Genomic DNA, 262500 nt, shown 5'->3' on the forward strand with positions numbered 1-262500 from the left:
ATGGATGGAGAATTCCAGAGAAGCATCAATGTGGTCACAGCTTATCTCTTTGCACAAAAGCATGTTACAAAGAAAGACAAAGGGATTGCATCACAGACAAATTCCTGCACGGGAATACTTTGATTTATTGATGAAAAGCGGCGCAATGAATAAGCATGTGTGCCTCCCATGTTTACATCATGTTTGCAGTATGTTCCTTTGCTTATTTAGACTTAGACTTCGACTTAGACTTCGACTTCCTTTTTATTGCCATTCAAATTTGAATTTTACAGCACAGATAAGAACGAAATTTCGTTACATAAGCTCATGGTAGTGCAGGATAAAAAAAGCAATAAGGTGCATATATAAATAAATATATATTGCTGTCTTCAGTACAGCTTAAAGACAAGCGATTGACAACACCTTCCAGTCTCCAGCTTGTTGTTTCACTTTTACTTTGAAGCAGCTTTGATTTACATATTGAGAAAATTATTCCATTGATGCTCTCATTCCTCTTATTTTCGACGTTCAATGCCGACAAAGATTACTTCCATTTTGGTCTTCTCTTCTATGGATCAGAGTTGGAAGTCAAGCTTTTCTGTTGCCAAGTTTCTTCTGTAAACATTTTGAAACTATGTTCTTTCATTCCATCTTGAAAGTAGTTGTGAGGGTGATAAACATCAAGACCTTGATCGTGTTTCACTTGGAAATATTTGGAATAGCTCAATGTTAACAATCACTGCCAAGTCCAACTAGGCAACTTGAGGTCCAATTTTCACATTTCAGTGACAGCACTAAGTTGGATAGACACCTATTAGTAGTGAAGTGAAGTGAAGTGAATTATATTTATATAGCGCTTTTTCTCCCGGAAAAGGGTGGAGTGCCATCTCCGGGTTGGGGAGGAGATCTTGCCCCAAGTGGAGGAGTTCAAGTACCTCGGAGTCTTGTTCACGAGTGGGGGAAGAGTGGATCGTGAGATCGACAGGCGGATCGGTGCGGCATCTTCAGTAATGCGGACGCTGTATCGATCCGTTGTGGTGAAGAAGGAGCTGAGCCGGAAGGCAAAGCTCTCGATTTACCGGTCGATCTACGTTCCCACTGGATTGGCAGACCGGGGTGGTGGTTCCTCTCTTTAAGAAGGGGAACCGGAGGGTGTGTTCCAACTATCGTGGGATCACACTCCTCAGCCTTCCCGGTAAGGTCTATTCAGGTGTACTGGAGAGGAGGCTACGCCGGATAGTCGAACCTCGAATTCAGGAGGAACAGTGTGGTTTTCGTCCTGGTCGTGGAACTGTGGACCAGCTCTATACTCTCCGCAGGGTCCTTGAGGGTGCATGGGAGTTTGCCCAACCAGTCTACATGTGTTTTGTGGACTTGAAGAAGGCATTCGACCGTGTCCCTCGGGAAGTCTTGTGGGGAGTGCTCAGAGAGTACGGGGTATCGGACTGTCTGATTGTGGCAGTCCGCTCCCTGTATGATCAGTGCCAGAGCCTGGTCCGCATTGCCGGTAGTAAGTCGGACACGTTTCCAGTGAGGGTTGGACTCCGCCAAGGCTGCCCTTTGTCACCGATTCTGTTCATAACTTTTATGGACAGAATTTCTAGGCGCAGTCAAGGCGTTGAGGGGATCTGGTTTGGTGGCTGCAGGATTAGGTCTCTGCTTTTTGCAGATGATGTGGTCCTGATGGCTTCATCTGGCCAGGATCTTCAGCTCTCACTGGATCGGTTCGCAGCTGAGTGTGAAGCGACTGGGATGAGAATCAGCACCTCCAAGTCCAAGTCCATGGTTCTCGCCCGGAAAAGGGTGGAGTGCCATCTCCGGGTTGGGGAGGAGATCTTGCCCCAAGTGGAGGAGTTCAAGTACCTCGGAGTCTTGTTCACGTGTGAGGGAAGAGTGGATCGTGAGATCGACAGGCGGATCGGTGCGGCGTCTTCAGTAATGCGGACGCTGTATCGATCCGTTGTGGTGAAGAAGGAGCTGAGCCGGAAGGCAAGGCTCTCAATTTACCGGTCGATCTACGTTCCCATCCTCACCTATGGTCATGAGCTTTGGGTCATGACCGAAAGGACAAGATCACGGGTACAAGCGGCCGAAATGAGTTTCCTCCGCCGAGTGGCGGGGCTCTCCCTTAGAGATAGGGTGAGAAGCTCTGTCATTCGGGGGGAGCTCAAAGTAAAGCCGCTGCTCCTCCACATCGAGAGGAGCCAGATGAGGTGGTTCGGGCATCTGGTCAGGATGCCACCCGAACGCCTCCCTAGGAAGGTGTTTCGGGCACGTCCGACCGGTAGGAGGCCACGGGGAAGACCCAGGACACGCTGGGAAGACTCTCTCTCCCGGCTGGCCTGGGAACGCCTCGGGATCCCCCGGGAGGAGCTGGACGAAGTGGCTGGGGAGAGGGAAGTCTGGGCTTCCCTGCTTAAGCTGCTGCCCCCGCGACCCGACCTCGGATAAGCGGAAGAAGATGGATGGATGGATGGATAGCGCTTTTTCTCAAGTGACTCAAAGCGCTTTACATAGTGAAACCCAATATCTAAGTTACATTTAAACCAGTGTGGGTGGCACTGGGAGCAGGTGGGCAAAGTGTCTTGCCCAAGGACACAACGGCAGTGACTAGGATGGCAGAAGCGGGGATCGAACCTGCAACCCTCAAGTTGCTGGCACGGCTGCTCTACCAACCGAGCTATACCGCTCATATAGTACTACCTACTACTTGTACTTACTAGAATAGACCTGGGAAAAAATGGGTCATATACGTGCTTGGGTCTTTTTTTTCAGGAGTACTAATACAAAAACACAGTAATGTCTGAATGTTGAATGCTACCTATTAGCATGGTGCCTCGTATGCCTATTATTTTGATTATATATATATATATATATATATATATATATATATATATATATATATATATATATATATATACATATGTGTATATATATATACATATGTGTATACATACATATGTACACACATATGTATGTATATATATATGTATATATGTATATATATATATATATATATATATATATATATATATATATATATATATATATATATATATACATACATATGTGTATACATACATATGTACACACATATGTATGTATATATATATATGTATGTATGTATGTATGTATGTATGTATGTATGTATGTATGTATGTATGTATACCATACTTACATACATGCATCCATACACACCGGCCCCCGTATACTTTTTTTTTTCTCCCAATGTGGAACCCAATTCAAAATATTTCTGTACTATAACTACCCTCTAATTAATAGTACTACCTACTACCTACCCTGGGCAAAATGATAGAATCACCAGACTTGGAGGATGTTAGTTCTGTTGTTACATTTTGTAGAGAAAAGCAGCTAAAAGACATGACAGAAAACTATAATCATTTCAAAAGGCAACTTTCTGGCAAAGACTAAATTAAGTTGAGAATATAAATTGTGGTAGTCAGTAACAGTTTCATTTTTAGGTCAATAAAAGTGAAAAAAGTATGGAGTCACTCAATTCTGAGGAAAACATGGAATTATCCTGAAATGTTCATTTCCAAAGCTAACACCTGCATCAGATTAAATCTGTTCATTAGTCTGATGTTAAAAAGGAGTGTTAACACCTTGGAAAGCTGTTGCACCAGGTGGATTGGCATTATTCACGGCTCCAACAAGAGATATGTCAAGTGAAACAACGTAGAGCATTATTAAACTTCTTCTGCGATTTATAAAAAATATCAAAATAAATGTAATAATTTGCTAAGGATAACTAAGAAAAAGTACTTTTCCAATAAATCTCATCTGACTAAATGCACTTGGAAAGTTGTCAATTAACTTCTCAACAAAAGAAAATCGAATGCACTTCTACCATCTCATTTCAAGGATAGTGAAAACATGTATAAAGACCCTGTTGTTATAGTAAATTAATTGAACCATTTATTTGCAAATCTGGGTTTAGCACTGTGAAAGGATAAGGGGAAACCCAATAGCAATCATCTAGATTACATTAAGGGAAATGTACCTACTCTCTTACAGTTTGAAGATACTAATGAAACAAGGGTATTGGAATTAATTTATATCTTGAAGATATCAGCAGCTGGTTATGATTATATAGGTGCTTCATTGATTATGTCAGTTTCCTCCTATATTATTAAACCCCTTACACACACATTTAACCTATCCCTGCAACCTGGGGAGGTTCCATCAGATTTAAAAATAGCCAAATTAAATCCGGAGATCCAAGACTTTTTAATAATTATCGGCCAATATCAGTGTTACCATGCTTCTCTAAAATATTGGAAAAACTGGTTTATAAAAGAATGATGCACCGCTTGAATGAACACAATATCCTCTATGAACACCAGTATGGATTTAGGAAAAATCACTCCACCGATACGGCTCTTGTTCTGTTGGTTGAGAATATACTGTATGTACTGCCCTTAATAAGAAGGAATTTGCCCTAGGCATATTCTTTGATCTTTCTAAAGCTTTTGATACTGTTGATTATACTATTTTACTTGATAAATTACATATCTACAGTTTTCAAAATATTACTTTTAAATGGCTGTCTAGTTATGTTTATAACCGTGAGCAATATGTGTATGTCAATGGTTGTTCTTCATCCAAACTTAAGATGTCATGTGGAGTTCCTCAGGGGTCTATGCTTATTTCTCATTTACATCAATGACCTGGCGGCTGTATATTCATCCTTTACACCGATTCTATTTGCTGATTATACAAATTTGATCCTAACTCACAAGAAATTTGAAAACCTCATTAGGGAAGCTAATTCTGGTATAGCCGGGCTATCTGAATGGTTTCTTGTTAATAGGCTAAATGTAAAAAGATCCAACTTCAGTGACGGGCCGTGCGTTTCCCACCTAGGCCTTCAGTGATATCCGACTTTAATGATTACCTCTCAAAATACCGTAATTTATGTCACCACATGACCATTGCTGGAGAAATACTATACAGAAACACATTAACGGCCACCTGGCATTGAAACACCTCAATAGTATACCAAACGGGTTATTGTCTGGCGCATTTAAAAATCAATTAAAACGCATCAGCAATTACAGCATATCTTATGTGGTACTGTCAAGATTTAGATTGCAAAAAAAACATATTAAAAGTGAAAAAATAAATTCTTTTAACTCACTATTCGACACCGTCCGTATAAGCCAATGGTACCCTTCGTTGTCAGCTGATTTGAGGGGAAATGGCAAGTATTTCCCCATGTTATGGCCAGGACAGCTGAGCTAGCCAATCTCTTTGTCGTCGGCTGATTCGAGGGGAAATGGCGAGCATTTCCCCATTTGATCGCCAAGACAGCTGAGATAGCCTCCGGTATTGGCCGGCATTGTTTCACAAGATGTAGATTCTCTTTAATTACCCTCCTTGAAAATGGCCTTGCAAATATATTGTAGCGTTTGATGGGTTTATAATGGTCGTTAGTTGAAGATGTCAAGAAAAGATTTCACTCTGTCCGATCATTGCCATTTATAATGATCCGGTTAATTTGGACGCACATGTGAATGAAGGCCATACTTAGTCAACACGTGTCACACTAAGGGTGGCCGTATGAATAACGCCAACACTGTCATAAAAATGTGCCATATAGTGAAACCATAATAAACAACAATGACAAACACATTTGGGGAGAATATTTGCACTGCAACACAACAGAACAAATTCCCAGAATTCCCTGCAGCACCAACTCTTCTGGGACGCGACAATATATCTGCCACCTAATCAACATTTTGTTCTCCTTCTCTGGCTACGGCGCAACACTTTCCGCTTCCTGCTCAGTGGCCTTGTGATTAGAGTGTCCGCCCTGAGATTGGTAGGTCATGAGTTCAAACCCCGGCCGAGTCATAACAAAGACTATAAAAATGGGACCCTGCTTGGCACTCAGTATCAAGGGTTGGAATTGGGGGTTAACTATCTAACTATTTGGCTCCATCTGCTCCTCCGTTTAGGACACAAAATGTACTATCTATTTATGATATCAACACAGTTCAGTCCTCTTTTATCTATAAATGTACTTTCCGCCCTAATACGCTTCCTACACCTTTCAAAGATTATTTTAAGACCAATTCGCAAGTTCATGATCATAATACCAGACAAACTGATAATCTCTGTCCTATCTTTGGCCGTATCAGTCTTAGCTAGTTTTCCATTAAACACAGAGGTTCTTTACTCTGGAATACTCACCTATGTATTGCAAACTCCTCATCTTCACTCAGTAACTTTAAACATAGATTAAGGGCCAGCCTGATGAATCAACATTCTCCATTTGTTCCGACCTTATAATGTAGCCCTATACTTCCTCACACGCACACACACGCACACACACAAACACACACACACACTTAGACTCCGTCCACACAAAGTAGACTACTTGGTGTTGTCTTTTTTTATATATACTATGTTCAATTTTGTTTGTTAATTTACTTCTTTAGGTGAGAACCTTGCATAAGCCCTTTTGGGGGTTTCTTTTCTCACCTGCTCTTATTTCTTAATTCTTATTACGTGTTTCTTGTCTCTATGTATTTTAACAATGTCACCTTTTATATTGTTCGAATAAATAAATAGATAAAGTTTATGAAAAACCCCAAATTTCTGAGATTTTCAATTCGAGGTTTTCATAAGCTATAATTTATCCATCCATCCATTTTCTACCGCTTATTCCCTTTTGGGGTGGCGGGGGGCGCTGGAGCCTATCTCAGCTACAATCGGGCGGAAAAATCATCAAAATTATATCAAAAGAAGTCTTGAAATATCTTGAGTTGCATGTCAAATATTAGTTTCACCTTCATCTAATTGCTGCTATATTAGAACCTTTCAATATTCTAAACCTGTACCTACTACTCCTATTACCACTACTATCTATTATTACTACATACTAGCTACCACTACCTTCTACTACTAGTACTACCTACTACTACTACCTACTAACTACTGGTAGTATTAGAGCAACATTTAACACATGAGCTTTATTGGACACTTCATTGGGTACATGTGTACAATCGGATCCAATCAACAGCTACTGTATCTCAGGAAAGAGAGCACTTCACACACTTTTTAGCAACTAATTTAACAACACCTTTTTTTGGCCCTAAACAAGATTTTGGTCTTGAATATTATTTATTTTTTATCGCAAACTCCTGTAGTGCCCCTACTTCACCCTAAAACTAGTGTCACAAATAAGCACATTCAGTATGTCTACATGCTAGAGATGCGCGGATAGGCAATTTATTTCATCCGCAACCGTGTCAGAAAGTCGTCAACCATCCGCCATCCACTCGATGTAACGTTTGATCAGAACTGCACCCGCCCGCCATCCGCCCGTTGTTATATATCTAATATTAATTAAAAAAAAAAAAAAGGGTGAAAACTACGCGAATTGCAGCTTGTGCAGACAAGATTTTTCGATCGGACACGGAGGAATTAGCCATGTAAAAGACCACGTTGGGACAAAAAAACACAAGTCTAATGCCGTTGCTAGCGATACAAGTGGAAAACTTTCAACGTTTTTCGTCGCCCAAACAGATTCTTTGGATGTGATAAATGCCGAAGTTTTATTTACGGAGGCAATAATTGAGCATGGACTTCCAATCGCACTGGCTGATCACATGGGACAGTTAATAATGTAATGCAACCTTTAAAAATCATTACGCGGTGATCGCGATCCCAAAAATAAACTTTTCTTGCATGATAATGTCCAGAAAAATTTGCTTTATATTACTATAGAGTCCTTTTAACGAATGAGTTTGATGGTTTATCACAAACCTTAAATGAAATTCCATGGCCACCGTCCTGCTCTCTATATCAACCAGGGTGAGCCCCACCCCTTTCGTGAGCGCACTGCGCGCGGAGTGACCCCTGTTACGCGCCCCCGGGAACAGGGGTGGCAAGCAGGTAAGCTGCGCGGGCGGAGCGCGCGGAGTGACCCATGTTACGAGCCCCCGGCCACGGGGGTGGCGGGCAGGTAAGCTGCTTACCTGCTGCGCGTGACCCCGGCCGCGGCGAAAGCGGACGAGGCGGGGTGTCGGTGCGGTGGGCGCGGTAGTGACCCTGGACTTGCGTCGGGCCCTTCTCGCGGATCGCCTCAGCTACGGCTCCCGGTGGGGCCCTCTCGGGGGAAGGGGCCTCGGTCCCGGACCCCGGCGAGGCGTCCCTTCTCCGCTCCGTAAAAGTGTCCATCTCTTTTCTTTTTTTTTCTTCTGTTGTGGCATATGCTGCAGGTGCCTGCTCGTTTTTCGTATGTGGGTAACAACATTTAACTATGTATATATATTTCCGAATTGGTTTAACTGCCACCCGCAAAAAAAAAAACAAACAAACAAAAAAAAAAATCTAATTAATCCGCCCGACCCGACCCGCGAGCGGATAAAATCTTTTTTTTTTAAATTTCATCCGCCCGATCCGCGGATAATCCGCGGACTCCGCGGTTGTGTCCGCAAACCGCGCATCTCTACTACATGCACCAAATCTAATTTTTGGCTTTATTTGTTTGAAAATTATCTCTTTAAAACAAATGAAAAAAACATGTTTCATATGTAGATGAAGTGATTGTAAAACATTCCCATCATACATCCTCAGATTTAGTGTCAGTCTTCCCAACATAATAACCAGGGAGCTCAGTAGATTGTGCACTTTATGGTCAGAAAGTACACAATATTTGCATGTTTTTAGTCAAAGTGCCCAATATATGCTTGTTTATGTCGTTTCATCAATGATGTGTATCATCGCGATACAAACAGACTATTTTGTTACGATGAATGTTTGGTCGTACAATGACCGAGACGGTTGGGTCAAAGTTTTGTTTGTACCCAATCATACAAAAAGCGAAGTATTACTTACTGTATGATTATTAATGTACCTGTAGTTGGCATTATACTGAGAGAAACACAAACATCAACATTGTTGAAGAAAAATCAATCCAAACACTGCTATCTTTGTAAATCAAAGTTTCTGCTGCAGCGCTCATGAAATAAGTGGAGTCAGTCTGTTGTTGTACTTGAATATGAATATGAGGAGTATATGAAAATGAGTGGCACTGTTGTTTTGGCTGATGTGTTTGATTCGCCCGCAGCCAGATGAATATTAAAACACAGAGGTTATGCTTTCCTCATTAAAGATGCTATGATGTGCTTTTATGAGATGCTTTGTCCACAGGCAAAAGATGTAAATGGCTGATTATGCAACTGATGTGAATTATGTTTCAAAAGATTAATCTCTGCCGTGCTGCCAAGTCACATTTCCTCAGGAGACGCGTTGTGTTAAAACACTGCGCAGTGACTTATGTATAATTGAAACCTGGGAGAATACGCAGAGAGAGAGAAGTCGCAGAAGACGGCCAAGGTTGAGCTATGCTATCTGGGTCACAACATTGGGATGAATGATAGTTGGGGGGACACGGCGAAGCGAAGCGTGTATTAGGGGGCCCAAGAACAGCAGATGATGATGATGGGGCTTTCATAGTTAACATGTGTAATGCAACACGTTGTCATGTATAATGCTACACGCTGTCATGTGTTAGGATAGGATAGACTTTGTTTATCCCACAACAGGGAAATTATGTGGTTGCAGTGCAGATAAAAAAAGTCCACAAAAATAAAGTGAAAACAAAAGACACAAAATACAAACCCCGTTTCCATATGAGTTGGGAAATTGTGTTGGATGTAAATATAAACGGAATGCAATGATTTGCAAATCCTTTTGAACCGATATTTGATGTTCAAACTCATAAACTATTTTTTTTGCAAATAATCATTAACTTAGAATTTCATGGCTGCAACACGTGCCAAAGTAGTTGGGAAAGGGCATGTTCACCACTGTGTAACATCACCTTTTGTTTTAACAACACTCAAACGATTGGGAACTGAGGAAACTAATTGTTGAAGCTTTGAAAGTGGAATTCTTTCCCATTCTTGTTTTATGTAGAGCTTCAGTCGTTCAACAGTCCGGGGTCTCTGCTGTCGTATTTTAAGCTTCATAATGCGCCACACATTTTCGATGGGAGACAGGTCCAGGAAAGTACCCGCACTCTTTTTTTACGAAGCCGCGCTGTTGTAACACGTGCTGAATGTGGCTTGGCATTGTCTTGCTGAAATAAGCAGGGGCGTCCATGAAAAAGACGGCGCTTAGATGGCAGCGTATGATGTTCCAAAACCTGTATGTACCTTTCAGCATTAATGGTGCCTTCACAGATGTGTAAGTTACCCATGCCTTGGGCACTGATGCACCATCACAGATGCTGGCTTTTGAACTTTGTGTCGATAACAGTCTGGATGGTTCACTTCCCCTTTGGTCCGAATGACACGATGTCGAATATTTCCAAAACCAATTTGAAATGTGGACTCGTCAGACCACAGAACACTTTTCCACTTTGCATGAGTCCATCTTAGATGATCTCGGGCCCAGAGAAGCCGGCACCGTTTCTGGATGTTGTTGATAAATGGCTTTCGCTTTGCATAGTAGAGCTTTAACTTGCACTTACAGATGTAGCGACCAACTGTATTTAGTGACCGTAGTTTTCTGAAGTGTTCCTGAATCCATGTGGTGATATCCTTTAGAGATTGATGTTGGTTTTTGATACAGTGCCGTCTGAGGGATCGAAGGTCACGGTCTTTCAATGTTGGTTTCCGGCCATGCCGCTTCCATGGAGTGATTTCTCCAGATTCTCTGAACCTTTTGATGATATTATGGACCGTAGATGTTGAAATCCCTAAATTTCTTGCAATTGCACTTTGAGAAACATTGTTCTTAAACTGTTTGACTATTTGCTCTTGCAGTTGTGGACAAAGGGGTGTACCTTGCCCCATCCTTTCTTGCGAAAGACTGAGCATTTTTTGGGAAGCTGTTTTTATACCCAATCATGGCACCCACCTGTTCCTAATTAGCCTGCACACCTGTGGGAGGTTCCAAATAAGTGTTTGATGAGCATTCCTCAACTTTATCAGTATTTATTGCCACCTTTCCCAACTTCTTTGTCACGTGTTGCTGGCATCAAATTCTAAAGTTAATGACTATTTGCAAAAAAAAAAAATGATGGGAATAAGCGGTAGAAAATGGATGGATGGATGGACAATTTCCCCACTCATATGGAAACAGGGTTTGTACATTAAAAGAGCACAAAGCTAATGCAACCAGCTGCCACTGCATTGCACACACATGATTGCACCAAGCATAGACAAACAACAAAACAAAAACAAAATTCAATTAACCACATACACCACGGTGACCACTGCAGTGCTCCAAGCAATCGTCTGCTGGTAGGCTGCCCACTACCACCTGGCTAATGTCTGGTCTGTGCGGATGAGCAAGAATCAGACCTGGGAAAATTACAGCCCGCGGGCCCCATACAGCCCGTTAAGATTTTCAATCCAGCTCGCAAGACTTTTCCAAATAATTTCTTTAAACCTTTAACATTTAAACTGTAGCTGCCATTGTGATGTGCAGTGCTTTTTTCAAATTACTGTAAGTCTTGATTTATAGAAAGTATTTCAATGGTTCGAATCTGTGCTTTTGAGTGATATACAAGGTAGTACGGTAATCTACGTCCCAGCAGCTCAGACGGGGCACCAAGCATTGTGGGCGGGGTTTGTTTCCACGGAGTGTTTCCACAGAGTGTTTCCAGAGCGGCCAGCCTGAAATGTCAGGGACAGACGCGGAAGCAAATTTTAAAAAAGTCAGATTGTAGGTGTTTTTTTAACCCTTTTCCCTTTGTTGCATTTTTGTTACGTTTTGCTTGATTATAAAAGATGTCAATCGAGGAGGTGGTGTGAGAAGTAAAAAGAGCAACGTTCTTATGTTGTTAATATTCAGTGTTTTATCGTTCATAGTTAATATTGTAAATCCCACATTCTTTTTTTCATGTAAATTCCAGGTGTCTATATATATATATATATATATATATATATATATATATATATATATATATATATATATATATATATATATATATATATCAGTGACGTGCAGTCACTAGAGGCAGGTGAGGCGGGGCCTCACCTGCCATCATGGAAAGAAAAAAAATGTGAAAAGAAAAAAAAATAATTAAATTGTTAAATGTATCCAGTGATTATACTATAAAGTTATTTTCCATTTAATTTCACCAGTTTTAGATTATTTGTATTCAAAATCGCTGAATTTTCACATTTGCCGTTCAAATACTGAGAAGAGACGGTGCGGTGAACAGCAGCCAGTTGAGGCACGTCACTCAGTTGTGCCTCACCATGGATTGCTATATGAACTATATTATACATTTCCATAGTTTAGTTAGCTGAGGTATATAATGTACGGTGTATTTTGTCAACAACTGTATGTGTGTAACGTATTTCTTGTGCTGAGCAATCATAAAACTGCTGCGAAGACGCACTGTGTAGGGCTCGCAGTAATCCCGCCTCCTGGTGGTAGAGAATGCACTCCCGCTGTAGAATGCACCCCCTGACGGGAGTGTTATATCAACTAAAGCCCACACTTAAACTTTCCACGTGCAAGATTGAATCTATTTAAAAAAGTTATTTCATAAGAAGCCAAAAAGTGCAAAAACAATAATGTTCGTGTTGGAGGAGTTGTGAATGACTGCAGGGCCACAACATTAGGTACACCTGCAGACTGCAGCACGGATTTCATATTTCATTCATTCACAACTCCTCCAACACGAACATTATTGTTTTTGCACTTTTTGGCTTCTTATTGAGCTGCTGCATATTTTGGTTGGGTTGTTTATTTCTATTGAGTAACTTCTACATTTGTAAAAGGGGAGGAATGTAATAGAGTGATCTACGTTTGTCTTTTGCCATCTCCTGGTTAATGTTGGCTATAGCGTACTGTGGTTACTTTTTGGTTGGCCAATGATTTACGTGGCATTGCGCACCTGACGTCAAGTGTGTTGAGTCTGTTCTGAAGTCTGCAGTAAAGAGACGTACTTCGTCACCTCGCCTGGTTATTGCCTCCAACCCAATATATTATATAAAGGTAAGACCATAATAACATTTTTTTTTATTAAATGTGCTTTTTTGTGTGCTACAGTTTGTATGTGTAAAGTTAAAGTTAAGTTAAAGTACGTACCAATGATTGTCACACACACGAGGTGTGGTGAAATTTGTCCTCTGCATTTGACCCATCCCTTGATCACCCCCTGGGATGTGAGGGGAGCAGTGGGCAGCAGCGGCGCTGCGCCCGGGAATCATTTTTGGTGATTTAACCCCCAATTCCAACCCTTGATGCTGAGTGCCAAGCAGGGAAGAATGCTGGTATGAGCTTTTAAACATAACCCGTTAACTGCTGCCAATCAAATGGTGAATAAGAAAGTCTTTAGGGTTCATATGTTTGTAAATCTGACTGTGATGAAGTCACTGCCTCACCAGCCAGGAACCTCACCGCACGTCACTGATATATATATATATATATATATATATATATATATATATATATATATATATATATATATATATATATATACATATATTCGTATATAGATATATACATATATTCGTATATATATATATATACGCATATATATGTATATATATTAGATATAATATATATAATATATGTATCTATATATAATATATGTGTATATATACACATGGTCGAGGAAGACCGATGTGTCAGATACGTGCTCATTCAACTATGTGAAGCTAGGCCATCCCGACGGTCAATGCTAGTTCCGCAGCCCCGTCTTTTTGTCCACATTTCCTTTGGTCTCTCCACGCGGACTCTAGTGTGACAAAGAGCCAGCAGTTGTTCTCTGGTGCAAACATAGCCATGGCCAAAAAGGCTCCCCCAGGCAGATCCAAAAGTTAACAAAAAAGCATCACAGAAGTCACAAAAGTGCCACCCGTTGTTGCGTAGTCAAAAAACACACGGAAACAAAAGGGAAACATCAAAAACACAACAAGAATACACAAGAACACAAAGCTCCTGCAACCACCAGCCATGTTGCCATGTTTAATGTTACATGTTGTCATGTTTAATGCTACACATCTTTACGGATGTTTTTTTATGCTCTTTTCGCAGGGAGTGGATGGATGTGCTCAGCCCCCCCATTATGCCTCCTTGCCTGCAGAGAAGGTCAAACGAGGCAGGTAGGCGTCACCAGGATCTAATCAAAGGTACAGTAAACCTTAAAGTTGCTCCTTCTGCTCCTTCTTTTACGTCCTTGGAGGTCAGGGAGACTGTGTATCCCCCCTCACCTTCCTGAGCACACACACAATGAGCTAATGGAAACACCAAATAGTGCAGCAAAGCATGCTGGGAATGCACACGTTAACTGTAATTAGGAATAAAAAAGCAGGAGAGTGAAGCTCTCCGTAGGTCAAAACAGAGGAGGCTCATTAGAGGTCTTTACTTGCCCCCCAGACACGCCGCCAAGGTTAATTGATGAAACCTTTCCAGTTTACAACATGGCTTTTTTCACAAACCTTTTACACAATGTGTCTCATAATTAGTTTTCATTATCGTCGCCCAACTTCTGATAAGATAAAATGTTCCACCCGGAGCATTCCATAACCTTTTTAGCATTTAACTGCCTGTCAATTTAACAGTGCTTTCAAGTGGTGAGGATTACAGGAAGCAGCTTTTTACGGCTTCTTAAGGCGCTCGTCACCGTCGTCTACGCTCTTGATTGATGGCGCAGGTAGAAAAAAAAATAAAAATTGTGAAGGTCATGATTCTCACTATATTCCACCTGGGAGAGCCGACCTGTCTTCTTATCGTTTAAAATGGAGCTTATGTTTATACGCTCACCAGACACTTTATTAGGTACACCTGCACATTCTAATTATATATCTAATACCAAAGCCGATAAAATAGTTACTCCCAAACAGGCCAGGACTGTTCTTTGCATAAATGAATATATTTTATTTGGACTTTTGCTCTCTCTCTCTTTAAACTCCAGCTTTACAGATGCCAGGTCGTCTGCATTGTGCTGGTATCAGCATTTACACAAACATTTTTGCTATAGGTGATATAGTAAAAATATAATACAGTAAACTCCCTTTTATCACTGTTAATTTATTTTGGGTCTGATTGTGGTAAATTAATTTACGGAAAGTAATAATTATATATAAACCAAATATTTTCATAGATTTGAGTGCAAAAAACTGTTGATGAAAAGCCTATATATATATATATATATATATATATATATGTGTGTGTGTATGTATGTATGTATATATATGTATATATATATGTATATATATGTATGTATACATATATATACATACAGTATATACATATATGGCGCAGTGGAAGAGTGGCCGTGCGCAACCCGAGGGTCCCTGGTTCAATCCCCACCTAGTACCAACCTCGTCATGTCCGTTGCGTCCTGAGCAAGACACTTCACCCTTGCTCCTGATGGGTGCTGGTTAGCGCCTTGCATGGCAGCTCCCTCCATCAGTGTGTGAATGTGTGTGTGAATGGGTAAATGTGGAAGTAGTGTCAAAGCGCTTTGAGTACCTTGAAGGTAGAAAAGCGCTATACAAGTACAGCCCATTTATATATACATATATACATATATGTATATATATATATATATATATATATATATATATGTATATATGTATATATATGTATAAACATATATATATGTATATATGTGTATGTGTATATATATATATATATATATGTATATATATATATATATATATATATATATATACATATATATATATATATATATACATATATATATATATATGTATATATGTATATATATGTATATACTGTATGTATATATATGTATACATACATATATATTAGAGATGCGCGGATAGGCAATTATTTCATCCGCAACCGCATCAGAAAGTCGTCAACCATCCGCAATCCACCCGATCTAACATTTGATCAGAACCGCACCCGCCCGTTGTTATATATCTAATATAGACGATGCAAGGCATTAGTGAGGTTATAAAGCTTTTGCCTGTTAAAGAAAGGAGACTGATCCAATGCAGCACAGACATTCGCGTGCCACGCTGTCACGACCCAGACGCACACCAGTGCGCAATCATATGGGAGCCGCGCTGAGCGCACCTCCAAGCGCATCTCGCTGCCGGCGACGGCCGGGTATATGGGCCCGACGCTCCAGCGCCATCCATTTTCAGGGCTAGTTGATTCGGCAGGTGGGTTGTTACACACTCCTTAGCGGGTTCCAACTTCCATGGCCACCGTCCTAGCTGCTGTCTATATCAACCAGGGTGAGCCCACCCCTTTCGTGAGCGCACTGCGCGCGGAGTGACCCCTGTTACGCGCCCCCGGCAACAGGGGTGGCGGGCAGGTAAGCTGCGCGGGCGGAGCGCGCGGAGTGACCCCGGTTACGAGCCCCCGCCCACGGGGGTGGAGGGCAGGTAAGCTGCTTACCTGCTGCGCGTGACGCCGGCCGCGGCGAAGGCGGACGAGGCGGGGTGTCGGTGCAGAGGGCGCGCGGTGGTGACCCTGGACGTGCGTCGGGCCCTTCTCGCGGATCGCCTCAGCTACGGCTCCCGGTGGGGCCCTCTCGGGGGAAGGGGCCTCGGTCCCGGACCCCGGCGAGGCGTCCCTTCTCCGCTCCGTAAAAGTGTCCATCTCTTTTTTCTTTTTTTCTTCTGTTGTGGCATATGCAGCAGGTGCCTGCTCGTTTTTCGTATGTGGGTAACAACATTTAACTATGTATATATATTTCCGAATTGGTTTAACTGCCACCCGCCTGAATCTATTTAAAATCTTTTTTTTTTTATTTAAGCCACCCGACCCGACCCGACCCGCGGATAAAATCTATTTTTTTTTATTTCATCCGCCCGATCCGCGGATAATCCGCGGACTCCGCGGTTGTGCCCGCAAACCGCGCATCTCTAATATATATACATATATATACATACATACATACATACATATGTATATATATGTATATACATACATATATATATATATATACATACATATATATATATACATACATATATATATGTATATGTATATATATATATGTATATACATATATGTATATATATATATATATGTATATACATATATGTATATATATATATATATATGTATATATATATATATATATATATATATATATATATATATATATATACACACACAGGTAAAAGCCAGTAAATTAGAATATTTTGAAAAACTTGATTTATTTCAGTAATTGCATTCAAAAGGTGTAACTTGTACATTATATTTATTCATTGCACACAGACTGATGCATTCAAATGTTTATTTCATTTAATTTTGATGATTTGAAGTGGCAACAAATGAAAATCCAAAATTCCGTGTGTCACAAAATTAGAATATTACTTAAGGCTAATACAAAAAAGGGATTTTTAGAAATGTTGGCCAACTGAAAAGTATGAAAATGAAAAATATGAGCATGTACAATACTCAATACTTGGTTGGAGCTCCTTTTGCCTCAATTACTGCGTTAATGCGGCGTGGCATGGAGTCGATGAGTTTCTGGCACTGCTCAGGTGTTATGAGAGCCCAGGTTGCTCTGATAGTGGCCTTCAACTCTTTTGCGTTTTTGGGTCTGGCATTCTGCATCTTCCTTTTCACAATACCCCACAGATTTTCTATGGGGCTAAGGTCAGGGGAGTTGGCGGGCCAATTTAGAACAGAAATACCATGGTCTGTAAACCAGGCACGGGTAGATTTTGCGCTGTGTGCAGGCGCCAAGTCCTGTTGGAACTTGAAATCTCCATCTCCATAGAGCAGGTCAGCAGCAGGAAGCATGAAGTGCTCTAAAACTTGCTGGTAGACGGCTGCGTTGACCCTGGATCTCAGGAAACAGAGTGGACCGACACCAGCAGATGACATGGCACCCCAAACCATCACTGATGGTGGAAACTTTACACTAGACTTCAGGCAACGTGGATCCTGTGCCTCTCCTGTCTTCCTCCAGACTCTGGGACCTCGATTTCCAAAGGAAATGCAAAATTTGCATGGTTGGGTGATGGTTTGGGGTGCCATGTCATCTGCTGGTGTCGGTCCACTCTGTTTCCTGAGATCCAGGGTCAACGCAGCCGTCTACCAGCAAGTTTTAGAGCACTTCATGTGTATATATATATATATATATATATATATATATATATATATATATATATATATATATATATATATATATATATATATATATATATGTATATATATATATATGTATATATATATATGTATATATATATATATATATATATATATATATAAATTGTGCAATTATGTATATATATATATATATATATATATATATATATATATATATATATATATATATATATATATATATATATACGCACACACAAAGTCAAACCTCAGTTTTTCTTCGTAACCGTTCCAAGAGATCATACAAAACTAATTGGTATGCAATTTGAAGCAGTGTGGTGGATCTGTAGCGTACTGCATCATTCATTTTGGAAACGACAGTTGTTTTTAGAAGTCAACAAGGAGAAGAAATGTAAAGTAATTTTTCCCCATAAGAAATAAAGTAAATCCAATTCACCTGTTCCAGACATGCAAAATAAGCACAAAATACCAATTGCAAAGAGAATAATGCTTGTTTCACCTGGGAAATACTTATAATAGATGAATGTAATATATAAATAAACATTTACCATTACTTTTATAGAGCAGGGAGGAGAGAGATACCTTTGTACTTTGCGCCAAGTTCCTTCCTAAATCCACCAGTGCTTATCAAATGCTATTACTCGCAATTTTCTTTGGGCCCTTGGTGTTTTGTTTTTTTTGCTGTCGTACTTATTAAAAAAAGTACAGAGACTGAATCACCAACGTGTGGATTCTGAGTTTGCAGTGTGGATTCTTGAAATACTTTGCAGCCAAATGCACTAGTTGGTTACAAAGAATTGTTTGTAACAGACAGTATACAAAAACTGAGATGTATTTTTGTGTTGTTTCTGTGGGAGCGTATAAAAAACTAGTTACCTCTGGAATTAAATAAAAGAAGGCATTATTAATATTAAAAAAACAGTTTGAGAAATTGTGTTATTAAGTGATGTTCTTGCTTCACCACAGGAAGAGAGGAGTCAGAGAATGAAGAGGAGATGGAGGACGAGTATTTAAATCTGCTCTATGACCCTTCTCTCAACTGCTATTTTGATCCAGAAACAGGGAAGTACTACGAACTAGCCTGACTCAAAGCGTCTAAATCCATGAATCAGACGACACTGACAGCTGACGTTTTGTTACTGATCAGCAATGAACATCCTGCCGGCAAAAGAAGCTTTTCATGTTGCCCCTTTTTGTTTTTTGTGCCACTAGCTATCACGTCTCACCACTTGTCTTGTTAGCATGTAAAGGAAGCAGAACTCAATAAAAAAATAAAGCTTTTGCTGTCAATGAGTTAAAGCTCTTTTATTTGCACATCTGCCTGTATAATCTCTTTTGGGTGAAACCTTGGCTGGGTAATAAATGCTAAGCTGTCGGAAAAGAACATCTCGAAATGTCTTCATCCCCATGCAAAAGTTGCTCTGGATTCATATTACAACATTTGTCAAATTGCTCGTTTTATTATTTGCGTGAAAGAGTTGAATGGGGAAACTCTTTCAATTGGCTTGTCTTTGCTATATCGATATTATTAGACTGCATGATGGTAATTATTCAACTATATGATGAAAGTACCAAATTCTGAAGCAGCATCAACGACATAGTGAGGGCATCCGGGGCGGACCAAAAAATTGTTAATTTGCTCGTTTACTCGTGAAGTGTCCCTCGCAAACCTCTCGTAAGGTCGACTCACTCAAGTGAATATTTAGATCCGACTCCTGTTTTTTTTCTTTTCTGTTCAAGCTGCAAGTTTATTTTGATTTCTATTTTTTTCATTTTTTTATATATAAACCTTTGTTTATAATGTTCAACATTTATAAACAAGCAATAATAATCAAAACAGGTACAAAAACCGCACAATAACAGTACAATACAGCAACAGGGGGTTGTAAACTCAATAAAGCAACTAAAGTAGAATGCAAAATATGTATATGTAGTAGAGATGCGCGGTTTGCGGACACAACCGCGGAGTCCGCGGATTATCCGCGGATCGGGCGGATGAAATTAAAAACAATAAGATTTTATCCGCTCGCGGGTCGGGTCGGGCGGATTAATTAGATATTTTTTTTATTTTTTTATTTTTTTTGCGGGTGGCAGTTAAACCAATTCGGAAATATATATACATAGTTAAATGTTGTTACCCACATACGAAAAACGAGCAGGCACCTGCTGCATATGCCACAACAGAAGAAAAAAAAAGAAAAGAGATGGACACTTTTACGGAGCGGAGAAGGGACGCCTCGCCGGGGTCCGGGACCGAGGCCCCTTCCCCCGAGAGGGCCCCACCGGGAGCCGTAGCTGAGGCGATCCGCGAGAAGGGCCCGACGCACGTCCAGGGTCACTACCGCGCCCACCGCACCGACACCGCACCGACACCCCGCCTCGTCCGCTTTCGCAGTGCGCTCACGAAAGGGGTGGGGCTCACCCTGGTTGATATAGAGAGCAGGACGGTGGCCATGGAATTTCATTTAAGGTTTGTGATAAACCATCAAACTCATTCGTTAAAAGGACTCTATAGTAATATAAAGCAAATTTTTCTGGACATTATCATGCAAGAAAAGTTTATTTTTGGGATCGCGATCACCGCGTAATGATTTTTAAAGGTTGCATTACATTATTAACTGTCCCATGTGATCAGCCAGTGCGATTGGAAGTCCATGCTCAATTATTGCCTCCGTAAATAAAACTTCGGCATTTATCACATCCAAAGAATCTGTTTGGGCGACGAAAAACGTTGAAAGTTTTCCACTTGTATCGCTAGCAACGGCATTAGACTTGTGTTTTTTTGTCCCAACGTAGTCTTTTACATCGCTAATTCCTCCGTGTCCGATCGACAAATCTTGTCTGCACAAGGTGCAATTCGCGTAGTTTTCACCCTTTTTTTTTTTTTTTAATTAATATTAGATATATAACAACGGGCGGATGGCGGGCGGGTGCAGTTCTGATCAAACGTTACATCGGGTGGATGGCGGATGGTTGACGACTTTCTGACGCGGTTGCGGATGAAATAAATTGCCTATCCGCGCATCTCTAATATGTAGCAATGTGTAAAGCCATAGGCTCACACACGTTCCGTAAATAATCCAAATTTGGAGCACAGCATCATAGTTTTCACAGCTTTCAGTTCAAGCTGCAAGTTTTGGGGTTTTTTTGTGGTTTTTTTTTAAAACCTTTATTTATAGTATTCAACATTTACATACAAGCAAAAAAATAATAATAATAATGATAACAAGTACAGAAACAGTACAACAACGGTACAAAACAGCGCCAGGGGGTTGTAAACTCAATAAAGCAACTAAAGAAAAATGCTGTGTGTGTGTGTGTGTGTGTGTGTGTGTGTGTGTGTGTGTGTGTGTGTGTGTGTGTGTGTGTGTGTGTGTGTGTGTGAAGCCATAGGCTCACAGTTCAAGCTGCAAGTGAATGGTTAACTGTCAGATATACAGTATGACGTACGGTAGTCTTAAGTGTCCACACTCAACAGAAGGGGGAGGGTTTTACAGACAGACGCAGGGGCGTCACTAGCTTTTAAGGACAGGGGGGGCTTAGCACAGGACGCAAGCGAACGTAGCGCACGAGCACAAAACTTCACAAACGGCTAACAAAGACTTAGAAATTATTCATTGTTATTATTATTATTTAAAAAATGCACGGGACCATTTTTTTGCTTTATCTTTTTATGTATTTATTCATTTTACATTTTATATTAAATGTCTTGGTTTTTCCTCCCTCTGAAAATCCTATGAAATGTTTAACAAGCCATCCTATAATAATACAACAGCTATTAATGTAACAATACAATAAAACAAATATATTTAATGATGTTTTTGTCACCGATTCTGTTCATAACCTTTATGGACAGAATTTCTAGGCGCAGTCAGGGCGTTGAGGGGATCTGGTTTGGTGGCTGCAGGATTAGGTCTCTGCTTTTTGCAGATGATGTGGTCCTGATGGCTTCATCTGGCCAGGATCTTCAGCTCTCACTGGATCGGTTCGCAGCCGAGTGTGTGAAGCGACTGGGATGGCAATCAGCACCTCCAAGTCCGAGTCCATGGTTCTCGCCCGGAAAAGGGTGGAGTGGGGAGGATACCCTGCCCCAAGTGGAAGAGTTCAAGTACCTTGGAGTCTTGTTCACGAGTGAGGGAAGAGTGGATCGTGAGATCGACAGGCGGATCGGTGCGGCGTCTTCAGTAATGCGGACCCTGTATCGATCCGTTGTAGTGAAGAAGGAGCTGAGCCGGAAGGCAAAGCTCTCGATTTACCGGTCGATCTACGTTACCATCCTCACCTATGGTCATGAGCTTTGGGTCATGACCGAAAGGACAAGATCACGGGTACAAGCGGCCGAAATGAGTTTCCTCCGCCGGGTGGCGGGGCTCTCCCTTAGAGATAGGGTGAGAAGCTCTGCCATCTGGGAGGAGCTCAAAGTAAAGCCGCTGCTCCTCCACATCGAGAGGAGCCAGATGAGGTGGTTCGGGCATCTGGTCAGGATGCCACCCGAACGCCTTCCTAGGGAGGTGTTTCGGGCACGTCCGACCGGTAGGAGGCCACGGGGAAGACCCAGGACACGTTGGGAAGACTATGTCTCCCGGCTGGCCTGGGAACGCCTCGGGATCCCCCGGAAGGAGCTGGACGAAGTGGCTGGGGAGAGGGAAGTCTGGGCTTCCCTGCTTAGGCTGCTGCCCCCGCAACCCGACCTCGGATAAGCGGAAGAAGATGGATGGATGGATGTTTTTTTCATTATTTTAACAATAGGCTAATGTATATTATTGTATATAGACTCTACAAGAGTGATGTGGGCATTTTCTATATGAACAAGTCCAAGGACCGCAAGCAAGGTCGCAGAGAAAATGCGGACTGGATTTTGAGTGATGTGGGCATTTTCTATATGAACAAGTGGAATGGATTGGATACCGACACACTAAAGGGGCTCTCTACCTTACGCTATGAAGTGAGGGGAAACTGAGTGAATAATGACAGGTTATATCAGTGGTTCTCAACCTTTTTTCAGTGATGTACCCCCCTGTGAAAATTTTTATAATTCAAGTACCCCCTAATCAGAGCAAACCATTTTTGGTTGAAAAAAAGAGATAAAAAAGTAAAATACAGCACTATGTCATCAGTTTCTGATTTATTAAACTGTATAATAGTGCAAAATATTGCTCATTTGTTGTGGTCTTTCTTGAACTATTTGGAAAAAAAGATATAAAAATAACTAAAAACGTGTTGAAAAATAAACAAGCGATTCAATTATAAATAAAGATTTCTACACATAGAAGTAATCATCAACTTAAAGTGCCCTCTTTGGGGATTGTAATAGAGATCCATCTGGATTCATGAACTTAATTCTAAACATTTCTTCACAAAAAAATAAATCTTTAACATCAATATTTATGGAACATGTCCACAAAAAAAATCTAACTGTCAACACTGAATATTGCATTGTTGCATTTCTTTTCACAGTTCTTTTTGACAGACATTTAAAAAAATCTCACGTACCCCTTGGCATACCTTCAAGGAACCCCAGGGGTACGCGTACCCCCATTTGAGAACCACTGGGTTATATGATTATTTATTTAGACTCATATTCGAGCCACTTTATAATGAATATGTCAATCAATCAATCAATCAATGTTTATTTATATAGCCCTAAATCACAAGTGTCTCAAAGGGCTGCACAAGCCACAACGACATCCTCGGTATAGCCCACATAAGGGCAAGGAAAAACTCACCCCAGTGGGACGTCGATGTGAATGACTATGAGAAACCTTGGAGAGGACCGCATATGTGGGTAACCCCCCCCTCTAGGGAGACCGAATGCAATGGATGTCGAGTGGGTCTAACATAATATTGTGAGAGTCCAGTCCATAGTGGATCCAGCATAACAGTAAGAGTCCAGTCCACAGTGGGGTCAGCAGGAAACCATCCCGAGCGGAGACGGGTCAGCAGCGCAGAGATGTTCCCAACCAATATACAGGCGAGCGGTCCACCCCGGGTCCCGACCCCGGACAGCCAGCACCCCATCCATGGCCACCGGATCTGTGTGTCTTCCCCTCCACAAGGGATAGGGGGGAGCAGAGGAGAAAAGAAAAGAAACGGCAGATCAACTGGTCTAAAAAAGGGGGGCTATTCAAAGGCTAGAGTATACAAATGAGTTTTGAGATGGGACTTAAATGTTTCTACTGAGGTAGCATCTCTAACTGTTACCGGGAGGGCATTCCATAGTGCTGGAGCCCGAATAGAAAACGCTCTACAGCCCGCAGACTTTTTTTGGGCTCTGGGAATCACTAATAAGCCGGAGTTCTTTGAACGCAGATTTCTTGCCGGGACATATGGTACAATACAATCGGTAAGATAGGCTGGAGCTAGACCGTGTAGTATTTTATACGTAAGTAGTAAAACCTTAAAGTCGGCATGTATTTGTAAAAAAAAATAAAATAAAAAATAAAAATAATAAATATAAGACCAAATTATTTAGGGGGGCTTAAGAATATTTTAGGGGGCTTGAGCCCTCCTAAAATAGGCCTAACAACGCCAATGATGATAGACGTCATAAATTAATACCAGAGGTGGGACCAAGTCATTGTTTTGCAAGTCACAAGTAAGTCTCAAGTCTTTGCCCTCAAGTCCGAGTCAAGTCCCGAGTCAAGACAGGCAAGCCCCGAGTCAAGTCCAAAGTCAAGACTGGAAAGTCTCAAGTCAAGTCCTAAGTCCTGCATTTTGAGTTTCGAGTCCTTTCAAGTCCTTTTAACCACAGACTAATATATTAACACAGATTGTGTATACTTTTCAAACGCTGTATTTATTTATTAAAACAAGTGCATTTTAAATTGCAGGAAAGAAAATTGTGCTGACATTGCACTTTATAATAGCACTATTAACCAGTCATTTTAAACATTAACTCATTCCTTTACAGAACAAACACATTGAAAAATAAAGTGCAAATGTACTTATTTGTACAAAAGTGTTAGCATTGAAAAAACATGACATATACGTGAACATAACAAAAAAGTTGTACTTTTTATATGTCAGGGCCCTATGCTGCATTGCATATGCAAAAGACCAAATTAGCCAAGAGTCTGTCAGTCATTTGTGCACGATGGGGGCGTAGTATGATGCCACCATGGCTGAAAACTCGCTCCACTGGAGCACTGGAGGCAGGCACTGCCAAGACTCTCATGGCCACTCGGAACAGTGAAGGAAGAGTCTTCATGTTCAATGCCCAGAACAAAAGGGGGGAGAGAGTTGTTTTGGGTTGGTGCACTACTTGTAAGTGTATCTTGTGTTTTTTATGTTGATTTAATTAAAAAAAGAAAAAAGAAAAAAATTATTTCTTGTGCGGCCCGATACCAATCGAGCCGCGGCCCGGTGGTTGGGGACCACTGAGGTAAACAACCAACAGTATGTCAGAAAGCCAACTAAAACGGTACACATATTCATAATATAGTATACATTTTAACTGACCTTTATTTGACTATTTTTGTCTTTTTTTAGGTGGCTAAAATATGCGATGCTGCTGACCGCCGTCTAACGTTACGTGTGATATATTGACTAACGTAACCCTGCTTAAAAAAACTCACTGAACAAAAAGTATGAATAAGGTAGTGAACTGCAACAGATTCCCGTGTTTGCAATAACGTTATAACGTTAGCAGTGAGTTTACAGCCTCACTGATTTAACTACACAGCAAATAAAAGTCACGTTACTTAGCCAATAAACGTTATCTTACATTCAAAACTTACCGTTCTTTGTGCAACTTCAAATGCCGGACGAAGTTGGAAGTTGTTGCCTCTCCATCAGTCATTTTCGAACCGCATGTGTTGCATACTGCAAACCGTTTTGTGTTGACCACCTCGTAATTTTTATACCCAAACAAAACTATTTTAGGTATAATTTTTTGTTCACTGGCGTGTGGTTTGGACATGTCTTCTTCGTTGGTTGTCCTGCAATTTGATTGGATGAATGCTGTGTGATGAAAACAAAGTAGATCTAATTTGATTGGCTGTTGTACTGAGAGCACACCAGCTGACACACGCAACGCTGATAGACAAGTACACAATGAAAAATACGGAGCGCTCCCGAATAACTTTTTCATCTTTGGGTTTTGGGGAAAGTAGCAAGTCATGTCAAGTCATGTCAATTCAAAAGGCTCAAGTCCAAGTGAAGTCACAAGTCATTGATGTTAAAGTCTAAGTCGAGTTGCAAGTCTTTTTACATTTTGTCAAGTCGAGTCTAAAGTCATCAAATTCATGACTCGAGTCTGACTCGAGTCCAAGTCATGTGACTCGAGTCCACACCTCTGATTAATACCACTGTAAATATAAAATTACGACAATTCATTTGCACTGTATCATAACTACCGGTAGTCTACATTTAAAAACTGCGTGAAAATCAGTTTAGTACTGGGAAAATTACGATGGATTAAATGCGTTGATCCGGCCACTAGATGGAGATGTTGACCGGTTTAAGATGGTGGTCCCACGGCTCATCAGCGCCAACAGGAAGTAGCGGTCGATATGTCTATGGGAAGAAGGGTCCGCTGGAAAGGCGGAAGTAAACAAACATAGCGTCCCTGTTAACTTGGTTGAAGTCAAATATTGACTTTTTTCACCCGAAACCTGAAGATTTGTCTTGTTTAGAAGTAAGATACTGTACGTGGAATGACTTGCCGTCTTTTGAAAAGAATCCTCCGGCAGTATATCATCGAGCTCGCGTCATGACGCCAACAAGTACGTTGGTGCATCAGAAAGGTGACGTCATTTAAAGAGGGTGAAAATACTGCTTTTTTTTCTGTTCAAACATCATTAGTGGTCGAAATAACCTTCATGGTATACAGGCGCGAGGTGATAAAAAAACGAAGCTTAGAAAACAACCAGATAAAAAGGTAGGAATGTAAGGTTTAGAGCAGTGGTCTCCAAAGTGTGGCCCGGGGTCATTTATTCCACCAACAGAAGCAACATACTGGCCTCTCTTAATAGAACATGAAACTGAACAATAGTCAAGTCAAAATAGCTTTCACTTTCATAAGTTTTCTAGTATGCAGGCTTTTTTGTCAGAAAGACACTCCTTGCTTTGATGCGCAAGAGTTTCAGCATTTTTGACAGAATCACACAATGCTTCAATTCGGAATAGGTCGATAGATTAATTGTTCACTCAATGGAATGTATTGCTTAATATTGTTGAATTTGGCATAATCTATTACTTTAGCTGAACCAAGACTTTGTGAGTTATGGGTTGTATTATCTCATAGTTGAGATGATGTCGTCTTCAATATTTGTTCAATTTCTTGATGTCTTTGACAAAAAATATTTGGAAATGTGTCCTCTATAAATGTATATTTGTATATTTTGCAGCTAGTCTGCTAATGTCTGCTCTACTGAAGCAGGGATGTCAAACTCATTTTCATTTATGGCTGTATACCAAAGGTTTGTGTCTATTAAAACTAGTGCTCTCTAATGATAGTTTTTTTTTTAATTAGATAATGACAAAAACATAGATATGAATACAATAATGATGAATTGATTTTATCTTCACATTCTGTCAAGGGCCTATAAACAACCAGCTGCACCAACTCTCCTGGGTTAGGCCATGTCTACACTAAGTCGTTTAACCCCTTAAACAAATAATTATTTAGCCTAAGACCCGTTTCAGCCACACTAAACCAGCGTTTAAGGTTCCCCTCCTCGGAAAAATGTTTACATGGGTAAGTCAGCCGTGTATTTCTTGAATCTCCGACACTTAGCTTTGTATGGACTCATTGATCGTTTACAAACTGAGTACGGAGAGGAAGTGACGCCAGAAAGACCGCACCCCACACAGGAAGTGGCGCCAGAAAGACATAATAAAGTGGTTTCATAACTCTGAGCTAACCACTGGAAATATGAAGGCGAGTCATCCAGACATTGAGTCTATTAGAGTGCTGAAACTGCCAAGAGTTAATCAATAGTCAATATACCAGTGTAGGGATGTCTCGATCCGATATTTGGATCGGATCGGCCGCCGATATTTGCCAAAAAATGAGTATCGGCAAGGCATGGGAAAATGCCGATTCAGATCCAGTTTAAAAAAAAAACTCCGGTCTGTGTTTTCCAACGCACCGATTTAAATAATACATTCCACTTTTCTGCTGCTCCCTAATTTCCGTTACGCATTTTCCAGCACACCTTCAACACATCCACAGGTCTGTGGATTCTCACGCAGTTGCTTTTAGCTGCTGGTATTACACGACAGGCTCTTCTCACTCTTTCCTGTGTCTCCCTCTCACAGACAGCTAGCGCACCTTCTTACACACGTCACATACTGTCACGTCATACGTCACATACGTATACGTCCTCCCCGAGCAGAGAGGTAGCAGCATGGCTAACGTTAGCTGTGATGCTAGCGCAGCCGCTAAGGTGCGTGCCTGTGCAATTGCGCACGGCAAATCTATGCCACGCACAAAATCAAATAAAAAAATAAGCGCATAACAATTTTCGACACACGGACATGACAGAGAAAACAGTTTTCGTCATCATTGTTCAAATATTGTAACGTCTGCCGAGACGCTTATCTCCATTCGGTGCCACACGCCCACACCATCAAAATGCAGAGGCAAACATTTCCAGATCAACACCGTATGATAAAAAATAGTGATTTTTTTAGTTGTGATTTCCTTCTCTGCATGAAAGTTTAAAAGTAGCATATATTAATGCAGTATGAAGAAGAATGTTTTAATGTTCACATAGAATCATCATACTGCTGTGATTATATGCATCAAGTGTTAATTCAAGGCTAAGGCAAAATATCCACATATATATGGTGTATCGTGACATGGCCTAAACATATCGCAATTTAAAAAAAAAGGCCATATCGCCCAGCCCTAGTTCAATAATGCCATTTCTGTTTGTCATGTATAATTTTGTCTATTTTGTGTTTATCCTTGAATAAACAGGTCAGTTTCTTGTTACCAACCATTGTGTATTATTCAAACTCTCCTAATTCAGCTGGCTAGTTGTTATCAAGAGTACTAAAACCCTTTTCAACATGATTCTGACAACTAAATAGGCTAAATAACTTTAAACTTTAATACATGCTCGGATAGGTCAGTATCGGTATCGGATCGGAAGTGCAAAGACAATATCGGTATCGGATCGGAAGTGCAAAAACCTGGATCGGGACATCCCTATACCAGTGTGCAGCTTTATAAACATCACAAAATGCTTTTCTTTTTGAGGAAGTTAGATTTTGTGTTTTCTTGTTTGTTTTCATTGCTGCTATTCTAACTGTTTTTTTTTTTTTTTTTAAACAAAAATAAAGTTAATAGTTTTTTTTTAACACTTTGCCTTTCCTTCTAAATCAGGGGTGTCAAACGTACAGCCCGAGGGCCGGATCAGGCCCGTGAACAGGTTTTATCTGGCTCGTGGGATGAGTTTGCTAAGTATAAAAATGAACCTGAAATTTTTGATTGAAAGAAACAGCTGTTCTAAATGTGTCCAATGGATGTCGCAATAGCAATTACTTGTATCTTTGTAGATTATGCTACATACTGTATGTACAAAATAAACCACATGATGTTATAGTACATCAGTCAAGAAAAATGATCAAACTACATAAATAACATTCTGTAATTTGATTTTGATATCATTTTTTTTATCTTGAAAATGAAGATCAATGAGTTGACTGATGAACATTATCACATCATTTATTCAGAAAATATAAATAACAACAAATAAAGATAGAACACTATTAACCGCAACATGTAAGTGTAAAAAAAAAACCCAACAACATTATGATTTTTACTTTTTTAGAATGTGCTTCTTCTATTTTTAAACAAAAAAAACAATCTGAAGTTGTCTTTATTTTTAAGTTATCGTGCCATGATTTTACCAGAAGATTTTTCTCCATGTGGCCCCCGATCTAAAATGAGTTTGACACCACTGTTCTAAATGAAAAACATTTTATTGGTAATTTTAATTTTTGTAACAGCTGAATGAACAGCACAGTTACAGTGTAAATAAATATTAGTGAATGAATTAGTCATCTTTGTATGTAAGCACATGCCTGAAATAACTTAAGCTGTATTTAGAAGTCATGGATATATTAGAGCAATTAATGTGTACGCTTTTAGTATCTATCTGATTAAGATAATTGTTGACTAATCAACTATCAAAATAATCGTTAGTTGCAGCCCTAATGAATTTTTAAACATAATTATTTTTTTAAATTAAATTGTCAGCATAATTTCCCTTATGGATCAATACAGTTTGTCTAAGTTTTAGTCTAATTTAATGAAGAAGAAAAAAATTGGGTTGACAAAATTCCAACGCAAACATTTCAGTTACATAAATTCAGTGTCAAAAAAAGCTTTCGTAATGAAGACACAAATACACCTGCATACTTTTGTCCGAAACGTAAATTTCCGTTCCAGAAAATGTTGTGTGAAGCAGCGACAGCGCTGTCAACAATTATTTTTTATCTGAGTCACAAAGCATGAAGCCAGCTGCTTAATGGGCTCTTAAAGCACTTCATAGGATTCATTTTTCTTTAGGTTGGGATGAAGCTTCACCCCATCGTCATCGCTTTAGTCGTCCTGGTGTTGTTGATGGCGCTCGCTGCTGTTGCCCTGCTTGTGCGGCTGTACTGCTTCCTGTTCAAGTGAGTTGACTTCATTGTGTAATTTAAATAATAATAATAACCTCACATGCTGCATCCCTTGTAGAGTTTCCAACGAGGACACTTACAGATATTCTACTCTGAGATGTCACGAGGACAACAATCCATTGGAGGACGATGGCTGCAGGAATTACACCGATTCAGACGAGGTGTAGTACTTTTGTAGCGTAACAAGACTAACAAGTATGCTTCCTTTCATACTTCCTCCCAACGAGCCGTTTGGAATTTGCCCAATTTGTGACGTTTTTTTCCCAATTGTTAAAGTCAGCGAATATCTCCATATATGGTAGAGATTTATCTGAACAGTTTTAAGCAAAGCCGCCATTGTAGTACAACATTGTTGTCCAGAAGTACCTTCTTTTTCTTTATTTTGTTGTGGGGCAGACTGGCTCGTACATGCATCCTCCGTGTACAATTGTACACACAGTATGTTTACATTCAGTATAAAACAAGTAGTACACATGTACACCGGGTGTTTACATTTAGTATAAAACAGAAGTAGTACACATGTACACAGGATGTTTACATTTAGTATAAAACAGAAGTAGTACACATGTACACAGGATGTTTACATTTAGTATAAAACAGAAGTAGTACACAATGTTTGTTTAGTTAGGGCCTGATTTACAAAAAATGTGCATGTACTACTAATACATGTGCACTTGATAGCACACAAACAAAGCTGATCTACTAAACATGTAAAAATAGGATTGCAACTCTTTAATGAGCAGAATAATGCGTGCAATTCATTTTGCGTCTTTGTCTTCATTAATATGCAAAATATATGCCGGTCATCAGAATGCCCACAATATGGGAGGAGAATATGCAGACTTCATGACAGCCAACAAACATAATAAAACATCACTTACTGTACAAGGTCTGCTCTCACTTGGATGCCAACTGCTAGGATGTTCATATATTCCCATTTAGATGAAAAATGTCTCATAATCCTTGCGTCGTTTTTGCTAGTTCCAGGTCCTAAGTGGCAGTCAAAGTTTCCCAACTTGTTGGATTACCTAATCAATGTCCCATGTTCAGGTGCGACACATGATCTATGATCTACAATAAACTTACAGGGAGCAGGGAAGCGAGAAAGCAGCAGATCACTTAATGATGTAAACATAGGCACAAAGGAAGTGATCACGTCGCCGCTATAAATAGTCTGTCTGCGTTAGCGCTTATAATAACAATATCACTAATATAAGGTTAATATTCAAGTCACAAAATGTAAATAGAGTATTGTTGGCGCTTTTTGGATGGTTATTTATTGGATTTTATGGGTGAAATAGTGGAACTCCCATTGGCTGCTCTGTAAGTTGACTTTAATTTACATTTATTTAATATTTAAAATTAAAAAAATGGGGCAGCACGGTGGTAGAGGGGTTAGTGCGTCTGCCTCACAATACGAAGGTCCTGAGTAGTCTTGGGTTCCATCCCGGGCTCAGGATCTTTCTGTGTGGAGTTTGCATGTTCTCCCCGTGACTGCGTGGGTTCCCTCCGGGTACTCCGGCTTCCTCCCACCTCCAAAGACATACACCTGGGGATAAGATGATTGGCAACACTAAATTGGCCCTAGTGTGTGAATGTGAGTGTGAATGTTGTCTGTCTATCTGTGTTGGCCCTGCGATGAGGTAGCGACTTGTCCAGGGTGTACCCCGCCTTCCGCCCGATTGTAGCTGAGATAGGCTCCAGCACCCTCGCGACCCCAAAGGGAATAAGCGGTAGAAAATAGATGGATGGATGGATAATATTTAAAATGCATTAAAAAAATCAATTTGTCATCATGCCTTCCATAATGATTGTGAACGAAAAAAAAGTACAGTTCTCCCTTCACATATCTTCTATATGTTTTTGTGTCTTGACAACAGTAAGTGCAACCTGGATGCACCGGACTGCTTCTAAAATACCCATAAAAAGTCATACATGTCTGCTGCTTGTTTGATAGCAAAACGCCACATGTGGGATCAGATAACTTGAATGTGCAGTAAATGATCGAGTGTGTCCGTGGTGAAAACTGTAGTACACGCAAAAACCTCGTTTAAATAAGGCGGTCTGCAGCAGTTATGACTAGCAACGTGCATTGTTCGTCGATTGCACACAACACGGCCACTAATACTATAAGCTATTTTATAGATTGTGCACACTGTTTAGCACAAATCAGGCCCTTCGTTTAGAACAGAGGTGGCACATATGTACAGAGTATTTGTACATTTAGATAGATAGATAGTACTTTATTGATTCCTTCAGGAGAGTTCCCTCAGGAAAATTAAAATTCCAGCAACAGGGTACAGAATTGAGATCGAATTTAAAAAGTAAAAAGTAATTTAGTATTTAGTATAAAACAGAAGTAGTACACAGTATTTGTACATTTGGTATAAAATAAGTAATACACATGTATACAGTATTTGTACATTTAGGGCCTGATTTACTAAGATCCAAATATCACGCACTAAACAGCGTGTGGAAACAATAAAATAGTGTGCACTACTAGTTGGCGCGTTGCATGTGATCTACTAACACTCCATGTACAATTGAAAAGTGGTGCACACCGCTTTATTTTAATAATGATTTTGCGTGTACTACGCAGCTTTCACCATGGCGACACCCGATCTTTTACTGCGCATTCATGCTATTAAGGTCCCACCTTTTCGTTTTGCTATCAAACAAGCAGCAGACATGTACCACTTTTTATGGGCATTTAAGAAGGAGTCCATTGCATCCACAATGAAACCCACTTTTTTGTGCCCTGCAGATGCGCCCATGGGAAAAAAAGATTGCACTTACACTATGGGCTCAAGACACAAAAAAATGCATACCGTATTTTTCGGACTACAAGGCGCACTTAAATTATTTTATTTTCTCAAAAATCGACAGTGCGCCTCATAACCAAGTGCGCCTCATGTACAAATTAATTCTGGTTGTGCATATCAACCTTGAAGCAATTCTATTTGGTACATGGTGTAATGATAAGTGTGACCGGTAGATAGCAGTCACACTTAAGAGACCATTCTGGGTATCACTCCATCTTATCTGTCTTGTCTTTTAACAAAGAAACAAGGAAGTCACAATCTTCGTTCAATGAATGTTCTGCAATTTGCCGTCCCCAAAGTAAGAACTGAACTGGGCAAGAAAGCATTTAGGTTTTCAGCACCGAAGGCTTGGAATAACCTACAATCGAACATTAAACTTCAAACCCTAGTTACGTTGAATGAGTTTAAAGCTTCTGTGAAAGGATTGCAGTCTACCTTGTCTGTATGCACATGTGTCATGTGAGCAAGTTTTAATGTTGTAAATGTGATGTTTTATGTATTTGTTTACTGTTTTTAATGTAACCTTGCTGCTGCCCTCTTGGCCAGGTCTCCCTTGGAAAAGAGATCTTTGATCTCAATGGGATTTTACCTGGTTAAATAAAGGCTAATAATAATAATAGATCCGTGTGGACCGCAAGATGTCGCTTGCAAGCAAGCCCAAAACATTGTGATGTTTCATTGAGAATACAGAACATTACACACTGTACAGGAGCCTGTAAAGGACTGTATGTTACCTTGGGGGGATGCTATACTTATTCACCAGTCCCTTAACAGAAATTATCTATCGGTAGAACTAAAAGGGACAATTTACACAAATATGAAAACCTTCAGAACACACACAGCACTCAAAAAATCTGTCAAAATGTTTTAGTACGACTTTGGTAAGCTACGAAGCCGCACCGCTTGATGAATTTGTCGGCACATTACAACTGCTCTAGTCAGACATGCCATACTTTAACATATGAGTTATGGTGTGGTGTAATAGGACCCCAAAATGGCACATATTAGGAGACATAACATGCCGTTTTGTTTCACATTATGCAAAACTACCTTTTCTTACCTATTGGTGCCTGCTGATGTTTATTTGGGATCTGCATAAGTCGCAAAAAGTCTGCATAAGTCATTTTTTCTTTATCCTCTTTTCTAATAAAAAGTAGCGTACATTTCCAACTTATATCTGTCAGTAGACTTGCTATGGAAGAGCTAAAAACTACCGGTACAACAAAGATGACGTGGAGAAGACGCTGTTAAAGGGGAGCCACGTAAATAAGACCGCCCACAAACAGCGCAACCTGAGCAGACGGTCAGCGGCTTGAAGATGGTCTGTAAAACAATCTATGCAACAAAGAACCACCATTACATGTTATGTAGACCACAAGGAAGTATTTTATATGTAGAAAAAAAATCATAATATGACCCCTTTAATGCGCCTTTTATATGAATATAGACCTGAATAGACAGTGTAGTGTGCATCCCATATGGTCCGGAAAAAAACGGTACTTCAAGAAGTTATTTTTCATATAGAAAATGTGTTTATACTATATATTCAAAATGAAGACATTAACACCATTACAGTAATGCCAGCAGTCACCAAAATGCATCAATTAAGTTAGTTGTATTCAGCCCTTTAACTCACCTAACGCGCAGCTCTAAAATTACAAAATGATGTTGCTGTATAGACAATATGTCTGATATTTTTATAAGACCATTCAAATATGTTAACACACACAAACACACGCACACACATTCTCTGTTCCCCGTCTGTCTTTGTATGCAAGCACCGATCCTGCAGCCGTGTGTGCAACTGTGTCGGTTTGCACAGACTTTTCAGAGGTGTCAAATAAAACACAAAATATTGCTTGCAAAATGGTGAGAGAGCTGGCCCGCTAGCGTTTAGCATCAGGCCCGCCGCAGGTCCCCATCTGAGACTAAGATGACAAAAAACTTTGTCTGATCGCAATGTGCTGCTATCCGATGGCGTGAATCAGTATTGTTTGTCATTGCAGTGACCGTAAGCAATTGTGCATTACATTGTCTTGCAGGTGCATAGAAGCATCATATAGGTGATATTCAGAAAGCCTTTCCCACCCATTAACTGATTAATAAAAAAAAATTAATAAAAAAAAGTTAATACATGTGGTATGAAACACAACTTGCCCACTGAACTATGTGGACACACAATTCAACATTATACCAATTTAAAACCATTACCAAGTATTATGTGTAAAATGCACAACAGTCTGGACACTTCGACAAGTTTGACGCATTTTAGCTGCTTGACATTTCTGATTGATTACAAAACTTTTAAGGCGGCTGCCAGGGAAGTAAACAAGGGAGGAGTAGTTCACATACTCTTAATTTTCAATATTTTATCGTTTATACTTCATATTTTAGTGATGGGGGGTGTCAATGTGTTGTTGTTCAGTCTGTTAGCTAAAGCTCGTTGTAGTTAATGCTTTAACAAACTGATGTGTCTGTGATCATATACGTTGTGGTGCAGTTACGTACATTGCGTAAATTGTTCACGTAGGATTTGTTGAAAATAAAGTTACTTGTATCAACGCTGATGTCCGTATCTGCGAAACTTACCACCCAGAAAAATGGATAAGATCCCCATCAGTTACGTTTTAATCAGTGCTGTACTCTAAGGGTCATCGTTTGTGCACGTTGGCGTGTTGGCATGCGCGGGTCCACATGACAGTGTATTGGTTGAGTTTCCCCGAAAACAGGGCTTCATCACAGCTAATTGTACAGTATTTTTACATGTTTATAATATTTGGCAAACTTTCCTCTTTAATTTGGTATTACATTTACATTCTGACTTAAATCATTATCGTGATTCCGTGTGAATTAGAGCATCTGTTTAAAGGTGATCAGCGCACACACGTACTCTCACATTTGTGCATAATATGGAATAAATAATCGGAAATAAACCGTTTTTCCTTTAAATTTTAACTACAAGTTAGTGTAACTTTCTTTTAGACAGTTCTGAAGTTAGTACAGTGATGTAAATATTGAATTTATTTCATTTATAATTAAATTACATTGCAGCTCTGTGTATATATATATATATATATATATATATATATATGCATATATTCTTTTCTGTTATGCCGCCCCTCGGAAGAAGAAAATACTTTGTGCGCCCCCCCCCCCCCCCCCCCCCCCCCCCCACTCTCCACCAGGACTATAAATAGTAGAGACAATACCGATAAATGCTTTAAAATGTAATATCGGAAAATATCGGTATCGGGTTTTTTATTATCGGTATTGTTTTTTAATTTTTTTAAAATTAAATCAACATAAAAAACACAAGATACACCTACAATTAATGCACCAACCCAAAAAAACTCCCTCCCCCATTTACACTCATTCACACAAAAGGGTTGTTTTTTTCTGTTATTAATATTCTGGTTTCTAAATTATATATCAATATATATCAATACAGTCTGCAAGGGATACAGTCCGTAAGCACACTGGTCCACTGGTCCACTAATAGTACTAACCTTTATCAGTTAATTTTACTCATTTTCATTAGTTACTAGTTTCTATGTAACTGTTTTTATATTGTTTTCCTTTTTTTTTTATTCAAGAAAATGTTTTTAATTTATTTATCTTATTTTTATTTGATTCATTTTTTTTAAAAAGGACCTTATCTTCACCTTACCTGGTTGTCCAAATTAGGCATAATAATGTGTTAATTCCACAACTGTATATATCGGTATCGGTTGATATCGGTATCGGTAATTAAAGAGTTGGACAATATCGGAATATCGGATATCGGCAAAAAGCCATTATCGGACATCCCTAATAAATCGTATAATTTGTCAATAAAATTGCTATAACTATACATCTGCATCTCATTGTAAGCTTAAAGGTAACAACACACCGGTCTTTCCTTGTCTCCCACCGTGGTTACAGTGAAGCCAAGCGCTACATAAGCTTCATCATATTCTGGTACGGCAAAAAAAGCATGTTCCCCGAGGTCACACCTGACCCCTCTGGCATCGCACCGCTCCCCCCAGGGGGACCCGCTCCACTAGTTGAGAAGGACTGTTTTAACCCAATGTGGCCCCCGAGTCAAAATGTTTGGGGACCCCTGGTATAATATATCTACATCTTCTCCTCCTACTATTGTGGGCGTTTTGCATATTAATGACGACAAAGACACAAAATAGATTGCATGCCGTATTCTGCTCACTTAACACAATCCACCAGAGGTGTGGACTCGAGTCACATGACTTGGACTGGAGTCAGACTCGAGTCATGAATTTGATGACTTTAGACTCGACTTGACAAAATGTGAAGAGACTTGCAACTCGACTTAGACTTTAACATCAATGACTTGTGACTTCACTTGGACTTGAGCCTTTTGACTTGACATGACTTGCCACTTTCCCCAAAATCCAAAGCTTAAAAAGTTATTTGGGAGCGCTCCGTATTTTTTATTTTCTTCGTCTGTCTATCAGCGTGTTGTTGCTGTCAGCTGGTGTGCTGTCAGTACAACAGCCAATCAAATTAGATCTACGTTGTTTTCATCACGCAGCATTCATCCAATCAAATTGCAGGACAACCAATGAACAAGAGTTGTCCAACAACGTGCCAGTGATAAACAATTATGCCAAAGTTGGTTTCGTTCGGGTATAAAAACTACAACTTGGTCAACAAAAAACGAATTGCCGTATGCAAATCACGCAGTTCGAATATTACAGACGGAGACGCAACAACTTCCAACTTCGTTCGACATTTGAAGTTGCACAAAGAAGGGTAAGTTTTGAATGTAAGATAACGTTTATTGGCTAAGTAACGTGACTTTTATTGTCTGTGTAGTTAAATCAGTGAGGCTGCAAACTCACTGCTAACGTTATAACCATAGACATCTTATAAGTAGACGCAGCATGGAGCGCTACTGCCTACTGGCGCAGACGAGGCGCGGGGCCGCCATCTTGGAGTGGTGATCCGCTCCACTCAGTGCAATTCATTTGGCAGGAGCAATGAACTGTCAGCGCATTTCATTCATCTTACCTCACTGAATACCACTGATTTTCACCCCTTTTTTTGTCATACGTGTAGCTATGATAACAGACACATGTTTTATTATTCATAGTTTGCTTAACAGTAATATAATATTCTTATATGCTATAAGTGACCAGACGTCCGAGATCAAAACTGGGAATATAATCTCAGAGAAGGGGGAAAAAAGGGTAAACTATTTTTAAGTTGAAAAAACAATATGATTAGGTTATATATACATATGCGTGTACCCTACATAAACAATGTATGAATACATTAGATATCTATATATCTTAAGGACCTATAGACTGTATCTCTGTTGCTTCAGCAGTAGAGAGTTTATTCTGTCTTGACACTTTGTATTGATATTTTCTATTACATTCTTCCCTTAAATGATAATGGTTGCAGTGATTGTTTTATATGTATTATTTTATGTAAGTCGCTTTGGATAAAAGCGTCTGCCAAATACTTAAACATATATAAACACCTGAAAGTCTTCATATCAGCTAAAACCACCAATCTGTTTCACTGGATTCAGAACAAAACCAAATTCTGTCTTACCCAACAATGTTAGTATTTGAATATTGTTACTAGAAGACTTATTCCTGGTTACAACTATACTGTTAAGAAAGTATTGTCTTATACTTTGCCTAAAATAAGAATGCATCATAATCAGTGGCGGCTGGTGAATTTTGTTTTAGGTGGGGCTGAAAGTTTGTAAACCAAACCCCTGTAGGGCGTCATCCTCCCCCAGAAGATTTCTTTGTGATTTTCACATACAAATATTGAAGATCTTTGCTCCTTCTCAACTCTGTGGTAATATTATTTTCATAAAATACAACCAATAGTACGTTAATGTTAAATCTTACTTGTGAGAAGTAATCCCCCGATTCCTATTTTCAACAGTCTGCTCATTTGAGCAGGAAAACGCTGAACTTGTTTTCTACCTTTCAACTGTCAGTTTCGGCTGCTCGCCGGCTCCCCATCAGCACTTCAAGATGGCGGCCAAATTGCTCACGTCACAGCAACCAATGCTGCGTCTACTTATAAGATGTCAATGGTTATAACGTCATTGCAAACACGGCAATCTGTTGCGTCCACTGCAGTTTGCTACCTTATTCATACTTTTTGTCAAGTGATTTTTTTTTTAAGCAGGGTTGCATGAGGTACCAACCAGAGGTGTGGACTCGAGTCACATGACTTTGACTCGAGTCAGACTCGAGTCATGAATTTGATGACTTTAGACTCGACTTGACAAAATGTAAAAAGACTTGCAACTCGACTTAGACTTTAACATCAATGACTTGTGACTTCACTTGGACTTGAGCCTTTTGACTTGACATGACTTGACATGACTTGCTACTTTCCCCAAAACCCAAAGATGAAAAGGTTATTCGGGAGCGCTCCGTATTTTTCATTGTGTACTTGTCTATCAGCGTTGCGTGTGTCAGCTGGTGTGGTCTCAGTACAACAGCCAATCAAATTAGATCTACTTTGTTTTCATCACACAGCATTCATCCAATCAAATTGCAGGACAACCAACGAAGAAGACATGTCCAAACCACACGCCAGTGAACAAAAAATGATACCTAAAATAATTTCGTGTGGGTATAAAAATTACGAGGTGGTCAACACAAAACGGTTTGCAGTATGCAACACATGCGGTTCGAAAATGACTGATGGAGAGGCAACAACTTCCAACTTCGTCCGGCATTTGAAGTTGCACAAAGAACGGTAAGTTTTGAATGTAAGATAACGTTTATTGGCTAAGTAACGTGACTTTTATTTGCTGTGTAGTTAAATCAGTGAGGCTGTAAACTCACTGCTAACGTTATAACGTTATTGCAAACACGGGAATCTGTTGCAGTTCACTACCTTATTCATACTTTTTGTTCAGTGAGTTTTTTTAAGCAGGGTTACGTTAGTCAATATATCACACGTAACGTTAGACGGCGGTCAGCAGCACCGCGTATTTTAGCCACCTAAAAAAAGACAAAAATAGTAAAATAAAGGTCAGTTATTATATTATGAATAAGTGTACCGTTTTAGCTAGCTTTCTGACATACTGTTGGTTGTTTACCTCAGTGGTCCCCAACCACCGGGCCGCGGCCCGCTACTGGTCCGTGGATCGATTGGTATCGGGCCGCACAAGAAATATATATATATATTTTTTCTTTTTTTAATTAAATCAACATAAAAAACACAAGATACACTTACAAGTAGTGCACCAACCCAAAAAAACTCTCTCCCCCCTTTTGTTCTGGGCATTGAACATGAAGACTCTTCCTTCACTGTTACAAGTGGCCATGAGAGTCTTGGCAGTGCCTGCCTCCAGTGCTCCAGTGGAGCGAGTTTTCAGCCATGGTGGCATCATACTACGCCCCCATCGTGCACAAATGACTGACAGACTCTTGGCTAATTTGGTCTTTTGCAAATGCAATGCAGCATAGGGCCCTGACATATAAAAAGTACAACTTTTTTGTTATGTTCACGTATATGTCATGTTTTTTCAATGTTAACACTTTTGTATAAATAAGTACATTTGCACTTTATTTTTCAATGTGTTTGTTCTGTAAAGGAATGAGTTAATGTTTAAAATGACTGGTTAATAGTGCTATTATGAAGTGCAATGTCAGCACAATTTTCTTTCCTGCAATTTAAAATGCACTTGTTTTAATAAATAAATACAGCGTTTGAAAAGTATACACAATCTGTGTTAATATATTAGTCTGTGGTTAAAAGGACTTGAAAGGACTCGAAACTCAAAATGCAGGACTTAGGACTTGACTTGAGACTTTCCAGTCTTGACTTTGGACTTGACTCGGGGCTTGCCTGTCTTGACTCGGGACTTGACTCGGACTTGAGGGCAAAGACTTGAGACTTACTTGTGACTTGCAAAACAATGACTTGGTCCCACCTCTGCAATCCACTTTGCACACGTTTAGTAGAACAGCTTTGCGTGTGGTGTCAGGTTTGCACATGCTTTAGTACACGCAAACCTTTAGTAAATCAGGCCCTCGGTATAAAACACTTAGTATAGAACAAAAGTATTACACATGTACGCGGTAGTTGTACATTTAGTATAAAACAGAAGTGCTACACATGTACGCGGTAGTTGTACATTTCATATAAAACAGAAGTACTACACAGTATTTGTACATTTCGTATAAAACAAGATATTACTGCACTGACTGCTGGTTTGTATCAAATTGTCTTGCTTTTTGATTGCTCGATAGAAATATTGATTCCTTTATTCACTCAGCATTGAAGAGACGATATGAAAATTGTTCAGGAGGCAGAGCAGGTTGTTCAAATCCCGCCTCCTCCTTCCCTCCAGCTGCTGTTGTGTCCATGAGCAGGGAAGCTTCTCTGGCCAAGATGCTGACCAGCCAGATACAAGATACCTGCCCACAGACAAGCCTGTGACAAAGATCTTTAAAGAATGACCAGAGGTCCTCAAGCGGGCGTTGAGATGACCAGTTTGCATAATTGGCCATGACACATGTTTGTATTTGAATACTGAGTAAATGCATGACTGAAGAATCACTTCCTGTCTTTCAAAGGTACAGTAGCAAGCTACCTCAGGATACAAGTGACTCAGCTGACCAGTTTTTCGGGGTACGAGCTATGTCTCGGCTAATTGTTATTAGAGATGACCGATAATATCGGGCTGCCGATATTATCGGCCGATAAATGCTTTAAAATGTAATATCGGAACTTATCGGTATCGGTTTCAAAAAGTAAAATGTATGACTTTTTAAAACGCTGCTGTACGGAGTGGTACACGGACGTAGGGAGAAGCACAGAGCGCCAATAAACCTTGAAGGCATTGCCTTTGCGTGCCGGCCCAATCACATAATATCTACGGCTTTTCACACACACAAGTGAATGCAAGGCATACTTGGTCAACAGCCATACAGGTCACACTGAGGGTGCAGTGAGAAGCAGGATTACATCCCAACGTGAACTGAGAGAATGCTGTGCTTTTATTTTCACGGAAACCTGGCTTTCGGACAACATCCCAGACTCTGCTATCCAGCTAGCAACGCACTCAGTCTACCGTGGAGCCGGACAAAGGCGTCTGTGTTTACGTGAGTAACCGCTGGTGCCCGGACGTAAAGACACTGCTCGGACAACATTGAGTTTTTGATGGTGAAATGCAGACCTTTTTACCTGCCAAGGGAGTTTAGTGCAGTGTTTATACTGTCTGTTTACATCCCCCCACGGGCGGACTCCGCTACAGCGCTAAAGCTGCTGCATGACGTCATCAGTAAACAAGAGACTGCACACCCCGATGCTGCGTTCACGGTAGCTGGGGATTTTAACTACCGCAACCTGAAGTGTCCTCCCGAAATACCATCAGTTTGTGAACTTTCTTACGAGGGAAAAAAACATTTTGGACCAAGTATATTGCAACGTGAGGGGAGCCTACAAGGCTGTACCCAGACCACACTTTGGACTATCTGATCACATCTCAGCTTTTCTATATCCAGCGTACAGACAGCGCCTCAAGCAGGCCTCCCCAGTGAGAAAAACTGTTAAAGTGTGGAATGAAGACACTGAACTAGTGCTTCAGGACTGCTTTGGGAGTATAGACTGGGACATGTTCAAAACTGCTGCTCAGAGGGATGACGGTACTGTGGACATAGAGGAATATGCTTCCACTGGCTACATCAGTACATGTGTGGAAAACATTGTGCCCACAAAACAATACAAGATATACCCAAACCAAAAACCCTGGATTAACTGTGATGTTCGGTCCAAACTACATGGCCGCTCCACTGCATTTGTCATACTTGGTCAACAGCCATACAGGTCACACTGAGGGTGGCCGTATAAACAACTTTAACACTGTTACAAATATGCGCCACACTGTGAACCCACACCAAACAAGAATGACAAACACATTTCGGGAGAACATCTGCACCGTAACACAACATGAACACAACAGAACAAATACCCAGAACCCCTTGCAGCACTAAGTCTTCCGGGACGCTACGATATACACCCCCCGCTACCTACCCCCTCCCCCACCTCAACCTCCTCATGCTCTCTCAGGGAGAGCATGTCCCAAATTCCAAGCTGCTTTTTTGAGGCATGTTAAAAAAAATAATGCACTTTGTGACTTCAATAATAAAGCCATGTTGGCATTTTTTTTCCATAACTTGAGTTGATTTATTTTGGAAAACCTTGTTACATTGTTTAATGCATCCAGCGGGACATCACAACAAAATTAGGCACAATAATGTGTTAATTCCACGACTGTATATATCGGTATCGGGTGATATCGGAATTGGACAATATCGGAATATCGGATATCGGCAAAAAAGCCATTATCGGACATCTCTAATTGTTATGCTTTAAGAGCAAAACATGGTTTTACGATCTTCCCCATCACTGGTTGGCGTAGTGAATGTCACAGTGAACCCTGTAAGATCCGACCAAAACATCCGTTCTTACTGTGTGTGTGTGCGTGCTTTCCCCCCAATGTGGAACCCGTTCCTGCGCCCTTGGCTGAGAATATTGGCTGTGGTTTTGTTTGCACCATAGCTGAAGAGCTGCAAGATCTGAAGGTGCTGTAAAAGAAAGTCCAACGGTTGGAGGCAGAGAGAAATCGAGTGCAGCAGGTGCAGACTACGGCCTGGGCGATATACCGATAAAATCGATCTATTCAAGTTTTTTTTGCTGACGATTTAGATTATACTTTTTTTTTTTTCTCCTCTTACTCCAGCATACTTTTTGCCCCCACAAGATTCCGTAGCCCTTACTTAACGGAGATTCAAAACATGGCCAACGCTAACAAGAGCGAGACGTAGGTTTCAAATAAAATACAATTGTTGTCAGTACTTTGGTTTTACGGCAACAGACGTGGGACAAATGACTGCACACTGCAAAGGGTTTAAAAAAGGCAGCAGCACCAAAAACAGCTCGGTCCTGAACTTTCTCACAAACCGGCCCCAGTCAGTCAGAATCGGCACCCAGACATCAGGCACAAAGGTTCTAAGCATAGGGACCCCCCAAGGCTGCGTGCGGAGCCCCCTATTGTACACCCTCTTCACACACGACTGTGTGGCCTCCCAGAACAACACCAGTATCATCAAGTCGTCGGACTGATCACCGGGGGAGCTGAGGCAGCGTACAGAAGGGAGGTAGCGGAACTGGTGGCCTGGTGTCAGGATAATAATCTCTCCTTGAACAAAGACAAGACCAGGGAGATGATTATTGACCCACGGAGAAGGAGTACCCACTACACACCTCTGTACATAGGGGGGACAAAGGAACAAAGGAACCCCACACCCTGGACAAGTCGCCACCTCATCACAGGGCCAACACAGATAGACTTAATGTTGGAGATAATTATTTATTTGCATGCAATGTGCAATGTTACATTTTTGTTAACAGCAATATTTGATTAAAGACTGTTAATGTAGTTCTTTGAAAATTATTCTATATTTTATACCTGCTCTAAAAAGAACAACTGTATTCAAATTAGAATTTTGCTAAAAGTAAGATGCAGTGTATGCAGTGTCGTTTCAATATACTAGTTTTTAATCAAATAAATTAAAAAAAACCTTCTGAATTTTCTTTGTCATTTGTATTCAATGGGTTCTTTAAAAAGTAGGAAAAAAATCGATTTTTGGGTAAAAAAAATCGAGGCTTTTATGTTTAGGCCATATCGCCTAGGACTCGTGCAGACCGTAGCACAAGTTAAGACCGCCTGCCGCCGCACAAGCCGATTCCAGTTCAAGGAGGATACAGTAGAACTCTGGGACTGCAGATCGAATTGTTTACCTGCTGAGAGAAATGTGGTGCTCCATCTTCAAAGGAAGTCACAGTATCGGGTTAAATGAGTGGGTGGAATAGGTCCACACTAGAATGCGGCTGATAGAGCTGCTTTTATTTTTGACCATCTAGTAAGGGAGGTCTGTGATGAAATTAGATATCGACCTCTTGCTGACCATGAAAACACTTAACGTGTGTTCGACATTTTAAAAGAACTATATGTCTGTGCAAGAAGAGTTATTTTCCAGATGGTGAGACATCGCAAGAATTTTCACATGCACTGTTTTGTCAAATGAAAAAACAAGATGGCGCCCCTTGTGGCTGACGTCTTTGCGTTGTCCTCCCGACAACATTTACGTTTTTTATTTATTATAGTACTAATTTGCATCCTAAATGCAAAGTTTTTGCACGCAACAGTGAGATATAACAGAGATGCACTTCTGGACATCGGAAAAGCTCACCATGAGCTCACTTATAGTCTGACGAACTTCAACTTTCTGCTACGACAAGAGCCAGCTAACCACAAAACAACAACAACAAGAGAGCGGGGCTACATGCTAGACTAAAGGCTAGAGCTACACGACCACCACTACCTAGCCTGCTGCTAGCTAACGTGAGCTCGCTTGACAACAAGCTGGATGAGCTGAGAAGCAGGATTACATCCCAACGTGAACTGAGAGAATGCTGTGCTTTTATTTTCACGGAAACCTGGCTTTCGGACAACATCCCAGACTCTGCTATCCAGCTAGCAACGCACTCAGTCTACCGTGGAGCCGGACAAAGGCGTCTGTGTTTACGTGAGTAACCGCTGGTGCTCGGACGTAAAGACACTGCTCGGACAACATTGAGTTTTTGATGGTGAAATGCAGACCTTTTTACTTGCCAAGGGAGTTTAGTGCAGTGTTTATACTGTCTGTTTACATCCCCCCACGGGCGGACTCCGCTACAGCGCTAAAGCTGCTGCATGACGTCATCAGTAAACAAGAGACCGCACACCCCGATGCTGCGTTCACGGTAGCTGGGGATTTTAACTACCGCAACCTGAAGTGTCCTCCCGAAATACCATCAGTTTGTGAACTTTCTTACGAGGGAAAAAAACATTTTGGACCAAGTATATTGCAACGTGAGGGGAGCCTACAAGGCTGTACCCAGACCACACTTTGGACTATCTGATCACTTCTCAGCTTTTCTATATCCAGCGTACAGACAGCGCCTCAAGCAGGCCTCCCCAGTGAGAAAAACTGTTAAAGTGTGGAATGAAGACACTGAACTAGTGCTTCAGGACTGCTTTGGGAGTATAGACTGGGACATGTTCAAAACTGCTGCTCAGAGGGATGACGGTACTGTGGACATAGAGGAATATGCTTCCACTGGCTACATCAGTACATGTGTGGAAAACATTGTGCCCACAAAACAATACAAGATATACCCAAACCAAAAACCCTGGATTAACTGTGATGTTCGGTCCAAACTACATGGCCGCTCCACTGCATTTGTCTCAGGCAACGCTGAGGACTACAAGAAGGCCAGATATGACCTGCGTAAATCCATCAGCGAGGTCAAGGGACAATACAGACAAAAGCTGGAGGGATTCTACTCCACCGCAGATTCCCGGCGCATGTGGCAAGGCCTGCAACACATCACAGACTACAAGCAGGGGAGCAGGGGGGTCACAAACAGCCAACGCTCACTGCCAGATGAGCTGGATGAGTTCTACGCCCGCTTCGAGGTCCTCAACACCAACCAACAGAGAGGGGTTCTGACCACGGAACGCACGCAGGACCCACCACTCACTGTGACAACAGCAGAGGTACGTACAGTTCTGAGGAGAACAAACCCACGGAAGGCAGCCGGCCCAGACAACATGCCTGGCCAGGCCCTCAGGCTGTGTTCATCAGAGCTGGCTGACGTACTTGCTGACATATACAACTTGTCACTACCACAAGCTGTTGTGCCCACCTGCTTCAAGACTACCACCATCGTGCCCCTGCCAAAGAAAAACACTGACCTGTCTGAATGACTATCGCCCTGTTGCGCTCACCCCAATAGTGATGAAGTGCTTCGAGAGGATAGTCATGTCACACATCAAGAAGACCATCCCAGACACACTGGACCCTCTACAGTTTGCCTACCGGCAGAACCAGTCCACTGAGGATGCAGTCAACACCGTCATCCACACCACCCTCACCCACTTAGAGGGCAAGGACACCTATGCCAGGCTATTATTCATCGACTACAGCTCTGCTTTTAACACGGTCATCCCACAAAAACTCACTGCTAAGCTCCTCACTGTTGGTCTGACACCGGCTCTCTGTGACTGGGTCCTGAACTTTCTCACAAACCGGCCCCAGTCAGTCAGAATCGGCACCCAGACATCAGGCACAAAGGTTCTAAGCATAGGGACCCCCCAAGGCTGCGTGCGGAGCCCCCTATTGTACACCTCTTCACACACGACTGTGTGGCCTCCCAGAACAACACCAGTATCATCAAGTCGTCGGACTGATCACCGGGGGAGCTGAGGCAGCGTACAGAAGGGAGGTAGCGGAACTGGTGGCCTGGTGTCAGGATAATAATCTCTCCTTGAACAAAGACAAGACCAGGGAGATGATTATTGACCCACGGAGAAGGAGTACCCACTACACACCTCTGTACATAGGGGGGACAAAGGTGGACAGGGTGAAAGCCATTAAATTCCTCGGGACCCACATCAGCGAGGACCTCACCTGGGATCACAACACCCAACAAACAATAAAGAAAGCCCAGCAGCGACTGTACTTCCTAAGAAGGCTGAGAAAATTTGGCATGCCACCCAACATTCTCAGCAACTTCTATTGAAGTACGGTTGAGAGTGCCCTTACCAGCTCAATCACAGTCTGGTATGGAAACTGCACAGCTAAGGACAGGAAGGCACTCCAGCGAGTGATTAAAACTGCTCAGTACATATCAGGAGCAGCCTTCCCCTCACTACAGGACATGTACCCTACCAGGGCCACCAGGAGAGCACACAACATCATAAAGGACAGTACACACCCCCAGCACAGTCTCTTCAGCCTCCTATCATCAGGCAGACGATACAGGAGCCTGAAATCCAGGACTACGAGACTGACAAACAGTTTCTACCCACAGGCCATCAGGCTTGTGAATGCTAACTTGTGAATGCTAGCTCCCCCCCGTTTTACTTTTGTCTTTTTGAACAAAAGACAGCTACCATGACCACCCCCGAACTGTGAACCATCACTGTAGACACTTTTCCCCTTTGATCACTAAAGACACTTTAACTGCTGCTGTGACCCAAGGTCACCTCCATATTTATACTGTTGACTGTCAATCAGAATGTGCAATAATGTTATGTTATTTACTGTGCCTTGTATATACATTTTTATTTGTATTTTTTATTTTTAGCTAAGTACCATGTGACTTGTTGAAGGGTGGACTAGCAAAGTAAGATTTCCATTGTACGGCAAACTATCTGTTTGTTTATGACAATAAACAATCTTGAATCTTGAAAGGTTGTCGCCACTTCCCTCTATAGAGTGACTAACTCACCTGTACTGTACAGTTTGTTGAAAATGTCATCAACCATGACTTACGAAGGGAAACTAAATCATTATGTTCGTACTAAACCTACCTGCACCTTGCTTGATGTTCGGGCTGAGGCCCTTTGGTGGGAACGTGAAGGGGGTGTTGGTGATAACAGGGTCAATTTTTAGTCTGGACCTGCTCTATGTTTCCCTCAGACAGTTGATATCCAGCCCTAAGATAACTCCCCTCCTGGAGGCAATACAGCCTCACAGCTGGCAGCTTTAACTGATTTAGTTCAGAAGCAACAGGGGCATCTGGCACAACCACTCAAACTCTTGCAGCCTTGCAACAACCTCTACAGCCTAGGTACCCACGTCCCGGTTTAAAATTGCCGTAGGGGTCAGCAACAAGACCATATTGCACGTTATTGTAAGGCATGTCTTCGCTTGCACCCCACCCCTTCCTCTACCCCTCTCCTCAGGTGCTATAACGTCCACTAGCACACATCTGACAAAAAACTAGCTCCCTCTAAAGATATGAGCCAGACACCAAGAAGGAAAAGTTCTGGCTCATTGGTGATGGGAGATGAGTAATTACAGGAGAGTTTAGTTCTTACTTGATATTGGGTGTTTTACGGAAGTAGGTAGTTTAGCTTCTGGGCTTGAAGAAGTACCTTGTGTGAATGACCAAGCTGTTGGGGTGGTTAGGTTTCAAACTGCAGAGACTAATACATGTCCTTGATTGCTCTATGCTAACTGGGACTAAGCAGCACAAAGTCAGATTAAGATATCGTCTGGGCCAGAAGAATAAAAATGTAGATGCTCTCTCCAGACAGAGGAACACAGACAATGGGGACAAGACTCACCTAAAGCTGCATTTACCAGGGATAGCAAGTCCTCCTGCGATTGGTGAGAGAGTTAGCTGTGACTAACGAGCGGCAGTCCAGTCTGCCATCACTGTACTACTGTCCCACAGTCGAGCTGAATTTAAAGTACTCCTACAGGCTGAGTCTTGGCGCTATTGTGACTATTACATATGCCATTAAATAAGTGGCGTCACATGACTATGGGACATTTAGGATGTTTCAAACGCAGTAATTGACTTCTATAAATAGTCCTGCTGATATCCACCAGCAGGCCAGGGGCCTCATGTATTGAGAGTTTTACTCCTAAAAAATGGTGTGCGCTCAAATTCAGAAAACGTACGCACAAACAGTTTCAGATATGTTCCAAGTGTGTGCAAACACGTTTCTTTTTTACACCCCAACCAACGTGGACTTGAGTGCACATAATGGAGTGCAGCTGGCCGCTCCTTGTCCATGCCCCCCTTTAAATATGCAAATCATATTTAAATTAGCCACGTGCCCGAGACTCCACATGCTACACAATCAGAAAACACAAAGATAATGTGCTAATGAAGGAATTCACAGACAAGGAGTAGGAGGTACTTGTTGCCGAAGTCAAGGCCAACATAGACTTGTTGGCACAAAAGGAGGGTTGAGTGGGATAAGTGTGCCAAGCTGTTAGTGCTGTGGAGTCAGAGAACTGCACACGGGAACAAATAAGAAATAAGTGGTTCTATATCAAGAAGAAGATGGCTGCGCTTGGCAAAAACAGGCAAAGAGACTGGAGATTAGTGTTGTCCCGATACCAATATTTTGATAGCGGTACCAAAATTATTTCTATACTTTTCGGTTCTTTTCTAAATAAAGGGGACTACAAAAAATTGCATTATTGGCTTTATTTTAACAAAATATCTCACGGTACATTAAACATATGTTTCTTATTGCAAGTTTGTCCTTAAATAAAGTAGTGAACATACAAGACAACTTGTTTTTTATTAGTAAGTAAGCAAACAAAGGGTCCTAATTTAGCTGCTGACATATGCAGTCACATATTGTGTCATTTTCCATTCTATTATTTTGTCAATATTTTTAAGGACAAGTGGTAGGAAATTAATTATTAATCTACTTTTCATAACTTTTATGGACAGAATTTCTAGGCGCAGTCAAGGCGTTGAGGGGATCCGGTTTGGTGGCTGCAGGATTAGGTCTCTGCTTTTTGCAGATGATTTGGTCCTGATGGCTTCATCTGCCCAGGATCTTCAGCTCTCACTGGATCGGTTCGCAGCTGAGTGTGAAGCGACTGGGATGAGAATCAGCACCTCCAAGTCCGAGTACATGGTTCTCGCCCGGAAAAGGGTGGAGTGCCATCTCCGGGTTGGGGAGGAGATCTTGCCCCAAGTGGAGGAGTTCAAGTACCTCGGAGTCTTGTTCACGAGTGAGGGAAGAGTGGATCGTGAGATCGACAGGCGGATCGGTGCGGCGTCTTCAGTAATGCGGACGCTGTATCGATCCGTTGTGGTGAAGAAGGAGCTGAGCCGGAAGGCAAAGCTCTCAATTTACCGGTCGATCTACGTTCCCATCCTCACCTATGGTCATGAGCTTTGGGTTATGACCGAAAGGACAAGATCACGGGTACAAGCGGCTGAAATGAGTTTCCTCCGCCGGGTGGCGGGGCTCTCCCTTAGAGATAGGGTGAGAAGCTCTGTCATCCGGGGGGAGCTTAAAGTAAAGCCGCTGCACCTCCACATCGAGAGGAGCCAGATGAGGTGGTTCGGGCATCTGGTCAGGATGCCACCCGAGCGCCTCCCTAAGGAGGTGTTTAGGGCATGTCCGACCGGTAGGAGGCCACGAGGAAGACCCAGGACACGTTGGGAAGACTATGTCTCCCGGCTGGCCTGGGAACGCCTCGGGATCCCCCGGGAGGAGCTGGACGAGGTGGCTGGGGAGAGGGAAGTCTGGGCTTCCCTGCTTAGGCTGCTTCCCCCGCGACCCGACCTCGGATAAGCGGAAGAAGATGGATGGATGGATGGGATACTTTTCAGAGGCGGTATAGTACCCAATATGATTCATATAGTATCGCGGTACTATACTAATACCGGTATACCGTATAACCCTACTGGAGATAAAGTAGTGCTCACCCCGTTTGAAAAGATCATCGCTGCAATGATCCGTCAAACTTTAGAAGAAGTGGGAGCACATGTGGGTGACTCTGACAATCCCCAATATAAATACAATGTGTGTAATTTACAACAATATGTGTTCTTCCAGTGTAGCCTGCTCACAGCCAGATTAGAGTTATGTGTGGAAAATTATGTAATATTTTGTTTGAAATCTTGTAAATTTCAAAATGCCAGCATATCAGAAAGGATACAAACGACTTTGAATCTTGTTTGATTGCTCAATTTATTATTACAACCCAGGAGAGCTACTGGTGGTAGCAGCCGTAAGTGACACAAAGTCAGGCCGTTCTTCCACCGTCTCCGGTGCCAATTAATGTGCAGCAACCACCGGCTGCAGCTGTCTGCTGTGCTGGCCAAGCTGTGCTGGAATCACAGGAACATGCTCTGACAGCAATAAGTGGTAAAATTGTCCCCTAGATAAATTTATAGATGTCCCCACAAATATGAATATGAATCATTACGCATTGGTGAAAAAGTGACTTTTGTGTCCCCGCCTCGATCTTTTACATTGTTGAAATTAAATGTCGGCAAAGCCCGAAGGACCGCATGTGTGTCGCCAAAGTATCCGAAATCATGTGGAAATGCACGTACCACTGCCATGAAGTTGGTGTGAGACTGTTCACCTTTCCACTTTCAGTTCACTCATGATATGTCTTCACTTTGCTGTGAAAAAGGGCGTATGCCAAGAGTTTGTACGTACGCCGCAGCTCTCTTTACACCTTATTTAGCTTTTTTTTTTTGTTATTTAGTCATTTTATATTTAGTCGTTTTTTGTTATTCAATATTTTTTGTTATTCTGGGCAAAACTAAATTGGCCCTAGTGTGTGAATGTGAGTCTGATGGGTTGTCTGTCTATCTGTGTTGACCCTGCGATGAGGTGGCGACTTGTCCAGGGTGTACCCCGCCTTCCGCCCGAATGCAGCTGGGATAGGCTCCAGCACCCCTTGCGACTCCGAAAGGGACAAGCAGTCGAAAATGGATGAATGGGTGTTTTTTTGTTGTTGTCTTTTTTACACTATAAACAATATTATTCCGGATTTTATCACACTAACAACTTCATTTACTGAGCTGCATGATTGATTGATATTAGTATTTATTTTAAAACTGCACATGTTTCACATTTCACATTGTTTCTCATTACAACATGCCCCAAAAGGACTTTATTTATAATCAATTTCATAGCAGTTCCTTACACATTTGTCCACTAACACAATCAATGGAGCGGCGATACTCAGTTAACAGAGCAGCCATGCCAGCAACTTGAAGGTTCCAGGTTCGATTCCAGTTTTCGCCATCCTAATCACTGCCGTTGGCCAAAACACTTTACCCTCCTAGCCCCGTACTGGTGCCATCCACACTGGTTTAAATATAACTTAAAGATGTAGATCAGGGGTTGACTCGGGGGCCGCATTGGGTTAAAACAATTTGGCCGGGATATATATATATATGATTTGCCTGAGCGGCTAGGAGACACTGAGAGTAACAAGCGGTAGAAAATGGATTAGAAAAAGGACAGATTAAAAACAATTATAATAAAAAAAATATATATATAAAAAAAAAATATATATATATATATGTCTTAATAAGGTTATCCAAAAAATAGTGCTCGATACCGTAGTAGGGCGCAATATATGTATGTGTGGGAAAAAAAATCACAAGACTATTTCATCTCTACAGGCCTGTTTCATGAGGGGGGGTACCCTCAATCATCAGGAGATTTTAATGGGAGCATTCACATACCATTGTTTATATAGGGCACAAAGTGGGTGGGTACAGGCTGGCCTAGGGGCGTGGTGATTGGCTCATGTGTTACCTAGGAGGTGTTTCCGTCTATGGCGGCATGTTGTTACAATTTCGCTGCGCTTGTTGAGGGATGACAGGTCTGGACGGTAAATAATAAACAGTTTCTCTTTCAAGCATAGGTTGCATCTTTTATTACCACTATTGTAAGGTGTGCTGGATACAAGAATTTGCCATGTTATTGAATATTCAACATTATTGTCTTTGAGGTCCCAAATGTGTTTGCTGAGTTCTGTGGTATTTTGCAGGTTTTTGTTCCTGAAAGAAGCCTTGTGATTGTTCCATCTGGTTTTGAATTCTCCCTCGGTTAATCCTACATATGTGTCGGATGTGTTAATGTCCTTGCGTATTACCTTAGATTGGTAGACAACTGATGCTTGTAAGCACCCCCCGTTGAGAGGGCAATCAGGTTTCTTTCGACAGTTACAGTCTTTGTTGGTTTTGGAGTCGCTCTGTCTGGGGGCCGACGGCTCATTTGCAATTGTTTTGTTGTGGTTTGAGATGATTTGTCGTATATTGTTCATGCAGCTGTAGCTCAATTTAATGTTGTTCTTGTTGAATACTTTTCTTAGGGTGTTGTCTTTGGGAAAGTGTTTGTCAATCAGATTGAGGAATTTGTGTCCAATGTTAGTTGAGACGTTTTTGCTGTATGGGGGGTTGTACCAGATGATGTCGTTTCGTTTTCTGTTCTTTTTTGGCTGGTTTCCTGGCGTGGGTTCATAGGTGAGGGTGAAATTGTATCCGCTTTCATCAAGGGCTTTTTGGTACGGGGGGGTTGCTTGGTCAAATTCAGCTTTGCTAGATGACAGCATCGATAGCCTTTTATTGATTCCGGTAGGTATTCTTTTCGTGGTGGTGGGTGGGTGGTTGCTGTCATGGTGCACGTATTGGAGTGTTGTGTTGGGTTTCGTGAATGGTTGGTAGCTGTTATTTCTCAGGTTGAAAGTGACGTCAAGGAAGTTGACGGTTTGCTTGTTGGCTTCAATCGTGATCCGTAGGCCGTTCTCTTTGAAAATTTGGCATATGCGCTTCTTGGTATTCTCGCTGCTCCTTGGCGAGGCGCGACACACTGCCAGTCCGTCATCACGGTAAATACCAAGGTTCAGATTGAGGCCAGCGAGCTGGGAGAGGAGGAAACTCCCAACGAGTTCACACGTTTCTGCTCCGTCAAAACTTCCCATAGTGATGTCAAATGTTGCATTGTTCTTTTTTTTGCCATGGTGTGCTGTTGTGGATGAGAGTGGAGTTTTTTGCGTGGATGATGATGTTTCTTTCGTTGCCTGTGATTGAGTCGTAGTCTGAGGCGAAGTCTAGTGCTTGAGTCAGTAGGTCTTGCGTGATGGAAGGGTAAAATTCCTCGATATCAAAGGAGATAAAGTTGTGCTGTTGTTTGTCTTGGATGTTGTTGAACCATTTGATTACTGCTGCTGTATTTCTCCATTGGTTGAGTGGTGTTTTGTCCTTGATTTTTGTGTTGACTCTGTCCAGGATTATTTTGCTGATTTTTCCTATTTCAGATTTAGTTGGGTTTATTAGTCGGCATGTTGGGTTATTTGCGAAGTTGGGTTTGTGGTCCTTCAATGTGATGAAGGCTTCCTTGTTGGCTGTGGCGTCCACCCTGTCCTCAATGTCCAGTTCAGCCGCGATCCTTTTATTTTCCAGGTGGATGTTCTGTAAGGTGTTGGGTTGCGCTTTTTTGTATGATTTGGTGATGCTTCTGTCCAGTAAGGTGTGGTGTTCTGGTATGTCCATTCTGTAGAAGTTTGTGGTTTTATCGGCAGCTATGATGAGGTTGTTTACTTTCTTGATGCGCTCCTTGTCATTTTTCAGCTTGGTGAGGAGTGGGTTGCGGATTGGCTTGAATTTGACTGATTGTATCATTTTGAGCATGTCGTTCTCAAAATCCTTTAGTTCCCCAACTGTGGGTGGGTTCTTGGTAGATTTGAATCCGTAAGTTTCCTTTTGCGTTCCTTTTGTTTCAGGGTGGAGGAAAAAATGTGCTTTCCACCGCATCCTTCTTAGGAAGTGTTCCGTCTTTTCTATGAGCCTTAGCTTGTAGTCATTCTGCGCGGGTATGGGAATGTTCTTCGTGCCCTATAAACCATGGTATGTGAATGCTCCCATTAAAATCTCCTGATGATTGAGGGTAACCCCCCTCATGAAACAGGCCTGTAGAGATGAAATAGTCTTGTGATTTTTTTTCCCCACACATACATATATTGCGCTCTACTACGGTATCGAGCACTATTTTTTGGATAAACTTATTAAGACATATACTCCGCTCCAAATTGACATTTGTTGAGCACTGTACGACGATCAGAAATGGAAAAATTCAACATCGACTACTCCACGAAGAACATTCCCATACCCGCGCAGAATGACTACAAGCTAAGGCTCATAGAAAAGACGGAACACTTCCTAAGAAGGATGCGGTGGAAAGCACATTTTTTCCTCCACCCTGAAACAAAAGGAACGCAAAAGGAAACTTACGGATTCAAATCTACCAAGAACCCACCCACAGTTGGGGAACTAAAGGATTTTGAGAACGACATGCTCAAAATGATACAATCAGTCAAATTCAAGCCAATCCGCAACCCACTCCTCACCAAGCTGAAAAATGACAAGGAGCGCATCAAGAAAGTAAACAACCTCATCATAGCTGCCGATAAAACCACAAACTTCTACAGAATGGACATACCAGAACATCACACCTTACTGGACAGAAGCATCACCAAATCATACAAAAAAGCACAACCCAACACCTTACAGAACATCCACCTGGAAAATAAAAGGATCGCGGCTGAACTGGACATTGAGGACAGGGTGGACGCCACAGCCAACAAGGAAGCCTTCATCACATTGAAGGACCACAAACCCAACTTCGCAAATAACCCAACATGCCGACTAATAAACCCAACTAAATCTGAAATAGGAAAAATCAGCAAAATAATCCTGGACAGAGTCAACACAAAAATCAAGGACAAAACACCACTCAACCAATGGAGAAATACAGCAGCAGTAATCAAATGGTTCAACAACATCCAAGACAAACAACAGCACAACTTTATCTCCTTTGATATCGAGGAATTTTACCCTTCCATCACGCAAGACCTACTGACTCAAGCACTAGACTTCGCCTCAGACTACGACTCAATCACAGGCAACGAAAGAAACATCATCATCCACGCAAAAAACTCCATTCTCATCCACAACAGCACACCATGGCAAAAAAAGAACAATGCAACATTTGACGTCACTATGGGAAGTTTTGACGGAGCAGAAACGTGTGAACTCGTTGGGAGTTTCCTCCTCTCCCAGCTCGCTGGCCTCAATCTGAACCTTGGTATTTACCGTGATGACGGACTGGCAGTGTGTCGCGCCTCGCCAAGGAGCAGCGAGAATACCAAGAAGCGCATATGCCAAATTTTCAAAGAGAACGGCCTACGGATCACGATTGAAGCCAACAAGCAAACCGTCAACTTCCTTGACGTCACTTTCAACCTGAGAAATAACAGCTACCAACCATTCACGAAACCCAACACAACACTCCAATACGTGCACCATGACAGCAACCACCCACCCACCACCACGAAAAGAATACCTACCGGAATCAATAAAAGGCTATCGATGCTGTCATCTAGCAAAGCTGAATTTGACCAAGCAACCCCCCCGTACCAAAAAGCCCTTGATGAAAGCGGATACAATTTCACCCTCACCTATGAACCCACGCCAGGAAACCAGCCGAAAAAGAACAGAAAACGAAACGACATCATCTGGTACAACCCCCCATACAGCAAAAACGTCTCAACTAACATTGGACACAAATGCCTCAATCTGATTGACAAACACTTTCCCAAAGACAACACCCTAAGAAAAGTATTCAACAAGAACAACATTAAATTGAGCTACAGCTGCATGAACAATATACGACAAATCATCTCAAACCACAACAAAACAATTGCAAATGAGCCGTCGGCCCCCAGACAGAGCGACTCCAAAACCAACAAAGACTGTAACTGTCGAAAGAAACCTGATTGCCCTCTCAACGGGGGGTGCTTACAAGCATCAGTTGTCTACCAATCTAAGGTAATACGCAAGGACATTAACACATCCGACACATATGTAGGATTAACCGAGGGAGAATTCAAAACCAGATGGAACAATCACAAGGCTTCTTTCAGGAACAAAAACCTGCGAAATACCACAGAACTCAGCAAACACATTTGGGACCTCAAAGACAATAATGTTGAATATTCAATAACATGGCAAATTCTTGCATCCAGCACACCTTACAATAGTGGTAATAAAAGATGCAACCTATGCTTGAAAGAGAAACTGTTTATTATTTACCGTCCAGACCTGTCATCCCTCAACAAGCGCAGCGAAATTGTAACAACATGCCGCCATAGACGGAAACACCTCCTAGGTAACACATGAGCCAATCACCACGCCCCTAGGCCAGCCTGTACCCACCCACTCTGTGCCCTATATAAACCATGGTATGTGAATGCTCCCATTAAAATCTCCTGATGATTGAGGGTACCCCCCCTCATGAAACAGGCCTGTAGAGGTGAAATAGTCTTGTGACTTTTTTTTCTCCCACACATACATATATATATATATATATATATATATTTTTTTGTTTTTTTTTTTTTTTTACTTGGGACTTCCCACGGGCTGGATTTTGGACGCTGGCTGGCCAGATCCGGCCTGCGGGCCATAGTTTGGGGACCCCTGATGTAGATAATGCATTTCATTATGTAAAGTGCTTTGCGTCTCTAAAGAAAAAGCGCTATATAAATGTAATACACTAATTCACAATTAAATGTATAAATAAATGATAAAGTGTACATGATTACATATTTATTGGAGGGTTGTTCCAATCAGGGTTTTATGCTGGGAGTGAGATTGGCCGATACGGTACCAATGTATTTAGGCCTGAGTGATATTAACAGTATCAACATAATATTTAAACTAGTTACTTATTCTTTTTCTTAGAGTGTATCATGTTTAGTCTCACCCTACAGTTATAATGGTACTTGATAATCCATCCATCCATTTTCTACCGCTTGTCCCTTTTGGGATCGCGGGGGGTGCTGGAGCCTATGGTGCTTGATAATGATACATGATAATGACACAAGGAAATGCGGTTTATTTGCCGTAATGGAGGTCATTACTACTATCTTAGAGGAGCGACTCTTCACTGCGTATGGAGATACATAATTAGCTGCTCGCTGCTTGTCAGCCAGGAGATTAAAAATAAAGTATCAGTCAGAGGGGATTGTTGTTTGTGATCGGCATTAAAATGCATTAATCGACAATAGCTATGAACATGATGTACTTGTTCATGAAAATCGGCCCATACTGATTGTTGGCCATCTTTATTGTATCGATAAGTTAGGAATCACATAATGAAAATAATATGTAATAAATGATGTCTCATTATCAATAAGGTTCAAGATGTTTGTCAGGATTCTTCTTTCTTGTAATTTGTAAATGGTTTCTTAAACTGGATGATATTTGCACATTGTTAAATATTCCATTTCATAATTGAATTCCACATACTTGTCAGGCTTGGTAAAAAGGATAGGACTCAGATGCAGAGTAGGGAACTTTGACAGGCTTTTATTTTGACAGCTTCCTTTCACCTCCAAAGTCAAGGAATTACAATATCTATATTAACCAAAAAAAACTAATCGGCGAAAAGGTTCCAAAAAATAGGAACAACCGAAAATCACTCCGAACGAAGGAAAAACACAAAAGCAAAGACGAACTATAATTGACGCCGTATGCTATAAAATGTATTAACAAAAAACGCTCCAACAGGAGGAAGAAACAACAGCTATGAAAAATTCTACACTTTCTAATCTAATAAAGTATAACAAAAATTGTCACTCAAAAATTTGAGGAAAGAATGAAAAATTACTGATAACTCACCACTTCGGCTGAATAAACTAAATAACAAAAAATCACTCTGCTGAGGAGGAAGAAAGGAAAACTCAAAATAGCAAGAAGGGATTCAGGATCAAGGCACATAAGCAAGAGACGAGGCAAGGTAAGGCAAGGCATGGAAGCTAGAGAGCACGAATAAACGAGACAATCTGGCACAGAACAAAGGGAGGAGTGGGCTTATAAGACACATGAGGGTAATAGGGAACAGGTGCAAACAATCAGGGAACAGGGATGACGTCAGACTGATGACACAAAAGGAAGGGCAAGTGACCTGAAACGGAGAGTTACTTTTCAAACTAAAACATGCAAATCACAAGACAGAAAAAACCAAGTCAAGACATCCCTCACCGTGGTGTGACAATACTGATATACTAAAGGTTCAACTGTTGTACGTGCATACAAATAATGTAAGTTACATTTTTCTCTGACGTTATGTTTCTCCTATTTTGTTGAGAAGAATGCTTTGTACCTAATTGTAGCTGTTTGTAAATGCACCAAATCACTGAATTGCAATAATTGTATTGACTAAATAAAGGGTTTGAATGTTCTCTATAGCGGACATTATGTATTATTCTAACTGACCTTTTTTGTAACATAATTAGTAAATGAAGTGTACTTTTGAAGTTGTATCTCCATATTTCTACACAATAATTTCAAATATGGTAACATGAGCAAACAGTTGAAAATAAGGTGGGATTTTTGGTCTACAACATATTTTGCTATATTCATTATTGAAATATGAATTTCCTTCTATTTGTTTCTTGTGAAAATATTCATTGTTTATTCTTCAAATTTGAAGAACTCAATAAATGTTTTTTAAAATTATTTTCGCTATTGAAATACTTTGAAGGCACATAAGTTATTAATTTTGTAAGTTTTTTGTAACTTGAAAGTTTTGTTTATGCAAAAGTGGCGCATGCGTAAACACATTTGGCAGCCGAGTAAAAAAGGGAGGGAAATGATACAAATTAAGATGCTGATTTAAGCTAAGTCAAGCTAAAAAAAAAAAAAATATCCTATTACACTTTTATGCACATGAGGGTTATTGCTTAAATAATGAATTGTGTTTTTTCACATTTGTTTTTTCCTGTCAGGCGATGTCATTAATTATGAATGATTTTAAGATTTAATCTTTCCCGAAGCAACCTTGACCAGGAATCGAACCCATCATCTGCCACGAATGACACCAACAGGTATTTAACCTGCCCTGTAAGAACATCAATTAATATTTTATTTCAAACAATAAACATTCTGTGCTTGCATGTGAGGCTGCCAGTAACATTTAAACCAAAAAAAAACACAAAAGGATTTTTGCATTGAGCCAACAGCAGAGTACAAACGCCCCCTGGCGGCTGTGCTTCATATTACATCTTGTGCATCATTTCTGTTTTATTAAACATTGTTATATGAAACTTTTTGAAACGACAAAAAATTACTTAATTCTACCTTGAAATTATACAAAAACCTGTTTTCTCCATACATGTGTCACATTAATACATGTACTGCAATAATCATTCTAAGGAAAAATACTAATGGCATTATTTTATATTTTAGGTAAATATAGATACGTATCGGTAGTTATATGCTGTACCTATAAATACTGTACCTCACTAGAAGAATGTTTTCAGTATTCACTACTACAAAAATTAAACCAACAACTATTGTATACTATAACTATATTATAATCACCAAAATAATTATTATTTTATTAAGTATATATTGACACAGGAAAAAACATATATATATATATATATATATATATATATATATATATATATATATATATATATATATATATATATATATATATATATATATATATATATATATATATATATATATACAGGTAAAAGCCAGTAAATTAGAATATTTTGAAAAACTTGATTTATTTCAGTAATTGCATTCAAAAGGTGTAACTTGTACATTATATTTATTCATTGCACACAGACTGATGCATTCAAATGTTTATTTCATTTAATTTTGATGATTTGAAGTGGCAACAAATGAAAATCCAAAATTCCGTGTGTCACAAAATTAGAATATTACTTAAGGCTAATACAAAAAAGGGATTTTTAGAAATGTTGGCCAACTGAAAAGTATGAAAATGAAAAATATGAGCATGTACAATACTCAATACTTGGTTGGAGCTCCTTTTGCCTCAATTACTGCGTTAATGCGGCGTGGCATGGAGTCGATGAGTTTCTGGCACTGCTCAGGTGTTATGAGAGCCCAGGTTGCTCTGATAGTGGCCTTCAACTCTTCTGCGTTTTTGGGTCTGGCATTCTGCATCTTCCTTTTCACAATACCCCACAGATTTTCTATGGGGCTAAGGTCAGGGGAGTTGGTGGGCCAATTTAGAACAGAAATACCATGGTCCGTAAACCAGGCACGGGTAGATTTTGCGCTGTGTGCAGGCGCCAAGTCCTGTTGGAACTTGAAATCTCCATCTCCATAGAGCAGGTCAGCAGCAGGAAGCATGAAGTGCTCTAAAACTTGCTGGTAGACGGCTGCGTTGACCCTGGATCTCAGGAAACAGAGTGGACCGACACCAGCAGATGACATGGCACCCCAAACCATCACCCAACCATGCAAATTTTGCATTTCCTTTGGAAATCGAGGTCCCAGAGTCTGGAGGAAGACAGGAGAGGCACAGGATCCACGTTGCCTGAAGTCTAGTGTAAAGTTTCCACCATCAGTGATGGTTTGGGGTGCCATGTCATCTGCTGGTGTCGGTCCACAATTATTTGCAAATATATTGAAAATAAAAAACTAAGAAATCACAAGTAAGTAAGTATTCACAGTCTTTGCCACAAAGCTCAAAATTGAGCTCAGGGGCATCCTGTTTCGACTGATCATCCTTCAGATGTTCCTACAGCTTAATAGGAGTCCACCTGTGGTGAATTCAGTTGGTTGGACATGATTTGGAAAGGCACACACTTGTCTATATACAGTATAAGGTCCCACCCTTGACAGTGCATGGCAGAGCACAAACCAAGAATTAAGTCAAAGGAATTGTCTGTACACCTCCGAGACAGGATTGTATCGAGGCACACATCTGGGGAAGGGTACAGAAAAATATCTGCTGCCATTAAGGTCCGAATGATCATAGTGGCCTCCATCATCCGTAAATGGACGAAGTTTGGAACCACTAGGACTCTTCCTAGAGCTGATGGCCTGCCGTCCACACTGAGCAATCGGGAGAGAAGGGCCCTAGTCAGGAAGGTCAATCAATCAATCAATCAATCTTTATTTATATAGCCCTAAATCACAAGTGTCTCAAAGGGCTGCACAAGCCACAACGACATCCTCGGTACAAAGCCCACATACGGGCAAGGAAAAACTCACCCCAGTGGGACGTCGATGTGAATGACTATGAGAAACCTTGGAGAGGACCGCATATGTGGGTAACCCCCCCCCCTCTAGGGGAGACCGAAAGCAATGGATGTCGAGTGGGTCTGACATAATATTGTGAGAGTCCAGTCCATAGTGGATCCAACATAATAGTAAGAGTCCAGTCCATAGTGGGGCCAGCAGGACACCATCCCGAGCGGAGACGGGTCAGCAGCGTAGAGATGTTCCCAGCCGATGCACAGGCGAGCGGTCCACCCCGGGTCCCGACTCTGGACAGCCAGCACTTCATCCATGGCCACCGGACCTGTGCCCCCCCCCCCCCCCCCCCCCCCTCAAGGAAAAGGGGAGCAGAGGAGAAAAGAAAAGAAACGGCAGATCAACTGGTCTAACAGGGGGGCTATTTAAAGGCTAGAGTATACAAATGAGTTTTAAGATGGGACTTAAATGCTTCTACTGAGGTAGCATCTCTAATTGTTATGGGGTATTGTGTGTGGAATTTTGGGGACAAACATGAATTTATTTGTAATTTTGGAATAAGGCTGTTGTGTTGTCCCGATGCCAATATTTTGGTACTTTTCGGTACTTTTCTAAATAAAGGGGACCACAAAAAATTGCATTATTGGCTTTATTTTAACAAACAATCTTAGGATCAGTGTTGGGTTAGTTACTGAAAAACAGTAACTAGTTACAGTTACTAGTTACTTTATTTCAAAAGTAACTCAGTTACTAACTCAGTTACTTACACCAAAAAGTAATGCGTTACTGTGAAAAGTAACTATTTAGTTACTTCTTCTACTTTTTTTTTTTAAAGCTCCCATTAATGCCCTTTTAGCCTTCATTTCAGTACTGTTATTGCACTGGAGAATAATACAATCTGTTGATCAACTTGACATACATTTGCATCACTGAACTCTGCTAAGCAATGTGCTCTACATACAACACACAAAGACAAAGATATGTTTCAAAGGGCCAATTTATTTCAGGCCAGAACAAATTGACAAAACGATTTTAAATAGCTGCAACATAACATACATAAGTAACAAACAGCATAATAACACTAACACTAACACTAACACTAACACTAACACTAACACTAACCACGTTAAACCCAGATTCCGAACTAATAAAGGTCTTAACTCATTCTCTTTCTATGCCACTTCAATATGGAATGCACTCCCAACAGGTGTAAAAGAAAGGGCATCTCTATCCTCCTTCAAAACCGCACTAAAAGAACATCTCCAGGCAACTACAACCCTAAACTAACACCCTCCCTTCCACATAATACCTCTTCGGATTGTAAATAATCAAATGTAGACACTTTTTCTTATACTTTCTGATCTCTCTCTCTGTGTCCACTACTTGCTGTACATATCCTACCAAGTCAGTCCTACACTGTTTCAATGTCCATTTCTCTGATGATGCAATTGTTGATGACTGAAGTGTTGATACCAACCAAACCTAACCCCCCCCCCCCCCCCCCCCCTCCATATCCCACACCCCGGATTGTAAATAATGTAAATAATTCAATGTATATACCCTGATGATTATCTTGTGTGATGATTGTATTATGATGTTAGTATATATTTGATAGTATACAGGTAAAAGCCAGTAAATTAGAATATTTTGAAAAACTTGATTTATTTCAGTAATTGCATTCAAAAGGTGTAACTTGTACATTATATTTATTCATTGCACACAGACTGATGCATTCAAATGTTTATTTCATTTAATTTTGATGATTTGAAGTGGCAACAAATGAAAATCCAAAATTCCGTGTGTCACAAAATTAGAAATATTACTTAAGGCTAATACAAAAAAGGGATTTTTAGAAATGTTGGCCAACTGAAAAGTATGAAAATGAAAAATATGAGCATGTACAATACTCAATACTTGGTTGGAGCTCCTTTTGCCTCAATTACTGCGTTAATGCGGCGTGGCATGGAGTCGATGAGTTTCTGGCACTGCTCAGGTGTTATGAGAGCCCAGGTTGCTCTGATAGTGGCCTTCAACTCTTCTGCGTTTTTGGGTCTGGCATTCTGCATCTTCCTTTTCACAATACCCCACAGATTTTCTATGGGGCTAAGGTCAGGGGAGTTGGCGGGCCAATTTAGAACAGAAATACCATGGTCCGTAAACCAGGCACGGGTAGATTTTGCGCTGTGTGCAGGCGCCAAGTCCTGTTGGAACTTGAAACCTCCATCTCCATAGAGCAGGTCAGCAGAAGGAAGCATGAAGTGCTCTAAAACTTGCTGGTAGACGGCTGCGTTGACCCTGCATCTCAGGAAACAGAGTAGACCGACACCAGCAGATGACATGGCACCCCAAACCATCACTGATGGTGGAAACTTTACACTAGACTTCAGGCAACGTGGATCCTGTGCCTCTCCTGTCTTCCTCCAGACTCTGGGACCTCGATTTCCAAAGGAAATGCAAAATTTGCATGGTTGGGTGATGGTTTGGGGTGCCATGTCATCTGCTGGTGTCGGTCCACTCTGTTTCCTGAGATCCAGGGTCAACGCAGCCGTCTACCAGCAAGTTTTAGAGCACTTCATGCTTCCTGCTGCTGACCTGCTCTATGGAGATGGAGATTTCAAGTTCCAACAGGACTTGGCGCCTGCACACAGCGCAAAATCTACCCGTGCCTGGTTTACGGACCATGGTATTTCTGTTCTAAATTGGCCCGCCAACTCCCCTGACCTTAGCCCCATAGAAAATCTGTGGGGTATTGTGAAAAGGAAGATGCAGAATGCCAGACCCAAAAACGCAGAAGAGTTGAAGGCCACTATCAGAGCAACCTGGGCTCTCATAACACCTGAGCAGTGCCAGAAACTCATCGACTCCATGCCACGCCGCATTAACGCAGTAATTGAGGCAAAAGGAGCTCCAACCAAGTATTGAGTATTGTACATGCTCATATTTTTCATTTTCATACTTTTCAGTTGGCCAACATTTCTAAAAATCCCTTTTTTGTATTAGCCTTAAGTAATATTCTAATTTTGTGACACACGGAATTTTGGATTTTCATTTGTTGCCACTTCAAATCATCAACATTTAATGAAATAAACATTTGAATGCATCAGTCTGTGTGCAATGAATAAATATAATGTACAAGTTACACCTTTTGAATGCAATTACTGAAATAAATCAAGTTTTTCAAAATATTCTAATTTACTGGCTTTTACCTGTATATCTGTATCATGAATCAATTTAAGTGGACCCCGACTTAAACAAGTTAAAAAACTTATTTGGGTGTTACCATTTAGTGGTCAATTGTACGGAATCTACTAATAAAAGTTTCAATCAATCAATCGATCAACAACATAGCTGTAAACCTGGCTTCACCTAAGGAAGGCACACGTGACATACACAGAGCCTAACCAGGCAGATTTGAATTGTTGTTTTGGGCAGGAGACGGGATCTTTGATCCAAGACACAACTTACATTTAACTAAAATATTATTTTCTTTGTGCTCGACAAAAGAAAAGAAGTGAGAATATCTCATACTTGCCAACCCTCCCGAATTTCAGTGCCTCTCCCTGGGACAACCATTCTCCCAAATTTCTCCCGATTTCCAGCCGGACTTAAGGCACGCCCCCTCCCGGTCCGTGCGGACCTGAGTAAGGACAGCCTGTCGTCACGTCCGCTTGGCCAACCAAAAAGTAACCACAGAACACTATACTGTATAGTCGTATAGTGTTCTGTGGTTACTTTTTTGTTGGCCAACGGTTTACGTTGTATTGTGCACCCCCCTCCCCTCCCCTCCCCACACACAGACACACACACACACACACACACACAGAGAGCGCAGAGGAAGAATCAGAAGCACGTCTCTGCTTCGCTGGAATAAAACACACTCAGATCCTCAGTTTCTAGCCGATACTACATAAAAAATAACGTAAAATAACGCAGTAACGCATCATGTAGTAACGGTAACTGAGTTACTGAATATAAAAAATAACGCGTTAGATTACTAGTTACCGCCGAAACTAACGGCGTTACAGTAACGCGTTACTTTGTAACGCGTTAGTCCCAACACTGCTTAGGATACATTAAACATATGTTTCTTATTGCAAGTTTGTCCTTAAATAAAATAGTGAACATACAGAGAACTTGTCTTTTATTAGTAAGTAAGCAAACAAAGGCTCCTAATTTAGCTGCTGACATATGCAGTAACATATTGTGTCATTTTCCATTCTATTATTTTGTCAAAATTATTAAGGACAAGAGGTAGAAAATGAATTATTAATCTACTTGTTCATTTACTGCAGGATTAGGTCTCTGCTTTTTGCAGATGATTTGGTCCTGATGGCTTCATCTGGCCAGGATCTTCAGCTCTCACTGGATCGGTTCGCAGCTGAGTGTGAAGCGACTGGGATGAGAATCAGCACCTCCAAGTCCGAGTCCATGGTTCTCGCCCGGAAAAGGGTGGAGTGCCATCTCCGGGTTGGGGAGGAGATCTTGCCCCAAGTGGAGGAGTTCAAGTACCTCGGAGTGTTGTTCACGAGTGAGGGAAGAGTGGATCGTGAGATCGACAGGCGGATCGGTGCGGCGTCTTCAGTAATGCGGACACTGTATCGATCCGTTGTGGTGAAGAAGGAGCTGAGCCGGAAGGCAAAGCTCTCAATTTACCGGTCGATCTACGTTCCCATCCTCACCTATGGTCATGAGCTTTGGGTTATGACCGAAAGGACAAGATCACGGGTACAAGCGGCCGAAATGAGTTTCCTCCGCCGGGTGGCGGGGCTCTCCCTTAGAGATAGGGTGAGAAGCTCTGTCATCCGGGGGGAGCTCAAAGTAAAGCCGCTGCTCCTCCACATCGAGAGGAGCCAGATGAGGTGGTTCGGGCATCTGGTCAGGATGCCACCCGAGCGCCTCCCTAAGGAGGTGTTTAGGGCACGTCCGACCGGTAGGAGGCCACGAGGAAGACCCAGGACACGTTGGGAAGACTATGTCTCCCGGCTGACCTGGGAACGCCTCGGGATCCCCCGGGAGGAGCTGGACGAAGTGGCTGAGGAGAGGGAAGTCTGGGCTTCCCTGCTTAGGCTGCTGCCCCCGCGACCCGACCTCGTATAAGCGGAAGAAGATGGATGGATGGATGGATTGTTCATTTACTGTTAATATCTGCTTACTTTCTCTTTTAACATGTTCTATCTACACTTCTGTTAAAATGTAATAATCACTTATTCTTCTGTTGTTTAATACTTTACATTAGTTTTGGATGATACCACAAATTTGGGTATCAATCCGATACCAAGTAGTTACAGGATCATACCCTTATACAGGACTTTTAACTTCCTGTGGAAAAATGGCTATTGTTATTCAAATAATAATAATAATAATACATTTATTTTACAAGGCGCCTTTCAAGGCACTCGAGGTCGCCGTACATCTCATAAAAACATGAAAGCAGCAAAAAAAAAAAAAATGTAGGCAAAAAACAGACACTTGCATCAGGCATAGGCCTGCCTAATCAGTTGGGTTGTGAGGTAAGTTTTAAAAGTAAATACGGAGTCAGTTCCGGATGTCGGATTAGTTCCAGAGGCGAGGTGCAGACGGCTGAAGGCTCCTGACCCCAAGTTAGACAGGCGGGCTGAGGGGACGGTCAGGTTGATGGGAAGACCTGAGGGGTCGGGTAGGAATATTGATGTGTAGGATGTCATACAGGTATGGCGGGGCGAATTTATGCATAGCTTTGAATGTATAGAGGAGGATCTTGTAGTTGATGCAGTGTATGATGGGAAGTCAGTGGAGTTGGTGAAGAACTGGGGTGATGTGCCTGATGAGTTGTGGTGATTATATAGGCAGCATGATTCTGGACTCGTTGGAGTTTATGGAGAAGTTTGTTGGGGCGACCAAAGAGTAGGGAGGTGCAATAATCCAGATGGTAAGTGACAAGAGCGTGAACCAGGCTTGCAGAACTATTAGAATAATATGTGATGAGGTAGCGACTTGTCCAGGGTGTACCCCTCCTCCCCCCCCTCCCGTGACCCCAAAAAAGGGACAAGCGGTAGAAAATGGATGGATATATAAAACTTTATAAGATACAGTCCAGGGCAAAATTTTGGACACACCTTCTCATTCAATGTGTTTTCTTTATTTTCATGACTATTTACATTGTAGATTGTCACTGAAGGCATCAAAACTATGAATAAACACATGTGGAGTTATGTACTTAACAAAAAAAAATATATTCTAATTTCTTCAAAATAGCCACCCTTTGCTCTGATTACTGTTTTGCACACTCTTGGCATTCTCTCGATGAGCTTCAAGAGGTAGTCACCTGAAAGGGTTTTCACTTTACAGGCGTCATAGTTTTGATGCCTTCAGTGACAATCTACAATGTAAACAGTCATATAAAGAAAACACATTGAAATGAGAAGGTGTGTCCAAACTTTTGGCCTGTACTGTATATACATATATATATATATATATATATATATATATATATATATATATATATATATATATATATATATATATATAGTGCAGGATAAAAGAGCAATAAGGTGCATATATAAATAAATAAATATATATAAATAATATATAAATATATATATAAAATAAATAAATATATATAAATAAATACATAGATTACTGTACAGATAAATATATTGCACTTTTCCCATGCGTCCACGTTTATGGATGTACGTATATATATATATACATATATATATATATATATATATATATATATATATATATATATATATATATATATATATATATATATATATATATATATACATATACAGGTAAAAGCCAGTAAATTAGAATATTTTGAAAAACTTGATTTATTTCAGTAATTGCATTCAAAAGGTGTAACTTGTACATTATATTTATTCATTGCACACAGACTGATGCATTCAAATGTTTATTTCATTTAATTTTGATGATTTGAAGTGGCAACAAATGAAAATCCAAAATTCCGTGTGTCACAAAATTAGAATATTGTGTAAGGCTAATACAAAAAAGGGATTTTTAGAAATGTTGGCCAACTGAAAAGTATGAAAATGAAAAATATGAGCATGTACAATACTCAATACTTGGTTGGAGCTCCTTTTGCCTCAATTACTGCGTTAATGCGGCGTGGCATGGAGTCGATGAGTTTCTGGCACTGCTCAGGTGTTATGAGAGCCCAGGTTGCTCTGATAGTGGCCTTCAACTCTTCTGCGTTTTTGGGTCTGGCATTCTGCATCTTCCTTTTCACAATACCCCACAGATTTTCTATGGGGCTAAGGTCAGGGGAGTTGGCGGGCCAATTTAGAACAGAAATACCATGGTCCGTAAACCAGGCACGGGTAGATTTTGCGCTGTGTGCAGGCGCCAAGTCCTGTTGGAACTTGAAACCTCCATCTCCATAGAGCAGGTCAGCAGCAGGAAGCATGAAGTGCTCTAAAACTTGCTGGTAGACGGCTGCGTTGACCCTGGATCTCAGGAAACAGAGTGGACCGACACCAGCTGGACTGCTGCTGAGTGGTCCAAAGTCATGTTTTCTGACGAAAGCAAATTTTGCATTTCCTTTGGAAATCGAGGTCCCAGAGTCTGGAGGAAGACAGGAGAGGCACAGGATCCACGTTGCCTGAAGTCTAGTGTAAAGTTTCCACCATCAGTGATGGTTTGGGGTGCGATGTCATCTGCTGGTGTCGGTCCACTCTGTTTCCTGAGATCCAGGGTCAACGCAGCCGTCTACCAGCAAGTTTCAGAGCACTTCATGCTTCCTGCTGCTGACCTGCTCTATGGAGATGGAGGTTTCAAGTTCCAACAGGACTTGGCGCCTGCACACAGCGCAAAATCTACCCGTGCCTGGTTTACGGACCATGGTATTTCTGTTCTAAATTGGCCCGCCAACTCCCCTGACCTTAGCCCCATAGAAAATCTGTGGGGTATTGTGAAAAGGAAGATGCAGAATGCCAGACCCAAAAACGCAGAAGAGTTGAAGGCCACTATCAGAGAAACCTGGGCTCTCATAACACCTGAGCAGTGCCAGAAACTCATCGACTCCATGCCACGCCGCATTAATGCAGTAATTGAGGCAAAAGGAGCTCCAACCAAGTATTGAGTATTGTACATGCTCATATTTTTCATTTTCATACTTTTCAGTTGGCCAACATTTCTAAAAATCCCTTTTTTGTATTAGCCTTAAGTAATATTCTAATTTTGTGACACACGGAATTTTGGATTTTCATTTGTTGCCACTTCAAATCATCAAAATTAAATGAAATAAACATTTGAATGCATCAGTCTGTGTGCAATGAATAAATATAATGTACAAGTTACACCTTTTGAATGCAATTACTGAAATAAATCAAGTTTTTCAAAATATTCTAATCTACTGGCTTTTACCTGTATATATATATAAACAACAGTCAAACATGACCGGACTATGGTCTGAAGACAAATACATCATTACCAGTAAAACCATAAATTAATACCATGTCTAAAGTGTGTCTGTGCATTTCTGTACGTCCAGTAACGTTTTGTATCAAATTAAAAGCATCAACCAATTCTAGAAAGTATTTTGCCATGGGCTTGGAGGGACAGAGTGTTTACACATCCATCCATACATTTTCTATCGCTTGTCCCTCTCTGGGTCACGGGGGTGCTGGAGCCTATCCCAGCTGCGTTTGGGCGGAAGGCGGGGTACACCCTGGACAAATCGCCACCTCATCGTAGGGCAAACATGAATATTAGAATCACCAGGTATTAAAATGATCTCGTATTTGATGAGCGGAGCAGCAATAACATTGGAAAAGTCCTTGATAACATTTTTTGTTGTGCTTAGGAGGGCGATAAATGCAAAACACTGTCACTGTTCCAAACAGCTCATTTGAAAGAAGGACAAAGACATCATCATTAGAGCTTTATGGTAAAAAGACGCTTTCGTGATGGTCGCTATACCTCCCCACGACCTTGGTTCTTTGCGTGTTGATGAAAGTACGGACTGGAGGAAACTCTTCCGAGAAAGCAGCGGACTCCCTAGGCTTTCATCCAGGTTTCAGTGAGTGAATATTATATCCAATGAATGCGATTTGAAGATATCTTCAAAGATACAAGTCTTACTTGTGACTGGCCTCGCATTTACAAGTGTATACTGTGTTACTGGCGTGTTCCCAAGATGCAGAAGACCGGGGAGGTAATGTGCAGGTAAATAACTATTGGTCTAGATAGTACATACAAGTAAAGTAAGAAATATGCATCAGAGTAAATAAATAATCCCAGCTAAGAACACAAGTTAGAAATTAGCATTAGCTATAAACTCTCTGGACGGTACATTAGTTGCATTCATTGTTTTGGAACTATGTGAAACTGTATCGTCCATATTTAAATACAATTGTATAGAGATGTCCGATAATATCGCCCGATAAATGCTTAAAATGTAATATCAGAAATTATCGGTATCGGTTTCAACCTCCCGATATTCCCGGGAAACTCACGAATTTCATTGCCCCTCCCGAAAATCTCCCGGGGCAACCATTCTCCCGAATTTCTCCCGATTTCCACCCGGACAACATTATTGGGGGCGTGCCTTAAAGGCACTGCCTTTAGCGTTCTCTACAACTTGTCGTCAAGTCCACTTTTCCTCCATACAAACAGCGTGCCGGCCCAGTCACATAGTATATGCGGCTTTTACACACACATCAGTGACTGCAAGGCATACTTGATCAACGGCCATAAAGGTCACACTGATGGTGGCCGTATAAACAACTTTAACACTGTTACAAATATGCGCCACACTGTGAACCCACACCAAACAAGAATGACAAACACATTTCGGGAGAACATCCGCACCGTAACACAACAGAACAAATACCCAGAACCCCTTGCAGCACTAACTCTTCCAGGACGCTACAATATACACACCCCGCTCCCACCAAATACCCCCCCCCCCCTCCCCCAGCTCAACCACGCCCATTTCTCGTCTCAAGGTTGGCAAGTATGTTCTAGTATACTCTGGACTGAAGCTGTGTGCCTTCATTGTTTTTGTAGCTGTTGTTTTGAGGCACCCCGCGACCCCGAAGGGAATAAGCGGTAGAAAATGGATGGATGGATGGATGTTTTGAGGCATGTTTAAAAAAATGTTTTTAAATATTGCACTTTCTGTAAGTCAAAGTATAGTATATCCCATAGTTGTAGTGGGTATCAGGATTATCTCAGGGAGAGCATGTCCCAAATTCCAAGCTGCTGTTTTGAGGCATGTTAAAAAAATAATGTACTTTGTGACTTCAATAATAAATATGGCAGTGCCATGTTGGCATTTTTTTCCATAATTGGAGTTGAAGTTGTTCTCTTATTTTAGAAAACCTTGTTTTTGATTGACTGATTGAAACTTGTATTAGTAGATTGCACAGTACAGTACATATTCCGTACAATTGACCACTAAATGGCAGAGGTGTGGACTCGAGTCACATGACTTGGACTGGAGTCAGACTCGAGTCATGAATTTGATGACTTTAGACTCGACTTGACAAAATGTAAAAATACTTGCAACTCGACTTAGACTTTAACATCAATGACTTGTGACTTCACTTGGACTTGAGCCTTTTGAATTGACATGACTTGACACGACTTGCTACTTTCCCCAAAACCCAAAGATGAAAAAGTTATTCGGGAGTGCTCCGTATTTTTCATTGTGTACTTGTCTATCAGCGTTGCGTGTGTCAGCTGGTGTGCTGTCAGTACAACAGCCAATCAAATTAGATCTACTTTGTTTTCATCACACAGCATTCATCCAATCAAATTGCAGGACAACCAACGAAGAAGACATGTCCAAACCACACGCCAGTGAACAAAAAATGATACCTAAAATAATTTTGTTTGGGTATAAAAATTACGAGGTGGTCAACACAAAACGGTTTGCAGTATGCAACACATGCGGTTCCAAAATGACTGATGGAGAGGCAACAACTTCCAACTTCGTCCGGCATTTGAAGTTGCACAAAGAACGGTAAGTTTTGAATGTAAGATAACGTTTATTGGCTAAGTAATGTGACTTTTATTTGCTGTGTAGTTAAATCAGTGAGGCTGTAAACTCATTGCTAACGTTATAACGTTATTGCAAACACGGGAATCTGTTGCAGTTCACTACCTTATTCATACTTTTTGTTCAGTGATTTTTTTTAAGCAGGGTTACGTTAGTCAATATATCACACGTAACGTTAGACGGCGGTCAGCAGCACCGCGTATTTTAGCCACCTAAAAAAAGACAAAAATAGTAAAATAAAGGTCAGTTCAAATGTATACTATATTATGAATATGTGTACCGTTTTAGCTAGCTTTCTGACATACTGTTGGTTGTTTACCTCAGTGGTCCCCAACCACCGGACCGCGGCCCGGTACTGGTCCGTGGATCGATTGGTATCGGGCCGCACAAGAAATATATATATATATATATTTTTTCTTTTTTTAATTAAATCAACATAAAAAACACAAGATACACTTACAAGTAGTGCACCAACCCAAAAAAACTCTCTCCCCCCTTTTGTTCTGGGCATTGAACATGAAGACTCTTCCTTCACTGTTACGAGTGGCCATGAGAGTCTTGGCAGTGCCTGCCTCCAGTGCTCCAGTGGAGCGAGTTTTCAGCCATGGTGGCATCATACTACGCCCCCATCGTGCACAAATGACTGACAGACTCTTGGCTAATTTGGTCTTTTGCAAATGCAATGCAGCATAGGGCCCTGACATATAAAAAGTACAACTTTTTTGTTATGTTCACGTATATGTCATGTTTTTTCAATGTTAACACTTTTGTACAAATAAGTACATTTGCACTTTATTTTTCAATGTGTTTGTTCTGTAAAGGAATGAGTTAATGTTTAAAATGACTGGTTAATAGTGCTATTATAAAGTGCAATGTCAGCACAATTTTCTTTCCTGCAATTTAAAATGCACTTGTTTTAATAAATAAATACAGCGTTTGAAAAGCATACACAATCTGTGTTAATATATTAGTCTGTGGTTAAAAGGACTTGAAAGGACTCGAAACTCAAAATGCAGGACTTAGAACTTGACTTGAGACTTTCCAGTCATGACTTTGGACTTGACTCGGGGCTTGCCTGTCTTGACTCGGGACTTGACTCAGACTTGAGGGCAAAGACTTGAGACTTACTTGTGACTTGCAAAACAATGACTTGGTCCCACCTCTGATAAATGGTAACACCCCAATAAGTTTTTCAACTTGTTTAAGTCGGGATTCACATTAATCAATTCATGGTAAAGTTACATTGTTTAATGCATCCAGCGGGGGGCATCACAACAAAATTAGGCATAATAATGTGTTAATTCCACGACTGTATATATCGGTATCGGTTGATATTGGAATCGGTAATTAAGAGTTGGACAATATCGGAATATCGGTAAAAAAGTCATTATCGGACATCTCTACAATTGTATTCAATTCTATTCTAAGGCTTTTCTTTGCCTTCCAGTCTCCAACCAGGTCGAGGTTATTGTTGTTATTGTTTTCTTTGTTTGCTGTGTGACTGCTGGCTGCTTTGCCACAAAAACTTGATCTTCTGGTTGAGCGTGTGGGCGTATGTGTGTGTACTTTGTCACATCCTGCTTCTGCCCAGCACAAGGATGAGGACGCTGTGTCCGATAGAAGAAGACGAGCCGCTGAGGAAGAAAACTTGAACTCCGAGAGCTGCCGTCATGAGGCACAAAGGTGAGCTTGTAGTGAATGGACACTCCAGGTCCTCGTTCTGCAATCACTGACCTCTTCTTTCTCCCTTGTATGACAGCTGCTACCTACGCCGCAGTCCTCGTGGTCCTCGTGCTGACGTGGAACGTGTCCAAGAACGTCTGGCAAGGAGCGAGACAACCTCTGGGTGAGCACCTGTCTGGTTTGTCGACATCAAGCGTGGTCGTCACGCTTCATGTTCTCCTCCTTCCTTCTTGCAGGCGTGAGAAGTGTGGAGCAAACTAAAGTCAAAGTGCAACCAGGTGAGCAAAACTTGTTTCGTCTAATTTTGACGTCCATCACTTGGCTTTTGTCTCCTTCTTCCTGCAGAAACTTCTTCGCCAAAGTGCGGCCTGTCCAGATTGTGCCCTCCTCAGCACTTTGCCGTGCACGTGCGCAGCGGAGCCGCCGACGTGGTCGGCCCAAAGATCTGCTTTGATGGTCAGATGTAAGTAAACAAATGTTTAAATGTAACAAACAACATTTGAAAATGTACAAATAAAAGTTCAAAGTCACGACAAACATCTAATCTGCTTTCTAAAGATGATGATTTCATTGCTTTGATCCACTGAACCGCAGCACAAACTAACGCTGACTTGTACCAACTTATTGCCGTTACCGTGACGACCGAATTTTCCTCCTCGCTAGCCAGGGCGGAGGAGTCAACTCGCCCTGACAAACATGAACCAACCGACTTGTTTACTTTATCACGTGCATGAATGAACGTTTTTGACTTGATGGATTATATTTTTAGTCTCAAGCATTTCTATTAGGAAACTGTCTTTCCGGGACATTCCATGAAGGATATCAGAAAGCTCAACAAGAAAATTAATACTCTAATAATAATAATAATAATAATTATTATTATTATTATTAGAGTATTAATTTTCAAATTATGCACGCACATAATTTACAGCAAATAATCGTATTAAAAATGTAATTGTTTGACAACTCTCCTATAATAATAATAATAATTATTATTATTATTATTATTATAGGAGAGTTGTCAAACAATTACATTTTTAATACGATTATTTGCTGTAAATTATGTGCGTGCATAATTTGAATTAATTATAAAAAAAAGACCTCAATGTAATGACACAAATACAGAATGTCATACAGGAACATTCTGTATTTGTGTCATTACATTGAGGTCTTTTTTTATAATTAATTCAAATTATGCACGCACATAATTTACAGCAAATAATCGTATTAAAAATGTAATTGTTTGACAACTCTCCTATAATAATAATAATAATTATTATTATTATTATAGGAGAGTTGTCAAACAATTACATTTTTAATACGATTATTAAAAATAATAATAATTATTATTATTATAGGAGAGTTGTCAAACAATTACATTTTTAATACGATTATTTGCTGTAAATTATGTGCGTGCATAATTTGAATTAATTATTAAAAAAAAGACCTCAATGTAATGACACAAATACAGAATGTCATACAGGAACATTTTTAAATGTTTTACTTGAATTTAACAGTGTTATTTAATGTACAGTCTGGGTTTATTTTGAAGTAAAATTAAGCACATTAGTCAGTCTCCTCGTTCACTTTCGACTTTTTTTTTTACTTGACTTTTGACTTTATTTGGACAAACGACACAATTAAAACACAAGCAAGCACTTCATAGACCATCACAATTTAAATTGAGTCCGAACATGAGTAGGAAGAAGCAGAAGCTATTCCAGTCCCACCCTCCCTTGCTCTCCTTTTACAATTACAATAAATGCATCATTCATTCACCCATCCTATCATTCATTCTTTTGGCAATTTAAACAATATTGTCTTAATCTCTCAAACAGTTCCAAGATGAGAAAAAAAAAGAAAATGATAAATGCAATAACACTAATGGCAGATAACACTTGGACAACACTTATCTTCGATGTACAAACCCCAAAACTAGTGGGCACATTGTGTAAATGGTAAATAAAAACAGAATACAATGATCTGCAAATCCTTTTCAACCTATATTCAATTGAATAGACTGCAAAGACAAGATATTTAACGTTTGAACTAAAAAACTTTGTTATTGTTTGCAAATATTAGCTCATTTGGAATTGGATGCCTGCAACATGTTTAAAAAAAGCTGGCACAAGTGTCAAAAAAGACTGAGAAAGTTGAGGAATGCTCATCAAACACTTATTTGGAACATCCCACAGGTAAACAGGCTAATTGGGAAAAAGGTGGGTGCCATGATTGGGTGTAAAAGAAGCTTCCACGAAATGCTCAGTCATTCACAAACAAGGATGGGGCGAGGGTCACCACTTTATGAACAAATGCGTGAGCAAATTGTCGAACTGTTTAAGAACAACATTTCTCAACGAGCTATAGCAAGGAATTTAGGGAATTCACCATCTAAGGTCTGTAATATCATCAAAAGGTTCAGAGAATCTGGAGAAATGCCTGCACGTAACATTGAATGCCCGTGACTTTGGATCCCTCAGGCGGTACTGCATCAAAAACCGACATCAGTGTGTAAAGGATATCACCACATGGGCTCAGGAACACTTCATAAAACCACTGTCAGTAACTACAGTTTGTCGCTACATCTGCAAGTGCAGTCTCTACTATGCAAAGCGAAAGCCATTTATCAACACCCAGACACGCCCGAGCTCATCTAAGATGGACTGATGCAAAGTGTAAAAGTGTTCTGTGGTCTGACGAGTCCATATTGCAAGTTGTTTTTGGAAACTGTGGACGTCGTGTCCTCCGGAACAAAGAGGAAAAGAACCATCCGGATTGTTATAGGCGCAAAGTTGAAAAGCCAGCATCTGTGATGGTATGGGGGTGTGTTAGTGCCCAAGGCATGGGTAACTTACACATCTGTGAAGGCACCATTAATGCTGAAAGGTACACAACATATGTTGCCATCCAAGCAACGTTATCATGGACGCCCCTGCTTATTTCAGCAATACAATGCCAAGCCACGTGTTAGTGCGGGTCCCTGACTGGCCTGCCTGTAGTCCAGACCTGTCTCCCATTGAAAATATGTGGCGCATTATGAAGCCTAAAATACCACAACAGAGACCCCCGGACTGTTGAACAACTTAAGCTGTACATCAAGCAAGAATGGGAAAGAATTCCACCTGAAAAGCTTCAAAAGTTGGTCTCCTCCGTTACCAAACGTTTACTGAGTGTTGTTAAAAGGAAAGGCCATGCAACACAGTGGTAAACATGCCCCTGTGCCAACGTTTTGCAATGTGTTGCTGCCATTAAATTCTAAGTTAGTGATTATTTGCCAAAAAAAAAAAAAGTTTCTCAGTTCAAACATTAAATATCTTGTCTTTGCAGTCTATTCAATTGAATATAAGTTCAAAAGTATTTGCAAATCGTTGTATTTTGATTTTATTTACGAATTACACAACGTGCCAACTTCACTGTACTATTGACCAGATCACTGACATACAACAAGACGCCGGTTAGGTAAACACCCAGGTAAAGGTAAAGGAGCATGTGCATATGAATACATTGTGTGAATAATCTGCTTGGATACAATGTTTATATAATGCATGCATTAACATGTGGACCTTGACAGCTCTAAATAATAATAATGATAATAAAAACTGTGTGATATTTAAATGTAAGCACATAGACTTTAACAGGGTGTGTGTATGCATGTGTGTGCGCGCTAAATCGTGCTAGAGAATCGTGATCTGAATTCCAAGCAAGAGAAGCGTGAGGTTGGCGTCCGTTGTGTACTGCAGGTAAAATAAAGTGTGTTGTATAAAAAATATCATTACCATTATTAAGTTGATATTTCCTGTGCTGCAGCATCATGAGTCACATGCTCAACAACGTGGGACCTGGCCTCAACATCGTTGTCATCAACGGTGAGCAGCAACTTGTTTGGTTTTGAGATTCACTCTTCATCCGTGCATCATTTCAATGTTTTCATGAGCAGCTGCAATACAAGCAAGACATCTGTTGGTTTTCATCTTCATCTCACTCTAAAACAGGGGTGTCAAACGTGCGGAACAGGTTTTATCCGGCCCGCGGAATGAGTTTGCTAAGTATAAAAATGAACCTGAAATTTTTGAATGAAATAAACTGCTGTTCTAAACGTGTCCACGGGATGTCACAAAAGCAATTATTTCTATCTTCGTAGATGATGCTACATATGTATAAAAAAATTAAAAAAAACACATGATGTTAGTACATCAGTAGAGAAAAATGATCAAACTACTTAAATAACATTCGGTAATTTGATTTTGATATCATTTTTTTTATCTTGATAGATTGCAAATTAACACCAATGAGTTGACTGATGAACATTATCACATAATTTATTCAGAAAATATAAATAACGACAAATAAAGATAGAATACTATTAACCGCAACATGTAAGTGTAAAAAAAAAACCACCAACATAAAGGATTTGTACAATTTCAGAATGTGCATGTTCAATTTTTAAACAAAGAAAAACAATCAGAAGTTGTCTTTATTTTTAAGTTGGGGAGGTATAGCTCGGTTGGTAGAGTGGCCGTGCCAGCAACTTGAGGGTTCCATGTTCGATCCCCGCTTCCGCTATCCTAGTCACTGCCGTTGTGTCCTTGGGCAAGACACTTTACCCACCTGCTCCCAGTGCCACCCACACTGGTTTAAATGTAACTTAGATATTGGGTTTTCACTATGTAAAGCGCTTTGAGTCACTAGAGAAAATGCGCTATATAAATATAATTCACTTCACTGAAGTTATCGTGCCGTGATTTTACCACTTGGGAGTAGATTTTTCTCCATGTGGACCCCGATCTAAAATTAGTTTGACACCCCTGCTCTAAAACCATTCTCAAACTTTTAGCTGACATTTCCCATATTCTTACCACTAGTGGTGAAAGGTACCGTATTTTCCGCACTATAAGGCGCACCGAAAAACCTCCAATTTTCTCAAAAGCTGACAGTGCGCCTTATAATCCGGTGCGCCTAATATTGAGCCACAACAGGTCTCGCAACCCCAGCCTCTACTGTAGCGTCTATTCTATGCGCCTTATAATGCGGTGTGCCTTATATATGAACAAAGTTTTAAAATAGGCCATTCATTGAAGGTGCGCCTTATAATCCGGTGCGCCTTATAGTCCGGAAAATACGGTAGTTGAGATCAGAGGTAAATGTCAAGATGTTCTTGTTTTGTCTCTCTGCAAACTGTGGTCAAATCCATTTTGATTGGGCACACTACTTAATCACACTTGGACACGCTCAGAACCTCAGTCCTCTTTCATGAAAGAACCAACGCGGCCATGCATGATAAAGCACTTGGCAACAGAGGCTAGGACAAACTCCCTTTTGGGAAGAAACCTCCAACAGAACCCAGGCTCACAGGGGCAGCCATCTGTCTCGACCAGTTGGGTTGATATACAGGTAAAAGCCAGTAAATTAGAATATTTTGAAAAACTTGATTTATTTCAGTAATTGCATTCAAAAGGTGTAACTTGTACATTATATTTATTCATTGCACACAGACTGATGCATTCAAATGTTTATTTCATTTAATTTTGATGATTTGAAGTGGCAACAAATGAAAATCCAAAATTCCGTGTGTCACAAAATTAGAATATTACTTAAGGCTAATACAAAAAAGGGATTTTTAGAAATGTTGGCCAACTGAAAAGTATGAAAATGAAAAATATGAGCATGTACAATACTCAATACTTGGTTGGAGCTCCTTTTGCCTCAATTACTGCGTTAATGCGGCGTGGCATGGAGTCGATGAGTTTCTGGCACTGCTCAGGTGTTATGAGAGCCCAGGTTTCTCTGATAGTGGCCTTCAACTCTTCTGCGTTTTTGGGTCTGGCATTCTGCATCTTCCTTTTCACAATACCCCACAGATTTTCTATGGGGCTAAGGTCAGGGGAGTTGGCGGGCCAATTTAGAACAGAAATACCATGGTCCGTAAACCAGGCACGGGTAGATTTTGCGCTGTGTGCAGGCGCCAAGTCCTGTTGGAACTTGAAATCTCCATCTCCATAGAGCAGGTCAGCAGCAGGAAGCATGAAGTGCTCTAAAACTTGCTGGTAGACGGCTGCGTTGACCCTGGATCTCAGGAAACAGAGTGGACCGACACCAGCAGATGACATGGCACCCCAAACCATCACTGATGGTGGAAACTTTACACTAGACTTCAGGCAACGTGGATCCTGTGCCTCTCCTGTCTTCCTCCAGACTCTGGGACCTCGATTTCCAAAGGAAATGCAAAATTTGCATGGTTGGGTGATGGTTTGGGGTGCCATGTCATCTGCTGGTGTCGGTCCACTCTGTTGTCCTAGGTGGCTAGCAATGCAGTTAATGGGAGCAATCAATTCTACCTCTAAATTACTTTAAAAATCCATTCAAAAACTGTCAACGACACTTCAATTACGTTCCGTGACCTGTTTAATAACCAGAGGTGTGGACTCGAGTCACATGACTTGGACTGGAGTCAGACTCGAGTCATGAATTTGATGACGTTAGACTCGACTTGACAAAAAGTAAAGAGACTTGCAACTCGACTTAGACTTTAACATCAATGACTTGTGACTTCACTTGGACTTGAGCCTTTTGAATTGACATGACTTGCTACTTTCCCCAAAACCCAAAAATTAAAAAGTTATTCAGGAGCGCTCCGTAGCTTTCATTGTTTACGTGTGTGTGTCTGTCAGCTTGTGTGCTCTCAGTACAACAGCCAATCAAATTAGATCCACGTTGTTTTCATCCGACAGCATTCATCCAATCAAATTGCAGGACAACCAACAAAGAAGAGCTGTCAAACAAAGCGCCAGTGAGGAAAAATGATCATGCCAAAGATAGTTTCGTTCGGGTATTAAAACTACGAGTTGGTCAACAAAAAACTAATTGCAGTATGCAAAACGTGCAGTTCGAAGATTACAGACGGAGACGCAACAACTTCCAACTTCGTTCGGCATTTGAAGTTGCACAAAGAAGGGTAAGTTTTGAATGTAAGCTAACTTTTATTGGCTGAGTAACGTAATTTTTATTTTCTGTGTAGTTAAATCAGTGAGGCTGTAAACTCCCTGCTAACGTTATAACCATAGACATCTTATAAGTAGACGCAGCATCGACTGCTACTGCCTGCTGGCGCTGATGAGAGACGGGGCCGCCATCTTGGAGTGGTGATCCGCTCCATAGACATCTTATAAGTAGACGCAGCATTGGCTGGCATGGCTGCTGTGACGCGATAAATTTGGCCGCCAACTTGAAGTGGTGATGAGGAGCCGGCGAGCAGCCTAAACTGACAGTTGACAGGTAGAAAACAAAGATGTCAGGCTGGTGTTCAGCGTTTTCCTGCTCAAATGAGCGGACTGTTGAAAATAGGAATCGGGGGATTACTTTTCACAAGTAAGATTTAACATTAACGTACTATTGGTTGTATTTTGCGAAAAGAATATTACCACAGAGTTGAGAAGGAGCAAAGATCTTCAATAGTACTGAAATCGTAACCGCTAGCAAACAAGAGTATGACCATAATAGAATTGCTTGTCAATGAAATTAATTAAATTTAAAAATGTCATACTTGAATAACATAAAGTTGAAATAAATGATGAAGATAAAGATTGTAAAAGCCAACAGGGGTAAAAATTAGGACCACAGTCCAGATAGGGTGGAGGGGGGGTAATATAGACTTTCAGGTGTTTATATATGTTTATGTTTAAGTATTTGGCAGGCGCTTTTATCCAAAGCGACATACATAAAAATACATATAAAACAATCACTGTAAACATTATCATTTAAGGGAAGAATGTAATAAAAAATATCAATACAAAATGTCAAAACAGAATAAACTCTCTGCTGCTGCAGCAACAGAGATACAGTCTATAGGTCCCTAAGATATATAGATATCTAATGTATTCATACATTGTTTATGTAGGATATACACATGTATATATAACCTAATCATATTGTTTCTTCAACTTAAAAATAGCTGACCGTTTTTTTCCCCCTTCTTTGGGATTATATTCCCAGTTTTGGTCTCGGACGTCTGGTCACTTAAAGCATATAAGAATATTCTATTACTGTTAAGCAAACTATGAATAATAAAACACACCAAAACATGTGTCCTTTATCATAGCTACACGTGTGACATAAAAACGTGTGAAAATCAGTGGTATTCAGTGAGGTAAGATGAATTAAATGCGCTGACAGTTAATTGCTCCTGCCAAATGAATTGCACTGAGTGGAGCGGATCACCACTCCAAGATGGCGGCTCCGCGTCTCGTCAGCGCCAGTAGGCAATAGCACTCGATGCTGCGTCTACTTATACGATGTCTATTCATGAATATGAGCACACTGAAAGAAGGTAGTGGCGTCTCCCAGCTGCCACTACTTAACTTAAGTAGCTGGCACCACTGATTAATGCCAGCTGTGCCCATTTGTTCCGCTGCCAGTGGCACGCCCAACTGCAGAGGAGAGAAAGGAAAAAGCAAGCACAGCATAACCACACGGCAGCAAGAGAATGTAACAGTGACAAAAGAGAGCCCGAGTAGAGGTACAATAGAGAAACAGAGTAAAGGGACTGAAAGTAGATATATTGAAAATAGAGAGACAGAGTAGGGAGACATAAGGTGGCACAAAGCGTAGATAGATTGACAATAAATTGTCAAGACTTGGACTTTGGCTTGGTTTGTTCTCCCGTGGTGCAAATGAGCATTTGGACCAGACATGGCGTGAAGGTGAAGACATTATTTATTTTAAACTATCAAAAAAAGAATAAACAAAAAGCGCGCACAGTGGCGGAGAATAAAACTAGACTTTAAACACAAAACTTGCACATTGGCAGAAACTATGAACAATTAAACAAAACACTAACTGTGGCTTAACAAACAAAAACTTACTTGGCATGGAACCGGCATGAAAAAAAGAGTAGCAAGGGTCATCAGGGTGTGGAGAGAGTGCAGGAGCATAAATGCGGGGATGTCGTCAGAACGAACAACAGAAAATGAATGAACTTAAATACTATGGACATGATTAGTGAAAGCAGGTGCGTGACTCGAAACGTGAAACAGGTGCGTGACGTGACAGGTGAAAACTAATGGTTGCTATGGTGACAAGAGTGCACAATGAGTCCAAACGTGGAACAGGTGCGTGACGTGACAGGTGAAACTAATGGTTGCTATGGTGACAAAACAAAACAAAAGTGCACAAAAAGTCCAAAATTTAAACCGAACATTACTAAAACAAAACATGATCACACAGACATGACATAAATAGAGTAGAGGGACATAAAATAGACAGATTGACAATAAAGGGACAGTGTAAAAGGACATAAGGGACCATATAGAAACATTGTAGAAGGACAGAAAGTAGATTGACAATAGAGAGACATAAGGTTGAAGGACTGGTGACCTTCTGGTACAGACTGCCCATGTGATAGTCTTTCTTCTCTTGGCTCCGCAGTACTCAGCCATGTATTCATTTGTGTGTGTATGTGATTGATAATGGGGGAGGTGGGTCATCAGGGCAATGTCTGTAAAGCATTTTGTGTTGCATATCTTTTATATATGAATAAAGTTAGATTTGCTTTGTTAGCGGTACAATAGGTGTCTGTCATTTCCTGCAAATTCATGAATAAAAGTGCGACGTTAGCGGACAACCAACACGGATATAGAGCCAACATTTTAACATCGATGGCATCAATCGAAATAGATTACTAATGCAATAGATCTTAAGTGTGCAGCTGCTGTATTTATGGATCCAAAACGGGACGGTTCTAGGCAGGCATAGATGAGGGAGCAGTTAGAAATGTGAAGGGGACATCATATGTACACACTGCTCCATCTGTGCTTATACAGGAGTAACATTGCCTTCTTCAATGAATGAGGTGGTTAGCTATGTGTCCAACTCCATCCTGAGTGAAGTGGATTGCACTTTGTCAGGCTTCTATCTTCAGACCTGTACAACTGAAGTCTAAGCTCCTGCTGGTCTAGCTCTTAAGGTCACTGAGGTCTGAAACTCAAGAAGCTCCTTCTTTTTCTCTATTGTCTTGATGTGAGGCAGACTGGTTCATACAAACCCCGTTTCCATATGAGTTGGGAAATTGTGTTAGATGTAAATATAAACGGAATACAATGATTTGCAAATCATTTTCAACCCATATTCAGTTGAATATGCTACAAAGACAACATATTTGATGTTCAAACTGATAAACATTTTTTTTTTTTTGCAAATAATCGTTAACTTTAGAATTTGATGCCAGCAACACGTGACAAAAAAGTTGGGAAAGGTGGCAATAAATACTGATAAAGTTGAGGAATGCTCATCAAACACTTATTTGGAACATCCCACAGGTGAACAGGGAAATTGGGAACAGGTGGGTGCCATGATTGGGTATAAAAGTAGATTCCATGAAATGCTCAGTCATTCACAAACAAGGATGGGGCGAGGGTCACCACTTTGTCAACAAATGCGTGAGCAAATTGTTGAACCGTTTAAGAAAAACCTTTCTCAACCAGCTATTGCAAGGAATTTAGGGATTTCACCATCTACGGTCCGTAATATCATCAAAGGGTTCAGAGAATCTGGAGAAATCACTGCACGTAAGCAGCTAAGCCTGTGACCTTTGATCCCTCAGGCTGTACTGCATCAACAAGCGACATCAGTGTGTAAAGGATATCACCACATGGGCTCAGGAACACTTCAGAAACCCACTGTCAGTAACTACCGTTGGTCGCTACATCTGTAAGTGCAAGTTAAAACTCTGCTATGCAAGGCGAAAACCGTTTATCAGCTCAGGCCAGCTGGGCCTGAGCTCATCTAAGATGGACTGATACAAAGTGGAAAAGTGTTCTGTGGTCTGAAGAGTCCACATTTCAAATAGTTTTTGGAAACTGTGGACGTCGTGTCCTCCGGAACAAAGAGGAAAAGAACCATCCGGATTGTTATAGGCGCAAAGTTGAAAAGCCAGCATGTGTGATGGTATGTGGGTGTATTAGTGCCCAAGACATGGGTAACTTACACATCTGCGAAGGCGCCATTAATGCTGAAAGGTACATACAGGTTTTGGAGCAACATATGTTGCCATCCAAGCAACGTTACCATGGACGCCCCTGCTTATTTCAGCAAGACAATGCCAAGCCACGTGTTACATCAACGTGGCTTCATAGTAAAAGAGTGCGGGTACTAGACTGGCCTGCCTGTAGTCCAGACCTGTCTCCCATTGAAAATGTGTGGCGCATTATGAAGCCTAAAATACCACAAAGGAGACCCCCGGACTTTTGAGCAACTTAAGCTGTACATCAAGCAAGAATGGGAAAGAATTCCACCTGAGAAGCTTAAAAAATGTGTCTCCTCAGTTCCCAAACGTTTACTGAGTGTTGTTAAAAGGAAAGGCCATGTAACACAGTGGTGAACATGCCCTTTCCCAACTACTTTGGCACGTGTTGCAGCCATGTATTTCTATGTTAATTATTATTTGCAAAAAAATAATAAAGTTTATGAGTTTGAACATCAAATATATTGTCTTTGTAGTGTATTCAATTGAATATGGGTTGAAAAGGATTTGTACATGCACATGCATCCTCCGCTGTTGCCATTTCTAATACAAAGTCGCCTTCAGTTCTAACTTATATTTGTGAGTAGACTCCATGTGGACGCACTAAAAACTACAACATGGTTTTAATTTAAATCAATTGTGTTCATTTTCTCTTCTCAAATAGATAGGTGCAAAGTTATTGTGTTCAACATTTTTTGAGTTAGAGAGGTGTCTTACCTGCTGACAGTTTTGGCTGACACTTCAGCCTTCGTCAGAGCTGTTGTAGCTTCCTAATGTGATGTGTCTGAAAACAGCTGACCGGGTCGGGAAAACTTTCAAAATAAAGTTTTATTTTAGTTTTAGTTATAGTCTTTTGATGAAAATGCATTTTAGTTTTAGTCTAATTTTAGTCAACCAAAATAATTAAGATTTTGTGCAGTCTTAGTCAACAAAATTACACAACATTTTCATAAACTTAAATTACAGCATATTTAGTTGAGTAAAATATTAAGTATTGAAGTGAATTAATTAACTCATATTCCATCCATCCATCCATCTTCTTCCGCTTATCCGAGGTCGGGTCGCGGGGGCAGCAGCCTAAGCAGGGAAGCCCAGACTTCCCTCTCCCCAGCCACTTCGTCCAGCTCTTCCTGTGGGACCCCGAGGCGTTCCCAGGCCAGCCGGGAGACATAGTCTTCCCAACGTGTCCTGGGTCTTCCCCGCGGCCTCCTACCGGTCGGACGTGCCCTAAACACCTCCCTAGGGAGGCGTTCGGGTGGCATCCTGACCAGATGCCCGAACCACCTCATCTGGCTCCTCTCGATGTGGAGGAGCAGCGGCTTTACTTTGAGCTCCTCCCGGATGGCAGAGCTTCTCACCCTATCTCTAAGGGAGAGCCCCGCCACCCGGCGGAGGAAACTCATTTCGGCCGCTTGTACCCGTGATCTTGTCCTTTTGGTCATAACCCAAAGCTCATGACCATAGGTGAGGATGGGAACGTAGATCGACCGGTAAATTGAGAGCTTTGCCTTCCGGCTCAGCTCCTTCTTCACCACAACGGATCGATACAGCGTCCGCATTACTGAAGACGCCGCACCGATCCGCCTGTCGATCTCACGATCCACTCTTCCCTCACTCGTGAACAAGACTCCGAGGTACTTGAACTCCTCCACTTGGGGCAAGATCTCCTCCCCAACCCGGAGATGGCACTCCACCCTTTTCCGGGCGAGAACCATGGACTCGGACTTGGAGGTGCTGATTCTCATCCCAGTCGCTTCACACTCAGCTGCGAACCGATCCAGTGAGAGCTGAAGATCCTGGACAGATGAAGCCATCAGGACCACATCATCTGCAAAAAGCAGAGACCTAATCCTGCAGCCACCAAACAAGATCCCCTCAACGCCATGACTGCGCCTAGAAATTCTGTCCATAAAAGTTATGAACAGAATCGGTGACGGTTAACTCATATTATGTTCTACATATGGTGAATGTTTATATTCAACTTGGAGAAAGCGAACCATCAGGTTTAAGTAAATAATGGTTGAGAAAGAGCCATAGTTGGACATTCTCACGAGAAGAAGCAATAAAACCAGGCTTCGGTATGCAAAAGGAATAGCTCTATCCTGGAGTAGAGATTCCATGTTTATCTTAAACGTCAACCTACAAGTTATGATGTACATCTGTTGTCTTACCAGTCACTACACACAAACATCTCCTTACATGGTCATGTTGTCCTGTCCTGACTTAGCACACACCCAGACAGAGAAAGAAGGAATATGTAACTGATGGTTTGGCTTCTTCACGTTAGGAGTCCTTCATTTTTTGACCGGAGTTCCTTCAGGTATTTGCAGACCTGTTTAATGACGCTAATAAAGCAACTTTTTGTTCAGCAAAGCGTCTCCGACGTCTCTTTTGATCCAGCCGCACTACCGTGTTGCCCTCCTGCCCGGAAGGGGGTGACAAGACCAGAAATACACTTCACTATAAAAAATAAGGCTTCATTAAAGTTTATTTGAAAGCACCTTTATTTAGACTACATGCTAAGCATTTGTTTAAAGGGGAACATTATCACCAGACCTATGTAAGCGTCAATATATACTTTGATGTTGCAGAAAAAAGATCATATATTTTTTTGACCGATTTCCGAACTCTAAATGGGTGAATTTTGGCGCATTAAACGCCTTTCTATTATTCCCTCTCGGAGCGATGACGTCACGTTGTAACCTCACATCGGGAAACAATCCGCCATTTTCTCAAACACATTACAAACACCGAGTCAAATCAGCTCTGTTATTTTCCGTTTTTTCGACTGTTTTCCGTACCTTGGAGACATCATGCCTCGTCGGTGTGTTGTCGGAGGGTGTAACAACACGAACAGGGACGGATTCAAGTTGCACCAGTGGCCCAAAGATGCGAAAGTGGCAAGAAATTGGACGTTTGTTCCGCACACTTTACCGACGAAAGCTATGCTACGACACGGATGGCAAGAATGTGTGGATATCCTACGACACTCAAAGCAGATGCATTTCCAACGATAAAGTCAAAGAAATCTGCCGCCAGACCCCCAGGAAAAAAGAGCGGATGAGGGTATGTCTACAGAATATATTAATTGATGAAAATTGGGCTGTCTGCACTCTCAAAGTGCATGTTGTTGCCAAATGTATTTCATATGCTGTAAACCTAGTTCATAGTTGTTAGTTTCCTTTAATGCCAAACAAACACATACCAATCGTTGGTTAGAAGGCGATCGCCGAATTCGTCCTCGCTTTCTCCCGTGTCGCTGGCTGTCGTGTCGTTTTTGTCGGTTTCGCTTGCATACGGTTCAAACCGATATGGCTCAATAGCTTCAGTTTCTTCTTCAATTTCGTTTTCGCTACCTGCCTCCACACTACAACCATCCGTTTCAATACATGCGTAATCTGTTGAATCGCTTAAGCCGCTGAAATCCGAGTCTGAATCAGAGCTAATGTCGCTATACCTTGCTGTTCTATCCACCATGTTTGTTTGTATCGGCATCACTATGTGACGTCACAAGAAAATGGACGGGTGTATATAACGATGGTTAAAATCAGGCACTTTGAAGCTTTTTTTAGGGATATTGTTTGATGGGTAAAATTTTGAAAAAAACTTCGAAAAATAAAATAAGCCACTGAGAACTGATTTTTAATGGTTTTAACCCTTCTGAAATTGTGATAATGTTCCCCTTTAACTTAAAAGTAGCCCAATCGTATGACCAGGAATGGTGGATGATGCATGATGCTTACCATGGGCAATGCCAATACATATCTTTCATATGCATTTACTACTTTTTTATGCCTTGTCTCTGACAAAGCAGGTATGAATGTGTGTTACAAAACAGAGTTACGGTACATGCCTTCATTATAATTTGTTTATAAACGCAGAAGACCCAGAAGCAGCAAATACACAAAGCTTTAACTTACAGTTGTGTAGAAATCGCAATCAATCATTCACCTGCTGATGGCATAATATCAAAAATAAAATGTGTCCTCTTCACGTTCTCCCAGGTGTACACATATTACGATGTGGAACATGTCAAATCCACACATTTTTGTTTTGACGCCGCCGGTGAGAAATTCAACTTCCTCAGCTCACAAGAAAAAGCCTCTGATTGGCTGTCCTTTGTAACTAACTGCCGGCCCCTCTGTCATATCTGCACTGTTAAAGAGCTGTGATTGGTTATATATATATATATATATATATATATATATATATATATATATATATATATATATATATATATATATATATATATATATACTCCAAAACCAACAAAGGATGTAATTGTCGAAAGAAACCTGATTGCCCTCTCAACGGGGGGTGCTTACAAACATCAGTTGTCTACCAATCTAAGGTAATACGCAAGGACATTAACACATCCGACACATATGTAGGATTAACCGAGGGAGAATTCAAAACCCGATGGAACAATCACAAGGCTTCTTTCAGGAACAAAAACCTGCGAAATACCACGGAACTCAGCAAACACATTTGGGACCTCAAAGACAATAATGTTGAATATTCAATAACATGGCAAATTCTTGCATCCAGCACACCTTACAATAGTGGTAATAAAAGATGCAACCTATGCTTGAAAGAGAAACTGTTTATTATCTACCGTCCAGACCTGTCATCCCTCAACAAGCGCAGCGAAATTGTAACAACATGCCGCCATAGACGGAAACACCTCCTAGGTAACACATGAGCCAATCACCACGCCCCTAGGCCAGCCTGTACCCACCCACTCTGTGCCCTATATAAACCATGGTATGCGAATGCTCCCATTAAAATCTCCTGACGATTGAGGGTACCCCCCCTCATGAAACAGGCCTGTAGAGATGAAATAGTCTTGTGATTTTTTTCCCACACATACATATATATATATATATATATATATGTATATATATATATATACCTGGGATTTATATAGCGCTTTTCTAAGTACCCAAAGTCGCTTTACATGTAGAACCCATCATTCATTCACACCTGGTGGTGGTAAGCTACTTTCATAGCCACAGCTGCCCTGGGGTAGACTGACGGAAGCGTGGCTGCAATTTGCGCCAACGGCCCCTCCGACCACCACCTATCATTCATCATTCAATTCACCGGTGTGAGTGGCACCGGGGGCAAAGGGTGAAGTGTCCCGTCCAAGAACACAACGGCTGCGATTTTTGGATGGTAAGAGGCAGGGAGCGAACCTGCAACCCTCAGGTTTCTGGCACGGTTGCTCTACCCACTACGCCATGCCGCCCCAACTTATATTCCCAACTTGTCCCACCCATCTACAAGACACATTTAAATGTGATTGGTTTATTAGTTAAATTAAAATGTACTTTCCCAACCTTAAATATTATGATTTGAGGGAGAAATACATTTATTTTCCTCTACGTTGGATCTAACAAAAGCATTCCACACAATTAATAACAATATCTTAATTAACACATTTTAACATTATAGCATTAGAGGCCTGGTTTTTAACTGGGTAAGAAGCTACTTAAACAAGAGGAATAAATACGTGAAGCTAGGCAAATACACGTCTACAATGCTAAACATATCCTTTGGCGTACCCCAGGGCTCTATACTGGGACCAAAATTGTTCAATCTCTACATAAACGACATTTGTAAATTTACAAAAGAAATGAAGTCAGTACTATTTGCAGACGACAACGCTGTGTTTTGTTTAGGAGAGAACACATAGAAGCTAATAATGTAAAAAGAGTACGATGTTGGACAGAGGAAAGTATTGCCACCGTACAAGCCGGCTTCGATATTACAGATTGGGATGTTGTTTATAGTTCAAGCGAGGATTTAAATTAACTGACATTAACTGTTTCCTCATATATATTTTTGTGTGGACTCTAATATTCCCTGTAAAGAAATGACCATATTTCCCAACACAAACATTGGGTCACCAAGGAACTTTGAAGTGTCAAAAACATGACAAAACGTATGAGGGGCCGTGAGGGATATTATTCAGAATTACCTCTTACATATATTACTGAATTGCTTTCACATAAACAACTGAAATGTTTTTCTCTCACACACACTACTGAAACACTCTCATACACACTAATGAAACACTCTTATACACACTACTGAAACACTCTCATACACACTACTGAAACACTCGACAATCATTGGTACATTATCTTTTAACTTATACACACTACTGCAATGCCATCCATCCATTTTCTACCACTTATTCCCTTTTGGGGTCGCGGGGGGTGCTGGAGCCTATCTCAGCTACAATCGGGCGGAAGGCGGGGTACACCCTGGACAAGTCGCCACCTCATCGCAGGGCCAACACAGATAGACAGACAACATTCACACTCACATTCACACACTAGGGCCAATTTAGTGTTGCCAATCAACCTATCCCCAGGTGCATGTCTTTGGAGGTGGTAGGAAGCCGGAGTACCCGGAGGGAACCCACGCAGTCACGGGGAGAACATGCAAACTCCACACAGAAAGATCCCGAGCCCGGGATTGAACCCAAGACTACTCAGGACCTTCGTATTGTGAGGCAGATGCACTAACCCCCTCTTCCACCGTGCCGCCACTACTGAAATGCTCTCACATAAACAACTGAACAGTTTTTCTCTCACACATACTCCTGAAACACTTTCATACACACTACTGAAACACTCTCATACACACTACTGAAACACAAGGAGCATGCAGGAAAGGAAAGACATAAACAGAGTGGTAAGGAGCGAGATCAGGAAAGAGTTTATAGGGATAAGGTTGAACACAAATATGCTAGTGGAGATCTTCGGGCAGCTTGGAAAGGAATAAAAGCAATGACCTCCATCTCTCAGGGAAGTAGTGGGAGTGACAAGAATCCTATTAAAATTGAGAGAATAAATATTGCTGACCTCCAAAATACATTTAATAATTGTTATTCTCGCTTTGAAAATAATGACTTTTCTGATAATATTTCCCTCCTTAAAGAGTCTCTTACCCCCAGATCTAAACATTGTCATCAAGCAGGAGCATGTTAGAGAGCTTTGAAAACGGGTCGAAATAAGGAAAGGCCCTGGTTCAGACCTTACTTATGGGCGCACTCTCCAATATTGTGCTGACCACTTTTGCAGTGTCCTCCAGCATATTTTTCAAATGTCACTGAATTGTAAACTGATTCCTGGCATGTGGAAGTCTTCTACTGTGTTAACCCTCACCCAAAAACATCTAAATCGAAACAACTTAGTGATTTCAGACCTTTAACCTTCAATCCTCAGGCCCATGCCGGGTTCTCAAGCAGGCACAAGACATTAAAACAACGTTGAGAACTTGTTGAATTAGGTCGTGACGTTAACCAACTCAAACCTAACGTTGGAAAAACATGCTTTTTGACGACGTTTAATCAATGTTGGGTTCTGACGTTGATTTGACCATTGAATTTTGGTCATTTTCCAACCAATATTTTACAACACAAATATAACATTGAAACAACATGCTTTTTGACAGCATTTATTCAATTTTGGTTGTGACGTTGATTAGAATTAGGATTTGGTGATTTCCCAACCAACAGCGTGGACCCAACGTTGGACATGAACGCTGTCTCATTTTACCAATACAACTATTTTGCAACGTTGTTTCAAAGTCAGTTTTTAAGGACATGTATGTATAATCATTGTTGTATCAATGTCTTGTGCATGCTGGGCTCCTATTCACTGATTTTTCTTCAGCATTTACCACAATGCAGCCTGTCTAAATTTGAGTTGTCTCACCATCTTGTAGTTTGTATTTTACACTTTTTAACTGGCAGAGTGCAAAGATTCTCTGTAAACGGCTGTCTCCATGACTGTGTAACCATCTCCACGGTATCACCCCAAGGATGCGCCCTTTCACCCTTACTTTTTTATTAAGTATACTGATGAATGCAGGAGTAGGCAAGAGGACAGCTATCTGATTAAATTCTCTGCACTGCTGTCCCTCCTCTATGGTTCACGATCAAAGCATGAGAGCGCCCTGACTAATTTCATCTCCTGGTGTGACTGTAACTTTTTGGATTTAAATGTACCAAAAACCAAAAAATTAATTATTGATTTTAGACCTAAGAAGGCTTTGGCTTGATCTTCTAGTTTCTGCTTGGTGGTATGAAGTGTTCCGCTCTTTTTCTCATCCAACAGGCCAAGGGCATATTTAATACTTAGGTCCTGTAGGAACCTTAGCCTTGGCAATGCCTTGCAATTTAATCGATTCTGAATCCTCTCTGCTCTCAGTAAATGTGAGAGTCTGATTTTAATTTTGCTTTTGGTATATTTTAAGTTTTTCTTTCTTTTTTGTCGTCCTCTGCCTTCTTCCATGCTTTCCTGAGAAGGCAGCGTTCCTTAACTAGCTACTGAATCTCCTTTTCCCGTCTGCTAATCTGTCTGAGAGGAGGTTTCCTGTGTTGCAGTTCCCTGAATTTGCTGCAGCCTTCCTCGTAGATGATGACTCCAAAAAGGTTACGCTTAGAGTTGTTGCTGCCCATGAGGGAGTTCCCAATGATCGTATAAAGGCTCTGGTCAAAGCTTTTCCATAGATCTTTCTCGCAGGCTTTTGGCTAGTTGACTTTAGTTTTGCGGCACAGATTTTTTTGCGTCATCTCTCTTGGAGGTTCTCTGCTTGATGTATCACAATATTGTGTCAGCTGTGGGGTTTTCATATAGGATGCTGTGAAGTCTCATGGTGGGGCTGACAGTCCTCCGTTCTCCCGGTGCAATGTGGGCCCCATAGCACTGTGGTCCTCAACCTGGCTATGGTTCCTCCTTGTCCGACCTGCTGACGCAGTGCAAGTTTACACCTGGGTGGAACTGGCACATTTTGCTTTCCCTTAGTGGATTCCTAGACCCCGGTAGGTTGTAACTTTAGACCACTCGCAGCTGCATTTTCTCAGCATTCTATCCGTCGTTGTTGTGTTTGCGCAAGTCGTTACCGTGTTGTCCGTCCTGGTTGGTACGCCCCTTGATGGACCATCGGGCTGTTTTGTTCTGTTTCTGCTCGTAGTTTGTTGTGGTTAGGGTAACTAGCCTTTCCTGGCAGCCTACCAGTCTTTTCCTGGAAGTCAACTGCTCTGTTTGCAGTAGTCAATGGAAAGCCAGATAAACTAGTTGTGAGCACAGGTTAAACCACCGGCAAAACATTTCTGCCTGATGCGCTTCCGCCAGTGCCGTTGGGTCGGCTGCAGGGTCGTCAGCCGGGAGCCACCCTTCACAGATGTTTTGCTCCTTTAATCCCGGAACATCTCTGGGTGGTGGAGCAGTGGCAGGGCTGTTTCCCTACCACTCCTTGCACCCTTGTAATGGTAAATGGTCTGTATTTATATAGAGCTTTACTATACCTGGAATGATACCCAAAGCGCTTTACATTATACATCACATTCACCCATTCAACCATTAACATTCACACATTCACTCACACATTGTTTTTGTTTTCAGGTGTTGATGGAGCTGTGGACAAAAGCGGTTATCTCAACATGAAAGATGGCGGTAAGACGTTTCTTATCCATCTTTTAGCAGCACTTGTTTGATTCATGTTGGTTTCCTTCTCTGGAAAAGTCCCAGAGGACATATTGGCGTACCTGAAAGCCATTAAATCAGGAGACGTGGTCATTGTGGCGTCTTTTGACGACGTGACAACAAAGTAAGTTTTTATTCACACAATTTTTGTGATTCATTGCTAAACTAAAAAATAAAAATGTTTTAGGTTGACAGAAGAAATGAAAGAGATCTTCGTAAACATGGGCAGCACTTTGATCACATCACTGCGTTACCGTGACAACTGGGTGTTTGCAGGAAGAGGCAGGGCAGGAAACATCAGCTCCTTTGAGAAGGTCAGTGATGCTTTCTTAGCTTCTGTATCTGTTTTCGTCTGTTTCCATGACGACCAGTGATATCCTCACGTTTCACTCGTCAGCGAGCTGCCAACCAGCGTGAAAACAACGCTTATGAGGACTGGCCTACAGCTGTGGAAATAGGAGGATGTTTCCCCGCCACTGCCTAAATATTTACCAACAATACAAGAATCATCTTCGCTGTACAGTCAAACTTCACCTGTTCCTGGGAATCCTGTACAAACTGTCAAGCTAAACCAAAAGAAATCATTCAAATTCAGACTTTTTCCCGAAAATATGAACAAACACCAAAAACCAGCAAAAACTATGATTTTACATATGTGTCCTGATTGACATCAGATAGCCTATGGGTTTGATATCATTAAAAAAAAAAAAAAGCAGATATGGAGGATATGAGCTTGCATCTAATGTTTTTCATACTTACCAATGTTCTCTGTTTGACTGATTGCACTTGATCAAACCTTTAAAAAAATTCCACTAGGGTTGTACGGTATACGGAGACTCATGTTGCGACTCAACACATGCACACAGCACTTGTAAGCAGAAACAGTGCGGAAACAGAAGAGGGAGAATGGACATATTTTGGCTTTAAAACTAATGATCAAGGTGGAGCTATAAACACTCAAGTGCCATTGTGCTGTTGAGGCTTTAAAGGGGAACATTATCACAATTTCAGAAGGGTTGAAACCATTAAAAATCAGTTCCCAGTGGCTTATTTTATTTTTCGAATTTTTTTTCAAAATTTTACCCATCACGCAATATCCCTAAAAAAAGCTTCAAAGTGCCTGATTTTAACCATCGTTATATACACCCGTCCATTTTCCTGTGACGTCACATAGTGATGCCAATACAAACAAACATGGCGGATGGACAGCAAGGTATAGCGACATTAGCTCGGATTCAGACTCGGATTTCAGCGGCTTAAGCGAAATTGAAGAAGAAACTGAAGCTATTGAGCCATATCGGTTTGAACCGTATGCAAGCGAAACCGACGAAAACGACACGACAGCCAGCGACACGGGAGAAAGCGAGGACGAATTCGGCAATCGCCTTCTAACCAACGATTGGTATGTGTTTGTTTTTAAGTGTTGTAATGTTTTTAAGCTAAATTATTGGTAAACACAGTTTATGTATAATAATTTACGTAAAACCGCGAGTAATGAATAAAGTTTTCATCAATTGATATATTCTGTAGACATACCCTCATCCGTTGGGAAGACTATGTCTCCCGGCTGGCCTGGGAACGCCTCGGGGTCCCACAGGAAGAGCTGGACGAAGTGGCTGGGGAGAGGGAAGTCTGGGCTTCCCTGCTTAGGCTGCTGCCCCCGCGACCCGACCTCGGATAAGCGGAAGAAGATGGATGGAGATGGATACCCTCATCCGCTCTCTTTTCCTGAAAGCTGATCTGTTCAGTTTTGGAGTTGATGTCAGCAGGCCAGGGAAGCTAGGGTCGATATTCTTCTTTTGATCATCTTCGGTGGCTTAAGGGACGGTAGAAGCGGTGTGAGCCAAGACATCCAGGGGGTTTAGCTCGCTCGTCTGCGGGAACAAACTGCCGCCGTTGCTTGCCGTGCTACCGAGGTCCTATGTCCCTGAATAGCTCACACACTCCGGCAGATTCAATGGGGGTCTGGCGGCAGATTTCTTTGACTTTATCATTGGAAATGCATCTGCTTTGAGTGTCGCAGGATATCCACACATTCTTGCCATCTCTGTCGTAGCATAGCTTTCGTCGGTAAAGTGTGCGGAACAAACGACTGACCATTTTCGTCGGCTTTCCTCACACCCTCGTATTTTGAACAACATTCGTCCAATTTCTTGCCACTTTCGCATCTTTGGGCCACTGGTGCAACTTGAGTCCGTCCCTGTTCGTGTTGTTACACCCTCCGACAACACACCGACGAGGCATGATGTCTCCAAGGTACGGAAAACAGTCGAAAAAACGGAAAATAACAGAGCTGATTTGATTCGGTGTTTGTAATGTGTTTGAGAAAATGGCGGATTGCTTCCCGATGTGACGTCACCTTGTGACGTCATCGCTCCGAGAGCGAATAAGAGAAAGGCGTTTAATTCGCCAAAATTCACCCATTTAGAGTTCGGAAATCGGTTAAAAGAATATATGGTCTTTTTTCTGCAACATCAAGGTATATATTGACGCTTACATAGGTCTGGTGATAATGTTCCCCTTTAAATCATAGCTAGCTAATAGCTAGCTCGCAGCTAATGTCCGTCCACACAGTGTTTTAGCTACTTCTAAATGACTAAGCCTCACCTCCATAGTGACAAATAAAGTATGTTACTTTCAAGTATCATCCCTGCAGGATGAGGAATAGCTAAACATGCTTCACTACACACCGTAGCTCACCGCTTACAGCAAGCTAGCTCTCCTGAATGTAAACAAATGGCTGGATCGCAACAAATATCAATTGTAACGATACGAAGTAGAAGAGCCATATCTAGTCAATTCTACAATGATTACATCGATGTTTTTTATTATCACAAAATTATTTGTCTTTTGTTATTGTTTATAAACTCAGGAAATATGTCCACGGACTTTAATTACCGTATTTTCCGCACCATTAGCCGCACCTAAAAACCACAAATTTACTCAAAAGCTGACAGTGCGGCTTTTAACCCGGTGCGCTTTATATATGGATAAATATTAAGATTCATTTTCATAAAGTTTCGGTCTCGTAACTACGGTAAACAGCCGCCATCTTTTTTCCCGGTAGAACAGGAAGCGCTTCTTCTTCTACGCAAGCAACCGCCAAGGTAAGCACCCGCCCCCATAGAACAGGAAGCGCTTCTTCTTCTACTGTAAGCAACCACCCGCCCGCGTAGAAGAAGAAAAAGCGCGCGGATATTACCGTACGTTTCATTTCCTGTTTACATCTGTAAAGACCACAAAATGGCTCCTACTAAGCGACAAGGATCCGGTTCATGAAAAGACGCAATCTCTCCATCCTCACACGGATTACTATTTCACAGCAACTGATATTCCTGTGAACCGCACTGTGGATACTGTGGATACAACGGGAGCACGTACGGTGAATATTCGCACCACAGGGAATGAGAAGTCGTCCTTCACTGTGGTTCTAGCTTGCCATGCTAATGGCCAGAAACTTCCACCCATGGTGATATTCAAAAGGAAGACCTTGCCAAAAGAGACCTTTCCAGCCGGCGTCATCATAAAAGCTAACTCGAAGGGATGGATGGATGAAGAAAAGATGAGCGAGTGGTTAAGGGAAGTTTACGCGAAGAGGCCGGGTGGCTTTTTTCACACAGCTCCGTCCATGTTGACATACGACTCTATGCGCGCCCACATCACAGATGGTGTCAAAAAACAAGTGAAGCACACAAATACAACACTCACCGTCATTCCGGGTGGATTAACCAAAGAACTCCAACCGCTGGATATTGGTGTCAACAGGGCATTCAAATCACGACTGCGAACGGCGTGGGAACAATGGATGACCGAAGGCGAACACACCTTCACTAAGACAGGCAGACAGCGCCGGACGACATACGCCAACATTTGCCAGTGGATCGTAAATGCCTGGGCAGATATTTCGGTCACAACTGTGGTCCGAGCTTTCCGGAAGGCAGGATTCACAGAACTGCTGAACAGTGACACTGACTCCGATGACTTCGACGAGACGGAACCGGCCATTTTGGATCCCACATTTGCCCAACTTTTCAATTCGGACACCGAAGACGAAGAATTCGAAGGATTTACGAATGAAGAATAACTTCAGAAGGTGAGCGCTATGTTTATTTTGTGTGTTGTGACATTAACGTTCGAGCAACATTATGTTGCTATTGCTCTGCACTATTTTGAATTTTACTATGTTTGTGATTGCACATTTGCGTACATTTTGGGACAGAGTTGTTAGAACGCTGGTTTTTAATATATTATTAAAGTTTGACTGACCTATCTGACTGTTTTTTTGACATTCCCTTTAGCGCAGCGTAGGCGCGGCTTACAGTCCGGGGCGGCTTATAGGTGGACAAAGTTTTGAAATATGCCATTCATTGAAGGTGCGGCTAATAATCCGGTGCGCCTTATAGTGCGGAAAATACGGTATGACCAATGTATGACCCTGTGACTACTTGGTATTGGATCGATTCCCAAATGCGTAGTATCACCCAAAACTCATGTATGGTATCCAAACAACAGAAGAATAAGTACTTACTACAGTACATGTTAACAGAAGGGTAGAAAGAACTTGTTAAATCAGAAAATAAGCAGATATTAACAGTAAATGAACAGGTAGATTAATAATCCGTGTTCTAGCGCCTGTCCCTTGTATGAATTGTAACAAAATAATAAAATGGAAAATGACACAATATGTTACTGCATATGTCAGCAGCCAAATTAAGATCATTTGTAACCTGTTTGCTTACTTACTATTAAAAAATAAGTTGTCCAATACGTTCACAATGTTATTTAATGACAACATTGTTCTTTGATTGCAATAAGAAACATATTTTTAATGTATCATAAGAGTTTCCGTTAAAATAAAGACAATGAAATGTTTTTGTGGTCCCTTTTATTTTGAAAAGTATCCAATGACAGTTTGGTATCGGGACAACCCTACTTTTTACACAATAATGCAAATAATACACAAATACAACAATTTTGTTTGATTCCTGCTGATATCGTATCAAATCAATATCTGTCTGCTGCGTTCGACACCGTCGACCACGCCACCTTAATCACTCGTCTTGAGAACTGTGTGGGCATTAAGGGCGCCGCCCTCAACTGGTTCCGGTCGTACCTAACCGACAGGAGTTTTTGTGTAAAAGTAGACAGTTTTATGTCGTCCACAGCTCCTTTACCACATGGGGTCCCCCAGGGCTCAATCCTTGCCCCAATTTTATTTGCGCTTTACCTTCTCCCCCTTGGTTCTATTTTTAGGAAGTACAGTATTGCATTTCATTTTTATGCCGATGATTGCCAGATTTATTTTCCCATGGCACAAAATAACACGGTTCAACGTCTTATTGACTGCCTGCACGACATCAAAGTCTGGCTTTCAGCTAACTTCCTGAGCCTAAATGAAGATAAAACAGAAGTTATGTTGTTCGGTCCAAGTCGCTCTCCCTCCCCCAACGTTGACCTCGGCACTCTGACCCCGTATCTCAGCGACTCTGTCACAAACCTGGGGGTAAAGTTTGACTCAGATTTTAAATTCGAAAAACAAATCAGCAGCGTCGTTCAAAAAAGCTTTTATCAATTACGCCAAATAGCGAAAGTGAAACCGCTTCTATCAAGACATGATCTTGAGAAATTAATCCACGCTTTTATCTCGACTCGTCTTGATTATTGTAATGCCCTGTATGTTGGCATTAGCCAGGCCTCCCTCGCCCGCCTGCAGCTCGTGCAGAACTCTGCTGCTCGTCTGCTAACACAGACCCGCAGACGTGAGCACATCACCCCTATTTTAGCGTCCCTTCACTGGCTCCCTGTGCGTTACCGAATACATTTTAAACTCCTTTTATTTGTTTTTAAATGTCTAAACAACCTCGCGCCAACCTATCTCTCCGACCTCCTTCAGCCTTACTGCCCCACCCGATCCTTAAGATCAGCCGATCAGCTGCTGTTGACGGTCCCTGACACAAGGCTGAAGCTTAGAGGTGACAGAGCTTTCGCCGTTGCTGCTCCCAAGCTCTGGAACGACCTACCCCTGAGTGTTAGACAAGCCTCCTCTCTTCCTGTTTTTAAATCTCTCTTAAAAACATACTTTTATTCCATGGCTTTTAACACTGAGTGATATCCATCCTGCAATGGCGCCCCATAATACACCTGCTGTGATCCTGTTTTTATGTTTTTATGTTTTTATTAATTCTATTTTAATTATTTATTTTTTATCGTGTTCTGTTTGTGTTGTGTTGTGTTTGCTCGGTACTCGTTTTATCTTTTAACCTGCTCATTGTACAGCACTTTGGCTACCCCTGTGGTAAATTTTAAATGTGCTCTATAAATAAAGTTGATTTGATTTGATTTGAATATCGCTATCGCCCCATACTCAAGACTCCAATGTCGTTATCGTATCTGAAGTGAAAATGTTGTATTGGGACCCTCTTTGAGATCAGAGGTGGGCAAACTTTTTGGCTCAGGGGCCACATTGGCTTTTGAAACTTGACAGATGGGCCGGGTGAACGCGTGATGCATTTGAAAGCATACAATATCTGTTGGAACTAGGAGTAGACTTCCCAAACCTGGGCTATACATTTATTTTCAACAATATCGTATCAGGACATCAAATAAAAACACAAATGGTATTAATTAAACACTTACATTCTCTTTCAGTGGCAGCAGTGTTGTTGATCACCATTTTTTTTGCCAACGCGCCGAAGTCTAGTATCAGATTTGTCGTGGCAATTGTCAAAACAGATCTTTGCCTAATTTTGTTCTAATATTAAAAAAACAAAACACGGGCCGGACGTTGCCCCCGGGGCTGTAGTTTGCCAGTCCCTGTTCTAGATAATTCTTCTTCTTGTGTTGCCTTATTTGTATTTGACTTTATTGAATTGATTTATATTCATGTCTTGCACAGCCGGGCCGGAGCAGGAGGGGATAGAAAGAGACAAAAAAGAAGACACAGGGGGACAAGAGGGGGATAAGACAGAGGGACAATAACAACAACAACAACAAGCATCACCAAATACAATATGTACAAATATGATACAAAAAGTGATAGCAAAGAAGCAGTTAGTGAAATAAATATTAATAACACAGAAATGACAATGAACATTATTACACTACAAATGGAGCAATACAAATACCAATAGAAATAGCACCATTGATAATGAATAATAACAATAATTACCTCTATTATCAACAATACAATTGTTTGGGTTTTCCTCTGTGTTTGTGTTTATTTTCTGTCAGCGCTCTTATTTTGGTTCCAATTTCTGCATGTCTCGTTTCCCTCACCTGTCCCTGATTGGCAGCCTGGCACACCTGGTTGCAATTGCCAATCAGACTACTATTTATGCCTGTCTGATTCTGAACACAGGAAAACCCAAACATAACCAAACTGTCAGTGACAAGCCTGACAATATCCATCCAGCCCTTTTCTACCGCTTGTCCCTCTCGGGGTCGTGGGTGTGCTGGAGCCTATCCCAGCTGCATTCGGGCGGAAGGCGGGGTACACCCTGGACAAGTCGCCATCTCATCGCAGGGCCAACACAGATAGACAGACAACATTCACACTCACATTCACACACTAGGGCCAATTTAGTGTTGCCAATCAACTTATCCCCAGGTGCATATTTTTGGAGGTGGGAGGAAGCCGGAGTACCCGGAGGGAACCCACGCAGTCACGGGGAGAACATGCAAACTTTTATGTGGGTGTACTTCAACTGCAATACTTGTATTACAAGTACATGTACTCCAATATTTGTACTGCAATGTTATTGTACTTCAATGTACTTGTTCTACCATACTTGTACTTCAATATTCTTGTACTTGTACAACAATGTACTTGTATGACAATAGCTGTACTACAATGTACTTGAAGTGAAGTGAATTATATTTATATAGCACTTTTCTCTCAAGACTCAAAGCACTTTACATAGTGAAACCCAATATCTAAGTTACATTTAAACCAGTGTGGGTGGGCACTGGGAGCAGGTGGGTAAAGTGTCTTGCCCAAGGACACAACGACAGTGACTAGGATAGCGGAAGCGGGGATCGAACCTGGAACGCTCAAGTTGCTGGCACGGCCGCTCTATCAACCGAGCCACGTATTATAATTGTAGTATAATACTTTTACTGCAATGTATTTGTACTTCAGTGTACATGCACCACAATAAGTGTACTACAATACTTATACTTTAATGTACTTGTACTACAATACAACAAGTCTGAAAAGGAGTAGGGAGAAGCAGGTCTTATTTCATCTCCCCAATTACTGATTGTCCTTTCTTCTCTTATGGTAACATTTAAAAAAAAAAAAGGATTAAAGGCAGGAAGTGAAGGAACTAAGAATGTGGAATAATAAATAATGAAAAATAAATAAAATTCCAGTATTCGTAATATTATATTTATATTTGATAATATCTATACTTTATGTCATATAAGAATATTAGCATTTATATTTATGGACATGTTGTTCTGCAGTTGGCCAGCAGGGAGCAGTGCAGTCACTCTAAAAAAAAAATTTCTGACCATACTTTATATAACTGCTGTATTCTTTTAAGACACCCACTGGCCACCATATTAGGTACATCTAATAATAATAGGTATTTTATTTCATATATTTATTGTTGTAAATGTACTTTGCACAGCATCAAGTATTAAAAGTACTTTGTTTAATTGTTAATTATTATAAATAATTCAATGTATACAACCTAATGATTATCTTGTGTGATGACGGTATTATGATGATAGTATGTATGATAGTATATATCTGTATCATGAATCAATTTAAGTAGACCCCGACTTAAACACGTTGAAAAACTTTTTGGGCTGTTACCATTTAGTGGTCAATTGTACGGAATATGTACTTCACTGTGCAACCTACTAATAAAAGTCTCAATCAATCAAAAAAAAAACAATAGTACCTCAGGATGCAAATTTCCCAGCCCGCCAGTTTTTTGGAAGACGAGCCATCTCTCAGTGAATTGTTATGCTTTGTGCAAAAATGGGTGATACGAGCCTCCCCACCACTAGTTGGCGTAGTGTTGTGCGGCCTTACTCAATAGCATTAACTGGGAATGGACAAAACTTAGATTTTCCAACCATGGGATGAAGAAAGTGATTGTGAAGGACAGTGCAAAGAAAAGGAAAAGGATGATATTCATTGAATTAAAGAAATAAATCATCAAAAAACATGGCGGAGCGTGCAGCTAGCCAACTTGGTGAAGCAGCTGGAGTGGAGCACTGCTAGTCTGCACCATATTGAAGCAGAATGAGTCGATAACGATAACTAAGGACGTTAAAATAATATCTTAACATTTACCCATGAAAATATGGCGACGCTGCTGATGGTGTGTTTGACGGAGAAGCAGCTGGGAGAAGATATTGTATTACATTACTTCATAAAAACAACTGTAATTGTTTGTTCTACATGCTATTGTTTTGTTTTTCATCTTATATTTCTGATTTAAAAGTTAGCTTGTATTTGTAAAAGGCTTGTCACATGTTAAAATGGTGATGTTTTGCAGGCGCCAATTACATTGATTGTAATTCATTTCAATGGGCAACTTTGTTTCATGATAGGTATGACATACTTGCCAACCTTGAGATCTCCGATTTCTGGAGGTGGGGGATGGGGGTGGGGGCGTGGTCGGTGGGGGGAGGGGCGTGGTTAAGAGGGGAGGAGTATATTTACAGTTAGAATTCACCAAGTCAAGTATTTCATATATATATATATAAATAAATGATAAATGTTGTACTTGTATATGTATGTATACATGTATATATATATAAATAAAAGAAATACTTGAATTTCAGTGTTCATTTATTTACACATATACACACACATAACACTCATCTACTCATTGTTGAGTTAAGGGTTGAATTGTCCATCCTTGTTCTATTCTCTGTCACTATTTTTCTAACCATGCTGAATACCCTCTCTGATGATGCATTGCTGTGTGGCACGCACAAAAGTGCTTTCATCAAATGCACTAGAGTCTGGAATCTTCCATCTCTCCCTAGCATGGCCCAAAAGATCTTCACTGCCAAGCACTTGGTAGTCCACTACTTCTTCCCGGAAGCTATCCAGGTCCAATCGCAGCTGCGGCTTGGAACTTACAAGCGTATTTCTTCATCTTACTCGTCGTCGGCGTCGCCACGGCTGTATCTTCCTCGTTCTTCTGCTTTGTCTCCTTGTTGTGTGCGCAGTTGTGCACTGCACTCTCTAAAAGCCGTAGATGTTATTGTCACATATGCATGTACACTAGATGGCAGTATTGTCCTGTTTAAGAGTGTCACAACATTGCTGTTTACGGCAGACAAACTGCTTTACGGCAGACGAAAACGTGACTGCTGTTGTTGTGTGTTGTTACCGCGCTGGGAGGACGTTAATGAAACTGCCTAACAATAAACCCACATAAGAAACCAAGAACTCGCCCTCGATCATTCTACAGTTATAACGTGATTGGGAAGGCACGCTGTTTATATTGTGGGAAAACGGACGTGAAAACAGGCTGTCCTCACTCAGGTCTGCCACGCCCCCTCCAGCTCCGGCTGAAAATCGGGAGATTTTCGGGAGAATATTTGTCCCGGGAGGTTTTCGGGAGAGGCGCTGAATTTCGGGAATCTCCAGGAAAATTCGGGAGGGTTGGCAAGTATGAGGTATGAACAATTAAACTTGTATTTGGGAGCTGAATAAACATCTGGTGCAGCGCAGTAGTGCACCAGTGAGACTAAAACAAGGAAACACGTTTGATTGATTTCAACTCCACCATCATTCCGCTTATTTAAAGAAACATTTTAGTCAACTTGATGATTGAAGTGTTGCTTCTCCCGCTGGTTCCTATCTTCGTACCTCGTTTTCACGTCTTTTGTCTTTTCTTATTGGCTGCATTGTTGTGTCAGAATCCTGCTTTTTGTTTTTGTCTTGTCAGGTCGTCATTTAAGGTGAGTTCATTTCAAAGGGGACAATGCAATTTCATAAAAAAACACATGACTACACGTGGTTCAAAAAAACAGAATTAGCCAGAAGGCTAGTTTTCATCTGTAGTCCCCTGGCCATGATGTAAAAGAAGGCAGTAAAAAAAAATTCAATTTCAAAGAAAAAGACAAAAAGCACACAATACATATACGATATAATAAAAAATAAAATTGTCGTCGTCGGCGGCGATCACTTGAAATGAGTATGATTGTCCTCCTGTTGGTGGGTTTGCCTTCAGGAGATCGCCTGTGCGTGAAATCTTTTAAAGTGGGGAGACTGGTGCACAGACAGCCACCACACTGTCCTTGGCAAAGAGAAGGCCAGGGTCTAATGGCATGGAGACCAAGACAATTGCGGGCCCATCTTTGCTGCAGCCTTCTTCCGCCTTTGTGACCGTTGTGGAGCTTACGCCGTTGAGGTCTTTTTCGACGAGGGAGACGCGCAGACTCCAACGTCCCTTCTTCGCTGTGGGGAGCTGTATCCAGGTGGCAAGGGAGACCCAGGACGGCCGGCACCTCCTCACAGCTGCAGGAGGCTGCCGGAGCTCCGGTCTGTCGGAGGACCGCCTATTAGAGATGCGCGGATAGGCAATTTATTTCATCCGCAACCGCGTCAGAAAGTCGTCAACCATCCGCCATCCACCCGATGTAACGTTTGATCAGAACTGCACCCGCCCGCCATCCGCCCGTTGTTATATATCTAATATTAATAATAAAAATAAAAAAAAGGGTGAAAACTACGCGAATTGCACCTTGTGCAGACAAGATTTTTCGATCGGACACGGAGGAATTAGCGATGTAAAAGACCACGTTGGGACAAAAAAACACAAGTCTAATGCCGTTGCTAGCGATACAAGTGGAAAACTTTCAACGTTTTTCGTCGCCCAAACAGATTCTTTGGATGTGATAAATGCCGAAGTTTTATTTACGGAGGCAATAATTGAGCATGGACTTCCAATCGCACTGGCTGATCACATGGGACAGTTAATAATGTAATGCAACCTTTAAAAATCATTACGCGGTGATCGCGATCCCAAAAATAAACTTTTCTTGCATGATAATGTCCAGAAAAATTTGCTTTATATTACTATAGAGTCCTTTTAACGAATGAGTTTGATGGTTTATCACAAACCTTAAATGAAATTCCATGGCCACCGTCCTGCTCTCTATATCAACCAGGGTGAGCCCCACCCCTTTCGTGAGCGCACTGCGAAAGCGGACGAGGCGGGGTGTCGGTGCGGTGGGCGCGGTAGTGACCCTGGACGTGCGTCGGGCCCTTCTCGCGGATCGCCTCAGCTACGGCTCCCGGTGGGGCCCTCTCGGGGGAAGGGGCCTCGGTCCCGGAACCCGGCGAGGCGTCCCTTCTCCGCTCCGTAAAAGTGTCCATCTCTTTTCTTTTTTTTTCTTCTGTTGTGGCATATGCAGCAGGTGCCTGCTCGTTTTTCGTATGTGGGTAACAACATTTAACTATGTATATATATTTCCGAATTGGTTTAACTGCCACCCGCAAAAAAAATAAAAAAAATATCTAATTAATCCGCCCGACCCGGCCCGCGAGCGGATAAAATCTTATTGTTTTTAATTTCATCCGCCCGATCCGCGGATAATCCGCGGACTCCGCGGTTGTGTCCGCAAACCGCGCATCTCTACCGCCTATGGTGCGCCTACCAGCACTTGCTTTTCTCTCAGGGTGTGCTCCCCTAGCCTTTTGTCTTCCCAGACTAACCCACAAGGCAGCGGGGCAGTGGTTGGGTGATGCCAGGGGACCACAAATAAAATACAACATCACAACACAACATTCATCATAGCATCAAAACAGGCTCGTCTTTTAGTGCTGGCAGCCACATTCTCCATTTTTGTGTGAAGACCTTGTTTGTTGTGCCCAGTTGAACCTCCTCAGGTGATGAGTTCCACACATTTGAAATGGACTCTGGTTCAAATCAGTCCCAACGAATAAAGGACGTGACAGGAATGCATAGACAAGGAAGATTTATTTCATTCGCCGCCTTTCGTGGATCCAAATCTTCATGTAAGCCGCGATGCATTGCATCCATACGCTTGTAGCTTTACAAAAAGGAGGATATACAATATATATTTATATTTATCGTACAAGTGAGTCCTTTGATGCATTTGGACGTGACGGTGGAAACACAGCGGGATGGACAATCATCTTCATATTTATCAAAGTGCTGATGATATTTGACAATAAATGAGCCCTTCACACACAAGTTTGCATATTTTCCACAATTGCTTTCTTCTACTTTGAAGGAGCTTGGATTCTTTTTTTTCCCGACACCGAAGCGACTTCATGCAATGATGAAGTGACTTTCTTTTTTTAAACCTACTTTTTGCCTTCCTGCAAAACAGAAGATCCACGCGTGCCTTTTATACAGATGAAATATGATCAAATGTGGTAGGATGTACATGAAGCAGCTACCAGGAAGTTACTACCACTGTGTCTACTTTTACACGGCAACAAAACATCCTGCAATCACCCGAGCAGAAAAGTGCCTTATAAATTCCTCACACACAGGAATGTTACGGCTCTGATGAATCTGGCATCAATCTATGAGCAATCTCTGCTTGATCCTTTAAAGCAGTGTTTTTCAACCACTGTGTGCCATGGAATACAGTCTGGTGATTATGTAATTTCACCTAGCTGGGTTAAACGTAGGGGATGTCCGATAATGGCTTTTTTGCCGATGTCCGATATTCCGATATTGTCCAACTCTTAATTACCGATACCGATATATACAGTCGTGGAATTAACACATTATTATTACAACCAGGTATGGTGAAAATAAGGTCCTTTTTAAAAAAAATAAAATAAAATAAAATAAGATAAATAAATTAAAAACATTTTCTTGAATAAAAAAAAAAAATTAAAACAATATAAAAACAGTTACATAGAAACTAGTAATTAATGAACATGAGTAAAATTAACTGTTAAAGGTTAGTACTATTAGTGGACCAGCAGCACGCACAATCATGTGTGCTTACGGACTGTATCCCTGCAGACTGTATTGATATATATTGATATATAATGTAGGAACCAGAATATTAATAACAGAAAGAAACAACCCTTTTGTGTGAATGAGTGTAAATGGGGGAGGGAGATTTTTTGGGTTGTAAGTGTATCTTGTGTTTTTTATGTTGATTTAATAAAAATAAAAAAAATTAATAAAAAAAAAATAAGATAATAAAAAAACGATACCGATAATTTCCGATATTACATTTTAAAGCATTTATCGGCCGATAATATCGGCAGGCCGATATTATCAGACATCTCTAGTTAAAAGTATTTTTTGCAAACCAGTAATTATAATACGCAAATGATGTGTTGTTGTTGAGTGTCTGCACTGTCTAGAGCTCTGCAAAGTAACCGTGTAATACTCTTCCATATCAGTAGGTGGCAGCAGGTAGCTAACGGCTTCGTAGATGTCGGGAACGACGACGATGGTAATATGCAGACGACAGCAGGAGGCAGCGTGCAGGTAAAACAAAAATAAACAAAAGGCGAGTGCCGCCAAGAAAAGGCATTGAAGCTTAGGGAAGGCTATTGCAAAACGGCTGCAAAGTAAACAAAATCAGAATGCTGGACGACAGCAAAGACTTGCAGCGTGTGGGAGCAGCAGACGGCGTCTACAAAGTACATCCGTACATGACATGACAATCAACAATGTCCCCACAAAGAAGGATAAGAACAACTTAAATATTCTTGATTGCTAAAACAGAGCAGGTGCGGAGAATAGCAGTTAAGGAAGACATGAAACTGCTACAGGAAAACATCAACAAAACAGGAAAAGCCACCAAAATAAGAGCGCAAGACAAGAACTAAACACTACGCATAGGAAAACAGCAAAAAACTACTTTGAGACAAGAGCTATAGTGATGCATGGTTGGTTATGGTTTAAAGTCATATCCAACAATTGCGACAACGACTTTTTACTGTCAACCGAGTTTCGTTTTTTAATGATTTCTGCTATGTAACGAAATTTCGTTCTTATCTGTACTGTAAAGTTCAAATTTGAATGACAATAAAAAGGAAGTCTAAGTCTAAGTCTGGTAGTGTGCCTCCGGATTTTTTCAATGAAAAAAAATGTGCCTTGGCTCAAAAAAGGTTGAAAAACACTGGCTTTAAAGGTGCAACATTAGTCATGTCAGAGGAGTTCTTACTTGACAGTGACAAGGAAAAAACACAAGGGAAAAAGCAGGCAGTGTTAAAGTGAACCCCCTATTTGTTTTTGCATACAAACCCACAAAATACCGACAATAAAGAATAATTGATCAACTTTTTTTTTGCCCTTTGACACAGAAGCTGCAGCGGTGGAATAATGTAGGGGTGGGAATCTTTGGGCACCTAACGGTTCAATCCGATTCCTGGGGTAATGATTCAATTGAGAATCGATTCTCGCATTGTATTATTTGGTATAAAAATTATAATGAAACTTTTTCAAAAGAGGCTGCAGGTTAGAAAAGTTTAAAAAAAAAATGTCTATGTAAAAATGGGTTCTTATTAAAAAAAAAAAAATCTTAAAATTGTTTTTTTTGGTTTTTTTTGGAAAATTATGAGAATCGAGAAGAATAAGAATCCCGATTCGGATGTGAATTGATGGTAACACTTTAGTATGGGGAACATATTCACCATTCATTTGTTGCTTATTAACATGCAAATTAGTAACATATTGGCTCTTAATTAGTCATTATTAAGTACTTACTAATGCCTTATTCTGCATGGCCTTATTTTACAACCAGTAAGCTATTAACTGAGAGTTTTCCCCTCAATAACCTCAGAATTATTGCTTATTAGTAACCCTAACCCTTATATGTTCCCCTAGTGTCCAAATAACTCTAAATTAAGTCTTTGTTACTTTCATAAGCAACTAGTTAATGGTGAATATTAAAAGTTAAAGTACCAATGATTTTCACACACACACACTAGGTGTGGCGAAATTATTCTCTGCATTTGACTCATCACCCTTGATCACCCCCTAGGGAGGTGAGGGGAGCAGTGAGTAGCAGTGGTGGCCGCCCCTGGGAATCATTTTTGGTGATTTAACCCCCAATTTCAACCCTTGATGCTGAGTGCCAAGCAGGGAGGTAATATGTTCCACATACTGAAGTGTTACCGAATTGATTTTTGTGCACCCCTAGAATATTGTTATGCCCCCCCACCCACACACACACACAACTCTCCTGCATTATTATTATATCAAAATGATCGTATTATCATTATTTTGACACGTTGTTTCTTCTTTCATTCACCGGAAGCAAAACATGACGCAGATTCCAAAGCAGTACCGTATTTTTCGGATTATAAGTCGCAGTTTTTTTCCGTAGTTTGGCCGGGGGTGCGATTTATACTCTGGAGCGACTTATGTGTGAAATTATTAACACATTACCATAAAATATCAAATAAAATTATTTAGCTCATTCACGTAAGAGACTAGACGTATAAGATTTCATGGGATTTAGCGATTAGGAGTGACAGATTGTTTGGTAAACGTATAGCATGTTCTATATGTTATAGTTATTTGAATGACTCTTACCATAATATGTTACGTTAACATACCAGGCACAATCTCAGTTGGTTATTTATGCGTCATATAACGTACACTTATTCAGCCTGTTGTTCACTATTCTTTATTTATTTTAAATTGCCTCTCAAATGTCTATTCTTGGTGTTGGGTTTTATCAAATAAATGTCCCCAAAAAATGCGACTTATACTCTAGTGCAGTGGTTCTTAACCTTGTTGGAGGTACCGAGCCCCACCAGTTTCATATGCGCATTCACCGAACCCTTCTTTAGTGACAAATAAAATGTTTTGGTTTTTTTCCAAATTCAAGACAAAGTTACCGTAATTTCTGGACTATAAGCCGCTACTTTTTCCCCTCGTTCTGGTCCCTGCGGCTTATATAACGTGCGGCTTTTCTACGGCTTACGGTAACCAGGGGCGCGAGACCGAGGCAGACATCTGGCGCCAGGTAACGAGAGCAAAACAAAGAGTAGGAGAGCGTTAGCGACAGTTTGCGCGAAGGAAGTGTTCATGCAAACACCCTCAATATGGAAAACAAACGGAGAAGTGCATATGATGCTGCTTTTAAGTTAAAGGCAATCGATCTGGCTGTCAAAGAAGGAAATAGAGCTGCTGCATGTACCCTTGACATCAATGAATCATGTTCGCCATGTCAAAGATGTGAAAGTTTGATTGAATGATTGAAAGATTTATTGTTAATAAATGGGACGCTTTGCGTTCCCAAACAGTCATCTCTGTCCCGACAATCCCCTCCGTGGTAGTAGGAACCCCTATATACTACGGTAATTACACATCAAAACGCCTGCGGTTTATAGTCGGGTGCGGCTTATATATGGAGCAATCTGTATTTTCCCCTAAATTTAGCTGGTGCGGCTTATAGTCAGGTGCGCCTTATAATCCGGAAATTGCGGTATATGTTTTTGGTAACACTTTAGTATGGAGAACATATTTTAAGTAACAAAGACTTAATTTTGAGTTTTTTGGACACTAAGGGAACAAATTCTAAGTACCGTATTTTTCGGACTATAAGTCGCAGTTTTTTTCATAGTGCGACTTGTGTTTTTTTCCTTCTTTATTATGCATTTTCGGCAGGTGCGACTTATACTCCGAAAAATACGGTAACAAAGACTTAATTTAGAGTTATTTGGTTAGGGTTAGGGTCAGGATTAGAGGCTTAGGGTTATAATAAGGCCATGCCGAATAAGGCATTAATAAGTACTTAATAATGACTAGTTAAGAGCCAATATGTTACTAATTTGAATGTTAATAAGCAACTAATTAATGGTGAATATGTTCCCCATACTAAAGTGTTACCATGTTTTTTTACTGGTGCACAAAATGAACCGTGCATGAACATCACTTTGTTCAAAGAACAAAACCAACACAGTGCATAAACTCACAACAAATTACACACCTGCAAATCAGTGTGACTTCTGCTGTTGCCGTATCCGTAATACGCCGATAGGGAGAAGTTTTTATTTACACGAAGAGTCCGGGTGTGTCTCGACCTCCGCTAAACCCCTGAGCCCGACTCACCGAACCCGTAGTGTTCGATCGAACCCAGGTTAAGTACCACTGCTATAGTGCAACTTATATGTTTTTTTCCTTCTTTATTATGCATTTTCGGCCGGTGCGACTTATACTCCGGTGCGACTTATACTCCGAAAAATACGGTAACAAAGACTTAATTTAGAGTTATTTGGTTAGGGTTAGGGGGTTAGGGCCAGGGTTAGAGGCTTAGGGTTATAATAAGGCCATGCCGAATAAGAAATTAATAAGTACTTAATTATGACTAGTTAAGAGCCAATATGTTACTAATTTGCATGTTAATAAGCAACTAATTAATGGTGAATATGTTCCCCATACTAAAGTGTTACCATGTTTTTTTACTGGTGCACAAAATGAACCGTGCATGAACATCACCTTGTTCAAAGAACAAAACCAACACAGTGCATAAACTCACAACAAATTACACACCTGCAAATCAGTGTGACTTCTGCTGTTGCCGTATCCGTAATACGCCGATAGGGAGAAGTTTTTATTTACACGAAGAGTCCGGGTGTGTCTCGACCTCCGCTAAACCCCTGAGCCCGACTCACCGAACCCGTAGTGTTCGATCGAACCCAGGTTAAGTACCACTGCTATAGTGCAACTTATATGTTTTTTTCCTTCTTTATTATGCATTTTCGGCCGGTGCGACTTATACTCCGGTGCGACTTATACTCCGAAAAATACGGTAACAAAGACTTAATTTAGAGTTATTTGGTTAGGGTTAGGGGGTTAGGGCCAGGGTTAGAGGCTTAGGGTTATAATAAGGCCATGCCGAATAAGAAATTAATAAGTACTTAATTATGACTTGTTAAGAGCCAATATGTTACTAATTTGCATGTTAATAAGCAACTAATTAATGGTGAATATGTTCCCCATACTAAAGTGTTTCCATGTTTTTTTACTGGTGCACAAAATGAACCGTGCATGAACATCACCTTGTTCAAAGAACAAAACCAACACAGTGCATAAACTCACAACAAATTACACACCTGCAAATCAGTGTGACTTCTGCTGTTGCCGTATCCGTAATACGCCGATAGGGAGAAGTTTTTATTTACACGAAGAGTCCGGGTGTGTCTCGACCTCCGCTAAACCCCTGAGCCCGACTCACCGAACCCGTAGTGTTCGATCGAACCCAGGTTAAGTACCACTGCTATAGTGCAACTTATATGTTTTTTTCCTTCTTTATTATGCATTTTCGGCCGGTGCGACTTATACTCCGGTGCGACTTATACTCCGAAAAATACGGTAACAAAGACTTAATTTAGAGTTATTTGGTTAGGGTTAGGGGGTTAGGGCCAGGGTTAGAGGCTTAGGGTTATAATAAGGCCATGCCGAATAAGAAATTAATAAGTACTTAATTATGACTAGTTAAGAGCCAATATGTTACTAATTTGCATGTTAATAAGCAACTAATTAATGGTGAATATGTTCCCCATACTAAAGTGTTACCATGTTTTTTTACTGGTGCACAAAATGAACCGTGCATGAACATCACCTTGTTCAAAGAACAAAACCAACACAGTGCATAAACTCACAACAAATTACACACCTGCAAATCAGTGTGACTTCTGCTGTTGCCGTATCCGTAATACGCCGATAGGGAGAAGTTTTTATTTACACGAAGAGTCCGGGTGTGTCTCGACCTCCGCTAAACCCCTGAGCCCGACTCACCGAACCCGTAGTGTTCGATCGAACCCAGGTTAAGTACCACTGCTATAGTGCAACTTATATGTTTTTTTCCTTCTTTATTATGCATTTTCGGCCGGTGCGACTTATACTCCGGTGCGACTTATACTCCGAAAAATACGGTAACAAAGACTTAATTTAGAGTTATTTGGTTAGGGTTAGGGGGTTAGGGCCAGGGTTAGAGGCTTAGGGTTATAATAAGGCCATGCCGAATAAGAAATTAATAAGTACTTAATTATGACTAGTTAAGAGCCAATATGTTACTAATTTGCATGTTAATAAGCAACTAATTAATGGTGAATATGTTCCCCATACTAAAGTGTTACCATGTTTTTTTACTGGTGCACAAAATGAACCGTGCATGAACATCACTTTGTTCAAAGAACAAAACCAACACAGTGCATAAACTCACAACAAATTACACACCTGCAAATCAGTGTGACTTCTGCTGTTGCCGTATCCGTAATACGCCGATAGGGAGAAGTTTTTATTTACACGAAGAGTCCGGGTGTGTCTCGACCTCCGCCAAACCCCTGAGCCCGACTCACCGAACCCGTAGTGTTCGATCGAACCCAGGTTAAGAATCACTGCTATAGTGCAACTTATATATGTTTTTTTCCTTCTTTATTATGCATTTTCGGCCGGTGCGACTTATACTCCGGTGCGACTTATACTCCGAAAAATACGGTAACAAAGACTTAATTTAGAGTTATTTGGTTAGGGTTAGGGGGTTAGGGCCAGGGTTAGAGGCTTAGGGTTATAATAAGGCCATGCCGAATAAGAAATTAATAAGTACTTAATTATGACTAGTTAAGAGCCAATATGTTACTAATTTGCATGTTAATAAGCAACTAATTAATGGTGAATATGTTCCCCATACTAAAGTGTTACCATGTTTTTTTACTGGTGCACAAAATGAACCGTGCATGAACATCACCTTGTTCAAAGAACAAAACCAACACAGTGCATAAACTCACAACAAATTACACACCTGCAAATCAGTGTGACTTCTGCTGTTGCCGTATCCGTAATACGCTGATAGGGAGAAGTTTTTATTTACACGATGAGTCCGGGTGTGTCTCGACCTCCGCCGAACCCTTGAGGCCGACTCACCGAACCCTTAGGGTTGAATCGAACCCAGGTTAAGAACCACTGCTATAGTGCAACTTATATATGTTTTTTTCCTTCTTTATTATGCATTTTCGGCCGGTGCGACTTATACTCCGGTGCGACTTATACTCCGAAAAATACGGTAACAAAGACTTAATTTAGAGTTATTTGGTTAGGGTTAGGGGGTTAGGGCCAGGGTTAGAGGCTTAGGGTTATAATAAGGCCGGGTGTGTCTCGACCTCCGCCGAACCCTTGAGGCCGACTCACCGAACCCTTAGGGTTGGATCGAACCCAGGTTAAGAACCACTGCTCCAGTGCAACTTATATATGTTTTTTTCCTTCTTTATTATGCATTTTCGGCCTGTGCGACTTATACTCCGGAGCGACTTATACTCGGAAAAATACGGTATATTAGAAGTTTGAACGTTTTCTCATTTTTGTTTGAAATGGCTCATGTGTGCGCGCTGAGATGCAATGCAAACAAAACAACGAGGAGTTGAACTAAAACGGCGTCTCTCCGTGACCTCTGACGAAAGCGTCCCCATACTTTTGTCTGCGCCACAAAAAAATGGATGATGTGAGAAATGTGCTGTGGTTTCTTTGTCAACGTCACTTCACATTATATAATATGACGGCACATCATCGTAAGTACAACGTAATCATAGCAACAATATTCATGTGTGTTATATGATGACGGCAACGATATCCATGTGAATATGATCATCATTCATGTAAACATGTTTCATTAGGTCATGCAAACAGGAAACCAACTTCCACAATAAAAAGGTTTGCACGTCACAAAGTCGCCGAGCGCTCGCACTGAGATCCCATGGGAGATGGTGGGGGATGTCAGTGGGAGCCTCTCGTTGGACCAGAACATCCATAAGTCCATAAAAATATTCCTTCATATTTGATGTTTCCCAGCATGAACGCTCGTTGCAGCTCAGAAGCGACCCAGTCTGACCGAGACTGCAGGGGGAAGGTTTGAGGTGGGGCGGAGCCGTTCCGAGCCAGACTGGGCCGAGGGGCTCCTGGTGCTCAGAGGGCCTTGATGTCATCGTTCAGAAATAGAACAGTTCGTAAAGGAAGTGACGGGGCCTCAGATGCGACTGGCCGGCCTGCAGCAGTAAGTGCAGCTCCGCAGGCTGTCTCGGTCCGTGCTGCCGTCTGCGCTCCCACGCCGACCATCGCTGTGGCGAGACACTGCGGGACACGTCAACATGTTACTGGCATATTTCGTCATTATTGTGCTGAATCAGCACATGATCATAATCACTGACCGCGTGAGAATCATTTATTTAATCTAGAGATGTCCGATAATGGCTTTTTTGCCGATATTCCGATATTGTTCAACTCTTAATTACCGATTCCGATATCAACCGATACCGACATGTACAGTCGTGGAATTAACACATTAATATGCCACATTTTGTTGTGATGCCCTGCTGGATGCATTAAACAATGTAACAAGGTTTTCCAAAATAAATCAACTCAAGTTATGGAAAAAAATGCCAACATGGCACTGCCATATTTATTATTGAAGTCACAAAGTGCATTATCTTTTTTTAACATGCCTCAAAACAGCAGCTTGGAATTTGGGACATGCTCTCCCTGAGAGCATGTCCCAATGCCTTTTTCCGGCAAAAAAAAGGGGTCCTAATTTTCAAAATCCTTCTAGAAACTTTGACCAAATGAGTCGTGGTTAAAATGAGAGATACTACACATACAGGCGATGATAAATTGTGAAAATGTTTTTCCTACGCCATAAGATGTGGGCGTGACACGGCGCCAAACTTGGCTCCGATGGTTTTTGGCCATTTTTCGGCAAAAAAAGGGGTCCTAATTTTACAAACTCCTCCTAGGGACTTTGACCAAATGAGTCGTGGTTAAACTTACAGATACTATACATATAGTCGATGATAAATTGTAAACACTTTTTTCCTACGTCATAAGATGTGGGCGAGGTATGGCGCCAAACTTGACTGCGATGGTTTTTGGCCATTTTTCGGCAAAAAAAAGGGGTCCTAATTTTACAAACTCCTCCTAGGGACTTTGACCAAATGAGTCGTGGTTAAACTTACAGATACTACACATATAGTTGATGATAAATTGTAAAACACTTTTTTCTACGTCATAAGATGTGGGCGTGACACGGCGCCAAACTTGGCTCCGATGGTTTTTAGCCATTTTTCGGCAAAAAAAAGGGGTCCTAATTTTACAAACTCCTCCTAGGGACTTTGACCAAATGAGTCGTGGTTAAAATGACAGATACTACACATATAGTCGATGATAAATTGTAAAACACTTTTTTCTACGTCACAAGATGTGGGCGTGACACGGCGCCAAACTTGGCTCCGATGGTTTTTAGCCATTTTTCGGCAAAAAAAAGGGGTCCTAATTTTACAAACTCCTCCTAGGGACTTTGACCAAATGAGTCGTGGTTAAAATGACAGATACTACACATATAGGCGATGATAAATTGCAAACATTTTTTTCCTACGCCATAAGATGTGGGCGTGGCACGGCGGCAAACTTGGCTGCGATGGTTTTTGGCCATTTTTCGGCAAAAAAAAAGGGGTCCTAATTTTACAAACTCCTCCTAGGGACTTTGACCAAATGAGTCGTGTTTAAACTTACAGATACTATACATATAGTCGATGATAAATTGTAAACACTTTTTTCCTACGTCATAAGATGTGGGCGAGGTATGGCGCCAAACTTGGCTGCGATGGTTTTTGGCCATTTTTCGGCAAAAAAAAGGGGTCCTAATTTTACAAACTCCTCCTAGGGACTTTGACCAAATGAGTCGTGGTTAAACTTACAGATACTACACATATAGTTGATGATAAATTGTAAAACACTTTTTTCTACGTCATAAGATGTGGGCGTGACACGGCGCCAAACTTGGCTCCGATGGTTTTTAGCCATTTTTCGGCAAAAAAAAGGGGTCCTAATTTTACAAACTCCTCCTAGGGACTTTGACCAAATGAGTCGTGGTTAAAATGACAGATACTACACATATAGGCGATGATAAATTGCAAACATTTTTTGCCTACGCCATAAGATGTGGGCGTGGCACGGCGGCAAACTTGGCTGCGATGGTTTTTGGCCATTTTTCGGCAAAAAAAAAGGGGTCCTAATTTTACAAACTCCTCCTAGGGACTTTGACCAAATGAGTCGTGGTTAAACTTACAGATACTACACATATAGTCGACGATAAATTGTAAAACACTTTTTTCTACGTCGCAAGATGTGGGCGTGACACGGCGCCAAACCTGGCTCCGATGGTTTTTGGCCATTTTTCGGCAAAAAAAAGGGGTCCTAATTTTACAAACTCCTCCTCGGGACTTTGACCGAATGAGTCGTGGTTAAACTTACAGATACTACACATATAGTCGATGATAAATTGTAAACACTTTTTTCCTACGCCATAAGATGTGGGCGTGACACGGCGCCAAACCTGGCTCCGATGGTTTTTGGCCATTTTTCGGCAAAAAAAAGGGGTCCTAATTTTCAAACTCCTCCTAGGGACTTTGACCAAATGAGTCGTGGTTAAAATGACAGATACTACACATATAGGCGATGATAAATTGTGAAAATGTTTTTCCTACGCCATAAGATGTGGGCGTGACACGGCGCCAAACTTGGCTCCGATGGTTTTTGGCCATTTTTCGGCAAAAAAAAGGGGTCCTAATTTTCAAACTCCTCCTAGGGACTTTGACCAAATGAGTCGTGGTTAAAATGAGAGATACTACACATATAGGCCATGTTAAATTCTGAAAATGTTTTTCCTACGCCATAGGATGTGGGCGTAACACGGCGCCAAACTTGGCTCCGATGGTTTTTGGCCATTTTTCGGCAAAAAAAAGGGGTCCTAATCTTACAAACTCCTCCTCGGGACTTTGACCGAATGAGTCGTGGTTAAACTTACAGATACTACACATATAGTCGATGATAAATTGCAAACATTTTTTGCCTACGCCATAAGATGTGGGGGTGGCACGGCGCCAAACTTGGCTCCGATGGTTTTTGGCCATTTTCCGGCAAAAAAAAGGGGTCCTAATTTTACAAACTCCTCCTAGGGACTTTGACCAAATGAGTCGTGGTTAAACTTACAGATACTACACATATAGTCGATGATAAATTGTAAACACTTTTTTCTACGTCACAAGATGCTCTCCCTGAGAGAGCATGAGGAGGCTAAGGTGGGCGGGGTTAGGGGGGGGCGGGGTTTGGGTAACGGGGGGTGTATATTGTAGCGTCCCGGAAGAGTTAGTGCTGCAAGGGGTTCTGGGTATTTGTTCTGTTGTGTTTATGTTGTGTTACGGTGCGGATGTTCTCCCGAAATGTGTTTGTCATTCTCGTTTGGTGTGGGTTCACAGTGTGGCGCATATTTGTAATGGTGTTAAAGTTGTTTATACGGCCACCCTCAGTGTGACCTGTATGGCTGTTGACCAAGTATGCATGGCATTCACTTGTGTATGTGAAAAGCCGTAGATATTATGTAGTTGGGCCGGCACGCAAGGCAGTGCCTTTAAGGTTTATTGGCGCTCTGTACTTCTCCCTACGTCCGTGTACCACTCCGTACAGCGGCGTTTTAAAAAGTCATACATTTTACTTTTTGAAACCGATACCGATAATTTCCGAACTGATACTGATAATTTCCGATATTACATTTTAAAGCATTTATTGGCCGATAATATCGGCAGCCCGATATTATCGGACATCTCTAATTTAATCATTTTAAAGTTAAAGTACCAACGATAGTCACACACACACTAGCTGTAGTGAGATTATCCTCCGCATTTGATCCATCACCCTCACCCCCTGGGAGGTGAGGGGAGCAGTGAGGAGTGAGCGCCCGGGAATCATTTTTGGTGATTCAACCCCCAATTCCAACCTTTGATGCTGAGTGCCAAGCAGGGAGGTAATGGGTCCCATTTTTATAGTCTTTGGTATGACTCGGCCGGGGTTTGAACTCACTAATATACCCCCATACCATCACAGATGCAGGCTTTTGAACTTTGTGCCTATAACAATCCGGATGTTTTTTTTCCTCTTCAGGTCCGGAGGACACGACGTCCACAGTTTCCAAAACCAATTTGAAATGTGGACTCGTCAGACCACTGAACACTTTTCCACTTTGCATCAGTCCATCTTAGATGAGCTCGGGCCCAGTGAAGCCAGCGGCGTTTCTGGGTGTTGTTGATAAATGGCTTTGGCTTTGCATAGTAGACTTTTAACTTGCATTTACAGATGTAGCGACAAACTGTAGTTACTGACAGTGGTTTTCTGAAGTGTTTTACTGAGCCCATGTGGTGATATCCTTTACACACTGATGTCGCTTTTTAATGCAGTACTGCCTGAGGGATCTAAGGTCACAGACATTCTATGTTGGTTTTCGGCCTTGCAGTGATTTCTCCAGATTCTCTGAACTTTTATGTAATCATTTTTAGTGTGTGAAGAATTTGAATATTAATTAGGTGGATGTGTAAGCTTGCAATATGTGTAGTTAGCATTAAAAATATTAAAAATGTTCACACACTACAAAATAATACAAGTCTATATGATTCCTGTTTAAATGGTATCTGATCAATATCGCTATCGGCCAGTACTCAAAGCTTCAATACAAGTATTATAAGTGAAAACGTTTTTCATATAACATATTTTACAATATAAAAATATTGCAAATATTTCTGCATGCTATCTATCATATCATTATTAGGGGTGTCAAAACATTTTTTATTTTAGAATGTATCGCGACTTAGACAAATCATATTGTTGATGTCGATGAGATACTTCTCTTGTTGCCTTATTTGTATTTGACTTTTTAAAATGTTTGGGTAGAATTTTATTCAACAAACCCAGTTTTCTTTTAAGTAATATAGAAATTGATCAGAGCTGTTTATCTATTTTATGGAGGAACGTAGTTAATCACAAAACTGGCACCCAATGTTATTAAAAAAAGTATTTATTTTGAATTGGGAATCATTTTTTAAAGTGATGTCGATTCTGAATCGAATCGTTTCCCCCAATAATCGAATCAAATCGTGTGGTGCCCAAAGATTCACAGTAGAGAATAAATGCTTTATAATGTAATATCAGAAAATATCGGTATCGTTTTTTTTATTATCATTGTTTTTTTTAGTTTTTTTTTAATTAAATCAACATAAAAACCACAAGATACACTTACAATTAATGCACCAACCCAAAAAAAAACCTACCTCCCCCATTTACACTCATTCACACTCATCCACACAAAAGGGTTGTTTCTTTCTGTTATTAATATTCTGCTTCCTACATTATATATCAATATATATCAATACAGTCTGCAAGGGATACAGTCCGTAAGCACACATGATTGTGCGTGCTGCTGGTCCACTAATAGTACTAACCTTTAACAGTTAATTTTACTAATTTTCATTAATTACTAGTTTCTATGTAACTTATTCAAGAAAAGGTTATCTTATTTTATTTTATTAATTTTTTAAAAAAGGACCTTATCTTCACCATACCTGGTTGTCCAAATTAGGCATAATAATGTGTTAATTCCACGACTGTATATATCGGTATAGGTTGATATCGGTATCGGTTGATAACGGTATCGGTAATTAAAGAGTTGGACAATATTGGAATATCGGATATCGGCAAAAAGCCATTATCGGACATCCCTAATTCACAGTATATAAATGATTATGTTATATCATAAACTATAACTGTAAAGGGTTAGTTTTAAAGTACCACACATATAAAGAGACGCATGATATTGCCCTGACACGAGGGTGTTAGGTATTTTTGAGCGGCAATAATCATCAAGATTAGCCAGCGCCGGAGCCGTTACCATGGAAACCGGAGTAAAATGGTGTAAGGACAACCCTTTGGAAAAGTATTACATACTTTGGGGAGAAGGAGAGAACAGACATTTTAGAGGTGGCAGGATGTCTCCCTTTCACTGCTTGTGGCCATGAGGGAATGCTGTCTATATGCTTCTATCAATCACACTCTAAACTAAATCTAAAAGAGGTGAATCTGAAAATTGACAACGACTTGGTGAGCTTTATTCCAGATTAAATGAACACGTGTCGGGGGAAAAGTTCTCCTCCCTTCACGTGGAATGTTTGATCAAGTGAAATTAGTCAAACAGAGAACAATTGTAGGTATGAAAAACACTAACCTATTTATTATTAACAGTCTGGAATGAAATTATCCTGTCTTTAAGTTGAAGAGCAGTGATTTTGGTGAATTTAAGTTCATAATGCAGTAAGTTAATTGATGCGGACACAATTGTACTGGATACGTTCTGTTACGTGTCTGCCTTGGACATTTTGTATGGGTAAAATCTGACTATAATTATTTGGTACTTGTTTTTATTGACAAATGTGCTGTTTTAGACTGCAATGTTGTTCAATTATTATCACGTACGTGTAGCTTGTGTGCTATTGTGTGCTTAGCTGTTGTATAGCTGCTAGGTCCTCGTAGCATACAGTGACTACCATTGAGGACACCGAGGTCGTGTCCTCGGTATTTTTTTAAGTGACAAAAAGAAGATGATATGACTGACTGCAAATATACTTTGCGTAGGACGTCGTGTAAATCATTGCGCGGCAGAGCATCCTCTCTCAATTAACGATCTTTGGTCATTCCTGCCGTGTTTACCTTTTGTAAACGACTTGACTAAAATAGAAACAATTATGTGTGCTTGGAGATGACATTTAGATGCTAACTGGCAGACCAGCTTTGCACAAGTAGACATATTGCAGGATTGTTTTTAATTTAATGTTAACTGTTAAATAACTAAATGATTCATCATACTATTACATCACACGGTTGTGTATGTGTTTAGAATTGTGTACAGTATTTAAATGTTACAAAAACATTTTTATTTAGATCATTTTTTTCTCAATCGTATTACATGTTGTGTTTATTTGTATAACTTATTTAGTAATTTATGATTTTTAGTCATTATATAATCGGTACAAAAACAAAACATGATATACAGCAGTGATGTGTAGTCAGGGGAGGCAGGTGAGGCGGGGCCTCACGTGCCATCATGGAAAGAAAAAAAATGTAAAAAGAAAAAAAAATAGATCAATTGTTATATGTATCCAGTGATTATACCATAAAGTTATTTTCCATTTAACTTCACCAGTTTTAGATTATTTTTATTCAAAATCGCTGAATTTTCACTTTTGCCGTTCAAATACTGAGAAGAGACTTGCGGTGAGTCACCAGTCAGTTGAACCTCACCATGGATTGCGCTATGACTCGGCTAACTGCTGGCCTGCTGTGCAGTGAGACCGTATTGCTATATGAATTATATTATACATTTCCATAGTTTAGTTAGCTGAGGTATATAATGTACAGTGTATTTTGTCAACAACTGTATGTGTGTAATGTATTTCTTGTGCTGAGCAATCATAAAACGGCTGCGAAGACGCACTGTGTGAGGCTTGCAGTAATCCCGCCTCATGGTGGTAGAGGGCGCTAGTGATCCCAGAGATCATTCTTGCGACTACTCGGCTGCAGAATAAGTGACAACAAGCAGCAACAATTAGCAGCGATCGTTTATTTTTCCCTCTTGCCTGGACTATTAACATGGATGATTACATATCTAAAATAAAAAAGTTTTCTAAACTGGACTTTCAATCGAAGCAGGAGGTAATACTTAAAGGAAGATCTCCATCGAGACAGAGAGACTTTTAAAACTGAAGAAAGATAAGGAAGACTTATATAAACAAGTTAACGATGCTTTTGTTCAAAAGGAGCAGCGCATGGACTTCATTTATAAGTAAAGGTAAGACCATAATAAAGTTTTTTTTATTAAATGTGCTTTTTTGTGTGCTACAGTTTGTATGTGTAAAGTTAAAGTTAAGTTAAAGTACCAATGATTGTCACACACACACTAGGTGTGGTGAAATGTGTCCTCTGCATTTGACCCATCCCCTTGATCACCCCCTGGGAGGTGAGGGGAGCAGTGGGCAGCAGCGGCGCCGCGCCCGGGAATCATTTTTGGTGATTTAACCCCCAATTCCAACCCTTGATGCTGAGTGCCAAGCAGGGAAGAATGCTGGTATGAGCTTTTAAACATAACCCGTTAACTGCTGCCAATCAAATGGTGAATAAGATACTATTTAGGGTTCATATGTTTCTAAATCTGACTGTGATGAAGTCAGTGCCTCACCAGCCATGAACCTCACCGCACGTCACTGATAGACAGTACCAGTGATTCTTACAATAAAAAATGTTGATTTGGCAAACTTACATCTCTCTTCCTCTCCGTTCTCCAAGTCGTCCTCGTCGTCCTCAGGCAGCAGACGTCCATGACAGGCGTTGCTGGAAGTGATCTGACTCGACGTTTCCACGCTGGTCCCCAGCTGCAACCTGCGCATGTGACGCACTACTGCTGTGGCGTTGAACGCTTGCTGCAGCACACCCATAAAATCATTGAAATACAAATTATTATTATTATTATTATTATTATTCATTCTTGTCCTTCACTTAAATCTTTATTTCACTAACCTTCCATTTGCTTTTGGCAAAGTTCTTCTTGATTTGAGCGCTGACGGACTCGTGGATGTTCTTGTCCAAAGCTGTGTCACCACAGATCCTACACATCAAGTACTGTAGTATAAGTACTGTAGTATAAGTAATATACTGTAGTTCTCCCATTCATTCTGCAGTACTACATGCACTACATTATGTGTTGTTCAGAGCTGTGTCACCACAGATCCTACACATCAAGTACTGTCGTATAAGTACTCTAGTATTGTCATGTTCTGTGGTCATGTTTTGTTTGGTTATGTTCTGTTGGTTTTTGGACTCTTTTAGTTCCTGTTTACGCTCCCTTGTTTTGGTTACCATGTCAACTTATTAGTTTCACCTGTCATGTCTTCTGACTCATGCACCTGTCACTAATCATGTCTTTATTATTTAAGCCGGTAGTTGCCAGGTAGTCGACCTGGCGACATTACTCTTTTTGACACTCTGTTTATGCTCATTCCATGCCATTGTTCCATTCTCGTTTTTCACGTCACAGTAAGTGTTTTCTTGGTTTTATGTCCATAGGTTCTGTCCATGTGTTAGTTTTGTAGTATACGCTAAGTTTGTGTCTCCGCCTTGTGCGCGCCTTTTGTTTGTTCTTTTTATAGTCAAAGATTAAACATGAATTACCTTCAAGCCATGTCCAGTCAAGTTGATTTGCACCACGGGTAAACATGCCTCATAGTCCACGTTTTGACAAGTATAAGTACTGTAGTATAGGTAATAAACTGTCATACTCTCATTCATTCTGCAGGACTACATGCAATACATTCTGTATTGTTCAGAGCTGTGTCCCACAAATTCTACACTATTAATAATTCTGCAGCATTCTACATGTACTATGTGTATTGAGACACACTTTTGTTCTTCACAAATATAAATTCTTTATATTAGACTGTCAAATCAGTGTCCAAGTTAGATAAAAGTTATCATGTAATATTTTCTGTACATAAGACACGTACTTCAGTACTTGAAAGTTGTCATGTAATATTTGCTGAACGTATGACGTGTATTTCAGTACTTGAAAGTTATCAGGTAATATTTCCTGTACGTCAGTTTTTAAAGCTATCATGCAATATTTATTGTACGTAAGACGAGTAGTACTTCCATGTAACGTTGCAGAGTCTCGTCAACCAAGACAGCCCTACAGCATCTACAGCCTTAGGGACTCCGGGTGGATCTCATCCACCCTCGAAGCCCTGCCACCAATGAGCTCTCTAACTACTTCGGAAACCTCAGCCCCAGAAATAGGAGAGCCCACCACAAATTCCCCAGGCACTTATAGGAAGACGTGTAGGTGGGATTCAGGAGGTCTTCGAAGTATTCCCTCCACCGATCCACAACATCCCAAGTCAAGATCAGCAGCACACCGTCCCCACTATACATGGTGTTGACAGTGAACTGCTTCCCCCTCCTGAGGCGGCGGATGGTGGTCCAGAATCTCTTCAAAGCCGTCCGGAAGTCATTTTCCATGGCTTACCCAAACTCCACCGATGTCTGAGTTTTTGCCTCTGCGACTGCCAAAGCCATGCGCCGCTTGGCCTATCTGTGTCTGTCCGCTGCCTATGGGGTCCCTTGAGCCAAAATGACCCGTTAAGACGCCTTCTTCAGCTTGACGGCATCCCTCACCGCTGGTGTCGACCAGTGGATTCTGGGTTTGCCGCCACGATAGGCACCAACCACCTTTGCGGTCACAGCTACGATTGGCTGCCTCAACAATAGAGGTACGGAAAATAATCCACTCGGACTCAATGTCCAGCGCCCCCCTCGTGACATAGTCAAAGTTCTTCCGGAGGTGAGAACTGAAACTGACGGGAGACTCTGCTAGATGTTCCCAGTAGACCCTCACTCTGCATTTGGGCCTGGCAGGTCTGACCGGCATCCTCCCAAACATTGGAGCCAACTCACCACCAGGTGATTGGTTGAAAGCTCCGCCCCTCTCTTCACCTGAGTGTCCAAAACATGAGACCACAAATCCAATGACACAACAACAAAGTCGATCATGGAACTGTGGCCTATGGTGTCCTGGTGCCAACTGCACATATGGACACCCTTGTGTTTGAACATTGTGTTTGTTATGGACAATCTGTGACGAGCACAAATGTCCAGTAACAAAACACCACTCTGGTTGAGATGAGGGATTCCATTCCTACCAATTAGGCCTCTCCAGATTTCACTGTCGTTGCCAATGTGAGCGTTGAAGAGCCCCAGCAGAACAAAGGAATCAACTGGGGGAGCACTCTCCAGTACTCCCTCGAGGTAATCCAAAAAGTTAAAGTTAAAGTTAAAGTACCAATGATTGGGGTGGGTACTCTGAGCTGCTGTTTGGTGCGTAAGCGCAAACAACAGTCAGGACCCGTTCCCCCACCGAAGGCAGAGGGAAGCTACCCTCTTGTCTAATGGGGGTAACTCCTACGTACAGGCTTTGAGCCGCAGAGACATACATTTTGCCACCCCCAGCCCGTCACCTCTCACTGCTTGCAACTCTAGAGTCCAGTCCCCCTCAAAAGGACTGGTTCCAAAACCTTTGCTGTGCGTTGAAATGAGTCCGACTTGATCCAACCGGAACTTCTACCTCGCACACCAGCTCAGGCTGCTTCCCCCCCCAGCAAGGTGAGGTCCCAAGAGCTCGTTTCTGTAGCGGAGGATTGGACCGCCAAGTGCCCTGCCTTCGACTGCCACCCAGCTCACACTGCACACGACTTCAATGCCCCCAACCCTCTATGAGTGGTGAGCCCATTGGAGCATATGTAAGACCTATACTTTAATACTTAAAAGTTATCATGTAATATTTCCTATACGCAAGATGTGTACTTCAGTATTTTAAAGTTATCATGTAATATTTCCTGCACGTAAGACGAGTAGTACTTTATTACTTTACTACCATGGATGCTGCAGTGCCAGCTCACACGAGGATCTCTTCACTGGATCTTTCTCCATCATGTGGCAGATGAAGTCTTTGGCTACAAAAGAAACGTATTATACTTATGATCCTCAACACTTTTGATTATTGATTTCAGTTCTACCTGAATCAGAGATGTCGTCCCAGTAAGGAGAGTCAAATTCATATTCCGCTTTCAGGATCTGCTCAAACAACTTGGCGTCGTTCTCGTCGTAAAACGGAGGATAGCCGCACAATCTGAAAGTGTGTCATTGAAATATATTAACAAATAGAAAAATACCCAATATATTTTACATTTCTAAATGACATGTTAGCGCCTCCTGTGGGCAATGCTCCAAAGGCTGTGTAAGACATGCGAGCATACTTATAAGTAAGACATACACAGAGTAAGACATAAGAGATGTTAGCATACATATGCTTGATGGTTAATTTTAATAGAAATATGGACTCACAAAATGTAAGAAATGACTCCAATGGACCAACAATCCACTGCTTTGCTGTACGGCTTCTGAGCGAGCACCTCTGGAGCTGTGACGTGCACACAACAAACATGTTGATCTGCTGGGTCAAGTGGTACTACGAGAGTACTCCGTGGGTCATGTAGTAGTACGTGTACTTGAGTGAGTATGGGATGAGAGGCTCTTACAAGCCGACGCGTATGAGAGGAAGTCAGCTGAGCTAGAAAGTGCCGAGCGTACCAAAGACAAAAGAAAGCTCACCCACATATCCGGGAGTACCGCATGCCGTGGACATGACGCTGCCGGTTCCTTCGATCTTGGACAAACCAAAGTCACTGATCATGATCTCGGAGTCTTCATCCATGCTGTAATACAGCAAGTTTTCCGGCTACACAAACGCAGCAGTTAAAGGAAGGGACAAAATGTGGACGGTGCATGTTTTTCTTCCCTTCCCTACCTTCAGGTCTCTGTGCACGATGCCCATATCGTGAAGATATTTGACCGCGTCCAAGATCTGTCGGATGAGCTGGCTGGCGTCTCTCTCCGTGTAGAAACCCTTCTCCACGATCCTGTCAAATAGCTCGCCACCTGATACTCTGAGCAAGGCAAGAGAGAAACAAAAAAGCTAGGAAACAATTCCGTGTTGCGTTTTTACGTCGAGTTCGAAGTACGTGAAAGGATCAAAAGATGGCGAAATATTACACCACCGACTTGGACAGCTTGTGTCGATGGCAAAGGCAAAATGACAAGTAGAGTTCCTAAAGCAGTGGTTCTTAACCTGGGTTCGTTCGAACCCTAGGAGTTCGGTGAGTCAGGCTCAGGGGTTCGGCGGAGGTCGAGACACACCCGACACATCGTGTAAATAAAAACTTCTCCCTATCGGCGTATTACGGATACAGCAACAGCAGAAGTCACACTGATTTGCAGGTGTGTAATTTGTTGTGAGTTCATGCTCTGTTGGTTCATGCACCAGTAAAAAAACATAGAAACACTTTAGTATGGGGAACATATTCACCATTAATTAGTTGCTTGTTAACATGCAAATTAGTAACATATTGGCTCTTAACTAGTCATTATTAAGTACTTATTAATGCCTTATTCGGCATGGCCTTATTATAACCCTAACCCTCTAACCCTGACCCTAACAAATAACTCTAAATGTAATCTTTGTTACTTAGAATATGTTCCCCTAGTGTCCAAATAACTCTAAATGAAGTCTTTGTTACTTAGAATATGTTCCCCATACTAAAGTGTTACCAAAAACATATAACTTTGTCTTGAATTTGAAAAAAACCACATTTTATTTTTCACTAAAGAAGGGTTCGATGAATGCGCATATGAAACTGGTGGGGTTCGGTACCTCCAACAAGGTTAAGAACCACTGTCCTAAAGGCTCTGCTCTTGAACCACTTGTATTCAACTTGGTAAAGAAGCTTTAAAGGGAAACTACACTTTTTTGGGGTATTTTGCCTATTATTCACAAACATTATGAGAGACAAGAACACATTTGTCTTTTTTTTTTAAATGTGTAAATAAAAATCTGCTTACAATGGAGCCATGGTGTAATTGCGTTTATTCCGACCATAAAACCCAATAAATAAACATCCAAAAAGCACCAACAATACTCCTTTTGCATTTTGTGACCAGAATATTAAGTAGTATTAGCGATGTTGTTATTAAAAGCGCTAACGTTAAGGACCCACATTGATCAGACTTTGATTGACTTCCTTAGCAACTTCCTTAACTGAGCAGGTGGCCTTGTGGTTAGAGTGTCCGCCCTGAGATCGGAAGGTCGTGAGTTCAAACCCCGGCCGAGTCATACCAAAGACTATAAAAATGGGACCCATTACCTACAAGCTTGGCACTCAGCATCAAGGGTTGGAATTGGGGGTTAAATCACCAAATTGATTCCCGAGCGCGGCCACCGCTGCTGCTCACTATTCCCCTCACTTCCCAGGACATGGAACAAGGGGATGGGTCAAATGCAGAGGGTAATTTCACCACCTAGTGTGTGTGTGTGTGTGACTATCAGTGGTACTTTAACTTTAACTTTATGCTGCATTAACATCATCTGCTGGTGAGCTGCTTTCTCACCTCAGAGCTGGTGAAGTTTATTTTAGATTGTAAATCATGCCTTTCACCTTGATAGTAAAATGATGAGCACATGAACTGAGAAATTAGTAATTAATAAATTAATACCCGGAGATTACAAAAAAGACACGCGAAAGACGCTGGTTTGCACCACCCTTCTTTTTGTAATCTTTTGTGAGGATTATGAGTCATTCTTCATCTAAATGGGAATACAGGTAAAAGCCAGTAAATTAGAATATTTTGAAAAACTTGATTTATTTCAGTAATTGCATTCAAAAGGTGTAACTTGTACATTATATTTATTCATTGCACACAGACTGATGCATTCAAATGTTTATTTCATTTAATTTTGATGATTTGAAGTGGCAACAAATGAAAATCCAAAATTCCGTGTGTCACAAAATTAGAATATTACTTAAGGCTAATACAAAAAAGGGATTTTTAGAAATGTTGGCCAACTGAAAAGTATGAAAATGAAAAATATGAGCATGTACAACACTCAATACTTGGTTGGAGCTCCTTTTGCCTCAATTACTGCGTTAATGCGGCGTGGCATGGAGTCGATGAGTTTCTGGCACTGCTCAGGTGTTATGAGAGCCCAGGTTGCTCTGATAGTGGCCTTCAACTCTTCTGCGTTTTTGGGTCTGGCATTCTGCATCTTCCTTTTCACAAAACCCCACAGATTTTCTATGGGGCTAAGGTCAGGGGAGTTGGCGGGCCAATTTAGAACAGAAATACCATGGTCCGTAAACCAGGCACGGGTAGATTTTGCGCTGTGTGCAGGCGCCAAGTCCTGTTGGAACTTGAAATCTCCATCTCCATAGAGCAGGTCAGCAGCAGGAAGCATGAAGTGCTCTAAAACTTGCTGGTAGACGGCTGCGTTGATCCTGGATCTCAGGAAACAGAGTGGACCGACACCAGCAGATGACATGGCACCCCAAACCATCACTGATGGTGGAAACTTTACACTAGACTTCAGGCAACGTGGATCCTGTGCCTCTCCTGTCTTCCTCCAGACTCTGGGACCTCGATTTCCAAAGGAAATGCAACATTTGCATGGTTGGGTGATGGTTTGGGGTGCCATGTCATCTGCTGGTGTCGGTCCACTCTGTTTCCTGAGATCCAGGGTCAGCGCAGCCGTCTACCAGCAAGTTTTAGAGCACTTCATGCTTCCTGCTGCTGACCTGCTCTATGGAGATGGAGATTTCAAGTTCCAACAGGACTTGGCGCCTGCACACAGCGCAAAATCTACCCGTGCCTGGTTTACGGACCATGGTATTTCTGTTCTAAATTGGCCCGCCAACTCCCCTGACCTTAGCCCCATAGAAAATCTGTGGGGTATTGTGAAAAGGAAGATGCAGAATGCCAGACCCAAAAACGCAGAAGAGTTGAAGGCCACTATCAGAGCAACCTGGGCTCTCATAACACCTGAGCAGTGCCAGAAACTCATCGACTCCATGCCACGCCGCATTAACGCAGTAATTGAGGCAAAAGGAGCTCCAACCAAGTATTGAGTATTGGACATGCTCATATTTTTCATTTTCATACTTTTCAGTTGGCCAACATTTCTAAAAATCCCTTTTTTGTATTAGCCTTAAGTAATATTCTAATTTTGTGACACACGGAATTTTGGATTTTCATTTGTTGCCACTTCAAATCATCAAAATTAAATGAAATAAACATTTGAATGCATCAGTCTGTGTGCAATGAATAAATATAATGTACAAGTTACACCTTTTGAATGCAATTACTGAAATAAATCAAGTTTTTCAAAATATTCTAATTTACTGGCTTTTACCTGTATATCAACATCCTAACAGTTGGTATCCCAGTGAGAGCAGATATTATACAGTAAGTGATTGTTTTATTGTGTGAATGCACATATAGTATTCTACAACAAAATGTCATCTATTTATTATTATTCCGCCCAAAAACTTTCAGTTTTCTTCCGATCAGAACCGTTCTAGTATCAAAACATTCATCTTATCCTGGAATTGTGAAAATTACATAATCCCAGATTACCCCAAATTCCTGGTGTTTTAGGACTTTTTTCCCATTGAAAATGAATGGGCCATTTTCGAACATGCACAATTCCCACCATCCACACACTCCACTCACCTTTGACAATCAAACAACCATTTTCCAAATTCCGAAAAATTCCCGGTCTTCCAAAACCCTTTTTTTTCTCCCTCATTCTGGAAAGTTTTCACAGTCCACATTTTTCAATCGTTTTTGACCATTGCACCTTCAAAACATTTCTCTTAGTTTGGAATACAAAAGTTATAAATTTTTTCTCATACAAATTCCCGGTTTTCCCGGAATTCCAGGAATTCCGAAATACCCATTCTCAATCCAAACTGTTACTACGTCAACATTTTTCAACCGATTCGAAAAATTCCAACAACAATCCATTCATATTATCTTGGACAATTGTGCTAGTATCAATATTTTAAAACATTCCCAGTTTTTCGGAGGTTCCCAAATTTCCAGGGAATCCCCATTCAAATGAATGGACGCATTCTTAGTTCTACAATGCCCTAAATTCTCCAAATGTTTCAAATTTTTTAAACCGTCCATCCACAATGCTCTTCCCATATATCGAAGACAAAACACGTTCTCTCTTTGCCAAAATTCCCGGTTTTCCCAGAATTTTCTCCCCAATTATAATGAATGGGAAATATCCAATCTACTGCATATCCCACATTTGTCATCCGATTTCAACCGTTCCAAAATCCACACACTCCACTCACCCTGGATATTCAAGACAGAATGTTCCCCAGATCCCTCATTACCAGGAATTACCAGTAATTTCCCTCCATTGAAAATGGAAACTGTCAGGTTTGTCACTGACAGTTTAGTTATGTTTTGAGTTTTTCCTCTGTTTGTCTTGATTTCCTGTCGGCGCTCTTATTTTGGTTATTTCCTACTTGTCTCCCTGAGTGCTGTGTCCCCTCAGCTGTGGCTGATTGGCACCTGGCCACACCTGGTGTCAATCAGCCAGCTGCTATTTATACCTGCCCTACCCTCCAGTCACTGCTGGATTACTGTCATTGTCGCTAATACTTGTTGTCACTACTTGTAGCTCTGTTTACTTTTGTTCACTCTGCTCCTTCGTGTCACAGTAAGTGTTTTTGTTTCTTGTCCACAGTTAGCATTTTTGCTATTTTAGTTCATAGCCAAGTTTGTTCTCCGCCTTGTGCGCGCCTTTTGTTGTTACCCTTTTGTTTGTTTTTTTGCCATAGTATTTAATTAAATCATGTTTTCTCGCTCAATGCCTGCCGTCATCTCTGCACCTTGGGGTTCGTCACCAACAAACTCTGACACCACATTTCTCAACCAATTCGAACCGTTTGAACATCCACACACTCCACTCAATCTGGAAAATCAAGCATTTCAGTTCCGCCAACACGTATCGGCAGTTCGGCAGCTTGCGCACATAGGGCATTCCCATGCAATTCCTACCAGAATTGCGAATTTTAGTTATGTTTGTTGTCCCTCATGAAGTCAGCACGAGTTATAGTCAGTGTTATAGATGAAGGAAAAAGTCAACGTTGTGATGTGTTTGTGAAATGAATGCGCCGCCGTATGTTTAAAAATGAGAAAAATACGTAAATGTTAAATGTTATTATGAATGTGCCTGTTACTATATTACATATATACTTACAGTGTGTGTATAAAATCTTGATGGAAGTGTTTAGCTGTGTTTTGAAGCTCTTTATAGGCAGAATAGAGCGACTCCAGGTCATTATGTTTCTATGCACTAAATTAGTCTGCTTTCTTAAATGATAACTTTTAAATGTCATGTGACTATTGGTCATACGCCATGTGCCTCCCGTACACTGGGGAGATACCTTTTTCCATTCAGCACGCATTAATGTATGATTTTCCTGTTGACCTATGACGTCACACCAGGCATCTGCGGCTCCTTACAAGTTACCAGCTGAGCTCTGTTGTACCAACCCCGTTTCCATATGAGTTGGGAAATTGTGTTAGATGTAAATATAAACGGAATGCAATGATTTGCAAATCATTTTCAACCCATATTCAGTAGAATATGCTACAAAGACAACATATTTGATGTTCGAACTTATAAACTTTTTTTTTTTGCAAGCAATCATTAACTTTAGAATTTGATGCCAGCAACACGTGACATAGAAGTTGGGAAAGGTGGCAATAAATACTGATAAAGTTGAGGAATGCTCATCAAACACTTATTTGGAACATCCCACAGATGAACAGGCAAATTGGGAACAGGTGGGTGCCATGATTGGGTATAAAAGTAGATTCCATGAAATGCTCAGTCATTCACAAACAAGGATGGGGCGAGGGTCACCACTTTGTCAACAAATGCGTGAGCAAATTGTTGAACAGTTTAAGAAAAACCTTTATCAACCAGCTATTGCAAAGAATTTAGGGATTTCACCATCTACAGTCCGTAATATCATCAAAGGGTTCAGAGAATCTGGAGAAATCACTGCACGTAAGCAGCTAAGTCCGTGACCTTCGATCTCTCAGGCTGTACTGTATCAACAAGCGACATCAGTGTGTAAAGGATATCACCACATGGGCTCAGGAACACTTCAGAAACCCACTGTCAGTAACTACAGTTGGTCGCTACATCTGTAAATGCAAGTTAAAACTATCCTATGCAAGGCGAAAACCGTTGATCAACAACACCCAGAAACGCCGTCGGCTTCGCTGGGCCTGAGCTCGTTCTAAGATGGACTGATACAAAGTGGAAAAGTGTTTTGTGGTCTGACGAGTCCACATTTCAAATTGTTTTTGGAAACTGTGGACGTCGTGTCCTCAGGACCAAAGAGGAAAAGAACCATCCGGATTGTTATAGGCGCAAAGTTGAAAAGCCAGCATCTGTGATGGTATGGGGGTGTATTAGTGCCCAAGACATGGGTAACTTACACATCTGTGAAGGCGCCATTAATGCTGAAAGGTACATACAGGTTTTGGAGCAACATATGTTGCCATCCAAGCAACGTTACCATGGACGCCCCTGCTTATTTCAGCAAGACAATGCCAAGCCACGTGTTACATCAACGTGGCTTCATAGTAAAAGAGTGCGGGTACTAGACTGGCCTGCCTGTAGTCCAGACCTGTCTCCCATTGAAAATGTGTGGCGCATTATGAAGCCTAAAATACCACAACGGAGACCCCCGGACTGATGAACAACTTAAGATGTACATCAAGCAAGAATGGGAAATAATTCCACCTGAGAAGCTTAAAAAATGTGTCTCCTCAGTTCCCAAACGTTTACAGGGTGTTGTTAAAAGGAAAGGTCATGTAACACAGTGGTGAACATGCCCTTTCCCAACTACTTTGGCACATGTTGCAGCCACGAAATTCTAAGTTAATTATTATTTGCACAAAAAAAAAAGTTTATGAGTTTGAACATCAAATATCTTGTCTTTGCAGTGCATTCAATTGAATATGGGTTGAAAAGGATTTGCAAATCATTGTATTCCGTTTATATTCACATCTAACACAATTTCCCAACTCATATGGAAACGGGGTTTGTAGCTTGGCTCCAAGTTCCACATTTATAGAGTTAACTTGATAACATTAACCTCACTCTCTCGGCTTCCGTCTGCTCCAACGTCTCACCCTTCCTTTGTGCTCGCTTCTATAACCCACATCGGCGGTGCCTTCCAGGGTTTCACGTTGTTCCCATTGGGTCAAGTTTTTTTCTTGCCCTGATATGGGATCTGAGCCGAGGATGTCGTTGTGGCTTGTGCAACCCTCTGAGACATTTGTGATTAAGGGCTATATATGTAAACTTTGATCGATTGATTGAATGATTGACTTAAGAGCTTTCAGTTTTGGTTGATTTTGGTTGAGTTTTGGAACTTCCGCTTGTCATTATTGGTCCTCAAGGCTCTGTTCTCTGGCTCTTCTGTTTGAAGCATTAAGCATGTCGACAGGTTTAACATCTGCAATTGGTGTGGTGCTCAAGGATAAAACAGGTGTGTGGTGCTTCTCAGGGCTCTGTTCTGGAAAGTAGTGGCTTGGGAACAGAGCGTTGAGGAACTTCCACTGTAATTCCCACTGTAATTTATGCCTTGAATATAAATACTAGCTCAGGGGCGGAAGGAGCGTTGCAGAGCTGCCAACATTTGGTGTTTGATATACCTGATCAGGGGCGCCGCTAGGGATTTTGGGCCCCATGAAAATAATCTTTACAGGGCCCCCAACACAGTGTCATTATTTTTTCTGTATTATAATGTCATCATCATGGGGCCCCTAGAATCCGTCTCCTTTACCCCCCCCTTTTCGGCGCCCCTGTACCTGATTGCAAGTGTAGCTGTGAGAAACCTCACTCCCGTACGCATTAGGCGTGAGCTGTGGTTTTAGCTCATTGCTTGGCACTCTCATTCATTGACTTTCGCCGTGATCCTCCTGCCAAAGCACCCATTCTCTTTAATGGCTCTGCTGTTGAGACAGTCAGTGAATACAAGTATCTCGGTACAATTTTAGACAACAAATTGACCTTTGACGCCAACACTGACCGTATTTGCAAGAAGGCCAATCAGAGGCTGTTTTTCTTGAGGAAACTGAGGGGCTTTCAGGTTGATAGGACACTGATGAGGATGTTCTATTCATCTTGTATCAAGTCTATTTTAACTTATTCTATCACTTCCTGGGTTGGTAACCTCAGTGTGGCCAATAAAAACAGACTAGGTGGTATAATCAAGGTGTGCCAAAAGACCATAGGCACTACCTTGAACCCCCTGAACCAGATCTATCAGGCCAAAGTCATCCAGAAGGCCAAGGCCATTCTGGTCAACCCTCAGCACCCTCTCTTCCCAGAGTTTAGACCAGTGGTTCTTAACCTGGGTTCGATCAAACCCTAGGGGTTCGGTGAGTCGGCCTCAGGGGTTCGGTGGAGGTCAAAACACACCCGACTCATCGTGTAAATACAAACTTCTCCCTATCGGCGTATTACGGATACGGCAACAGCTGACTGATTTGCAGGTGTGTAATTTGTTGTGAGTTTATGCACTGTGTTGGTTTTGTTGTTTGAACAAGGTGATGTTCATGCACGGTTCATTTTATGCACCAGTAAAAAAACATGGTAACACTTTAGTATGGGGAACATATTCACCATTAATTAGTTGCTTATTAACATGCAAATTAGTAACATATTGGCTCTTAACTAGTCATTACTAAGTACTTATTAATTTCTTATTCGGCATGGCCTTATTATAACCCTAACCCTCTGACCCTGGCCCTAACCCTAACCAAATAACTCTAAATTAAGTCTTTTTTACTTACAATATGTTTCCCTAGTGTCCAAAAAACTCAGAATTAAGTTTGTTTTTTACTTAGAATATGTTCCCCATACTAAAGTGTTACCAAAAACATATTACTTTGTCTTGAATTTGAAAAAAATATATATATTATTTTTCACTAAAGAAGGGTTCGGTGAATGCGCATATGAAATTGGTGGGGTTCGGTACATCCAACAAGGTTAAGAACCACTGGTTTAGACTCTTGCCCTCAGGATGCAGGTACGCCCCTAGTAATAGGAAGGCCAAAAACAACAGATACATAAGATCCTTTGTTCCCTCAGCTGTTGACATTATAAATGAGCTTCTTAAACAAGCTTAGCTGCTATGCAGTCACTTTAGTGGGAAGTGACGTGTGATGATTAGTTTTTATTGTATTACAAATGTTTTTAGTTTTTAGCTTAATGCCTTCATGATGGTTTGTATGGTGTATGTATTTTATGTATGTGTACCTTGTTTTTACTGTTGTACCTTGTTTTTACTGTAGTACCTTGTTTTTAATGACTACTGCTGCAACCAAATTGCCCCTCGGGGACAATAAAGATTTTCTAAAGGCCTACTGAAACCCACTACTACCGATCACGCAGTCTGATAGTTTATATATCAATGATGCTTACTAAAGTGCAATTTTAAATTTCGCGCGAAATATCTTGCTGAAAACGTCTCGGTATGATGACGCCTGCGCGTGACGTCACGGATTGTAGAGGACATTTTGGGACAGCATGGTGGCCAGCTATTAAGTCGTCTGTTATCATCGCAAAATTCCACAGTGTTCTGGACATCTGTGTTGGTGAATCTTTTGCAATTTGTTCAATGAACAATGGAGACAGCAAAGAAGAAAGCTGTAGGTGGGAAGCGGTGTATTGCGGCCGACTGCAGCAACACAAACACAGCCGGTGTTTCATTGTTTACATTCCTGAAAGATGACAGTCAAGCTTTACCATTGGCCTGTGGAGAACTGGGACAACAGAGACTCTTACCAGGAGGACTTTGAGTTGGATACACAGACGCGGTACCGTAAGTACGCATGCAGCTGCGGCTTCCAAACATTTGATCGCTTGCCCGTACGTGCGTGCCGCTATGTGCATGTCACGTACGTAACTTTGGGGACTTTGGGGAAATATATGTGCTGTATGAACTTTGGGGAGGTGAACGGTACTTTGGGCTGTGGGATTGAGTGTGTTGTGCAGGTGTTTGAGTTGTATTGGCGGGTTATATGGACAGGAGGGGGAGGTGTTTGTTATGCGTGATTAATTTGTGGCATATTAAATATAAGCCTGGTTGTGTTGTGGCTAATAGAGTATATACAGGTAAAAGCCAGTAAATTAGAATATTTTGAAAAACTTGATTTATTTCAGTAATTGCATTCAAAAGGTGTAACTTGTACATTATATTTATTCATTGCACACAGACTGATGCATTCAAATGTTTATTTCATTTAATTTTGATGATTTGAAGTGGCAACAAATGAAAATCCAAAATTCCGTGTGTCACAAAATTAGAATATTACTTAAGGCTAATACAAAAAAGGGATTTTTAGAAATGTTGGCCAACTGAAAAGTATGAAAATGAAAAATATGAGCATGTACAATACTCAATACTTGGTTGGAGCTCCTTTTGCCTCAATTACTGCGTTAATGCGGCGTGGCATGGAGTCGATGAGTTTCTGGCACTGCTCAGGTGTTATGAGAGCCCAGGTTGCTCTGATAGTGGCCTTCAACTCTTCTGCGTTTTTGGGTCTGGCATTCTGCATCTTCCTTTTCACAATACCCCACAGATTTTCTATGGGGCTAAGGTCAGGGGAGTTGGCGGGCCAATTTAGAACAGAAATACCATGGTCCGTAAACCAGGCACGGGTAGATTTTGCGCTGTGTGCAGGCGCCAAGTCCTGTTGGAACTTGAAATCTCCATCTCCATAGAGCAGGTCAGCAGCAGGAAGCATGAAGTGCTCTAAAACTTGCTGGTAGACGGCTGCGTTGACCCTGGATCTCAGGAAACAGAGTGGACCGACACCAGCAGATGACATGGCACCCCAAACCATCACCTAACCATGCAAATTTTGCATTTAAAGGGTTACGTGTTTAAGTAGGACGTGACACATGAAGCTAACATTTCGAAAAATGGCCGCTGAGTTAGCACCAATTAGGAATGTGTGTCCAAGCATTTATCTACACCAGCTTCAGCTACCCAGTGTGGTTCGGTTTCTGTTTCTGCCGCTGTAAGGTTTCAATATTTTACAGACTCTAAAGAGTGCGCGGTGTGTGTGACGTAAGAGTGTGGCATCACTGTGCAACAATAGGCACGCATTTCAAGCCCAACTCACAGCTGCATGACCAGGTAGAGATGAGATGCACTTTCAAAGATGTCCTCCAGCGAGACGATGTTGGGGTGCTTGATTCTGCGGAAGAAAGACGGAACGATTGCTTTCAGTGCTGTGAAGTAGCCCGCAGATGGCGATATTACTGCTGCATACAATATACGGTATACAGTACACATTGTACTGTATGTTTCCTTGAGAATGTCTTGCAGGGGAAAAGGAGGCTATGAGTAAAACATGCAGTCAGTGTGAATTTTCAACAGAGCATCTCTGTCAACAAAATGTGCGCTGTCACTTTAAGACGGAGGGAAATGATGGATGATTTTGCAGGATAAGCATCTTTTCCCACATTGTTGGGGTTTTTTTGTCTGTTTTTGCCTGATCGCACTCCGTGCTCCTTTATATGCTTAATAGTGACTCCACATTTGAGTCCATATTCCCTCCCCATCCCCCCTCCTCCCTCCCTTGCCCCTCTTCCTCCCCTCCAATGCACTGCTGCAGGGAACTCCATCTCCGCCTCTGTGTGCTGTTGCCCCGGCAACAGGGACACTAAAAATAGGCCGATCTTCTTTACTCCTGACATTTCCGGTGCACAATCCGAGTGTTTCCATTGACACGGTGTATCAAGTCGTGTTGACCCCGCGTGTGGACGGCGAGGCTCACCTGTGCAGAACCGCGATTTCGTTCTCGATGTTGTTCTCTTTGCCTTCCAGCGCTTTCTTGGGGATGCACTTGATGGCCACCAGCCTCTGGGTCCTCTTCTCCTCCGCTAGAAGCACCTCAGAGAACGCTCCCCTGGGGGAAAAGACACACAAGTACATTCATTTCTACATGAATAGAACCACATGGCGTGTGTGGCGTCCCCTGTGGGTTGTGCTCAAAATACTTTCAAAGGTAATTAGACAAACGATCAATGATTAATAGACAGTTCATCAATTGTTGCATGAACATTTAGTTTTTCAACCAATCTTGAGCATATTTTATGTGCTTTTCAGTCCCATAAAGGTGTCAACCAGGCACAGGCTACAAAGTAACATTGATTATTTTGGCACATTTTTTGTATCTTATCATGAGAAGTTTGATTGTAATCAAATACATCAAACATGACAACAATTTATTTTTTTAACTAAAACTAAATAGTTTGGCACACGAAACACAAAACATAACACAACTTATTAACACACAAACAACAGACAAATATATTGTACATACAAATGCACATACGTACTCACATACATACATATATATACACACATACGTATATTCATTTATTAATACATACATATGCGCACACATTGGTACTTACCCACATAATTAAGTACATACGCTCCAACAAACATACAAAAATACAGAGCATACATACGAAAATACAGTACATACATACAGGTAAAAGCCAGTAAATTAGAATATTTTGAAAAACTTGATTTATTTCAGTAATTGCATTCAAAAGGTGTAACTTTTACATTATATTTATTCATTGCACACAGACTGATGCATTCAAATGTTTATTTCATTTAATTTTGATGATTTGAAGTGGCAACAAATGAAAATCCAAAATTCCGTGTGTCACAAAATTAGAATATTACTTAAGGCTAATACAAAAAAGGGATTTTTAGAAATGTTGGCCAATAGAAAAGTATGAAAATGAAAAATATGAGCATGTGCAATACTCAATACTTGGTTGGAGCTCCTTTTGCCTCAATTACTGCGTTAATGCGGCGTGGCATGGAGTCGATGAGTTTCTGGCACTGCTCAGGTGTTATGAGAGCCCAGGTTGCTCTGATAGTGGCCTTCAACTCTTCTGCGTTTTTGGGTCTGGCATTCTGCATCTTCCTTTTCACAATACCCCACAGATTTTCTATGGGGCTACGGTCAGGGGAGTTGGCGGGCCAATTTAGAACAGAAATACCATGGTCCGTAAACCAGGCACGGGTAGATTTTGCGCTGTGTGTAGGCACCAAGTCCTGTTGGAACTTGAAATCTCCATCTCCATAGAGCAGGTCAGCAGCAGGAAGCATGAAGTGCTCTAAAACTTGCTGGTAGACGGCTGCGTTGACCCTGGATCTCAGGAAACAGAGTGGACCGACACCAGCAGATGACATGGCACCCCAAACCATCACCCAACCATGCAAATTTTGCATTTCCTTTGGAAATCGAGGTCCCAGAGTCTGGAGGAAGACAGGAGAGGCACAGGATCCACGTTGCCTGAAGTCTAGTGCAAAGTGTCCACCATCAGTGATGGTTTGGGGTGCCATGTCATCTGCTGGTGTCGGTCCACTCTGTTTCCTGAGATCCAGGGTCAACACAGCCGTCTACCAGCAAGTTTTAGAGCACTTCATGCTTCCTGCTGCTGACCTGCTCTATGGAGATGGAGATTTCAAGTTCCAACAGGACTTGGTGCCTGCACACAGCGCAAAATCTACCTGTGCCTGGTTTACGGACCATGGTATTTCTGTTCTAAATTGGCCCGCCAACTCCCCTGACCTTAGCCCCATAGAAAATCTGTGGGGTATTGTGAAAAGGAAGATGCAGAATGCCAGACCCAAAAACGCAGAAGAGTTGAAGGCCACTATCAGAGCAACCTGGGCTCTCATAACACCTGAGCAGTGCCAGAAACTCATCGACTCCATGCCACGCCGCATTAACGCAGTAATTGAGGCAAAAGGAGCTCCAACCAAGTATTGAGTATTGCACATGCTCATATTTTTCATTTTCATACTTTTCAGTTGGCCAACATTTCTAAAAATCCCTTTTTTGTATTAGCCTTAAGTAATATTCTAATGTTGTGACACACGGAATTTTGGATTTTCATTTGTTGCCACTTCAAATCATCAAAATTAAATGAAATAAACATTTGAACGCATCAGTCTGTGTGCAATGAATAAATATAATGTACAAGTTACACCTTTTGAATGCAATTACTGAAATAAATCAAGTTTTTCAAAATATTCTAATTTAATGGCTTTTACCTGTATACACGGTACATACATCCACAAGCACATTCACTGTAGAAACATACATATACACATACTGTACACATACAAGCACATATGCATACATACACTCATGCATATAATCACGTTTCATCAAACACATATAAACGTTGTTCCCCTAGAGCAGGGGTGTCAAACTCAAATACAGAGTGGGCCAAAATTTAAAACTGAACAAAGCCGCGGGCCAAGGTTGAACAAATTAACCTTTTAATAGGGACCCAAACAACTTTTGCATTGAATATTGAACAAGCAAGGCTTATATAACTTTATAGTGACATGCAAAATCGAGTTTCAAATAATAATAATAATAATAAAAAAATATCAATGGCATATCAAATACAATTTAAATAAAAATGTAATGCCTCTTTTCTATTTGCAGGTAAATATCAACATTAATTTTTTCCACAGGCTAATAAATTTGAAAATAAAATAACAATGAATAAACCAACCATTCAGGACTTTAAACTGCTCAGTTTGCAACACACTGATCTAATCTGATGTGCCCAAGCCAGATACCTGCCATCTTTTCTTGGATGCTCGTTCATTAATGTCGGGGCTCAGGCTTTGAGCTGAGGCAACCTTCATTGTCGAACGAAGGTGTTCATCAGTCATTATATCTCGTAGTCCACCCGGACCACAGTCTTGGGGGGCGTGCCTTAAAGGTCTACGAGCTGTCGTCACGTCCGCTTTTCATCCATTCTAACAACGTGCCGGCCCAGTCACAAGATAAGTGCGGCTTCTGTACGCACACACACGTGAATGCAACGCATACTTGATCAACAGCGATACAGATTACACTGAGGGTGGCTGTATAAACAACTTTAACACTGTTAGAAATATACGCCACACTGTGAATCCACACCAAACAAGAATGACAAACACATTTCGGTAGAACATCCGCACCGTAACACAACATAGACACAACAGGACAAATACCCAGAACCCTTTGCAGCACTAACTCTTCTGGGACGCTACAAAATACAAACACCCCCCCACACACACACACACACACACACACACCTTGTAGCGTCCTGGAAGAGTTAGTGCTGCAAAGGGTTCAATAGTGCTGAATGTTGAATTGGTGGAACAGAGTCATGTGAATTCTCTCTAATGAGCCAAATCAATAGATCTTTGCAAGCAGTAATCAACAGATTATAGATAAATATAATAAAATGCAGCAATTGAAATGGAAGTCAGTGTAACAAAATAAAAGTAGAGTTTTTTCTTTGGAAAAATATTCAAGTAAAAGTGAAAGGTATGTTGCATTAAAACTACTACTAAAGTACACTGGCACTCATCGAGTCCCCTTTCCTCTCCCTTAGCTCTCCTGCTTGCTTCTTTGTCTTGTCTTGTCTTAACTTTCTTGTTGCCTATTTTTTCACTGCTCTCCAAATCTAAACATTGGAACTAATTAACGAAATTGACAAGATCTTGGGTTTGGGAGAACCTGCTTGTGTCTGGACACACGACGCACTCTTGGGAGAAGAAGGAGTGCCGCGTGCCTGGCGACCCTTGCAGTCGAGGACTTGAAGATATCCACCCATTGGGAATTATGACAACAGGACATCTGCTGATTGGAGTAAGCGTTGCTCTGGTTTGTCGACAAATTGGAAGTTGCTGGCAGTCTTCAAAGCTCCCACAAATTATTGGAGGATGCGGGAAGAACTGTGGACACTCTTGTGATTTGGACAACATCGGACTGTCTGCCCCGCAGGATGAATTTGAGGACCATCCATCCATCCATTTTCTACCGCTTATTCCCTTCGGGGTCGCGGGGGGCGCTGGAGCCTATGTCAGCTACAATCGGGCGGAAGGCGGTGTACACCCTGGACAAGTCGCCACCTCATCGCAGGAATTTGAGGACCAGTCATAGACAATTTAGAGTGAAAAGCAAATTTTATTTTCACTCGCATACAAAACATTCTAACTTGGATTATTTCCCTGGCTTTTAGACTCTCCCGAAGGACAGTGCGGCGAAGACACAACAAACTCTCTTCTTGTCTCTCATGGACACACACCTGTTGTTGTTGACTTTGGACTGACTGGCAAGAACACCAAGGCCGCGGAACAGAGACACGCGGCAGGCTTACACACACACATGCATCCACAAAAAATACACGGCACCCACACATACTCCACCCCCCATCCAACGCCCTTGACGCGAATCCCTTTGGGGTGATGGATGGCTGGGCAGCCCCTGAAGAGCTGCAGCCTTCCACCGTAGCCCCCACTCCCTCCCCTCTGTTGCAAGTCTCGAGATGCATGTTGTAATATGTATATGTGCTATGGAGGTTTTTTCCCCCTTAGGAGCCCAGCCTAGATTGTATTTTTTTTACTCATCCTCCCCCAGCGTTTACATTTTTTCATCTTTTACGGGGCGCCTTGTGGCGACCCATCAGCGTTCCTGTTCTGTAACCCTGTACACTGTTTGTTTGTCTAATCTTGAACGGGTCTATGCTGAAAACAAAGTTTCGTTGCACTTGTGCAATGACAATAAAGACCTACTGTGGAGGGAGATGTAGCCAGCGCTGCCTGCAGGAGCAAAAGTCACCGCCTCTGTCCATGGTGCTGAGAACAGAGCACCATCAGACGGGGGCGTGGCAGTGCTGACGGCGAGACACAGCTGGCAGTTGATTAGATTTCACAGATGGTACGTGTTAATCTAATCATCTGTTGTCTTTAACAGTAAGCGGCCGGGAGCAGGAGGGGAGAGAGGATACGGACGTGACTGAAAAGTCACGTTCTACTAGGAGAGAAAACTTTTGTTGACAACATTATCATTAAAAACCTTGTTAAACCTGCACGCTTGGCTCCGCTAGGAAGCAACTTCCACACCTACCTATCCCAAAAAATGTGTAAAATGTAGTAAATAACCAAGTACTACCCACAGCTTATATTAATGACATAAAAAAATATATTCTGTTAAAGCACTAATGCTAACATACGTTAGTTGGTTGTGTTCTTGTTATATTTTCTGCTTTGAAAAATGCCACAGTTGTACACAGCCTCTTTCAAAAAATTGCTTATTAAAGTTAGGAAATGGTCATATATTCCCCTACAGGTCAAAGGTTGAATCCATTAGATTGGAGGCCATGAATGTTTATTAATAAACATCTGCATGGGCTGCTTGTGTGTTTGGTGGTGAATCATTTAAAGTGCTTACATTACAAAAAGGTTTTGGGGGTGGTTGGAAAAAAAAAAACATTTCCATGAGCAGCATCTTTCAATAATGCATCAAGCAAAAGACTGCATTATGGATTATGGCGCGAAGGAGGAGGGTATTGTCAGCAACCACAGGGATGCTGAAAGACAAGCAAAGGGTCCACTGAGGGTACCTGAACGCCTCATGCACACTTTGTTCCAACATGTGTGTGGTCAGAGGTCGATGCTTGCTCATCCTAAAGCTGTTTACTGGGGTTTTCTACACCAAACTCATCCAAGCAGGCTTGTATGGCCTTTGTTTTCATTTGTTTGTTTATCCGCGTGTTAGCGAGCAGGCCGCAGTTCAGCAACTGGCGGCGATTATTAGCAAGTGTAGCATCAATTAGGCTAATATTTGTACGTGTCAGTCGCCACTGGGAGGACATGTGCTGTCACACGCGTGTGCTGTTGCTGTGAGACGCGTGTAATTACACTTCCACTTGCTCATTCCTCCTTGGAGACATAGCGGGGGGGGGGGGGGGGGGGGGGGTCCCTCAGCGGGGGTTTCACAAAAGAGTCATGGATGAGGTTTACTTGAGGCCATCCACTCGTAATCACATATACAATAATTCCACACTCAAACGTCACTGTATTGATCACAGCTTATCAAAGTATTACAGGAAAAATGACATAATTTTCACCTTCATTACCTTTTTCAACTTCAAATATATTTTTGTAAATTAAATTATTTTATTAAAATTTTAGTACTTTTTTTTCCTGCATTATCACTTTTGTCATATTGCAATAATTTCACTGATCCTTTCTCCATATATTTGGCGTAAATACTGTCACATTGGCTTCATTCTAGCTCAAATTTCTAAAAGCATATTTTACGTATTTTTGGTCTGAATTATTCATATTTTATATTAATAATATATTCAGTTTATTTCTATTTAATTTTGCTTATCGTTCACAATGGTTATGAAAGACATGACGACTGATGTTTTTTTTTTTAATGCATTCTATATAGTAAATAAATGCGATTAAAAGTAGAAGCATTTAAGTCCCATCTTAAAACTCATTTGTATACTCTAGCCTTTAAATAGCCCCCCTGTTAGACCAGTTGATCTGCCGTTTCTTTTCTTTTCTCCTCTGCTCCCCTTTTCCTTGAGGGGGGGTGGGCACAGGTCCGGTGGCCATGGATGAAGTGCTGGCTGTCCAGAGTCGGGACCCGGGGTGGACCGCTCGCCTGTGCATCGGCCGGGAACATCTCTGCGCTGCTGACCCGTCCCCGCTCGGGATGGTGTCCTGCTGGCCCCACTATGGACTGGACTCTTACTATTATGTTGGATCCACTATGGACTGGACTCTCACAATATTATGTCAGACCCACTCGACATCCATTGCTTTCGGTCTCCCCTAGAGGGGGGGGGTTACCCACATATGCGGTCCTCTCCAAGGTTTCTCATAGTCATTCACATCGACGTCCCACTGGGGTGAGTTTTTCCTTGCCCGTATGTGGGCTTTGTACCGAGGATGTCGTTGTGGCTTGTGCAGCCCTTTGAGACACTTGTGATTTAGGGCTATATAAATAAAGATTGATTGATTGATTGAAAAGTCATCTTACAATGGAGCCTTTGGGAGCTGCTCTATTCTGCCTAGAAAGCCCTTAAAAACCATAAAGGTTTTATATATTCACTGTAAGTATATATATAAGGTAGTAATGGGCTGATCTTATTTAATCCTACTCCTTTTCATACCATAGCCATTTTGTCTCATTTCCTTGTTCTCTGTAACATAACAGTGAATAAATTAATAATAAATAAATAATATACTATAGTAAGTAAATAAATCTTAAATACATTAATAATCTTTATCTCAAAAAACAAACAAACAAAAAAGGGTTCAAGATGTTCATCATAATTCTTGTTCTGTGTACTTTGTGAACACTTGTAGTTTGAACAGTCTCTGAAACTGAATCATATTGGTGCTTTGTTTGATTTCTTTGGTTAATCCATTCCATAAGTTAACTCCACATGCGGATATGCTAAAGGTTTTAAGTGTTGTACGTGCATACATATGTTTTAAATTAGATTTTCCTCTAAGGTTACATTTCTCCTCTTTTGTTGAGAAGAATTGTTGTACATTCTTGGGTAGAAGGTTATAGTTTGCTTTGTACATCATTTTAGCTGTTTGCAAATGCACCAGTATAGATGATAATAGATGATAGATAATAGATGATAAAATGAACTGGAAATCTCATGTAAAACATATACAACATAAAGTAGCAAGAAACACGTCAATAATGAATAAAGCAAAACGGATCTCAGGAAACAGAGTGGACCGACACCAGCAGATGACATGGCACCCCAAACCATCACTGATGGTGGAAACTTTACACTAGACTTCAGGCAACGTGGATCCTGTGCCTCTCCTGTCTTCCTCCAGACTCTGGGACCTCGATTTCCAAAGGAAATGCAAAATTTGCATGGTTGGGTGATGGTTTGGGGTGCCATGTCATCTGCTGGTGTCGGTCCACTCTGTTTCCTGAGATCCAGGGTCAACGCAGCCGTCTACCAGCAAGTTTTAGAGCACTTCATGCTTCCTGCTGCTGACCTGCTCTATGGAGATGGAGATTTCAAGTTCCAACAGGACTTGGCGCCTGCACACAGCGCAAAATCTACCCGTGCCTGGTTTACGGATCATGGTATTTCTGTTCTAAATTGGCCCGCCAACTCCCCTGACCTTAGCCCCATAGAAAATCTGTGGGGTATTGTGAAAAGGAAGATGCAGAATGCCAGACCCAAAAACGCAGAAGAGTTGAAGGCCACTATCAGAGCAACCTGGGCTCTCATAACACCTGAGCAGTGCCAGAAACTCATCGACTCCATGCCACGCCGCATTAACGCAGTAATTGAGGCAAAAGGAGCTCCAACCAAGTATTGAGTATTGTACATGCTCATATTTTTCATTTTCATACTTTTCAGTTGGCCAACATTTCTAAAAATCCCTTTTTTGTATTAGCCTTAAGTAATATTCTAATTTTGTGACACACGGAATTTTGGATTTTCATTTGTTGCCACTTCAAATCATCAAAATTAAATGAAATAAACATTTGAATGCATCAGTCTGTGTGCAATGAATAAATATAATGTACAAGTTACACCTTTTGAATGCAATTACTGAAATAAATCAAGTTTTTCCAAATATTCTAATTTACTGGCTTTTACCTGTATATACACTGTAAGTATATATGTAATGTAGTAATGGGCACATTTATATTAGTTCAGTTCAGTTCAGTTGAGTTGAGTTCAGTTTCAGTTTATTTGGAACATGCATACGATACAATGTAATGCATCACATATTTCCAGTTGTTTCATTACAGCACGTCCGAAAAAGTGTAGGAAGAAGCTTATCTTATTTAATCCTACTCCTTTTCATACCATACCAATTTTATCCCATTACTTGTTCTCTGTAACAGAACGGTGAATAAATAAATAATAAACCATAGTAAGTAAACAAATATTAAATACATAAATAATCTTAATCTAAAAAAAAAAAGGGGTTCTAGATGTTCATCATAATTATTGTTCTGTGTACTTTGTGACCACTTGTAGTTTGAAAAGTCTCTTAAACTGAATCATATTGGTGCTTTGTTTGATTTCTTTACTTAATACATTCCATAATTTAATTCCACATACGGATATGCTAAAGGTTTTAAGTGTTGTACAAGCATACAAATGTTTTAAATTAGATTTTCCTCTTTTGTTGAGAAGAACTGTTGTACATTCTTGAGTAGCAGGTTATAGTTTGCTTTATACATCATTTTCATACTTGCCAACCCTCCCGGATTTTCCGGGAGACTCCCGAAATTCAGCGCCTCTCCCGAAAACCTCCCGGGACAAATTTTCTCCCGAAAATCTCCCGAAATTCAGGCGGAGCTGGAGGCCACGCCCCCTCCAGCTCCATGCGGACCTGAGTCCGCTTTCCCACAATATAAAGAACGTCTACAGTAAAGCAGTCCGTCTGCCGTAAACAGCAATGTTGTGACACTCTTAAACAGGACAATACTGCCATCTAGTGCATTTGATGAAAGCACTTTTGTGCGTGCCACACAGCAATGCATCATCAGAGAGGGTGTTCAGCATGGTTAGAAAGATAGTGACAGAGAATAGAACAAGGATGGACAATTCAACCCTTAACTCAACAATGAGTGAGTGTTATGTGTGTGTATATGTGTAAATAAATGAACACTGAAATTCAAGTATTTCTTTTATTTATATATATATATATATATATATATATATATATATATATATATATATATATGTATGTGTGGGAAAAAAATCACAAGACTAGTCTTGTGATTTTTTTCCCACACATACATATATTGCGCTCTACTACGGTATCGAGCACTATTTTTTGGATAACCTTATTAAGACATATATATATATATATATATATATATATATATATATATCCATCCATCCATCCATCCATTTACTACCGCTTATTCCCTTCGGGGTTGCGGGGATATATATATATATATATATATATATATATATATATATATATATATATATATATATATGAAATACTTACTTACTTACTTACTTACTTACTTAGTCCTCTTGCACTTCAGGGCGCGTAGAGCCGATCATAGCAACCAGGTCTCGCCATCTGGGTCTGTTGTGGGCAAGGTGTTGAGCTTGTGCCATAGTCACATTGCAGGCCTTAAGGTCCTGGGCTAATACATCCAGCCAGCGAGTCCTGGGGGCGCCTCTAGGGCGTCTCCAGCCAGCTCGCTGCGGGTTGAAGTCCAGGATTTTGCGCGTGGGGTGTTCCCCCGGCAGGCGGATGACATGGCCATACCAGCGCACTCGCCGCATTGCTGCGAGGCGAGAGGCTGGGAGCTGTTGGGTTAGCTCTCTTAGGGTCTTGTTGGTGACATGCTGGCTCCACGTGATGCCTTCTATCCTCCTGAGGGCTTTGGAATCAAAGCCATCTATCCTGGCCGCCAGGATGTTATTCAGCGGCCATGTTTCCGAGCCGTACAGAAGGACAGAGATGACAGAGGAATTGTAGACCCTCAACTTGGTGTCCCGAGATATATGTGCCGGTGTCGCCACAACGGTCTCCACAGGGACTGCATGACGGAGGCTGCAAGGGCGTGACGGCGGTCCACCTCTCGTTTGAGGTCGCCGGTGTTGGTGACTGTCGAGCCGAGGTATCTAAAGGTAGGGACAAAGTGGACAGGGGTATCCTCAAATAAGAAGGGTGGTGGGTCTGGTCCATCGCCGATATGCATCAGTTCGGTTTTGGACCAGCTGATTTTCAGGCCGAGCTGTTTGGTCTCCTCATCAAACACACCGAGGGCCTCCCTGAGCTGGTCAGCGGTCTCACTGAACAGGGTGGTGTCATCGGCGTATTCGAGGTCCTTTAGGGTGTAGTTTCCAAGTGACACCCCGGGGACTCGCACACAGACTCTGAACATCAGGTGGTCGATGACACAGTTAAATAGTTCTGGTGCGGCAACACAGCCTTGCCTGACCCCGCTGTTGATGGGGAACCACTCAGAGTCTTTACAGCTCACACGCATACAGCTTTCTGCACCCTGATACAACTGCTGAAAGAGTGTGGTGATTTTAGTTGGTACTCCGAGGGACTTCAGGATGTTCCAGAGGGACCCGTGGTCCACAGTGTCGAAGGCAGCCTTAAGGTCAATGAAGGCAATGTAGAGGTGCCGGTCCTTTCTGAACTCCCGGGCCTTTTCTATTAAGAGCCGGATGGCAGAGATGTGATCCGTGTTGGAACGATTGGGCATGAAGCCGGCCTGTTCTTGGCGGCGTCTGCTTCTGGTTGCAGGTAGAGCTCGGGTGAGTAATATGCAGGTAAAGAGTTTACCGGGGATGGAGAGGAGTGTGATCCCTCTATGGTTGCTGCAGGTCAGCTGGTCTCCCTTATGCTTCCAAAATGGTAGTATAATGCCCCGCCTCCAGTCATCAGGCAGCGACTCAGAGACCCACACATGGTTGATGATCTGTGTGAGCCAGAGGATGATGTTGTCTCCTCCGGCCTTCAGCATCTCTGCTGTGATGGTACATAAGCCAGGGGCTTTTCCATTCTTGAGTTTCGTTAAGGCTGCTCTGACTTCAGCTGGAGAGACAGGGGCGGTGGAGCAGTCCGGGATTGTGGTGGTGTGGGTGGTAGGGGTGGGGTCTTCCGGGGCAGGGGGATGGTTGAGGAGCTCGCTGAAATGCTCCTTCCAGCGGCTGATGCCAGCCTAATCCTTGACTAGGAAGCAGCGCTGGCGGGGGCCCGCTTTCCCTTTGCGGAGCAGGTTGTTGTTTTGGGAAGCCGTCTCCATGGCTGTCGCCTGGTTGCTCCAGAAGTTCTCCCTGTCGCGTCGAATAGACAGATTGCGTTGGCTGTTGAGGCGTCGATACAGGTCCAGGTCTCCCCGCAGACGGGCTGCACGTCTGTTATTCACGATATCTAGTGTGTCTTGTGATATCCAGGGCTTCTTGGTGGCAGGTCTCGTCCGCCCGATTGATTCTTTGGAAGCCTCAATGACCTTGTTTTTAAAGTGAGGCCATTCTTTATCAATCCCACTGGAGAGGGCATTGAATCGGTTTGCGATGGAACACCTGTACGTCTCCATGATGGCCGGGTCTTGCAGTCGTGAGGAGTCTAGCCTGGGGGAGGCATTAGTTGATGCCCCTGCCTTGAGCTTCAGCCGCATGTCGGCTATCAGCAGGCGGTGGTCGGTGTTACCAAGCTGTGCACCTCTGAAGACACGGCAGTTGGTGATGGATGTTTTCCAGCGGAGGGATATGAGGATGTGGTCGATGGCTTTCTTTGTTTTTCCATCCGGGCTGTACCAGGTCCAATGATGGATCCGCTTCCGGGGAAACCAAGTGTCGGCGATGCAGAGGTTGGTGTCTCTGCACAGATTAAGCAATCGTTGGCCGTTATCATTGGTGGTGCTGTCGATAAAGACGGGACCTGTTACTGCCGGGAGGGTGAGGTCATGGCACCCCAAACCATCACCCAACCATGCAAATTTTGCATTTCCTTTGGAAATCGAGGTCCCAGAGTCTGGAGGAAGACAGGAGAAGCACAGGATCCACGTTGCCTGAAGTCTAGTGTAAAGTTTCCACCATCAGTGATGGTTTGGGGTGCCATGTCATCTGCTGGTGTCGGTCCACTCTGTTTCCTGAGATCCAGGGTCAACGCAGCCGTCTACCAGCAAGTTTTAGAGCACTTCATGCTTCCTGCTGCTGACCTGCTCTATGGAGATGGAGATTTCAAGTTCCAACAGGACTTGGCGCCTGCACACAGCGCAAAATCTACCCGTGCCTGGTTTACGGATCATGGTATTTCTGTTCTAAATTGGCCCGCCAACTCCCCTGACCTTAGCCCCATAGAAAATCTGTGGGGTATTGTGAAAAGGAAGATGCAGAATGCCAGACCCAAAAACGCAGAAGAGTTGAAGGCCACTATCAGAGCAACCTGGGCTCTCATAACACCTGAGCAGTGCCAGAAACTCATCGACTCCATGCCACGCCGCATTAACGCAGTAATTGAGGCAAAAGGAGCTCCAACCAAGTATTGAGTATTGTACATGCTCATATCCCTTTTTTGTATTAGCCTTACACAATATTCTAATTTTGTGACACACGGAATTTTGGATTTTCATTTGTTGCCACTTCAAATCATCAAAATTAAATGAAATAAACATTTGAATGCATCAGTCTGTGTGCAATGAATAAATATAATGTACAAGTTACACCTTTTGAATGCAATTACTGAAATAAATCAAGTTTTTCAAAATATTCTAATTTACTGGCTTTTACCTGTATATATATATAAACCTTTATGGTTTTTAAGGGCTTTCTAGGCAGAATAGAGCAGCTCCCAAAGCTCCATTGTAAGATGACTTTTAATCACATTTATTTACTGTATAGAATGCATTTAAAAAAATACATCCGTCATCATGTCTTTCATAACCATTGTGAACCAAAGGCAAAATTGCTAAAAAAAAAAAAAAGTGCAGTTCCCCTTTAAGACTGATGTCCTCACCTCCAGCAGCTCTCCCTGCACCGTGGCCTCCTAATGCTAGTCTTAATTAAGCAGAAATAAAAAATTGACATCATCTCCACTGCTTTCTCTACTGGCTCTTCTGTCTCATCCTCTGCATCTGTGTCCTCAATCTATTCGATATCTCCGTCCTCACTGGCGTCAATCTCTTCTGATCTCTCTTCATCTTCTAGTGTTGCCAACTCCTCAGTGAGGAAAGTAGCTATGAGCTGTCATTAAAGTTGCTAGACGTTGATGGATGACATCATTGCCTCACTTGAATGATTGATTACAATGGATGCTGTAGGAGAGGAATAACATAGTGGTAGACATAAAAAGCGAGTTAAAAAAAGGCAAATTATGATTATAACTAGGGATGTCCGATAATGGCTTTTTTGCCGATATTCCGATATTGTCCAACTCTTAATTACCGATACCGATATCAACCGATACCGATATATAAAGTCGTGGAATTAACACATTATTATGCCTAATTTGGACAACCAGGTATGGTGAAGATCCTTTTTAAAAAATAAAATAAGATAAATAAATTAAAAACATTTTCTTGAATAAAAAAGAAAGTAAAACAATATAAAAACAGTTACATAGAAACTAGTAATTAATGAAAATGAGTAAAATTAACTGTTAAAGGTTAGTACTATTAGTGGACCAGCAGCACGCACAATCATGTGTGCTTACGGACTGTATCCCTTGCAGACTGTATTGATATATATTGATATATAATGTAGGAACCAGGATATTAATAACAGAAAAAAACAACCCTTTTGTGTAAATGAATGTGAATGAGTGTAAATGGGGGAGGGAGGTTTTTTGGGTTGGTGCACTAATTGTAAGTGTATCTTGTGTTTTTTTATGTTGATTTAACCAAAAAAAAAAAACGATACCGATTATCAATCTCAATCAATCAATCTTTATTTATATAGCCCTAAATCACAAGTGTCTCAAAGGGCTGCACAAGCCACAACGACATCCTCGGTACAAAGCCCACATACGGGCAAGGAAAAACTCACCCCAGTGGGACGTCGATGTGAATGACTATGAGAAACCTTGGAGAGGACCGCATATGTGGGTAACCCCCCCCCCCTCTAGGGGAGACCGAAAGCAATGGATGTCGAGTGGGTCTGACATAATATTGTGAGAGTCCAGTCCATAGTGGATCCAACATAATAGTAAGAGTCCAGTCCATAGTGGGGCCAGCAGGACACCATCCCGAGCGGAGACGGGTCAGCAGCGCAGAGATGTTCCCAGCCGATGCACAGGCGAGCGGTCCACCCCGGGTCCCGACTCTGGACAGCCAGCACTTCATCCATGGCCACCGGACCTGTGCCCCCCCCCCTCAAGGAAAAGGGGAGCAGAGGAGAAAAGAAAAGAAACGGCAGATCAACTGGTCTAACAGGGGGGCTATTTAAAGGCTAGAGTATACAAATGAGTTTTAAGATGGGACTTAAATGCTTCTACTGAGGTAGCATCTCTAATTGTTACCGGGAGGGCATTCCATAGTACTGGAGCCCGAATAGAAAACGCTCTATAGCCCGCAGACTTTTTTTGGGCTCTGGGAATCACTAATAAGCCGGAGTTCTTTGAACGCAGATTTCTTGCCGGGACTATATGGTACAATGCAATCGACAAGATAGGACGGAGCTAGACCGTGCAGTATTTTATACGTAAGTAGTAAAACCTTAAAGTCACATCTTAAGTGCACAGGAAGCCAGTGCAGGTGAGCCAGTATAGGCGTAATATGATCAAACTTTCTTGTTCTTGTCAAAAGTCTAGCAGCCGCATTTTGTACCAACTGTAATTTTTTAATGCTAGACATAGGGAGACCCGAAAATAATACGTTACAGTAGTCGAGACGAGACGTAACGAACGCATGAATAATGATCTCAGCGTCGCTAGTGGATAAAATAGAACGAATTTTAGCGATATTACGGAGATGAAAGAAGGCCGTTTTAGTAACACTCTTAATGTGTGATTCAAAGGAGAGAGTTGGGTCGAAGATAATACCCAGATTCTTTACTGATTCGCCTTGTGTAATTGTTTGGTTATCAATGATTATTATATTTATTATGAAAAAAACGATACCTATAATTCCCGATATTGCATTTTAAAGTATTTATCGGCCGATAATATCGGCGTGCCGATATTATCGAACATCTCTGATTATAACTGAATGGATTTTCTTCTGTTGGTTCTTAGTTTAGTTGTATTTTTCTTTTTTCTACATTGATAAATGGTAGAGTATGAAATTTGATCCAAAGACTGACGAGTTGTGATATACACAAACGAACCAAATCTATTGACTGGCTCATTAACATGAATAATTGGTTGTTTTTTATTTGAAGCGTGACAGTAAAGAAACATTTACATTTACATTCACAAACCAAGGCAGAAGCAACAGCAGCTTTGCAAAGAGCGGGTGTTCATCTCCTGCTCTGACGAGAATGGAATAGAACTTTATTGGCATTGAACTTAAAAGTACAACAAAATGTGTTTTCAGTACAAAATTGAGCAGACATTCAGTAGACAGGAGACCGCCTGTGAGGAAAGGCTCAAGGAAGCATCTCTTGTATACTGAAGATCATTAGAGTGGTATGCGCTTTCATGTCTCCAAAATATACAAAAAGTCGCTAGATTGGTCGCTAGTCGCTTTTGAGAAAGAAAGTCAGTAAGAGGAGTAGGAAAGGTTCTAGATTTAGCGAGAAGGTCACCAAGTTGGCGACACTGCACTGAGGTGTGTGAGAGACAGACACGCCAAGTTAAACCCTGAGTGTGGTGAAATTTGTTCTCTGCATTTTACCCATCCCCATGTTCACCCCCTGGGAGGTGAGGGGAGCAATGAGCAGCAGCGTGGGCCGCGCTCGGGAGTCATTTGGTGATTTAACCCCCAATTCCAACCCTTGATGCTGAGTGCCAAGCAGGGAGGTAATGGGTCCCATTTTTTATAGTCTTTGGTATGACTCGGCCGGGGTTTGAACTCACAACCTACTGATCTCAGGGCGGACACTCTAACCACAAGGCCACTGAGCAGGTTTAGGTTGCTTCTGATTGGTTAACATTGTGTGGTGCCTTCTGTGATTGGCTAAATTTAGACACCAAAATGTATGGATTGGTCTGCGATTGGTTATTTTGGTCAATTAATCAAAGTTACTCGAAGAAAAAAAGTTTATTATTATTAAAAAAATATATACATATAGAATAGAGAATGGGGGAATATAAGTGTGAGAAATGTCAAATGTGGTGTGAGAACGGATTAAATTGCGTGACTCTCACGCTCAAAGCGTGAGGCTTGGCAGCTCTGCGAGCTAATCACTAGCTGGCACCTAACATGCTAATCACTAGCTGACATCTAGCATGCTATTCACTAGCTGCCAACTAGCACAGGAATCCCAAGCTGGCGATTACAGCACTAATGGCTAAATGGAAACAAAAGAGTTTATCACTAGTTAGCACATAGCATGCTAATCACTATCTGACAACTGCTGTGCTAATCGCTAGCCGGTGATTATCATGCTAAATCGCTAGCTGGAGTGCTAATCTCTAGCTGGCAACTAGTGTGCTAATTGTCAGCTGGCAACTAACGTGCTAATAGCCAGCTGGAAACCAGGGTGCTGATTGCTCGCTGGAAATTAGCATGCTAATTGCTAGCTGGCAACAACAGTGCTACTCGCTAGCTGGCAAATACAGTGCTAATCTCTACCTGGCAAATAGAGTGCAAATTTCTAACTGGCAATAATGTGATAATTTCTAGCCGACAACCAGAGTGGGAATTTCTAATTGGCAAAGAGTGTGAGAATTTCTAACTGGCAACTAGAGTGCTAATTGCTATCTATCTCAAGTGCTAACATGATTATAATACAGTAATCTAATTATTTGTTCATGTTTTAATTTTAAAGCTGCAAGGTACAGTAAGTATGGTGGCCATGTCACTGCCATTTATAAACTACACCAGTGTTTTTCAACCACTGTGCCGCGGTGTGCCGTGAGATACAGTCTGGTGTGCCGTGGGAGATTATCTATTTTCATCTATTTGGGTTGAAAATGTTTTTTGCAAACCAGTAATTATAGTCTGCAAATGATGTGTTGTTGTTGAGTGTCTGTGCTGTCTAGAGCTCGGCAGAGTAACCGTGTAATACCCTTCCATATCAGTAGGTGGCAGCCAGTAGCTAATTGCTTTGTAGATGTCGGGAACAGCGGGAGGCATCGTGCAGGTAAAAAGTTATCTAATGCTTAAACCAAAAATAAACAAAAGGTGAGTACTCCTAAGAAAAGGCATTGAAGCTTAGGGAAGGCTATGCAGAACGAAACTAAGACTGAACTGGCTAAAAAGAAAACAAAAACAGAATGCTGGACGACAGCAAAGACTTACTGTGGAGCAAAGACGGCATCCACAAAGTACATCCGAACATGACATGGCAATCAACAATGTCCCCACAAAGAAGGATGAAAACAACTGAAATATTCTTGATTGCTAAAACAAAGTAGATGCGGGAAATATCGCTCAAAGGAAGACATGAACTGCTACAGGAGAATACCAAAATAAGAGAAAAAGCCACTAAAATATGATGATTTCTGCTGGTGGTGTGCCTCCGGATTTTTTCAACGCAAAAAATGTGCCTTGGCTCAAAAAAGGTTGAAAAACACTGAACTACACTATAGTGCGTTGCATCAACCTTCATGTGTATTTAAAGATATTTACATTTGTGGAAAATGTATGGGGGAAATACAACATTGTAAAAAGTCTAATCAACCAAAAGGTTTCCAACCCTACAGTACTTGTACTATATTGGACTAAAAAAGGTGCACATCTCCAGCGCTCCCATGATGTTAAAAACTGTATTTAGGAGGTAACAAACAGTTTAGTTTTTTTAAATTATAATACAGAGTGATTCAAAAAGAATCATGCATTTATTCAGTTCTCAAGCATTGTAGTAGACCAGGGGTCTCAAACTCAATTTACCTGGGGGCCACTGGATGCAGAAACTGGGTGAGGCTGGGCCGCAAGAAAAGATTTCTTAAAAAAATCTAACATGCACTTTTTAATGAATTCACCTTCTTTGAATGGCTATCCTGCCCTAGCAACATACTTGCCAACCCTCCCGATTTTTCCGGGAGACTCACGAATTTCAGTGCCCCTCCCGACAATCTCCCGGGGCAACCATCCCCCCGAATTTGTCCTGATTTTCACCCGGACAATAATATTAAAGGGGAACATTATCACCAGACCAATGTAACGTCAATATATACCTTGATGTTGCAGAAAAAAGACCATATATTTTTTTAACCGATTTTCGAACTCTAAATGGGTGAATTTTGGCGAATTAAACGCCTTTCTACTATTCGCTCTCGGAGCGATGACGTCACAACGTGACGCCACATCGGGAAGCAATCCGCCATTTTCTCAAACACATTACAAACACCGAATCAAATCAGCTCTGTTATTTTCCGTTTTTTCGACTGTTTTCCGTACCTTGGAGACATCATGCCTCGTCGGTGTGTTGTCGGAGGGTGTAACAACACGAACAGGGACGGATTCAAGTTGCACCAGTGGCCCAAAGATGCGAAAGTGGCAAGAAATTGGACGTTTGTTCCGCACACTTTACCGACGAAAGCTATGCTACGACAGAGATGGCAAGAATGTGTGGAGATGCATTTCCAACGATGAAGTCAAAGAAATCTGCGAGCGGATGAGGGTATGTCTACAGAATATATTAATTGATGAAAACTGGGCTGTCTGCACTCTCAAAGTGCATGTTGTTGCCAAATGTATTTCATATGCTGTAAACCTAGTTCATAGTTGTTAGTTTCCTTTAATGCCAAACAAACACATACCAATCGTTGGTTAGAAGGCGATCGCCGAATTCGTCCTCGCTTTCTCCCGTGTCGCTGGCTGTCGTGCCGTTTTCGTCGGTTTCGCTTGCATACGGTTCAAAGCGATATGGCTCAATAGCTTCAGTTTCTTCTTCAATTTCGTTTTCGCTACCTGCCTCCACACTACAACCATCCGTTTCAATACATGCGTAATCTGTTGAATCGCTTAAGCCGCTGAAATCCGAGTCTGAATCCAAGCTAATGTCGCTATAGCTTGCTGTTCTCACCGCCATGTTTGTTTGTATTGGCATCTCTGTGTGACGTCACAGGAAAATGGACGGGTGTATATAACGATGGTTAAAATCAGGCACTTTGAAGCTTTTTTTAGGGATATTGCGTGATGGGTAAAATTTTGAAAAAAACTTCGAGAAATAAAATAAGCTACTGGGAACTGATTTTTAATGGTTTTAACCCTTCTGAAATTGTGATAATGTTCCCCTTTAAGGGCGTGACGTGATAGCACTGCCTTTAACATCCTCTACAACCTGTCGTCGCGTCCGCTTTTTCACCATAAAAACAGCGTGCCGGCCCAGTCACATGTTGTATGCGGCTTCTACATACACACGTAAGTGACTGCAAGGCATACTTGGTCAACAGCCATACATGTCACACTGAGGGTGGCCATATAAACAACTTTATCACTGTTACAAATATGCGCCACACAGTGAACCCACACCAAACAAGAATGACAAACACATTTCGGGAGAACATCAGCACATAAACACAACAGAACAAATACCCAGAACACCGAGTCTCCCGGAAAAATCCGGAGGGTTGGCAAGTATGACGCTGTCAAGCGCCATTCATATAAAACTTGTGATCTTGACTGTGTTGAAACATTTAAGAAACATTGAAAACTTCTCTTTTTAGTAAAGCTTTTAGTTAATGCACCTTTTAACTATCATTTTTAATCCACTTTGTAACCTTTTTATGATGTTGCCCCTGTTGTTTTAATTTACCGTATTTTCCGCACCATTAGCCGCACCTAAAAACCACAAATTTACTCAAAAGCTGACAGCGCGGCTTTTAACCCGGTGCGCTTTATATATGGATAAATATTAAGATTCATTTTCATAAAGTTTAGGTCTCGCAACTTCGGTAAACAGCCGCCATCTTTTTTCCCGGTAGAACAGGAAGCGCTTCTTCTTCTACTGTAAGCAACCACCCGCCCCCGGAAGAAGAAGAAGCGCGCGGATTTTCGTTTCATTTCCTTTGTGTGTTTACATCTGTAAAGACCAGACCACAAAATGGCTCCTACTAAGCGACACGCGTATAACGCAGAATTTAAACTTAAGGCAATAAGTCATGCCGAAGAACACGGAAATAGAGCAGCAGCAAGAGAATATAACATAAATGAATCAATGGTGCGTCGGTGGAGGAAGCAAGAAGATGACCTGCGCCAGGTAAAGAAGACAAAACAGAGTTTCCGAGGGAACAAAGCAAGATGGCAACTGTTGGAGGACAAACTGGAACAGTGGGTTGTTGAGCAGAGAGCAGCAAGCAGAAGTGTCAGCACCATCACTATTCGAATGAAGGCAACAACGCTAGCAAGCGAACTTCACCTGGATGATTTTAAAGGTGGTGCTTCTTGGTGTTTCCGGTTCATGAAAAGACGCTTATAGACTACGGTGTCGTCACGGACTACAAAGGCGGACTCGCACAATTTTTCAGGATTTATAGAGATCCCAAATACAGATCAGCAGGTACCAGAAGGTAAGAAAAGTTGTGTTTGCATAATATTGCGAAACAAAGTGCCAGATAATATGTCTTACCTTATACACACACTTTTCAATTCGGACACCGAAGACGAAGAATTCGAAGGATTTACGAATGAAGAATAACTTCAGAAAGTGAGCGCTATGTTTATTTTGTGTGTTGTGACATTAACGTTCGAGCAACATTATGTTGCTATTGCTCTGCACTATTTTGAATTTTACTATGTTTGTGATTGCACATTTGCGTACATTTTGGGACAGAGTTGTTAGAACGCTGGTTTTTAATATATTATTAAAGTTTGACTGACCTATCTGACTGTTTTTTTTGACATTCCCTTTAGCGCAACGTAGGCGCGGCTTATAGTCCGGGGCGGCTTATAGGTGGACAAAGTTTTGAAATATGCCATTCATTGAAGGTGCGGCTAATAACCCGGGGCGGCTTATAGTGCGGAAAATACGGTAATTGTTGTTTTACTTACTATACTCTATCACTGAAAGGAGAAATATGGTACATGTTGAAAGTTTGTATCCATTTTTAATTATCGTCATTCTGTGCCATCTGTCATAAACTGTAAGGCTTGTTCCCATGCAAGTTATTTCGTCAATAAGAATACAAAACAAACACAAAAAAATAAATGGATATGGACGTACAGTTTCGGACACTGTATAGTAAACATTGGACAGTACCAGCTGTAACTCTAAGTTAAATTGCTTTCATTACACAACGTAATGTCTTGCAATTTTTCAAAGTGAAGCATAACATTTGATATTACTATATGTTGCGATAATAATGAAATACAGTGATATATCGGCTTATGAGTGCCCGTGTTTACCAGCTTTTAGTAATTGTTACGCTCTGCCTTGTGAGAAAACATTTGTGATGCGAGCGTCTCCACTGCTAGCTGTTACCATGAATTGATTAACGTGGACTCCGACTTAAACAAGTTGAAAAACTTATTCGGGTTTTACCATTTAGTGGTCAATTGTGCGGAATATGTACTGCTCTGTGCAATCTACTATTAAACGTTTCAATCAATCAATATATACACACACAAATTTTCATATTAAGGAGCGGGCCGCAAAATAACGTCTCGCGGGCCGTAATTGGCCCGCAGGCCGCGTGTCTGAGACCCCTGTAGTAGACTGACAGACAGATCCCCGGACCTAAATGTGTGTGACTTTTTTCTGTGGGGGGTATGTTAAAGACAAAGTTTATGTTCCACGGTTGCCAGAAAATATCGATGACATGAAAGATCGTTTGGGAGGAACTCTCATATCGATTGATGTTGAGCACTTGTAAAGCATGAAATAAATACTCAAAATTAAGCACAACACGTGTGTTCAAGCTAGGTTGTCTATTGGTCTTCATTTTTGAAATATCGAGTTATAACTTTGGCGTACTATTTTTTAATCACCCTGTATATAATTAATAATTCCGATTTCACGTAAATTAATTTACCACGGGCAGGCCTGGAACTAATAATAATTATTGTATTGCTGTAATAAAATGTTTATTTTGGAGCAAAAGAAAACCCTCAATAGAAATCCTGGATCAATCAATCAATCAAAGTTATTTATATAGACCTTAATCACAAATGCCTCAAAGGGCTGCACAAACCACAATGACGTCCTCTGACCCTACGTCAGGGCAAGAAAAAACTCAACCCAATGGGATCAATGAGAAACCTTGAACCGGTCAAAATCAGCATGAGTTCATCATCATTCATCTCAGAATTATTGGAGCCTACCTGAGCTGACCACATAACAAATAGACAAGTTAAATCACTTCAATCAAATCTTCATTCTTCAAAATGCAGGAGCCTACTTTAGAACCTCCAAAGTCTGCAAGGCCACACAAAAAACATCTAACCTGCCCTGGAGTATCTAATATACAGGTAAAAGCCAGTAAATTAGAATATTTTGAAAAACTTGATTTATTTCAGTAATTGCATTCAAAAGGTGTAACTTGTACATTATATTTATTCATTGCACACAGACTGATGCATTCAAATGTTTATTTCATTTAATTTTGATGATTTGAAGTGGCAACAAATGAAAATCCAAAATTCCGTGTGTCACAAAATTAGAATATTACTTAAGGCTAATACAAAAAAGGGATTTTTTGAAATGTTGGCCAACTGAAAAGTATGAAAATGAAAAATATGAGCATGTACAATACTCAATACTTGGTTGGAGCTCCTTTTGCCTCAATTACTGCGTTAATGCGGCGTGGCATGGAGTCGATGAGTTTCTGGCACTGCTCAGGTGTTATGAGAGCCCAGGTTGCTCTGATAGTGGCCTTCAATTCTTCTGCGTTTTTGGGTCTGGCATTCTGCATCTTCCTTTTCACAATACCCCACAGATTTTCTATGGGGCTAAGGTCAGGGGAGTTGGCGGGCCAATTTAGAACAGAAATACCATGGTCCGTAAACCAGGCACGGGTAGATTTTGCGCTGTGTGCAGGCGCCAAGTCCTGTTGGAACTTGAAATCTCCATCTCCATAGAGCAGGTCAGCAGCAGGAAGCATGAAGTGCTCTAAAACTTGCTGGTAGACGGCTGTGTTGACCCTGGATCTCAGGAAACAGAGTGGACCGACACCAGCAGATGACATGGCACCCCAAACCATCACTGATGGTGGAAACTTTACACTAGACTTCAGGCAACGTGGATCCTGTGCCTCTCCTGTCTTCCTCCAGACTCTGGGACCTCGATTTCCAAAGGAAATGCAAAATTTGCATGGTTGGGTGATGGTTTGGGGTGCCATGTCATCTGCTGGTGTCGGTCCACTCTGTTTCCTGAGATCCAGGGTCAACGCAGCCGTCTACCAGCAAGTTTTAGAGCACTTCATGCTTCCTGCTGCTGACCTGCTCTATGGAGATGGAGATTTCAAGTTCCAACAGGACTTGGCGCCTGCACACAGCGCAAAATCTACCCGTGCCTGGTTTACGGACCATGGTATTTCTGTTCTAAATTGGCCCGCCAACTCCCCTGACCTTAGCCCCATAGAAAATCTGTGGGGTATTGTGAAAAGGAAGATGCAGAATGCCAGACCCAAAAACGCAGAAGAGTTGAAGGCCACTATCAGAGCAACCTGGGCTCTCATAACACCTGAGCAGTGCCAGAAACTCATCGACTCCATGCCACGCCGCATTAACGCAGTAATTGAGGCAAAAGGAGCTCCAACCAAGTATTGAGTATTGTACATGCTCATATTTTTCATTTTCATACTTTTCAGTTGGCCAACATTTCTAAAAATCCCTTTTTTGTATTAGCCTTAAGTAATATTCTAATTTTGTGACGCACGGAATTTTGGATTTTCATTTGTTGCCACTTCAAATCATCAAAATTAAATGAAATAAACATTTGAATGCATCAGTCTGTGTGCAATGAATAAATATAATGTACAAGTTACACCTTTTGAATGCAATTACTGAAATAAATAAAGTTTTTCAAAATATTCTAATTTACTGGCTTTTACCTGTAAGTTTGTGTTCAAATATTTACGTTGCTGCCATATTCACCCTGCATAAACTCACAATTTAACTAACGTATTAATCAACTACAAATGAGACAAACTGAAGTGCAGTACTTGAGTGCAACCAGCAGAGATGCTGCTGAGTCAGTCTCACTCATTTGCTGTCTAAAGAAGTATGCTATGCAATAGCGTCATGCTATGCTAACTCTTTCTGATGTTTTTTTTACTTTGTACAACACTAGCATGGAACAAGGAGCTCAGAACAATCAGAGACTTTCCCGTCATTCAAATGAAAGCAATTTAATCTTTTTGTATGAAAACATTTAAATAAACCCATATTCATATTGTTAAAGTTAAAGTACCCATGATTGTCACAAACACACTAGGTGTGGCGAAATTATTCTCTGTGTTTGACCCATCACCCTTGATCACCTCCTGGGAGGTGAGGTGAGGGGAGCAGTGAGCAGCAGCGGTGGCCGCGCCCGGGAATCATTTTTGGTGATTTAACCCCCAATTCCAACCCTTGATGCTGAGTGCCAAGCAGGGAGGTAATGGGTCCCTTTTTTATAGTCTTGAATACAACACTTGTCAATTATTTCTTCTTGATAAAATGACTCAAATGGTGACTGCACCTTTATCCAGACCTGCACCAACAGGTAATGATTTTGCACCACAAAGCAGACGTTTTTCACCCAGCAAACATATTAATAACTGCAACATACTGTATATGTTGACTTACGTTCCCAGCACTTCTTTGAAGTCATAATGTTCTTTAATGTCGGACGTCTTCTTCTTCCATCCACTGTCTTCTTCTCCCAGCGGCATCCTGCGTGCTGACCGGTCGCCACACTACAGCTGCCAGGTGAGGAAAAAACATGCCTTTTCATTGGACTGACTTTGCGTTATGGAAAGACACTTTAGAATAGTCAGTGTACAGCTTGTAACAGTATACATTATGGGCCTAATCTACTAAGAGCCAAATATCCGGAGCTAAACAGCGTGTGCAAACTATAAAATTGTTTGTAATATATCAGTGGCCGCGTGATCTACTAAAACTGCATGTACAAATGATTACTGGTGCAAAAGTGGTGCAGTGGTAATGAGGGTTTTGTGCGTACTGCTGGCTGTGCCCATGGAAACACAAATTTACCTCCACATTCATGTCATTACGCTCTCCAACCTGTGTGCGATGTTGTTGAACTAGCCTATATGTCAGAATAATTGTATCGAAGTTATCACAAAACTTTGTGTTGCCATGAGTTCCCGGCGAGAAGACAAAAGCTGTCTTTGATCCTACCAAGCAGAAGGCTTGTAAAACTCCACTGTGTAGGGTAGGAAGCAACATGAAGGTTTTCTGTTTCTTTGATGTATTGTAATCCACAGAAAGATATTGTCTTGACCCGAGATCTACAAAGCGAAAAGGAAGCAGGACCTGACTCCCGTCCAGGCGACCTTTTCTTTGAACTGCTTTACGACCTTTTCTTTGAACTGTTCTGGAACCAAAGGCGATGGCTGTTTACGACCACCCCTCCCTTAGAAACAGCTGTACAGGCGTACAATCTTTCGTCAGAGCATGGTGGAACTGTACAAACAATACAGTCCAGTCGTTTCTCCTCATTGAGCCAAATTTAATTCTGTCTCTGTTTGATTCCTTGTTTCTTGTCTTGTTTAATAGATGTCATCAGTGTTTGAACATGACAGTATATAACACCTTTTTTATGCAATATACGATCGTAATCCTGGAACCTATTTTGCAGGGAGGTGGTGGACCATCATAACAGGAGTCCATTCATGCATCTGGATTGATCCAAATGCAAGAAAATGCATTTTACAAGACGTTTTTTTTTCATATAGGAGCTACATTATAATAATATATTTAATAATACATAATATACTACATACATTTATATATATATATATATATATATATATATATATATATATATATATATATATATATATATATATATATATATATATATATATATATATATATATCCATCCCTTTTCTATCGCTTATTCCCTTCGGGGTCGCGGGGTATATATATATATATACATATATATACAGTATATATGTATACATATATATATATATATATATATATATATATATGTATATATGATATAATTAAGCCAAAGCAGAAGCAGACACCAAAACGCATTAATTTATAAGTCATCCAGCAGAAATAAAATTATAAAATGGTATTGCTAAATAGAAATGATGTTTAAAATGTTGTATTATGACACTCCAAATATGTTGACACACACACACACACACACACACACGTAGGACGAAGAATTCTCTGTGCAGCGTCTGTCTTTCTAGCGCGATCAACTCCTTTCTTACAGCCGTGTGCGTAACTGTGTCAGTTTGCACATAGTATTCAGAGGTGCTAAATCCATCCATCCATCCATTTTTTACCGCTTATTCCCTTCGGGGTCGCGGAGGGTGCTGGAGCCTATCTCAGCTACAATCGGGCGGAAGGCGGGGTACACCCTGGACAAGTCGCCACCTCATCGCAGGGCCAACACAGATAGACAGACAACATTCACACTCCTATTCACACACTAGGGCCAATTTAGTGTTGCCAATCAACCTATCCCCAGGTCATAAATATAGATGCGAAATTGCGCCCGCAGAATAGTTTTAGTCTTAATAGATCACACTGCGCGTACTGAATGATTATACAATATTTCTATCTTCTCTTTCCAGTATTGTATGATCTAATGATCAGCATATATTGTGCATATTTATGAAGACAGACACGCTAAACGGATTGCATTCGTTATTCTGCTCATTTAAGGGACAATCCTCTGCGCACAAGTTGAGTAGATCAGCTCTGCATGTGCTATGAAGTCTGCACGTGTTTTAGTACATACATGCAAACCTTTAGTAGATTAGGCCCCTTACTGTCCACCGAGTCAATACAAACATTATTGTCTCCAACACAAGTGAGCGTTAATAACTGTCCAGCATGGTGGGGTGGGGGTGGGGCTGCATGAGTGCTGCATGTCGGCGCTGAGGAGAAAACCATAAGTACATCCAAGTTTATTTTCTACTGTACTGCACTGAGGAAATATCATAATGTGAGGCGTGTACTCACTTTTGTGATGTACTGTAACTAGCATACTAATATTTACGGTACAGTATAATAATGTCCATCATTCTATTTGTACTTCACACAGTATATGCTGCCTTACAATCGGTATTAATACATTCATTATAATAAATAAAGTTTATCCTATCCTATCCTATATATTAATACATCCATTATAAAATACTTTAATACATACATTATAATATATATTAATACATCCATTATATTAAATAAAGGCTATCCTATCCTATCCTGTATATTAATACATACATTATAATAGACTTTAATACATACATTATAATAAATAAAGTCCATCCTATCCTATGTATTAATACATCCATTATAATAGGTATTAATACATTCATTATAATATACTGTATATCAATAGATCGATTATAATATATGTTGATAGATCCATTATAATAGATATTAATACATTTGTTATAATAATATTAATGCACATGTTATAATAGATATGTTACAAAATATATTAATACATGTATTGTAATTAATATTACAAATAAAAAATGAAAATTCAATTGTGCATTTTATTGCGGTATGTGTTGCCATTCAGTACCGTTTTGTGTAGAAACTTTCCTGCATGTTCTCCTCGTGATAAAGTGATTTCATGCTTAACTTTGCACTTTAACATATAATGTACTGTATGTTAATAGTTCCAAAATAATAGATATTAATATAGCCTTTAAAATAGATATTACTATATCTTACATTATTTGATCCATTATAATAGATATTAATACATCGTTATAATAAAATGTATTCATTTCTTATAATAGATAAAAATAGATCCGTTACAAAATATATTAGTACATTCATTGTAATTACTATTAATAATAGTAAACCTGTTTTGAAAAGGTGTTATTAATATTTCTATAGCAATAAAAACATTGCGAATATTTATATGAATCAAGAATCCAAATACAGTCCATCTTGTCAATAGCGACTACATGCATGATTCATAAAGTCATTATTGTGAGTCCAGGAATAGTTTATTTTTACTGCATATGGCGACATTATTATGAAAATGCGCTGCAATTATGTTGATAGATTGGGTCTGACTTGTTGTTAGTTCATTGTTTACTCTTTTCAGGATAAACTTGCTACAATATGATTTGTTTTCTTGTTATGAATATTTAGGTTGAATAATTGCATGAATAACAGTAATGAATGATGACGCTCACTTGGAGTTGATATCAACCTACTACAAATGCTGTCATACGAGGCGGGCATTATGTATGCATACATGTCATATAATTAAATTATCATATCATTATCATATTATCATTGAGCACTCGCCCTCATTTGTCGTCAAACTTTCAACCAATCAGCAAGCAGCAGCTCTCTACTCTTTTGATTGATTGATTGAGACTTTTATTAGTAGATTGCAAAAGTACAGTACATATTCCGTACAATTGACCACTAAATGGTAACACCCAAATAAGTTTTTCAACTTGTTTAAGTCGGGGTCCACGTTAATCAATTCATGGTAACTTAACGGATCAACGCCATCACAAGCGCCTCATCCCTTGTGTTTAATCAATCCAACACCTCCTGTCATATTCATATTAATGTGTGAGTTCATCATGACTCCACCCACCACAAAACCAGACTCAATATGGCTACCAACCTGCATATAGTGGCCACCTGTCTATAGTGGACACTTTTAATGTTTACCTCATGGAAATCAGCTTTTAGTGTGAATAATGCGATAGCTATTGTCCATAAACTAATAATATAAATAAATAGTGATAACTGTCGACAACTTTTATATTAGATCTAAACTAAAACAGTCAAGATGTAATTGAAGTGATGTTTTGCTTTTAGTTGATAGGTTTCAATAAAATAGAACATTTGTATATGTAAGAATTACAGCTGCTGTACTTACACTTTCAGAAAAGTCTTTGGACGTTTGACAGAACCGTGAAGAAAATCATCGTATTTGTTTAACAAACTAATATTTGGGTAACACTTTAGTATGGGGAACATATTCTTGTCATGTCTGTGTAATCATGTTTTGTTTAGTTATTGGACTCTTTAGTTTCTGGCTTTTCACTCCCTTGTCTTGTTTCCATGATTACCCATTAGTTTCACATGTTCCACGTTTGGACTCATTGTGCACTCTTGTTTGTCACCATAGCAACCCATTAGTTTTCACCTGTCACGTCACGCACCTGTTTCACGTTTTGAGTCACGCACCTGTTTTTGTTAATCATGTCTGTAGTATTTAAGTTCATTGTTTTTCAGTTTGTCTTTCTGGTAACATCCCCGCATTTATGCTTCTGCGCACTCTCCACACCCTTATGACCCTTGCTGCTCTTTTTTCATGCCGGTTCCATGCCAAGTAAGTTTTTGTTTATTAAGCCACAGTTAGTGTTTTGTTTAATTGTTCATAGTTTCTGCTAATGTGCAAGTTCTGTGTTTATAGTCTAGTTTTGTACCTCCGCCCCTGTGCGCGCCTTTTGTTTGATCCTTTTTTTGTAGTTTTAGCGTTTAAATAAATCATGTATTCCCCTTCACACCACGTATGGTCCAAATCTTTTGCACCTCGGGAGAACAACCCACGCCACAGTCCAAGTCGTGACAATTCTAAGTAGCAAAGACTTAATTTAGAGTTATTTGGACACTAGGGGAACATATTCTAAGTAACAAAGACTTAATTTAGAGTTATTTGGACACTAGGGGAACATATTCTAAGTAACAAAAACGTAATTTAGTGTTATTTGGTTAGGGTTGGGGTTGGTGTTAGGGTTAGGTTGTATAATAAGGCCATGCAGAATAAGGCATTAATAAGCAGAGGTGTGGACTCGAGTCACATGACTTGGACTCGAGTCAGACTCGAGTCATGAATTTGATGACTTTAGACTCGACTTGACAAAATGTAAAAAGACTTGCAACTCGACTTAGACTTTAACATCAATGACTTGTGACTTCACTTGGACTTGAGCCTTTTGAATTGACATGACTTGACATGACTTGCTACTTTCCCCAAAACCCAAAGATGAAAAAGTTATTCGGGAGCGCTCCGTATTTTTCATTGTGTACTTGTCTATCAGCGTTGCGTGTGTCAGCTGGTGTGGTCTCAGTACAACAGCCAATCAAATTAGATCTACTTTGTTTTCATCACACAGCATTCATCCAATCAAATTGCAGGACAACCAACAAAGAAGACATGTCCAAACCACACGCCAGTGAACAAAAACTGATACCTAAAATAATTTTGTTTGGGTATAAAAATTACGAGGTGGTCAACACAAAACGGTTTGCAGTATGCAACACATGCGGTTCGAAAATTACTGATGGAGAGGCAACAACTTCCAACTTCGTCCGGCATTTGAAGTTGAACAAAGAACGGTAAGTTTTGAATGTAAGATAACGTTTATTGGCTAAGTAACGTGACTTTTATTTGCTGTGTAGTTAAATCAGTGAGGCTGTAAACTCACTGCTAACGTTATAACGTTATTGCAAACACGGGAATCTGTTGCAGTTCACTACCTTATTCATACTTTTTGTTCAGTGATTTTTTTCAAGCAGGGTTACGTTAGTCAATATATCACACGTAACGTTAGACGGCGGTCAGCAGCACCGCGTATTTTAGCCACCTAAAAAAATACAAAAATAGTAAAATAAAGGTCAGTTAAAATGTATACTATATTATGAATATGTGTACCGTTTTAGCTAGCTTTCTGACATACTGTTGGTTGTTTACCTCAGTGGTCCCCAACCACCGGGCCGCGGCCCGGTACTGGTCCGTGGATCGATTGGTATCGGGCCGCACAAGAAATATATATATATTTTTTTTTTCTTTTTTTAATTAAATCAACATAAAAAACACAAGATACACTTACAAGTAGTGCACCAACCCAAAACAACTCTCTCCCCCCTTTTGTTCTGGGCATTGAACATGAAGACTCTTCCTTCACTGTTCCGAGTGGCCATGAGAGTCTTGGCAGTGCCTGCCTCCAGTGCTCCAGTGGAGCGAGTTTTCAGCCATGGTGGCATCATACTATGCCCCCATCGTGCACAAATGACTGACAGACTCTTGGCTAATTTGGTCTTTTGCAAATGCAATGCAGCATAGGGCCCTGACATATAAAAAGTACAACTTTTTTGTTATGTTCACATATATGTCATGTTTTTTCAATGTTAACACTTTTGTACAAATAAGTACATTTGCACTTTATTTTTCAATGTGTTTGTTCTGTAAAGGAATGAGTTAATGTTTAAAATGATTGGTTAATAGTGCTATTACAAAGTGCAATGTCAGCACAATTTTCTTTCCTGCAATTTAAAATGCAGTTGTTTTAATAAATAAATACAGCGTTTGAAAAGCATACACAATCTGTGTTAATATATTAGTCTGTGGTTAAAAGGACTTGAAAGGACTCGAAACTCAAAATGCAGGACTTAGGACTTGACTTGAGACTTTCCAGTCTTGACTTTGGACTTGACTCGGGGCTTGCCTGTCTTGACTCGGGACTTGACTCGGACTTGAGGGCAAAGACTTGAGACTTACTTGTGACTTGCAAAACAATGACTTGGTCCCACCTCTGTTAATAAGTACTTAATAACGACTAATTAAGAGCTAATATGGTACTAATTTGCATGTTGATAAGCAACTAATTAATGGTGAATATGCTCCCCATACTAAAGTGTTACCAATATTGGTTATGTTTTGTTTGAAGTGAGCAGCCTGCATGGACGACCACACGCCTGCAGACGCTTCCCCAGGCCTTCATTTGCTGCCTTCACTTTTGACCTCACAAATGAAAAGCATGTTGAAAAATATTTCAATATGTTTGTTTAAAAAAAATCACACCTTAAAAATGTCACTCCACATCTATTATGGTGTGCAAAGGCCAAATCATTAAAAAAAAACTAAATTCCTTAACATATGTGTCATCAAAGTGGCTCTTTTTGCGCTGACAGGCACAGAGGTGGGAACAAAAAGGCACTATAGAATAAGAGCTAAAGTAGGACAAACAGTAAGAAGAAAACATATACAGGTAAAAGCCAGTAAATTAGAATATTTTGAAAAACTTGATTTATTTCAGTAATTGCATTCAAAAGGTGTAACTTGTACATTATATTTATTCATTGCACACAGACTGATGCATTCAAATGTTTATTTCATTTAATTTTGATGATTTGAAGTGGCAACAAATGAAAATCCAAAATTCCATGTGTCACAAAATTAGAATATTACTTAAGGCTAATACAAAAAAGGGATTTTTAGAAATGTTGGCCAACTGAAAAGTATGAAAATGAAAAATATGAGCATGTACAATACTCAATACTTGGTTGGAGCTCCTTTTGCCTCAATTACTGCACTAATGCGGCGTGGCATGGAGTCGATGAGTTTCTGGCACTGCTCAGGTGTTATGAGAGCCCAGGTTGCTCTGATAGTGGCCTTCAACTCTTCTGCGTTTTTGGGTCTGGCATTCTGCATCTTCCTTTTCACAATACCCCACAGATTTTCTATGGGGCTAAGGTCAGGGGAGTTGGCGGGCCAATTTAGAACAGAAATACCATGGTCCGTAAACCAGGCACGGGTAGATTTTGCGCTGTGTGCAGGCGCCAAGTCCTGTTGGAACTTGAAATCTCCATCTCCATAGAGCAGGTCAGCAGCAGGAAGCATGAAGTGCTCTAAAACTTGCTGGTAGACGGCTGCGTTGACCCTGGATCTCAGGAAACAGAGTGGACCGACACCAGCAGATGACATGGCACCCCAAACCATCACCCAACCATGCAAATTTTGCATTTCCTTTGGAAATCGAGGTCCCAGAGTCTGGAGGAAGACAGGAGAGGCACAGGATCCACGTTGCCTGAAGTCTAGTGTAAAGTTTCCACCATCAGTGATGGTTTGGGGTGCCATGTCATCTGCTGGTGTCGGTCCACTCTGTTTCCTGAGATCCAGGGTCAACGCAGCCGTCTACCAGCAAGTTTTAGAGCACTTCATGCTTCCTGCTGCTGACCTGCTCTATGGAGATGGAGATTTCAAGTTCCAACAGGACTTGGCGCCTGCACACAGCGCAAAATCTACCCGTGCCTGGTTTATGGACCATGGTATTTCTGTTCTAAATTGGCCCGCCAACTCCCCTGACCTTAGCCCCATAGAAAATCTGTGGGGTATTGTGAAAAGGAAGATGCAGAATGCCAGACCCAAAAACGCAGAAGAGTTGAAGGCCACTATCAGAGCAACCTGGGCTCTCATAACACCTGAGCAGTGCCAGAAACTCATCGACTCCATGCCACGCCGCATTAACGCAGTAATTGAGGCAAAAGGAGCTCCAACCAAGTATTGAGTATTGTACATGCTCATATTTTTCATTTTCATACTTTTCAGTTGGCCAACATTTCTAAAAATCCCTTTTTTGTATTAGCCTTAAGTAATATTCTAATTTTGTGACACACGGAATTTTGGATTTTCATTTGTTGCCACTTCAAATCATCAAAATTAAATGAAATAAACATTTGAATGCATCAGTCTGTGTGCAATGAATAAATATAATGTACAAGTTACACCTTTTGAATGCAATTACTGAAATAAATCAAGTTTTTCAAAATATTCTAATTTACTGGCTTTTACCTGTATGTTCAATAGAAGGGATGGGGCAGCTTGAAACCTCCTCACATTATTACTGGCAAGATAGTGTTTCTTATCAAACTGTATTTACAGAAATCTGCTTTTAAATACAATAATCATGCATGTGAGTGCCATGGGAGGAATAGCGTGCAGGAAGAAGAAAAAAGAAAAGCAAATGCATTGTGGGTGTATTGCACCACTCAAAGATGTGGCACGCAAAGCAAGCCTGCATTTTTTTTTTAAATCTTCATGCATGACGTCAAATAATAACGAGGGATAATAAAACGTACCGAAATGGCGATCTGTGCCCGGGATGTGCGGTCCTTGCCTCCGGGATGTGCTGCTGCTGGCCGGGCTTGCATGTGCGCAGCGCAGCTTGCGCTCTTCCTGACGTCAAGACCAGCCCGCGTCTCCTGTGGACGTAAAGTGCAGCATGAAATCACTTTATCACGAGGGGAACACGCAGGAATGTTTCTGCACGAAAACAGCAGCTGAACGGCAGCACATAAACAGCAACAACCCGCAGGATTGGACATGAGGAGTGGTCCATTTCAAAACAAAGGGTTGTGGGAAAAAAAATGAAGAAGCAGGACTTTTAATGATGGAAGTGTGTTTACTTCATACTTGCCAACCCTCCCGAATTTTCCGGGAGACTCCCGAAATTCAGCACCTCTCCCGAAAACCTCCCGGGACAAATATTCTCCCGAAAATCTCCCGATTTCCATGCAGACCTGAGTGAGGACAGCCTTTTTTCATGACGGGAGGACAACAGGGTGACAAGAAATAAATCATCCAGACTAGAGATAAATTGTATTATTATGTTTATCTTACCTAAAAATAAATATATTTATTAATTAAAAAATTTTGCTAAAAACATCAAAATTAATTGTATTTTTATTTGTATTTTTTCTGACTCCTTATTACATCCAGCCATAGAATTATACATTAAAATAAACATATTTGAAATAATTAATTTTAAATTATCATAATAATTCATTTAAAATGACCATATTTAATTATTAAAATAATTGCTTGTTTATCAACAACTTTAGCATTTTATTCATTACATTTTGAAACTCTCAGAAGTCAAGTTATGTTATATTCCTTAATATTTATTTATGCAAGTTTGAAGTATCAATTATCTAAACACAGTTTTGTTTGCATATTTTCAGGATATATATATATATATATATATATATATATATATATATATATATATATATATATGAAATACTTGACTTGGTGAATTCTAGTTGTCAATATACTCCTCCCCTCTTAACCACGCCCCCAACCACGCCCCCACGCCCTCACCCCCCACCTTCCGAAATCGGAGGTCTCAAGGTTGGCAAGTATGGTTTACTTAGCGAACAATTACAATACTATTTATCTTTTTCGTGTGCAGGGTCACTATTTTAGGTCAAAGACTCTAAAAAAAATTGGGACCCATTACCTCCCTGCTTGGCACTCAGCATCAAGGGTTGGAATTGGGGGTTAAATCACCAAAAATGATTCCCGGGCGTGGCCACCGCTGCTGCTCACTGCACCCCTCACCTCCCAGGAGGTGATCAAGGGTGATGGGTCAAATGCAGAGAATAATTTCGCCACATCTAGTGTGTGTGTGTGGGACAATCATGGATTCTTTAACTTTAAATAACGTCACTAAGTTTCCAATGTAAATAAAAGGGAACCAAATCAACTGGCGTCATGTGATAAAGTCTTACGGCATCAAAGTAGAATATTTCTCACACTGGATGAAAAACAATTTGAAAAGGAATTTTACCTTTGCAACCTCATTATAATATTGGCTAAGTTGTATATTCATAAGTGTAAGTTTCTCAATACCCGACCTGTTTTTTTGGGCCTTTAAAAAACAATTAGAACTCTACTTTGAAATGCTTTCTACCTCTAATGACCAAAAAGCTGTGAAAACTATGATGCCCTGTTCCAAATTTGGATTATTTACGGAACTTGTACAAGCCTATAGCAGTGGTTCTTAACCTGGGTTCGATCGAACCCTAGGGGTTCGGTGAGTCGGGCTCAGGGGTTCGGCGGAGGTCAAAACACACCCGACTCATCGTGTAAATAAAAACTTCTCCCTATCGGCGTATCACGGATACGGCAACAGCAGAAGTCACACTGATTTGCAGGTGTGTAATTTGTTGTGAGTTTATGCACTGTGTTGGTTTTGTTCTTTGAACAAGGTGATGTTCATGCACCGTTCATTTTGTGCACCAGTAAAAAAAACATGGTAACACTTTGGTATGGGGAACATATTCACCATTCATTAGTTGCTTATTAACATGCAAATTAGTAACATATTGGCTCTTAACTAGTCATTATTAAGTACTTATTAATGCCTTATTCTGCATGGCCTTATTATAACCCTAACCCTCTAACCCACTAACCCAGTGAATCTTAACCTTGTTGGAGGTACCGAACCCCACCAATTTCATATGCGCATTCACCGAACCCTACTTTAGTGAAAAATAAAATGATTTTTTTTTTTCAAATTCAAGACAAATGTATATGTTTTTGGTAACATTTTATTATGGGGAACATATTCTAAGTAACAAAGACTTAATTTAGAGTTTTTGGACACTAGGGGAACATATTCTAAGTAACAAAGACTTAATTTAGAGTTATTTGGTTAGGGTTAGAGGGTTAGGGTTATAATAAGGCCATGCAGAATAAGGCATTAATAAGTACTTAATAATGACTAGTTAAGAGCCAATATGTTACTAATGTGCATGTTAATAAGCAACTAATTGATGGTGAATATGTTCCCCATACTAAAGTGTTACCATGTTTTATTACTGGTGTACAAAATGAACGGTGCATGAACATCACCTTGTTCAAAGAACAAAACCAACACAGTGCATAAACTCACAACAAATTACACACCTGCAAATCAGTCAGCTGTTGCCGTATCCGTAATACGCCGATAGGGAGAAGTTTTTATTTACACGATGAGTTTGGGTGTGTCTTGACCTCCGCCGAACCCCTGAGCCCGACTCACCGAACCCCTAGGGTTCGATCGAACCCGGGTTAAGAACCACTGCTCTAACCCTAACCCTAACCAAATAACTCCAAATTAAGTCTTTGTTACTTAGAACAGTGGTTCTCAACCTTTTTTCAATGATGTACCCCCTGTGAATTTTTTTTTAATTCAAGTACCCCCTAATCGGGGCAGTATAGCTCGGTTGGTAGAGCGGCCGTGCCAGCAACTTGGGGGTTGCAGGTTCGATCCCCGCTTCCGCCATCCTAGTCACTGCTGTTGTGTCCTTGGGTAAGACACTTTACCCACCTGCTCCCAGTGCCACCCACACTGGTTTAAATGTAACTTAGATATTGGGTTTCACTATGTAAAGCGCTTTGAGTCACTAGAGAAAAGCGCTATATAATTCACTTCACTTCACTTCACTAATCAGAGCAAAGCATTTTTGGTTGAAAAGAAAGAGATAAAGAAGTAAAATACAGCACTATGTCATCAGTTTCTGATTTATTAAATTGTATAACAGTGCAAAATATTGCTCCTTTGTAGTGGTCTTTCTTGAACTATTTGGAAAAAAAGATAGGTTTTTATTTGTATTTATAAAGGATTTTTGAATTGTTGCTATTTTTAGAATATTTTAAAAAAATCTCACGTACCCCTTGGCATACCTTCAAGTATACCCCCAGGGGTACGCATACCCCCATTTGAGAACCACTGACTTAGAATACGGTATGTTCCCCTAGTGTACAAAAAACTCTAAATTAAGTCTTTGTTACTTAGAATATGTTTCCCATACTAAAGTGTTACCAAAAACATATAACTTTGTCTTGAATTTGAAAAAAAAACTAAATTGTATTTTTCACTTAAGAAGGGTTCGGTGAATGCACATATGAAATTGGTGGAGTTCAGTACCTCCAACAAGGTTAAGAACAACTGGCCTATAGGCTTTACATTTCAAAGTCAATCAATCAAAGTTTGTTTATATTACCCTAAATCATGAGTGTCTCAAAGGGCTGCACAAGTCACAACGACATCCTCGGCTCGGGGCGATATAGCTCGGTTGGCAGAGTGGCCGTGCCAGCAACTTGAGGGTTCCAGGTTCGATCCCCGCTTCCGCCATCCTAGTCACTGTCGTTGTTAAAGTTCAAGTTCAAGTACCAATGATTGTCACTTTACCCACCTGCTCCCAGTGCCACCCACACTGGTTTAAATGTAACTTAGATATTGGGTGTCACTATGTAAAAGCGCTTTGAGTCACTCGAGAAAAGCGCTATATAAATATAATTCACTTCAGATCCCACATCAGGGCAAGGAAAAACTCAACCCAATGGGCTACAATGAGAAACCTTGGAGGGGACCGCAGATGTGGGGACCCTCCCCCCTGGGCGACCAGTGCAATGGATGTCGAGTGGATCTAGTTAATAGTGTGAGAGTCCAGTCCATAGTGGGGCGAGCAGGAGATCATCTTGAGTGGAGACAGGTCAGCAGCACAGCGACGTCCTCAACTGATGCACAGATGAGTGGTCTACCCCGGGTCCCGAGCGCAGCATCTGTGGTCACCTAAACTGTGCCCCCCCCATCCGATATTTTGTTACATATATATATATTTTGCATTCTATTTTAGTTACTTAATTAAGTTTACAAACTCCTGGCACGTTTTTTTCTGTTTTTGTACTATTTCTGTACTTGTTTTGATTATTATTTTTTCATTATTGTATGTAAATGTTGCATTTTATAAATAGAGGTTTATAAAATAAAAAAATAAAATACAACATAAAACAAATCTCCAAGGTTTCTTCCATTTTAGAACCCGGTTGCTGTTGCAGTGTCGCTCCCAAACTGTAAGGGGCAGCACTGCTCATTCGGCGCTTTCTAAAAGACGCAAAAGGAGCTCGACTAACTTCCGGTTAGGAGTTTTCAAACACAAGCTAACCCACCGCTAGTCTTCTCAGGGAATTACTGGTTTCTTTGCTGATTTTGTGGTAATGTTGGATTTTTATAACTAATTCTGGACTATTTAGATTCATGTGAATACCAAAAACACGTTTCGGTGACTTATTTGTTGTGAAGCGACATATTAGCGGGGGAGAATCATGCTAACTGTGCTTTGTTTGATACATTCAAGTGATGCTAATGCTAACTTGCCCAGCCTCTTAGCATTTTTATTTTATTCACATTAAAATAAACGAGAACGTATTTTACTAAACAAGCATGTTCGTTGCATGTTCGGGGCGGCATTGCTCGGTTGGTAGAGTGGCCGTGCCTGCAACGTGAGGGTTCCAGGTTCGATCCCCGCTTCCGCCATCCCATTCACTGCCGTTGTGTCCTTGGGCAAGACACTTCACCCACCTGCTCCTAGTGCCGTCCACATTGGTTTAAATGTGACTTAGATAATGGGTTTCATTTAGGGCTGGGCGATATGGCCTTTTATTAATATCTCGATATTTTTAGGCCATGTCACGATACACGATATATATCGCGATATTTTGCCTTAGCCTTGAATGAACACTTGATGCATATTAATTACACCAGTATTTTTTTTAATTTTTTATTCAAGTTTATTCACAATACCATATAACAAATACAATAGTAGTAAAATATCATCATTTAAAGATGTTGGTACGTGAAAGGGTCCCCCAAATAAGCTAGAAGAAGCTTTTGACAGGGGGTCCAGAGGATAGAATATACATGAAATGATGGAATATACATGGAATGATGGAACATGGTAGCAAGTACAACAACAAAAAACAAAACAAAAAACAACGCTATATGATTAACACAAGATAATAGTACTAAAGCAAGCATACACATACATACATACATTCATTCAACCATGCAAAACCCAACAGTAGTCTACCCTACATGAGGCATTAAATATAGGTGGTTAATAGATAAGTTTTTAGTTTATTTTTGAAGTTGGAGAATGGATACAGCATCTTGAGGTTCTCATTAAGCCGGTTCCAAATCTTTGGTCCCCTGCATACAACACTTCGAGCGGTACAATCCAGTAAACGATGTTTCCCTGATATCAAATCTAAGTTACGAGTGTTGTGGGCATGCTGGGGATGGTAGATAGGAACCAAGCTACAGAGCCTTAAATTCAGCCTGTAAATGACTTGATAGGTTAAACAAGCATTTTGATAAATATTGAACTCTGTCAGTCTTAAGAGATGATAATTATGGAATAGATGTCGAGTGGGGGCATTAAACTTGGACCATGACAGGGCCCGTATAATTTTCTTTTGCATAGATTCTAATTTGTGGAGGTAGGTAGGGAAGGTGTTACACCAGATGACATTACAGTAGTTTAGATGTGGTTCAAAGAGAGTTTTATATAGTGTGAGTAGAGCATAAAGAGGAAGATAATGACGAAGGTGAAAGAACAGGCCAACATATTTGGATAATTTGTTTAACAGATGGCTAATGTGACATTTGAAATTGAGGTATTCGTCAATGATGACCCCCAGGAATTTTGTGGAGTACACTCTGTATTTCCTGCCCATTGATGTTGATATGGCAGTGCTCAGTATTTGTCCGGTTTTTATTAGAACGAAATAGAATAACATTTGTTTTATTTACATTAAGTGAGAGCTTATTGCATTTGAACCAGGAATCTACTTTCACAAGCTCTGAATTGACAGTTACTTGTAGATCGTGTAGGCTCCTGTGTGAGGTAAACAAATTTGTATCGTCAGCAAAAATTATTTTATGAAAAGTTTCGGAGGAGTTTACAAAATCATTTATGTATAGGATAAAAAGGAGAGGCCCCAAGATGGATCCCTGGGGAACCCCATAATTTATGGTCATACAGGGTGAATTGTGATCATTGACGCATACACATTGCTGCCTTCCGTATAGGTAAGAGCGGAACCAATCGAGAGGTACCCCTCTGACACCATAGTGATATAGTTTATACAATAAGATCTCAAAGTCAAAGTATGATGATTCTATGTGTCTACATTAAAACATTATTGTTCATACTGCATTAATATATGCTAATTTTAATCTTTCATGCAGAGGCATGACAACTAAGTCAATTTAGCAAAACTGTATTTATTAAACAGTTATTAAGCAGTGGCACAAACATTCATGTCATTTCCAAAACAGAAAGTGCAAGATTGTCAGAGACATTTTAAAGCAAGCTATTAGTGCACTTTTGTGCATGATGTCACTAAGATGACATATCAAAACAACACTAAATTCAAGTGCACTTTTTGTACAGAACGCCACTACAATAGTTAAAAACAAATAAAGTGCACTTTTGTGCAAGATGTCACACAATATATTTCAAAAACTGATTAAAAAAAATGAGCTGCATAATAGGAACTCAAATAGTAGATGTCCTTCGTTCTGTGGTAGGTTCCTGCGGACGTTATCTTCTGTTGTTGATTTTTTTTCATACGGTGTTGATCTGGAAATTGTTGCTTCGGCATTTTGTTGGTGTGGCAACGAACGGAGATGTTGACATGCGGAGTTTCAAGCACTCTTCATTCTCTAGCGGGTGACTTTTCAAATTATGCTACAAATTAGCAGTGCTGCCACTTTTTGTAGCAATGCTTTTTCCGCATAATTGTTCAACATATTCCCGCTTGAAGCCAAACCACCGCCAGACGATGGACCCCGTGCTGTTTTTCTTGGGAATGAATTCTTCCTTCATTTGTTACCAGATTCGCACCTTCTCTCTCTCGTATTACCACTCGCAACGCACCGTTAGCATCACAGCTAATGTTACTTATGTAACTACCTCTCTGCTCTGGGAGGGCGTGTGATGTTGCACGCGTGACGTATGTAAGAAGGTGCGCTTGTTTTTCATGTCTCTGTGAAAAGGAGAGACAAGTAAGAGTGGGAAACGCATGCGGTGTAATGCCCACAGCTAAAAGCAACTGTGTGAGAACATATACTCGAATATCACGATACAGTCATTTTCTATATCACACAGAGACATATATCGATATATCGCCCAACCCTAGTTTCACTATGTAAAGCGCTTTGAGTCACTAGAGAAAAGCGCTGTATAAATATAATTCACGTAACTTCAAAATAAAGTCGACATTGTTTCTTTATTTTTTTAGCCTGTCGTCAAAGCGGGGAGCTATGTTAGCGAAGAGGACAAGAGCCACTTCCCCGTCAAGCAGTGTCAGCGGAGGAGGAGACCTTGACGACGCCTCTGCTCCTGGAAGTGGTCGTAAAAGAAGAAGGGTCGCCAGTGTTCCTCCTGTAGATACGGTGGGTCTTGGAGTATGGCATTTATTTCCCTCTGTGTTTTTTCCCCCGAAGCTAACAAACGCGTGTCGTTTAGATTGCTGTTTGTCATGAGCTGTTCAACGCAGTCAGAGATCACAAGGATGATCAAGGAAGACATCTCAGTGAACTTTTTCTAAGGGTACCAAAAAGAAGGTATTGTAAACCCCTCCATTCATTTACTAGGTACTTAACCAAACATTTCAAATGCAAAATATATGTGACAGGGTCAATTATGTCATGTAAATAATGTATTTTATAATGTTTTATTATTGTTATAATTGCACAAAATGTATATGTTACATGTAGATACCTGAAGATTGTTTGATGTTTTGTTAATGTGGAACCATTGTCTCGTTGTCCCTCCTACTGCAAAAGTTACTGTGACACTTGTCTTTTTATATGCGTTGGACACACCTTCCTACTTCCCTTTTGTCCACGATAACGGGAGAGGGGCTTGACGATTGGCAGAAAATTATTGACAATTGTATTCTCTGTATTATCAGTAAAGTGCATCTGAACAGCAACACATGGTGTCGGTCGTGTTCCATAAAATCCACACAACACAGAGGAAAAGACCACCGGTTATACTTATACAAGCAAATGATACAATTTAAAAGACCTTGGGAAAAAAATTCCAATGGTACTTGAACCATTGCAAAGAGCCAAATTTTAAAGGGGAATTGCACTTTTTGAAAAAAAAATTAGCCTATAATTCACAATCCTTATGAGAGACAATGACACATCCATCCATCCATTTTCTACCGCTTGTCCCTTTTTGGGGTCGCGGGGGGTCGCTGGAGCCTATCTCAGCTGCATTCGGGCGGTAGGCGGGGTACACTCTGGACAAGTCGCCACCTCACCGCAGGGCCAACACAGATAGACAGACAACATTCACACTCACACATATGTCTTTATTTTATGAATGCATTCTCACTCACTTTGTGGACTTCGAAGTGTACACACAGTGTATTAACTTTGTTTAGTATTTGATGTACATGTAAATATTAGTATCTAAAATAGGGAATAGCATGCACTATTAGGACAAGCCATTAATACTTTAACTGTAGCTCTTCAAACATAAAGAGGGAGAAATAATTTCATATGCGGTCCTAACAGACAAAACTGGAAGCAAAGCGACACTTTCAAAGTAAAACCTTTCAAAATGAAAGTCACAACATAAATGTGGAAAATTCTAAACAAGTAGCGCCAAATCTATTGGGGCGGTCCAAATTTGTCAGTGTCAGGCGTCTAGAATGAATGTATGGAAATAACTGCTCAATTTTATTAGGTGGTGTGACTTAGCTGGTAGAGCGGCCGTCCAAAAACTCAAGGGTTTCTGGTACAAATCCAGCTTTTGCCATCCTAGTTACTGCCGTTGCGTCCTTGGGCAAGACACTTCACCCATTTTGCTCCAACTGCCGCTCACACTGGTGTATGAATGTGAATTAATGTTTGGTGGTCATCGGAGAGGATGTCTGCACAAATTGGCAGCCACGTTTCCACTTCAGGGCAGCTGTGGCTAAAAATGTATCTTACCACTATCAATGTGTTTATTATTATTATTAAATGTATCTTACCACCACAAATGCGTTAAATATTATCATTATTATTATTATTAAATGTGGTTTACCACTATCAATCACTGTGAAGCGCTTTTGAATGTCTCGAAAAGCGCTATATAAAATGTAATCCATTATTATTTTTTACTATTGATAAAGCTGTTCATGTAAAAATCTGATATGTGTCTTGCCATCTAAAACCAATAGTCATTTATCTCTTATGGTGTCAGTCAAATCTAAACATTATTATTTTAGTAAAATAAGTTTCTTGTTCACAATTGATTGTATATCATTGATTTATCACTAGGGCTGCAGCTAACGATTATTTTTCTATCGATTAATCTATAGATTATTTTTTTCGATTAATCGGTTAATCTATAGATTATTTTTTCGATTAATCTATAGATTATTTGTCCTTTCACCGATTTTTTTTTTAAATTTAAAATGAAGAGGAAAAAATAAATGTAGGCCAGTTTTTTCAAAAGGCATGGCTTTTATTTACAAAAAAAAAAGTATGGCCACTCAGTCAACATTGACAACAACATGACAAAATATTCTGTAACAATGTAAACATTTAAAACTTTTAACATTTAACAAAATTAAAAGTAGCTTATTTGCTTTTTAATGTGCAAATATAAAAGTAAACATCCAGTGCAAATCTTAATATTCTGGAATAGTATAAGCATTTCAAAAGTAAAAGTATTGCTTATTTTGCTTTAAAATGTGCAAAAATAAAGATAAACATCCAATACAAAAAAGTGCAAAACGGAAATATTCTGTAACAAGTGTAAACATTTCAACAAAAGTAAAAGTATTGCTTATTTGCTAAAATGTGCAAAAATAAAGCTAAACATCCAATACAAAAAAGTGTACAGTGTAAACATTTCAACAAAAGTAAAAGTATTGCTTATTTTGCTTAATAACACAACAATGATAGTATGATTAAAGTGAAAGTTAATTGTTCGTTTGTACATAGTATATGTAACTGTTAATGTTGTAAAAGGTATTTGCACAACTAATTAACGTTAGCGTTTGTGACACGTCTTGTGCCGTGGGGTTCTTTCAGGACCGACAGACTGAACGCCAGACGGCTTTGCCAGGTTTACAATCTTTTAATTTTACACAAAGTCTTTTCTCTTCCAACTGCGCGGATCGCGCACCTGGGCACGATTGCGGCGTCGCTCCCGGCGCGCCCCGCCTCGCCGCTCGCTCGACGCCGCCGCCTCACCACAGCGTTAAAGAGGAGCGCGTCTTTGTAAACACTGAACAGGCACGCCAAACGCGCCTCTCAGAGCGAAACGGTGCTTTAGTTTATTAATTTACAACGCAGATACAAATGACACATTCATGTTTTTGTGTAATAATGACAACGTATACGCACGCGGACGATTGACTTGTTGATGGTGATGGCAAGAACGCTGTCGGGGGTTTTCTTTTCAAATGTTCGTTCATAGCCGTTGTGCTGCTATGATAGGCCATTTCCGCTCGACACAGTGTGCATACAACAACATTATTAGGCCGTTTATTGAAATACTCCCACACTTTTGACGACTTTTGGCGTGCTTTTTTCCCCTCGCTCGCATCGTCTGCTTTGCGCTCCGCCATGACAGTAAAGTAGTGTGACGTAAATATGCGACGCGCCGACGCACAAAAACGGCGTCGACGTATTTACGTAACCGATGACGTCGACTACGTCGACGCGTCGTTTCAGCCTTATTTATCACAGCAAGTTATGAACATAATGTGTGACTTTCTGTATGCAAGTCGTTGCAAACTTCCTGACTTCAACATATTATTATCCAGAAACCTCCCTGATTACTATGAGGTGGTGTCCCAGCCCATAGACATGACCAAAATCCAGCATAGGCTGAAGTCAGAAGACTATCAAGAAGTGGAACAGATCACAGCAGACTTCCAGCTCATGTTTAATAATGCCAAATTGTTTTACAAGGTAAGAAATATGTTTTCTTCTCCTGGTAGCCCTTAATACTTAGCAATTTACTCCTGATGTTTAAAATGACAAGATGCTTGAATAAATAGTAACTCAATGGATAACACTCTGGCGTCATCTTTTTAATGTCTACAATCCAGAGAGACAGCGAGGAGTATCAAGCCGCCTGCAAGTTGTGGGGCGTCTATTTGCAGATCAGAAATGACTTTTTGCAAGCTGCAGATGGAGAAGATGATGATGAAGATGTAGACGACATGGATAATCCAGGAATGTTAACAGATGATGAGGTCAGTTTATTGACATTGGTCTCTTTTCATGCTCATGCTAAATTTCAAACCAAGTATATATTTTTTGGGGGATATGCATGCCACATAGTGACAACCTTTATCATACATGTTTTTTTTTTTTTTGATGGGGTTCTATCAGAATTCCAGCAGCAGTGTGAAGGAAGTGTTGGCGCAGATCCTTGGGGCCGTAGTGATATACTCTGATCCCTCAGGTCACGTGGTTAGCGAACTCTTCCAGAAACTGCCTTCCAAAGTGGTAAGTGTTTCCTGACACGAGGGGTGTCTTTTTCACTTCCCATTTGATACCGATATTGGAGCTTTGACTATTGACCGATACTCATTAATCCGATACGATATCAGCAGGAATAATCCATCCATCCATCCGTCCATCCATATTTAGTGTGGAATGTTAGAAAAGGTTTGATCAAGTGAAATTAGTCAGAGAGCAATGATAGGTACAAAAAACAATAACCTATTTATTATTAACTATCTGGAATGTACTTATGCTGCTATGTTGAAGTGGAATATAAATTGTTTTTTGGTTTATGTGGGCTTTGTACCGAGGATGTCGTTGTGGCTTGTGCAGCCCTTTGAGACACTTGTGATTTAGGGCTATATAAATAAAGATTGATTGATTGATTGATGGTGACACCTAATTCAATAAGGTAAACTCAGGACGCAGTAACTTGAAGGATGCGGACATGTTTGTTACTGGATACTTTCGAGTTAAGGATGTAACCATATGAACGTATCATATCACCGTTATTGTCACCAAAATTACCATGGTTATCGTTATTATTGAAGTATTGTTGAATGTGCTCAAACAGTACCGTACTCACACACCGTTAACCAAGTTGTATAGAAGAAAAATAAATACAATCTATAAATAGCCACACAATATACTCTTTGAAAAATGTGTTGTATAATAGTATTGTTCTGGCCACTTATGAGCCATATTTTTATACAAACCCCAATACCAGTGAAGTTGGCACATTGTGTAAAACGTAAATAAAAACAGAATACAATGATTAGCAAATCATTTTCAACCTATATTCAATTGAATACACTGCAAAAATAAGATACTTAACGTTCGAACTGATAAACTGTGTTATTTTTTGCAAATATTAGCTCATTTGGAATTTGATGCCTGCAACATGTTTCAAAAAAGCTGGCACAAGTGGCAAAAAAGACTGAAAGTGTTGAGGAATGGTCATCAAACACTTATTTGGAACATCCCACAGGTGAACAGGCTAATTGGGAACAGGTGGGTGCCATGATTGGGTATAAAAGCAGCTTCCATAAAATGATCGGTCATTCACAAACAAGGATGGGGAGAGGGTCACCACTTTGAACAAATGCGTAAGCAAATTGTTGAACAGTTTAAGAACAACATTTTTTTCAACGAGCTATTACAAGGAATTTTGGGATTTCACCATCTACGGTCCGTAATATCATCAAAAGGTTCAGAGAATCTGGAGAAATCACTGCATGTGAGCAGCAAGGCCGAAAACCAACATTGAATGCCCGTGACCTTCGATCCCTCAGGCGGTACGGCATCAAAAACCGACATCATTGTGTAAAGGATTTCACCACATGGGCTCAGAAACACTTCAGAAAACCACTGTCAGTAACTATAGTTTGTCGCTACATCCGTAAGTGCAAGGTAAAACTATACTATGCAGAGCGAAAGCCATTTATCAACAACACCCAGAAACGCCGCCGGATTCGCTGAGCCCAAGCTCGTCTAAGATGGACTGATGCAAAGTGGAAATGTGTTCTGTGGTCTGAGGAGTCCACATTTCAAATTGTTTTTGGAAACAGTGGACGTCGTGTCCTTTGGACCAAAGAGGAAAAGAACCATCTGGACTGTTCTAAGTGCAAAGTTCAAAAGCCAGCATCTGTGATGGTATGGGGTGCACCATTAATGCTAAAAGGTACATACAGGTTTTGGAGCAACATATGTTGCCATCCACACAATGTCTTTTTCATGGACGCCCCTGTTTATTTCATCAAGACAATGCCAAGCTACATTCTGCACGTGTTACAACAGCGTGGCTTCGTAGTAAAAGTGCAGGTACTAGACTGGCCTGCCTGTAGTCCAGAACTGTCTCCCATTGAAAATGTGTGGCGCAATATAAAGCCTAAAATACGACAACGGAGACCCCGGACTGTTGAACAACTTAAGCTGTACATCAAGCAAGAAGGGGAAAGAATTCCACCTGAGAAGCTTCAAAAATTGGTCTCCTCAGTTCCCGAACATTTACTGAGTGTTGTTAAAAGGAAAGGCCATGTAACACAGTGGTAAACATACCCCTGTGCCAACTTTTTTGCAATGTGTTGCTGTCATTAAGTTCTAAGTTAATGATTATTTGCAAAAAAATATCTTGTCTTTGCAGTCTATTCAATTGAATATAAGTTGAAATGGATTTGCAAATCTTTGTGTTCTGTTTTTATTTACGAATTACACAATGTGCCAACTTCACTGGTTTTGGGTTTAGTATATGTATTTAAATATGTTTATATTTTTCTGTTTTAATTTGTAAAAGTTAGTTTTTTTAATGATTAAGAAAAAAACGTGCATTGAGTGCGTCACGTAACGTTTTTATGATGTCACGAAATTCACTTTCGGTTGTCATATTCTTTCAAGTATTGAGCGATCGCTCTAAGACAGCACAGCCTGTAGGTTTAATGTACACAATTGAATATCTTAGATGCTCAGAGAGTAATGTATTTTTACAAGTTTGGATAGTCTGTTGTATTCATCTTAGCATTTAAGCTAGCTAGTGCTAGCTTCTTCGTCAGTAAATCAGCAGTTTCACCGGTCCGTGGTTTATCACAGTGTTGTCAATCATGGTTTTACGATCATTTTGATGTAGATCTGTAATATTAATCGTGGGAAGTTTTACCGCAGTTTATTATAATACCGTTAATCGTTACATACCTATTTTTAATACACTACTGCCTTGGAGACTTTGAATGTGTAAGTAATATGCAACAATAATTATTTGATACTTTTTTATATTGATAAATATGCTGTTTTAGACTACAATAGTGTTCAATGAAGAACATTTGTTACGAATGTCTAGCTTGTGTGCTTAGTTGTTGTGTAGCTGCTAGGTCCTAGTACTCTATAGCCTACCATGTTTACATTTTGTCAATTATTTGACGAAAATAGAAGAAAAGACGGTAATGCTTGCTTATTGGAGGACATTTAGATGTTAACTGGCTGTCCAACTTTGCACAGTAAAACACGCTGCAGGACTGCTTGTATCGGACATTATAACACACATTTTACATGCAAGCACATATCATCACATACATGTACCCATATCAATATCGGATCAGGACACTTTTACCTTAAATCCTAAATAATGCCTCTCTGACTTTCTTCAATATTTATTTTTCTTTGCTAGCATTACCCAGACTACTATGCTGTTATAAAGGAGCCCATTGATCTGACAATGATCGCTCAAAGAATACAGGTACGTCATTTACAGTATTTCTTCAAATCCCCTAATGCATCGTTCACTTGAATGAATTCCCACCTCAACAAGAAAGCAATGTAAAAAAATAAAGCAATATATATTACTTATTATTATTATTATTATTATTATTATTCTGAAATGCATTTGTATAATAAAAAGACCATTGTACCAATTGCTGGGTTGCAAACACTTGACATTCTCGAGACCGTGACCACTTCCAGTTTTCAGATAGCGGGAAAAATTCACTATGGCTACCGGACAAGAGGTATGCGTGAGCGAATATTACAAAAGTTAACAACCAAATGTTCAGTTAGATTAGTCCCTGTCAGCCACGTTCAATAAAGCACTTGGCTTTCCTGCACAACAACGGCGACTAAGCTTTTATGTTCTTCTATAAAAATCGACAACAAAAGTACAATTAAGCTAACTAGTTACTGGCGGCGGTAATGCAGTAGATTGGACCAACAATCGCAATATTTTTTACTAGGACTTAACATGACGCTAGTTAATTTCCATTATCAGAGGTCTTTGTATTTATATTTAGGCTTAGCAACTATAACAGATCTTAATAGAAGACAAACAAACTAATGCGATTTCTTGTCCTTAGTTAACGCTTAGTTATGTTTTCAAATACTAACTATATAGTCAAAAATAAACTTCATTTCATCACAGAAAGTTTATCAAACAAATCAAATGTTCAAACAAACTTTTTACGAAGTGATCGCTGCAGACATAAGCATGGTCCAACTGTACTCCACAAGAAGAAAGTGACATGTTTAAAAGCCATTTTCCCTCGATGAGCTTCGGTAATTTCCCTGACTTTATTCCTTTTATGAACCACTTATTTCAGAACTCTATAAAAGCTCTTTCCTATCTTTCGATTTTAACGGTTGGAACACTCAAAAACAGCACTGCAAAGCGACAATTTCAATTCAAACTCTTCACTTACTATGTGTGTCCACTTAATTTATGGCTCGGCTCAAGCTTGTTTGCCCTCCGAGTACCTTAAATCTGACAAAGCAAAGTTGGCGTGACGTCATACGCAACCCAGCAATAAACACCTTACCTCGAATCAATGCCTGTTTCTCTCTGCAGTTTAGCAAATAAACACTCCTGGTGGCTAAATGAAGAAACAAGACATGTTTACTAGGAAGCTTTACATCCCTCTAATTCAGTTTTTTTTTTATCCTTTTCATTTTTTTAGATGGGATACTACAAAAGTGTCAATGCCATGGCTAAGGACATCGACCTGATGGCCAAAAATGCCAAAACATACAATGAACCGGGATCTCAGGTTTTTAAGGTATTCATTTACCACTGTAACATACTGTAGATGAAGACTAACAATGTTATTTTAGGATGCAAACACCATAAAGAAAGTGTTTATCCAGAAAAAAACGGAATTTGAGCATGCTGAACCCACAAAATCCAGTCTTCGCATCAGGTATTTTCAGCACAAACAAAAATTTAAAGGATGTTTGTCTGTCAATAATGAGATGTCCAACCTTGGCAATTCAGAAATCGCAGGTCTGGTCAAGGAGATCAACTTTCTGGCATCAGCGTAGCGCTTCAGTATGGTTCAGAGAGCGAGGACGACCCCGTCCTGTCCGGTCAGCAAAAAGACGTGCCCCTTTATTTGAAAGGCTTGACCAAACAACATTGAACTGATTGAATGTTTCCCAGGCTCGGTGTGCTATGACGAAGGAGAGTCAGAGGCTGAGAGTCAGAGTTCTAGCATGGAGATGAGCAACCCCATCTTCCAACTGTATGAAGCCGTGAGAGGCGCCAGGAACAGCCAGGGCTTGATTTTCTCCGAACCCTTCCAGCATCTACCCTCTCGCAGGGAATATCCCGACTATTACCAGCAGGTCAAACAGCCCATTACCCTGCAGAACATCAGGTAAAAAGTGCCGCATGCTTTACTACACTCACGGCTGATCTACTAAGATGCCAAATGTGAAGTAGTGTGTATGTGTAGTATGAAAATAGCAGGTACTAAAACTAGTGCACAAGTTGCAGGTGAGCTCACAGTGTCGAGGGCGTAATGATGGTTTGGTATTTTGCTCTTTTAACAGACACAATACGCTGCACACAAGCACCTATTTTATAGTACACACAAACCTTTAGTAGATCAGACCCAATATGTTGGAATATAAACATTTTGTTATTTAGCCCTGCTCTCTGCCCATTCTAGGACAAAGATGAAAAGTGGTGAATATGAAAATGTAGAGCAAATGGACGCCGACCTCACTTTGATGTTTGAAAATGCTAAGCAATACAACATGCCCAACTCAAGCATTTATAAACGGGCGTTGAAGCTTCAGCAGATTTTGCAGGTACCGGTACTTAATTTTGCATCCTTTTCTTGCATAACATTGTAATCAGTGCTGCCTTTTTTCAGGCAAAAAAGAGGCAACTTTTGAGGAGAGATGATGAGGATGGAGACAGTGTTTTGTCATCTGATGCAGGAAGTGCCAAGAGAAAAGGGTATTAACAGTTAACTTTCATGCTTGTTGCCATTTTGACCCTTGATTTCTCTTTCTTTTAGAAGCCACAAGAAGAATGTAAAAAAGAACCGCATGAAAGCCCTGTACGCTGCAGTGACAGACGCAAGGGATGCGGACACCACTCGGCGCCTTTGTGATCTGTTTATGGTTAAGCCCTTCAAGAAAGACTACCCTGACTACTATAAGGTCATTCTGGAGCCCATGGACCTGAAGACCATTGAGCACAACATTCGCAATGAGCGGTACTCCTCAGAAGAGGCGCTGATGGATGACATGAAGTTGATGTTTCGGAATGCACGGCATTATAATGAGGAAGGGTCTCAGGTAGGACGCCTGAACTATCGACTAAACTGACATTTTTGCTATTATTAAAGATATATCACATCCTGGGTTTTATCCGTCCATGCAGGTATACAATGATGCTGACATCCTGGAGAAGATTCTAAAGGAGAAGCGGAAAGAGTTAGGACAACCGCCTGAAGAGGAGGATATGGGATCGCCCAAGCTGAAACTGAGTAGGTTTTCTTACCAAAAAAAAATACCCAGAAAAAAGACAATTCAGTATTTTTAGTGGTCCACATTTGGATGGTCACAAATAGAACACATTACAACACACCCCTGGTCTCATGTTTTAAAGTACCAGTAGAGTGGAAAAACAAGTTGACTTTATATGCTTATTTGTTTTTTTTTATTGTATCCATTTAACCCTGTTCAGTTGTATCTATAATCTGCAAAGTATGTAAAAATACGGTCTTAACATCACAAAATGCCACAATTTTAGTCATCCATTTTGAATATTCCGCTCGGAATATCTTCGACAATTTCCGTAGATTCTACGTCAGTGTAGTAACGCTGCACTCCGACCATATTATCAGATCAGTCATGCTGGAAATACGCAAACATTTTATTCACAATCCCTATGTAAAACAAGAACACACATGCTTGGCTTTTTTTATGCATATCGAAACCGTAAATTAATAGCTAACAATTGAGTCAACAGATGGAGGGTCCTCCACTGCGCCCATTATACCCCTAAAAACATCCAGAAACCGCCAACAATACTCCATTTACATGTCATGACCTGAAAATGAACTAAATATAGATGATATTGTTATTATTAGTTCCAACACAGACAGCTTATTTAAGCGGCACATTGACAGCGCTGAGCTAATGGTAGCTTACGCTGCTATTGTTGACACACTAAAACGACGGCTGCTTCTGCTTCGTCTCAAACTTGCTAAAAGTAAATTCTAGATTATAAATGCATCTCTCACCCGGTAGTAGACACGTGTGGCCATGATCCGAGAGGCTGGCCGAATTTGACATCCCCCAAGATGGCAAAAAGACACAAAAAACACTTGTTGCGGCAACTTTTTTTAACCCTTAATGAGGATTGCGTTTGAATCTTCATCTACACAGTATTGTGTGCGCGTTCCGTCGGTCAGCATCCCAGTAAGAGTGAAAATTGTACAGTGAGTGTTTGTTTTATAATGGTTTATTATGGTTAGTTTGTATGCTTAGCACCCAGCAATGCTTCTGGTGCTATAGTGTCACAATAAAGCTGCATCCGTATAGCACTTGGCTTCTAAAACTTATTGCTCATATTTGTGTTTGGGCTCAAAAAATATAAATTTCTGAGTCATAATTTTCCCCAAAGTAACTGTTGTTGGCTCTCACAAAGTCTGCTGCTTGATTAGCATTGTTATTGATGGGGAAAGGATCTGGGGTTCTTTACGCTACGTCGTGAGTCTTCCTTGTTAACTCTAAAAATGGCTCAGGAATCTCAGTGAGATTAATACTACTTTGATTATATCTATTAATATGCAAACTTTAGAAGTTATTAATTTTAATGTCATAAGTCAGATATATACATGATAATAGCTTTAATATAGAGGCAACTTGTTTTTCCAGTCGACTGCTACTGTAAGGCTTGTTTGGATTTCATACTAAAAAGTGCTCAAATCCAGAAAATGCTGTACACGCAAAAAAAAACAGATATGTAAGTGTGCGCATGCATATGTAAACACATTTCTTTTGTACATTTCAATCATCATGTAATTGAGGGCACGTTTGAGTGGCTGGCCACTGCCTGTGCATGGCCTATTTAAATATGCAAATCCTATTTAAATTATCCATGCCCCTGAAATCTCCCATTCTTGTTTGGCTCTCAATGAAGGCGGTCACATTTCCCTCACTCTGTTATTTCTCTTGCTGTGCTTCTCATATCTCGGCTTGTCTTGTCTTCACTTTCTAAGAGCATCTCATTTTCACTGCTCCCTGAAAATCTAAACATGGAATTGATAAACCGGTCCCTCGACTTAATTACAAGATATTTTCAACGAGAAGCACAGATTTGGGGCAACCTGCCTGTCCCGATGGGCCGTTTGCTGCCAGATACATGAGGCACTCTTAGAAGAAGTGACGATTCCTTTTGCCTAACAGTTTTTCTGTCGAAGACGTGGAAAATATCCATCAATTTAGAACTGTGATAACAGAGCATCTGCTGATTGGATTGAGCATTGCTCTGGTCTGTTGGAAAATTCGGATGACAATGGCAGCCGTTCAAGGAATCCAAAGGCTGCTCATTGCGATGGATGGAATGGGCAGAGCGGTGGCCACTCAGACTTTGATGATCTCAAAATTGGTTTGCAAATAGGATAACATCTCGGAGAAGCTTTCCGCACTATAGGGCAAAATTAGGATCTATTTGAAAGCCAGAATGGACAACTAGGGTACACAAGGCCATTGGAATGTGTTTGCTCACCCAACCAATAAAAATCCATATCTGCAATTTGACTCCCTCTGTATTGGCCTTGGGCAAGGCTGTTAAACACCCCAGTGAGATGCTCTGAATCCTCCCTCCTTCAAGAACACCTTTGGTGTTGTCTCCGTTTGCGGACGCTGAACAGAGCGACCTACAGGCTTAAAGACAATACACACACTCATGGATGACGACAGATATCCAAACACACACCCTCATCCCATGCCTTTACCTTTTAACTCTCTGCGGTGTGACGGTGTACAGAGCAACGGCAGATGGCAGCAGCTTCGAACCGGATTGCCCCCCCATTGCAGTTTTGTGTTTTCTGTGTGTCATAACATGTTTATTTGTGCTTATCGTGTTGCTCAAGGTTTTTCTGGCCCCAAACTGAGTCAACCCCATAGTGAAGTGAAGTGAATTATATTTATAGAGAGCTTTTCTCTAGTGACTCAGAGCGCTTTTACATAGTGAAATAGTAGTTTAGTCTGGTGTGAACTTTATTACCGTATTTTCCGCACTATAAGGCGCACCTAAAAACCACAATTTTTCTCAAAAGCTGACAGTGCGCCTTATAACCCGGTGCGCTTTATTACGATTAATTTTCATAAAGTTTCGATCTCGCAACTTCGGTAAACAGCCGCCATCTTTTTTCCCGGTAGAACAGGAAGCGCTTCTTCTTCTACGCAAGCAACCGCCAAGGAAAGCACCCGCCCTCATAGAACAGGAAGCGCTTCTTCTTCTACCCGCCCCCGGAAGAAGAAGAAAAAACGCGCGGATATCACCGTACGTTTCATTTCCTGTTTACATCTGTAAAGACCACAAAATGGCTCCTACTAAGCGATCCGGTTCATAAAAAGACGCAATCTCTCCATCCGCACACGGATTACTACCGTATTTCACAGCAACTGAACCGCACTGTGGAACGGGAGCACGTACGGTGAATATTCGCACCACAGGGAATGAGAAGTCGTCCTTCACTGTGGTTCTAGCTTGCCATGCTAATGGCCAGAAACTTCCTCCCATGGTGATATTCAAAAGGAAGACCTTGCCAAAAGAGACCTTTCCAGCCGGCGTCATCATAAAAGCTAACTCGAAGGGATGGATGGATGAAGAAAAGATGAGCGAGTGGTTAAGGGAAGTTTACGCGAAGAGGCCGGGTGGCTTTTTTCACACAGCTCCGAAGGCGAACACACCTTCACTAAGACGGGCAGACAGCCTCGGACGACATACGCCAACATTTGCCGGTGGATCGTAAATGCCTGGGCAGATATTTCGGTCACAACTGTGGTCCGAGCTTTCCGGAAGGCAGGATTCACAGAACAACAGCGACACTGACTCCCGATGACTTCTACGAGACGGAACCGGCCATTTTGGATCCCACGCTTGCGCAACTTTTCAATTCGGACACCGTAGACGAAGAATTCGAAGGATTTACGAATGAAGAATAACTTCAGAAGGTGAGCGCTATGTTTATTTTGTGTGTTGTGACATTAACGTTCGAGCAACATTATGTTACTATTGCTCTACACCATTTTGAATTTTACTATGTTTGTGATTGCACATTTGCGTACATTTTGGGACAGAGTTGTTAGAACGCTGGTTTTCAATATATTATTAAAGTTTGACTGAACTATCTGACTGTTTTTTTGACATTCACTTTAGCGCAGCGTTTTTTTGACATTCACTTTAGCGCAGCGTAGGCGCGGCTTATAGTCCGGGGCGGCTTATTGGTGGACAAAATTATGAAATATGTAATTCATAGAAGGTGCGGCTAATAATCCGGTGCGCCTTATAGTGCGGAAAATACGGTACTTGTCCTCCCCCATGGTTATCTTTTCCCACCGTTTTTTAAAGAGCGTGTGGGTACAGGCAGAACCTGGCCCCTCGCTGTGTTGTGCTCACAAGCAGCCTCAGCTCTGCGCACACACTTTCGGGAGGGTTGGACTAGGAAACCTAAATCGGCTCTTCAGCCAGGTGTCATCATTTGACAGTAAATGCTCTGTCTCAGAACACACACTCTCTTTGCAGTGCACCATTAGCGATATCTTCTAATACTGTTAAAGCAGCCATTGTTTTTTTGCAGCACTTTGCATCTGGTTTTATATCCAATTGCACACACGAGAGTGTGGTAGTTGTTCATACGTGTATGTCTCTGTGTGCACATCAATCAGTCTGAGGAGTAATTATTTGCAAAATGTCTTTATTTAAACGATTACCTAGCATTACCTCTGTGTGTTGCCTAAGTATCCACAGCATGCAAAATTGTTTTTCATGTTCACGTTCAGTTCACTCTTGATACATTTCAACTTTGACAGTGCTTACGCCGGGTTTTTGTGTGTAAGCACTCGTATTGCATACTTGCCAACCCTCACGGATTTTCCGGGAGACTCCCAAAATTCAGCGCCTCTCCCGAAAACCTCCCGGGACAAATTTTCTTCCGAAAATCTCCATAAATTCAGGCGGAGCTGGAGGCCACGCCCCCTCCAGCTCCATGCGGACCTGAGTCCGCTTTCCCACGATATAAACAGTGTGCCTGCCCAAACACATTATAACTGTAGAATGATCGAGGGCGAGTTCTTGGTTTCTTCTTGGTTTCTTATGTGGGTTTATTGTTAGGCAGTTTCATTAACGTCCTCCCAGCGCGGTAACAACACACAACAGCAGCAGTCACGTTTTTGTCTTTTGTCAGTTCGTCTGCCGTAAACAGCAATGTTGTGACACTCTTAAACAGGACAATAGTACCATCTATAACATCAATAACATATATGGCTTTTAGAGATTGCAGTGCACAACTGCGCACACAACAAGGAGACGAAGCAGAAGAACGATGAAGATACAGCCATGGCGACGCCGACGACGAGTAGGATGAAGAAATACGCTTTGTTGCACCTTTCCTGCCTAAGTCCGGCGATTAGTTGCAAATCTTGCTTTATTGATTGCTTGCATACAGCCAATCCAACACAAAACAAACTAGTCCCGCCCGCACTCACGCTACCGCTCCCTCTCTTCTCTCGCCCACACACTCACTGACGTCACTCACCTCACATGCTCACCTATTAAAGGGCCACACATACGCTACTCTCATAACAGCTTGTAAGTTCCAAGCCACAGCTGCGATTGGACCTGGATAGCCTCCAGGAATAAGTAGTGGACTACCAAGTGCTTGGCACTGAAGATCTTCCTCAGGAAGCAAAGATTGACCGGTTTTGGGCCATGCTAGGGAGAGATGGAAGATTCCAGACTCTAATGCATTTGATGAAAGCACTTTTGTGCGTGCCACACATCAATGCATCATCAGAGAGGGTGTTCAGCATGGTTAGAAAAATAGTGACAGAGAATAGAACAAGGATGGACAATTCAACCCTTAACTCAACAATGAGTAGATGAGTGTTGTGTGTGTGTATATGTGTAAATAAATGAACACTGAAATTCAAGTATTTATTTTATTTATATATACATATATATATATAAGAAAATAAATATATATATATATATATATATATATATATATATATATATATATAGCTAGAATTCACTGAAAGTCAAGTACTTCTTAGATATATATATATATATATATATATATATATATATATATATATATATATATATATATATATATATATATATATATATACCGGTATATGAAATACTTGACTTGGTGAATTCTAGCTGTAAATATACTCCTCCCCTCTTAACCACGCCCCGCGCCCCACCCCGACCACATACACCCCCTCCCCCCCCCCACCTCCCGAAATCGGAGGTCTCAAGGTTGGCAAGTATGTCGTATTGCAAGAGAAAAGTAAGAACGGGTAGGAGGGATCGTGCCAGCTTAGTGATGTTGTTGCTATTTATTACCAGTCATAGTCATCAGGCGACCCTGGGGGCCAGGGCACACGAGATTATACACCGCCACACTTCGCGGTCCGCCATGGCAACGGGGTGGTCCTCCTTCACAAGCCCTGAATCTCTTGATAGTACATCTGTAAAGGCGAGGCCTCTGTAGTGGACACGGCCGCTGGGTTTCCACAGCAGTAGCGACCGAATGATTTCCCCAGTGGCCCGATAGCAGTGACCAGCCAAAGAGAGCCTCCACATAACGACCTTCTGAGATAGTGGCGTTTTAAGGTGGCATGCTCGGACCAGTGGTTGTTTTGGACACGTCTGAGCAAGTTAGTGTAAGCTCCGTCCAGGCTCTTCTGTTATTGTGTGGTGAGACTCCACGTTTCTGCGCCGTAGGGGAGAATAGGCTCTATCAGCGTTCTAAAGATGCACATTTTCGTCTCATTACCGATGGTCAAGTGCCATATCTTATGCATTTTATTGCAGGCTGTCCATGCTGAGGCTTTGTCGAACTTCATATCCTTTGCGTCTATTATATAAGACCCGAGAGACTTGAATTTGGGTACTTGGTTTATACTGTTGCCAGAATACAACTAAAGGAAGCAATTTAGAACTGACGAGAATACTTCAGTCTTGCTTTCATTGTAATGGAGTTTTATTAGGCACGCAGCGTTTTCTCGTGAGTGGAAAAGGTATTCAGCATTTCAGACAAGTTTAGAGACCAGAATGATGTGTGTGGCAGGTTGCCTTCTGCTGCGTCTTGAGTGGAGGCCTTTGTGGTTAATTTCGTCCAGAGAGAGTCGCAGGTCAGGTTTTGAAGAATTAAAAACTGGTTCTTGTTCAGAACCGGTTCCCAGTGTATAAATTCCTTGGGATCACTTGCTAATTTTTTAAGCAATTCCCTTATCGATACTCGTGGTTAGGAATGATGTCATTATGCAACGTGCGTAGTCACATCAGAACGCAAATTGGCGGCGCCCGGGCGAAACAAACACTCTCCAGTTGACTACATTTTACAAGAAACGATTGCAATAGCGCTACTTGTAATAATTGCAAGATTGCTACTTCATCAGGAGGAGGACATGCGAGCAATATGCTGAAACATTTGAACACACATCATGCAACAATTATAAATGAATGTTGCGTTTTTGAGCCGCATCTATCATCACAGCAGCAGTAACGCTAGCACGTCATCTACCGTAAACACAACAGATACTAACTCACCACCTATCATGTTAGTGGCATTACCTGTTAAATTGAAATGAATGCCTTCTTTAGATGAGCACAACAAGAGACAGATTCTGACTGGCTCTGAGGTGGGCAGTAAGCCTAGCTCCATTTCATGTCTGGTGCCTAGCGCTATAGCGTCTCCTTTCACCGGGGCAGGGAAGTGTACAAGCAGTGACTGTTTGTGGTTTAAAGCTTGCACCAATTTGCCACAGTGTTACTGATTTTCAAGAGGTGAATGTTCAGCTGTAGTTGGTGAAAAGTTTTGTTTTCCTGCAACTACATTTTCACTCAGTCATAGCCATTATACAGGTGAATCTCATACAATTTGAATATTGTGTAAAAGCCCATTCATGTCAGCAGTTTAACTTCAAATGTGAAACTAATTAGTGATATTATTTTATTACATGCAAAGTGAGCTATGTAAAGCCTGTATTTATTATAATTTTAAAGATCATGGCTTACAGTTTTTAAAGACCCTATATTTTCGAAGATTTTCAATTCAAGGTTTTCGTAAACGGTAAGCCATAATCATCCAAATGAAATCAAAAAAAGGCTTGAAATATCTTGTGTTGCATATTATGCATATGATGATTTCACCTTGTAAATCTAAACAAATCATTCTAATATTTTGAGTGTCACCAATATATTTTCTAGGGAGATTTTGAACGTTTTGAAAATATTATTATGAATGTTACATTCTTGAGTAATTTCCACACGTTTTATTTTGTTAAATTTTACAGAATAATATTTATTTCATATATTTTTTTAAAAAGTTAATAATTTGTTATGCTATGTGCCTCTTAAGACCTCCCAGTTTTTTTTGTTTCACCCTTTGTCAGTCAGGCTCTAAACTAAACACAATTGATGTAAATCTGCCTTTTTGTTTTCTTTTTTTCTAAGAAAGAATTGATAAGAGAACCGTTAAAGAACTGAATTGTTCAGCAGAATCAAACGTGAAATCGGAAACCTAAAAATAGTATTAATTCCCATCCCTTAGCGCAGGACATAGTCCAATACGTGGGTTGCAATCATGTGACCTCAAAAGCACATCTGCGCACTTCCAGGTTTCAGGCAATGGTCTAAGCCCCATCAGGCTACTGTTTATTTACCTGAATCAGTGCAGATTTAGGCATAGTTTGAAAGGATAAGAGGAAAATATGAAAGCGGTCATGAAAAAAATAATTTAAATGGGATGAAGTGGATTTTTTACACTCTTAAGAAAAATATACATTTTTTAAATTTAAACCATTTATCATGACCAAGAGGTTACTGCTACCTCACTTCACTTGACAATCACGGTATTTACAGAAGAAAGATTGACGGCACATGTCTTTACATCTGCAGGGGTCCACAAATTAAGTATTAGTCCGTGAAAGACAAAGTGAAAGACTTACTCCTGCATCGGTAAGCAACGTATTTGATTGACACAACGAGTGCCGTGCTGCTGTGATCGTGACGCAAAGGAAAAAAAGGATAGCTTTGTTCGAAGTTCATTTCCTGCTACAAATATTAGTCCAATCTACAAAACCCAAAGCCAGAGAAGTTTGCACGTTGTGTAAATCGTAAATAAAAACAGAATACAATGATTTGCTAATCCTTGTCAACTTATATTCAATTGAATACACTACAAAGACAAGATATTTAATGTTCGAACTGAGAAACTTATTTTTTTTTTGCAAATAATCATTAACTTAGAATTTGATGGCAGCAACACATTGCAGAAAAATTGGCACAGGGGCATTTTTACCACTGTGTTACTTGGCCTTTCCTTTTAACAACACTCAGTAAACAATTGGGAACTGAGGAGACCAATTTTTGAAGCTTTTCAGGTGGAATTCTTTCCCATTCTTGCTTGATGTACAGCTTAAGTTGTTCAGCAATCCGGAATCTCCGTTGTCGTATTTTAGGCTTCATAATGCGCCACACATTTTCAATGTACCCGAAAGGGACAAACGAATGGATGGATGTCTAGAGTGTTGGCAGTGCTGTTGAGTTTGTCTGTGTAAATGAATTAAAGATGCAGAAACTTTGAGGAATGATGCAGCTGACCTAATGATAAAATAGTTTTGAGGAGAATGTTTCTGTTTTATTCATAAGACTACTGTACCTTTCACTTGTGTAAATATTGACTATAGTGTGTGAAGTGCTACTTAAAGTTAGATTCCATTTAAGAATTAGGCCATCAAGTTAGGATAAATGTTGTCATGGTTGATAAAATGTGGACGGTATGAAGGACCTCCTGTGTCGTTCCGTGTTGCATTTTGGGAGTCTGAGCCTTCCACTGAACGTGCTCATTCTCTCCGCAAGGTCCGAGTGTAGTGGGTGGGAGGTGTTGTCCATAATGGCTAGGAGTTTGGCTAGACTTCTCCTCTCTGACACCACCGCCAGAGAGTCTAGCTCCACTCCCACCACATTACTGGCCTTCTCTACCAGCTTGTCCAGTATGTTTGCGTCCCTCACTCTCAGCCCGCTGCCCCAGCAGGCCACGGCGTACAAGAAGGCGCCCGTCACCACCAACTTGTAGAACATCTTCATCATCTTTGTACAGACGTTGAAGGATCCTAGCCTCCTGAGGAAGTAGAGGCGGCTCTGTCCCTTCTTGTAGAGTGCCTCAGCGTGTTTTGACCCATTCAGCTTGTTGTCGATGTGTACTCCGAGGTATTTATAATCCTCAACCATGACCCCCCTGATGGAAACAGGGGTCGCCGGAGTACTCCTCCTCCTTCCCAGGTCCACAACCAGCTCCACGGTCTTCGTCACATTGAGCTGGAGGTGGTTCTTTCCACACCATGTGACAAAGTCCTCCACCAGTGCCCTGTATTCCTCATCATCACCATCCTCAATACACCCCACTATCGCAGAGTCATCAGAAAACTTCTGAAAGTGGCAGGACTCTGAGTGATAATGGAAATCGGTGATGTAGATGGTGAAGAGGAAGGGGGAGAGGACTGTGCCCTGCGGGGCCCGGTGTTGCTGACCAGCTTGTCAGACACACAGTCCTGCAGTCGCACGTACTGTGGTCTGTCTGTCAGGTAATCAACAACCCAGGACACCAAGGGGGCCTCCACCTGCATCGTCTCCAACTTCACACTGGCGTGCCTCTGACGGCAATTTAGAGGACATTTTATTTTTTATTTTTTTCAAAATAAAGCGTCACTTGTTTTGCGGTCAGTTTCGATGTATGGGAGGTAATCGATGCTCTTGGATTATCAGGATGTCGATATTATGCTGTCTAACACAATTGACAAGTGCCGTCTTTTGACAGGGTGCGATGATTGAATGAGCTGAGCTTTTTTTGCATTTGAATATAAGGGTTATGTCCCTTCCCGTCTCCATTGCAAGACACCCGTTCGACTGGCTTGAGTGTATTCCAGTCATTAATGCCATTAACGAGGAGCCTTGAGAAGCAGGGACTGGAACCCTGTTGTGGTTTTTGGATTTCGAGTGCATCCTTTCATTTTTCGAGTCGGAATGCGGATCGCAACACCTTTCATTTGGGTTTCTTCTCAGTATCCTTCTCCTAAGGGGCTTGCCTATCCTGGCTATTGGACATCCCCTGCCCAGTGTGCATGTTGGCGGTTGTCTTGCGAGTACCTCATCCGCCTTTTGACAGGTTTTTAATTTTTCTCCTGCAGGGTGACATGCCACCCACCTCACCAGTGTAAAAACTGGTGGGGGGGAGTGTGTTTAGACGCCAACTATCCGTCAATGCGGTAGGTTTTACTGGGTTACAATGTTACCAGTAGCAGTGTCAATGACACAATTGAATGCGTAGTCGGAGCCTTCTACATACTTTTACATTGTTTTGCTTTACATGTTTTTACCCAATTTTTGCAACTGCATCATAGGCGGTAAAGATAATTGTAGGTTTACGTTAGCCCCCCTCCAATCTAACACCAGAACGTTTCGGTTGCAGTCCTGCAGAAAAACTGAAATCATGGTTTTTTTTTTATGCCGACATTTATTCCATCTTTTCTCCACGTTGTTGTTCTGTTTTGTATAAATAGTCCAACACAAAATGGTGGACAAAGTTGACGTAGCAATGTTCCGCCCCGAGTTCTTCATAAAAACACACAAATATTAGATCTACTCTACTACAACTTTTTTGTGAAAAATAAGCTTACTGGTACTTTTTACTCGATTGGCTTTGTATTATTTTGTGTTGGTGTTATTTATACAAAACAGCGACGCAAGAAAAAAGGCGGGACTACTCTCTTTAAGCTTTTACTGTTGCCTTGTTTATAGTTGTATTAAAGTATTATTATTAAATTGACCTTTTTACTGTAAATGTGTTTTCCTCATTTAGGAAAAAGTGGCATATCTCCTAAGAAGACCAAATACCTAACCCCTCTGCAACAGAGGTTAAATGAGCTCTACGACGCCGTGCGGAACTTCACTGACCGCCGAGGCCGTCGCCTGAGCACCATTTTCCTCCGTCTGCCATCCCGTGCCGAGCTGCCTGACTACTACGCCACCATCAAGCGGCCCATCGACATGGAGCGCCTGCGCAGCCACATGGCAGCGGGTCGGTATCAGGACGTGGAGGCCCTGGTGGAAGACTTTGCTCTCATGTTCAACAACGCTTGCATATACAACGAGCCCGAGTCGCTCATCTATCGGGACGCCTTGGTTTTGCATCGGGTATTGCTTGAGACGCGCAAGCAGCAGGAAGGAGGTGAAGACTCTGGGGCTCCTGATGTGGGAGCTCTGGTGCGAGAGATGATCAGGAACCTGTATGTGTCCGTGCTGAGTCACCAAGACGAAGAAGGAAGATGTTACAGCGACTCCCTGGCTGAAATTCCCGCCGTTGATCCAGACGACGCAGAGAAGCGCCCACTTAACTTTGATGTCATCAGGGTGAATGTGGAGCGTGGCCGCTACAGGAGACTGGATGTCTTTCAGGAGCACATGTTTGAAGTGCTGCAGAAGGCCAGGAGGCTGCACAGGTACTGAAGTATTATTCTTGACATCTTAAGAGTCTTCCATCCATCCCTAATTATTCATGAAAAAAGTCCTTTATCGATCCCCAGATACATTTTGCAGAGTCATTGAGTACAGAAATATATACACATGCAGTGTTTCCCACAGGACAGGCATCTATTTGTGGTGGTGTGGTCGGGTGGTGGTGGGGGGGGGGGTGGCGGCGGCAGCGCCGATGACCAAGAAGAACGCGGAGTTGGAATATAATTACAACATTTTATGTACATATTTATATACAGATTTGAACAATTAGTGATTCACTGAAATATATTTATTAATTGTGGTTCTTACAAAAAATATATCTTATAAAATATAAAAGCTAAAATGTCTCTTAAAGCTCTGCCCCTTTAATTAGTGAATACTAAATAATTTAACTTTAGCCTACTACTACAACCATATTATTTACCAGCAACATGAAGTGAAACAGAGGCAGAGGTGTCCTGCCACAGTCAGTCAACCTCCTCCTCCTCCTCCTCTTGCTGCTGCTGAACAGGTCGCACCTGTGGTCCGGACTGTAGGCCTACCTCCTCTCCAAGTCGAGCCCTTTTCGGCCGTTGAAAATATTTTTCTATACTCATCTGTGTGAAGGAGTGAACATCCAACATTAGAATTTATTACTAACGAGCAGAACCGCTCTATGTACAGTGCCGTCTAACCTTAAGCGGCAGCAGCTCAACACATGCAGGGTTCAACGTTAAGGTTTTTTTCTACTTGCCTGACTTCTCAAATCTACTTGCCCCAATATTTTTACTTGTCCTGCCTAGGTTTTTTTCTGGCTGTGTAGTGCTCATGGCTTATATCTTACTAAAATTCTTCCCGTTGACTATTTACAACACTACACAGTATTTATTATTATTATTATTGTTATCTATAATTACATTTAAATGGCATTGCATACATGTAAAATTAAATGCTATTTCACATTATTTGACCAGTAGCAGTTACACTCATCTGAACAGGTCAGCCACCTGTTTAAAGCCCGATCACAGTTGAAATCTTGAAATGAAGGGCCTTTAATGGCCAAAACATTAACCTGGACAACATGTGTTTATTGACAACAGGGTTATAACCTGGACACGTTAGCTCATCGGTATGAAAACACGTGATTGTTATTACGTCCATCTGCCCCGGACCCAGAGTCAAACAGCGGCGGTGTTAATGAAGCAGCTTCAGGCTGCTAACCGTCAGTTAAACGCTCGGTGAAATCGCGGATTAACGTTAAATATATGACGAGCCGCGAGCGATGCAGCTATAACCTATCTACCTATAACACCTGTAAAAATGAAGCAATGCTACCACGCTAGCAAGCGTTAGCTAGCCGGCTATGAGCCACCAAGCTGCTAACTATCGCCAAAAAGCACCATTTAAGTGTTTTTCCCCATGGCATCCTGGATCAAGGCTTTCAGCAGCTTTTGGACGTTTGAGGTAGAAACGTAGGAAGCGCCATCATTATGAAAAGTAGCCGGCGAGTATTTTGATCCTGTCCGTCCCTCTTCTTCTTCTTCTTCTTCTTCTTCTTCTGCTTCTGGCCCACCAGGTGAATTAAGTGCTATTGGCGGAGTTACAATGCATAGTAGGCTACCGCCACCTACTGCACCGGAGGTGTAACTACAAGCAACATTCACAGACAGTCCCATTGCTTTTATGAGCGGTCGAGCGAGTCAAAAGCCGAAAAATCAATTTGTGGCGGACGTAATTCTTTCGTGGCGGGCCGCCACAAATAAATGAATGTGTGGGAAACACTGACATGATATAAACGTTCATCCATCCATCCATCCATTTTCTACCCCTTTTGCGGTCGCGGGGGTGATGGAGCCTATCTCAGCTGCATACGGGCGTAAGGCGGGGTACACCCTGGACATGTCGCCACCTCATCGCAGGGCCAACACAGATAGACAGACAAACAAAAAATACCTAAATTTAATAATAAATTGGTGTTAATAAACAGCATCTTAAGTCAGGGAACACTTTCTAACAACAAACTATGCAAGCACTTAACTGTGCTTCTTCTTTGCACTTGCAGGACTGACTCGGAGGTCTTTGATGACGCAGTGGAACTGCAACAATTTTTCATTAAGATCCGGGATGAGCTATGTAAGAATGGGGAGATTCTTCAAAGCACTGCACTCAGCTACTCATTGAAACACCTGCACAATGACGTGGAGCAGGAAAAGAGGGAGAAGATCCCCAAAGAAATTGAAGAGGATAAGAAAAAGGAGGCCAGTGAGGAAGAGGACAGCAAAAGTATGACTGCTTAAGCATTGGGGAGTAACAAACTGTTGCTTTTAATAGTAATTTGATTCAATAATTTCTAATTTTTCACCAAAACAAAGGTACAAAGGAGCAGGACCTGCCAGGAGAAGTATGGAGTCCTGAGTCAGAGCCGGATATTGCGTACCAGCAAGAATGCACTTTGGAAAACACTACTTATCGTGTGGGGGAGTTTGTCTACGTGCAGCCATCACAGTCCAACCTCAAGCCGCACATCGTCTGTATTGAACGTCTCTGGGAGGACGATGCAGGCAAGTCAGCTCACCTTTTAAGAAAGATAAATTGTCAAGTAGCTAATCTTACCTTTGCTTGTTTGAGAAGATGAGAAGTGGCTCTACGGCTGCTGGTTCTATCGTCCGAGTGAAACCTTCCATTTGGCCACCCGCAAGTTTCTGGAAAAAGAGGCCTTCAAGAGCGACTACTACAACCGAGTATCTCTCAGTAAAGTCCTGGGCAAATGTTTGGTCATGTGTGTGAAGGTAGGCCTGAAAGACACGAACGTGCCATTTGTGACTTCAGTTAAAGTTGTGCTTCCTGACTTGTCGTAGGATTATTTCAAACTCCAACCGGAGGGCGTCAAAGCCGAGGACGTGTATGTCTGTGAATCTCGTTACACTGTGAGGCCCAAGCTGTTCAAGAAGATCAAGATATGGGCTATGCCTGCTAGTCCTGTTAAATATATCCCTCGAGACGTCCCCCTGCCTGTCGTTCGTGTTGCTTCCATGTTTGCCAAGCCTGACTTGGAGAAACTCGCTGTATTGTATGTAGACGGCAGCAGTTTTGTGGACAAGGTGAGGTTTGCACTTTTCATTGGAACTGCTTAATCTTAAAAGAAAACCTCAAGTTTGACTTTATATTGTTTAAATGTTTCATAGAAAGTAGCATATTGCTGGAGTAAATACAACACAGGCGTAATAAGGATTCTCTTAAACAAAGCTGTGAGGCGATTAACTTGCTGTGTGCAAATTTCATCCTTAAGGAGCGAGAGGATGTCACCATGGAGATGAGCGGTGCTGAGCCTGGATGTCAGTACTATGAACAGTTGCGCCATAACAACATGTGGTTCAAAGTGGGAGACTGTGTTTACATTCAGTCACACGGGCTGTCCAAGCCTCGAGTAGCCAGGTAAACATCATGTTTTATTCATCATCTTGTGATAGTGATTATCAGTAACCATTCACTGACTTCCAGGTTGAGTGCAACTTAGGTTGTGTATAATAACTTCTTAGCCGGGTGCTTTCTGTGAGGGGTTTGAGCCACAATAGTGGCTCAAACGGCGAGGGGACGGCGTGGCGAAGTTGGGAGAGTGGCCGTGCCAGCAATCTGAGGGTTACTGGTTCAATCCCCACCTTCTACCATCTTAGTCACGTCCGTTGTGTCGTGAATGTGGAAAATAGTGTCAAAGCGCTTTGAGTTCCTTAAAAAAAAGGTAGAAAAGCGCTATACAAGTAAGACCCATTTACCATTTCCAGGTTGGAGAAGCTTTGGGTGCAGAATGGAACCACTTTCTTCTTTGGGCCTATTTTTATTCATCCGGAGGAGACGGAGCACGAACCCACCAAGATGTTCTACAAGAGAGAGGTGTTCCTCAGCCACCTCGAGGAGACCTTGCCAATTACCTGTGTCAAAGGTACTGTGTTCTTTACACTGCCAGTTATTTTTATTCAGTCGTTTTCTTCTCAATCATATTGTGTTTGTGCTCTCAGGCAAATGCATGGTGTCCTCGTTCAAGGACTTCTTGTCCTGCAGACCGACTGAGATAGCTGAAGAGGATAATCTACTTTGTGAGAGTCGCTACATTGACGCCGAGAAACAAGCCAAAAAATTCAAGGGTTTGAAACGCTTCTCGTACACTTCCAAAGTGGTGGAAGATGAGGTGTTCTACTTTAGGTTAGCACCACTCAAGCCTGACTGACGCTCAATGCCTTTTTATGCCTTGCTGTCAAGGGATGCAGGTCTCAAGTTTGTATGTCGTATGTGCTTATGTTTGCTGAGGGTTTTTTCCTAGTCCCACACTGTGCCCCCTACAAGAGCACAGGAGTGGCTTTTCTTCTCCCTCATGTTTTTTTTCTTCCTATCTTTTACGGGGCGGCGCCTATGTGTCGACCTATCCTTTCTACCCTCTCTAATATAGTATTTCTGTTTCTTGGGACGGGTTGACTGTAAAGAAATCTTGACTTATTGTAATTGACCAAACCTGTGTTCCTTAATGGCATCAGTGCCCACGTAAGCTTTAGTAACCAGACAGGGAAAACAGTACCAGTAACTATTGGTGCTGAGTTAATGCAGACTCCGCTACCAGCAACAAGTGCTTTAGACTCAGCTACCAGGACCATTGCTTTTATCGTCTTGTAAGTAATGTAGTGTCCTGACAAAGGCACACACAGTATGACACTCTTTTTAAACTTTATAGCTAGACTTAACAGGCCAACAGCAGTGCTTAGTTCCAACACAGCACACACAATTCGCCATTGCATTACAACGGGAACAAATCATGTTCTCATTATGCACCAATTACAAGTGATGGGTAAATGACACCTCAATGAGTGTGTGGTACCTGCTGTACTGCACTCATACTGCGTTGGTGTTTCTTAATGACACTCTTCGGAAACACAATTACTTCCTGATAAGCACAGTTTGGTGCTTTATAGTCCATGTGACCGACACAGCACCGGTAATATTTTTTTTTCTTAAAGTTACACACACACACATTGAGGGATATAGAATCACTCCTTGTTTCTTAATGTAGCCACACTTCAATAACAATCAGGGTCACGGTGAGTAAGGGGCATTTAAAAAACTCTGAACACTCCAGCGCCCCCCGCTACCCTGAAGGGAATAAGCGGTAGAAAATGGATGGATGGATCAACACATGCAAGTCATTTTGTTTGCACATTGTATGTTGTTTTGCTGACATGTTTTCTTTCCTGACCACTAAAGCAGTGGCACCATTTTAAAATTTAGTGTTGCTGCCACATTGATTTATGTGGCCTCGGAAAGCTTTGAAATATTGTGCGTCAATAAAGCACAAAAGTGTAATAACATCATAAATTAATATTTATTATGTTTTACTTTTACAAGAGGCCCTCTGAGGGTAGCCATAAGAATTGAACACCTCTAATGTAATGGATACTAGAGGTGGGAATCTTTGGGCACCTCACGATTCGATTACGATTTGATTAAAAATAGATTATTGATGCAACTTTAATTTTTCTATATTGATGCAGTTTTAGGTTTTTTTTCGTTTTACTAAATAAGCACTTATCACTTGCAACTTTTAAATACAGTGCATTTGTAATAAAAAAAACGAGTAAATTCATTCCCATTACATTTATTAAATTAACAAAAGTGTGTGCAAAACTGGAACATAAGTGCCCTATAAAAAATTAGCTGGTCGGATCTCTCGGTGAGGTGGCTCGCTGCAGTCAGCCAACTTTTAGAACTGTCTGCATTACTTTATTTACAATAAAGAATTGGATGATGAATTATAATAGATTTTATAATTGTCGATGTCCGAATTGCGATGCATCTAAAAATCGATTATTTCCCCCACCTTTAAATGATACCTTTTGCTGTCTGCAGGAAAGCAATTGTTCCACAGAAGGAAGCGTCTCCCTTTTTGAATAAAAAGATAGAGGAACTTGAGGTTAAACTCGCGGATATCGAGGATGGAGATGACGACATGGATGACATGGATGATGAAGACGAAGCCATGGAGACGCCCGCTATGCCTCAGATACAAACCCCTCTCTCAAGCGAAATGGACGTCATGCCATACACACCTTCCCAGGTATCTAATGCAATGTAAGAACCCCAAATCACACAAAACAAGCTTAAATCCTACCACTTTTTTCCAGTCCACACCAAAGATTAAAGGCTTGTCCAAAAAGGAAGGGGCTAAGAGGAAGATCAACATGAGCGGCTACATCCTGTTCAGCAGTGAAATGCGAGCCGTCATCAAGGCTCGTCACCCCGACTTCTCCTTTGGGGAACTCAGTCGTCTGGTGGGCACCGAGTGGAGGAACCTTGAGGCCTCTAAGAAAGCTGACTATGAAGGTGAGGAGCTGCACAAATCTCACAAGATCCTGACGGGACTAGTCCTCAGGACACTTCTACTGTGATTCTAAAACTGTCTGTTTTATAGAACGTGCAGCCAAGATAGTGGAGCATCAAGAACGTGAGAGGCCGGCCCAGAAGCAAGCGTCCCCAAGATCAGGTACCCATGTAGGGTCACTGATGGGGATCGTGCCTTTGCCTAGCCCTATGGGCATGATAAACCAGACCATGACACCTGTGTCAGGTAACCCCTCTCAGAGCGTGTTTGACTACATGGCTTCAGGGAAATGAAGCTGGACAATTTAAACCATCACAAACAAAGCAACCATCCTTGTTTATATCTTATATTATCTCTTGTGTTATCACTAGCTCCATGTAAAAACAATTGCATGAGCATTGCATGAATAACCTTTAATATGCTTGTTTTGCCTGCTAACACTCATTTGTTTATTCAGCTCATTTCACACACGAGGCCATTGAAGATGATTAGTGATCAACATTTTATCAGAAGGTTTCTGACAGCATGATACACACTTCCAAATATGTCAATTTGCGACAATTACTTTGAGTGGTGTTTGATAGATTGCATTTATAAAATCTAATTTGTTTTATTACACCAGATAGAATGTTGACATGTTAGTAAAGAGTGTGCATGATTTAAGGCCTCTTGTGTGAAACGGCAAGAATAGTGCATGCCATGTCATAGCTGCATGTCACTTATGCATGGATATGTTGTCATCCTCTCCTTGCCCTTTTCCCCCCCAAGGCATGATGGGAGCTTACGGGCCACCTTACATGCCCATGCAGGGCCCCCATGAGGGTTTATTGAGTGTGGTCACAATGCCACCTTACCCTACAGGGGGACACCACCTTCCTCCTCACCATCTTCAGCAAGGTGGCATGCCTGGGTACCCGGGCATGCTTCATCAGGGTAAGGGCCACTAGTGGAAACCACACCTGCTCACTCACCTGCTGGAGGGTTTACCTGCTCCACAAGCCTACAGTCAGCCTTTGGTCTCCTTTAGCCTTTCAGGAGCCACATTCACACACGTGATCACACTCACTACTAACATCACACTTGAACTGTAAACACAACACTACTACTTTCTTGGCATTAATTAATGTAGAAGTTGACACCAGTGACTGTTTCTTCTTCACCAGGCATGATAGCCGGTGCTGTAAATGGCATGTCCGGGAGTCCCGCCTCTGGAAACTTCCTGCAGCAGGTGAGCTACAATGTGGCTTTGAGTTGAAGCTTTCAAGTCTGAACAAATGTTCTTGGTCTATTTCAGCCTAGCATGTTAAGCCCAGGACAACATGCTCCACCTCCATACCCAGGACAGGGTCAACCCTCTCACCTGCAACCCATGTTTGTGGCTCCACCCCCCAAGACACAGCGGGTACTGCACTCTGAAGCCTACCTGAAGTATATCGAGGGCTTGAACGCCGACTCCAGCACCGTCAGCAAGTGGGACCAGACTCTGAAAGGTTGGATTTTTAACTGTGTGTCACCTCAAGTGCGCTTCTTTGTCACACGTGTTCATTCTTGATATTCTCTTCATGACAGCACAAAGGCGAGACGCTCACTTCACCAAAGAGCAAGAGAGCCGTCTTCCAGCTCATTGGCTGAAAAGCAAAGGAGCCCACACCACAATGGCGGATGCACTGTGGCGTCTGCGTGACTTGATGTTGAAGGACTCACTAAGCATTTGTCAGGCGTACAATCTGTGACCACAACACTCACTAAACTATCCTTCTACCTGGAAACAAATTGTAGACCCTAGAAGCAATACTTGATAGTCATTCACTATCGTTTTTATATTTATTAGCAAGTACAGTACAGGAAGCTTAATAATTGTGTGAATTTGTTTTTTTGTACTCTGGTGAATTAAGTTTTTGGTACTATTAAAATGTACTTATAAGAATATTTACATTTACAAGTGCCAGTGGTTGTTATTTTGAAGTCTTGAACACTTATTTTCTCTATAATGATGCTCGATAGCGCCTGTCCTCATTAGGGTTGCAGGTAAGCTGGAACCTATCCCAGGGGCCAACACACATACATTGTTAGATATTCTCCAATGAATCTAACATGCATAGAAGTTTGAGTACTTCGAGAAAACCCACAAACTCACAGGGAAAACATGCAACTTCACCTAGAGATGTTCCAACAGAATTGTGTCACCTGACTGTCTCCTTATTTGACTATATCATTGTTTTTTGTGAGGGTATGAAGATGATCCTAATATTTATTAGTATTACATTATTTTAGTCCCAGCACTCAGATATATGCCTTACCTGAAACAAGCACCTGTCACTAAGCAAAACGCCACATTCATTGCAGGAATAAGGGTATTTTATTTTGGTGGAACTTCCGGTTGCACTTACGTCACTTCCGTATGGCTGAATGAAGCTGGGGCCATTCTCTTTAGTGTTTGCCCTGTCCCCCCATCTCTACCTCCCCAACGCCGCATTTTGATTTAAAAACAACATAGATGCAACCCTGAAAGTACCATTCATAAACCCAAACGACACAAAGCCGATGTGTCCTATGGAATAGCTACAAAAACGGACAGAAGGAAAAAAAGGTGAGGCTTTGTATTTCTCACAGACTTTTCGTGGCTAACGTAGCAGAGCTAGCAGTTTCATCGTCCGTCCGAGGATGGGAATGTGGAAAATATTCTCTTACTTGCGGGGGGAAACCATGCCAGCTGCTCTAGCCTGTAGGTTGAAAGCTGTAGTTTTTAGACACGCAATTGTTGCAGTATATTTACTGATGAATGAGACCGAAGGCAAAGGTCTCAAGTGGATACCAGCGCGGTGCTAGTTAAGCTAGTAGGTGGGCTGTTAGGACAGCAGTAGTCAACCGGCGGCCTCAATTTAGTGCATTTTATGTCCGCTTTTATTAGCACGTATTTTCTATTAAATGCATGCAGTTACATATATAGAATCACAGTGTAAACTGCAGTTTTGTGTCTAGCCGTTCCACTCTAAATCATTTTAAAAAGTTAAAGCACCAATGATAGTCACACACACACTAGGTGTGGTGAGATTATCCTCTGCATTTGACCCATCCTGGGAGGTGAGAGGAGCAGTGAGCAGCAGCGGTGGCCACGCTCGGGAATCATTTTGGTGATTTAACCCCCAATTCCAACCTTTGATGCTGAGTGCCAAGCAGGGAGGTAATGGGTCCCATTTTTCAATCTTTATCAATCAATCTTTATTTATATAGCCCTAAATCACAAGTGTCTCAAAGGGCTGCACAAGCCACAACGACATCCTCGGTACAAAGCCCACATACGGGCAAGGAAAAACTCACCCCAGTGGGACGTCGATGTGAATGACTATGAGAAACTTTGGAGAGGACCGCATATGTGGGTAACCCCCCCCCCTCTAGGGGAGACCGAAAGCAATGGATGTCGAGTGGGTCTGACATAATATTGTGAGAGTCCAGTCCATAGTGGATCCAACATAATAGTAAGAGTCCAGTCCATAGTGGGGCCAGCAGGACACCATCCCGAGCGGAGACGGGTCAGCAGCGTAGAGATGTTCCCAGCCGATGCACAGGCGAGCGGTCCACCCCGGGTCCCGACTCTGGACAGCCAGCACTTCATCCATGGCCACCGGACCTGTGCCCCCCCCCCCCTCAAGGAAAAGGGGAGCAGAGGAGAAAAGAAAAGAAACGGCAGATCAACTAGTCTAACAGGGGGGCTATTTAAAGGCTAGAGTATACAAATGAGTTTTAAGATGGGACTTAAATGCTTCTACTGAGGTAGCATCTCTAATTTTTACCGGGAGGGCATTCCATAGTACTGGAGCCCGAATAGAAAACGCTCTATAGCCCGCAGACTTTTTTTGGGCTCTGGGAATCACTAATAAGCCGGAGTTCTTTGAACGCAGATTTCTTGCCGGGACATATGGTACAATACAATCGACAAGATAGGATGGAGCTAGACCGTGTAGTATTTTATACGTAAGTAGTAAAACCTTAAAGTCACTTCTTAAGTGCACAGGAAGCCAGTGCAGGTGAGCCAGTATAGGCGCAATATGATCAAACTTTCTTGTTCTTGTCAAAAGTCTAGCAGCCGCATTTTGTACCAACTGTAATTTTTTAATGCTAGACATAGGGAGACCCGAAAATAATACGTTACAGTAGTCGAGACGAGACGTAACGAACGCATGAATAATGATCTCAGCGTCGCTAGTGGATAAAATAGAACGAATTTTAGCGATATTACGGAGATGAAAGAAGGCCGTTTTAGTAACACTCTTAATGTGTGATTCAAACGAGAGAGTTGGGTGGAAGATAATACCCAGATTCTTTACTGATTCGCCTTGTGTAATTGTTTGGTTGTCAAATGTTAAGGTGGTATTATTAAATAAATGTCGGTGTTTAGCAGTACCGATAATCAGCATTTCCGTTTTCTTGGCGTTGAGTTGCAAGAAGTTAGCGGACATCCATTGTTTAATTTCATTAAGACACGCCTCCAGCTGACTACAATCCGGCGTGTTGGTCAGCTTTAGGGGCATGTAGAGTTGGGTGTCATCAGCATAGCAATGAAAGCTAACACCGTATTTGCGTATGATGTCGCCTAGCGGCAGCATGTAAATACTAAAGAGTGCAGGGCCAAGAACCGAACCCTGAGGAACTCCGCACGTTACCTTAACAGAGTCCGTCCATATTTTTATAGTCTTTGGTATGACTCGGCCGGGGTTTGAACTCACAACCTACCGATCTACTGAGCAGGTTTTAAGTGCAATCGTTTATTTTATTTTATTAGCCTTTATTTAACCAGGTAAAATCCCATTGAGATCAAAGATCTCTTTTCCAAGGGAGACCTGGCCAAGAGGGCAGCAGCAAGGTTACATTAAAAACAGTAAACAAATACATAAAACATCACATTTACAACATTAAAACTTGCTCACATGACACATATGCATACAGACAAGGTAGACTGCAATCCTTTCACAGAAGCTTTAAACTCATTCAACGTAACTAGGGTTTGAAGTTTAATATTCGATTGTAGGTTATTCCAAGCCTTCGGTGCTGAAAACCTAAATGCTTTCTTGCCCAGTTCAGTTCTTACTTTGGGGACGACAAATTGCAGAACATTCATTGAACGAAGATTGTGACTTCCTTGTTTCTTTGTTAAAAGACAAGACAGATAAGATGGAGTGATACCCAGAATGGTTTTGTAGATGAAAACATACCAATGATTGAGGCGTCGAGCACATAAAGATGTCCAGTTAACCATTGAGTATAACACACAATGGTGAGTAAGGGGAGCGCAGTTGGTAATGAATCTCATCTGAATGAATCTTTATGTTCTAATGTAAGCAGGACAAATGTGTATGCTCATTTTTCTGGACAAAAAATTGGACTTGTGGACTCCATATGTGCACCTCAGCTGAGGAAACAAAGAAAAATGTTCTTTGTTTGAATGCAAACCTTCATTGTTGACTCCCAACAGCAATGTTTGTGGGCTTTGTACCGAGGATGTCGTTGTGGCTTGTGCAGCCCTTTGAGACACTTGTGATTTAGGGCTATATAAATAAACATTGATTGATTGATTGATTGATGTTTGAAAATGAATTAATTCCCAATCCTGCACTATTTATTCAGAGTTTTTCTGGATCTCCTGCCCCCCCAAGTCTGGGGATTGTTGGAGGAGTTTTTCCCCTTTCCATTGTCAACCTAGTGCAGACTTTTGACCGGTGCACTGAGAACAGCCCATATCACCCCCCTTTTATCCAGTCTTCATTGGCTTCTGGTTAAATTCCGCATTGAGTTTGAGATTTTAGTCCTGACAGTATAGTATATATAGTATAGTATATAGTATATATAGTATATATCTGTATCATGAATCAATATATATCTGTATCATGGACCCCGACTTAAACAAGTTGAAAAACTTATTCGGGTGTTACCATTTAGTGGTCAATTGTACGGAATATGTACTTCACTGTGCAACCTACTAATAAAAGTCTCAATCAATCAAACATTCCGTGCGTTGCATGGTGGGGCCCCTCAGTAAGTACATCATTGATTTGCTATGCCCCTACCCCTCAAGGCGCAGCCTCCGGTCGTCAGGCCAGGGTCTTCTAAAGATTCCAAAAACTTGTTTTAAAAATTGCGAAGACCTGGCATTCCAGGCTATAGCTCCCAGACTCTGATCTTGACTGTGTTGAAACTATTAAGAAACATTTGAAAACTTTTCTTTTTTTAGTAAGCTTTTAGTTAATGCACCTTTTAACTATCATTTTTAATCCACTTTGTATCCTTTTTATGATGTTGCCCCTGTTGTTTTAATTTATGTTTTACTTCACCTATGTTTTGTACAGCGCTTTGTGGTTTTATCTGTGAAAAGCGCTTTATTAATACAATTTACTTACTTACCGCATTTTTCGGAGTATAAGTCGCACCTGCCGAAAATGCATAATAAAAAAGGAAAAAAACATATAAGTCGCACTATGAAAAAAACTGCGACTTATAGTCCGAAAAATTAAATAAGATGAACCTCTCCGGATAGTCCGGCTTCCTCCCACCTCCATGCACCTGGGGATAGGTTGATTGGCAACACTAAATTGGCCCTAGTGTGTGAATGTGAGTGTGAATGTTGTCTGTCTATCTGTGTTGGCCCTGCAATGAGGTGGCAACTAGTTCAGGGTGTACACCGCCTTCCACCCGAGTGCAGCTGGGACAGGCTCCAGCACACCCCGTGACCCCAAGAGGGACAAGCGGTAGAAAATGGATGGATGGACAAGTAAGTATTTTAGTCAACGGTAAAATAAATCTAAAATAACTATTTTACAGACCTGGGTGATTGTGCAGTGATTCGTGACCCAAAAATAAACAAATTGAATTTGAAGACTTTTTAAAATGTAAACATTAGCGATTTCAAGTGATGATGATGCATACGCTGTTAACATCATTGCTGCTTGCAAATGTGCAGCTCTTTAATAAAATATAGAGTTTAGATAAAATATTCAATGTTCAAATTTTCGTCTGCTGGTAGCGGCTATACTGCTAATGCTACATGTGCTAGCAGCTTTAGCATTAGCAATGCAGGCTCTGCTCACAATTTCACACTTTGTGTATAATCACTTAGGCGTTACATTTTCAAATCATTAAACACATTTGTTGTGTTGTACATAGGGATGGGTAACAAATGCTGTACATTTATAGTTACTGACCAAATTCTGCCCGGTATTGAACAATCCTAGCAGACTCAGCAGTACTGCCCGACAATATTGTTACAAATTTTTATGCCAACAAAGCAAGAAGAAGGTGCTCAAAAGTATCTTTAGGGTCCAACTTTCAAAATGCGCTAGCTCGATGCCATAGACAGGCTACAGATGAGGATTAGCTATTTGGTGATATCAAACACCTCCAAATTTGTTAATGAAAACTACAACTAAGATTCACGTCACAATCAATCAATCTGTACTGCATATATATATATATATATATATATATATATATATATATATATATATATATATATACAAACACCGTTTCCATATGAGTTGGTAAATTGTGTTAGATGTAAATATAAACGGAATACAATGATTTGCAAATCATTTTCAACCCATATTCAGTTGAATATGCTACAAAGACAACATATTTGAGGTTCAAACTGATAAACTTTTTTTTTTTTTTTTTACCGTAGTTGCGAGATCGAAACTTTATGAAAATGAATCGTAATATTAATCCATATATAAGGCGCACCGGGTTAAAAGCCGCACTGTCAGCTTTTTAGTAAATTTGTGGTTTTTAGGTCCGTAATATAATCAAAGGGTTCAGAGAATCTGGAGAAATCACTGCACGTAAGCAGCTAAGCCCGTGACCTTCGATCCCTCAGGCTGTACTGCATCAACAAGCGACATCAGTGTGTAAAGGATATCACCACATGGGCTCAGGAACACTTCAGAAACCCACTGTCAGTAACTACAGTTGGTCGCTACATCTGTAAGTGCAAGTTAAAACTCTCCTATGCAAGGCGAAACCGTTTATCAACAACACCCAGAAACGCCGTCGGCTTCGCTGGGCCTGAGCTCATCTAAGATGGACTGATACAAAGTGGAAAAGTGTTCTGTGGTCTGACGTGTCCACATTTCAAATTGTTTTTGGAAACTGTGGACGTCATGTCCTCTGGACCAAAGAGGAAAAGAACCATCCGGATTGTTATAGGCGCAAAGTTGAAAAGCCAGCATCTGTGATGGTATGGGGGTGTATTAGTGCCCAAGACATGGGTAACTTACACATCTGTGAAGGCGCCATTAATGCTGAAAGGTACATACAGCTTTTGGAGCAATATATTTTGCCATCCAAGCAACGTTACCATGGACGCCCCTGCTTATTTCAGCAAGACAATGCCAAGCCACGTGTTACATCAATCAATCAATCAATCAATGTTTATTTATATAGCCCTAAATCACAAGTGTCTCAAAGGGCTGCACAAGCCACAACGACATCCTCGGTATAGCCCACATAAGGGCAAGGAAAAACTCACCCCAGTGGGACGTCGATGTGAATGACTATGAGAAACCTTGGAGAGGACCGCATATGTGGGTAACCCCCCCCCCTCTAGGGAGACCGAATGCAATGGATGTCGAGTGGGTCTAACATAATATTGTGAGAGTCCAGTCCATAGTGGATCCAGCATAACAGTAAGAGTCCAGTCCACAGTGGGGTCAGCAGGAAACCATCTCGAGCGGAGACGGGTCAGCAGCGCAGAGATGTTCCCAACCGATATACAGGCGAGCGGTCCACCCCGGGTCCCGACCCCGCACAGCCAGCACCCCATCCATGGCCACCGGATCTGTGTGTCTCCCCTTCCACAAGAGATAGGGGGGAGCAGAGGAGAAAAGATCAACTGGTCTAAAAAAAAGGGGGGCTATTCAAAGGCTAGAGTATACAAATGAGTTTTGAGATGGGACTTAAATGTTTCTACTGAGGTAGCATCTCTAATTGTTACCGGGAGGGCATTCCATAGTGCTGGAGCCCGAATAGAAAACGCTCTACAGCCCGCAGACTTTTTTTGGGCTCTGGGAATCACTAATAAGCCGGAGTTCTTTGAACGCAGATTTCTTGCCGGGACATATGGTACAATGCAATCGGCAAGATAGGACGGAGCTAGACCGTGTAGTATTTTATACGTAAGTAGTAAAACCTTAAAGTCGCATCTTAAGTGCACAGGAAGCCAGTGCAGGTGAGCCAGTATAGGCGTAATATGATCAAACTTTCTTGTTCTTGTCAAAAGTCTAGCAGCCGCATTTTGTACCAACTGTAATCTTTTAATGCTAGACATAGGGAGACCCGAAAATAATACGTTACAGTAATCGAGACGAGACGTAACGAACGCATGAATAATGATCTCAGCGTCGCTAGTGGACAAAATGGAACGAATTTTAGCGATATTACGGAGATGAAAGAAGGCCGTTTTAGTAACACTCTTAATGTGTGACTCAAAGGAGAGAGTTGGGTCGAAGATAATACCCAGATTCTTTACTGAGTCGCTTTGTGTAATTGTTTGGTTGTCAAATGTTAAGGTGGTATTATCAACGTGGCTTCATAGTAAAAGAGTGCGGGTACTAGACTTGGCCTGCCTGTAGTCCAGACCTGTCTCCCATTGAAAATGTGTGGCGCATTATGAAGCCTAAAATACCACAACGGAGACCCGCGGACTGTTGAACAACTTAAGCTGTACATCAAGCAATATTGGGAAAGAATTCCACCTGCGAAGCTTAAAAAATGTGTCTCCTCAGTTCCCAAACGTTTACTGAGTGTTGTTAAAAGGAAAGGCCATGTACCACAGTGGTGAACATGCCCTTTCCCAACTACTTTGTTGCAGCCATGAAATTCGAAGTTAATTATTTTTTGCAAAAAAAAAAAAAAGTTTATGAGTTTGAACATCAAATATGTTGTCTTTGTAGTGCATTCAATTGAATATGGGTTGAAAATGATTTGCAAATCATTGTATTCCGTTTATATTTACATCTAACACAATTTCCCAACTTATATGGAAATGGGGTTTGTACAATACTTGCAGTATAAACACTTTGTAAGACTCAACAAAAGACAAGACTGGCACATTTAACTTAATGGCAAAGACTACTTCCTGACTAGAGCAACATACTTGGGACAAACTGAAATGAATGCATACTTGCTAATGATACTCAGAAGTGTAAAAATACTAATTCTAACAATTGGACAAAATACATGTTAAATTAAAAATGTTTAGTGAACAAGCTAACATTTATTAACACATGAACACACACAAGATTACTAAAAATTGGTACCGTTTAGTACCAATATCAATTCCGAAGTACCAGGAATCGGTACTGTATCAGCTGAAATGTAAAGGGTACCATCCCTAGTCGTGCATCATTTGCACATCGGCTTGCTTTCCTCCACATCACTTTGGTGACACAAAATTTATTTACACGTTTAGCTGCAAGGTTTCTATTTCTGTTTATTTTTGCGGCAACGTACAACAGGAAGTGGTGCGGGAAAAGGTAGACTCTGATTGGCCGATGGAGCTAATGTATGTTCACAGCTGATCACCTGTAATTTATCACCATTATATAACTGCCCAGCCATAAGTTGTTTTTTAAATCTGTCAGTGTTTATGTGATTGCAGCAAATATAAATTTGATCTGCAGCATTCTCCCATGTTTTAAGGTGTTTTTGTTTTTCAAAAACAATACTCTAAAAACTCAAGCACTCTGTGAGTGTTTTGGCGTGAACGTTGCTGCACTTTTGACCTTTCAGCCATTGATGAGTGTCCTTCTCGACCTGCTCTAAAAATGTATTTGACTTTATCGGTGCGTATTTTCCCTCATATTTCACCTTTTGTTATCTTATTTCTCAGCAATCAAGACTTCACTGCCATTGCTACTTTCACGACACAAAGTTGTGATCAAAGCCATCAGTGATTAGGTCAGAGCGGCGAGAATGTCCCAGCTCCAGTGTCCGGCCAGTCCCATGCCCGCCGCCCCTCCCCCGCTGCAGGTGGGCCAGCCTCAGCCGGGCTATAGCATTCCCTGTGCCACCAGCACACTGGCATCAGAGAGCGCCAGCCAGCCCGTCAGGAGCTCTGCTCTTCCTGCGGGCTCAGCCACGCCCTACAATACCATCACAGGTGTGTTTGCTTGTTCATACATAGGTACACTATCATTATTATTTTTATTGATCATTGTTCATGCTGGCTGACATCTGATTAGTTCACTTTTCAAGCAATCCAGTAGAACGTCATTTATTTGTTTTAATAACTGAACAGGCAATGTTTGAAGTCACATTTAAACATCCTCAACTGTCATACTCTGGAAAATCTATATCTATATTTACATTACTGTTATTGAAAATACACTTTTTGGTGTTGATCCAATACCAAGTACAGTACTTGCATTACATTAGCATTGTTGGCTGTAGAACTCAAGTGAAGGACAGCGGCCGCACGTCTAGCGGGCGAGATACGCTAAGGCTAACTTGCTCCGTTTGCTACCTCTCAGTTTGTAGTTTGCACAAAGCACCTAATATGCAGTTCCAATCTTTTGCTCCTGACTATTACAAATAACTATACAATTCCAGACGGCTCTTCTCTAAATTAGAAATATAGTCAGGTTTTAATCTGTCGAGATCTGGTCACACACCTACTTAAGGTACCATATTTTCCGCACTATAAGGCGCACCTAAAAACCGCCAATTTTCTCAAAAGCTGACAGTGCGCCTTATAATCCAGTGCGCCTTATATATGGACCAATATTGGGCCACAACAGGTCTCGCAACTACGAGACCTTCTTCTACTAAGCGCTTCTTCTTCTACGGGGGAAAATGAAGTCGGCGGCTGCTTACCGTAGAAGGAGAAGCGCTTCTTCTTCTACGGGGGAAAATGAAGTCGGAGGCTGCTTACCGTAGAAGAAGAAGCGCGCGGTGCATGCTGGGATATATGACTGCGCGAGGCGTGCCGTTTCATTTCCATTTGTGTGTTTATGTAAAGACCCCTAAATGGCTCCTCTTAAGAGACACGCTTACGACGCAGAGTTTAAACTCAAGGCGATCAGTCACGCAGTAGAACACAGGAATAGAGCAGCAGCGGGCATGTTGGATGCCGTATTCGCCCAACTTTTTAATTCGGACACTGAAGAAGAAGGATTCGTGGATGAGGAATAACTTCATAAAGTGAGCTTTACATGTTTATGTTGTGTGTTGAGTTGTGTGACATTAACGTTTGAGCAACGTTGAATTATTGATATATTGTTATTGCTCTGCATTTCGAGTGTTACTATATTGAGATTGCTCTAACGTTTGATTTACCGTAACAGTATCAGACTGTTTTTTACGTGTTTGTTGAATGGAGGAAAAGTTCCCCTCCACTATGTTAAAGTTAAAGTTAAAGTACCAATGATTGTCACACACACACACACTAGGTGTGGTGAAATTTGTCCTCTGCATTTGACCCATCCCCTTTGATCACCCCCTGGGAGGTGAGGGGAGCAGTGGGCAGCAGCGGTGCCGCGCCCGGGAATCATTATTGGTGATTTAACCCCCAATTCCAACCCTTGATGCTGAGTGCCAAGCAGGGAGGTAATGGGTCCCATTTTTATAGTCTTTGGTATGACTCGGCCGGGGTTTGAACTCACAACCTACCGATCTCAGAGCGGACACTCTAACCACTATATGTGATATAAATGTTGCACTACATGTTATACCTTGCTGTTGTTAAAAGATAAATGAAATACCACGTCACTGACTTTACCTCGGAGAAAATAATAAAACAGCTGTTTATTCATTTTGGAGTGAGCAGAGTTGTCAGAACGCTGGTTTGTAATCTATTAATAAAGTTTGACTGACCTATCTGACTGTTTTGTTGGCATTCCCTTTAGCGCAGCTCCATCTAATGGATGCATAACGTAACCCCAGCCTCTACTGTAGCGTCTATTCTATGCGCCTTATAATGCGGTGCGCCTTATATATGAACAAAGTTTTAAAATAGGCCATTCATTGAAGGTGCGCCTTATAATCCGGTGCGCCTTATAGTGCGGAAAATACGATAACAGATATTTATGAGTGATTTTGGTACAGCCCATGAATGGACGCTCATGCTTTTGTCTTCCAGTATCTAACATGGCAAACCCCAAAGAGAAGACCCCCATGTGTTTGGTGAATGAGTTAGCCCGTTTCAACAAACTCCAGCCTGAATATAAGCTACTGAGTGAGCAAGGACCAGCTCACTCCAAAGTATGTTTGGGAAAAGCTGTGGGGTTCTCCTTCATCTCAAAGCAGACCTTGTGATGATGTCATCTTCTGATGCATTAGATCTTCTCAGTGAGGCTCACACTGGGAGAGCAGCACTGGGATGCAGAGGGGACCAGCATCAAGAAAGCCCAGCATTCCGCTGCTGAATCCGCCCTGGCTGAGACCGTGCTTCCCAAGCCCACCATAAGGACCCCACGCCACACAGGCAAGAACCCAGGTGGGGGGCCGCCCACCGCGCTCCTAATGCTCTCGTTAAGTTGTTGCCGTTGTGTGCTTATCTGTGAACTGCTGTGCTGTCTTCCAGTTGATGGCCTGATGCAAATCATGGAGTTAAACGCATTGTGTTCCAAACTTAGTAAAAAGCCTATATATAAACCTTTGGACCCCTACCCGGGGATGAGACCACCAAACATGAATTACAGCGGCCGTATTCCGCCGCCCTATCAGCGCTCTATGCAACAGTAGGTTTGTCCCACCTGCAGCCATTTAATAGTCTCTGTCAAAAAAGCAAACAAACTGCTGTTTGTTTGTGCAGATACTACTACCCGTTTGCCCCCATGGGACCAATGATGTGCCACACGGAACTTTGCATCGGAGGCCAGCAGTTTATAGGGAAAGGACGCACAAGGCAGCTCGCCAAGCAGGACGCCGCCGTCAAAGCCCTAAAAGTGCTGCAGAAGGAGCCAATATTGCAGCAATTACCAGTGGTGAGAAGAGCACAGTCAGCATTCTCGCTGAGTAAATGAACCGCTATTCATTGGCTTCTCTCTCTGACAGATGAACGGCGAGCCCGAGGAAGAGAACCTCAACAAGTCGGAAATCAGCCAAGTGTTTGAAATTGCACTGAAACGCAACTTAGCTGTAAACTTTGAGGTATTACTGACAAATTTATAGTATGTTTTGTATTTGCTTCCTAAATGGTGACGTCTTGGTCCTGTGCAGGTGTTGAAAGAAGACGGTCCCCCGCATCTGAAGAGCTTTGTTGTGCGCGTCACAGTGGGAGAGTTCTCCGGAGAGGGGGAAGGAAAGAGTAAAAAGATTGCCAAGAAGTTGGCAGCTGGTGCCGTGCTGAGGGACTTGAAGAGGCTACCTCATATACCAAGCGTGGAGAAGACGCTGCCACGCATCAAGAAGAAAACTAAGTCCATCATAAAGGTACTTCAAACTGCTTGGCATAAATTGATTTGACTGTAAAAGTAGAATCTTGCAGTTCTTTTCACAATGAAACATTAAACAAAAAAGAAAATGGCAGAATGTAGCTCAAGACTGCAGGCCAAACATCTTCACACCAGCCAACTGTAACACAATAAAGTAACTTAACCATACGACAGGAGGAATATCATCAACATAAAGCAGCTGTTTGGGAAAGTACCAATGCTGCAAAAATGTAGCACATTCACAAAGTCATAGTATTATTTTCAATACTTTGTCTTGTATAGTGGCAACATGTCATCTTACAACTACGGAATGAGCATTGAAATGTCATATTTAACGTCATGGCCTAAAAGACTGCATAAACTAAATTAATCTGAATGTATTGCTTATTCTATATTTTTATATGGAAATTGGAATGTAAATATTTCGCTCTACGCTATATACAAGGGGTGTCTCGATCTGGTATTGATATTGGCCCAATATCAAGTATATGTATATTACGTTGTTCTCTGAGCAGCTATATACAACAACTAAGCACACATGACCAGACAAGCTCGACATACGTGGGAAGTGTCCTTTATTGAACAATGTGGCAGTCTAAAACAGCACATTAGTCAATATAAAAAAGTATCAAATAGTTATAGTTGCATATTACTTACAGATATAAAGTCTCCAAGGCTGAAGTGTATCAGAAAGTATCCAGTAACAAACATGTCCACATCATACAACTTACTGCATCATGAGCTTAATGTCATGAAATATTGTGGCCACTAAGTGTTGCCAAGATAAACATTTACCACTCCATTTCAACTTAAAGACATCACAAGTCCATTCCAGATGTTTAATAATAAGTAGCTTAGTGTTTTCATACCTTACCATTGTTCTCTGTTTGACTAATTTTCACTTTATCCTATAAAACATTAAGTATGCATGGTTCTTGCTGATATCATATCGGGTCAATATCGGAATTGAGCAAAATTTTAGGCTCCAATATTGGTATCGTGTCGGAAGTGAAACAGTTTTATGGGGACACTAATGCTTTATACATTAGGCTATTAAATAATTTCCATTTTTTGCTGCTGCCACCCATTCAGGCAGTAGTTTGGTTGGGCCTTAATTACTGTCTCCCCCTCCTGGTTGCAGCCAAGTAGGGCTTTGATCAACACATCATGTACTAATGTCTACTCAAACAGCTGCAGACCAGTCCAGAATACGGCCAGGGAATGAATCCCATCAGCCGCCTGGCTCAGATCCAGCAGGCCAAGAAGGAGAAGGAGCCTGAGTACAGCATGGTGACAGAGAGAGGCCTGCCGCGCCGTCGGGAGTTTGTCATGCAGGTAAGTCAGCCGCAAGGAAAGCACACCCCGCCTGACCTCTAAGGTGTGGCTGCTGCTTGTTACAGGTGTCCGTGTGCGGCCAGGCTGCAGAGGGCATGGGGCCCAGCAAGAAGGTGGCTAAAAGGAACGCGGCGGAGAAAATGTTGGAGCTTCTGGGATATAAAGTGCCTCAACCCCAACCTCCCAAACCAGCACTTAAAACTGAAGAGAGGGTAATTGTTTGACCTTTTGGTTTGCTCATAACCAATAATATGTGACACCTATTGTTTGTACTGTTTGTAGACCCCAGTAAAAAAGCCAGGTGATGGACGCAAAGTGACCTTCTTTGAACCAAGCTCTGTAGAGGACGTCCCACTGGGTGAGAAGCAGTTAGAATGTTGCTCTTTTTTGCTTTAGTAACATCTTCTAATGAAATGGTGAAGGTTCCAAAGAGGAAGAGTTCCGCCTGCCTTACTTGAGCCACCAGCAGCTGCCGGCTGGCATCCTGCCCATGGTGCCCGAGGTGGCTCAAGCGGTCGGCGCCTGCCAAAGCAGCCTAGCTAAGGACTTCAGTCAAGCAACAGCCAACCCCGGCAAGGCCACCGTCACTGCTGCCATTGCCAGAGAGCTTCTGTATGCAGGAACGTCCCAGACTGCCGAGACCATCCTAAAGAATACCAATATCCTGACCCAGCCGCCGCTCGGGCCCCTCACCAGGCCCTCGGAACAACTGGGCTACCTTGCGTCGGTGCAGGGCCTGCAGGTAACGTCTGCTGTCATGCTGTGCACTTCTCTTTTGTGTTCAACATTGCTCTCTGTCTCTGCTTGCAGGTGGAATACAAAGATTTCCCCAAAAACAATAAGAACGAGTTTGTGTCGCTGATTAACTGCTCCTCCCAGCCACCGCTCATCAGCCACGGAATGGGAAAAGATGTAGAATCCTGTCATGATACGGTAGGACACGTAATCCACCTGCAACACTTCAAGTACTGAACGCTGTGAAACTGTAAGCATTTCTTTACTTCCTCAGGCTGCGCTGAATATTCTGAAATTGCTCTCTGAGTTGGACCAGCAGTCAAATGAGCGAACAGGAAATGGACCAGCCTCTGGGTAAACCTCAACTCTGCATATCGTTTACCATATTGCGCCCAATATAAGATGGAGGGAAATTCTTGTTCTATATAATTATTGATTCCTCCCCTGGCAAGTTTGAGCTTTTTTGCTTTTTTTCCTGTCACTCACACACACTCACTGGAGAGATGCAGCTGCAACACAAAAAAGTTGTTGGCACGTTAGCGAACAACAGAGGATGAGTTATGTTGCTAATTTTAAAGACATGACCAATCGCAACCAAGTAGACAGGGTCAGGGAGGAAGAGGGATGGGGACCTTTCATTTTCAAACGGATACTGTACCAATTCTCAGTACCGGTACTTTTGTTTGTGTTCATGTGTTAATAAATGTTCATTTGTTTAATAATAATATCTCCTTCTTTATTAAACATTTAACTGTGAGCTGATAACAGTGCTATCCAGTTGTTATATTTAGTTTTCCTACACTTCTGAGTGTCATTTGAAAATATGCATTCATTTCCGTTTGTCCGAGGTGTGTTGCCGTAATCAGCGATTATATTGAGTGTACCAGTATTGTCTTTTGTTGAGTACTACTAAGTGTTTATACTGTAGGTATTGTACTTTCTCCACACCAGCTGTTTGTTTGTAACGTGCATCTTAGTTGTAGTTGTCATTAACACATTTAGAGGTGTTGAAAGCACCCTGTAAAATACCTAATGCTAATCAGTAGCATGTATATGTCATATTCAATGTAAATTATCATTGAGCTTGCAAGTTTTGAAAATTGGAGCCTTACTTTTGAGTGTTTTCTATCAAACATGTTTACTTTGTTGGCAATGAAAATTACAACATTACTTAGAGGCATGCATATGCTTGTTTGCCCATAGATATAAGTCGAAAGGTCAACATGCTGTAACAGCAACGTGCCAACCTGGCAGCCATCTTAGCAAGGGCCACTTTGCCATTTAAAGTGTCTATTTGCGACTTGCTCAAAGTTAGGTTTTTAACCAAAAACTAAAAACACCACTGGCTATCTAATGTTACCATTAGTGGTTTAACAGAACATGTATTTTTAAAATTCATATTTTTCACAATTACTAATTATATTGAATAAAAATTGCACATCGGTCCAAGAAATTTGTCTGGCGTTCATGCTTGTCGCTCAGTGCTGTCTCTTATACACAGTCGGTCCTTCCTCTGGAGGTGGAAATTGAAGCTCTATTGAGGAGAGACTCACTGCTCCTCTCACCTCCCAGGGGGTGATCAAGGGTGATGGGTCAAATGCGGAGAATAATTTCGCCACACCTCGTGTGTGTGTGACAATCATTGGTACTTTAACTTTAACTTAACTCTGCTCGATGTTCCCAGCAGACCCTCACTGTGTTTGGGCCTGCCAGGTCTGACCGGCATCCTCCTGCACCATTTGAGCCAACGGTTGAAAGCGTCGCCCCTCTTTTCACCCGAGTTTCCAAAACATGAGACGCAAATCTCATGATAGACCCACCCAGTTGATCATGGAACTGCGGCCTAGGGTGTCCTGGTGTCAAGTGCATATATGGACACCCTTGTGTTTGAACGTGGTGTTCGTAATGGATAATCTGTGACAAGCACAAAAGTCCAGTAACAAAACACTACTCGGGTTCAGATCCGGGCGGTCATTCCTCCCAATCACGCCTCTCCAGGTTTCACTGTCGTTGCCAATGTGAGCATTGAAGTCCTCCAGCAGAACAAGAGAATCATCTGGGGGATCACTCGCCAGTATTCCCTCTAGGGAATCCAAAAAGGGCGGGTACTCTAAACTACTGTTTGGTGCGTAAGCGCAAACAACAATCCGGACTTGTCCGCCCATGCGGAGGCACAGGAAATCTAATATCTCGTCTACTGGGTTAAACTGCAAGGTACAGACTTTGAGCCGCGGGAACACAAGTTTTGCCACCCTCGCTCGTCACCTCTCGCTGCTTGCAACACCAGAGTGGAAGACAGTCCAGCCCTTCTCGGCAAGACTGGTTCCAAAGCCTTTGCTGTGCGTCGAAATGAGTCTGATTAGAATCAGCCGGAACTTCTCTACCTCAGGCTGCTTCCCCCCCAGCGAGGTGACGTTCAATGTCCCAAGAGCTAGCTTCTGTTGCAGAGGATTGGACCGCCAGGGGCCCTGCCTTCAGCTGCTGCCCAACTTACATGGTAGAGCGTGGCTCAGATGGTAGAGCGGTTGACCAGAAACTTCAGGGTTCCCGTTTCGAATTCTATTCACTGCTGTTGTGTCCTTGGGCAAGACTATTCACCCACATTGCTCCCAGTGCCACCCACTGCACCTGAAATGTAGATAATGGGTTTCTCAATGTGAAGTGCTTTGAGTCACTAGAGAAACAGTGCTATATTGATATAATTAACTTAATTCACATTGCACCCAATCTCCATGCCTACTCCTATGAGTGGTGAGCCCATTGGGGAGCAACCAAGACTTTGCCATCAAGCCCTACCTCTAGGGCTTGCTCCAAAAGGATGCCCCGGTGACCCGCCTCCTAGCGAGGCAAATCTGAGTCCTTGTTTGTATTTTTTTCATAGAGGTCTTCAAACTGCTCTGTCGACTTGTTTGTCTTGGGAGACCTTAGCAGGGGGAATTGAAGCCCCAGACAACATAGCTCCTAGGATCATTGGGACACGCAAACTCCTCTACCACGATAAGGTGGCAGTTTAGAGAGGAGGAAGTAGGAATCATTCATTATAAATCAAATATTGTCATAGCTGAAGCAAAAAAACACTTGCTTATGACCTTCTAAATACATTTTTCAAAATAATGAGAGCCTTCTATATGTGAAATAATACTATTTAGTCACCTTTTACATTCTTTTATTAAGGGCCGTATAAGGATTTGAAAAATACCCAGGTCAAAATTCTGCAACTTCTGCTTTAACCCTGTTCTCTTTCTGTTCCTCCATCCACCGTTTGTCCGCGTCTATTTGCATTCTTTTGCTCTCTCTCCTGCCAATTGTATTAAAAGAGCACTAAGTAAAATTAATGACAGAATGTAATCAACAAAATACAAGCAGTAAAAGTAAAATTTAGGATGTACAATTCTATTGCTATTATTGTACTTTGGCATGTTGTTTAAGTTGTTAAGTTCCATTATGAAGAAAACCCTCCTGGTAATTTTTTAAAGCAAATCATCTAAGCAGAGAAAAGTTTTGTTTCTTTAAGATACAAAACGATAATATTATTATGATTATTATCATTAACCAGACTAATATTCAACAGATGTGCCAAGCAGGAGATGGAGGGCGACCCGCATCTCAAACAGGCTAACTCAAGCACACTGGCCCCGCCCCTGGACGACAGCGTTTAGAGCGTCAGGTTGGCTTGACTGAAAACTTCAAGACACTGTTCTTTGTTGCTTTTAAAATGGCCGCTGTACGCACCATCACGTACATCGTTATTCACACTTAAACAAGATCGATGGAACACTGACTTCCCTCTTTTGATGTTGTTTAATTGTACACGTGATTCTTCTGTAGCTGCATCCTAGCCACAGTTTGAGGCTTTTACTTGGCAGGAAATGAAGTGAAGCGATGAACTGTGAATTATGTTTGCTCTAAGTCGTCTTGTTTTTAAGTATTTTGTGTGCTATTAAACCAATCAGTGATGACCTTATCCCTGTCTAGCATGCAGCTGCTCAACTCCTGCTTTCATTTAACGACGACACGTTACCGACATGACTGGGAGGAGTGTGTTACTGACTTGTGTGTGACTGTCACTTACGTTTGTGTGTAACTTTGTGTCACGGACGTGTGTGGTAACCAACCGTGTGTTACTTACGTGTGTGTGACTGTCACTTACATTTGTGTGTTACTGACTTGTGTGTGACTGGTGCGACTTACGTGTGTTGTAACTGGGAGGAGTGTGTTACTGATGTGTGTAACTGTGTTACGCGCGTGTGCCTGTGTATGTTACATGTGTGCGGTAACTGTGTGTTACTGACATGTGTTCGTCACTGTGTGTTGACTGACGTGTCCGGTAGGGTTGCCAGCCACTTCTTGAAAAACGTAATCTTGCCGTATTTAGAAACAAAAGTATTTGTTCAGTATTGAGCTGTCAAAGGACGCACTTTGTCCTATATTTTTTTTACAGTAAAAATGAAACATTGTCTGTAAAATATCACTACCTTCTTTCGGCTGACAATAGTTTCATAACAGTCTGCTTCAGGCTAAGCCAGTGGATGCCAGTGTGACTGATCGCTTACCAAACTCATTGCCGCTTGACATTTCTGGCATCTATTCTTTTTGCCTTTGCTGCGGTCACTGCCTCACAGGGCGGCAGCTAGCTAGCTAGAATTATCTGCCTAGATTCTGGTAATCAGACTCTAAATTTTATTTTTTACCACAAGGACATTTTTTTAATTTTTTAAAAAGGAACAATTGGGGAAATTCCAAGATCGTAAATCGAGGAAGCTACGCCTATCACAATAATGAAGTACATGCTAACAATAGTCATTTAACAACGCTGCTCTTTTGTTGTTAGGATAACAATGTCTTGTTCTCAAAACACTGGTTGTATATCTAAGTTGTTGAACATAAACATGATGTGTCCAGCTTTATGATAGTGACACTACAGGAGTATAACAGGTAACTGGTAATACGGTAACTCATCAAAGCGTCAAATAATATTTGCTTCATAAGTCTAAGTGTTCAATTCTGACATTATGCTTTTATTAAATTTTATTGCATATAGACAATAACCACACTGAGTGAAGATCGCCTTCATAAATAAAGCACAATTAAAATGTTGCCAGTTTTTGCCTTTTTTTTTGTCAAAGTTCCCATAGTAATCAACGTTGGAGTCCTGCTCTATCATAAAGCTGCACACTGAATTTATACTGTTTTGAGTTGAGCCGGACAGACTTCTGTTAAAGAGACATGCTTGTTTTTATTCTGTTAAGTTAAGCGGGAACTATTTCTATTTTAGACATAAAAAAATTAATTTATTCTGTTCATTTAGTTATTTTGTACAACAAATTAACTATTGAACCATTTGTTTCCCATGTATTCGTATCAATCCGTAACCTGCACATCTAATTACATTCTGCCTGCGGTCACATAGTATAAAAGCGTGTGTAGATTGTCAGTCATCAGGTCATGTGTAATTCTCAAAGGGTGAATGGATGCAACTCTGAAACATATTTAATGAGTCCAGTTGCCCCCATTCAATCTTTATGGATATAAAAACTCCTTTCTCACAAATTAAAAGGGCCAAAAGAATTTAGGTGGACCAGCCCCGTAAGATGTCCCTTTTTTTCCAGGTAGTTGGCAGCCCTTTGTGTGTGTAACTGACATGTGTGTGTATCTGTGTGTTACTGACAAGTGGAGGGATGGGAATTAGTAAGAGTTTTCCACTTCCGATTCCACTTGCAATTCTGCTTTCAATTCTGATTCGGTTCTTTATCGATTCCTTTTTGGAAAAAAGATGGATTAAGATCAATTTTGTTTAGTGTAGAGGTAACATGACCTTACAAAGCCAAACGGTGAGGTCTTAAGAGGCACATTATCATACATACATGAAATAACTTTATTGAAAATATAAGAAATAAATATTCTTCTATATAATTTAATAAAATAAAACATGGAAATTACACAAGAATGTAATTTAGTAACATGTGATATTAACTAATTACATGCAAAGTGAGAAACGTCTTTATTATAATTTTGATGATTATGGCTTACTTACAATTTATGAAAACCTCGAATTGAAAATCTCAGAATATATGTGGTTTCAAAAACTGTAAGCCATGATCATCAAAATGATAATAAAGGCTTGACAAATCTCACTTTGCATGTATGTGTGTAACATTTGAAGTAGAATTGCTCACTTTAATGGACTTTTACAAGATATTCTAATTTTGGAATGGGAATAATTGGGAAAATATGGTGGGAGGAAAACATGCAACTTTCCTCTGAGTACAATTGGACATTCACCTATCAAAAATTAGAAGTGTCTACTGTGGCAATTGTGGGTGCAAACTTTTTACCACAAACTTAGTCACTGCTCTGTGACATTCGTCTAGCGGCAGACATGAACTGGAGCTAGTACTACTCGCCGCAGAGCCAATCACAATCCGTTTCTCGTCATGCTCGTGTAAATCAGAAAGCACTCGTTTCAATTTAACAAATAATAACATGATAGGCGTTGATAGTACCTGTTGTATTCCGATGGTGTGCTAGCGTTACTGCTTCTGGGATGAGATCGGAGCGGTTCAAAAACGCAACATTAATTTTATAGTTTGAGCATGTTCAAATGTTTCAGCATATTGCTCGTATGTCCTTCTCTTAATGAAGTACCAGCTTTGCAAGTATTACATGTAGCGTTGTTCCCATAGTTTGTTGTAAATCATAGCCAAACTTATGAGTGTTTCCGCTGCCTAGTCACCATGTTGCTGTCTGATGTCTCAACGCACGTTGCGTAACAATGTCGTTCCCGCCCACAGGAATCCTTCAGAGAATTGTTTGAAAAAATGGCAAGCGATTCCACGGAATTGATACACTGGAAATCAGTTCTGAACAAGAACTACTTTTTGATTCCCATCCCTAGACGTGTGTGTAACTGTTACACGTGTAGTGTAACTAACAGAGTGTGGTACTGACATTTGTGTGGTAACTGTTTCTGACATGTGTGTGGTAACTGTGTGTTACTGACGCGTGTGTGTTACTGACACGTGTTGTAACTGTTACGTGTGTGTGACTGTATGTTGATGACGTGTGTTACTGACACGTGTGTTGTAACGTGAGTTGTTTCACCATTCTTCCTTCATGTCGGCCTCTTGTCTTGGACTGATCCTCGTGGTAATTAAACCTGCGTGCTGTACAAACCAACACTTGTGGTATGTCATTTTTTTTCTAAGCAGCATGTTTTATTCTTTGTGTCAAGTCCAACGCTCTTGATTTTTATAAAAGTATATGAAGATAGTTGAAGTAGCAGACGTCAAAGGTCAGGTAAAGGTAAACTGCTTTTTTACTCTAAAATTGATGATTTTTTTAATCATATAGCAGAATCATTGAATGTTCCTAACTCATGTTTCAAAGCACGTGTATGTAAATGTAACATACTGTATATAACTGTTGTCTTGATGGTCTTTTTCCATTGGCCAGCAAGTAGTTAAGAATGGGACAACAGCGCCTCTGCTGGTTTCTGCCAAGTAGTGGACATTATCAAAAATATTGATTCTAAACAACTCCCAACAAGAACCTGATTGATTTTCATTGTGTTGTAACAAGAAGGCAAAAACCAGGCAAGGTATGACATATATATATATATATGTCATATATTTCATGTACACACAGTACAGTTCTGGATGACTACTGCTTTTTGAACGTTCCCCTCCCTAAAATCAGTTTATGATCTAAAGTTAGTTTTTACTATAGAAGGCATTGTAAAATTCTGAGGACACATTGAGTTTAATTAATTTCAGTGGACAAAGTTGTTTCACAATAAGTTTTTAAAGGTATAAACTGCGGCACAGAACCAATGTAACTTGTGTCTTGAAGTATTAATGTATTCATTTCTACCTAACATGCTTGCAATTAACTTCCCATCCTCTTAGCAGTGTTTGTAAATAAATGTCTGGGCAACATTTATAGTGATCTGTTTTTTGAATGAAATGTCTTCCGTTCTTTTATGCGAGCAAGTTTCCACCGTTGGACATCAGTTTCTTCCTGGCATCAATGAAGGGATACATGCACTTGTCCGACCCCATGAAACGATACGTAACCACGTTGGATTCCCATGGCAACAACCTGGAAGAGAACAGTTGCTTTGAGCATCATTCTGTGACTAAAAGCAGGTTGCTGGACGTACGCTCTGCAGAGGAATGGCAGATATGTGAGGCGCGGGATGCACACGAGTGGCTGGTCGATCAGGATGGCGTTCATGGCTTGTTCCACGCAGTACTGCGGCTCTAGAGGGGGTAGGATGAGCTCCACTTCCTCCCTGGTACACCAAGTCATTTGTTAACTTCAAAACCATTCCTGTCGGGCTACGTTGTGGTCATCTATTCCCACATATTTCTAGTTCTTTGGCCGACATACCTTATCTTGCAGCCTTCAAACATGCCCGTGTCCACGATGTAAGGACACACCAGCGTCGTCTTAACGCCCTCCAACTCTTCAGCCAGCAGCTCGTGAGCCAGAGACTCGTGAAAACCCACCGCAGCAAACTTACTGGCACAGTAGTCCTGGCTCACAAACACAACACACATTAATGAACAATAATGGTCATTCTTACACATTGTTAACTTTTGCAGTGCTGCATCACCTCCACACAAGCTGTGCTGAAGAGGCCAAGCACGCTGGCGATGGTCACAACGTGGCCGTGATTCTGGGCCTTCATCTGCGGCAGGAAGGCCTTCACTGTCTGGTATACAAACACACACACACACACACACACTCGTACTTAGGCCACCTTTGGGGTCATGTGACAAAACACCACTTTTTGAGTGTTTGTTATGCAACCAGGAAAAATGTGTATTATGTTGTAACATAAATGTCCACTTTTTTCCACCAGTGTGCAAAATTTCCCACACATTGGAGATTGGAACTTGGGTACACACTCACAAAATCTAAAAACAGTCACTTTTAGGGACTTGGGCGACCGTTAAAGCATGAAGAATATCGAGGGTCAAATGGGACAAAAAAGAAATACATAAATCTTTAAATAATTACCAAAATGCGTCAAATTAGGACATAAATAAATGTTATGTCATGAATTAATTCAAACAGTATTTTTTAATTTCATTAATTATTTCACAATGATTTAATCCATTTATTAAATTGTTTCATGTTTTAACTTTTTTTTTTAGATGTAATAATTACTAATTATTTCACACTTTAAGTAAATTAGTAAATTATTGATTTCATCCATGGTGTACCACACCTTCCGCCTGAATGCAGCTGAGATAGGCTCCAGGACAACCTCGTGACCCCAATAGGGATATGCGGTTGAAAATGGATGGATTATTGTATGATACAATCAATTACTTTAACATGAATTTGTTGTGTCAAAGTCCGCCATCAAAGTTAGTGGGCAGGGCTAGCAGGAGTATAATCCAGTCATTGCTTTTGAACTTTGAAAACATGGTGATTAAGGTGAATATACTTTTATACTTCTTGGGGAGTTGCTGGTTGATATTTTAGATCTGTGTAGTATGTAGAAGAAAGACCTGCTGACTCAGAGCATGTAGAATTTAGAGTAATTTATTACAGTTGTCGGCATTATATACCCAGTTTTAGACCAAGATATCCACAAGTACTCCTGCTCTTCTCTGGAGAAAGTTCCACAGACAAGTGGAAGTGCTGAGTAACCAATTAGTTGTTAGGACCCGCCCACTGACTTAGACGGCTGAGTTTGACAGATATTTAAATTGAATAAATCATGAAATAATTTAAACATGACATGATTAATTAAATAGTTAAATATAATTTTACAATCAATTCATTAACAACAGCTATTTATCTAATACTAATTTGAAATAATGACACATTTAATTCAATATTTAAAAATGTATTTATTTAATTCTGTCCCATTTGACCCTCCACAGTAGAATATGATTCTGATTTTATTCCGATTGGAAAGCTGAAACAAAGGTGTATACAGAAAAATGTCTATGATTTTCACTAAGCATGCACGCACACACACACACACACACACACACACACACGTAAGTCGTATTTGACAGTTACTTAACCGATGTTGCTGGACGTGAAGGAAGCTTTTGTCTTAGTGGGATTGAAAGCGACGCGGTGAAGGGGATAAAAGTAGCATTTTTTTGCAACAATAATACTTTGTGTCAGCAGCAGACAATGAAAATGTATTTAGTCACGCATGTGCCTTGGAAAACATTCAATATAGGCGACATTTGAAAGGAAAAGTAGTATTAGAAGTATGCAGTAAGCATCACCTTGTCAACAATAGATTACCGACTGTAGTTTTTATGGTTGGACCAGCCTGGACCCCTGTCATTTTGTGTTAGCTGTAACATTACTTTTAAATTATAGTTACTTTTCTATTTTGTTTATCAGTTTTAACCAACATACTGAACAGTACTGTAAAAAATAAGTATTGTTGTGTTATGTTGTTATTTTAGTGCTACAATTACACAATGATAGTAAAAGTCAAACAATGTATTTCTTAAAATATTTATCACAAATATCCATTCAATATATCATGTAAATGTAACACAACATTTACGTTTTTATTTATATCGATTAATTTAAATGTTATTGTACATTAAAATTCAAATATTTAAAGATATGTCTATTTATTTTAGAGTTGAATAAAACATGTTTTTGCAAATTATCACTATTGGTAATATATCCTCGGGATCTTTCTGTGTGGAGTTTGCATGTTCTCCCCGTGACTGCGTGGGTTCCCTCCGGGTACTCCGGCTTCCTCCCACCTCCAAAGACATGCACCTGGGGATAGGTTGATTGGAAACACTAAAATTGGCCCTAGTGTGTGGATGTGAGTGTGAATGTTGTCTGTCTATCTGTGTTGGCCCTGCGATGAGGTGGCGACTTGTCCAGGGTGTACCCCGCCTTCCGCCCGATTGTAGCTGAGATAGGCTCCCCGCCACCCCAAAAGGGAATAAGCTGTAGAAAATGGATGGATGGTAATATATCCTGTATATGTACTTATCAACTATACAGTATATTATTATTTACACAAAAAGAAGCCTCGACGGCGTGGCGCAGTGGAAGAATGGCCGTGCGCGACCCGAGGGTCCCTGGTTCAATCCCCACCTAGTACCAACCTCGTCATGTCCGTTGTGTCCTGAGCAAGACACTTCACCCTTGCATGGCAGCTCCCTCCATCAGTGTGTGAATGTGTGTGTGAATGGGTAAATGTGGAAGTAGTGTCAAAGCGCTTTGAGTACCTTGAAGGTAGAAAAGCGCTATACAAGTACAACCCATTTATCATTTATTATTTCAAATACTACATGTTTAAAATGTAATATACAGGGTGTCCCCAAAAAATTTACATAATTTCTGTTATATTTAAATTTGAATTTATGATAGAAATACGATGAATGAATTATAACTTTTACATGGACTGCATATTGAGTAACATTTGCGATGCATATTTTGAATAACTACATATTTGTACAGTTTTTCTCAAAGAATTTATGTGGCATTAAAAGAGTACCGTACTATATATGTTATTTTGCAACAGGATTGAAGTGAGAAGACCAACCCAGAAAAGCGCGTGACAGTTGACTCTCAAAGTCCTCTCGATGAGCTCATCAGGACAGTCCAACACGTTACGTCCAGCCACCACTCCAGCGTTGTTGATCAGCACGGTGACGTCTCGACCCAGCTCCTTCCTTAGCAGGTCGGCATGACGATACACGTCCTCGCTCTTGGTCACATCAACCGTGTAGGCGTGCACGTCGCCGCCCATACCGCGCACCAGCTCGGCCGTTCGCTCGTTGGACGTGGCGTCAATGTCCCAGAGCACCACCTCGGCACCTCGCTTACTAAACTCCTGGGCGAAGAGGCGACCGAGGCCGCCTCCCGATCCGGTGATCAGCACCAGCTCGCCTTCGATAGACTTGATGCGCGGGCGGAGGACGGCCCGCAGGCTGTTGCGCAGAATGAAGTAGATGACGTCAAGCAGCATCATCTGGAGGTCCATGAAGAAGATCATAATGGCTGCTAAATGGTGAGGAGATCACACGTTTGTTAGGCTCGCTGCCTCCTTCGCCGCTTTTTAAACTCTCTCGCAGATTAGAGGAAATACTTTGAGCTGCGCTAAGCTGCCAGTTGGAACACAAACACTCTTTATGTGCACCTGAAAAATATACACAATCTTCAACTTAAATGTGCTTTGGAGTAGTCTGTGCACAGCTTGTGTAGGTGAACAAGCATTATTGTAAACACAAGACAATTGTCAAGCGTGGTGGTGGTAGTAGCGTCATGGTGTGCATGAGTGCTGCCTGCACTGGGTAGCTGTGGTTCATTGATGAATTCCAACATTAGGAGTCCAAACACACCTTCAACAGAAAGTGTCTTACTGAGGAAAAGGAAGTTGAAGGTGCCCACTATACATGAATAATGACGAGATAATATTCAATCAATCAATCAATCAATCAATCTTTATTTATATAGCCCTAAATCACAAGTGTCTCAAAGGGCTGCACAAGCCACAACGACATCCTCTGTACAAAGCCCACATAAGGGCAAGGAAAAACTCACCCCAGTGGGACGTCGATGTGAATGACTATGAGAAACCTTGGAGAGGACCGCATATGTGGGTAACCCCCCCCCTCTAGGGGAGACCGAAAGCAATGGATGTCGAGTGGGTCTGACATAATATTGTGAGAGTCCAGTCCATAGTGGATCCAACATAATAGTAAGAGTCCAGTCCATAGTGGGGCCAGCAGGACACCATCCCGAGCGGAGACGGGTCAGCAGCGTAGAGATGTTCCCAGCCGATGCACAGGCGAGCGGTCCACCCCGGGTCCCGACTCTGGACAGCCAGCACTTCATCCATGGCCACCGGACCTGTGCCCCCCGCCCCCCCCCCTCAAGGAAAAGGGGAGCAGAGGAGAAAAGAAAAGAAACGGCAGATCAACTGGTCTAACAGGGGGGCTATTTAAAGGCTAGAGTATACAAATGAGTTTTAAGATGGGACTTAAATGCTTCTACTGAGGTAGCATCTCTAATTGTTACCGGGAGGGCATTCCATAGTACTGGAGCCCGAATAGAAAACGCTCTATAGCCCGCAGACTTTTTTTGGGCTCTGGGAATCACTAATAAGCCGGAGTTCTTTGAACGCAGATTTCTTGCCGGGACATATGGTACAATGCAATCGACAAGATAGGACGGAGCTAGACCGTGTAGTATTTTATACGTAAGTAGTAAAACCTTAAAGTCACATCTTAAGTGCACAGGAAGCCAGTGCAGGTGAGCCAGTATAGGCGTAATATGATCAAACTTTCTTGTTCTTGTCAAAAGTCTAGCAGCCGCATTTTGTACCAACTGTAATTTTTTAATGCTAGACATAGGGAGACCCGAAAATAATACGTTACAGTAGTCGAGACGAGACGTAACGAACGCATGAATAATGATCTCAGCGTCGCTAGTGGATAAAATAGAACGAATTTTAGCGATATTACGGAGATGAAAGAAGGCCGTTTTAGTAACACTCTTAATGTGTGATTCAAACGAGAGAGTTGGGTCGAAGATAATACCCAGATTCAAAGCCCTTTTCTGCTAACCTGACTCTTGCCAGATCCTTGTAGTTCGCTGAGCTCCACACAAGGATCTGAGCTCGAGGGTAATGTAAACTCCTTCAAGATAGCAAAAAATAATGAACCAATCAGGATCGCCGGGCGGGATTTCATAGATGTGACGTAGCGTCGAAGCGACTGTTTGATTCAAACAACAATGGCGGCACGCAGCGAGGAGGCGTGTGCTGACATTGATTCTGCTATTGCAACTGTTTTGCGACATCGATCGTCTACTGACATTGCTGCGTTGTTTCAGTAAAAGTTCTCTAACTTTTCGCTCTGTCGTTATCCAATATGTCGGCTGTTCTGTTTTGGATTTCCCAGCGTCGCTCTCATCAGCGTCACGGGTTGATTTGGATGTGAGTGGTTGGAGTAGCACGTCATTCAAGATAACGGACAAGTGGTTTATCCAATCACATACAATGATTTTTTTTACAAGGCCCCGCCTTCTGAAATACATCTCCTATTGAGAAGTCCCAGATCCTTGTGTGGAGCTCAGCGAACTAGAAGGATCTGGCGAGAGTCAGGTTACTTTTTGCTGCTCCGTCACTGATGAAAATGTAAAAATGTTTTTAAACCGTCTCAGGAAGGTATGCAAATGTATGTATTGATTATGTGTTATGTTGTTTACATAATTTGAGCAATTTATTTCCCATGGATTTGTTATATTACAAAATATGCATCTGATTAAATTCAAGTTTGATTAAAATTAGTTCTGCTTAGCTTATTAAAAGTATGTGTGGATGTGTGCATCTATGAAGGGTCTGCGTGAGCAAAGTATGATTGTCCAATGTGATTTTACCGGAAAATTCAATAAAATATATTTGCAAAAAAAAAAAAAAGTATGTGTGAGACACAAGCTGAATGTCTCAATAGGTTGCCTGTATTGTACAGATTATGTTTTTTACTGTAAAGCTGTGTGGTATTGAACACACCAAGAAGGCTGCTTATGGGAGGATCAAGTGCTTGAAACACTAACCCCTTGTTTCCTGCACACTTTTAGCTTGTTAGTCCAACTCTTTCATGTTTAACTGTTTTATGTCATTAATATTTCATCCTATCCTCTTGTTTCTTATTTGGGTAATCATATCAAATTAAAATGTTCGTAATTGGCTATAAAAACATGGTATAATATAACATATATATATATATATATATATATATATATATACATATATATATATATATATATGTGTATGTATGTATGTATGTATGTATGTATATATATATATATATATATGTGTATGTATGTATGTATGTATGTATATATATATATATATATATATATATATATATATATATATATATATATATATGTGTATGTATATATATATATATATATAGTACAGGCCACAAGTTTGGACACATCTTCTCATTCAATGAGTTTTCTTTCTTTATTTTCATGACTATTTAGATTGTAGATTGTCACTGAAGGCATCAAAACTGTGAATGAACACATGTGGAGTTATGTACTTAACAAAAAAAGGTGAAATAACTGAAACCCTGTTTTATATTCTAGTTTCTTCAAAATAGCCACCCTTTGCTCTGATTACTCTTGGCATTCTCTCGATGAGCTTCAAGAGGTAGTCACCTGAAATGGTTTTCACTTCACAGGTGTACTTGAAGTTCATCGAGAGAATGCCAAGAGTGTGCAAAGCAGTAATCAGAGCAAAGGGTGGCTTTTTTGAAGAAACTAGAATATAAAACATGTTTTCAGTTATTTCACCTTTTTTGTTACACAGGGTTGCTATTTCCTTATATTTTAGTCAAGTATTTTAAATACTGTAAACATTGTATGCTATATGCTAATATGAGCTAGCAGCTACACAACAGCTAAGCACGCAAGCTAGACAAAGGTAATATTTTAACAATATTGCAACACATTTGTCAATATAAACAAGTACCAAATAATTATAGTTGGATATTACTTACACATACAAAGTCTCCAAGATAGAGGCGGATTAGAAAGTATCTAGTAACAAACGTGTCCGTACCATTCAACTTACTGTTATTATTAAATATAGTGACCACCAAACTATAGACCATATAGTTTGTGTGTAAACGTCATATTTTGTAACATGTTTTACACGTACACAATCTGACCTTTAAATCTTCTTAAGTCTTGTTTTTAATTGGAATTCTTGTGTATTTGAGATGATCTTCATGACCAAAGGATGGATGAAGCACCTGAGGGAGGCTCAACAGGTGTGTATGAGTTAGCGCCACTCACATGTGCAGGTGACAGAGGACTAACAGGTGAGCGTAATGACCAAATATGGGCAAGGAAGCACAACAAACAAATATGACTCAAACTGCAACATCTCTGTAGACTCAAATAACATGAGAGTACATTTTATTATCAAGCTTTATAGTTTTATGACATTTATTTGTGTCCATCTATTTTGTATTTAATACTGAACACTAATTTGGTGTGTGATTTTGCAATGTCATTAATATTGCTTGATTAGAGTTACGTTATCTTGTTGGCAGGTTAAACGCTTGTGATAATATGTTAGTAAATAATTTATATGCTTTTTTCCCCCCTGGTATGTCGCCTACTTAAAGGTAATGGCTGAACACATAATTATTTATAGTCTGCAAAACGGTATATGATGGTCAGACCAAAGAGAAAATGAAATTGGAAAAAAAGTTTATTATCCCCCAAATTATTTTAAGAAATTGTAATAGAATCAAATGGTTTTTTTTTGTTTGTTTGTTTTTAAAGTTGTAATATTACACAACTAGGCTGTATTGCTTTTGTAAGTGGTAATATTGTCACAATAAAAGTACTTTTTAAAAAAAAAGCTTTTATACCTCAAAAATATAACAATTATTTTTTTGAGCTATTGCAATAATACAATTCATCCATCCACTTTCTACCGTTTGTTCCTCTTGGGGTCGCGGGGTGTGCTTGAGCCTATCCCAGCTGCATTCGGGCAGAAGGCTGGGTACACCCTGGACAAGTCGCCACCTCATCGCAACTATCCATCCATCCATTTTCTACTGCTTGTCCCTTTTGGGGTCGCGCTAGAGCCTATCCCAGCTGCATTCGGGCGGAAGGCGGTGATCTATTTCATTTGCTTATGTTTTAAAGTTGTATACTTAATTGAATGCAATTTATCTTTTTAGTTTGCTATACTGCAAGGATTAAAACTATTAGTTATATTATTAAAGTAATACAACTTTATTTTTAGTTGTAATATTGCAATAACAAAACTGTAATATGGTTGAGATGAGGGGGCGACTTGTCCAGGGTGTACCCTGCCCTCCGCCTGAGTGTAGCTGGGATAGTCACCAGCCACTCTGAGAGGGACAAGTGGTAGAAAATGGATGGACGTTTGAACAATAAAATGAAGACTTCCACTAGATGGTGACAATATTGCGGCTCAGAATGTTGAAGCAGTCCCTCCCCCGCCCAGCAGGAGGCAGCATCTCAGTGGCTTCTGTCCCAGTGACCTTACCTTCGTCTCCATGACCACCTCTTCCTCCTCATGGTGCAGGAATTCATTGTCATTGTTGCCAAGACAACAAAGAAAGTCAGACATGGCCGATGAAAATGTAAAGTGATCTGCTTTATTTCGTCGGGAGGAGAATTAGAAACATTTGAGGACGTTGACACACTTTTTAAGATCCTTACAAGACAAGATGGCGCCGTGTGAGTCATCAGCGGCCACAACAATACGACATGCAGCAACAACACATTTGATACACAAACTACAGCATAGAAAGTCAACGGGTAGAAATGTTTTGTCTTGGTTTGTACAAAACCGAAGCTGGGACCTACAAACAACATTTTAGAAGAATCTTCTTCCATCTTTGTACTTCTTTTTTTTTTTTACAAAGACTGATGGCTTAGGCAAAGTTGGGCTCGATTCCACTGAGAGCTTTAACGCGTAGAAAAATAGAAGTTGTGTTGTCACTTTTTCTCTTCACTTCATGCTTTTTCTTTTCGCTTCTCCTGGAGAAAGATGGACTATATACAGGTAAAAGCCAGTAAAGTAGAATATTTTGAAAAACTTGATTTATTTCAGTAATTGCATTCAAAAGGTGTAACTTGTACATTATATTTATTCATTGCACACAGACTGATGCATTCAAATGTTTATTTCATTTAATTTTGATGATTTGAAGTGGCAACAAATGAAAATCCAAAATTCCGTGTGTCACAAAATTAGAATATTACTTAAGGCTAATACAAAAAAGGGACTTTTAGAAATGTTGGCCAACTGAAAAGTATGAAAATGAAAAATATGAGCATGTACAATACTCAATACTTGGTTGGAGCTCCTTTTGCCTCAATTACTGCGTTAATGCGGCGTGGCATGGAGTCGATGAGTTTCTGGCACTGCTCAGGTGTTATGAGAGCCCAGGTTGCTCTGATAGTGGCCTTCAACTCTTCTGCGTTTTTGGGTCTGGCATTCTGCATCTTCCTTTTCACAATACCCCACAGATTTTCTATGGGGCTAAGGTCAGGGGAGTTGGCGGGCCAATTTAGAACAGAAATACCATGGTCCGTAAACCAGGCACGGGTAGATTTTGCGCTGTGTGCAGGCGCCAAGTCCTGTTGGAACTTGAAATCTCCATCTCCATAGAGCAGGTCAGCAGCAGGAAGCATGAAGTGCTCTAAAACTTGCTGGTAGACGGCTGCGTTGACCCTGGATCTCAGGAAACAGAGTGGACCGACACCAGCAGATGACATGGCACCCCAAACCATCACTGATGGTGGAAACTTTACACTAGACTTCAGGCAACGTGGATCCTGTGCCTCTCCTGTCTTCCTCCAGACTCTGGGACCTCGATTTCCAAAGGAAATGCAAAATTTGCATGGTTGGGTGATGGTTTGGGGTGCCATGTCATCTGCTGGTGTCGGTCCACTCTGTTTCCTGAGATCCAGGGTCAACGCAGCCGTCTACCAGCAAGTTTTAGAGCACTTCATGCTTCCTGCTGCTGACCTGCTCTATGGAGATGGAGATTTCAAGTTCCAACAGGACTTGGCGCCTGCACACAGCGCAAAATCTACCCGTGCCAACTCCCCTGACCTTAGCCCCATAGAAAATCTGTGGGGTATTGTGAAAAGGAAGATGCAGAATGCCAGACCCAAAAGCGCAGAAGAGTTGAAGGCCACTATCAGAGCAACCTGGGCTCTCATAACACCTGAGCAGTGCCAGAAACTCATCGACTCCATGGCACGCCGCATTAACGCAGTAATTGAGGCAAAAGGAGCTCCAACCAAGTATTGAGTATTGTACATGCTCATATTTTTCATTTTCATACTTTTCAGTTGGCCAACATTTCTAAAAATCCCTTTTTTGTATTAGACTTAAGTAATATTCTAATTTTGTGACACACGGAATTTTGGATTTTCATTTGTTGCCACTTCAAATCATCAAAATTAAATGAAATAAACATTTGAATGCATCAGTCTGTGTGCAATGAATAAATATAATGTACAAGTTACACCTTTTGAATGCAATTACTGAAATAAATCAAGTTTTTCAAAATATTCTAATTTACTGGCTTTTACCTGTATGTACTGTATGCACTGCACTGCATAGTACACTACTATACACACAGTACTGTACAGTACAAAACAATGCCTAGTGTATTGTATTGTACTATACACTATGCACTGTATTCTACTGGACAGTACATTACAATACAACCTGTACTTTAAGGGGCTATAATGGAAAGTAGGCTGCGTTCACACTTTTGCTGCTTCTAACATTTTACAGAACAAACTTGTTACTTTATAGCGTTCACATCTTTGTCACGTGACCAAAGTCTGCGATAAACACGACGACTTGATTGGATAAATATTACATCACTCAAATACAGCAAATCTGTTATTTGCGGGTAATTAAAAATGTAGTTATTGACATCAATTTAAAGTTAAAGTACTCGTGATTGTCACACACACACTAGGTGTGGTGAAATTATTCTCTGCATTTGACTCATCGCCCTAGATCTGCTCCCCCCTGGGAGGTGAGGGGAACAGTGAGCAGCAGCGGTGGTTGCGCCCGGGAATCATTTTTGGTGATTTAACCCCCAATATTTTTAGGAAGTACATTATTGCATTTCATTTTTATGCCGATGATTGCCAGATTTATTTTCCCATGGCACAAAATAACACGGTTCAACGTCTTATTGACTGCCTGCACGACATCAAAGTCTGGCTTTCAGCTAACTTCCTGAGCCTAAATGAAGATAAAACAGAAGTTATGTTGTTCGGTCCAAGTCGCTCTCCCTCCCCCAACGTTGACCTCGGCACTCTGACCCCGTATCTCAGCGACTCTGTCACAAACCTGGGGGTAAAGTTTGACTCAGATTTTAAATTCGAAAAACAAATCAGCAGCGTCGTTCAAAAAAGCTTTTATCAATTACGCCAAATAGCGAAAGTGAAACCGCTTCTATCAAGACATGATCTTGAGAAATTAATCCACGCTTTTATCTCGACTCGTCTTGATTATTGTAATGCCCTGTATGTTGGCATTAGCCAGGCCTCCCTCGCCCGCCTGCAGCTCGTGCAGAACTCTGCTGCTCGTCTGCTAACACAGACCCGCAGACGTGAGCACATCACCCCTATTTTAGCGTCCCTTCACTGGCTCCCTGTGCGTTACCGAATACATTTTAAACTCCTTTTATTTGTTTTTAAATGTCTAAACAACCTCGCGCCAACCTATCTCTCCGACCTCCTTCAGCCTTACTGCCCCACCCGATCCTTAAGATCAGCCGATCAGCTGCTGTTGACGGTCCCTGACACAAGGCTGAAGCTTAGAGGTGACAGAGCTTTCGCCGTTGCTGCTCCCAAGCTCTGGAACGACCTACCCCTGAGTGTTAGACAAGCCTCCTCTCTTCCTGTTTTTAAATCTCTCTTAAAAACATACTTTTATTCCATGGCTTTTAACACTGAGTGATATCCATCCTGCAATGGCGCCCCATAATACACCTGCTGTGATCCTGTTTTTATGTTTTTATTAATTCTATTTTAATTATTTATTTTTAATCGTGTTCTGTTTGTGTTGTGTTGTGTTTGCTCGGTACTCGTTTTATCTTTTAACCTGCTCATTGTACAGCACTTTGGCTACCCCTGTGGTAAATTTTAAATGTGCTCTATAAATAAAGTTGATTTGATTTGATTTGAATTCCAACCCTTGATGCTGAGTGCCAAGCAGGGATGTAACGGGTCCCATTTTTATAGTCTTTGGTATGACTCGGCCGAGGTTTGAACTCACGACCTACCGATCTCAGGGCGGACACTCTAACCACAAGGCCACTGAGCAATAAACGCTACACCGCCTCGCTCCACCAAAAACCCCCTGCTAGCTTGACGTTTTCTGATTTCGTATCAACATTTGCAATAAGTGAGCGTTGGAATTATGAGATTAGATTTGTTTGATAATCCTCTCTTTAATTGTTATGGTACATTTAGGACAAAAGAAGCCAACAAGCATAATCCAGGTTTAAATCGTAAAGCGACGTAATGAGAGGATTTTTATAAAACTCTCAGGGAATGTCAGAAATGAGAAACAAGAAAGAAAGTGAATGACTGACAAGAAGCTTCACTCTGTTGATTGCATTCAGCTACAGAATAAAGGTGCTTTGAGCGATGCAAAGACCTTCTTGCAGCCAACACAAACATCATTTAATTTAACCTTCCATGAATTACGTATTCACTGGGTTTTGTTAGTCCGCAAAAGTATATGGATTTTGATCAAATTTCAGCAAACGTGTGGTCCGATTTGATAATAATATTAGATTCGATTTTATATTGTGCTTTTCTATTATTAGATACCCAAAGCGCTCACAGAGAAGTGGGAACCCATCATTAATTCACGCCTGGTGGTGGTAAGCTACATTTGTAGCCACAGCTGCCCTGGGGTAGACTGACGGAAGCGAGGCTGCCAGTTTGCGCTTACGGCCCCTCCGACCACCACCTGGGGCGGTATAGCTCGGTTGGTAGAGTGGCCGTGCCAGCAACTTGAGCATTCCAGGTTCGATCCCTGCTTCTGCCATCTTAGTCACTGCCGTTGTGTCCATGGGCAAGACACTTTACCCACCTGCTCCCAGTGCCACCCACACTGGTTTAAATGTAACTTAGATATTGGGTTTCACTATGTAAAGCGCTTTGAGTCACTAGAGAAAAGCGCTATATAAATATAATTCACTTCCCCTACCATTCATTCACCAGTGTGAGCGGCACCGGGGGCAAGGGTGAAGTGTCCTGCCCAAGGACACAACAGCAGCAATTTGGATGTCAAGAGGCGGGGAGCGAACCTGCAACCCTCAGGATTCTGGCACGGCCGCTCTACCCACTACGCCAGGGGTCGGCAACCCGCGGCTCTAGAGCCGCATGCGGCTCTTTAGCGCCGCCCTAGTGGCTCTCTGGAGCTTTTTCAGAAATGTATGAAAAATGGAAAAAGATGAGGGGAAAACAATCTATTTTTTGTTTTAATGTGGTTTCTGTAGGAGGACAAACATGACACAAACCTCCCTAATTGTTATAAAGCACACTGTTTATATTAAATATGCTTCACTGATTCGAGTATTTGGCGATCGCTGTTTTGTCCTACTAATTTTGGCGGTCCTTGAACTCACCGTAGTTTGTTTACATATATAACTTTCTCCGACTTTCTAGGACGTGTTTTATGCCACTTCTTTTTCTGTCTCATTTTGTCCACCAAACTTTTAACGTTGTGCATGAATGCACAAAGGTGAGTTTTGTTGATGTTATTGACTTGTGCGGAGTGCTAATCAGACATATTTGGTCACTGCATGACTGCAAGCTAATCGATGCTAACATGCTATTTCGGCTAGCTATATGTACATATTGCATCATAATGCCTCATTTGTAGCTATATTTGAGGTCATTTAGTTTCCTTTAAGTCCTCTTAATTCAATGTATATCTCATGACACACTATCTGTATGTAATATGGCTTTTAATTTTTTGCGGCTCCAGACAGATTTTTTTTTGTATCATAATGCCTCATTTGTAGCTATATTTGAGGTCATTTAGTTTCCTTTAAGTCCTCTTAATTCAATTTATATCTCATGACACACTATCTGAATGTAATATGGCTTTTAATTTTTTGCGGCTCCAGACAGATTTTTATTTTTATTTTTGGTCCAATATGGCTCTTTCAACATTTTGGGTTGCCGACCCCTGTACTAAACCATACCGCCCCTTGATTGAAGGGCTGATCCTGATCACCATCTGGATTCAGGATCTCTAAAAGGATCCGGGTGCTTTTTTTTTTTTTTTCACACATTTAGCATCTTGGCTGATGAAAAACTGAAAAGCTTGTAAAAATACTTTGACAGAGTTGTCGCACACACATACATTTTTCATGTCTGTCATTTTAACACTTCTCCATGTCTTTGGTCTGTTTAGCCTTCGCTTTTGACCTTGAGTGAAGCAAACCGCGCCAGAGTTCGCCTACAAGCGGACCCTGAGACGTCTCTCAAGCGGTCTCGGTCGACTTGTTTGGTGCGCACCAGAGTTCACACTTGACCAAACGAGGCGTACCGCACCAGGGTTCATCTGAAGCGCAGCAAAGTGTGAGTGCAGCCTAAAAGTTTTGAACGTTTCAAATCCGTAACATTTCACTTGTCATGCTCTTGAGTGTGGACTATAAAGTCACCTTAATTCATGTCACATTCTTTTTTTTTTATGTCGCCAAATTTAACAGAATAATTCAAAATCTGAAATTATAATAAACGTTTGTTAAGTAACAAGAAACATTTGACAAGATTGTGCAACAAAATCAGTAGAAAAGTAAATATGTGATTTGGGTTACTTGAAATAAAATGCTGAATATAATATAATAATAATATATATGTTATTTAGTGCTATTTTGTGTAAAATGTTTTCAAATTCATGTGACAAAACATGTTTTGTTGAAGTATTGATTGTCATCAAATGATCCCTGACTGTTTCTGTGATTGGACAAAAAATGATGATAATGATTGGCAATCGTCAGTAATCAATCAAATGTGATGATTAAAATGTTGGACATACATTGGCCTTGACTTTTGCGCATCAAATCCGTGCATTAAAAGTCCGTGAAAATCAAGGTGAATGACAGAAGCATTTATCATGAATAAGTACAATATGTATATGATAGTCTTAATGATATATTATACTTATGAAATATTACCTTTCTTTGGTGGAAATGAAATACATTTTTATTTTCATACATTAGTGGGAATGTGTGTGCTTTTTCATCAAGTATTCAATTTATCGGAAAAACAAACATTCCGTCAATTTTCTTTTAGCTTGAAAATGAAACAAAGAAAGCAACAAACGACTGAGAAGTTGTTCAAAATATTAATTTTACACTATAACAACTATTTTCTTTTTTTCAGTTTGAAAAAAACAACTTTTATACAATTATGTTATTCTTTCTCATTACAGATATATTTAATAATCCAAATGTCTGATCACAGAGGGGATTATAATCTGCACCTATTATTATTATCCACAACTTCCTGAAAAAAAAGTTTTTCTGCTGCGTCATTTCTGTTCAATCTCTAAAAGTAGCAATAAAACAACTCCTTTCATCTTAGCTTAGCATGTCGGGAAAATACGCTTTTCTTCATTTTTTGAAGCTGCTGCTTTTTCTTCACCTCACTTCACTTTAAGAAGTGAATATGAGTTCATAGTTTTTACATAACTAAGTTAGCTGTTAAAAAATGAATAGATAAATTAAAAAACAAAAGCTTTTATGTTTCTTCATTTTTCTCAAGCTGCTGCATTTGGTCCATGTTTAGAATGGATCATTTTGTAAATGTATAAAAAGTAACTTTATTGCTACTTTGTGTCATTTCCAGCTAAACGTTTTTACAAATTATTAGTTGCATTCAGTTTGTGCTTGAATGAAAATGGAGACACAAAATAGTTGCTGCTTTTAGCGACTTACTAATTGCTGAGAGTGACATTCTTCAAAGGGCGCCACAAAGATGAGGGGTAAAAAAATAAATCATATTTATATATAGTATGTACTATATTTATTAGTACTTCACTGGGATGCCGTCAATGTGGAGGCTTTCCCTTGTCATGTAGACATGATTATTGTTCTATTAAGTGTCACACGATCCTTCGCTCTAACTCTCGAACACACACACACATACGCAGAGTTACACACTCATTGTTATTCCTTTCACATTCATGCTCCCTTCAATGTACTCAAAAAAAAAAAAAGAAACAATATGAGATGTCATTTTTTCCAAGGTTCTGGTAAATTATATGCATCTTTACTGGTTTCTCTTAAAGGGCCGTACGTCTTTAAAGGCATTTTTTGATGCATGAGACATTAAAGTGCATCATTACTCTCCTAATACTACAATATTTATTTGAATATTGCTGTGTGACGCAGAAACACAATTCAAAGTGTGCTACATAGACGGGACATAGACACGTGTGTGTGTGTGTGTGCATGTGTGTGTGTTCTTGTACAGGTAGTCAGACCTTCATACCCCATTAAAACACTGAACAACGGTCACCATGGCAACCAAGCCATGGCGACCGTCTGCATCGAAGTATACCTACTTAGATGCAGGTATACTGTATATATAGCATACATACACACATAAATGTATGCATACATTTATATACGTATATACACTGCATATGCATGTACAGTATTGTATGTTTCAGTTTGTGTGTGTTATTGTGTTACAGCTCATGTGCAGTTGAATTGAGTACAAATAATCAATACAATGATGTATACATCCTTGAATTGACTGTACAATATCATCATTATTATCACCTACAGTACAGCCTCCTACTGTACTTCCCATCGCTCAAAAGCAGGCCAATGCATGCTGAACATTTGCTACTGTTTAAAGTGATGATCGGCTGGTGGGTTTAGATTAAGCCACATCATTAGGTACACCTACACAAGCGCAGATCACATTTACGCCTTTTCCTTTTTTTTTTAAAGCTGAAATGCTTTATGAGGTATCTATTTTTGTATTTATCTGCTCGATCCGTTGTTCCCAGCTTTACGGCAGTTTTTCCAAAATATAACAATTTTACTCATAATTGTGTCTCAATACAACTTTTCCCCACCTAAACGATACCGATATCGCAGGCTAAAGTATCGGCCGATACCGATATTGATCGAATAATACGATAACCGCAGGAATCCTACATACTTGTATTATTTTGTAGTGTGGAATGTTAGAAAAGGTTTGATCAAGTGAAATTAGTCAGAGAACACTAACCTATTTATTATTAACTGTTGAATATGGACTTACACTGTCTAAAAGTTGAAGTGGAGTCGTAATTTAATTTTGGTGAAACCTCGTGTTCACAATAATTTATGAAGTTAAGCTCATGACGCAGTAACTTGATCAAATAATTCGAAAAATAGTTTTGCAGTCTAAATACTTTCTAGCACATACAGTATTTGTGTGTTCGAACAGTTTTCCCGCCACACTTCACAGTTCACTTACTTCTACTACATCATGGACACCAAAGTACCATTGAGTACATTTATGTTTAAATACATTACTTTAAAGTACTTTAAGTACCTATTGAAGTTTAAAAAAGTGTGTGAAACCTGTGTGGAGGAGTTATAAAAGATGTTAAATGTAAATTTCGGATTACAAACTGCTACTTTTTTCCTAGGCTTTGAACCCTGCGGTTTATAAAACCGTGCAGCTCATTTATGTATTTTTCTTCGCTATTAAATGAGCAACCGTCCAAAAGGCGTGGAAAGAAGCAGGGCTTGTCCGGTCCCACCAATGTGCTGAAAGCAGCAAAGATAAAAATTAAAACAAAAATAAATGGTAGCGAGATATACAAAGTGAAAACAATTCAGAAGGAGTAAATTAGTGTAAAGAGGAACTTATTCATATTCTAACCAGGACCACAATGTGTATATGATTGTAATATTAGTCACTTTGCTTCAACAGTTCTTTAGTATACTTAGTAAAAAAACATCTGCTTATACCGTTTCTTAAACTGGCTCATGATAGTACATTGTTTAAGTTCTTTACTGAATCCATTCCACAGTTTAATCTCACATACCGATACACTAAATGCTTTTAAGGTTGTGCGTGAAGTAAACAGTTATTTAAAAAAAAAAAACACTGAATAAGTGTGTTATTGTTTGTGCTATGGCGCCATCTTTTGGACGAAATTGCTCACTGCAGGTGCTGCAGTAGCTGCATTGCCCTTCTTGTTTAGACTTTTCTTTAAACTTACTGGAAGTACAGTTCAGTCGTCTACAGTGTTTCTATTCGACTCCAAGCGACGTTTGTAAGTTTTACAGCATAACTAAAACCATGTTTTACTTACTAAACCGTCCCTTGTGTTATGTCTGTCGTAGTGTTTTTGTGCATATTTGTACGTGCTATGGTAATGTAATGAAGCTAGCGTTGTTAGCACTAGCTACCATGCTAACACAAGTACGAATGTTTTTATTAGTATTATTCAGAGGTGGGACCAAGTCATTGTTTTGCAAGTCACAAGTAAGTCTCAAGTCTTTGCCCTCAAGTCCGAGTCAAGACAGGCAAGCCCCGAGTCAAGTCCAAAGTCAAGACTGGAAAGTCTCAAGTCAAGTCCTAAGTCCTGCATTTTGAGTTTCGAGTCCTTTCAAGTCCTTTTAACCACAGACTAATATATTAACACAGATTGTGTATGCTTTTCAAACGCTGTATTTATTTATTAAAACAAGTGCATTTTAAATTGCAGGAAAGAAAATTGTGCTGACATTGCACTTTATAATAGCACTAATAACCAGTCATTTTAAACATTAACTCATTCCTTTACAGAACAAACACATTAAAAAATAAAGTGCAAATGTACTTATTTGTACAAAAGTGTTAACATTGAAAAAACATGACATATACGTGAACATAACAAAAAAGTTGTACTTTTTATATGTCAGGGCCCTATGCTGCATTGCATTTGCAAAAGACCAAATTAGCCAAGAGTCGTCAGTCATTTGTGCACGATGGGGGCGTAGTATGATGCCACCATGGCTGAAAACTCGCTCCACTGGAGCACTGGAGGCAGGCACTGCCAAGACTCTCATGGCCACTCGGAACAGTGAAGGAAGAGTCTTCATGTTCAATGCCCAGAACAAAAGGGGGGAGAGGGTTGTTTTGGGTTGGTGCACTACTTGTAAGTGTATCTTGTGTTTTTTATGTTGAATTAATAAAAAAAATAAAAATAAAAAAAATATTTCTTGTGCGGCCCGATACTAATCGATCCACGGACCAGTACCGGGCCGCGGCCCGGTGGTTGGGGACCACTGAGGTAAACAACCAACAGTATGTCAGAAAGCTAGCTAAAACGGTACACATATTCATAATATAGTATACATTTTAACTGACCTTTATTTTACTATTTTTGTCTTTTTTTAGGTGGCTAAAATACGCGGTGCTGCTGACCGCCGTCTAACGTTACGTGTGATATATTGACTAACGTAACCCTGCTTAAAAAAAATCACTGAACAAAAAGTATGAATAAGGTAGTGAACTGCAACAGATTCCCGTGTTTGCAATAACGTTATAACGTTAGCAGTGAGTTTACAGCCTCACTGATTTAACTACACAGCAAATAAAAGTCACGTTACTTAGCCAATAAACGTTATCTTACATTCAAAACTTACCGTTCTTTGTGCAACTTCAAATGCCGGACGAAGTTGGAAGTTGTTGCCTCTCCATCAGTAATTTTCGAACCGCATGTGTTGCATACTGCAAACCGTTTTGTGTTGACCACCTCGTAATTTTTATACCCAAACGAAATTATTTTAGGTATCATTTTTTGTTCACTGGCGTGTGGTTTGGACATGTCTTCTTCGTTGGTTGTCCTGCAATTTGATTGGATGAATGCTGTGTGATGAAAACAAAGTAGATCTAATTTGATTGGCTGTTGTACTGAGCTCAGTACAACAGCTGGTGTGCTCTAGAGCACACCAGCTGACACACGCAACGCTGATAGACAAGTACACAATGAAAAATACGGAGCGCTCCCGAATAACTTTTTCATCTTTGGGTTTTGGGGAAAGTAGCAAGTCATGTCAAGTCATGTCAATTCAAAAGGCTCAAGTCCAAGTGAAGTCACAAGTCATTGATGTTAAAGTCTAAGTCGAGTTGCAAGTCTTTTTACATTTTGTCAAGTCGAGTCTAAAGTCATCAAATTCATGACTCGAGTCTGACTCGAGTCCAAGTCATGTGACTCGAGTCCACACCTCTGGTATTATTAACCAACAATGGTATTCTCTTTGTATTGTTTCAGTTTTGTAAATTCACCAAAACGTCACCGTACACTTATTGAGTCTGTTTAGTGGGTCCATGACGATGAATCCTGTTCAGATGACTCCTGATACTGCCGTGTTACAGGCACCGTTTGGAAACAATTAAGGTGTGTAAATAAACTTATCAGCGGTTTATAGTCAGGTGCGGCTAATAAATGGAAACATATGTTTTCTTCTAAAATGCAGTGGGTGCGGCTTGCAGCTTATATCCCGGTGCGCTGTATAGTCCAGAAAATACGGTAATATTCATCCACTAAATACTTTCTTTACAGAAATTAATCAAACACTCTGCAATAATGGAGAGAACACTTTATGCTGAAAGTGTAGCAGCCGCAGCATGAAGTTATGTATTAGTGTATTAGTTTAATCAGGCATTTCAGTTAATCAAGCTTCAACAATCCAACATTTTTTTATAAGGAGCAGAGAAGCAAAACCTAATTAATTCTACCTTTTTTCTTGTCTATATGGATAGTTTATTCACTTCCTGTTTTGAAATGTGTAACAGAGAGTATGTAACAGTAGATAGGCAGCTGGTAAAACATGTATTTATAATATAATTCATAAATCCATCCATTTTCTACCGCTTGTCCCTTTCGGGGTTGCGGGGGGTACTGGAGCCTGTCTCAGCTGCATTCGGGCGGAAGGCGGTGTACACTCTAGACAAGTCGCCATTAATATATTTATATAATTTATTATATGATACTAACGCTTGTTTGCAATATTTTGATGACCTAATCGAGATGCCAAATGTACACAACAGATTCATGATCAAAACTGAGCATTGTTATTTTTAAAGTGCATTTCATACATTCATTCATTTGAGTACACTTGAAACGATTTGACATTTTCAGTTGTTTTTTTGTACATTTGGTGTGTTTGTCCTGAATTACAAGGAGAAAGAAGTTTGTTGTTTTCACTCTGTCCACAAGGTGGCATCATAATTAATATGATGTTATGATATGATTCAAATGTGTAATCTCAACGGAGTGTGTACTTTAGTAGTAGATATTTGGTAAACAACACTTCCTGACACCTTCAGAGCTTGCGCTGCATCGAGTCGACCACTGTATTGAATTGTGCAGGTGTACCTAATAAAGTGGCCTGTGTGCGTATTGTTGAATATAAAAACAATAAGAACTGTTATTTCCGTCATGTATTATGAACGACTCAGCTAACAGTGACGGTGTTGAAATGTCATGTGACAATATACTGAAGCTTCAGACGAATGATCTCGTATTCGAAGCCTTAGCAACCGTTAGCGTTGATTATGACAAATCTACTTTGCTCTTAGCTATAAAAAATAAATCAGCTTGGACAATCTTTACATGAATTATCGTCCATCGGCAGTCATCCTCACATGCACGCTCACATGCACAGATGAAGATGACTAAGGCCAGGTTTAGGAATGAAGAGCGAGAAGAAGCCGGTTGAAGGTTTTTTAGCTCTCCTGGATCGTTAAGACTACAAAAAGTGTTTTGTGGGCAGCGAGGACTTAACAAGCACATGTCGTGTGATCGTCATGTGACCTGCTGGCTACATTTCTGTCTTGCGGAATAATTGGAATGAGTCGAAAAGGGGCAGTGAAGTTCCTAGTTTTACTCCCAGAGTCGTCCTCCGTGTTTTTCATGTTCATAAGGTGAGACTTTGTGTCCTTTGTCTCTGGTTGGATGTTTCCAGAACATTCTTCTCCGTAGTTCCAACCTCAACACTCAGTGGCTTTTGTCCAAAGTATTTTGACGTCTTTTTTACCTGCGTCCCATCTCTGGTCCCACATGGTTCTCGTGAGGAAGTCCACACGTTCCCTCACGCGGGAACAGGCAGTTTTGTGCCAGCATCTTGTGTGCTGCTTCTAGATGGTTGCTTCCTCGCTGGTAGTTGATGTTAATGCTGCGCTTTGGACTGGAGCCGCTCAGCAGGCGATCTGTGGGACTGGCGTCAGAGATGTCTCGCAGGTGCTCGTCATCGTCCGTGTCAGCGTCAATGTACTTGCTGATCGAAGAGTCGTGGAAGGTGAAGACGGTGGGGGCCAAGGCGGCACTCTCTGGAGACTTGGGCGGGGTCCTGCTGCTGGCCGTTGTGTAGACGGACACTTGGGGGCTGAGCAAAGAGTGGTCGGACAGGACGGAGCTGTCCGACAGCGGCGACGGTCCGGACGCCTTGTCGTTGCGGCAGCTTTCCTTGGAGAAGAAGTTTCTTGACGCGTTGCTGGAGAACAAGAATTTTCTCGCATTTTCTGAGCAGGACGGTTTGGTGACAGTGGTGGGTGTCAGTGTGGGCGCACCGCAGGTGTTCTGTGACCAAGTTACAGTCGGACTGTTACTATGGCAAAGGTCCAACGGTGAACTCTGAGGGTATCGCAGGTTCTCCTGGAAGTCGGTAGCGCAGCTGATGTAGCTGTCGATGCTGGACAGACTCTTCATGTCGCCGACGCCTTCTCTGGTTGTCATCATCGATGGACGGTGATCCTGCATGGCACCAAGCTCGATCTCATCTCTTGACTTTCCGACCCTGGAAGCTCTGTTTTTAGCGTTGAGGTTTGGCTGTGACTGAGTCTTGGCCATTTGGGCGTACATCTCCTCCAGCTTATGAACGTTCAACTTTTGAGGACTGCAGTCCTGATTCTTCTCAGGCGATCCTAAGTGTTGCGTGTTGAAGGAGCGGTTGGAACTGGTTTCTGATGTTGCTCTCTTCGGCGTCCACTTCCAACGATTGGGTGAGAGGTGGTTATCATGAGACCTTTCATTCTTCTCCACCACCACGTCCATCAGTTCTGCACTACGGGCAAACGCCTCCTTCAAGTTCATGGAGACGATGCTACCATTTCTCTTTGCTCTCTCCAGGGCTTCTCTGCGTTTCAGAGCTTTTTCTTGTCTCTTCTGCTCCTTGTAGAACTCAGAGAAGTTGTTGACAATGATTGGAATGGGGAGCGCTATCACCAGCACTCCGGCTATGCAGCACAAACCCCCGACTATCTTGCCCAGCAGAGTCTTGGGGTAGATGTCTCCATAACCGACTGTGGTCATTGTGATGGTCGCCCACCAGAAAGAAGCCGGAATGCTTTTAAACTTGGTGTCCTCCTCATCCTTCTCTGCAAAAAACACTAGACTGGAGAAGATCATGATGCCCATGGCCAGGAAAAGAATGAGCAGGCCCAGCTCGTTGTAGCTTCTCCTGAGGGTGAAGCCCAGAGACTGAAGCCCTGTGGAGTGGCGAGCGAGCTTCAGAATACGAAGGATTCGCATGATCCGAAATATTTGGACTACGCGGCGCACATTCTGAAACTGCAACACGCTCTTGTTGGATTCCGTCAAGAAGATGGTGACATAGTAAGGCAGGATGGCCAGCAGGTCGATGACATTCAGAGGACCTTTGAAGAACTTCCACTTGTTGGGCGATGAGAGGAAGCGGAGAAGATACTCCATGGTGAACCAGG

At 41.1% G+C, this 262500-nt stretch overlaps 7 protein-coding genes across 13 annotated transcripts in view; 4 read left to right on the forward strand and 3 right to left on the reverse strand.

The window, feature by feature from the left end:
- The window catches only part of cfap20dc (CFAP20 domain containing), a 62004-nt gene extending 42675 nt beyond the window's left edge, over positions 1–19329 (forward strand). For 5 of the 6 annotated variants that reach the window (XM_061923580.1, XM_061923579.1, XM_061923575.1 and 2 more), the window contains 2 exons: positions 14011–14105; positions 19003–19329. In XM_061923580.1, coding sequence (XP_061779564.1) covers positions 14011–14105; positions 19003–19121 — 214 coding nt within the window. In that variant the 3' untranslated portion in view covers positions 19122–19329. The remainder of the gene's footprint in view (positions 1–14010; positions 14106–19002) is intronic. The other variant, XM_061923578.2, reaches the window with a different exon arrangement.
- A 55875-nt stretch (positions 19330–75204) lies between these two features.
- LOC133570839 (protein FAM3C) lies at positions 75205–99125 on the forward strand. Its single transcript, XM_061923581.1, has 9 exons — positions 75205–75600; positions 75677–75763; positions 75837–75878; positions 75946–76063; positions 79408–79466; positions 96034–96084; positions 96154–96238; positions 96302–96428; positions 96512–99125. The coding sequence occupies exons 1-9, from the start codon at positions 75588–75590 to the stop codon at positions 96596–96598; spliced, it is 669 nt and encodes a 222-aa protein (XP_061779565.1). The 5' UTR covers positions 75205–75587; the 3' UTR covers positions 96599–99125.
- An 18168-nt stretch (positions 99126–117293) lies between these two features.
- On the reverse strand, positions 117294–177049 carry camk1a (calcium/calmodulin-dependent protein kinase Ia). Its single transcript, XM_061923582.1, has 12 exons — positions 176854–177049; positions 167601–167716; positions 142233–142364; positions 141576–141650; positions 130321–130459; positions 130125–130251; positions 129858–129933; positions 129530–129642; positions 129388–129466; positions 126483–126570; positions 126226–126385; positions 117294–118166 (listed from the first exon to the last, which is right to left on the reverse strand). Exons 2-12 carry the CDS (start codon positions 167684–167686, stop codon positions 118063–118065), a joined length of 1179 nt encoding a protein of 392 aa, XP_061779566.1. The 5' UTR covers positions 167687–167716; positions 176854–177049; the 3' UTR covers positions 117294–118062.
- Positions 177050–181429: 4380 nt separating this feature from the next.
- Positions 181430–215653, forward strand: LOC133570841 (protein polybromo-1-like). Its single transcript, XM_061923584.1, has 30 exons — positions 181430–181537; positions 184628–184781; positions 184855–184952; positions 188162–188309; positions 188450–188596; positions 188736–188852; positions 192010–192078; positions 193286–193384; positions 193440–193525; positions 193600–193691; positions 193765–193981; positions 194276–194417; positions 194483–194568; positions 194630–194912; positions 194998–195103; positions 206726–207365; positions 209423–209643; positions 209733–209921; positions 209992–210149; positions 210219–210461; positions 210650–210795; positions 211143–211300; positions 211377–211560; positions 213253–213460; positions 213528–213726; positions 213815–213886; positions 214493–214657; positions 214888–214952; positions 215019–215214; positions 215294–215653. Exons 2-30 carry the CDS (start codon positions 184650–184652, stop codon positions 215455–215457), a joined length of 4830 nt encoding a protein of 1609 aa, XP_061779568.1. The 5' UTR covers positions 181430–181537; positions 184628–184649; the 3' UTR covers positions 215458–215653.
- Positions 215654–216108: 455 nt separating this feature from the next.
- stau1 (staufen double-stranded RNA binding protein 1) lies at positions 216109–237390 on the forward strand. Of its 2 annotated transcripts, none has more exons than XM_061923586.1 (15): positions 216109–216314; positions 224601–224870; positions 226848–226969; positions 227048–227204; positions 227292–227448; positions 227523–227694; positions 227765–227860; positions 227930–228142; positions 229336–229479; positions 229545–229691; positions 229762–229837; positions 229902–230221; positions 230290–230412; positions 230489–230568; positions 233786–237390. In XM_061923586.1, the coding sequence occupies exons 2-15, from the start codon at positions 224684–224686 to the stop codon at positions 233871–233873; spliced, it is 2082 nt and encodes a 693-aa protein (XP_061779570.1). In that variant the 5' UTR covers positions 216109–216314; positions 224601–224683; the 3' UTR covers positions 233874–237390. The 2 variants fall into 2 exon arrangements, with proteins under 2 accessions (XP_061779570.1, XP_061779571.1); XM_061923587.1 differs by having other exon boundaries at positions 227048–227192.
- Positions 237391–237761: 371 nt separating this feature from the next.
- Positions 237762–242215, reverse strand: rdh20 (retinol dehydrogenase 20). Its single transcript, XM_061923589.1, has 5 exons — positions 241763–242215; positions 238829–238927; positions 238603–238748; positions 238373–238504; positions 237762–238311 (listed from the first exon to the last, which is right to left on the reverse strand). The coding sequence occupies exons 1-5, from the start codon at positions 242213–242215 to the stop codon at positions 238191–238193; spliced, it is 951 nt and encodes a 316-aa protein (XP_061779573.1). The 3' UTR covers positions 237762–238190.
- A 17711-nt stretch (positions 242216–259926) lies between these two features.
- Positions 259927–262500, reverse strand: part of kcnb1 (potassium voltage-gated channel, Shab-related subfamily, member 1) — a 163801-nt gene continuing 161227 nt past the window's right edge. The window contains exon 3 of the mRNA XM_061923585.1: positions 259927–262500. This exon is cut by the window's right edge and continues 145 nt beyond it. Coding sequence (XP_061779569.1) covers positions 260813–262500 — 1688 coding nt within the window. The 3' untranslated portion in view covers positions 259927–260812.

The sequence above is a fragment of the Nerophis lumbriciformis genome, linkage group LG28, assembly GCF_033978685.3.
Source record: "Nerophis lumbriciformis linkage group LG28, RoL_Nlum_v2.1, whole genome shotgun sequence".
NCBI classification, from domain to species: Eukaryota; Metazoa; Chordata; class Actinopteri; order Syngnathiformes; family Syngnathidae; genus Nerophis; species Nerophis lumbriciformis.

Excerpts from the sequence above, each read along its gene's own strand:
- camk1a (XM_061923582.1), bottom strand. The coding sequence starts at position 167,686 with ATGCCGCTGGGAGAAGAAGACAGTGGATGGAAGAAGAAGACGTCCGAC. Across the intron at positions 141,651-142,232 it reads GAAATCGCGGTTCTGCACAG|AATCAAGCACCCCAACATCG; the intron begins GTGAGCCTCGCC and ends TTTCTTCCGCAG. Across the intron at positions 126,571-129,387 it reads CTGGCACTGCAGCATCCATG|GATCTGTGGTGACACAGCTT; the intron begins GTAGTAAAGTAA and ends CTTGATGTGTAG.
- stau1 (XM_061923586.1), top strand. The coding sequence starts at position 224,684 with ATGTCCCAGCTCCAGTGTCCGGCCAGTCCCATGCCCGCCGCCCCTCCC. Across the intron at positions 226,970-227,047 it reads AAGGACCAGCTCACTCCAAA|ATCTTCTCAGTGAGGCTCAC; the intron begins GTATGTTTGGGA and ends CTGATGCATTAG. Across the intron at positions 228,143-229,335 it reads AAACTAAGTCCATCATAAAG|CTGCAGACCAGTCCAGAATA; the intron begins GTACTTCAAACT and ends CTACTCAAACAG.
- LOC133570841 (XM_061923584.1), top strand. The coding sequence starts at position 184,650 with ATGTTAGCGAAGAGGACAAGAGCCACTTCCCCGTCAAGCAGTGTCAGC. Across the intron at positions 194,418-194,482 it reads AGCTTCAGCAGATTTTGCAG|GCAAAAAAGAGGCAACTTTT; the intron begins GTACCGGTACTT and ends GCCTTTTTTCAG. Across the intron at positions 210,796-211,142 it reads TCCAAGCCTCGAGTAGCCAG|GTTGGAGAAGCTTTGGGTGC; the intron begins GTAAACATCATG and ends TACCATTTCCAG.
- LOC133570839 (XM_061923581.1), top strand. Across the intron at positions 75,764-75,836 it reads AGGAGCGAGACAACCTCTGG|GCGTGAGAAGTGTGGAGCAA; the intron begins GTGAGCACCTGT and ends TCCTTCTTGCAG. Across the intron at positions 96,239-96,301 it reads TTTGACGACGTGACAACAAA|GTTGACAGAAGAAATGAAAG; the intron begins GTAAGTTTTTAT and ends AAAATGTTTTAG.
- rdh20 (XM_061923589.1), bottom strand. The coding sequence starts at position 242,215 with ATGATCTTCTTCATGGACCTCCAGATGATGCTGCTTGACGTCATCTAC. Across the intron at positions 238,749-238,828 it reads TCAGCACAGCTTGTGTGGAG|GACTACTGTGCCAGTAAGTT; the intron begins GTGATGCAGCAC and ends TTTGTGAGCCAG. Across the intron at positions 238,312-238,372 it reads CTGCCATTCCTCTGCAGAGC|GTTGTTGCCATGGGAATCCA; the intron begins GTACGTCCAGCA and ends GTTCTCTTCCAG.